This window comes from Acartia tonsa, chromosome 2 (genome assembly GCF_053477335.1).
Source record: "Acartia tonsa isolate MP-2025a chromosome 2, ASM5347733v1, whole genome shotgun sequence".
NCBI lineage: Eukaryota > Metazoa > Arthropoda > Copepoda > Calanoida > Acartiidae > Acartia > Acartia tonsa.
In genome coordinates, this window is record NC_137261.1 from 13,546,407 (window position 1) to 13,787,969 (window position 241,563).

A 241,563-nucleotide genomic window follows, 5' to 3' on the forward strand; every position below is an offset into this window, starting at 1 on the left:
AAAATTAATTTTTACTGATGCTCTGGTCATTTTTGACCAGAACAAAAGGACGTTTTATATTGGGGTAAAATTCATAGCTTTTAGAGTGTTTTGCTTCATAAATCTTGTATTCTGGTATAGAATAAAATTAGGCCATTTTATTTCATCTAAATTAATTAATTAAAAAATTTATTCTTTATAATATATCAATGAATTAACATTAACATGTTTGTGTTCTATCACTTATTTTAAAAACATAAAAAATGGCTGTAAAGGGTTAAATGACAACAAATTTATTTTTGTCACATATACAAAAGTGATATAAAATAAGATTATTCAAACTTATTTTTAAAAAAATTTTAAAAAGTATGTAACTTTTATGTGTATGGTTTTAATTCTTTTCATTTTAATTGAATAAAAATTATTTAACTACATTGGAAATGAGTCACTTTGTGAAAACACTCTTTTTTTGAATTGTAAAGAATTGAAATAAAACAAGACTTCTTATTGGTTAGACTTCAGACTTATTTGTTTTATTGTAAATGTTAGATTTTTCAGTGAAATTAATTGTTTTGAAAAAAAAAATTATTTCCAATGAACAGAGTAATGTTTTTTTTAATGTATCAATATAAAGTGAATTATATAAAAATGTTCTGTAAGCCACAATATTACCCGAAATAAAAGAAAGAGCTTTTGCTCCGGTCAAAATGACTACAGCAACACAAAAACTTGTTTTTAAATCCCTCAAGAAAAGTTTATTGGGGACTTAATTCAAATTTGGGCTCTGCAGTCTGATTCTATAGGTGTCCTAGTATATTTTTGACCCCCCATTCAAAAATAGGTTAAAAACAGTTTAAAAAACATTCAGTTTAATTTGCATTGTATTGAGAGTAATGTAGTGTGAGAATACCAGCCTTTAGGATTTTACGCTTTCAAACACAATTTAATCAGAAAAACCGAAAATCACTACGTTTAACTGTTGATAACCATCAAATCCGGCCTTTAGTCAGCGGCCTGTTAAAAGCTTTCTGGCAAGCCAACAAGCCTTACTGACATATCATTGGAACCGCCAGGGTATGTAGAATTTTGGTTAAGAAAAACATTTAGACCCTCTCATTGTAATTTTGTTGGATATGGCATGTCTTAAAGACCATAGTCAACCTATATTCTGAAATGTATATATAAATCCGTCAAATTTTTAGGATTTACCAACATTTTTCAAATTAACATAAGTTTGTCAATTTTCAACCTTTTTTCACATTTTGTTAAAACTATCTTCATTACCTAAGCTTTTTGTTTTTTGAAAAATTATTAATGAAAAATGGAATTAAAAGCATATTATCTTTAATTTTAGATGAAATTTTTATTTTTTAATTCTTTTTTGGGCCGGACATGACCGGAAACCGGTCAAAAGACCGGATTTTAACCATTTTCTCAACTCTAGGGGTCATATCCAGTGTTGAGGAATTCAGATCAGACCTTCAATAGGGTGGGTCCATTTTGGAATTTCACATTAGTAGACATTGGCAAGGGTTACTGGGCCAATATAAAACCCTGTAAAACTTGAAAGAGGTTTTTAAATCCAAAAACAACGGGCGTGAACTTAATGAGATCTTATTCGAACTAGGAGCAATATTTTCCAAAACGGTTTTCAGATTCGTAATCAGCATTTCAATGCGGTCATTTTGATATGCAACATGCCTGTGTTTGAAGGAATTTAAATTTTTGGTTTTATAAGGGGGTGGGTACTATTTATACCCCCCGCGCGCCGGTAGCTATAGAAGCCAAGTCACTTTTGAAACTTGAATGGGGCTTATCATACTATATATGACTTCCACAACTTATGATAACAGTAAAATCTAAAAAAAGGGTGAAATGGGCCCACCCTAACCTTCAAGCAAAAATCAATATTGGGGCGTACCCAGGAGGGGGCTTACTTTACAGATACCCCATAAAAACCGGGAAAAAAATGTGTTTTTATAAAAATCCCGGCCAGTTTAGGCCGGATCCGGCTCAAATTTTGCATGGAGTCATCCTTTGGTATTCCTCACAGTTGATACTTGACACAGCAAGATCCCAGAAAAGTGTGGTATATCTAGGGGGAGGGTACCCAAATTTTCAAAATTGATAAACAATTCCTAAGAGGATAATGCCGTTTCCTTTTATATGCACAGATACCAAAAAATCAACAGAAAAAATACTTATTTGTTTGTTTAAATTTGAAAATTTGTTTTCACTGTGGTCTGCTGTTAGACCATAAATTGATATGTAGTGGGAGTGTAAATATGTTTAAAATGTCAAAAAAGTTTATAGGTATGTGTTTTTATTAATATAAATTATGAAAATTTAATTTTAACAGCATTTTTAATTACATAACCTTTTAAAAAAATGCGATGCATCTCTACAATTCATTAAATCAAAAGAAAAAAAGAAATGTTATATATCTTATTCAAATTTGTCAAAAATAGACTTTTTGTATGTATTATTTACTGATTTGTGTTTTTTTTCCTTTACAGGACGATTGAGAATGATAACCTTAGTTATTGAAATATATATATGGCCTGTACAAAGATGTTAGTTTTATAAAGCATTCTTGGGTTGAGATGGATCAATAGCTTTTAAAATTAATACTTATTTTTCTTTTCTCTCAGCGATAACAATTAGCCCAAAAAGTAAAATAAAATCACGTATGGTATATTCTTAGACAAAGATTATTTTAAATGTGCATTTATTTCAAACCAATGAAAATTCAAACTGAAGTACAAAATAGAATGCAGAAATTTTGCCTGTCTATTTTGGCTTTCATTGTAGGTGGATTGAATTTATGTAAAGGTAATTTAATGGTAAAGGACGATGGAATATTAATTATCCTTGCCAAACCATTTCATTTTTATGTAAAAAGGTATGATAACCAATCTGCCATTGTCCTATCACTCTCAGCTAAAGTTTAACTTCGGCCTATGTTATATATGTTATAACACATACTTAAGACTTAAAACTTAACCTCTTACAGTCGGGCCCCTTGCCGCACCTTAATCAGTCGGGGGGGGGGGGGGGCGTTCAACGCCCCCACTTTTTATCTCAGTTCCTATTAGAGCTAGAGGGCTAACAAAATTTGTGCAAGTCCCCTGTTTGATAATAAATTTCCGACCTTAAGTGATTCAAAGTCAATTTTTGCTTCCTTCACCCCTTTATTTAACAACCTTTGTTTTTAGGTCCTTTTTTACTGAAAAATTTCAAACGGCTGTAATTTTCTTATTTGTGAAGTTAGAAGAACAATGTTTTTACAGAAAATGTTTATCTTTATGTAAATTTTATATTAGAAATATCAAAACATAAATTTCAGCGGCCGCAGCTGTACTTGGCAGCTGCCAGCCGCCGCAGTCGGCGACGGCGGGAAAACGGCGGCGAATCTTTATGAAATTTTAATAGGTTATGTAGACATGTAAGGAAAGCTTAAGTTTAAAATTTGAAGTCTCTAAGTCAAAAATTGCGGTCACAGGAGCCTTTTAAAGATTTCTGGAGACCTGGAGGATCAGGACCTGCAGGATCATACCTGGAACCTGAAATTGACTTTAACATCTGTATTTCATATTAGAATGTACTAAAGGGTTAAGTCAAAAAAATATTTTTGCTCTTTACCTGGATCACCCTTCCAGGTTTGCTGGCATCCTATGCCCGCCAGGATGAAGATATTCAAAAAATTCCAACTCTCAGTTATGTGTCATACCCATACTTAAAAAGTCACGCAGTTTGGGCTCTTTATCTTTCACACACAGAAAATGAGAAAGAAAAAACCGGATGGGGGGGCGTTCAACGCCCCCCCCCCCCCCCGACCGTTAAGGGTTAATGTAATGAAAAGCTTTCACTTAAGCAAAGCTAACAAATAAAATTATGAAACATATCAGGGTTCTAAAGAGATAAGACAATGGCCGATAGATTAATGCACATCCATAATGATGACGCACTAAATAACCCCTTCTGTAGATTGAAATTAGTGGTTCCAACGTTTATAAATACAATTTAATCAACCAATCAAAGCCAATGAATAAGAAAACGTTATTGTAAAACTTTGTGTACTATTGTAATAAGCAGTAAATTGTCTCCTCCCTCTCTGGATACATATATACTAACTAAGAAAGAATAAAATGCGATTGTACTCTAAAATTCACTTTTCTGCCTGTCCGTCATTTTGTCCATGATTTTTTTTGATTTTACAGTATGGCTACGAAACCAATTAATATCCGCTGGATCAGACCCGTCTAATCCATACTTGAAACCATGTATTGTAATGTATTATAGACATTTTTCTACAAATTGTAAAGTAAAAAGTTTTAATATGAACACCAGTTTTGTTAGACTGGACCTTCGCCCCTTCGGGTCTAACAAAACTGGAAAATCAGATGCAATAAACAACTAATCTTGGCTGTTTAGTTTTGACAATGCCAGTTTTCATCAACCAATTAAGATTAAATAAAAGTAAACAAATTTATAAATCCAACAAATGTTTATAAAACTTTGGGTACTACTGAAATTTGAACCCTCCCTTATTTTGCTAAGAGTGAAGTTAACATATTAAAAAGATATAGTTATAGAAACCTGCAAACCATAAGAGTGATTTTTTAGACATACATTAGACTTCTACCAACCCTTTTTGTAGAAAACGTCGCTTAAAAGCAATAACATTTTGTATGTATCTTATCAATTTATATTGTTATAACTCTTAATATAAAAAGCTTCGTCAAATGTTTTAAATGAACATTCAGGACTTTCTGATAACGATTACAGGGTGCTACTGTCCTTCTCATTCTGTTTTCTCATGTTATTATAGACAGAATTTATTTAATTTTTCGTCCTTTTTTCCCTCTCTGTAGACAACTTTTATTGTACCCAGGGAGGTAGGGAACATTGGACTGAAATTACCTTCTTAGCTGGTTCAAAACCTCTAGGTACTTTAATTCAAGTTTATCGCCACCAGGGATCTAATGGGTTTAAGACAATAGCCGATAAATGGATGTACATTCCCAAAAATACCCCTACTGTAATTTGCCATCAGTGGTTGAAAAGTTTTGACACTATACTGAATAAACTAACCAATTAAGATTTAGTAAAAGTCCCGAAAGATGTTAAGCAAACAAAAATGAAAACGTTATTGTAAAACTTTGGGAACTAGCAGAGAGAGAGGTGGACAAAGGACTGTTTATTACACTAGTCCCCAAAGTTTTACGATAACGTTTTCTAATTGGCTGGCTTAACAACTTTGGGGACTTTTATTGGATTTTGAATGGTTATGTTATCAAGTACTAGCGGCTTCGCCCCTAGCCTCGAGGAGCTTTGCCCCATGTGGAAATTTTTAAAAAATAAAAAAAATTCTGGTGCTGCGCCCATAATTTCTGGGCATCACCATAAATTTTTTTTTGGGGGGGGGATTTTCATTTTTAGGGGGGTTGGGGTTGTCCCACCCCCCCAAAAAATAGCTTAAAACCACAACAGGACCAATAGGTATATACCCTGAAGAGTAGAATCCGATCGGTTCAGTTGTTACCAAGATCTTAAGGGACAGACGAATTGTCGTACAGACAGACAGAAAGACATCGTTTTACTTTGTATTATAGATAGTAGTGGTTAAACCAACCAATCAAAATTCAGTAAAAGTCCCCAAAGTTGTTAAGCCAACGAATAATAAAATTTATGTTTTGAGATTTCTAATACAAAATTTACTTTAAGATAAACATTTTCTGAAAAAATTGTTCTAGCTTCAAAAATAAGGAAATTATATTCATTTAACATTTTAATTAACCTTAAAAAATAAAGTTGTTAAATGAAAGGGTGAAGTAAAGGAAAAATGACTTTGTCTCACTTAAAGTCGGAAATTTATTATTTAACAGGGAACATGCACAATTTTTTTGCCATCTAACTCTAATAGGAGCTGAGATGATATGTGGAGGGGGGGAGCATTGAACGATTAAGGTCTGGAAATGGGCCTGATTGTTAAGTGTTAGCAACCTTTATTTTTAGGTCCTTTTTTTCTTAAAAACTTTAAACTAATAAAAATATAAAAAAAAACACTATTTAATATGTACCATTTCTACTATGTTGATTTAAATATATGATATGTTATCTTGAATGTATCATTCCAGTTTTGTCTCTATTGAAAGTAGAATGATACATTACTATTATGTCGATATAAATAAGGAAATCAATGTTTATGAATACGCTGATATGTAAACATGAATGTATGATTTCAGTTTCGCCTCTATTAAAAGTGGAATCTTACATTTCAAAAATCGTATCGGCGTTGAAGATATCTTCACCAAGAGAGGGGAAAGTGGAAGGGTAGATTACAGTTTTACAGGGTCAAAACCATAATCATAGATTATGTTTCTGCTTTTATAAAAATGGATTCAACTCCCTAACTGTTACAACATAAAGAATTTGTTTTGATTTTTATTAGGCACCTTCTAAAATTAAAGAACTTATATGGCTAAAATTTTAAAGTTCTTCTAAGAATCAATAAATATGTTTAAATTTAAATCATGCGTTAAATAGATTTACAGAGTAAGTGATAAAAATCTTTATAAAACAGATTTTGCAGATAAATATTCATTGAAAATCTGTGAATAATTAGAATAACGATAGAAATTATTCAGTCTATAATTTAAAGCGGGAAATGCCTAATTTTGAAAATATATGCTCAAAAATGAAAATAAACAACATCGCATAGAAATATTAGTATATTACACTATATTTTACAAATAAATTAATTATATTCATAACAACAAGCATTTTTTAATAATTTAAGGACTTTTCTAGAGCAATTAAAACTATGGTAACTTAAAAATATTTTATTTTACAAGAAAATTAAAATAAGAAAGTACTTTTTTCATATTGCAGCATAATCTTTCAAAAGTCTGAATATCCCGCTTAATATTTTTAAGTCAATTATTAAGTACAAAAAAAATATTTTGTCTCTATAAATAGCTCAAAGTTTAATTTGAAACCCAAATTAAATTAGTACATGTTATTGTCAGGAATCTAAAGGGATAAGACATTGGCCGATTAATTGATAATACACAAAATTACCCCTTTTTATTACAATTATTGGTACGTTTGGACACTTATCTCCGACTTAACTTCATAAAACAACCAATTAAAATTAATCAAAAACCCCAAAAGTTGTTAATCCAACGAAGAAGAAACGTTAAAACTTTGGGGACTAGAATAATAAACAGCCCAATGTCCCCTCCGTCCCTGTGTTATTGTACAGTAAACATGTATTTAATAATTTATATATCAGAAATATTGGTTGGCTTCATTCTTGTGTCGTGGATGCTCTTTCTATAGGGATCCTGAAAAATTTAAATAAGTTATTTACTGGTTTCATATTAAACTGTTGTTCTTTTCTTTCTGTTGGGGTTAAGCAACCTTATAATAAAGTAGCAGGATCTCTACTTGTTTGTCTGTCTGTTTGTGTATACCAAATGATCTAGCTAACCGCTGAACCGATATGGTTTTTCTTTACAGGGTATATTCTTGTTTGTCCTTGGAAGGTTTATAACTATATTGGGAGAGGGTACCTCCCCCATCCAAAGAAAAATTGCAAAAAATGAGTAATAGATCGTCTGTAAAACCCCAAAATAACCAGTATATTTTAACTTTAAAATTAATAACTAAAACGTAAAAAAATATAAAAACATGCAAAAAAACAAATCCATGCCACTTAAGGTTTAAGATTGCATTAGATAATTAATAGGAACCTGAGGTGGATTAAAAAAAAAAAAAAAGATTAGGGTCGCTTAGCGAGGCAAAATTATTTTTATAAAAATCCTCCAAAATCATTTAAAAATCTACAAAACTTAAACAAAATCTTTACGGTTTATTTTTTTATTGATCTTTTATGCGACCTGTTTTTAATATTTTATTATGTTACCTTGTTACTTTTAACATAAACAACTTCACTTTTGTTTGGTAGTTTTACTAACTTGGGTTGTCTTGGTTGTTCTGCCTTTTTTCTTTCAATAACATCAATCAGTATTGATCCATCTTTGGAAGATTTATATTGCTGAAGATTTGTATCTAAACTAAAGTCTTCTATTTGGTTATATTTATCAATAACAAACCCATTTACTTTAAAAGCATCTTTATTATCATGAATGCCAACATCATAAAATAGTTCAGATTCAAAGTCATTGTCATAGTATATGATATCACTTTTTATTAACTCTTCTTTATTTTTGTAGGAATTAAAAATATCATTATCTATGATTTCAACATTGTCTAAATCATCTTCTGAATTTAGATTGTCTGCATCTAAAATATCAAAAACACTTAGGACAGGTTCTTCATATCTGGTTGACATTTCATCAGCTTTTAGTAGATTTTCAGTATTCTCTTCTGTGGTTGAAAAGTGAGTATTTGATAAAATATCAGTTTCAACTTTTTCTTCATTATTTATAGCTTTACTTACAATTAAATCATCAATAAGATTATGTGATGATACTGAAGTTTCATCATTTTCTTTCAGAGATCTATTGAGATTAGTAAATGAATCATCAATAGAAATTATGAAGCCATTTTTAACTGTAAAATCAGCAGAAAAGTTTGAAACAGGTTTTTCATTCTCAGTAACTAGAATATCAGTATTTTTATTATAATCAACGTCAATAATATCCTTTTTAATTAAATGATCAGGAACATTTGTAGAATTTTCACCAAAGAATGCATCAATATCAAAAAAATCACTTGAATCATAGATTGAAATCATGTCTTCAGTTGTAATTGTATTATCAATAACAGCATTTGTCGTGCTCTCCACAAAATTGTCTTCAGCAGCATTTTCTAATTCAGTTGTAACATCCATGTCAGCATTGTTATTAGTTGTTGTTTGAGCTATTGAATTTTCTGCTTGTTTAAAAGATAAAGCTAGAGATTCTTCTAAATTTTCATGCTTTGAGTCTAGAATATTAACTTTTAAACTATTTGATGTAGTAGTATCTAAAGTTTCCTGATAATTTTCTTTAGAAGTTGTAAAATTTTCTAAATAGTTTTCTGTTAGACTTTCATCATTGTCTACAATTTCACTTGTAATTGTTGTAGTTTCTTGAATAGCTTTAGATGTAAAATCTATTTCATCTAAAGTTTCTGTTATGGTTGAAAAATTATCTTTGACATTAAAAATTGTACTTTCTTTCTCATTGAAATTTGGTGTGTCTTCTACAGTATTTGTATCAATATTTAATATTGTTGATGTGTCATATGACTGCTCATTAGATTTCTTTTCAATTATAGAGGTAGTTAATTCAAAGGTAGTTTCATCTGCTTTATTTTGTATAACAGAAGGATAAACTATAAAAACAGGATTTTCAGTAGTAATATTATCAGGTGCAGGTTTTGATTCTTCAATTATACTTGTCTTATTTGATATATCTAACTTGGATTCTGTAGAAGTGGTATTTCCAACTGATGGTTTTACTAAAGGCTTTCCAAAATTCTTTATTCTATTTGGAAACCTTTTAAACAAAGCTTTCTTGGAAATCCTAACTTTTCTAATTTGTCTGAAATCCCTTTTCACTTGCTGGTCATTTTCTGAAAGTAGGTTTACAGTAAAATCCTCATTGATATTTTTAGGAGTTACATAAAGTTCTGAAAAGTTGAGAAACTTGTCATTCTCTCTTTGTCCAAGAATATCTATTGCTGGAATTTTAATATTATTAATTTCATCAATTTCAATGTTTGGATATGTCAAATTAGTAGCATTTGAGACAAATACACTGCTAACAAATGGATTATCTTTTAAATCATAAGGCAAATTATTTTTATCAATAACATTTTTGTCATTCTCAATACTTTGATTTTTCATACTTTTTGATTCTTTCTTCATCATTTTTTTGGCTGCCTTATTAGCAAAGGGAAAATTCTGAAACTGTGGCATGGTTATAGTTTGTGAACAGGTTTCTTTTGATTCAGCATCAATTTCAAAATTAGGGATAAGAGATTCAATTTTATTGGTATCAAATATTACTGGATTTTCTTGACTAGTTTCAGGTTGTACTTTATTAGAATCATTTTTTGGTACAATAATATCTTTAGGAACTAATGTAAGGACAAGGGATTCAATGGCACTTGTAGGAAAGACAATATTGTCAACCTTGATAGCTGTTGGAGTATTTGCTGATTTAATAGTATTGTTCAAATCTGAATCATCAATAACCGGCAGTGATTCTTCAATTTCAATGTCAATTTCAAATTTAGGAATAAGTTGGTCAAATATTTTTGTTTTAACAGGTGCAGATGATGATTCTTGAACAAAGTCCATTGCAACATCAACCTGAGGAATAAGTTGTAATAGAGTGGTTGGTTTTAACTCAACAGGACCTTTATTGGTGTTAATCTCAGATGTGGCTTCAACATTAGGTAATTTAACTTTGTCTGGCTCATTAACAGATTTTTCAATAGCATTGTCTTCACTTTCCAAGTTAATTTCAAAATTTGGAAACAGAGGAAAAGGTGTTACAGTTGAAAAGCTAGGTAAGCTTAACTTTGTTGTGGAAGTTTCATCATTTAAATTCTGTTCAAGTTTATTTGTCACATTCGCTTTTTTAGTAGAGGCTTCTTGGCTTAAATCTATTTCAATTTCAAACTGTGGGAAGAGAGGGTGAAGAGTTGTGGTCTCTATTGGATCAGCTGTAGCTTTAAGGGATTTATCAAAAGCATTATCATTTTCACTCATTAAATTAGGGTTATCTTTATTTGTGTTTTCCTTTTTAGTTGTTATTTCATTACTTAAATAAATCTCTACGTCAAATTTTGGAATCAGTGGCGTTGGTGAAGTTATTTTGTTAGGTATTATTTTAGCATTTTCAGCTTTTGCTGAATTATCTGTTTCAATGAAGTTAGTATTTTCATGGTAATCATTGTATTCAAAGGCGTCTTGACCATCAACATTAAAATTTGGAATTAAGGGTGTCGTTATTTTGTTTACAGTACTTTTTGATGTACTTTCAATTTGATAATAAGTTGACTGGGTTGTTGCAATAGCATCAGGTATAAGGGTGCTTGTTGGTTTGTAAGTAGGAAGTTTGTCTATACTTTGATTTGTTTGATAACTTGTTATTTCTTCTGGTTTTATCTTACTAAAATTATATGTTGGTGGGGCATTTATGAAATAATTTGGAACAGTTTCAAAATTAATATAATTTGATTCAGTAGAGGTTAGTGTATCAGGGTTGATTTGGTTTGATGAATCATAAGTGGGAAGTTCTTCTACAATATAGTTTGTTTGGGGGGTGGTTATGACTTTAGATTTCGTGTTACTTGATGAACCGTAGGTTGGTAGGGGGTCAATACTATCCTTATGAGATAATGATTAACATTATATGATGCTTTAGCTTCAGAACATAGAAAAGCAAGGATCTAAAGGGATAAGACAATGATACAATAATGATACACAAAATTACCCCTAACGTAAGTTACAATTAATGGTTGAAACGTTTGGACACTCAAGTAAATGATCCAAGCAATCTCAAAATTCAAAAAAAATCCCAAAAGTTGTTAAGTTAACAAATAAGAAAACGTTATTACAATTCTTTGGGGACTTTTGTTTACTATATTATTTTTAACTAAAACTTATCAACCTTAAAAAATCCTTAACTATAGACAATAGACATAATATATCTAGATGGTGCATCAGACCCTAAAATTTGTTTAACTTTAAAAGGGATGAATAACAGACAACTGTTTTGCTATCATATAGGCAGTTAGAATAGTCATTTTCTGTGGTTTGTAGGCGAAGAATGCAAAAAAATTTTATTCTTACATTTCTTTTTTTTTTAAAATCTGGACAATAACATAAAATGACAACTATAAAATCTCCATATTTACTTTAAAATAATTATCGTTCTTTATCTCTTTTTTTTTAGAAATTAATTATGTTACTTTGTTATTGCTTCTTTGCTATCAATTATTTTCTTTTTATATCTTAAATACAATTATTTGTTTCTATTTCTTTTCTCCTTTTATCTAACACACCTTTTAAAAACTTTGTCATTAGATAGTCTTTGATTAGAGAGAGGGTTGAAGTAATAACAAGGATGAAATCATTGATCAGTGGCGAATTTTAATTCCAAACAAATGAGCGATCAATACAGCAGTTGCCAATTACTTAGTCAATGTTTCTTTGTGTATTAAGTTGTGTATTAGAACTGGTTCTCCTTAGAAATGTTTATATTTTATAAATATTATGTACTTTTATGTGATATCCACGGAAAGTTGTCTATAATACAATGCGATAAATAACTATTTAACATCAATCTCCGATAACAGACAAGTATATATTAACTTCATGACAGACAGACAGACAAAGTGATTTATAGACAAAAGATTTGCTTCTCAAAACTTTGCTTCTTTGACAAAAAGGATTAATTCTTAATGAAGAAAAGGGTGAGTGCATGATATTCAGTCTTTCGTTGTGCCATCACAGCTGCATATTGTCACGGATCTAAAGGGATAAGACGATGGCAGATAAATTGATGTAAATCCCCAATAATGATCACAAAATCACCCCTTCTGTAAATTAAAATTAGTGGTTGAAACGTTTTAACACTCAACTCTCTCTCTCTCTCTCTCTCTCTCTCTCTCTCTCTCTCTCTTTTTTTTTTTTTTTTCTCTCTCTCTCTCTCTCTCTCTCTGGCATATTGTAATATCTGCAAACATTTTATAAATGCATACAAAGTCACAATAGCATATATTTAGACTGGACTGGCGGTTTATTGATTACATTGGAGCAATGGGAATGTTGCATTTTGTCAGATAGAGGGGACAATGGCCTGTTTATTACACTAGTCCCCAAAGTCCTATAATAACTTTTTTTATTCGTTGGCTTAACAACATTGGACACTTTTTGATTTTAATTGGTTGGTTCATTAAGTTACGTGTTCAACTGTTTCAACAACTAATCTTAATCTACAGAAGGGGTAATTTTGTGTATCATCATTAGAGATCTATATCAATTTATCGGCCATTGTCTTATCCCTTTAGATCCTTGCATTTTGTGATTTATTAATAATTTTCGGTTATAATGATTGGGGAAATGATAGCACACCCCAGTCTTCTCTTATCTTTGACATAGAAATAGGAGAGAATGATGGTTGATGCAACGGATAAAATAATTTTGGATACAGCATAAGGAATACTTTTACAGGATGGCTTCGAATCCGCTGTATTAGAATCAGTTTTGGGCCATACTGAAAAATCAGGTATTGTATCGGTGGGAGGAGACATTCGGCTATTTATAAGTCCCAAAGTTTCATAATACGTTTTCTTATTAGTTGGCTTAACTACTTTGGGGACTTTTATTTAATTTTAATCGGTTGGTTCAATAGGTTGACTGTCAAAATTTTTCAATAACTAATTGTAATCTACAGAAGAGCTAATTTTCTGATCATTATTGGGTGGTACGTCAATTTAACTGCCATTGTCTTATCCCTTCAGATCTATGTATTTATCAAAATCTTTGAAAACATGAGTGGGGTCATGGAAAGAAAACGAAGTTGCGGGTTTCATCGTATTTTCACAGTAGCTTTTGAAATGTTATTTTTAGGCTAGGTTAGGTTAAGTAAATGGTAAAGGTTAGAAAATATGCCTCGATGGGCTAGAGCCCCCCGCAGAGGCTAGAATAGGAGAAAAGTTCATTTTTTATTAGATCCATTAATAAAATGTATCTCTGTAAAGCTAAGGCATGATATTCTGTCTCATCTCATTCCTGATGATAATTAGTCTGTGTATGGTAGGTCCTCTGGGGGAGCTCCCTCCTCCCCCCTCCCACACCATTAGTAGATGAATATTTATACACAAAGTGTGGGCCCACAACTTTTAGAGCGGCCGGTATTCTCCTTCCACTACTACTAGGGCTGTCAGAATAGTGACGGACTAGTCTAGGGTTGAGCTGGGTATTTGTGTAGGTGTTTGTGTTTGTTGTTATGATAGTTTTATTTGGTACCCGCGGGACCCTAGAAGTACAAAACATGCTAAAATTATCATATTAAATGAAAAAATTGCATAACCCATAACCCATATCTTACGTTTTAAAATATTTCTCTTTGTAACTTTGAAATATTAAGACATATTGTTTTTTTTTAATTGTCCTTTTTTCTGGATAGGTAGACAAATAAAATTAGTTTGATGCCTTTTAAAAATAAAACAGAGATTACTTTCGTGTTCACACTACATACAAACCCCAAACAACGCCTTAAAATTTTATAAAAATTGACAATCCAAAGAAAAAAGGCGAGAAACAAAAAAAAATGGACAGACACTCATACATCCTACTACTATACCATAACGGACAGAAAATAAAAAATTAGAATTATATAAAGAAAACAATTTTCGTCATATTTTTCAGTAGCCTTTCTCCTATTTTTAGTCCCTGCGGAGCAATCATTAACATTTACCAAACCTAACATAACCTAAACTAAATTAACCTATGAAGAGCTACTGTGAAAATACAATGAAACCTGCTACTTCTTTTTCTTTCTATGATCCAAAAAATATAATAAAAGTTTAGCATCATTTTTCCTCGTGTATCTCAAATTATCTAAATCTGATGACTGCTTGTATGCCCCAAAAAATCCTCCATTTACAAAGTTGGAAAATTCTCTTTTATTTTTTATGTTCAGATAATTGTTAGGTTGATTTGTTGGTATTGTTTCAATTTTAAAATTAGGTAAATTAGGATATTTATTTATTTGTCGTACATTATTTGAATTGCTCACAGGCTGGTTGGCTCTCTCAGGTATGCTCTTTGATTCATGTCCAGGGTTATACGTCAATTTTGTTCCATTATTCAAATTTGTTACAGGATGTCTAATTAGTTTGCCAACATTATTTGTATGAAAAATATGGTGTTCGACCCCACTTGCTGCATTACCAAAAGTAGATTGTTGAACTATGTTTGTTTCGCTAACTGCAAACTTAATTGGTTGATTTTTAAAATCATTTGTTAAATTTTCTACTTTTTGAAATCCATCAGCTGTAACAAATATTGGTTGTTTCTCAATTTTTGGTGGACTTATTTGTGGTTCAACAGCTTTTGTCTCAATTTGGAAACCATTTACATTCTTTGGCTTGCTTGTTAAATCAAAAACTGAAGTATTAATTATATTTTTGTCACTTGTCAAATCAACAACAGTTTTTTTGTCTCTTGTATCAGTTTTAATGCTATCATGCCTTGTTGGCCTTTTCTTTTCAGGCCATTCAGATGATATAGGTTTGTGGAAATAAAAATCAAGAGGGCTGGGTTGAGAATTATTTTCATCTACAGTTAAAGCAACAGATAAAATCTTAGGCCTTGGGGATAAGGACAGTTTTGTTTGCTTTTCAGATTTGATTTTGTCATCTCGAGTTTCACTGTTACCAAACACACTAATAGTTGTTGATAAACTTTGTGAGGCCAAGGGTTTCAACTTTTCAAAGTGATTTGATAACTTAGATTGATTGCTTCCAGATAGACTAACAGATTTACAGGATGTGTCACAAAAATTGTCAATAAAAATGTAAGGATAAACCAAATCAAATAAAGTATATTATTAAATTCACTTGTTGCAGAATAAATCCACAAAAAAAGTATTTGGGGACCAAGGTATAATGCATTAGAAGAAATAAGTCCTACCCGAATCTAGCCAAAAGTTTGAATTATTGAGAAATAATTCTCAATAAAGCACAAAAAAACTTTAATGTCTTTTTTTAGACAAAATATTGATTATTACCATTTTCTTAATATTATTATACCTTATATTGTTAATTGGAGAGGGACAAAGTGTCTCAAAATCAGTTCTGTGATGTCATACAAATTAGGGATTATGTATCTCTTTTTTAGGGGTTTTCTTTCCAACTTCTGATTTTATCTCCCTCATTTTTATGACGTCACATGGCTGTTTTTTTAAACACTTTGTCTTTCTCCTTGTTTATTTTTAATTTTAAAACTTGAAAAATTTTAGTGACGCACCCTGTATTAGAACTTGGCTTCGGGTATAATGATAATTGAGGCCCTGTCTTGGTTTGAGATGGGTGTGGAACAAAGTTTGCCTGGGAATCATATTTTATGCATTTTCTTTGAAAATTTCACCATTTTTTAAAAATAGGTTGTTGCACTTGAGTTGATTTATATCAACTTCAACAATTATTTTATTATTTTTCATTTAAAGATCTTATTTAATGTTAAGAGTCCTACAAACTAGAAGGATAAGCTGGCACTCCTACAAATAGTCTAAAACCGGCCTTGAATTAATTAAATACCAATCACATTGTGATAGAAAATTTTAAGGATATATAATTATATTAATTAATAGATATGCTTTATTCAATAGAGATTCCTATGCCAATAAGGTAATAAATTAATATAAATATAATCTATAAATAAAGAAGAGTATATAGAATAGCCACTTAAGAATATAGTAAACCACTCAAACTCCACACTGAAATATTTAAGCATCAGGATAAAATGCAGGGATCTAAAGGGATAAGACAATGACAGTTAAAATAATAATGTACATCCCCATGGACGAAGAACAAAATTGCCCCTTATTGTAGATTGCAATTATAGGTTGGAACATTTTAACACTCAACTTAATGAACCAACCAATAAAAAGAAAAGGCCACAAAGTTTTTGAGCCAACGAATAAGAAAACATTATTTGAAAACTTTGGGGACTAGTGTAACAAATAGCCCAATATTCCATCCCTCCCTGATAAAATGAAAATATATTATGTGTAATCTTAGACAGATGCATCAATGGGCTATAAGGATGGTATAAAAATGTAGGCTAAATACTTCCAAAGAACGTGCCCTAACTTTTGTGATTTTGTTTTAACCCATTCGTGACGGGCTCCCAAAGTTCAAAGTTTTGATTCACTGGGGTTCAACAAAGTAGATTTTTTCTACAATTACTCAACCGAATTCAAAAAGTAAGGTGTCAAATTAAAGATCTTACTAATATTGTTCATAATGTAATTTTCTTATTTTTTGTTTCGTTTTAGTACCTTAAAACTAACTTAATTTAAAAAAATTAAATTACTTGAAAAAAAGAAGGTCTACAAAAAAAACTGAATTCTATGTATTATTTTACATCCTCTACTTACTAAAAGCACTGAATAGCTATTTTTTTTAAATCACAAAAGTTAGGACACGTTCTTTCAAATCTTATACCTTGAAAACTATGTCATGCAAAGGTTTATTGAAATTTAATATACTTTTCATTTTGGGGAATAAAAATTGTGAAGAAAAAACATAAGATGATAAATTGAAACAGTTTTTTTTAAAGAATGGAATAGTGGCTGAAGTTTCTTTTCCAGTCTCGCTTCGATTAATATCCGGTGGCCTAGAACCGGTTCTCAGTAATACTGAAAAGTTATGTATAGCGTAGTTTTAAATCCAGTTTTCTACTAACATAAAAATGTAAAATTTTAAGATTGAAACCTGGCCTGGCCTTAATCGTATAATCGTATATTTTTATATCCGCGGAAAGCTGTTTATAATACGATGCAATAAAAAACCATTACAATTGTAGTAAGATTTTTACCTTTAATGAAATAAGAATGGTTATTTCAATAGAAATTAATACATAAAATAACCTTTAGTTTATTATTCTGAATCAGATTCAACCCAGACGAGAAAGGTTTCGGGGCTGACAAGCTGTCCAAATTGAGAAGTGAGTTGTCTGGATTATTTTCCAGGCCTGAATTAGTTTGCTTCCCAGTAAAATTCTTAATTGGGGGAGAAGGATTATTGAACTGAATAGGCCTGTAAAATTTACTGAAAGGTTTCTGGTTGGTATGATGATGAAATGGTCTGGTTGTAACATAGGAAAAGTTGGGAGCTAGTTGTCCGTTGGTGGTGGGCTGCTTTGATCTTCTAAATTTGTAGCTGGATGAAAGGATTAGTTCCGGGTCATTAATTTCACTACAAATTTTACACAGATAAAGGATATGGAATCAGATTTTTAAATAATACTTGCGAGAAAGCTCAAAGTGTCATGTGTGACGTTATAAAAATACGTCTGTAAAGGAGGGATGAGAGGAGAAGTAGGAAAGGACACCCATAAAAAAGAGATGGATTTTTATGACGTCACACATGACACTTACAGCTTTCTCATACTTGGTGGTAATTAGCTAATAAATATTCTGCCAATAATCCAATTTTTGGGTTCAAACTCTGTAAAGCTTTTTTAAACTTTTCTTGACCGTACTGGGACAAAGTGTCTCAAAAATCTGCCATGTGATGTCATAAAAATACGGGAGATGAAAGAAAACCCCTAAAAATGAGATGGATAATCCCTTATTTTTATGACGTCACATGGATGATTTTTGAGACACTTTGTCCCGTCCTTTCTTGGCCTAGCCTTTTGAGGAGAAGGGTTAAAAAGAATAAACTGTATATGCCTTTGTATCCATGCATCTTTTAAGTGCTTAAGCTTTTATATTACATTTTTTAAATTGATAATTTAGTATACCATAAGCAGCGGAAAATATTTGTAAAATATATAAACAAATTTAAGATATATCCGTAAAATGCCTGAGGCTATTATGTTGGGGAGTAATTCTAGAGCAAGAGTTTTGATTTTAGACTTTCAGCTAGAGTTAACTATTGTCATTATTTAATGCATTGTTTTCAGCAAAGTTTTCAACAAACTCCGCATACTTTAATCAAGAACATCAGTTGGGTAGTTGATATTTTTAAAGCAGCTTATGGTGCCTAATAAAAAATGACTCATACAACAACAATAACCAAAGATAGGTCAGTATGCATTTACCATTGGTCAATTTAATTGTATACTGGCCTATCATTGGTCATTTGTATTGTATGACGTCATTTTTATCAGGCTCTATGAGCTGCTTCTAATTAGGTTATTTTAGGTTAGGTTAGATCCCTCTGCAGGGGCTAGAAATAGGAGAAAAGCTACTGCGAAAATACGATGAAACCCGTTACTTCGTTTTCTTTCCATGATCAGATTGTCTTATTTAAAGAAAACATGAATATTTTCAACCTCCTAACTAAATAAGAGGGGGGGGGGGGGTACAGCAAAGGAATTAGGAATACCAAGTTTTCATTACAATAACAAAGACACCAAAACAAAGCAATTACTACACTAAACTTTTTAAATAAAATTATTGAAATAAAAACTATCATGCTGAAATAATATATAATAAGGCTACACGACAAAACAAGGGCAGTTACAGTTTCATAATAGTGAAGCTTGTTAGAATATTGTAAAAGCGTTCAGTGAATTGAAAATTGTATTTTTCCCTTTTCTTATAATAATTTAACGATTTTAAGTCTATCTATAATACAAAGTAGAACGATGTCTGTCTGTCCGTCTGTCCGTCTGTCCGTCTGTCCGTCTGTCCGTCTGTCCGTCTGTCTGTCTGTCCCTTAAGATCTCAGTAACCACTGAACCGATCGGATTCTACTCTTCAGGGTATCTACCTATTGGTCCTGTGGTGGTTTTAAGCTATTTTCTTGGGGGGTGGGACACCCCAAACCCCCCCAAAAACCAAAAAATCCCCCCCCCATTTTTTTTATATTTTTTTTTGTTGTTGAAGGAGATTTCCATGGTCCTTTACAATTTTCGCCATAATTTTTTTTTATCACCTCTTGGGGCAAAGCCCCTAGAGGCTAGGGGCGAAGCCGCTAGTAGCCTGATATAGCAGCAAAAGGTATCATTTTAACATCTCTTGTATAACGTGGTATGGTCGAGACTCGAACCCAACGCCTTCTCGAAAGCAAGCAGTCACGCTATCATATATACCAATGACATGGGTATAGATATAAGATATTAAGTCTAATTTAATATAAACTTACTTTTACGTATAAAATGGGTAAAACGCCTTTTATGGGGCGTTTCGTCGTATTTTCATAGTAGATTTTCTCTTATTTCTAGCCCCTGGAATGGGATCTAACCCTGCGGGGCCAATTACCTAACCCTACGGGACAATAACCTAATCTAGCATAACATAAAATAACCTATCAAGCTACTGTTAAAATACGACTAAATGCCCCTTAAGAGTCCATTCCACGAAAGAGTACCCCCCCAAAAAAATGATAAAATTTACAGAGTTGATTTTCCAAGAACTAATATGATAATCAACATTCAATAAAAGAAAATAAAGAAAACTAAAGTCTAAAATGCCTTGTTTCAGTTATGATTGGAATCCAAGGTTCATTACAACACGGAGAAACTAAATAACAAAACAAAACAAAAATATTAAATCATGCAAAACTAAATTTAAAAAAAATAAAAATGCATGCAAAAAAATAAATGGGGGAACAGCGAAAAGTGTCATGTGTGACGTCATAAAAATACGTCTATTATCCATCCTCTTTTTTAAGGGTTTTCGTTTCCCACTTCTTCTCTCACCCTACCTTTTTAGATGTATTTTTATGACGTCATACATGACACTCTCCGCTGTCCCATTAAACGGTTTTATAATTACAGGAACTTAATGTTTATAATTAGCGCAGCAATAATAGACTAACAATATTTAACAGTAAAGTTAAAATTTTGTACAATTTGTTTTTTTACATCCTTTAATGAAGTAGTGAGCTTTTTTGTCTGTGGCGAAAGATATCGCCAACCGCTGAACCGATAGGGTTCTACTTTACAGTGAAGCTGTAGGTCCAGGGAAGGTTTTAAACTATTTTATGGGGAGGTTATCTTCACCCTCCCATGAAAGATTATTCCCAACCTACAAAAAAAAATATTTTACTTTTTCTTTTGAAACCTTAAATTAAAAATGGGGGTGAGGGGTCGACTTTTCCCCTCCCACCTTAAGAGGCTTCTAGGGGGCGTAGTGTTTAGTATATTCAAAACTTACCAATAATTAATATTCATTTACTCAATATATACACGAGGACATACATAGTTATAGAGTAGCTGGACATTGGAATACAGCGTGAAATATTTTTTTACCATTCTCAGAATGTGAATTGATATCTCTGCGAGGTCTGAAAAAAAATTCAATTTATCATTTTTTGCATCGCCTTAAAAATTGCAGGGGGAAAATGGATTGAGAGAACTGTGTAGTTTTCATACATCAAATAAAGTGTCAAAAATTCTTTCAATTATAGTAAATTCCCTTATTCTGAAATAAGAAAACCTAGGTACAATTTTATTACTTTTTAACCTAATTCTTTTATTGCAATATTCGTAGAAAATTGTCTGTAATTCGGTGCTATACAATATACATAATTGTTTAGTACGGCTGAAAACCGGTTCAAATCCAGCGGATATAAATCGGTTTCGAAGCCATACTGGGAAAAAATATAAAAGTATCTTTTTGATACAAAATTACCTATTAAGAGTGAGAACTATTGGTGTCTGTAGCCTGCTTAATCCTTCAGGTACACTCTGGAAAAAAACATTACATTTTAATCATTTTTCAAGCAATGAAGCCCTGAAAGGCAGTGTAAGCAGATTGTTCATTTAGCATTATACCATTAAGTAAGCAGGTTTAATTGAGCATGGAATAATAAGGGGTCGTCTAGTAAGATTAGAGTTAAACATATACTAGCGGATACGCCCCTAGAGGCCCAGGTGGCTTTGCGATTTATATTTGGAGGATAGGGGCACCCTCCCAAAAAATAGATTTTAACCTTTCCAGGACATATGCGAAGAAACACTGTTAAGGAGAACCATATCGGTTCAGCGGTTAGCGAGATCCTACGGTAAAAACAGGCATAGAGCAGATATCCTGATACAAAAGTTTATATATTTAGTCATCCAATCTACAACTTCGCTATTATGAATGCTAAAATCCTTGTTTTATCTGTATAAAATACTAGGTATATCATTAAATAGAAATTGGATTAATGATGCTACTCTTAATTAATAAATCTTATTTAGCCTTGTAGTTCGATATATATATAAATATATTAACCTTTAAGGGGAAAATAAACAAAATAAATTAAAATACTTTAGTTTAAAGGATGATAACATCCATAAAAGCGAACTGAATAATCAGAATATTAATGTAAGTAAATTTGTTGAAAAACTACTTAAATACAGGATAAGTTTTTGGGCTTACAAAATCAGATCAATCGGATAATTATATTATATAACATAAAAATTTAATGTTAAAAAAGTTAAATATCAACATGTTTAAAATGGACGTACGGTTTTTCTGGTATCGATTATAGAGTTGTCTAAGTAGAATCATAATGCAAAGTTTGAAGTCGATAGGACAATTGTAACATGAATAAATTAACGAGAAAAAATGGGCAATAATTTTAGAAAGGCTTTGTATTTAAAAATACTAGCGGCTACGCCCCTAGAGGCACTTAAGGAAGGGAGATTCGAATTTGATAACCCAATTTCTTATTTTAGATTTTAAAAGAAAAAGTAAAAAAAAATATTTTGGAAGTAGGATTTTTTTTTTTGGGGGGGGGATGCCGTGCCCCCCCCCCATAATTTTTAATTTTAATTAAAAAATTAAACATTTTTTTTGGAGGGGGGAATTTTTCATTTTTTGGGGGGTTGGGAGTGTCCCATCCCCCAAGAAAATAGTTATAAACCTTCCCGGGACCTATGAGAAGCTACCCTGTTAAGGAGAACCCGATCAGTTCAGCGGTTAGCGAGATCCTTCGGTACAGACACACAGACACACATCCTGTTACTTTAGTATAAGGATACCTGAGTTTGTGACTCAGTTTTGGCAATTGTGCTTTCACTAGACGTTGTCTCATCAATCTGAAATAGAAATACATATCCTATAATAAATTATCATTTAAAGAGAAATTCCTATCCGACCTATACGTATACCTGTATTAAAAATGCAATTTAATGATTTCCTTATCGATATCTTATATACTTGGATGTCCACTAGATTTTCAGATACTCTAATAAAGTGATATTCGCAGCTGGCTAAAATAACGAAACCCCCCATCCACCCCCTTTACCCCATACCCTTCCCCATAACTAATAAATAAGGTACCTATTAGCAATCTAAATTGACGGCAGATTTTCCCCTGTCAATATATCCAAATATTTATCCTTTCTTATAGTTTACTTTTTTGTGTTAAATGTGATGCTAAAGTCCAACATACGTTAATTTAAAGATTTAATATCTTATTATTACCTATTACCTAACTGGGGCAGCCGTTCGAACACAGTAATAGTGTCTGACTGATTATGACGTAACAAAAAAAAATAGCCAATGAGAGGACACTATAAATTTTACCATTGGTCAATAACGGCCTCTCATTGGCTAATTTTTTTTGTTACGTCATAATCAGTCAGACACTATTACTGTGTTCAGCCGTTCTCATTCGATTACAAGTGATCATCTAGATAACCCAAAGGCATCATCCGCTTGTAAAGTAATAGAATATTCAAACGCCCACCGGTAAATACTAGGCTAAGTAACATCCAACAGACAACCAACCCTTTGATTGCACGACCTTAGTCTTAAAAGTACTAACTGTGCATGGTAATGAGTTGCGCTGTTATGGGTCAAGGTCTTCCTCCTACTCAATTTATGTCGCACACCTGACATAGCAGCAGAAGCAACCATTTTTAACGTCTTTGGGCCACGGTCGTGGGTAAAAAGATTAAATAAAAGTAAACCTGTTTAGATTGTGTAGATGAAGAAGTGCTGTCTATCAATTCTTGTTCTTTTGTTGTTACATTATTTTCCGAACTAATCTTCTCTGTCTAAATAACAAAATAAAATTTTCGTCCTTCAATATAACATCTAGATTATCCAATATTATAAAATCTTAGGTTTTATACAGGGAGGGAGGGGACAATGGGCTATTTCTAACACTTGCCAAAAAAGTTTTTATAATAATTATATAATAATGTCTTATTAGTTGGCTTAAGAACTTTGAATTTTAATTGGTTGGTTCATTAAGTTGAGTGTTTAAAGGTTTTAACAACTAATTGTGATCTACAGAAGGGGTAATTTTTGCATATCATTGGGGATGTAAATTAATTTATCGGACATTGTCTTATCCCTTTAGATCCCTGTTAAAAATTAATCTAACTTCATAATCATAGTGTCATGTTGATAATGAAATCGATCAACCTATAATAACATCTGAAAAGGTCCTGATCGGACATGTTTTATAATTTCTAAATTATTATTAATTGATTTGTTATTTTTTTGTACCTGTACATCATTTACTACAAATTTTCGACTTGATGTTTTTATTTCTGGTCTCTGTGTCTGCTGAAAATACAATAATTTTCTGGCATTTAAACTAAACTTTCAAACATAATATATATTATTATAGATTGTACATTTAAAGCGAAAAATAAATAATTATTATATTTGGTAAGACCTATATTAAAACAAAGATTTTTTATCAAAAGCAAAGCTTTTCCATAATTAGAGTCGGTCCGTTGGTACGTCCGTAACGGTTAGCTCTTTTAATTAATTTGAACAGGTTAAAATTGTCCTACCGAGTTCAAACTTTGCGTGCGGATTCATAAACCAGTTAGGTACAACTTAGAAAGCGCAGCAACTCTATAATCGTTACCAGAAAGTCCATTTAAAACAAGCTGATTTTTTTGGTGTTTTTTTTGTATGTTATAATTATCCTATTCATTTGATTTTTTCATACTGATTCCTATTACAACAAGGTATCATATTTAAAGTCTCATTAACGTCAGTATGTCCTGAAACAGCTCATGTATATAATCAGTTTTGCAACAAATTTATTTACAATTTTGTATAGACTTATGCATTAATATTCAGTTTATTCAATTCTGACACTGAACCCTTAAAAATAACTAAATTGCATAAGATTAGTCAATTTTAAAATTGAAAAGAAAAATCTTGAAGCAAAATCTACAAACAGTGAAAATGTACCTGTTGAATTGATTGATTGATTATTTCTATTGTGGTCATAATTTGAATATTTTCCGTTGCAGCAACAACTTGTTTATATTCTTCAGTAGGAGCCTGTGTCATTTTTACTTCATTATCATGATCTGTTTCATTGATGTCATTTTCTTTATCTCGATATAGATCGGGTTCTTCTTCTAAAACTGGTTCTAAAATGTCCTCATACTTTATAAACTACATAGTACACTAGCGGCTACGTCCCTAGAGGCCTCTAGGGGCACTTGCAAAGTTGAATATCATTACCCAATTTTTTATCTTCGAATTAAAAGAAAAAGTATAAAAAAAATTTAAGGGGGGGTTTCTTGGGGCTATTTCTTTTGGAATGGTGGTGGTCCCTCCCACAAAAAGGTTTAAACTTTCCCAAGATCTATGAGAAGCAATCCTGTAAAGGAAAACCATATCGGTTTAGCGGGTTAGCGAGATCCTACGGTACAGAATGACACGCACACATAAACAAACATCCTGTTACTTTATTATAAGAATTTCCATAGTAAATGAATTTGAGACTCGACAAAGGGGCAGAAAAAATAAGCCGTTTGACGTCATAAAAAGGAGAGATGAGAGGAGAAGTGGGAAAGGAACGCCCTTAAAAAAAGATGGATCTATTGACGTCACACGGCTCATTTTTTTCTGCCACTTTGTCGAGCCTCAATGCTTTTTTTTACTTATTAAGTATTAGTGCCTGGTGAAGCGATAATAACTGAATCAACCATGACAGATTGGGCCTAAAAGTTAATACAATGCATGTATATTTATTACAGAGGTTTTTTGAATGTAAAATTCAACATTGATATGTGAAATAAGAGAATACTATAACTAAATCGAAAAAAATTATTTAAAATGTAAGTCTTTTTAAAAGCGAAGCTTTTCTATAATTAGGGTCGGTCCGTCCGTCCGTACGTCCGTCCGTCCGTCCGTCCGTCCGTACGTCCGTCCGTCCGTCCGTCACGGATAGCTTTTTTCGTTAATTTAGACATGTTAGAATTGTCCAAACGATTTCAAATTTTGCATGGTGATTCCTTTAGTAGTTAGGTACGATTTAGAAAGCGTAGCAACTCTATAATCATTACCAAAATGTCCGTACGTCCATTTTAAACATGTTGATTTTTTTACTTTTTAAAATAGCTTTTTTCGTTAATTTAGGCATGTTAGAATTGTCCTATCGATTTCAAATTTTGCATGGTGATTCCTGTAACAGTTAGGTACGAGTTAAAAAGCGTAGCAACTCTATAATCATTACCAGAATGTCCGTTCGTCCATTTTAAACATGTTGAATTTTTTTACATTTTTAACAACAAATTTGTATGTGACCTAATTATCCGATTGGTCTGATTTTTGGTATACTGATTCCTGGGACAACAAAGTACAATATTATAAGCGAAGCAACTCTACAATCAAGTCCTAAAAATGTAAGTATGTCCATAATAATTATCCTGTATAAAGCAGTTTTTCAACAAATTTACTTACAATTTTGCTTTGACTCTTATACATTCGCATTCTGATTATTCAGTTCTGACATTATACACGTGTTAATGTCCGTTTGTCCTACCGTTTCAGAGCTTCGCTTTTAGGGATGTTGTCATCCTTGTTATTAAGAAATTCAGTTTATACATTTAAATGTTCTTGGTTTTATAGCTACCCTGCATGTATTTTTAACCTCACTTACCTAACCTAAAATAAGAACCACCAGGGATCTAAAGGTATAAGATACTTAAATTGATGTACATCCCCAATGATGATACACAAATTACCCCTTTTGTAAATTAAAATTAGTGGATAAAATGTTTGAACACTCAACTTAATGAATCAACCAACCAAAATTTACTAAAGTCCTCAAAGCCAAAGAATAAGAAAACAGTATTACAAAAGTTTGGGGACTAAGTGTAAGAAACAGCTAATTGGTCGTTCTCTCTCTTATAGATTTTGATTACGTTGTATATATACCTGTGTAGTAGTTGTGCTAATTTTATGAGTAGAAACTGGAGGAGCTGTTGTTGTGAATGATTCATCTCTGTTATGTTCATATAGCTCATCATCTCTTAGCTCCTCTGTACCTACAATATTATGAGTATCAACTGGAGCTGTAGTTGTGAATGATTCATCTCTGTTATGTTCATATAGCTCATCATCTCTTAGCTCCTCTGTACCTACAATATTATGAGTATCAACTAGAGCTGTAGTTGTGAATGATTCATCTCTGTTATGTTCATATAGCTCATCATCTCTTAGCTCCTCAGTGCCTACAAAATAATCAATTATGCAAGCAATAAAACGATTATTTAGGTTGGAGCATTATAACTCTAATCAAGCATTGTTTTATGTTATAACTAGCAGTTACGTCCCTAGAAGCCTTTAGGGGCACTAAATGTGGGGAGAAGTTGACCCTCTTCCCTTTATTTCATATTTAAGTTTTTAAAAGAAAAAGTTAGATTTTTTTAGGGTGTGGGGGTAATATTTTTTCTAGGGACGATTTCTCTTGTGATGGTTTAGATACCATGACCTGAAATAGTTTTAAATTTATCTAAAGCTATAGGTACGAAGTTTTATTGTAAAAGAGAACCATATCGATTAAGCGGTTATCGAGGTCTTTCGTTAAAGATAAAAGAACTTACTACTTTATAAAATAGGATATGATATGTAAGAAACTAAAGAATCGTTGTCACGGATTGATTTATGTTTTTTTTTTATTAAACTACCTTCTTTGATTGTTATCTGATCAACTATAGTCACTGAATCATTTGATTGATCGTCTTTGGTGGAAGGTAACACGCTGCCTTGCTCTAAAAATATCATTTTCAGAATTTACAATATATTAATAATTTTTTCCAACATGGCTTCAAAACCGATTAGTATCCGCTATATTACAACTGATTCTAAGCCACACTGAAAAATCAATTATAGCATCGATTTACAGACAATTTTCCACAAATAATAAATAAAATTCAGATAATTTTTGTTAGCCCGGGCCTTTATCCCTCGGGGCTTACAAAACTGGTTTAAATATTATAATTATTCATTATATTATCCGCGGAATGCTGTCTATGATGTGATAAATAACTAAAGGTTGAGCAAATAACTAAAGGTTGATTTTTAAAATTTAAATTGCGAAATTCAATCTTTACTCGCAAGTCAAGTTTAAGTCAGTTGGGACATTTTACCACGTAGCTCCCTAACTATACGTAGAAGAGGAATCGTTTTTATATTTAAAAAAAAATAGGATTAATAGTAGTTCTAACGATATGCGTAACATTTTTCTACTCTTAAGACAAAATGGTTAGATAAATTTTGAGGCCCAAAAGTATTTTTAGAAATAAATGTGTCTAAAAAGTTGAGTTGTATGGTTGGCAGATGAGAAAATAAATGGGCGAGTATTTTCTGTCTACGCTTAATTCCACGTTCAAACAATCTTGAAAGAAATTATTTTTAGCTGTCAATCTTTCTGTTTAGTGTGTATGCCCCCCAAAAAAGTTATCTTTGATTCCTGGTCCTGTAATTTTTTTCTCCCCAGTATGGCTTCGAAATCGATTAATATCAGGTCAATAAGAACCGGTTCTCAACCACACTGAAAAATCATGTATCTTCGGCAAATCGGGGAAAGCTGTTTCTAATGCTATACGAGAAATAACTATTCTTTACTTTGGTTCAGGTAATTCTCTCTTCTTGAGAAAAATGATTCATGAAGATCTTTTTTCAGAGGGATCGAACTTACCACTTTACAAAAAAGACTTATACTACACTGCTCTAACAAAGCTGCTATGAAATATAAAGTTAAATTTGTAAAAGTTTCGATGAAGAATCAAAAGTTAGATAAATTTTGTAAAGCCACTTTATTTGGACATTTGTATTGTATGACGTCATTTTTTATTAGTCATTATAAGTTGTTTTAAAAAATTTATAGATTTTGTCTATGTTGTAGAGACACCTTAGGCTTCTTGGAGCTTTTACAACATGAGTTTTTGTTTGAAAACACAAATGCTTAGTTTGGACTTTTCTTGTAGCCAGACTTTCTAAAGAATATTATGGATGCAAGGATAGGATAATGTAAGATAATATAATCCAACTACAACCCCCATGGTAGCATGTTATTTATGGATGATATTTGTAATGTAGATTAATTTATCTACCACTGTTCTCTCCATCCCTGACAATGATTCTTCTACAGACAATTGCTAAATTTTTTCCCCTAAAATCCTTTTTTCTTATTTAGCCTCTATTTTTAACTATTAATAACAAAATAATTAAATAAAAGGACTTTTCAAATTTGGAAAAAAATATTTTTGCTCTATATTTTTTAAAAGTTTGTTGTGAAAATCAATGGTTAGGGCACCAATAGTTTGTATCAACCAATCAAAGCCCAGGTAGGAGAACTTATTTATAAAATCTTTAGGTACCATTAAAACATATAGTTATAACAATCATTCACCTGTTTGTTGCTTTGTCTGCTTTGGAATTTGGAATATGTTATCAAACATTTCATCCACATATGATTCTTTGGCGTGTTTGTGGAAACAACAGGAATCCTCCATCTGTAAATCTCCCTAAATAAGAATAAATAATTTTAACTAGAAGCTAAAAATAGAAAACCTTAAGAAGCCTTAGCACTGATGAGTTCACATATAACTATTATTTATCTTTGATTAAAGACAATTAACAACATTTGAATTGTAATTTTTAGTTCAAAGTAAAAAGCTTACATTTTGAATCAAAATTTCTTAAATCGAAAAGTGTTTAATATTTTCAACCTGATTTTTGATAAACTCATAACTATCTATAATACAAAGTAGCTTAATGTCTGTCCGTCTCCCCGTCCATCTGTCCGTCCTTCCGTCTGTCTGTCCATTAAGATCTCAGTCCACTGAACCGAGTGGATTTTACTCTCCAAGGAATATATCTACTGTTATATCTATATAGCTATTTTATTGGCGGGGGGGGGGGGGCACCCCCTACCCATAAAAAAAACCGCACTTTTTAGGCATTTAATTTGAAATGTGGTGGTTGCAGCACTAGAGGTACTAATTTTTTTTTTAGATTACCTTTTGGGTTTATCGCCCCTAGAGACTAGGGGCGAAGCCGCTAGTATTAATTATAATTAGTATGTAACTTGTTATTTTTAAAGAAATTTTCTGTCTGTCCGTTCGACCGTCTGTCTTATTTTAGCCGGTGCCTTCGGCACCTCGGGGCTAAACAAACTGGTTTTAATCTTATAATTTTACATTCTATATCGGCGGAAAGCTGTTTATAATACGATGCGAGAAATAACTATTCTTTATTCATTCGAAACCGATTAATATCCAGTGGATTAGAACCGGTACTCATCCATACGAAAAAAAACCGTGTCTAGCATAGTATTATATCCAGTTTTCTACGAATGTAAAAATGTACAATCATAAGATTAAAACTAGTTTTAACCTTATAAGTGTATTTTTTATATCCGCGAAAAGCTGTTTATAATACGTTGCGAGAAATAACTATTGACCCATTAATTCTTATTAGCTTCAGCTCTGCTTTCAATATAAAATATAAATCTGTTAATAAATCCTTATAACAAAGTAACAGGATGTCTGTTCTCTGTACCAAATGATCTCGCTAACCGCTGAACCATTATGGTTCTTCTTTTCAGTGTAGCTTTGCATAGGTCACGGGAAGGTTTAATTTTTTTTACTTTTTCTTTTTAAATCTTTGGTTATCTTATTTAACTCCCCCCTCCTCAAGTGCCCCTAGAGGCCTCTATATAGGGGGCATAGCTGCTTGTTAAGAATAAGGGAGGGGGGTTTGTTTATACGTAACCCATACAATGGAATAACCTAACCTAACCTGACTTAAAGTTTAAAAACCACATTTTAGTTTTATAAACAAATTTTAAAGATAAAAATCAGGAGCTTTCCATCAGCCATTTCAAATTCTTTTTTGTAAATTTCTAAAGGAAAAAAATTTAATAGTGTTATAATTTATCATATCCTTTAGAGAAAAATACAATTTACCTCCGACTATTCTATTCATTATTGTCCGTCAGTTTGATAAAAACTTTCTTTCAAACATTATTCTACCTTATAATCTATCAAGTTTACAGAAAATATTATTTTGGTTTTTTAGGCATTTTATTTATTTTACCTTACTTTTATAACAAATAAAAATAGTTAGTAATGGCAATTAGATAACTCAAATGTAGCTTGTATAAACTAAATGATTGTTTTTACTTAAATAATTATCTATGTATAATATTGATCACTCATAAAATGTTTTTTTCTGACATTAGTGTGTATGACTTAAATTAAGTGGCCTATTGTAAATCGGGAGGTAGAGGTCATTGGGCTTCTTATTACATTTGTAATAATGTTTTCTTATTCGCTGGCATAACAAAACAGGGACTTCCATTGAATTTTGATTGGTTGGTTCATTAAATTGAGCGTTTCAACCACCAACAGATTGTATTCAACAGATGGGGTAATTTTGTGTATTATTAATAGGTATGTAGTCAATTTTTGGGACATTGTCTTATCCCTTTAGATCCATGGTTGTAAATTCTTATTCAGGAAATTAAGGGAATAGTCTTTTAAGCTGTACTATAAAAGACTCTTACATTGACAAATCCCTGTCTGAATGCCAAGCTTAACTAACTTGTATGTAAGGGAAAAGAACATATTTTTGATACAGGATTTTGCAAAGTTTTAGTTTAGTGGTTGCTAGGTATATACAGAGTTAAACTCAGGGATAAGACAATGGCCGAAACATTGATGTACAACCCCAATGATGATTCAGTGGATTATAATTAGTGGTTGAAACGTTTGAACGCTCAACTAATTAAAATTATTAGGTCAAAGAAAAAGAAAACGTTATTATAAAACTAGCGCAATAAACAGCCCATTGTCCCCTTTCTCTCTCTGGTTAAATTCAACCATACTGTGGGCTACAAAAAAATTGACGTTAATACAGTGGTCAAAATTAAACAAATTTACAATTGTAAAGAAAAAAATCATCCCTCCAAATAAATTGAGGCCATTCAGAGGGATTAGGGTTAAAAAATTTGTTGAGGAAAAAATGTAAAATAAAATGTAAAGAGTAAATTTGGCAGAATTTTATTCATACATTGAATGGGTTTCATACTTTATTGTGTAAATATATACACACACACACACACATCTGTCTTTTGATATCTTTGAATTTTTGTAGAAAGTTTGAATCTGCAAAACTGTTCTAAAATTCTGATATTGTATCCGTGCGTGTAGATGTTTAGAATACTGATCAGAGTTGGGTTTAGTTTTAAATGGTGCAGATTTTATTTATATAAATTGTCTGACTTCCTAAAAATACTTCTTTTTATAATGATTGTTGATGTAAAAATGCATGTTTTATATATCCAAAACTGTATTAATTTTCATATCTATAATACGAAGAGAATACTGTCTGTCCGTCTGTCTGAAGCTAAAGATCTCGGTAAACGCTGAACCGATTGGGTTCTACTCGTCAGGGAATATACCCATTGGTCCTGTGGTGGTTTTAAGCTTATTTCTTGTGGGATGGGACACCCCCCCCCCCCTACAAAAGCCGCTATTATTACATTAATGGCCTAACTATACCCCACCACTTTCCCTAATCTTTAAAATTTGTTTGAAGCCTGGACAATAAAAATTAAAAACCTACTGTTTTTTTTATGTCAAAAAAGAAATTACCACAAGAGAAAAAGTAAGAAGATTCCAAACAGGAGATTATGGAGGTCCAAGGGGTTTGAAGATTGTATAGATGGGGGGGGGGGGACTCCATCTAATCCTTCCAAGCAAAGCCTTATGCATTAGCCTGTATCCATATGCATATCATAGTATCTGCATATTGTTTTTATAATTGAATTTATTAAGTTGCAAATGGTTTGTTAAAAAGTTTTGAAATATTATCTAGCACAGATGATTTGGTGGATGTGCAATATCTTCCGCTAATGTGTAACGAAGCAGCTTGTAGTATAAAAATGACGACATACAATTCAACTGCACAAAAATAGGCCAGTATACATTTTACCATAGGTCAATCAAAATGTAAACTGGCCAATCAATGTCAATTACCAATGACACAATAGAAAAAAAATGTTATTTAGCTTTCATTATCTTAGTAGCTGTCCCTAGCAAGACAATAGTTTTTGCTGCATCCGCAGTCACAAGCTTATTTGAAATTGGCCGGCTGCTAATCCATGGATAATACATAATGCTAGTTTAATTACAATGCACCAGAACAAAGTTAGTTGCATTTATCAACTTATCAACTCAATTGACAGTTAATGCACATAAACAATCAAATTATATTATAATTAGATTTAAATCGGTTTAGATAACTTAATTTTTGTACTCAATTTCTCATAATTTTGTAAAGAAACAATGAAAAATTTAATACTTTAATAGCTAATTAGCGGCTTCGCCCCTAGCCTCTAGGGGCTTTGCCCCAAGAGGTTTGATCAACCTAATTTTTCGTATTTTAGATTTAAAAAGAAAAAGTAAAAAAAAAATTTTTTTTTTGGGGGGGGGGTATTTTTCATTTTTTGGGGGGGTTGGGGGTGTCCCACCCCCCAAGAAAATAGCTTAAAACCATCACAGGACCAGTAGGTATATTCCCTGAAGAGTAGAGCCCAATTGGTTCAGTGGTTACTGAGATCTTAAGCTTCAGACGGACAGACAGACGGACAGACGGACAGACGGACAGACAGACGGACAGACATCGTTCTACTTTGTATTATAGATAAATAGCCAATGTTAAATCTATATTCAAATGACTAAAGCCAAATGATAAGTTAACTGACCAATATACTAAAAAAATGACATTAATAGTATGAAAAATAAGAATAGTTGGCCCAAAATAGTTGAACTAATTATGAATGTATTAGTTAGGTATGACTTCATACAACAAATGACCAATTGAAATATGTGTACTATCATTGGTTTTTTGTATTGTATGACGTCATTTTTAATAGGCACTGTAAGCTGCTTCAAAATTGACTTTAAAAGTTTGATTATGAAACAATTCCACTTATTTCCTGTTGTATAATATCTATAATGATGCATTATCTTTCAAATTTATTTTTCCAAAATCCTTTCTAAGTTTTGTTGGTTTTATTTGTGTTTATCTAAAACATCCAAGTTCTGACATCACAATTTTTTTTTGAAATCTAAATTTTAAAAATTGTTTTTTGGTTTAAACTCCCTCCCTCCCCCCCCCCCTCAAGTGTTCCTAAAGTCCTCTAGGGGCAACCATGCCATACCAGTGGAATGCAGATGGGGGGAGAAGGGGGTGTTTCCACCCCCTTGGCAAAATAAAAAGTGTTAGATAAACTTCCTTCACAAGAGTCTACACCCCCCATTATGCAACCCTTCTAAAACATCCAAGAGAGGTGTTTAGGTACTAAGTCACCCACCCATAGACGTCCAAGCTTTTTTTTGGGGGGGGGGAGGTTAAAAAATTTAAGGGGGGGGATTTTTTTTTACCCCCCTCAAAATTTTTACCCCGGGGGTAAAATTTGCTTGGGGGGGTAATTACCCCCCCTGAAATCTGTTGGCAGGGGTAAATTTAGATTACCCCCCCAAAAAAAAATTTACCCCCGGGATAAAATTTTTTTGGGGGGGGTAATTAAAATTTTATTAAATATTTAGTATTAAAAATTTTTTTTAATATAGATTTTTTATTTTGGGGGGGGGGATTTACCCCCCCAAAATTGTTTGAGGGGGGTAAATACCCCCTCCTAAATGGTTGGGGCACCCCCAGGGTAGGGGTAAATTTTAAATGGGAGGGTTAAATAAAAAAGGCAAAGGTTAACCAAACTGGCATTAATTTTATGATTTTTCTTTATTATTCGTGGAAAATTTTCTGTAATACAATGCTACACATGATTTTTCAGTATTTTTAAGAACCTGTTTTAATCCACCAGATATTAATCGGTTTCAAATCGATACTGGAAAATATTTCACGATATTGTTAAAACTGCCCAGAGTTGTGTGGTAGATCTGTGGTAGGGCCTGCCTGGCATATTTCCAGAAATTGATAATCAAATTGCCAACCCAAGTATCTGCACACCACAGAGCACAGGTATAAGACAACTGGGATAAAAATTAGAACAATCATAGAAAAAGCATGCAGAATTTTAATCATATCTAGTAGTATACTTTTCTGAAATTAGAGTGAGATGGTTAAACTTATTTTTTATACAAGTTTAACTTACTATTTAATTTGTTATTAAATCAAATCATCTCGCAACTATAAAAAATTATATTTTTGGCAAGATGCATATCTTATTTGAAAGTTAACATTCGCTCAAATTGAACATAAGCTGTTTTGACATTTAATTTTGTTGAAAGCTTTATCATTTAAGGATTAGGTTGTAAGCCAATATATAATTTTCTTCAGCTCTCATATTTCCCAGAATATTGTTTTCTCATCAGAGAAAAACACTAGAGGGGGGAAAGAGAAAAATAACTGTATCTCCCAATCGCTCTGTCGCTGTGTCGACTTTCAATTGGGTAATTGAAAATCAACCAAAGGTGTGGTGTGTATTAACATAGCCAAGTAGCAGGAAAAATATGTTAGCAGACGAATATGGTCATTAAATAAGGAAGGGAGGTAGTTATCTGTATATACATCTATACTATGGATCTGTGTTTTCTCCAATTGTTTAAGTGGGATAAGTTAACACATGAACCTTAAAACTTTTGTGTTAAATAAAATATAATCATAAAGAAATCTTTAGAATATTATACTATCCTATTCTATAAAGTAGTAAGGATTTTTTTGTTTGAATCTTAAGATCTAAATAACTACTGAACAGATTCTGAGTTCGGCGTTATTCTCTTGGTTTTAGGCTATTTAATTTTCAGATTAAAGTCTTAGGATGGGTTTGAGCTTTTTTTATAGAGGCCCCTTTCTGACCCTGAATATAGAGCCTCTTTATTATAGAAATTACAAGTCGGCACAATTCCACAAATTTTAAAGGGGTAGAATCTTTGCAAGTTTTATTACAATACATTACATACACACTTTATTGACTAATAGAATAAATTAGTATTTCTCAGAGAGAGAGAGAGAGTGAGAGAGAGAGAGAGAGATAGATAGAGAGAGAGAGAGAGAGAGAGAGAGAGAGAGAGAGAGAGAGAGAGAGAGAGAGAGAGAGAGAGAGAGAGAGAGAGAGAGAGAGAGAGAGAGAGAGGGGGGGGGGACAATGGGCTGTTTATTACACTAGTCCCCAAAGTTTTATATAACGTTTTCTTATTCGTTGGCTTAACAACTTTGAACCTTTATTACTTTGGGGTAATTTGGCTAATCTTCATTGGGGATGTACATACATTTTTTGGGCATTGTCTTATCCCTTTAGATCCCTGAGTATTTCCATACTAAACTTTACAGATGACAATTATTTCCATAAGTAGTACAGCAACATCAACATGAAGTGGTAGGATAAACGTACATCAACTTTAGTAGAGTTTCAGAACTGAATAAGCATAATAAGCAAGTTTTGACAAAATTACCTGTAAAAGGAATCAGTTTTCCAAAATTCAGATATACATAGCATAATATAAACTTTTTGTCAAAAAAGTTAAAAATCAGAAAACGAAGAAAGTCCCTTTAAAAGTCTTATAAAAATCAACATGACTTAATAAAATAGCTTCGCTTATAGATATGTTATGAATATGCAAACAACGCTATTAAAAGAGGATAAGACCACACATACATACAGATTTGCAGGGTAACTATGCTTTAAAAAGGCAAATTAAGATTTAATAAATGTCCTCTAAAAGAAAAATATTATAATTTAGTTCTATGCATAAATTATAATTATATCTAATGTTGTTTTAGCTTGATGGAATATATCAGATTTAATTATTAATTTAACAAAGGACAATATCCAGAGAGAGAGAGAGAGAGAGAGAGAGAGGGGGGACAATGGGCTGTTTATTTCACTTGTCCCCAAAATTTTATATATATTTGTTTTCTTATTCGTCAGTTTAACAACTTTGTGGACTTCGATGATTTTTGATTGGTTGATTCATTGGGTCTGAGTCCAGACGTTTTAACCAATATTTTTTTAATATTGTGAATAAGAATATAGGCGTGCGGGAGGTGGTGTGCACAGTAATTCAAGGGTCGAAAATCTAGCAGTCGAAAATAAAGGGAAAGCATTTCTTCGTAATACCTTGTTTAAGGGGGTGTTGAGACCCCCATTCCGCACTTCACTCCCCTCAGGAATGCACGAGGTAGAATATAAATCCTTTTAATTTTAGATTTGAGTGTATAATTATTTGAAATTATATTTGTAATTAATTTACATGGTAAATAATTATTTAGGGCACCAAATTGTAATAAGTAAAACATTATAAAATTTTTAACACAGAAACAGATTTTTTAAATCCATCAATAAGTATGGAAGTAACATTCATTTTTAGATGATGCTCTGATGCCATATTAATTATTTATCGAATCGTATTATAACAGCTTTCAGTGGATATAGAAATGTTCAATTATAAGATTAAAACCATTTTTTAGCCCCAAGATGCCGAAGGCACTTTCTAACAAAACTGGTTTTAAAATTATGATTGTACATTTTTATATTCGTAGAAAACTGGATGTAATACGATACTGGAAGCCATACTGAAAAATTAATAAATTACATTTAACTCCACAATATGATATCTATAATACAAAGTAGCTTGATGTCTGTCCGTCTGTCTGTCCCTTAATATCTCAGTAACCACTGATTCTATTGGATTCTACTATTCAATAAATATATTTACTGGTCCTGTGGTGGTTTTAAGCTATTTCCTTGGGGCGTTGGACACCCTCCCCCCCCCCCCCAAAAAAAAAAATCCCCCTGATTTTTTTATGTAGTAATCTAAAATGTGGTGGTTAGAGCACTAGAGTTGCCTAATTTTTTTTAAGTACCTCTTGTGGAAAAGCCCCTAGTAAATAATTACAAAGCAGGATGTCCACAATAAAGTTTAGCTCAGCTATATTTTCTATTTATAACCATCTCTGTGAATTATTTATTATATTTTCTAACTTTTCTATCTAATTCTGCAAAATACAAGGACAAATTAGCGCAGCAATAACAAGATAACAATGTAATCTAATTGAGATTAGAACTGTAAATTGACCTCTAGGAGCTCTTAATTTTAAAAGAAAATGTAAAAATATTTTTTTTTGGGGGGGGGAGATTATTTTCTAGGGTCAATTTCTCTTGGATGGGTGGTGGGATCCTACCCCAAAATAGCTATAAACCATCCCATGACCTATGAGAAGCTACCCTGTAAAGGAAAACCTTTTGGTTCATCGGCTAGCGAGATTCTTCAGTACAAAAGACAGACAGACATCCTGTTACTTTATTGTAAGGATAGAAGCTTTGCTTTTAATAAGAGAAAATTTTGTGTTAGATAAGTTAACAATATTAAATAGTGAAATCCAATTGTCTGGCACTGCTCTATATGTTATATTTGATCCTCATTTAATTTATCAAATTATTGTGTCACACAGGATGCAGGGATCTTTAGGGATAAGACAAAGGACGATAAATAGACATCATTTTTCAATTATGATAAACAAAATTAGCCCTTTATTACATCATACTAATGGTTGAAAAGTTTTGACACTATCAGGGAGGAACTAACCAAGCAAAATTCAATAAAAGTAATTAAAATTGTAGAGGCAACAAATTAGATTAGGGCGTTTAAAAACTTTGGGTACCAGTGTAATTTACAGTCTATTGTCCCCTCGGCCTCCCACCCTGCACAGGATGACCTCTTTTTCTCGCAGCTACTACTCAATTCTAGATTTTCGGGATAAAAAGCTTGTTAGCTCTATTCGGGGGGGGGGGGGTCTTGAAAGATTTTACTAAGGATGGAGCGAATACCCCCCCCCCCCCCTCCTACGTTAACTACAAAAATCTTAATTGTATCATATTGATAATTAGTGTCCTTTTTGACTTTTACAAAACGTTTGATTTTTGACATGACGAAGCAGCTAATGACGTCATATAATACATATGACCATTGATAGGCCAGTATACATTTTCCCGTTTCTTTATATAAATGTATAATGACCTATCATTGGTCATTTGTATTGTATGACGTCATTTTTAATAGGCATTAGAAGCTGCTTCAATCATGATTTTCTAAAACATTTTTTTGAAAGGAATAAATTTTTGGGGGGACCATATCTCTCAACAAGGTTCACCCATTTACCCCACTGCAATAAAGCTTTATTAATGTTTATTAAACTAATTAAAATACAATGCAGTATATAATAAACTAAAGTTGAAACTAATATCATTATCAAAGTTTAACCTACAATGTGGTTTGCCATAATGTAAAGAGAAGTTAAACTTTATTAAAATAAAAACAAGTTTTTGGTTTAGATTTATATTATATCAAAAAGTCAAATATACAAAATATAATTTTACTTTTTACTATTAGATTTTTGAAGAAATTGGCTGTATTCCCTAAATATACCCTGAAACCCGACTACACTATATTTTTATGTATTAAAATTAAAGAAATTGGGTAGTTTTTGGTTTGTTTGTTTTATATACTCATGATAGGTTGGGTTATATTGGGTAATGTGTGGCCCTGCAAGGTTAGGGACCCCTCTTGTTTTCAATTCATTAAAAAAATAAGGGAATGGAAGGTCTCAGTGCTTTATAGGCACTTTTTGTGAAAGAACCCTATATTTTGTCTTAGATTTTTCAAATTTCAGAAGGTTTTTGGAGGATTCTCACTTTTTAAAACCATCTTCCTATATCCGACAAGAAATAAAATGAGAATAGCAAACAGAAACATTCATTTGTGAAATCTGATTGATAGAGTTTAGTTTTGTGTATCAGACTGAATACAATATTGGAGCAGCTGAACCATGGAATTAACCTAATTATCAGCTACTGTAATTAGGCTGAATAGTAGATCCAATAAATGGGGATAAAACATTTTAAAATGTTGAAAGTTTTACTTTCTGTTATGACACTTAGGTTAAATTTTAATAAATTTTAACATTTTAAGACAATTTTTTCTTCTTTACAAGTTTTATTCCTTCTCTAGTTACAAAATCAAATCATTGGTTGATCAAATAAGAAACATAAATTTTTACTATATAAAAACGTTACATCCCTATTTCATTTGTTGATTTTTAAACAAACTAACAGTATGTTGTATCTACTATGAGTATTATATATATTAAAACCTATTTTCTACCTACACTGTGTCCCGTTTATTGGTCATGTTCTTTAAATTTACTTTTATCATTTTTTTTTGACTTTTGAAATTTTGGCATTTTTTCTCAAGTTTATGTTGTCTTAATAGAATTGAATTTTCGAAAAATCTTTTAAACATTTTCAGTATTTCAAATGGTCTGATGAATTTAAAAGTTAGTATGTATTTATTTTATGCCAATGAATATAGGAAATAAGTGGATATAATGACAATTTGTCGTCAATTTAGCTTTCTATTTTAGGGCTCATTTATTAATCAGTTCGCTCATCAAGTTAGAGGGAAGAAGATGGGGTAAAAGGGATGGATTATGGGTATCCTTATTTTAGCCAGTTGCAAAAATCACTATATTAGAGTAACATCCAAGTATAAATATATATTTATTTTTGTGCCAAAATAGATGGGATAAAAATTTTAAAACACTACCTTAACACAGGACATTGTTATCACACAAATACCGAACAATGTAAAGTAGGGAGGAAAAATTGAGCTGTTTATTTCACTAGTCCCTAAAGTTTTATAATAACGTTTTCTTATTCGTTGGATTAACAACTTTGGGGACTCTTATTGAATTTTAATTGTTTTTTTCATTAATTAAATTGTCCAATCGTTTCACCACGAATAGTAATCTACAGAAGGAGTTATTTAGTGTATCATCATCATTAGGGATCTACATCAATTCATAGACCATTGTCTTATCCCTTTAGATCCCTGGCACAATGTACACAATGTGTACTCTAACTTTGTTACAGATAAAATTTGTATAATTTAAATTAATTTTAATTTTATAGAATAAATAGCCACAAAAATGTACATATAACCACTAAAATACTATTTCTATTTATTTAGGTGTAATTAATATTTTGTTTTAAAAATTCTAGTAAATAAATTTTTGGGTATAGTCCCTTTCGTGGCAACGGCTCTTAATGGGCGTTTCTTCGTATTTTCACAGTAGCTTTTCTCCCTCGTTTTTAGCCCCTGCGGGGAGCTCTAACCCTGCGGGTTCAATTGCTTAACCCTGTTTGGCAATCACCTAACCCAATATAACCTAACCTAGATTAAGCTATCAAAAGCCATTTTGAAAATACGACGAATGCCCCCTTAAGGGGCGTTGCCACAAAAGGGACTATACCCAATTTTTTTGTTAAACTTGAGGTTGACCCCATTTTAAACAATATACATAGTTCACAATTTAAACTGCAAATCTATTCCTTAGCTTCCAAAGGCAGAATTAGTTTGAAGATAATAAATCACACAACAAATTACTACGACTAAACGTTAAAAAAAACTTTCATACGTATTTAACAGAAAGATTGCTTAGAATAATTTTTCTCGTATTCATTCGAATTCTGTGAATAGGAACCGGTTCTCATCCATACGAAAAAACCATGTCTAGCATCGTATTATATCCAGCTTCCTACGAAAATAAAAATGTACAATCATAAGATTAAAACTAGTTTTAATCTTATAATTGTACATTCTATATCCGCGGAAAGCCGTTTATAATACGATGCGAGAAATAACTATTAAAATACCTAATTATCAATTGTATTACTTGATTCTTTAAGAGCAAGTTTAAACAATAGATCTTCAGAAAAATGTACTTTTATTTCAATTTCAAAGTAACATATTATTATAATATCTATGTTTTATTGGAAAGCCTTAAATCAAATAAATTGAATAATGCCATAAAGAAGTGTGTAAAAATAATATTCTATCAAGAAAATAGAAACGGAAAAATAGTCAGAAAAACAATTGATATAAATAAGGTATTAAAGATAAATACTTAGGTGTAGACTATGCTCGGAAGTCAAAGAGTTTGGGTAAAGGTTTTTTCACCCTCATTTCAATCCTCTTAAACCCCTTATTTTACCCCCTTAAAAATAAAAAGATTGGACGTTCCGAGAAAATGTACCACAATGAAAATATAGAAAATTTGTTGATGACATAAACCCAGTTGTCCAAGCATGAACGTATGTTTAAAAATTACAAGATCAAATAACTGCTAGATTACTATAACTTTTAATATTTTGTTTTATGAATAGGTTTTAAGTTACTTATTTTGATTATCATTAAATTAGACAAAAGTTTCTTTTTCTCTAATTTCTAGTCCCTGCAGGGGGGCTCTGACTGTGTAGAACCAAATTCTTAACCCTGCAGGGCAATAAAAAACACTTACCTAACCTAAAATAACATATCAAAAGCTACTGTGAAAATACGCCGAAACCTGCTACTTTGTTTTCTTTCCATGGTGCACAATTTAATTTTTGTTTGCTGGTCCCTATCCCTGTGCAAATATAAGGATAAAACTAACCTGAAGATTGCAAATAGTTTGTGAGGCTCCATTACACTGACAACTCAGAGTTTCATTATCAGGATAATAGATTAGTTTAGAGTCTAGCGTCCAGTCTCTCCCGAGTCCACACTCCCCTGTTCTTATCCAGCTGGGCACTGAAATAGATTAGTTTAGAGTCTAGCGTCCAATCTCTCCCGAGTTCACACTCTCCTGTTCTTATCCAGCTGGGCACTGAAATAGATTAGTTTAGAGTCTAGTGTCCAGTCTCTCCCGAGTCCACACTCTCCTTTTCTTATCCAGCTGGGCACTGAAATAGATTAGTTTAGAGTCTAGCGTCCAATCTCTCCCGAGTCCACACTCTCCTGTTCTTATCCAGCTGGGCACTGAAATAGATTAGTTTAGAGTCTAGCGTCCAATCTCTCCCCAGTCCACACTCCCCTGTTCTTATCCAGCTGGGCACTGAAATAGATTAGTTTAGAGTCTAGCGTCCAATCTCTCCCGAGTACACACTCTCCTGTTCTTATCCAGCTGGGCACTGAAATAGATTAGTTTAGAGTCTAGCGTCCAATCTCTCCCGAGTACACACTCTCCTGTTCTTATCCAGCTGGGCACTGAAATAGATTAGTTTAGAGTCTAGTGTACAGTCTCTCCCGAGTCCACACTCTCCTGTTCTTATCCAGCTGGGCACTGAAATAGATTAGTTTAGAGTCTAGTGTCCAATCTCTCCCGAGTCCACACTCCCCTGTTCTTATCCAGCTGGGCACTGAAATATATTAGTTTAGAGTCTAGTGTCTAGTCTCTCCCCAGTCCACACTCTCCTGTTCTTATCCAGCTGGGCACTGAAATAGATTAGTTTAGAGTCTAGTGTACAGTCTCTCCCCAGTCCACACTCTCCTGTTCTTATCCAGCTGGGCACTGAAATAGATTAGTTTAGAGTCTAGCGTCCAGTCTCTCCCGAGTCCACACTCCCCTGTTCTTATCCAGCTGGGCACTGAAATTTAAACAATATTAAGAATAATTTTATCATATTCCTGTATGGCATCAAAACTGCTTTATGACCGCTGGATTAAAACCGGTTCTCAGACGTACTGATAAATCATGAATATCATCGTATTACAGCCAATTTTGTACAAATATTTAAATAAAAATCATAAAATTGATACCAGTTTTGTTAAACCTGGCCTACGGCCCTTCAGGACTATTAAAAATATTTTAATCTTGTAATTTATCACTTTAATATTCGCGGAGAGCTGTCTATATTACAAGGCGATAAATAACTACGCGTACAAATTTTCAAGTCAAAATTGGATTTGGGTTAAGAATGAAAGACAAGTTAAGAATAAGAATGATAATATGCAGAATAAAATCTCTTTTAAAATTCTTTTCACATTTAACTTTGCGTATGGAGGTCTGATTTGAGAAGCATAAAATGCAAAATTGTAAGTAGAAAAAGTGATAATTTCCTATTTCAATGTTTTGACCACAAAAATTTCCCAGTCTTCATCCTTATCTATAATACAAAGTAGAATGATTGGTGTCTGTCTGTCTGTTTGTTTGTAACGAAGGATCTCGCTAACCAATGAATTGGTCGGGTTCTCCTTAACAGGGTAGTTTCTCATAGGTCCTGGGAATGTTTATAACTATCCCCCCTCCAAAAAATTTTAAAACTTTTTTTTTTAAATCTAAATTTAGAAATTGGGTTATCCAATTCAATTACCCCCTCCTTAAGTGCCCCTAGATGCCTCTAGGGGCGTAGCCGCTAGTCCTTATATATAAAGTAGTAAGGTTTTTTTTGTCTGAATCTTAAGAGCTCAATGATTACAGATCTGATTGGATTATCTATTACAGGTAAGCTTTACATAAACCATGGGATGGTTTTAGGCTACTATTTTTCTAGGCATGATGTCCTACTGATTACACAGAACCCCTAGATGCTAAGGGCGTATTCGCTAGTCTATAATACAAAGTAGCTTGATGTCTGTCTGTCTGTCCGTCCGTCCGTCCGTCCGTCCGTCCGTCCTTCCGTCTGAAGCTTAAGATCTCGGTAACCACTGAACCGATCGGATTCTACTCTTCAGGGAATATACCTACTGGTCCTGTGGTGGTTTTAGGCTATTTGATTGGGAGATGGGACACCCCCAACCTCCCAAAAACAAAAAAAAACCCTCCCCCAATTTTTTTTTTTCAGAACATTTCCTTGGTCCTTTAGTTTCTTTTGCAGAACATTTCCTTGGTCCTTTTTTTGCAGAACTTTTCCTTGGTCCTTTTTTTGCAGAACATTACCCTGGTCCTTTTACGAATTTCGCCTTAATTTTTTACCTCTTTATCACCTTTTGGGGCAAAGCCCCTAAAGGCTAGGGGCGAAGCCGCTAGTATTGATATAAAGAAACATATAAGTGTTATAAAAAAATTGCTTCCTTTTTGTATTAAAAGCATATAATTGAAATCTTTTTTGCTGACAAAAACTAAATAATTTTAAATAATTTTAATGTATCTTCACAAATGAAAAAAAAATAAATTTTGAAAAGTTAAGGGAGAGAGCTGAGTCCCAAAATCCATGTTTTAATTAATAAAAAAAAAAATTACCCCCCCCCCCCCAAAAAAAAAACACATTTTTTAATTTAGTTTTTAAAGTTCTTTTTTAGTAGGGGGGGGGGGGAGTAATTTTTTTAGAGGCGATTTCTCTTGAAAGGGTGGTGGTAACCTTCTCAAAAATAGTTATAAACCTTCTTTGGACCTATTAGAAGCTACCCTGTAAAGGAAAATCAGCGGTTAACGATATCCTTCGGTACAAACAGACAAACAAACAAACATCCTGTTACTTTATCATAAGGATATATTATAAGGGTGGTTCAATTGGAGATAAGAGAAAAATATTTAAAAATTTCTAGAGTAGTAAATGCATGCATTGAAGTAAAAAGTTAAAGTCAGAGTGATCAAAGAACATTTAAATATTTGGATCATGGAAAGAAAACGAAGTAACGCTTTTCGTCGTATTTTCACAGTAGCATTTCTCCTATTTCTAGCCCCTGCGGAGGGCTCTAATTCTGCGGGGCATATTTTGCTAATAATGTGGGGCAAACATTAACATTTACCTAACCTAACCTAAAATAACCTATCAACAGCTACAATGAAAATACGACGAAACCCGCTACTTCGTCTTCTTTCCATGATCCGAATATTTTATAAAATCATCCTCATTTCTACAATGCAATGTCATAATTGTAAATAGGCTGGACTATTCAATTTTTACTATGGTAATTAAAGATATGTACGTAATGAATGTATGTTTGTCTGCTTGTAGCTTAAGATCTCGCTAACCACTGGACCGATATGGTTCTGATTTACTGTACCTTTAAGAAAAATCTCCATTAGACCCCAACTCAACACGAAATCAAATTGAAACTGGAGGATTAACCCCCCCCCCCCCTCCCCCATTTCCTTCATATGTTTCAAGATGACATTCACTAATAGGTAAGAACTAAAATTCCATAACCTTTAACATAGCATTCAGAGACATTACAATAAAATAGAATAAAACCGCCACTGGTAATACATACATATATTCTCATTCTTTTGTATGCCTGTAAATTACGCTACATGTTCTCTATTCAGCATCTTTTTTCTTTCATTGCTGGATTATCATTTGTAAAAGAAACATAATTCATTATTCACACAGAAAATACATTAAGATAGAATTTCTAAAATATAATAGTAGCAGAGCTCGGCAGCCGCGTGTCCTCCGAGAATAAGCCTCAAATTTAAACCTGTTTGTAGGCTTTGATTTTTTTTAAAGGGATTACCATTTTTAGTATGAAAGTTTAGACTTTCAGCGAATTGTAAAATTATAAAAAGTTTATTTCCCTGAAGCTGACACGCAACTGCCGAGCCCAGCAGATAGTACATGGTTACTTAAATGCAAAAAGAAAAACATCCAATTATCTCCAAAGAAAGCGTCAATTATCAAAAGATTTTGATATCTTAATATTGCTTATATATTTTGATATTTTAAATGCCAAGTAAAAATGATAATTTTACAGTAAATATAATTTTTTTTCTGGGCAGGGTCTAAAAGGCAATGATAATGGCCGATAAATTAATGTACATCCCCAATGATGACACACAAAATTACCCCTTCTGTAGACTAAAATTAGTGATGGAAACGTTTGAACACTTAATACCCAAAATAATCAAAATTCAGTAAATCAAAGTTGTTGATCCAACGAATAAGAAAATATTATTGTAAAACTTTGGGAACTAGTTTAAAAACAGCGCATTGTCCCCTCTCTCTCTCTATAATGAATGAGAGTTTGATAATTTGCTTTATTAATAAAACGTTTGTTTCGCTGAAACAACATTTTTACGATTAGAGATTTCTTAGTTATTCTGTTTATATTTAGGCTAAACTGATAGTACACCTTCTCAAGAATGAATATAAGAATATTGTATAATTGAAAAGTATGTACTTCTTCAGCGAGGCTTTAAATTCATACCATCATTGTTCCGTTAAGATCAGCTGACCACCACCGAGCCGATAAAGTTCTTCATTTTAGGGTAGATAAACATAAAGGCATGAATAGCTTTTAGCTGTTAATTTTAAAATTTGAGTCTTATGATGTGTTTAGATTTTTTCAATAACTTCTCCTCTAGATGCTAGAGACGCTGCTATGATTTCTCGTTCAATAAGAAGGAAGATATATTTTGGGCAAAGTTGACAGATCCATAGTGATCTATTCATGGTTACCCGGGCAGAACTGATTAGGATTTAGGTTGTTTATTGTTATAGTAATTTTAATTGTATATTATATTTTTTTTTGATTTTATGACTTTTTTTTGTTTAATTTTTATGCCCAAATAAATATGTTTATGTTTATGTTTTAAGATTGTATAACATATTTATAATCACATATTACTGTGAATAAAAAACATGTTTACGGAAATAAATCAAGCCTATCAAAAACATTTAGCTTATCAAGTGTTTAAAATAAGAGAGTAGAATAAGAAAAGGGTCATATCAGTTCTGTATTTTTAAAAAATTAAAGTAACAGGATGTTTGTCTCTGTGACTGTGTATCTGTGTGTCTGTGTGTTTGTACCGAAGGATCTCGCTAACCGCCGAACCGATCGGGTTCTCCTTAACAGGGTAGCTTCCCATAGGTCCCGGGAAGGTTTATGACTATTTTGTTGGGGGGTGGGACACCCCCCCCCAACAAATTAAAAATACCCCCCCCCCCCCAAATTTTTTTATTTTTTTATTTTTAACTAAAATTAAAAATGATAGGGGGGGCAACCCCCCCCCCAAAAAAAAAAAAAAAATTTTACAACCCCCAAAAATATTTTTTTAAAATTTTTTTTAAAAATCTAAAATAAGAAATTGGGTTATCAAATTCGACTCTTCCATCCTCAAGTGCCCCTAGAGGCCTCTAGGGGCGTAGCCGCTAGTCCGCATAATAAAGTAAAAGGATGTTTGTTTGTCTGTTTAATTGTCTCATTCTCTACCGAAGGATCTCGCTAACCGCTGAACCGATATGGTTCTCCTTTATAGTAAAGCTTCATATAGGTCTTAGAAGGGGTTTATTACTATTTTGGGGGAGGGTACCTCCACCCTCCCAGGAGAAATCAAAACTAGAAAAATAACCATTTTTATTACTTTTTCTTGAATAATTGAATGAAAGGGGGGGGGGTCGTCTTTCCCATCACCGCCTTAAGTTTCACTAGAGGCGGAGCCGCTAGTTATATATAAAGTGTTTTATAAACAGCTGTGGTATTTTTTCTCATCAATATTTAATTTCCATCTGATTGCTTACAAATAACGTAGCAACAGGGCATATTTTACAAGTAGACCTCTTAGGTTTTCAAAAGAAAATAGTTTTAAGTAAAGTTTTGAGTAAGATTTTAGTCAAATGCGCTTATTACCAAAAACTGTTTTTAAATATGCGTTTAATTATACTATTTTGGTCCACATTAAGAACAGTTAGACTTAATAAGCGCATTTGACTGGAAGCTTGTTCACAATTTTACGAACACAGTAATAGTGTCTGACTGATTATGACGTAACAAAAAAATTAGCCAATGAGAGGCCGTTATTGACCAATGGTAAAATTTATAGTGGCCTCTCATTGGCTATTTTTTTTTTGTTACTGTGTTCCAATTTTACGCAATGTTTCGAAAGATACTTTTTATCCAATACTAGTTGCTATGCCCCTAGCCGCTACGAAAGAACAGGGGAGCTGAGGTTAGTAAAATAGCCTAAAACCACTTTATGAACATGATAAAACATGGTGACTCAAAGAATTATGACATTGTAAATTAGTAAATTTCACAATAAACCATAACAGTATAAAACTATGTTTGTAGCTTTAGATCTCGCTAACCGTTGCATTGGACCCATTAGGTTATGCCCCCCACCCCCCCCAAAAAAAAATGATTTGGTGGAAAACCAACCTGCAAAAAAGCCCCCCCCCTTTCCTCCACCTAACAAAAAAACAGCTCTTGGGGCGAAGCCACAATTAAATTTCATCTTATAAATAAAGATTCATATTAAAAACCTTGTTCGTTGATTAGTTATCGGATTGAATTATAAATAGATAGCTTTCCGCGGATATTTGTTAAGATTTTTGTTTCCACTGAGGTTTCAACTAATATAAAATACTAGTTTTTTAGTTTTTCATTTACGGGTGTGTTTTGGTGATCCAATATTAAATATGTATATAGAATTTGCCAATAATCTCACATAAAGTGTGTTACCTTTTTTTTATGTTTTATTATTATTTGGCCACAACTTGGTAAAAAAAGCTGACAAATCAAACCTTTTTCGACCAAAGATACTCAAATGGTTCCTTTACAAGCCCAATCAATCAGTTTTAAGATATCTTTGTATTTCAAGAAAAATTGATGAAAATACTAAAAAACAGCAAATTTGGGTGTTACCTTTTATATGCACAGATACCATAAAATCAACAGAAAAAATACTTATTTTTACTTTTCTGTCATTTTTAAAGTTTGATTCTGTTAAATTGGCTATTCTTGAAGGGATTTATGCATTGAAATATACTGAAACATAATATTGGGCAGAAATTAATGTATTTCAAAGAAAGAAAATTAATGTATTTCAAAGAAAGAAAATAAGAAATTCGACCTCTATCACTTCAGAGGACAGCTACCAACCTCCAGTTGACAGGATATAGTTAAATACTTGTTAGCATTAATAATTAGACCAAAAAGTAAAACAAAAAGTTTTTAATATGGCAAAAAAATAATAACCTAAATCTTAATTTTAGGGATGATGATCTTAAAGACGATCTTGCTGTTGGTGATGATGACCCAGATGGTATCCAAATACATGAGCATTATGACTATTAAACTATGGTCCGATTTTTGTATTTGTAGCATTCTCCAATCAAGAGAAATCCCAAAACATACAATCATGGTTTTTAAATTCTCCAATTCATAACGTAAATATAGTAGTTTTTAAAAGATGGTTATATTTCTTGTTACAACTGTTAATTGGAGGCTGCTACAAATACAAAAATTGGACCATAGTTCATTAGATGAGTTGTAATAACGCAATATGTACTTGGATACCATCTGGGTCATCATCATCACCAGTAAGAGCATCCTTGAGATCATCATCCCCAAAATTAAGATTTAGATTATCATTTTTTTGCCATATTAAAAAACTTTTTGTTTTACTTTTTGGGCTAATTATTATTGCTAATAAGTATTGAACTATATCCTGTCAACTGGAGGTTGGCAGCTGTCCTCTGAAGTGATAGAGGTTGAATTTCTTATTTTCAAAATTTTCTTTCTTTGAAACACATTAATTTCTGCACAATATTATATTTCAGTGTATTTCAATGCATAACTCCCTTCAAGAATAGCCAATTTAACAGAATCAAACTTTAAAAATGACAGAAAATTAAAAAATGTATTTTTTTCTGTTGATTTTATGGTATCTGTGCATATAAAAGGTAACACCCAAATTTGCTGTTTTTTAGTATTTTCATCAATTTTTCTTGAAATATAAAGATATCTTAAAACTGATTGATTGGGCTTGTAAAGGAACCATTTGAGTATCTTTGGTCGAAAAAGGTTTGATTTGTGAGCATTTTTTACCAAGTTGTGACCAAATAATAATAAAACATAAAAAAAGGTAACACACTTTATATTATTATACACTTTATGTATAATATTTATAATATTTGTTATTTTTCTACAATATACGGTAACTAGTGGCTACGCCCCTACCATCTAATGGCTCTATATTTGAAGAGATATAAAAGGGCAGAAATGGCCTAAAATCATACCAAGGCTTTATATTGAAATAAAATAGCCTAAAACCATTCCTAAACCTATAAGAATCTTCACTGTAAAGGAGAACCATATCAGTGTATCAATTAGCAAGATCCTTCGCTAGAGAGAAAAAAGCTTATTACTTTTTATAATACTGTTATTTTTCTGTGTATCCAGAAAGGTAGGTCAATAGTTTTTACGAAAGAAGGTGTATCAACTATTTTTTTTATAGCTAGCCGGTTGTTTTAGTAAGTAGTAGATGTAAAATTTTTCATAGAATTCAGATATGCAATCGGTTTTTTTGTAGACCTCTTATTTTTTAAGTAATTTAAGTTTTAAAAAAAAAATTAAGTCGATTTTAAGGTACTAAAATGCAACAAAAAAAAATAAGAAAATGGTCATTATGAACAAAAATAGTAAGATCTTTAATTTGACACCTTACTTTTTCAATTCTGTCAGGTAATTATTGAAAAAATCGATTTTTTTAAACCCATGAGAATAAAAACTTTGAACTTAATTTTATTATTTCACAGGTAAAAAAATATGGGTTCATAAAAAATAAGAGGTCTACAAAAAAAACGATTGCATATCTGAATTCTATGGAAAAATTTACATCTACTACTTACTAAAAGAACCGGCTAGCTATAAAAAAAAAGTTGATACACCTTCTTTGTATTTTATACCTTTTGTGCATAAGAAATGCCCTCTCGAAAAGGGACCAAGGGGCTCAAAATTATTGATAATTGGAAAATTTAAGGTTTCTAGAGATTGGATGTTCAGTGTCAAGGGACCAGGATTCTGAAAATTTACCCACAACCCACTTTCTTCTTTTCCCATCATTCTTACCCACTTCCTTTAAGTTACAGAACAAAACAAGTTTCACGCAAACATTTTGCCACTATTATCCAAATTTTCAGCAATTTCAAATGAAAGAGCGTAAAGTGCCGCCAAAAAATGGCTTTATCCTATTATATAAAGTATTATTATATGTATAAACACATTTAATTTTTTGATTATTTATTGGTGGAATACATATGTTTCTCTATAAAAATAGATCATCAGTTCCAATTAAGATGTATAAAATAAGAGTTAAAAAGATATATGTCCATGCATTTTGAATCCTTTTTAAACACTAAATGAGAAAGAAGTGTTAGAAAATTGTGCCCCCTACGGGGTTTTTTACTGCCTATATCCTCTTGGGGTGGGGGGGGAATTAGCATCTTTATATAAAAAGGGGGAGGTGTTTAAAGGGAATCTTTAAAGAGACAAAAATAGGTCATATTTATCATTTGCAAGTAGTAAGCTTTCTTTGTCTGTAACAAAGGATCTCACTAACCACTGAACTGTTCGGGGTCTCCTTAACAGGGTAGCTTCTCATAGGTCCCGGGAAGGTTTATAACTATTTTGGGGTAAATTTTGTCTACCCTCCCAAGCAAAAAACGACCCAAAACAATCCCCCTACCGCCCAAAAAAAATCTTTTTAACTTTTCCATTTAAAAACTAAAATTTAAAGTAAAGAGTCGACTTTCCCCACTGCATTCCTTCAAGTGTCACTAGAGGCTAGGTACTTTGCATTGTATGACGTCATTTTTTGGAGGCATTTTACGCTGTTTCTAAATTAATTTGCTGAATCGCAGCCCTGCTTGCTGTTAGCTTTTAGTCCTTATAATAAAGTAACAGGATGTGTGTTTGTCTGTCTGTTTGTACCGAAGGATCTCGCTAAACGCTGAACCGATCGGGTTCTTAACAGGGTTGCTTCTCATAGATACCGGGAAGGTTAATAACTATTTTGGGGGAGGGTACCACCACCTTTTTAAGTGAAATCACAAAAAAATCGCAACATAAAAAGGTTACGTATTATTTATAAAAAAACATTTAAAGTGCCACAAGAGGCCTATAGGGGCATAGCCGCTAGTTATAAATATAATAAGAAAGTTCAGTTTTGAACATGCATATAGCTTTTCAGCACACAGTTATGTAATGCAAAATATTGGATATCCATTAGGATTATAAAAAAGCCAATACCCGCAAAAATCTGTATTTTTATATTTTTATACAATACAGTCTCTGAAATCTATACATATGTTGTAGTAAAAATCTTTATTTGTAGGTAACTCTCTCAGTAGTAGTATGTTGTTCTCTAGACCTACAAGAAGCTTCGCTGTAAAGAAGGACTATGTAGTATTAGAGATGAAATCCTACACGGAAAAAAAACCTGTAAAATTTAAACAAGGATTACATTTTTTGGTTTTGTAACGTGAGTTATGTAATTCACCACTTGATTCATGCATCATGTCCTCTAAATTTATAGATATTACATTTTTTTTTAACATTTAAAATCTATTCTATAATATCTTATTATATAAAGTAGTAAGCGTTTTTTTGTCTGTCCCGAAGGATCTCGCTAACCGCTAACCCCCTCCTTCCTTAAGTTTCCCTAAAGGCTGCTAGGGGCGTGTCCGCTAGTACCATTAAAAACTATTAAGTATATCAATTCTATATGAATATATATACAACACCCAAATTTTCATATTTTTTAGTATTTTCATTAATTTTTCATAAAATAGACATATATTTCAAAACTGATTACTTGGGCTTGTAAAAAAACTGTTTCAGTATCTTAGTTCATAAAGGTCTGTTTTCCAAGCATTTTTGACATAGATATTGCCAAATACATGATGGAACATATAAAAAAACTAACGGACATCCTATTTAAATCAATCAAAAACAATATTTAGATGAGTTTAAGTTTCAAATAGAAGTTTTTTACCTGGAATTTGACAAACAGCAGACGGCATTGAATCACCAGAACAGTATCTGAAAGAATAACTGCTCGTAAGAATATCGATAGATCACAAAATTTGGAAATGGCTGTTTTTTGTTGCTGTTTTAATCATAATAAGATTTTTTAAAGGGAAGATTTTCTATAATTAGGGTCGGTCCGTTCGTCTGTCCGTCCGGAACAGCTAGCTCTTTTCATTAATTTGAACAGGTTAGAATTTTCAACGATGATTCATACAACAATCATATAGAACGCGTAGCAACTGTATAATCTTTACCAGAGAGTCTTTTATGGATGTGTCATCCTTGTTAATATATGCTTTACTAACTATTACACTAATACTATGTATAGAGTAACCCTCTTAAGGTAATAAGTTTGAAATGTACAATTTTGTTATTACGTGGTTATGGTTTAATAAATCCTGTTTACCTAAAACAATTCACCAAAGCCAACACATTTTTAGAAAAACTAGTTAATTTTTTATGATTTTAACGTCGACAACTTTATCATTTATTGCTAGAACGACATTCTAATAATGAACTTATTGTTACGTTGACATAATTTCAACACATAATTCTAACACGGATGTGTATTAAATGTGTTTTACCAAACAAATACGTGAGAATGACATTTCTGACACAATGTAAGAGGATTTTATACACAATGTTGACCAAAAGTTTCTTGGTATTTATTTTCACATTTTATCTATTACATATCGTAACCCTCTTGAAGCAATTGACATATTTTTATGACGTCACGCATGAAACTTCCAAATTTGTGTTGTATTCTTATCATCTAAGATCTTTAAATCATTTTAGTGGTGAGCCGAGTTTCAGCCAATCACAGCGCGGCATTTCATAAATAAGTTGGCTTACCCCAATCTGGCTCACCACTAAAATGATTTAAAGATCAAGCTCTTATTTTTTTTTGAAGATATACCTAACAAAATATTTAATCTGACAATACCCCGATTTAAATCTATTTGATAAAATCATTTTCTCATATGCGGACATTTAAGCAGGACATGAAAGACGTTTTAATGACTCTTCAGGATATAAGGTAGGGTTACTAGATATAAATTGGCAAAATGTCTGATGCCAAAATGAAAATGACAGTTGTGTTACAAAACAAAGAGAAGATATAACTCATGGATCTAAAGGAACAAGACAATGGTCGATGAATTGAGGTTCATCCCCAATTATAATACACAAAAATAACCTTATGTTGATTAAAATTAGTGGTTGAAAGTGAAACGTTCGAACTAAATTAACCAACCAATTAAAATTCATTAAAGTCAACAAAGTTGGTAAGCCAATGAGTAAGAAAACGTTATTATAAAACTTTGGGGACTAGTGTATCTAACAGCCCATTGTCCCCCCTTTTTCTCTCTGAGATATAAACGTTTAGATTCCAACAATTTGTCATAACTGCAAAATGCTTTAACTTAGCCAAAAGATACAATAACTACCAAAACAATTAGATTGGATATAAAAAGAAGTAAATACACGTTTTAGAATGTAAAAATTTGCGAAGTATTTTAAGAATAGGAAAAGAAATAAAAGAAGTCTATTTGTGAATGTATTTCTTTTATTTCTAATTATTTGTATATTTTTATTGAAATCTAATGACAACGCCCCTTAATACTCTAGGGGCACGTGAAGGGTGTGGGGTGTGGATCCTCCACTTATTGAGAAAAATTAAAAACCTTCCCTGGACCTATGTTGAGCTTGACTATAAAGGAGGACTATACTGGTTCAGCAGTTAGCGAGATCCTTTGGTACACACAGACAAACAGACAATCGTTACTTTTATATGTATAAGGATAAAATGTTATAATTATTATAATTTTGGGGATCAAAATTTATTATCAAATTCTTTCCTAAAAATAGACTTAAAACAACCCTATACCTCTATTATATAAAGATTATTGTCTGAAATAGTTTTACCTTGTATCCCATCGAAACTGATTTTCAATGTTCAGAGCCACGCACATGGGCCGTCCATACTGGTTGACCGCGTGGCTAGTCTCCTCATCATGCGGAGAGGTCACACCCTCAGTTGACGTTTTCAAATCAGAAATTTTGGAGGATTTTTCTTCTTCAGTATTCGAAGATTTATTTTTTTCACTAACTTTTGAGTCATTGTTTTTGGTGGGAAATTTATTATCACTTTGTTGATTGTTGATTGGTTGTGGGGCTTGTTTATTGTGGGGGTTCATAGCCCATTCGGAAATCCAAGAAAACTCGTCCCTTAAATAGTAACATTAGTAAATATAGTTTAATAAAACCTATTTCCAACCCCTGCGGGGAGCTCTAACAGTGTGGGGCCTCTACAATGCCTTAAACCTGAAAGGCTACTCAGTACACTATATTACCTAACCTAAACTGACCTAAAGTTTCAGAAAATAACACGAAAAACTGCCCCCCTTCCCCTCACCCCAACACAAACACTATATTTTCTAGGGGATGGGGTATTATAAGTAACCTAAGGTTCTTTGGATCATATCGTCTAATAAATTAAGAAGGAAGGGGACAATGGGCTGTTTATTACACCAATCCCCAAAGTTTTTTATAACGTTTTTTTATTCGTTGGCTCCGCAACTTTGGGGACTTTTAATGAATTTTGATTGGTTGATTAAGTTGAGTGTTCAAATGTTTTTACAAATAATTGTAATCTACAGAAGAGAGAATTTTGTATATCAATATAGGGGATGTATATAAATATATAGGCCATTGTCTTATCTCTTTATATCCCTGCTAATAAATACTTACACCCATCTGAATGGTTCTTGTGGTGTAGGCTGATGTAGACCAATCCATACCTGAATTACGTTTTTAATTTTTTCCAGCATTGCATCGAAACCGATTAATATCCGGTGGATTATAACCGGTTCTCAGCCATACTGAAACATTATGTCTAGCATTGTATTATATCCAGTTTTCTACGAATATTAAAATGTAGAATCATAAGATTAAAACAAGTTTTTCTAACCCGTGCCTTCGGCATCTCGGGACTAAAAACTGGTTACATTTTACATTTTTATATCCACAGAAAACTGTTTATAATACGATGCGTGATATAACTAATATTGATTTTAAATTCTACTAAAGGTTTCTGTAGCGATATGTTAAAATTTTCATGCAATTAATTTTTTCTATGATGTGATTTTAAAAAATTGATTTTTGTGATTTTGAATTTAACGAGACTTATGTATATACGGACGGACATTTGGAATGATACATTAACTTTAAATCTAAATAAATGGATCAGGGAAAGAAAACGAAGTAGCGGGTTTCGTCGTATATTTACAGTAGTAGCCTTTCTATTTTTTTCTGGCCCCTGCGGGGGGCGTTAGCCATACGGGGCAATCATTAACATTTACCCAACATAACCTAAAATAACTTATTCAAAGATACTGTGAAAATACGACGTAACCCGCTTCTTCGTTTTCTTTCCATGATCCAAATAAAGTATTTTTTGTAGACTTTTTACCTGGCCAGAAATTTGACTACTTTCTATAAAATCTCTCAAAACCCCATCTGGATCATCTAAATATTATACATTTGTAGTACGTATCGTATTTAATCATAAATTAGGGTACATGTCCTTACGTCCGTAGGTTATAGAAGTTATGTTATGTCGATTTTAAGCTTTATTTTCCAGTGTGGCTTCGAAACCGATTAATATCCGCTGGAGTAGAACTGGTTCCGAGCCATACTGAAAAATCATGTATAGCATTGTATTACATAAAAACTTTTCACGAATAATAAAATAAAAATCTTAAAATTGATACCAGTTTTGTTAGCCCATGAATATGGCAACTCGGGGCTAACAAAAGGTGTTTTACTCTTATAATATTATTTTTTTATAATTGCGGAAAGTTGTTTATAGTACTATGTGATAAAAAAAACTATACTTAAATTTTTCGTCAGAAGTTTTTGTGAATCTTTATGCGTTTGTAAGTAAATCCAGCTTTGATTTATTGTTCAAATTGCCTTCTACAATAATTTATAAACGTGAGAATGGTTGGGAAAGGTGTGTAAAATCAATCTTTCAATATCAGATATTTCATAAAAATATAGGAAGCTTTGTGATTAGATTATTCAATTCACAAATTTTAAAGTAGTAAGATACTTAATTATCCTTAGAATAAAGTAAATAAGGTTTATAACTATTTTGGGGGAGAGTATCACCACTCTCCCAAGATAAATCGCCCCAAGAAAAAACAATCCCTCCCTGGTGCTATACATACCTCTAGCTAGATGTCCATAATGAGATTGGCAGGCATCCTCTGCTTCTATCCAGGTCCTACAGACAACAAAACGCTGATAGATTTAATTATTGGAGTAGAGAGGGAAGGGGTTAAATAACTGTATGTCCCTACTCCAAGAACCATGTGCCGACTTGCAATTAAGTCTTTGAAAAATTAACCAAAAACGTTGAGAATATTAACACAGCCAAGTCGCTACAATAAAAGCAGAAATCAATTTGCTAGCAGACGGAAAGGGTCTTTAACAGGGGGATCTAGGTAGTTGTCTGGTTATACATCTATATTACAAAATTTGTTGTTAGCTTACAATTATCAATTTTTGTGTGTTTTTTTATAGATTGGTCTTATCCAAAGTGCCAAAAGTTTTTAATTAACAAATATACTAGTTTTAGTATTAGTAAATTTTATGATCAAATATCTCCTCTCTTCCTAGTTGTTAAGCCATTTCGAATTATTATCCTAGCAAGAGCAGTGTTACATACTAATGTGCAAAAGGATTATTTTTAACTTCTATCGTTATCCATGACACCAACAAATAAGCTTGATATCAATTTAATCCAAAATCCGAAACTCTTTGTTTGTTTCTCGTTCTTAAAAATTACAATATATCAAAGTTTCTATTTGTAGAACAAATTGTATAGATTGTAACAAAATAAATAGGGATACAGGCAAGGACGTGCAAGCATTTTTAGGGTATAGTCCCTTTCGTGGCAACGCACCTTAGAGGGCAAATCTTCGTATTTTTTACAGTAGCTTTTCTCATATAAAATAACCTATAAAAAGTCATGTTTAAAATACGACGAATCGCCCCTTAAGGGGCGTTGCCACGAACGGGACTATTCCCCATTTTTATTTTGGGGGTCGGGGGTAATCTTTATATCATAGAGGCATGAGCGTCCAATCTTTTTTTCTTGGGTCGCGTGAAAATTAAAAATCAAAATTTTGAGGGTGCCAAATTTATTAGTGGAGGGGGGATAATTACCCCTTAGCCCCCCCCCCCTTCCTAGACATCCCTGGATACAGGGATAGAATAATGGAATTTTATGTGGTGTTTTGGATTATGTCTTTATCAGAATTGAACTATTTGGGGAAGAAAAAGGCTTGGATTAACAAAAGCCCCATTATCCACCTATTCACACTCCCTGGAAAATAAGTAATTTAAGAATCATTTTGAACATTGAAGTTAAATGAAATATTTCAACAACAACAATATAGAAATTTGTTTCATTTCAGGTATATGATGCAGGGATCTAACGGGATAAGACAATGGCAGATAAATTGATAAATTTATGTACATTCCAAATGGTGATACACAAAATTACCCCAAATGTAGAATAAAATTAGTGGGTGAAATGTTTGAACACTCTACTAAATAAACTAACCCATCAATATTCAGTAAAAGTCCCCAAAATTGTTAAGCTAACGAATGAGAACACGTTATTTGGGGACTAGTGTAACAGCCCATTGTCCCCACCCTCCCTCCAAGTAGCGAGTCCAAAAGTAGCCAAGCTGTTTGAAAGAATAGATAAAATATACAGCCAATCATTAACAGGATAAAAGAAAGAAAACAGAAAGTTAAAAAAAAACAATGGATCATCAGCAACAGACATACGGAAGGACACGAACTATTGTAGAGTAGCTTCGCTACTAAAATTTGACTTATTATAAATTAAGTATACGTTTAAATGAGAAGTTGAGAAGTTGAAAATAAAAAATTTTTATTTTTAAAAGATTTTCTATTTTATGTCAGAGTATTCAGAATCGTTCTTGTTCTTTTTTCTATAGGAAATCCTCTAATTCTTGGAACCAATTGCAAATGGTAAGGTTGGTTGGATTCATTTCAATTGAAATCAAGTTCAATTTCAAATAAGATTCTTTGGAGGTGTAAAATCACATCCGCACTCTTTAATAGTACAGCAATCATAATACTAGCGGCTACGCCTCTAGAGACATTTACATTAAGGGGTGAGTGACCATTTTTTACAGGAGTGATTTCCCTAAGGAGTTAAAAACATTTCCTGAACCTATCAAAGGCTTGGAAGCTTCATTGTAAATAAGAATCATATTCTTCGGCACTGACACAAAGGACAAAAAGTAAAACATCCTGTTACTTTTAGCTGCTTTGCCCCTAGCCTCTAGGGGCTTTGCCCCAAGAGGTTTGATCAAAATATTTTTTCGTATTTTAGATTTAAAAGAAAAATATTTTTTTTCGGGGGGGGGGAGGTATTTTAATTTTTTTTTGGGGGGGGACCCCCCAAGAAAATAGTTATAAACCTTCCTGGGACTAATGAGAAGCTACCCTGTAAAGGAGAACCCGATCAGTTCAGCAATTAGCAAGAACCTTTGCTACAAACAAACAGACAGACAGACATCGTTCTACTTTATATTATAGATATTATTAGAAGCACCAGACTTCAAATAGCAACTAATTATTTACATTCAATCCTTATACTAAAGTAACAGGATGTTTGTTTGTCTGTGCATCTGTGTGTGTATCTGTGTATCTGTGTGTCTGTACCGAATGATCTCGCTAACCGCTGAACCGATCGGGTTCTCCGTAACAGGGTAGCTTCTCATAGGTCCCGGAAAGGTTTATAACTATTTTGGGGGAGGGTACCACCACCCTCCCAAGAGAAATCACAATGAAATCAAAAATATTAAATATTTCCGCCGCATAGTGTCGCTAGCATAGTCGCGCTACGTAGAGAAATGAATTTAAAATGTTTAGTCGCGCTGCGTAGACTCATGAATTTAACATAGACAAGTTATTTCTCAAATTAGATATCTAAAATAAAATAAAAAACATTTAAAGGCCACTAGAGGCCTCTAGGGGCGTAGCCGCTAGTATTTCTAAAAGTATTAGCTTACAAATTGTAATTATACCAAGTAAGTAATTTACAATTAGAAACGAAAATATCAACAAAAAAATGAGACATAATATTTTGACATAGTTGCATTTATTGTATTTCAAGACTTAAAAAAAAATAAAATATGGTGAAAACAATAATACAAATTGTATCAATTGATATTATGGAGAAATGATTTCACATCTTCTTTGTAAGGGAAAGATTTGTTCCTTACTTAAATCTCTTGAATAGAAAATATCAGGTTCGTTTATTTCTACCATTTTTTATTTTAAAATTGTAGCTACTCAATGATGTGTGTTGGATCAGAGAGAAAGTAGACAGTGTTTTTTACACTAGTCCCCAAAGTTTTATGAAAATCCTTTCTTATTAGTTTGCTTAACAACTTTGGGGTGGATTTTGGTTGGTTGCTTAACTAAGTTGAGTTTCAACCACTAATTTCAATCTTCAGAAGGGGTAATTTTGAGTTTCATCATTGGTGTTGGAAAGGGGGGGGGGAGGGCGTTCAACGCCCCCCCATATTATCTCAGTTTCTATTAGAGCTAGAGGGCTAAAAATTTTTGTGCAAGTCCCCTGTGTTATGTTGAATTTCCGACCTTAAGTAAGTCAAAGTCAATTTTCGCTTCCTTCACCCTTTTATTTAACAACCTTTGTTTTTAGGTCATTTTTTACTTAAAAATTGCAAACGGCTGTAATTTTTTTATTTTTGAAAATAGAAGAAAATTTTTTTTGCAGAAAATGTTTATCTTTATGTAAATTTTATATTTGAAATATCAAAATATAAATTTCAGCGGCCGCAGCTGTACTTGACAGCTGTCAGCCGCCGCAGTCGGCGGTCGGAGGAAAAACGGCGGCGGATCTTTGTGAAATTTTAATACATCATGTAGACATGTAAGAAAAGCTTAAGTTTAAAATTTGAAGTCTCTAAGTCAAAAATTGCGGCCACAGGAGACTTTTAAAGATTTCTGGAGACCTGGAGGATCAGGACCTGCAGGATCATACCTGGAACCTAAAATTGACTTGAACACCTGTATTTAATGTGAGGATATACTACTAGAGGGTAATTTAGTATTTTAGTAAGATAAAATGCTTTGTTTAAGTCAAAAAAATATTTTTGCTCTTTACCTGGATGACCCTGCTAGGTTTGCTGGCATCCTGTGCCCGCCAGGATAGAGATATTCAAAAAATTCCAACTCTCAGTTATGTGTTATACCCATACTTAAAAAGTCAAGCAGTTTGGGCTCTTTATCTTCCACACACAGAAAATGAGATAGAAAAAACCGGATGGAGGGGCGTTCAACGCCCCCCCCCCCCCCCCCCGACCGCTAAGGGTTAAAGAGATGTATATTTTAAGCATTTATTTCATCAGGTGTATATACAACGTTAGATTGTCCTTTAAAGAGAAATTTCACCATAAAGTTTTGATTAGTAGTTCTTGTATGAATGGGTATAGGAAAAAAAATACATATATTTACAGGTATAAATTTGTCCACAATTTAGCTTCCTAATATATGGAATTATTGGTCAGTCCGTTCATCCAGAAGGAGGGGAGGGTGTGGGGTTAAGCTGGTGGTTTTGGGGTATTGTTATTCTTGCCAGCTGTACTTTATCAGTGTATATGAATATCTGGTGCAACATCCAAATAATCAACTTGCATATGGATATCAGTCCGACTTGTGAATTTACGAAAAGTAGAGTCATTTTTGAAGTTGTCAGAGTGTGTATGGATTCGAACCCATAACCCTGCGACCTACAACATACCTGGGGCCATTTATATGAAGGTAGGCTCTACTTGAAGATCTGGATAACAGAATCCAACCCTTGGAACTAGCATCATCACCCTAAATTAAGTCAACAATAGTTCATCATTGTATTGTACTGTAAACACTTAACCACGGATATTAAAATAAAAAAATTTTGTTGCCACAGGGGGCCTTAGACCAAGGCCATCAAAACTGTTATCAATTCATAATTTTCATTTCATTATTCTAAACTTGTCTAAATTACAATGCCTGATTTTTCAGTATGGCTAAGAACCGGTTCTATTCCAGCTGATTATGATCTGATTCAAAGATGTTTGTATAGAAGTTGAAATAATAAACGATGTATGAAATAGATGGAGCAAAAATATAAAGAAAACCATAAATATAGTTGTCTTCTTTTTATTTTATAGTATGGCAACTCAGTTGATTCTTGTGTACTTTAGTAGATATTTTATTTTATAATTCTTATAATATTTTTTTTTTACACAATATTCAACTAAAAGTTGAAGACACAAGATGGGATGGGAATTGATTTAATATTTATTAGTAAGTTTCATTAAGTCAAATAAAAATCAAAGTGTATCCAGTAACAACATAAAGAATATCTGCCTAGGTACACAGTATTCCACTCATATTCTCTACTACAGGGTGTCCCACGTAAACTGTTTTTTTTTTAAACGTTCATTACTCCCTTGATTTTAGAGATATCTTCATAAAATAAAAAGGGTTTGAAAGCTTATTTATGACCATTTTATGATAGTGTTTTTAAAAATCCGCAATGCAAAAGTAAAAAAATCTACAAGACTAAGAAAGACAAGTAAGTTTTTTGTCTCTTTGGTTTGTTTGGTTGGAGAAATCATGTGTTCTTTTCACAATGTTTTCTAAAAAAGAAAAAATATGGATAGTTTTAAACTTTTCTCCAACAAAAGGACTTAAACAGCTAAGGAGAGACTTTATTAATCATTTTAAAGTGAAGAACCACAAGGCAGTTCCCAATCCGAACCAATTTAGTCGAGTAATTTCAAGTTTTACATCTACTCACAGTTATGGAATCTTGACGACAAAGATTTTTTTATCCAATCTTGACATGTGAGGTATTTTTGGAAAGAGGAATATATATAGAAAACGCCTATGAAAATTAGAAAATCCGCAGAAATCATATTTGCAAGTTATTTGCAAAAATCTGCAATGCTAATTTGCAAAATTAATTTCATGCCTTAAATGACTTATTTAAAAAGAAATCTTTTTATGAAATGTGTTTATCTATAAGTTTAGAACATACTTAAGGCAAAAAAAATTTCTTTAGTGTTACTTTTTTCACCTTATATATAAAAAAAGCAGTTTTTCACATTTTATGATAAAAAAAAGGTATAGGAACAAAAAATATGTTTTTTCTTGTTGTAAACACAATAATTGGCATAAAATCTATCATCCTAAATGTAAAAATTAGATATAGAATCCTCTTTAGAGCAAAAATAGTGCAAAAAGTAACCAAGACATTTTTGCAAAGTATGAAAATCTGAAGAAAATAGTTCTTTTTGATTTTGATATACATATCAGATAATTGTATATAAAATTAGTGATCAAAAACTATAAAACAAGTTATAACTTTTTCAACCCTATCATTGATTAAAATGCACTTTTAGGTTTACTTATTACCAAAGTAGCACATAAAAACTCTTTTTATTAAGTTATTAAACAAAATAAATTCAAATCAACAATTAGGCGTTTTTTATAATGCAGTAGACCATTTTGTAGTTGGTTTTTTGGCATTTATTTTGTTTAATTACATCATAAAAAGAGTTTTTATGCACTACTTCGGTAATTCTTAAACCTAAAAGTGCAATTTAATCAATGACAGTGTTGAAAAAACTTATAACATGTTTTATAGTTTTTAATCACTAATTTTATATACATTTATCTGATATGTATATCAAAAGCAAAAAGAACTATTTTCTTCAGATTTTCATACTTTGCAAAAATGTCTTGACTACTTTTTGCACTATATTAGCTCTAAAAAAGGATTCTATATCTGATTTATACATTTAGGATGATAGATTTTATGCCAATTATTGTGTTTACATCAAGAAAAATCATATTTTTTGTTCCTATACCTTTTTTTATCATAAAATGTGAGAAACTGCTTTTTTCATATATAAGGTGAAAAAAGTAACACTAAAGAAATTTTTTTTGCCCTAAGTATGTTCTAAACTTATAAATAAACACATTTCATAAAAAGATTTTTTCTAAATAAGTCATTTAAGGCATGAAATTAATTTTGCAAATTAGCATTGCAGATTTTTGCAAATAACTTGCAAATATGATTTCTGCGGATTTTCTAATTTTCATAGGCGTTTTCTATATATATTCCTCTTTCCAAAAATACCTCACTTGTCAAGATTGGATAAAAAAATCTTTGTCGTTGAGATTCCATAACTGTGTACTGGAGGTGTTGGAGATGCCAGAATAAATCACGACAAGAAGAATAATTCAAAGGTAAAAGTTAATTTGATCAAAGATATTTTTACCAATAATCCAAAGTGTTCAACAAGACAAGCAAGTAGAGATACTGGTATTTCTAAAAGCACAGTACAACGGATTTTAAAGAACAAGCTAAAGTTTAAACCCTACAGGTCTCGGTTAGTCCAAACGCTGTCTGATGAGCACAAATTTAAGAGAAAAGAAGCCTGTGAAAAATTTTTACAACAGGAACTTGGATGGCAAAATAAAATCATATTTTCTGACGAGAAGTGGTTTAGTATAAAGCCACATCCAAACCGCAAAAATGATGTTTATTGGAGTCCAGTAAATCCTAAACTTCAGGAAGAAGTTAGAGATCAAGGAGTTTCTAAAGTTATGGTATGGGTTGGGTTTGTGGATGGTAAAATACTTCCTATCACATGGTTTGATGGTTCTGTTAAAGCTGAGACTTACCTTGACATGTTAAAAAACCGAGTATGGCCAGCTGTAAGGGGTTCTTCGACAAAAGAGAACTATTGGTTCCAACAGGATGGAGCAAGAGTGCACACGTCCAATGAAAATCTTTCATTTTTGAAAGAAAAATTTCATGGACGAGTAATCTCAGACAAGTTGGATTTCTACTGGCCCCCTAAAAGTCCCGATTTAAACCCTCTTGATTACTACTTTTGGGGGGTTGCTCAACAGGAGGTACATGCAAAGAAGCCAAAAACGATTCAAGAACTGAAAGAAATTGTTGAAAACTTTGCAACAAGAATAACAAAGGATACCTTGATAAAAGTTGCAGATAATTTTATAAAAAGGGTGAAATTGTGCCTTGATGAAAATGGTGGTCATTTTGAATATTTGTTGAAATAATTGTAATATTGAAAATAAATTAATAAATGGTCATAAATAAGTTTTCAAATGCTTTTTATTTTATGAATTTATCTCTAAAATCAAGGGAGTAATGAACGTTTAAAAAAAAACAGTTTATGTGGGACACCCTGTATATCATATTTATAGTAACAATATAGTTTATAGAGTATCTGTCTAGGTACACAGTATTCCACTCATATTCTCTACAATATTATATTTATAGTAACAATATAGTGTATAGAGTATCTGTCTAGGTACACAGTATTCCAGTCATATTCTCTACTATATCATATTTATAGTAACAATATTGTGTATAGAGTATCTGCCTAGGTACACAGTATTCCACTCATATTCTCTACAATATTATATTTATAGTAACAATATAGTGTATAGAGTATCTGTCTAGGTACACAGTATTCCACTCATATTCTCTACAATATTATATTTATAGTAACAATATTGTGTATAGAGTATCTGCCTAGGTACACAGTATTCCACTCATATTCTCTACAATATTATATTTATAGTAACAATATTGTGTATAGAGTATCTGCCTAGGTACACAGTATTCCACTCATATTCTCTACTATATTATATTTATAGTAACAATATAGTTTATAGAGTATCTGCCTAGGTACACAGTATTCCACTCATATTCTCTACTATATTATATTTATAGTAACAATATAGTGTATAGAGTATCTGCCTAGGTACACAGTATTCCACTCATATTCTTTACTGTATTATATTCATAGTAACAATATAGTGTATAGATAGAGTATCTGCCTAGGTACACAGTATTCCACTCATATTCTTTACTATATTATCTTTATAGTAACAATATAGTGTATAGAGTATCTGCCTAGGTACACAGTATTCCACTCATATTCTCTACTATATTATATTTATAGTAACAATATAGTTCAGTGTATAGAGTATCTGCCTAGGTACACAGTATACCACTCATATTCTCTACTATATTATATTTGCAGGAACAATATAGTGTATAGAGTATCTGCCTAGGTACACAGTATTCCACTCATATTCTCTACTATATTATATTTATAGTAACAATATAGTGTATAGAGAATCTGCCTAGGTACACAGTATTCCACTCATATTCTCTACTATATTATATTTATAGTAACAATATAGTGTATAGAGTATCTGCCTAGGTACACAGTATTCCACTCATATTCTCTACTATATTATATTTATAGTAACAATATAGTGTATAGAGTATCTTCCTAGGTACACAGTATTCCACTCATATTCTCTACTATATTATATTTATAGTAACAATATAGTGTATAGAGTATCTGCCTAGGTACACAGTATTCCACTCATATTCTCTACTATATTATATTTATAGTAACAAAATAGTGTATAGAGTATCTGCCTAGGTACACAGTATTCCACTCATATTCTCTACTATATTATATTTATAGTAACAATATAGTGTATAGAGTATCTGCCTAGGTACACAGTATTCCACTCATATTCTCTACTGTATTATATTTGCAGTAACAACGTTGTTCAGTGCATGCATCAACAATTTATTCTCAGAGTCGAACACAAAAATGCGGTAAATATTGTTTAATTCCAAGATTTGTACAACTTTTATTTATTGCTCAGGGTTTAAAAGAAGAACAGTAAACCCTTTTAACTTTTAGATTTTGTATAACTTGAATTTGAAGTATTAAAGTAAATTAAAAGTAAGACATTAAAATCAAAAATTAAGTTGTCAATTTTTTTATTTCAAAATTTGTAAAACATATACTTTGTTCAATATTAATTTTTTTAATGACATGTAGCAAATATTTAATGTAATTAGAACTTCGTTTCTTTTGCTATTTTTGTCGTGATTTGACTCAACTTACTTCATATGGATGTGAGACTTATTTTTCAAATTTTCTACATTCAAACTGTACAAATGTCCCAAATTAAATTCATACATCTAAAATGCACCTTGGGTTGGAATAGTAGTTGGAAGAACTTGTTTAATATGACAGCATAAAAAAAGGTTGAAACTAGAATGTATCTATCTTGGATTTTGTTATTAAGATACTTGCAATATTTTCAGTATTATTAATTTATAATACCTTTCTATTTATCTATATATTTTTATATTTTAATACCTTTCTCCTATGTGTTCATATGAATATCTATCTCTCACGAAAAAGTTTAGATAAAAAAGAATCTACCTAAGATTTTCTTATTGAGATACTGGTAATATTTTCAGTATTATTACTTTATAATGCACTAGCGGCTACGCCCCCTAGAAGCCTCTAGGATCACTTAGGGGAAAGGAGGGGGGAAAGTCGACCTCATCCCATTTTAAATTTGAGTTTCAAAAGAGTAAAAAAAAATTTCGGGGAAGGGGGTTGAATACAACCTCCCCAAAAATAGTTTAAAACCTTCCCAGGACCTATAAGAAGCTTCACTGTAAAGGAGAACAATATCAGTTCAGTGGTTAGCGAGATCCTTCGGGACAGACAAAAAACGCTTACTACTTTATATAATACTAGCGGCTTCGCCCCTAGCCTCTAGGGGCTTTGCCCCAAGAGGTTTAATTAAACCAATTTTTCATATTGTAGATTTTAAGAAAAAATTTTTAAAAAATTTTGGGGGGGAGAAATTTTTTTTGGGTGGGGTAGTCGACCCCACTATTTTAATTTTAGTTTTAAAAAGAAAATAAATTTTGAGGGGGGGGTATTTTTAATTTTTTGGGGGGGTTCGGGGTGTCCCACCCCCAAGAAAATAGTTATAAAGCTTCCCGGGACCTATGAGAAGCTACCCTGTAAAGGAGAACCCGATCGGTTCAGCGGTTAGCGAGATCCTTAGCTACAAACAAACAGACAAACAGACAAACAGACACACAGACAAACAGACAGACATCGTTCTACTTTGTATTATAGACTAGCGGCTTCGCCCCTAGCCCCTAGGGAATTTGCCCTAAGAGGTTTTATCAAAACAATTTTTCGTAATTTAGATTTTAAAAAATAAATCTTTAAAAAAAATTTTCTTTGGGGGGGGGAATTTTTTTTTTAGGGGGGGTGGGGAGGTTTGTCGACCCCACTATTTTAATTTTAGTTTTAAAAAGAAAAAAAAAAGTTTTTTTTTTGGGGGGGGGATTTTTAATTTTTTGGGGGGTTGGGGTTGTCCCAACCCTCAAGAAAATAGTTATAAACCTTCCTGGGACCTATGAGAAGCTCCCCTGTAAAGGAGAACCCGATCGGTTCAGCGGTTAGCGATATCCTTCGTTACAAACAGACAAACAATCAGACATACATCGTTCTACTTTGTATTATAGATAGCGGCTGCACCCCTAGAAGCCTCTAGGGGCATGATTGGAGTCGGAAAAAACGACCTCATCCCATTTTACATTTGAATTTCAAAAGAGTTTTAAAAATATTTTTTAAGGGGGGAAGAGGGTGAAGACACCCTCTCCAAAAATAGTTGAAAACCTTCCCAGGACCTATAAGAAGCTTCACTGTAATGAGGAACAATATCGGTTCAGCGGTTAGCGAGATCCTTTAGGACAGACAAAAAACGCTTATCCTTATACTAAAGTAACAGGATGTTTGTCTGTCTGTGTGTCTGTCTGTCTGTGTGTACCGAAGGATCTCGCTAACCGCTGAACCGATCGGGTTCTCCTTAACAGGGTAGCTTCTCATAAGTCCCGGGAAGGTTTTTAACTATTTTGGGGGAGGGTACCACCACCCTCCCAAGAGAAATGACAAAAAAATCGAAATCTTAAAAAACGTTTAAGAGACTTCAACGTCAAATGAAGAGGTATCGTACGTAAAAAATTATAGTAGAGACTTTATCAAACAAAAACATTTAAAGTGCCACTAGAGGCCTCTAGGGGCGTAGCCGCTAGTTACTTTATATAATAGGATAATGCATAGCTACCTTTCTATGTGCACTGTACAATGTACATATACAAAGCGTTTTTTTTAGATGACACTATATACATAAACTAGCGGCTTCGCCCCTAGCCTCTAAGGGCTTTGCCCCAACTACTTTCTATTTTAAAAAAAAAATTTTTTGTGTTTTTTGGGGGGTTGGGGGTGTAAGAAAATAAGAAAATAGCCTAAAACCACCACAGGACCAGTAGGTATATACCCTGAAGAGTAGAATCCGATCGGTTCAGTGGTTACCGAGATCTTAAGGGACGGACAGACAGACGGACGGACAAACAGACACACGGACAGACAGACAGACAGACAGACAGACAGAAAGACAGACAGACATCGTTCTACTTTGTATTATAGATATGTCAAAAAAGAAAAATATGTACGAAGATTTTTAATCATGAAGATAATTGCATAGTATTATTATTCCAGGCAGGTCTAATAAAATTATGTTATGTTGTATTCAGTGGCATGCACAGAGATTCACCAGGGGGTTGTGAAGCTTTAGGGGGGTAAAAAAAAGAGGAAACAGGTTTTCCCCATGTCAAAATTTAAGAGGATGTTGATATTTCCCTCCAACCCCCTGTTGCATGATTATGGTTGTAATGATTTCTACTTCCCAGAGATAAGGCATAGCCAACAAGTGAAATAAATTTAAAATGATATTTAGGGGGCAGGAAAAAAGAATGTCAATTCTACTGTGTAATGCCTCTCCCCCCCCCCCCCAACTACAGCTGAAAATCACGTATAGGTTGCGTGATTTTTTTCCGAATTAATTTCGTAGTTGGTAAAAGATGTCTACTACCAAGCAGACAGGCATGCAAAAACATAATAAAAGACAAAAATTTACATTTTAAAACATCCATATTATTATATTACTTCTAGTAGATTTATCTATAATTATCTACATTAGAGTAAAACACTAGAGGGGGAAGGAGTGAAATAACTTGTATCTACCCATCGCAGTGTCTTTGTGCCGTCTCTCACTAGGGTCATTGAAAATTAACCAATATTGTCGATTGTATTAACACAGCCAAGTAGCAGAAAAAAAATTTTACCAGACAAAAAAGGTCATTGAAAAGTGAGGGAGGTAGTTATCTGTTTATACATCTATGCTATAGATATGTTCTATCTAACTATCTATCTAACCATCTATCTATCCATACATGTATCTAACTATAAATTTATAATACCTGAGTACTAAATGGTGATAGTAAAAGTATGAAGGCATATAATAACATTTTGTCCCATACAAGCCCTAGCTAGGTATCCCAACTCAAGTGGGCTGGCCAATTTTTATAATTATTTCTGAAATTAAATTAAAAATTATGAGCATAAAAACTGGCATAATTAAGAAAAGATAAAACAATTAGTATTAATATCTAATGAGAAAATGGTTTTATTATTACTTAAGTCCATTCTAGCAACCCAAATTTACGACAATTTTTCCCTTCATTTATTCTATATCCAATAATGAGAAAAACATCTTTGACATTTTATTAAAAAATCCAAATTATTTTTTTTAAATAAATAAAATTGTATGAGATTAAGATAATAATTGTAAGATATAAATAAAATGTTAAGGTTAAAACTTTAGACTGAAAAATATATTCATTTGTATATTATCTAAGTAATTATTTTTAATTTTCTTTAATAATAAATATAACTTTACATGTTTAGATTGAGTATTCTAAATAAATAATTTTTTATAACTACGTAAATTTGAATATATTGTAATATTAAATAGAAGCTCAGTTTGAGAAATTTATTATAAATGCAGTTTAACAAGGACAATCATAAAAGAAACGTGCATATTCGGAAAATACAAATTAAAAAAAACTAAATTATGTATTCGGCAAAAGAAAGTAATATTTGCTTTTTTAGTAAATTTTTAAAAGCGAAGCTTTTCTATAATTATGGTCGGTCCGTCCGTACGTCCGTAACGTTTAGCTCTTTTTGTTAATTTAGAATTGCCCAATCGATTTCAAACTTTGCATGATGATTTCTATAGCAGTTAGGTACAAGTTAGAAAGCGAAGCAACTTTTTATGTGATAAAATTATCCGATTGGTCTGATTTTTGGAACACTAATTCCTCAGACAACAAAGTCCATTCTTATGAGCAAAGCATCTCTATAATCAAGTCCTAAAAATGTAAGTATGTCTGTAAACAATATCCTATATTCAAGCAGTTTTTCATCAGATTTAAATACATACAATTTTTTCCGACTTTTATACATTTATATTCTGATTATTCAGTTCTGACACTCTGCAAGTCTTAATGTTCGTTTGTCCTACCGTTTCAGAGCTTCGCTTTTATGGATGCTGTCATCCTTGTTTTACTTAGTTTTTTTTCCTAGTCCACAAGACTAACAACTCCTACCCCAGGACTTATGGAAAAGCTTCGCCTCTACAAAATCCTGCAAGAGCAAAGCTATAAAGGTTAAATTTATGTATGCATTTATAGACGATAAAAGTACACTTTGCATGGATCTTTTACAGGCATTTTTATACTGTAACAAAAATATTTAATTCTTAAGCCATTAACATTAATGCTTAGAACATCATAACCCCCGAAGAACTTCAAGTTTATAAATGTTATATAAAAGTAAGAAAATTACTGAAACTATTAACAGATGCTACTCTTTTATCACGAAAAAAAAAGAATTTTGAGGCAAAGGTTGGTTACACTAGTTCCCAAAGTTTTATGATTTTTATACCTTTTCTTACTCGTTTGCTTAACAAATTTTGGGACTTTTAGCGAATTTTGATTGGTTTGTTCAGTGTCCAAACGTTTCAACCACTAATTGTATTCTATAGAAGGTGGAATTTCGAGTTTCACCATTGGGGATCTATATCAATTTATTGGCCATTGTCTTATCCTTTAAGATTATCATATTTATATACTGAGAATAAGACCTCTATGTAACTATTTCTATCTAAAGATTCAGAATTGGGCCGAAAGAAATGGCTTGTTTGTTGTATATTGTATTGTAACAACATCTCTGCAAAATTATTCAAGCTATAATGTCATATACACAAAATTTACAAAATTTAATCCAAGGTTTTAAGCAGGGTCGTGCAATCGTTTAAGTTTAGGGCGGCTATATGCAACTGCCTGGATTGTTGAGAAAAAAAAGTCACCATCATTACAGCAAATAAGTCCAAAAATGTACGACTTTCTTGTAGCTGCTTTTCCAATTTTTTTCAGCAGCTTTTTAGCCTATTATTGGTCGACTTGCTGCAGCTTTGGATTGTCCATAAATTAAGCAGATGGTTGGGTGGAAATATGGCAGCTGTATATTTCTCTAAGGCTGCGTATGCGGCTGCAATGCATTTGTTTTCTGATTTAGCACACACACACAAAGAATAATTTATTTTATTTGAGAAAATTGAATTTTCTGGATTAGAATAAAACATTTATCATGTTTGTTATGACACAAAAATTTAATATTTTTTCCTTGTTTTTTTTCATACAAATGACTTTTTTCAAAATCACATAAAAGAAATAATATTTTACAATTTTATGAGTAAATATTATTTAAGGTTTTATATCTCTTCAGGGACGTCAAAGCTTTTTATTTGGATTTGGGTAAAATGAGGACTGTACACAGTGGTCCTCAAGGCAAAAGAAGTTTGACAAAACCCACCAGAAAAACGGGCTATTTGGCCATCAAATATATCCATTCGGGGGCCAGAAACTGTTTTTCACAAAATCATAGCTGTTCCTTAATTATTTATTATGGGGTTGGGTGGGCTGTATTTTTAAAAATTTTGAGAGAGATAAATGAGTGGTTTCAAAGTTTGCAACATCTACTAAATAAGAAGTCCTAAAATATTTTTGTCTCCAGTTAAAATGTCTTTTTTCAAATTTATTGTAATCTTGAAGTTTCTGTGCTTATTTCAGACATCATTGTTCTTGTTATACATTACTTTTTTTCCTTTAGTATTTTAATTATTCTAACTTTAATGGAAATTTATAGGCGACAAAAAGGAAATTACTTAAAATTGCAATTTACCATTTATTATGTAGAATATATTCATGCAAACGGGAATTTATATAATTTTAAAAGCAAACCTTTTACACAATTATGACTTATTCATTATTAATTTTTTTCTGGTGATTATTTCAACGTGTGCCTTAATGTCGATGTACATTTTTACTCATATCATATCAGCTATGATTACAAGTTGATGTTATGATTACTTTTTACTCATATCATATCAGCTATGATTACAAGTCGATGTTATGATTACTTTTTACTCATATCATATCAGCTATGATTATAAGTCGATGTTATGTCAGTTATGATTACTTTTAGGAATTGTCCTATATGCCTGAAATTTTTAGACATCATTTTTAATTTAATAAAAATTTTCCTATAATTTACTTCAGCCTTAAGAACACAATAACGCATTACTTTTCTCGTATTCATTCGAATCCGGTGGATAGGAACCGGTTCTCATCCATATGAAAAAACTATGTCTAGCATCGTATTATATCCAGTTTTCTACGAATATAGAAATGTACAATCATAAGATTAAAACTAGTTTTTTTAGCCGGTGCCTTCGGCACCACGGGGCTAAAAAAAACTAGTTTTAATCTTATAATTGTACATTCTATATCCGCGGAAAGTCGTTTATAATACGATACGAGAAATAACTATTCTCGTATTCATTCGAATCCGGTGGATAGGAACGGTTCTCATCCATACGAAAAAACTATGTCTAGCATCGTATTATATCCACCTTTCTACGAATATAAAAATGTACAATCATAAGATTAAAACCAGTTTGTTTAGCCGGTTCCTTCGGCACCTCGGGGCTAAAAAAACTAGTTTTAATCTCATAATTGTACATTCTATATCCGCGAAAAGCCGTTTTTAATACGATGCGAGAAATAACTATAATAAACTACTAATATTGTATGAGTGATATTATGACTACGAATCATTTTGACTTAAAAAGTCTGAAATTGTTGTTATCAACTAAAAAAGCTATGATTTTATATAATTTTCATTCTTGTTTAATATGCATGCAACTATAAACCTTTGAAAAATTATATTTTATAGACACCAACATTTGCAGTGCACTGGGCAAATCTACCAAGAATATACAAATAAAACAAGGATGACATCATTCATAAAAGCGAAGCATTGAAACGGTAGAACAAACGGACATGAACACTTGTAAAGTGACAGAACTGAATAATTAGAATATAAATGTATAAGAGTCGAAGCAAAATTGTAATTAAATTTGTTGAAAAACTGCTTGATTCAGGATAGTGTTTATGGACATACTTACATTTTTAGGACTTGTTTATAGAGTTACTTCGTTTACAATATTGTACTTTGTTGTCCCAGGAATTAATATACAAAAAATCTGATCAATCGGATAATTAGATTACATAAAAATTTGTTGTTAAGTAAAAATTTAAAAAGTGAACATGTTTAAAATGGACGTACGGACATTCTTGTAATGATGAGTTGCAACGCTTTCTAAATCGTACCGAACTAATACAGGAATCACCAGGCAAAGTTTAAAATCGATAAGACAATTCTAACATGCCTAAATTAACGAAAAAAACTATCCGTTTCGGGCGGACCTATAGTCGGACGGACGTATGGAAAAACTCCGCTTTTAATACACGGCTTTAAAAGATTTTCTACCTTTATTTATGTTTTTAGTCTCTTAATTTCTACATAAAACCTTTTTTTCGTAGAATATTCTTGCTACTTATTTACACTGATTTTTTATTTGTATCCTTAAAACATTTTTGTTGAAAATGTAATTGTAGCAAAATTTGAAAATAAAGATGGCTCATATATATATAATTACTTATAAATGTACCTTCTTGAAATGCGAAATTAATTGCATTATTTTTTATTGAGGAGAGTCAATGCAAAGATAATTCCTTTAATTCTATCAATTACTGCCTTGCTGTAATAACATTCTATTATATACATATTTAATTAAAGATACATGGTGCCAAGATGATTTAATATACAGGGTGTTACAAATTTTTAATTAATATATTTATTTTCGTCTAGAATACAAAGTAGAATGATGTGTGACCGTCTGTCCCTTAAGATCTCGGTAACCAAAGAACCGATCGGATTCTACTCTTCAGGGAATATTTTTTATATGTTTTAGGCTATTTTCTTGGGGGGGTGGGCACCCCCAAACCTCCCAAAAATACCCCCCTCCCCCCATTTTTTTTTACTAATTTTTACGAATTTATCAATTATTTATTATTAATTATTAATTTATTAATTCGCCATTTATTCGCGAAAAACATCGGATCATATGAAGGAAATGAAGTCATTCCTAAAAAGGACAGAAATCCCCTTCCTTGGGTATAGGAAGGCTATTTCCTTTCCTTTTTCTTACAAATTCTCAGTAAGGAAGGTGATTTCTGCCCACTATCTTACAAATTCTCACTAAAGGAAGGTGACCTCTGTCCACCATCTTACAAATTCTTTCTAGTTCTTAGAAATTCTTTCTTTTCCTCACTATTACAACCATGTTTAATTAATCTACCTTATTCTCAGAAATTTTACCTTAATTACACAAATTCTCCCTTTTTCTCAGATAACTTACCTTATTCTAAGAAATTCTTCCTTATTTCAAGAAAATCTACCTTATTCCCCCAAATTCTTCCCTATTCTAAGAAAATCTACCTTATTCTAAGAAATTCTTCCTTGTTATAAGAAATTCTACCTTATTCTAAGAAAATCTACCTTATTCTAAGAAATTCTTCCTTATTCTAAGAAAATCTACCCTATTCTCCCAAATTCTTCCTTATTCTAAGAAATTTTTCCTTGTTCTAAGAAAATCTACCTTATTCTAAGAAATTCTTCCTTATTCTAAGAAAATCAACCTTATTCTCCCTAATTATTCCTTATTCCCCCAAATTCTACCTTATTCTAAGAAATTCTTACTTGTTCTAAGAAAATCTTCCTTATTCTAAGAAAATCTACCTAATTCTCCCAAATTCTTCCTTATTCTAAGAAAATCTACCTTATTTTAAGAAATTCTACCTTATTCTAAGAAAATCTACCTTATTCTAAGAAATTCTTCCTTATCCTAAGAAAATCTACCTTATTCTAAGAAATTCTTCCTTGTTCTAAGAAAATCTACTTTATTCTAAGAAATTCTACCTTATTCTAAGAAAATCTACCTTATTTTAAGAAATTCTTCCTTATTCTAAGAAATTCTACCTTATTTTAGAAAATCTACCTTATTCCCCCAAATTCTTCCTTATTCTAAGAAATTCTTCCTTATTCTAACAAATTCTTCCTTATTCTAAGAAAATCTACCTTATTCTAAGAAATTCTTCCTTATTCTAAGAAATTCTACCTTATTCTAAGAAAATCTACCTTATTCTAAGAAATTCTTCCTTATTCTAAGAAAATCTACCTTATTCTAAAAAATTCTTCCTTATTCTAAGAAAATCTAACTAATTCTCCTAAATTCTTGCAAAACATAGAAAATTCTTGCAATATATAGGGGTCCTAAACTCAAAAACGAATTTTCAGCGAGATCCGACCACCCGTTCTCAAGATACGGTGACCTGGTGTCCTTGGTACCGATGGTAAGATTTGGGAAATGGTTCGAATCCTTAGTAAATTTGGTCAAAGTCCAAAAATATTTTGACACTTTTCAATTGTTGACCAAAATTATTTGTTCACCTGGGTATTTTTTCTTCAAAATTTTGATTAAGTGCCAAAATATTTTTGGCCTTTACTGCCAAATTTATTAAGGATTTGAACCATTTACCAAATCTTACCATCGATACCAAGGACACCAGGTCACCGTACCTCAAGAACGGGTGGTCGGATCGTGCTGAAAATTCGTTTTTGAGTTTGGGACCCCTGTATATTGCAAGAATTTGCTATGGTTTGCAAGAATTTCTTAGAATAAGGAAGAATTTGTTACAATAAGGTAGATTTTCTTAGAGTAAGGAAGAATTTGTTAGAATAAGGTAGATTTTCTTAGAATAAGGAAGAATTTGGGAGAGAATTAGGTAGATTTTCTTAGAATAAGGAAGAATAAGGTAGAATTTGGGGGAATAAGAAAGAATTAGGGAGAATAATATAGATTTTCTTAGAATAAGGAAGAATTTCTTTGAATAAGGTAGATTTTCTTAGAACAAGGAAGAATTTCTTAAAATAAGGTAGATTTTCTTAGAATAAGGTAGAATTTCTAAGAATAAGGTAGAATTTCTTAGAATAAGGAAAAATTTCTTAGAATAAGGTAGATTTTCTTAGAATAAGGAATAATTTCTTAGAATAAGGTAGATTTTCTTAGAATAAGGAAGAATTTGGGAGAATTAGGAAGATTTTCTTAGAATAAGGAAGAATTTCTTAGAATAACGTAGAATTTCCAAGAATAAGGAAGAATTTGGGGGAATAAGGTAGGTTTTCTTAGAATAAGGAAGAATTTCTTAGAATAAGGTAGAATTTCCTAGAATAAGGAAGAATTTGGGGGACTAAGGAAGAATTTAGGGGAGTCAGGTAGATTTTCTTAGATTTAGGAAGAATTTCTTAGAATAAGGTAGGTTATCTGAGAATAAGTGAGAATGTGTAAGGAAAAGGTAGACTTTGTTATGAAAAGGTAGAATTTGGATGAACTAGGTTAATTTCTTAGGATTAGGAAGATTAAGTGAGATTTAGGGAGGTGATTTTTATTCTCTTTTTTAGATATGTGAGAAATATGTGAGTGATTTTTGTCCATATTTCACTTATCTGAGAAAAAGGAAGATGATTTCTGTCCTTTTTGGAATGAAATTTCTGTCCCTTTAAGGAATGACTTCATTTCCTTCATATGATCCAAAACATCTTATATCTTATTTACAGGGTTCCAAGATAATTAGTTTTTACCTAAACCTTAACTTTTTAAAACAATATCCCTCCTTCCACAAAAACACCTTGATCGTTCATTTTTAGAAAAAGGGTCTGGCATAGACGTCCAAGGGGGGGGGTGCCGTAGGCACCCCCAAAAAAATTTTCATTTTACCCCCCCCCATTAAAAATTTACCCCTACCCTGGGGGTGCCGTAGGCACCCCCAACCATTTAGGAGGGGGTATTTACCCCCCCAAACAATTTTAGGGGGGTAAATATCCCCCACAAAATAAAAAATATCTAACAAAAAAAATTTTTAATACTAAATTTTTAATGAAATTTAAATTATCCCCCCCAAAAAAAATTTACCCCGGGGGGTAAATTTTTGGGGGGGGAAACAAATTTTACCCCTGCCAAAAGATTTCAGGGGGGGTAATTACTTCCCAAGCAAATTTTACCCCCGGGTAAAAATTTTGGGGGGGGGGTAAAAAAAATTTGCGGCGCGCTTCGCGCGCCATTTTACCCCAATTTTACCGAATTACCCCTCCTTAAAAAAATTCCCCCCCCAAAAAAAAAAGCTTGGACGCCACTGGGGTCTGGCAATCAAAGAGTTGGTTGTTTTATGAGAACATTAGACGACAGATCTCATCACAAATGATTACACACAAGTTATTACTCTAATCTATCTATGTCTATTGTACTGCTTCTAAGTGTTTGTTGGGACTTTAAATTTTAACATGTATCCGCAATGCGATAGGGATACCAAGAGCCCTATTGAGGTATTTTAAAAAGATTAAGATTTCTCAATCATTATACTAAAAAGATATACAAATCTTATATTTAAATTTAATCCTAAAAAAGCATCGTCTGTAACATTATTGTCTTTTTAAAAAATCGTCCAACTTTTTTATATTTAAGAATCTATATAAAAAGATTCCATGATGTCGATCTATAATATAAAGTGCTGAGATTACTGTCAAAAGCTAAAGACCTCGTAAATTGCTTTAAAAATTCTTCGGATAGCTTCCGGACTTTTGATGTGAATCAGATAATTTCAGAAATTCTAAGGGTTATGCAAATATGCGATAAATTGATGTAAGATAAATAAAATAAGCCCTTCTCTAGACAAAATCATTTCTAAACAAGGATGACAACATCCATAAAAGCGAAGCACTGAAACTGTAGGACAAACGGACATCAACACTTGTATAGTGTCAGAACTGAATAATCATAATATAAATATATAAGAGTCAAAGCAAATGATTATAGAGTTGCTACGCTTTCTAAATCGTACCTAACTACTAAAGGAATAACCATGCAAAATTTGAAATCGATAGGACGATTCTAACATGCCAAAATTAACGAAAAAAAGCTATTCTTTACGGACGTATGGACTGATTGGCCCTAATTATAGAAAAGCTTCGCCTTTAAAAAGTTTGGGGAATATTCACTTTCGTGACAACGACGCTTAAGGGCATTTCGTCTTATTTTCTCAATATAATTTCTAGCCCTTGCGGGCAATCACCTAACCTAACATAACCTATCAAAAGATACTGTAAAAATACGACAAAACGCCCCTTAAGAGGCGTTGTCATGAAAGGGACTGTAATTAACGTTTGGCAATTCTAATTTATACAAACCAATCAATACACAAAAACAAGCATCAAAAGCCAACGAATGATAGCACGTGTTGATTTAAAGTCAAATAGCCCAAGACCATTTATACCTTTAAAAATCTTTGGTATTGGGGTGCTATCCATCCCCATTGGTACAATGCGGTGAAAACCATTTAACCTAACACAAATATTTAATCACTTAAATGTACTACTCCTCACTATGGGCCAGATTCATTAAATTCTTTAGTTTGAAGGTCTCATTTTTTAAATCTTTACCAGGCAATGGAGTAAAACATATTCTCTAAATAATTTGGTACATTTCAAGGCAATCCAATTGACCTTACACCAAAAAAGTAATAACTTTAATGTACTAATCTTCAATAAATTTACAAAATTTTCTAAGGCTATTTTTGAAGCATTTTACAGGGCCTAATAAAGAATGACGTCATACAATACAAATGACCAATGATAGGCCATTATACATTTTACCATTGGTCAATTACAATGTATTGTTCATTTTTATGGTATTATTTCATTAGGAATTAATAAGCTGCTTCTTATTTTGTATTTAAGCCAAGCTTCAGAGTCCTAAATATTCGCAAACCAAATGCCGTGATCAAAAACTTAAAAACAGAAGTTTACTTGATTATGAGTAATCTTAAAGTATTAGGCTTTAGGTTGACATTTTAAAAAGTTTCATTGCTACTAAAAATAATGGATATAACACTCATAAACACTCATGAGTATCAGAAGAATTTTGAATTGTATGAATTGTATGATGTCATTTTTCATAGGCACTATAAGCTGCTTAGGCATAGAGATTTATTTGAAGATTTGCATTCCTTATAAGATTGTGGATAAACACACTCATGAGTATCAGAAGAATTTTGACGTACAGACTGTAAGTGTGTGAAAGCTACGCTCCTGATATGACCCTATAGCAAATTATTTTATTTGCAAGCACATAAATGGAATAATTGTTTTTACTGCACTGCTTTACTGCTTTTAAAAAGAAAAAGCTTTTCTATAATTAGGGCCGTTCCGTCTTTTCTCGTTAATTTAGGCATGTTAGAATTGTCCTATCGATTTCAAACTTTGCATGGTGATTCCTTTAGAAGTTATGTATGATTTAAAAGCGTAGCAACTCTGTAATAGTTACCAGAATGTAAGTACGTCCATTTTAATTAAGCATGTTGATTTTTTACTTTTTGAACAACAAATTTGTATGTGATAAAATAGTCCGATTTATCTGATTTTTGGAATACTGAAATCCTAGGACAATAAAATACAATGTTGTAAGCGAATCATCTCTATAATCAGGTTCTAAAAATGTAAGTATGTCCTTTAAAATTATTCACTGTGGTAAAATATATAGCGGCCTCTCATTGGTTAATTGTTAATTTTTTCTGACGTCATAGTTCGACACTTTTACTGTTTTCTGTGTTTAACAAAAATGTATGTGATAAAATAGTCCGGTTTATCTAATTTTTGGAATACTGAAATCCTAGGACAATAAAGTACAATGTTATAAGCGAATCATCTCTATAATCAGGTTCTAAAAATTTAAGTATGTCCTTAAAAATTACCCTATATACTTAAGCAGTTTTTCAACAAATTTACTTATAATTCTTTTCGACTTAAATAATTTACATTATGATTATTCAGTTCTGACACTCTACAAGTGTTAATGTTTGTTCGTTCTACCGTTTCAGAGCTTCGCTTTTATGGATGTTGTCATCCTTGTTTGTCAGGGATTTGTGGTTATAAATTGATACGAAATTAATCTTTCTTCAATTCTAACTTTGGAAAGAAAACGAAGTTGCGGGTTTCGTCGCATTTTCACAGTAGCTTTTGTTATTATTATTTTAGGTTAGGTTAGGTAAGTGTTAATGATTGCCCTGCAGGTTTAGATTGTCTTATTCCTTTAGATCCCTGAGATCAAATATATCTATACTATGTAATATCCAACTTTGTGCTTATGTCCCGAATTTATTTATTTTATAGTAGTTGTATTTATGTTACTGCTAGTAAATTGTTTTAAAAGCTGTATTTCTGATTAAACAAGGATAGCATCATACATAGTTGCGACTAATATTGTGAATATGATCTGGATAGATAACTGATAATCCCCCCCTCTCAATATTTTTAAACTAAATTGAAAAAAATATGCGGGAGGGGGTTAGTTTTTTCTTCTATGCCCAACCCCTACTGGGTGTCATAACCCTGCGGGGCCTAAAACGCATAGCGACTATCCCATAACCCTTTGGGGCTACCCAGTACCTATTATAACCTAATCTAATCTTACCTAAAGTAATAAACAAACAACCAAAACCACCCCATAACTTATTTTTAAATTCACTTTAAAAGAGGGGAAGGGGGGTTATCATTGCTCAATTTGTGTGAAATCGTTGGATAAGATCAAATTTGTCTGATATTATCGTCTGCCTTGTTACTCAATATTAAGCGCTATCAAATAAAATAAAACGCTGTTCTAATAAGGACCATTCAAGTACTTAAATCCTTTTTAACCATTGCTTTAATTAAAATCCTTTGATTAGATTATATATGACATTGAAAATCAAGGTTTCATAAGTTGCAAGACATAAAAACATAACATATTTTAATCAATTTGGCCCCTCTTTTCATCAAATTCTAAACATTTTTGCGCTTTTAAGTTACATTTCTATTCAAATTTTAAATTAGTCTTTTAAATGTTGAAAAAAATGTTTTTTTATGAAAGAAAATCTACATGAACTGAACATTTCCTGTTTTCTATACATTTTAAAAGTTTTTTGTTTGTTTGTTTTGTTGCATTTTTGCCTAACAAGGATGTATGTGTAGTTTTTCACGTATAATCATTTCTTTAAGTCCCCTATATTCTTCTTAAACTACCCCACGCCCCAAAAAACGCAGCTACTCTATTACTATCCATTGAGTATGTATATTGTGTAGATAACACTAACTATTCTATTTGCTGATTCAAATATATCCTATTATATAAAGTGGCAGGTTTATTTTTGTCTGTAGAGTTAGATTTCAATAACTACTGAGCTTATTGAGTTCTCCTTTTAAGGAAAGCTTGACATTGGTCCCAGGATAGTTTTAGGCTATTTCCTTTTCTTCCCATTCGAATACAGAGTCCCGACATGTTAATGGCGTAACCTCTGTTTCGTATTTACTGATTTAGATTCAACTTGAAAAACTTGATATACGGGTATATGGGCTGTAAGATTTTACAATTTACTGATTGTTTAAATAGTGTTTCAATGTTTACTTACAAACTTATTTACATCTTATATAGTAGCTATGCTTTTTCTTTTATCCATATATTTGTATATACTAATATACATACATATATGATATCTATAATATATATATCACATTACGAAGCTTTTTTACAAATTGGATCTGACGTTCTGTTGTAAATCTCTTATAGAAACCCTTTTATTAATCTAAAAGTTTTAGCAATGATTATTAAAACATGTTGATATCAAGCCAATTCGACATTCTGTTTCAAATTCCCTAAAGAAAATTATGTTCCAAGATTTCTTAAATGCTAAGCCTCTTTTCTGGACCTATTTTTGGGGAGGGTGGCGTTCAACGCCCATCATCAGAAAATTCATTTTTTCGTTCATTCGCCCTTTTATTTTACAACCTTTGTTTCTGGGTCCTTTGTTTTTCAAAGCATATTAATAATTGTAGATAGTATTTTCAATTTTGTTTATATTCGCTTTGATAAAAGTTGTCCATCTTGTTATCCATATATTTGTAAAGACAAACATACATATTGCTGTAGGGCATAAAAGTACAAAGTGCATTCAAATGTGTTTAGTTTAAAAATGGTTTCCAAAGATATATTTCTCCCATATATCACACAACTATCGAAGTTATAGAAAACTGAAAAATTTCTGTGTGCTCTGTTATAAAAAAAAGGTTTCAGATTGAGTCCTTCTTTTGATCGATAACGTTGTCAAAGGAATCAACAAAATATTTTATTTGAAGTATTTTAAAAGCCAAGGTTTTTTATATAATTAGGGTCGGTCCGTCCGTAACATTTAGTTCTTTTCGTTAAATTAGACATGTTAAAATTGTCTATTGATTTTAAACTTTGTATAATGATTCCAACAACAGTTAGGTACGAATTAGAAAGAGTAGCAACTCTATGATCTTACCAGAAAGTCCGTAGTCCATTTAAAACAAGCTGATTTTTTTAACATGTGACAAACTTTTTTGCACATTATCTAGGGGCTCTAGATTGTAGTATTGAAATTATAGCTTAACACTTTCCAAAGACTCATGTATAAAATTAAAGCATTAAACCATCCCGGGAATATCCGATTGATCTGAATTTTGGAATACAGATTCCTTGGACAACATTGTACAATGTTATAAGCGATGCATCTCTATAATAAGTCCTCAAAATGTAAGTATATCCTTAAACAATAACCTGTATTTACGTAGTTTTTCAACAAATTTACTTGCAATTTTGTTTCTACTTTTCTACATTTATATTCTGATTATTCAGTTCTGATACTCTTCAAGTATTAATGTTCGTTTGTCTTACCGTTACAGAGCTTCGCTTATATGGATGTTGTCATCATTGTTTACAATGTAATACTCAATACCAAAGTAAATGTAAGCTAAATATATATTGATATTATTGTAAGAAAAAACATCTAATGGAGGTCAAATAATGTTAAATAATCATGAATAGATCCCATACAAACTTAATTACCAAGGAATATACGCGTATATAAATAAAAAACAACAAGACTACAAAGAGTCCATTAATGCGGGGATGTTAGGTCCATTGCATGGAAGATATAAACCAAAATGTAAAGAGAATAGCTTAAAATATCACAGGACCAGTAGGTATATTCCCTGAAGAGTAGAGCTCAATCGGTTCAGTGGTTACTGAGATCTTAAGCTTAGACAGACAGACAGACATCGTACTACTTTGTATTATAGATAATGTCCGATTATATAGTAGTATTGCTTCAAATTTTAAATAGAGGTAAAGATTAGAGATAGCATACACTAGAGTAACAATCTATTTTACACAATTACTTTCATACAAAAATTAGAGGGAAAAAATGTGTGTGTTAAAAATCTGATTGGCGGTTTAACATAGAGTGAGGGAGAAGAACAATTATTAAGATGCTTCGCTTATAAAAAAAGAAATAAGATGGGGAGAATTGGAATATTCAGACAACATATAGTTTCAATTTCCTTGTTCTGCATTTTGATTGATTAAAACCCCCCCTCCATGTAGCAAATTTTTTTTCTAGAAATATCTTATCACAAAAAAAAATAATACCCTTTAATGAATTAATGGTAGCCCCTTGCCTCTAGGGATTTCACATGATAAGGGAATAAATTTTTTTTAGGGTGATTGTCATTACATTTTATGCTAACCCTAACAAATAGCCTGTAATCTTTCTAAGGCAAATAAAAGGCTTTCTTAGAATTCTTAGAATTAAAAACCTCTTGGTTTAGTCAATAAGGAGATTGCCATACATACAGATAATTTTGAATTGCTAAAGTCTTTTTTTTCTATATGAGAAAAGGTTTTGACTATGGATTAGATTTGTAGGAAAGGAACAAAAATTTGATCGTCACTTTCTAAGCTGTACTCTAAAACCATATTGATTCTTCAAAGAGCCATAGGATTGAATCATTATTTATTATTTTGTGTATTGTAGATTCTGTAAAAAAAAATTTCTTTTCTGCCCAGAGGCAAAAATTTATTATGTGTAGAATAGTGGGACAGAGTATTTTTGACTATTTCTGGCTCTTAAATAGATCATAATATATTTTTGAAAACTATTCAATGACTTTGGAATTATAGTGAAGCTCTATTTTAACATACATTACTGTTCTGCCAATGTTTCTGGGATAAAAAAAAATCATTTTTGGATCATATAAAGAAACAAAGTAGACGGTTTCATTGTATGCTCACAGTAGCTTTCCTCCTATTTCTAGCCACTTTGGGGGGCTCTAACCCTGAGGGGCAATCATTAACATTTACATAACCAAACCTAAAATAACTTATGAAAAGCTACTGAGAAAATACGGTGAAACCTACTACTTTATTTTATTTTCATGATCCTCTTTTTCTATCCCTTTTGCTAATGCAATAGTTTTTTGTAACTCTACTTGTTACAGAAAATATTAGTGGTGGGGTTAATTTTTCTCAAAAACACAAGAAAGGATGTTGATGAATATAATCAGGTTAATACAAGGAGATGCCATCCCAACATTCAAGAAAAAACTGTATAGAAACAATACAATATTTATTTATACATACAATTTATATCTTTTTGTAAATGCTTCTATATCATACTAGTGGCTATGCCCCTAGAGGCCTGTAGAGACACTTAAAATTGTTTCTTTTCAATTTACTTTTCAACTATTTTCCAGAAATATTTTATTTCGATACTAGATAGTGTTAGTTATGTTTTTAGCTGATTGCAAAAATGTTGTTTTATTTTTGTTGATTTCTCTGGGGAGGGTGGTGGTACACTCCCCTAAAATAGTTATAAACCTTATATTGACCTATGAGTACTCCTAGAGAATCCCAAAAATACTATTGCCATAGCATCTAGAGGCTCTGTCTACATAAAGGAAAAATGAAATTCTAGAAGGGTTATCTAGTGTTAAAAAGTTTCTACAACCAATCTATTTAATTAGTCTACTATTTCCAGGGATGCTTCAAAGTCATTCTTCTCTTATTTAAATAACAAAATAATCACCAAGAAAAACACCTGATGATTTTAAAATGCCATCTTTTTTATATTTATACTTTTATTCCTGACTGGAACATGGAAACCCAATTGTAAGATTGATACTCTATACATTAGACATGTATTATTATATTAAACAAACATGACAACATCCATAAAAGCAAAGCTTAACAAAATATACAGACAAATATCGACAAACACAGATTTTGTTCTGTGAATATTTCAGAATCAGAATATATTGTAAAAAATTCTTAAACAGGTGAAAATAGCGGCTGTACCTCTAGCATCTATATGCATTGTATTGTACAAGGATAAAGTAGATAAAAAATTAGCATGAAACGTCATAGTAATGAGGGAGATGAGAGGAAAAAGAGTTGGATAATTCCTCATTTTTATGACGTCACACGCTGATTTTTGAGCGACTTTTTCCCCGTACGAAAAAGGGCGTATCCAACAATATGGTACTTAAGGTAAACAAAGTTTGAACTGTTGTATCTCTCCTAGTTATAGAGTAGCTCTTCTGCAATCTAGTGCCTGCAATTACATTACATGATGCTTTTATATGTTTTTTTTCTTTTTGTGGGCATAGAATTATGTTTATGTAGATCTAGCTTTTTATGGCCATAGAATTATGTTTATTAAGATATTATCTAAAAGCGGAAATACAATTTACGTTAATTAATTTTGACATCTGTGATTGGTGTATTGAAAACTATCTGCTCATTGATTGAGAAGCTTAAGTGCCGTACATCATTCAACCAATTAGAGCGCAGGTAGTTTTCAATCCACCTATCACGGATGTCAAAATTAATTAACTTATATTGTATTTGCGCTTTTAAATAAAGAATCCTTAAAGAATTTTATAAAGAATCCTTATAATTTGATTTCAAATCTATCGATAACATTAAAATTCTTTATGAAAACTTAAAAACTTATATATCTTAATGTTTATTTAGATCTAGCTTTTGCTTAATTACAGTATGTAATCTATTTAATCTATTCCTATGTCTGTCTGTATATACCTTTCTTTTATTAATATTAAATTTCAGGTAATTCAAGCGTAAGTGAAATATATTAGGCAATTTTGTATTTTTAATCTAAAATTGCCACATGTAATATTTATGTATTACAATGTTCTTTGTTATATACAAGCGTCTGCGTCCCTAGCTTCTTTAAATACTTGGATTTTATAAGAAAAAAAAGACTAAAAATCTGCTTATTATTAAAAATTAAGCAAAAAAAAAAAAATTTAAATACGCAGAGAGAGAGGAGACAATGGGCTGTTTAGTACACTAGTCCCCAACGTTTTATAGTAATGTTTTTTATTCGTTGGTTTAATAACTTTGGGGACTTTAGTGAATTTTGTTTGGTTAGTTCATTTACTTGGGTGTTAAAACGTTTAAATCACTAAATATACATAATTTACATATTTTTGTGAATCATCATTGGGAATGTAAATCCATTTATTGGCCATTGCCATATCCCTTACGATATCTGCTAAATAAGTCACAAAAAGCTAATGATATTTCTTGTATTCGTATAAGTCATTAGATAACTTTTTATTGAAGTAAGGAACAAAAAGTAACAAAGTTAGATAGGGTGCTTTTAGGATTGGAACCTTGAAATAACAGGGATGACAACATTAATAAAAGCGAAGCTCTAAACCCAGACGGTAGAACAAACAAACATAAAATACAGAATACTGTATATTGACATTATTATGACAAGATATAAGGATGCTTCCCTTAAATATTGTACCTTGTTGTCCTAAGAATCATTTATCTAAAAACCAAATAATTATATTTTTTCAGTTGTACCAAACTGTTACAGGAAACATCGTGCAAAGTTTAAAATCGATAGGATAACTCTAACGTGCCTAAATAACGACAAATTCTATACATTTTGCTATACTAATTGAATATTTATGTTACATAAATAAAAATTTAATTATGTGCATCTTTAATAATGAAAGGTAATGCCACATAACCATTAGTAATGTACATTCTTATTTCATTATCAAAGTTACTCTATAAGTTGAGTTTAACAAAGTATTGAATGATAGAATAGATCATTAGCATTTAAACCGTGTATTAAATTTAAAAGATTTCGAGAGTATTTGAAAAGAAAAAATAGAAATTTGCCACAGTCTTTTCATTTCAAATTGTTTTCTTTAAAGTCATTTAAAATATTTTTAATAAAAGAGTGCCTTCGTTGATTGTAATATTGACCTTTTAGAAAACTATTCTACAAATACATATATATAACCCTTATATAACCTAACAATAAATGGATTATTGGAGTATTATAAATAAACTTATAGTATATTGATCAACTGAAAATTGATTACCCATTTCTTCCCTAATTTCCGAAGTTGTACAACAGATAACCTAACTATTGCAAAAGCTAATTTCAGCTACTCCGGTCAAAGGCAAAAGAGATATAATTTATACAATATACATTCAAAATTTTAATCTTTTTTTGGGAAGTTTGAAGCTTTTTTAGCTAGTAGTAAATATTGAGATAGGATGATGGTGCTATGTACACAATCAGAAACTTTAATTCAGCTGACCAGTATATAATATAGAACATAGAGGAAACATAAGATTAATTGAGCCACGGTTACACATAAGGGAAAGAGAGACTAATGACAATTGGTCAAAGGTTTCTTCTAGATATATATTATATATAGACATATCATGTACTATAAATGTATGTATATAAATATACTTTTACAGCGAGGGAGGAGACATTGGCTGTTTATTACTATAGTCCCCAAAGTTTAATAGTAATGTTTTCTTATTCATTGGCTTAACAACTTTGGAGATTTTAGTTGAAATTCGATTAATTTGTTCATTAAGTTGAGTGTCCATTTTTTTCAACCACTGGTTACAATCTTTAGAAGGTGTAATTTTGTGTATCATCATTGGGGATGTACATCAATTTATTAACCATTGTCTTATCCCTTTAAAAGCCTGTGTAGAATAAATGTATATTTTTTTATCTATACCTATTTTAGAGTTAGGCTTACTATTTTAAAAAATAAGTGTACTAGAAAGTTTTGACATATAATTTCAACGTTACAGCATTATATCAAAGTGTTTAGTGACTTGACATGCTTAAACAGCTTATTTACACTACACTTAGTAGTAAAGTTTTTTTGTCTGAAGCTTAAGATCTCAATAACTACTGAAACGAGTGGGTGCCTATGTTTTAAGCTAGCTTAACATAGACAATGTATTGGTTTTAGGCCATTTATTTCATATTTAAGTCTAGGTAAAGTATTAAGGTATTTTTACTTCCTCTTTCTGTCAATTCGAATACAGAACATGTTCCTTATTATTTTCCTTTTTTTAATATTTCCTCCACTTTGCATATAATGATCTAATCTATTTCTGCCTGACCAAAGCCATTAATCGGTACTTTCTCTCCTCTCACTAGTGTAGCATTTATTTCAAAATGTCAGTTATGAAAAGTTAGGTAAGATATTGTGTTTTTATGTGTTGTTATCAAATAAAATAGAAAATATGTTGATTTAGTTTCAGCTACGCTCTCTATAAACAAAACTAAACACTATGCCCCTAGAGGCCTAAAGGAAAATTCTTTAAAATGGGAGCAACGTCGACCCAACCCCTAAACTTTTAGTTTTTAAAAAATAAGGTGAGATTTTTGAGTACAGATACACAGGCTGACATTCTGTTACTTTAAAATAAAGATATATTTACAATGAAAAAAATATGTGAATAATTTTAATTGAGTCAATAGTGTTATCGAAAAGATCGTAGTTGGTTGAATCAGGTACAAAATCAGGCAGCCTTTTTTTATGTACCACCACTTGTCCCTACCCCAACTGAAGTGGACATATGCGTATTAAAGCCATGATCTTTAATTTATTCAATTTTTAACCTTGTATTCTACATGTGACATAATATAAAAATTGTATGTTTTTTTCCGAATAATAAGAGCTCACCAAATAGCCAAAGACAACAAAGAAAGTAACCAAGGGGATTGGAGTAAAGGAGTTATCCGATAGCAAATTAGAGGAATTTGCAAGTTCTCATGAATTGCCTTTTCAATTTATTATTTATTTATCAGAGGTGCAAAACTTTTGCTATAATAATAATCGCTCAAAACTTAAAAGACTTTAAAGGAGTACTTTAGAAAACTCTAAGTTTATGTAGATTGTCCTATTTAACCAGTGAGGAATTTAAAATGATTGCTAATTTAATAAAATAATAGATAAAATACTTTTATGCCCTATCATAAATGGAATAATCAGGATCCGTGTTTCCGCAATTTCATTAAACTTGAAACTGAAAAAATCAAGTAAAAAATGGTTTAAAATTAAGAGAATTGGTTTAAAGAAAACATTTACTTAAAATTGTTTATTTTGGTTTGGTTTTTTAAAGTTTGCTGTTGTTCTACAATGAAGAAGCTTATAATTTTTATATAAACAAACCTAATATTCAACGAAAATTAAAGACGTTTCACTGTAAAGGAGAAGCATATCAGTTGAGCCATTAGCGAGATCCTTGGCTACAGACAAAAAAGGTTACTTCTTTATATAATAGGATAACTTTGAATTATAGAGAATAACATTATAGCCACTCTGTTACAAGTTAATTATTTCTATACCCCATAGTTTATATTTAAAGTTGAGTGATTGCTTATAAAAGTTTCCTTTCCATCTTTATACAATCCAAGTTTGGACCAATAAACTTAAACAATAGAAAGATGGACTATGAAGGATCATGACTGATGCGAGGATTTGTATCTGGAGAGTTTTTTTTTCTTTAAAGCAAAATGGTTCCTTAATTCTTTAAAAATAATCTTTGTTCATTTAATGAGATATTTTTTGATATTTTTGATATTTATTTGAGGGGGAGTGGATGCTTCATCTTCCAAAATAGCTATAAACCTTTCCGGTAACTATGAGAAGCTACACCATATCAGCTCAGCAGTTAGCTAGATCCTTCGTTACGGACAAAAAAACCTTACTACTTTATATTATAGGATTGTTTAACTCTAATACTGTTATAGTACATCTAGTATTTCATATCTATTTTCTCAGCATAAATTCAATAACCCAGCTCGAGCTTTTGTATCAAAATATTGCTAAACTTTAGACATTTTAAGTCGAAATTGAATTTTATGCACGGGGGTTTTGCAGGATATATCCACGGATCAAGGGAATATAAAATCTTAATAATAACTGTAGTAACTTTTACAAGATAATAATTCAATTTTATATTGTTTCGGCACTGAAATGTTGCATTTTCTCAATAAAAAAAAAACAAATTTAAATTCATGTTAATTCATAAGGCAATATGATTTGTTTTTAAAGATAAAATTATAGCAGCTTTATCCAAATACATAACTTAAAACATTTAATTCTATAGAAAGAAATTGTCTTTTGAATGTAAAACTAATAGTAAAATATCAGCTCAAACTAATTTTTTAAAATGTTTATATTTAAATAGATTTAGAAGTAGAACATTTTGTTTGAAACATGGGAACGCCAGTTCAGAAAAGGTTTTTGTTAATTTAAATCTGTTCAAAGCACAAACACAAAAAAAACATTCATGCACAGTGCACACACATACAAACAAACACACACAATTTTGTGCATATCCTGAGCTTGCACTTTTTAATAATACACAAAATGTCAAAAGCACTGATTTTCTTTCCTTTTAAATCTCAATGATTAAAACAAACTTTTGAATTCTAAGTAGCAAAGCAACTCTAAAATCATGGTCTGTACATTTTTTTCTGTTGGTAATGGTAATACATTTAATGCTTGTGTCAATAATTGTCGAAATCTAATAATTTAAAAGAAAATTTCAAATTTGTTAAAGTTTGGTGCTTTCACTCATTCTATTATTTGACCACTCAACCCCCCGCCCCCTGCTCTTATTTTAAAATTTTGTGCAAAAAAATATATATATCTAGCCCCTGAGGGGTGTTTTAACTCCGGGGGATCCTATCCTTTTGGTGTAATTCCCCTGAGGGTCTTCTCTTGAGATAATTTAACCCTTGCCTAATCTAACATATGGATCAAAAATACCCTTTTTTTAAAAAAAAACTTTTGTCTAAACGTATGCAATTGAAAATCTCAAGTTATTCATTTAATTAATTAATTTCTAGTTCTGTAATTGTATTATTTTTTTTATCTAGACACTACAACGTAATCTAAACAAATATTTAGAAGCTTTTTGAATTTTTCATTATAACAAGGATGACAACATCCATAAAAGCGAAGCTCTGAAATGGTAGGACAAACGAACATTAACACTTGTATAGTGTCAGAACTAAATAATCAGAATATAAATGTCGAACGCAACAAAATTGTAAGTAAATTTGCTGAAAAACTGCTTAAATTCAGGGTATTATTTAAGGACATACTTACATTTTTAGGACTTTAATCTAGAGATGCTTCGCTTATGATAATGTAATTTGTAGTCCTAGGAATCAGTATTCCAAAAATCAGACCAATTGGATAATTTTAGCACATAAAAATTTGATGTTAAAAAAGATAAAAACAACACGTTTACAATGGTCGTACAGACTTTCTGGTAACGATTAAAGAGTTGCTTCGCTTTCTAACTCCTATAGGATTCATCATGCAAAGTTTTAAATCGATAGGGCAATTTTAACTTGTCTAAATTAACGAAAAGAGCTATCCGTCACGTACGGACGTACGGACCGACTCTAAAGAAAAGCTTTTAAAAATGTATTGTTTTGCAGAAGCATTCGATTTTAAATATTGTTCTCAAACGCTTTGCTAAGTTCAAAAATACAATAATTTTTAATTAAGTACCGGAAGGGAAAATTTGAATCGAGTCTTCAAAGAGAATTTTATTTAATCATTTCGTAAAATAGGTTAAAAGGAAAACTAATTTCAGACAGTTATTGCACATGTTACAGAGTGGGGAACATGAGGCAATTACTATTTTGTAAAGTGGGTATAATACAAAAATATGCATTATAGAAATTGGGTATAATAGAAAACAGCGTAAAGTGCCTGCAAAAAGATTTACTTTTAAAATTATATGACTAATGATAGGCCAGTATACATTGTAATTGACCAATGGTAGAATTCATACCGGCCTCTCAATGGTCATTTTTTTGGTGGTACTTTACTCTGTTTCATTTTCAATTCATAATGCTGTGAAGGACCAAATAAGCACAATAACGAGCTGAATATTCAAAATTTTTGCAAGTATCTTTTTATCAACTGTTAACCAATGAAGTAAAATTAATTATAGGTACTTGAATAAAAATAAAAATGTATATTATCTTTCTTTTAATGGAGGAAAAACTAAAGGTGCTTTTACATATACCTACTAATGAATCACCGGAACCCATTCCTCTTTGTTATATAGTTGAAAAACACAATCCTTGTGGTGTTCTTACCCCTACTTAACCTATCATAACCTAAAATAACACCATCAAACTTGTGGTTCATATACTAATTTAGGTAAACCTAACCTAACTGAAAGTAGTTTTATACACTGCAGTCCATTTATTCACCCTACTGGTCTATGTGAAGTTTATAAATGTCTTAAGTTTGAAAGTTTATTCTAATGTTGTTTATAATCTGACAGCTAAGGCTTGAAGCAAGCCAGTTTGTTGAACCTTAATCTTAGTTCAAGACGGCGAGTCTTAAAAGCCAATTAAGCTTCTTTATGCCTGCATAATGATCGACTGTCGGTCTGTATATAGAAGGGAAGGGAGGGTCTAAAAATAGCCTAAAACCATCAAAAGTCTTTATTTTAGAAATTAAATGGCCTAGAATCATGTAGTATAAAGATTCCCTAAAATGGGTGTTAAACGAGAACTTAAAGGACAGACAAAAACCTTACTACTTTATATAATAGGATTATTGTATAATTTTTAAATAATTCAATGATATGTATAATATTAATTAAATGGATGTAGAATATACGTGGATATTATGTCAGGAGAAAAATTGTCATCAATTTAGGTTGCAATATTCCCTCGCATTTACTGGTCGGGCCGTTTATCCAGTACGAGGGGAGGGGATCGGGTAGATCGTTATTTTGGCCCGCTAGAGAGTTCACTTTATTATAGAACAAGATAATCTGGTGCAAGATCTATGTAATAATAAATGCATTATTAGTTAAGAAAAAAAAGTTGATTTTAAAAGGTTAAGTTTCTATTTAATTTTATGACAAATCTTAAATGAAGATGAAACTAAAAGTCTAAATGCTCTGTTTGCTAAACTTGCAAGATCTTGCTGGCATATCGGGATAGGTTAATGGGAAAAAATCTTAAATTTCTTTATTCTTTTTCTCTCCTTTTAAGCTAAAATCAATGTCGAAATCATTTCCAATAAAAACTGTTTTCGAAAAGAAACCATTATTTATCTAATAACGCTATTATGATAATGACAATATATCTATAAATATAGATTACCTGGATCCCCCTGTTGGCGACCTTCTTCGTCTGCAAGAAAATTACTTTCTGCTTTTTCGTAGCTACTTCGCTGTTTTAATATTCCCGACGCTAATGGTTGATTTTCAAAGATATAATAGAAAGTCGTCATAGGGTCCTTGGGGTGGGGATTTTTTAACCCCTTCCCCCTCTATTGTTTTACTCTAATAAAATGAAATTATGCTTATGATTTTAAGAAAGCATCAAAGTTTATACTTTAAAATAAATTTGAGTTAAAAGAAAGATTATCTTTCATTAACTTATCCCTGTGTTGCTTAAAATCTGGGTAAATACGGAAACTTTGATGTTTTGAATCTTTTCATACAGAATGTATAAAATTTTAAAAGTAGGACAATAGAAGAATTTAGTTGAATTATGCAATAATTTTGACATACAATTTTTACTGTGTAGATTAGGGACTTAGAAGGAAGAGAATGGGCTAAGTAGCGAAAATCTGTAAAAAAAAAATCTAAATTAAAGAATATTGGATTTTGTAACAATTTGGAATTTTCTTGGATTTTTTTCCTAAACATTTTAAAATGAATCATATTGCAAAAAGATTTCTATGATTTCAAAAACTTTTTTTATTACCAATTCTTGAATCATTTTGCTATTCTTATTCTTATTATGTGTGGTATCCGCCTAGGATAAATGGCAGACACCAGAGTTCAAATGACTACGGCAGTGTGAACAGACGTGGACACCTATACTATAGAGAAGCTACGCTTCTCTAGCAATCACTAAATAATAAACAGAGTCTATTCAGTTGTTCCTTTATTGAAGGTCTAAGGATTACTAACGTTATATACAACAAACAATAACTACACAGATAGGAATAAATAATCATAAATAAAATCAATATAATACATATACAATAGTCAGTTTGGGCAATAATGATCCCCCATCCCTGGAAAGGGTGGGGGGAATTAACAATACAGCTTAACCATAATAAGGCTGTCAGAATCAATCATTAATTTTAGGCATAGGGAGGGGGTCGGCAGACCCCTTCCCCAGGACTCGGGGGAGGGCCCTTGGCCCTTCCCCGAACCCCGGTCAGGGTTGCCATAGGCATGGCTCACGGTTGCCGAATACCACAACTCTCCCCTCGGAAGGCTGGGAGGGGGTCTCCCTGCCAGACTTCCGACAGTGGTTGAGGCCTTCGGCCCGCTCCTTAGGGCTAAGATATATACAAACGATAATGATTCAATGGAATCCTAGTGGTGATTTTCAGGGCTGATGGGCTCCCAACGTGGGATAGAAGGTAGAGGCTGGCTTTTGTTGGACACGTAGCTCGGCGCCAGCAGGTGTCAGGTTGGCGTGGGGCACAGCCGCTGCGGGGCCGGTCAGTAACGGGGCATTCTGGTTGTTGTTGGCAGCGGCTGGGGCACTGGCTACCAAGTTGACCGTCTGAGCAACAGCCTGGCCTCCCGAGGGGCCGCGGGGCTTTCCAGAGGGTGGTCCAGGCCTGCCTGGGCGGTCATTCCCACTATCGGCTGATTGCATGGACACCATTTCCTCGGCTGCTTCCCGGCCGATAGGAATGGCATCCCAGTCTACTGAAAAGTCCCGGGACTTGGCATGGGTGAGTCTGGCTCTGGCCAAGGCCTTACGGTACAAGGTTGGATGGTACAGGAACACTTGTGACATCGCATTCATGGCGGCCCGTACACCTCCTTGTGCGGCTGCCAGGAAAATGATGGTTAAATCCCCCAGCAGTTTGAGAATCAACAACAGCAAACACAGTATGGCTGCGCCATCTCCCCACTCGTGAATAGCTTGTCTGAACCCAGCCCAGACATCCAGGGCGGCTTCTCCTTCCTCCGCCAGTCGGTCGATATTGTAGGACACGATCCCATGGTCTCCGGTGGCCGAACAGCTACCTTGCTGAACGCATGAGCCATAAGACAGGCCGGTCAGCATGGCGGCTTTATACGCTGGGAACGCTAGCAGCTGCTGCCAGTCGTTAAGCTCAGCCTGCGAATACAAGCCTCCCGAACTAAAGTCATCCAAAGGTTCTGTCAGCAGCTGCTTGGGCGTATCCAGCGGGGGTGGCCTCTTCTTAGGTGTGGGGGTTAGCTCTATCCAGCCTTCCTCCGCGTGCACAGTTAGGGGGTAGGTCGAGGAGCAGGGAATCTTGGTGGCGTGGCCGCTATACACCTTTGTCACGGCGTCTACGAATCCTGTGGGTTCCACTGGTACTTTGTCCCAACATTCACTGCTCTCACGGACAACATATTTGTTGCGTTGGCAGGTAAGCTGGAGCAGTACATCTCCCCTCAGCACAGAGAACGTGCTCCCCTGGACACGCACCAGGTGGGCCGGGTCTAGTTGCTGGAGCTTCCAGCAATTGGCCGCTACTTCTTCTGCCGCGGTGCTTCTCATTCGTGTCTCCAGGGTAAATCCAATGTAACCTGCATGTATCTGGGCCTGCAGGGGGACATCCACATCCCTGGCCGATACTCTGGGCAGCGCTGCCGCGGCCAGGTCAGCTGCCACGAACAATGCTGGGTGGTTGGTGGCATGGGCCTCAAAGTCGCAGTTCACTATTGAGGTGGGGGTGGTCATGTTGATGAAGAACTGGGCTTGATGGTCAACCAGGAACGCATCCATCACTAGGCTAGGCTGGAGGCTGCGGATCAGCCTCAAGGGGCAATCTCTCCCCAGGTGGTCCCACATGTAGGTGGCCTCCCCAGTAATGCAAGACAGCTCAGAATGGGGACATTCTAGGGTCAGGTGGTCAGATTGGGACTCCACCCGTCCATCCTCCACTACATAGGTCTCTTCCTTGACCAGCAGCCGTCGTTCCTGGAGCACTAATTCATTACGGTACAGCTGGCCCTCGAAATGGACGTCCTCCCCTTCACAACCCACCCCCTCGGGGCTGTTGACCAAGGCGCCCACCATATCGAGGGTGAAGAACAGGGGATGGTTCAGCTGGAACGTCAGTGGCTGGGTCTTGCCTGGCAGCGTGTAGACTCGGTTCCTGGCCAGGTCTCGGCACGTTTCTGGATCAATCTTGGTTGGCCTCATGAGGGTGGGGACCGAGGTCACCTTGAGGTGACCCCATACCCCACACCTAAATGTCCACTGGGACACGGTGAGCTGACAGCTATATCCTGTTGTTTCCCTAATCTTGACTTGCTGCAGGACATGTACCTCATGGCCCAAGGGCACCTCCTGGTGTAGCGGTTCCGTGCTACACATCTTCTCCTTGTTGTAGGCTGTGACATGGGTGGGGTTGGCGCAGTCCCACCCCACCAGGACGTAGCTAGTTGTAGGCCACACGGCTGCGAGCAGTAGTCCCCACAGAACCATCCACCAGTGTGAGAAGCTACCAGACAGCCATCGACCTCGCACACGCGGCTGGGGATCTTCGGCTCGGACCACGGCTGCTTCTTGGGGCTGGACACGGCTGGGTTGCTCCTGGCTAGATACAAATTTCCATTGAGCGTTATCTTTGGGTGCCCGGGGCATCCCGATACCCTCCCCAATGACAGACTGACAGGCGACTGGCGCCTGCCTGGGTGTCGGCTCCCCTAGCCCCAAGGGGTCCCTTCCCTTGTCCATGGCATGCCCAGTGGCATGGGGCTGAAGTGCGTGTGGCACAGGCTCGCCCTGAATTACGTCCCTCCCCTGCCCTAGGAACTCAGGTGCATGTGGCACAGACAAGTCCTTATATCCCCAAATTTCAATCTCCCCAGCCTCTGGTGCGGGAGGCACAGACAAGGCTGGAGGGTTACAATACTTTGGATACAATACATTTGTCAAATTTAACTTATCCTGGCTCGACTGGAAATGATGGGCAGCTGGGTTCCCTCGGCTGGCAGTGGGCGCTGGATGGTGTATGGCTGGGCTCTCCCTACGGGCTGGTGGCGCTGGCTGACTGGGGGTGACGGGTGTCACCCCTTCCTCTGGGGCTGCTGGCTCATTCCAGGATCCAGGTATCTCGGTGGCGGCGACGGTTGTCGCCCCAGGCACCAGGGTGGGGGCGCTGGATAGCACCCCCCAGTCATCGCAGGTGGCGGCGCCGGATGGCGCCCCATACATCGACTCCGATGCGCTGGCTAGCGCCTCCTGCCTCTCTCGTTCAATGGCCGCCAGGGCCTCTCCGTACACCGTCTCAGTGACGCTGGGTAGCGCCCCTCCACTCTTGCTGGGTAGGCTCGGCCGGGCAGGCCCCATCATGTTGAGGCTGAAGGGCTGGGGCCTCAGGACTTCTGGCTCGGCGATGTTGTTGGGCTGCACGAACTCCGGCCCCAGGTGGTTGAGGCTGAAGCCCAGGCCAACCCGGTTGGGTTCAGCCGCTCCTCCCAGTACGTTGATTCTAGCTGGGACAGTTCCAAACTGCGGCATTCCGTCGGCTCGGCCCGCTGCGTTGGGGGCGGCTGCTTGCTGGGGTGTTGCTGGGGGCGCGCTCCCTTCCATGTTGGCTACTCTGCTGGGCTTTCCTGGGGGAGCGCCCTTGTCCGCAGTGCGCCTCCGGCCGGCTACCTGGTCCCAGTCGGCTCTGCACTCGGCCGCCGTATGGCCGGCATAGTGGCAACGGTCGCACTTGGCAGGACGGTCACAGCGTGGCTGGGTGCGTCTCTCTTCTAGGCTGACCTCCATAGGCGTCGGACAGTCTCGGGCTCGGTGGCCTTTCCCTTGGCAGCGGTAGCAGCGACCTGGAGTCTTGTCATCTGGGGCGACCTTCCCCATCTGGTGGAGACCCGGAGCCAAGGCGCCAATCTCCATTGGCTCCGACTCATCGTAGTGGGGCAACTGGACGCTGGCTGATCCCGTGAGCCCATCGGTGGCGTCCACTAGGCACACACCCTCCTTCGGCTGCTTGGTGATCATTGTGACGGTAAACATGGCTCGCCTCGTGTACTCAGGTACCGAGGCGATCTCATGACTCATCATTTCACGTTTCACATTAGCGTTACGAATGCCACGATTTAATTCGTCTATCAACAATTCAAGGTCCTCATGGCTATAGGCCTCCCTATACAAGGCACACTTTGTGGATATGTATGCTTGTATAGGTTCTGTCGAGTGTTGCCTGTAATCCCTGAAGGCTTGCTTCAAAGTCTGGGATTCAAAGGCTGGACGAAATAACATTTCACACTCGGCCTTAACTTGTTCGTATGTCAAGGCTTGGCCTGCCTCGCCAAACAGATGAGATGCCATCTCCGCCGCTTGCCCCACCAGTGATAGTAAAAGGGCGTTGCGGCGGTTTAGTGTGTCATGGGGAGGCACACGGTAAGCCGCCCATGACATCTCGAGTCTCCGGATGTGGGAACTCCAGGATTGCTTGGGCGGTCCTCTATACTCCGGCAGGTTACTCAGCATCAGCTTGCGGTACTCGGCTGGAGCCGGTTGGGGATCATCCTGGAGCCATCCTTGGACTTGGTCGCCTCCTGGCGCTTGCGGCTGCTCCATTGGGTCAATGGTTCAGCGGCGGGACACGAAGTTTTAAGTCAATACTATAAATGGTTTACACTTGAGGCTTTCTAGCCTAGCAGCCAACACTGTTTATCACTAGGTTGGTAGTTTAACTACAAAGATGTAAATTAGATGTACCCAAAGTACTTGTCACTAGTTTTTCTGAGTTGTAGAGTAGGCTGGTAGGGGTAGATAGCTGTTGAGGGTCTGAACTGCTGTCAGGAACTGATTGGGTTTTCCTTTATCACACTATAGATAGGAGGGAGAAGCTTGCAAGTCTTGTTTTTTCTAAAAATATCTCTGTTGGATGCTATGGAGTAGCTCCGCTCCTGTGTGTGTGTGTGTGTGCGTGAAATATCCTTTCCTTGCAATGCGCTTACGCACCGTCAGATCCGCGCACACAGGTAAAACGCGCACTTATCCCTCAACCCGCTCTCTCATTGGTCCGCTTTGTCTTATTCGTCCGTTGAATTTTGTTATGTGTCCCGAGCTCTGCTGCGCGACCCGTAAATGGCGCTCTGTTCTCCCGGTCGCTATCTCCACACCGTGGGCGGACTTAGTCAAGTGTGGGTAGGAAGGGGGGAAGCGCGTGAGGGGACGGGGTAAAACCGTCCGTTCCCCCTATGGAGAGGGGGGAGTGCTGTGGGTTTGAGGTAACTGTGTGGTGAGGTAATTGTGCCCTTTCCTTAATCCTGGGCTTGTTGTTATGTCACCTCGATTGTATTTTCTTCAATGGATGGTGGGCCCCTCCCTTTCCGTTGGAATAAGGGGTGTATTTGTTGTGCTGGAGGCTTGGGGGGTTAGATTGTTTATCAATGCATTGTGATATTACATCTAGGTTCTATTTTTGGCCTTATCACAATACACAACAGATTTGCTTACCAAGCCTGTTCTATTTTTAGTTTTATCACAATACACAACAAATTGTTTACCAATCCTTGCTCATAAATCTATTGTTCAGCCTTCACACTAGGGTGGTAATCCCTACAATGTGATATAATATCTGCTTTTCTAGATGGGTGGCTGCGCTGTAGCCTCTCAGGATACTTGGAGTTAACGTAGTTTTCTTCTGCTTGGTACACTACACTCGTATGTTCGCTCGCAGCTCGCAGCTATTTGGCTTGTTTCAGCCTGTCGGCGGCAGGGAATGTCCCGTCCTGCAGCGCCGCTGGTTCGAATCCTTGGCATGTTTCAGCCTGTCGGCGGCAGGGAATGTCCCGTCCTGCAGCGCCGTGTATCCGAATCCGGCTGGTGGCGGCAGGGAATGTCCCGTCCTGCAGCGCCGCTGGTTCGAATCCTGCTATCTCTTGCAGTAAATGTTGGCCTATTTTCAGCCGTTTACACTTAGTTGGCCTGTTTCAGCCCGTCCGCAGGCCTGTTTCAGCCCTTGAGCGCTCAATTCTCCGTTAGATGTCGGCGCTTCTCGCGGTTCTCCGTCAAGTTTCGCTGCTCTCCGCAGTCTCTCGTCCGATCTCGCTACTCTCCGCAGCTCGGGTTCCGCCACACTTAGTGGTCTTTCGCTAGATTTTGCTTCCACAACTGCCGGATGCAGAGTTAGACCTTGCTATCCAGGGTGGGTAATTCAGGTTGCTTGTGTCAGTTTTGCCAGTTTCACTGCTGGGAGTACCTTAGCCTCAGCTGCGCGTCTGCTCTACACTTGTGGTTTGCCGTAATCTCACACAGCTGTCACCAAAAGTTGTGGTATCCGCCTAGGATAAATGGCAGACACCAGAGTTCAAATGACTACGGCAGTGTGAACAGACGTGGACACCTATACTATAGAGAAGCTACGCTTCTCTAGCAATCACTAAATAATAAACAGAGTCTATTCAGTTGTTCCTTTATTGAAGGTCTAAGGATTACTAACGTTATATACAACAAACAATAACTACACAGATAGGAATAAATAATCATAAATAAAATCAATATAATACATATACAATAGTCAGTTTGGGCAATAATGATCCCCCATCCCTGGAAAGGGTGGGGGGAATTAACAATACAGCTTAACCATAATAAGGCTGTCAGAATCAATCATTAATTTTAGGCATAGGGAGGGGGTCGGCAGACCCCTTCCCCAGGACTCGGGGGAGGGCCCTTGGCCCTTCCCCGAACCCCGGTCAGGGTTGCCATAGGCATGGCTCACGGTTGCCGAATACCACATATGCATATAGTATATTTTGAGGTTTCAGTATTAATTAATACAATGTCTATTCATATAAGTTTAATTTAAGTAAGTTCAATAATATTTGTATTATACATATAATTACTTTTCCAATAAGTAAATTCCATAAAAAGAATATTTTTCGGGTATAGTCCCTTTCGTGGCAACGCTCCTTAAGGGGCGATTCTTCGTTTTTTCACAGTAGCTTTTCTCCTAATTCTAGCCCCTGCGGGGGGCTCTAATCCTGCGGGGCCAATTGCCTAACCCCGTGGGGAAATCACCTAACCCAATATAACCTAACCTAAACTAAAATAACCAATAAAAGCCATTTTAAAAATACGACGAATCGCCCCTTAAGGGGCGTTGCCACGAAAGGGACTATTTCATATTTTTCTTATAATAACACAAGTTTTTTTGCATTCATGCCCAACCCCTGCTAGACTACTTTTTACCCAATATAACCTAACCAATAGATAAAATAAAAGGGTGTTTGTTTGTCTGTATCAAAGGATCTCGCTAACCGCTGAACCGATCGGGTTTCCCTTAACAGTGTTGCTTCTCATAGGTCCATGGAAGGTTTACAACTATTTTGGAGGAGGGTACCACCACCCTCCAAAAGAAATCGCCCCCAAAAAAAATTACCCCCTCACCCACACAAAAAAATGAAAAATAATTTTCTTATAAAATAAAAAATGGCGACCTCCAAATCCCATCCCCCCAAAAAACAATTTTTACTTTTTTTAAATCTAAAATAAAAAATATGGGTTTTGTTTTTCAACTCCTTCTTTTTCAAGTGCCCCTAAAGGCTTCTAAAGGCGTATAGACGCTAGTAATAAATGTAGGAAGATTAATTGAATAAAAAAAACTTATATGAGAAAAAAAATTGTAAAATATATAATTTGAATTAAATGCACTATTTTGATTAAGAACATCTTGTAAAAAAAACCTAACAGTTTGACATTTTGGCAGACTCTATTGGACACCAAATTTGCAGCATGACGTCAATTTCAATTTTCTTACAACTAGAATCTAAAGAGAGAGATGATGGATTTTCACATATCAGATTTAATAAAACTAGGATGTTAATATAATGAATAATCAGTTTAGGTGACGATGCCCAATCTTTACCACTTTTGATTCCTGTGACTTAATAAAAATGAGGGATTCTCCATCTCTTTTTTCAGGGGTTTTCTTTCCCACTTCTCCTCTTATAACCCTTATTATATGACGTCACAAGAATCAAAAGTTTTGCAAGAGTGGTACAGATTGGGCTTTATCGTTTAGGTCAATGTATTTTAAATATTTTAAAGAATATTGTTTTGCTAGAGCACACAGAAGTCTATGAAAAATCATTATCTTCATGTTTCAGGTCCGAAAAAATTACCATTTAAATGGATAGCAAACAGGGAGAGGGAGGGGAAATGGAGTGTAAATTATACTTGCACCCAAGTTTTTACTGTCATTTCTCCCACTAGTTGGCATAAAAACTTTTATTTTATTTGGATTGGTTAGTACACACTAGCATTTTTGTATTTTGTTTATCATAATTGTTAATGTAAACATACAGGGATCTAAAGGGATAAGACAATGGTAGAAAAGTTGATGTACATCCCCAAAAATTACCCCTTCTGTAGATTAAAATTTGTGGTTGAAAGTTGAAACGTTTGAACAATAAATTTAATAAAACAACCAATAAAAATTCAGTAAAAGTCCCCAAAGTTGTTAATACAACTAATAAGAAAACATTATTGTAAAACTTTGGGGATAAGTGTAATAAACAGCCTATTGTCCCCTCTCTATCTCTCTCTGAATAATACTAGCCTGATGCCTAGCTTACCCATGCAGGAAGCAACGTAAGTTTGTGGAGATTTATTTTACTTGAACAAATAAAGATAGTAAAACTTCTCGTTGCTTAGGATGGGGCAGAATACTTCAGAGATTTTATCATATTCCAACCATGTATTTTATAAGTAATTTATAACAGATATTTATCGTATCGTATTATAGACAGCTTTGCGCGGATATCAAAATGAAAAATTATGAGGAAAAAAACAGTCTTTTTGGACCAGAATGGACGAAGGTACGGGCTAAGAAAACAGGTATTAATTCTTATGATTTTTATTTTAATAAGTCCTCAAAGTTGTTAGCCAATGAATAGGAAAACGTTATTATAAAACTTTAGTGGCTAGGGTATAATAAACAGCCCAATGTCCACTCTGTCTCTCTCTGGCTATAATGTCTACTTTCTTTAAGTTGTTATAATTACAGCATAACGGGGCAAAACAATTAAAACTTTCATAAAATTGAATCCTTATCCTTTTTCATGTTTAGTAGACTAGAGAGAGACAGAAATAGTTCTATATTTTCTTTAGATTAAAAGGATTTACAACAAGTAAAAATATTATGTTTATTTTACACATTTCGTGGAGCAAAACTTTTACATTTTAACTTATTTTCTGAAGTTTTTTTTAAAATGGGATTCGTTATAAATTTCTTATATATTAAAGTAGTAAGTTGTATGTTTGTACATGTATATGCGGTCAGGTCAGATCGACCTGGTTATTTTCTTTAGGTATTTGTTGCTAAGATAAAAAAAAACCTCCCCACAAAAAAATCTTCTAAATCTAAAAATAATTGTTGGAGAATTAATCGTCTAATGCAAATAAAACTTGTCGATTGAATAAAGTAAATCATATTTAGAAAGCACAGATGTTTATAATTATTTTATCCTATTCCGTTCCTAAATGTCAACAATTTGAATCATAGGTAAAAATAGAAATATGGTAGAGAGACGTCGAAGTAAATATCAGACAAATCATATCACTTAAACTTGTATTATATGTATAAGTTGTCCTTTAAAGCCAAATATCTAAAATACCATGAAAATCCTAAATGTAATCTTAAAGTAAGATGATGTTGTCTGTTTGTCTGTGTGTTTGTATTTTTATACCGAAGGATCTCGCTAACCGCAAAACCGATCGGGTTCTCTTTAACAGGGTAGCTTCTTATAGGTCCCGGGAAGGTTTATATCTATTTTGGGGGAGGGTACCACCACCCTTCCAAAAGAAATCGCCCCTAAAAAAGTTAACCCTCCCCCCCCCCCAAAAAAAAAAAAATATGTTTGATTATTGTTTGATTTTGGGATTCAACTCCCTCCTCCTCAAGTGCCCCTAGAGGCCTCTAGTTTTATATAAACCATTAAAATTGCAATCGTCAAAATTTATTAGCATCAAACATACAAATCATTGGAATTAGAATTAATTAATCAAGTTGACAAATCCATATGTAAACAGTAATACCAGAGAGAAAGGAGACAAGGGGCATTTTATAGTCTCAAAAGTCTTATAATAACGTTTTCTTATTCGTTTGCTTAACAACTTTGGGGACTTGATTGGTTGATTCGTTAAGTTGAGTGTTCAAACGTGTTCAACCACTAATTTTTAATCTACTGAGGGGGTAATTTTATGTGTCATCATCGGGGATGTACATCAATTTAACTGTCATTGTCTTATCCCTTTAGATCCCTGATAAATACTAAGATTTGAAATAATTATGATGCATTCTATTTTAGCCAACCCATGCAGAAGTTACACGATTAAAAGAAAAATTAAGTAGACGTTGAAATAGTTATTTAATAGTTTCATAGTAATTTGCAAAGACCCGTTACTCTGACATGACAGGAAGAAAATCCGCAAGGTGATATGTTAACCCGCGACCGTGGCTCAACACATAGCGCAGCCGCTCGTCGTCGAGAAGGTGATAGGTTCGAGTCTCGGTCCGACACCGCGTCAATACTAAAGATGTTAAAAATGGTTCCTGCTGCTACTATGTCAGATGTTATGATTGTTTGCTGTCTTGTTTAAGTTAAGCAGAAAGTCTATTATCCATATCTTTTTTATGGGTTTTCTATCCACTTCTCCTCGCATCATTCTACTAGACTATTTTTATGACGTCACACATGACACTTACAGCTATCCTTTTATTTAAGAATTTTTATTTAGTAAATGTTTTAAAATAGGCTGAATTTTATTACTGCCCAATTTATTATCACTTTACCTCTTTGCCAAAAATGCAAATTTTCTGCCAACTAAACATAGTATTGCAATCTATTTCTGCAATAATCACGCATTCAATATTGCCAAAATTTCCCCCCCCCCCTTCAAACTTTTGTGCTGTTATTATATTAACAACGACCGAGGAGGTGAAAGGTTCGAATCTCGGCCCGTCACAGAGTCATAACTAAAGACGTTAAAAATTTGTGCTTAATGCTACTATATTAGGTGCGCGACATAAATATGGGGAATGCATTGGTTCATAAACAGGCGTATCATGTATCAGCATCATGCACAGTTAGGACTTCTCAGACAAAGGTCGTGCACTCAAAGGGTTGGTTGTCTGTAGGATGTTATTTAACCTAATAGCCTTGGGTGTTTGAGTATCGCATCCCATTACAAGCAGATGATGCTCTGGATTCTCTAAACGAGGTAAGGTAATGTAAGGTAAGGTAAGTCTATAGCTAGTAACCTGTTTTAATTTGATGCCATTTAGTCGACATTATAAGTGTTAAATAATAACCACTTCTATTTAATGCCAAATTATCAAAAGAAAAAAAAGAGTATTAGGAATGAATATCAACACAAATCTTTCAGGTTTGGCTGAATTTTCTTGCAAAAAAATATTTAATTTGTCCAGGATAAGGTCCTAGGACAAACGTTGGAGTAACAAACGTCGGAGTAGATTTGAAACTATCTTATAGATTTTAAATGCCTAACCCCTGTGGGGGGCTTATTTTTATATATTGATATCTTCACTTAACCTAACCTGTAATGAAATACTTAATAAACTTAGTATTTTATACACTCCTGCGTTTGTCCACTCCGACGTTTGTCACTCCAGGATAATACAATTGCCCAAGTCAGTATTAATGCACAAAAAAAGAACAATAATAATAATGTCCCTAAGTAGAACAGATATTATAATAAAGTAACAGGATGTTTGCTTGTCTGTCTGTTTGTAAAGTGAAGGACTATGAAAATATAAAAAAAATATAAAATGGTTAAAAAATTACACTAATTATTAGTTTAATCATTGAATTTTACGTTTTCTTTAGAAAGCCCATTTGATTTTAAACATATTCCATTAAATTCCATATTATAATTCGTACACAAGTATCTAAATACATCAAAACAAAAAAAAATATGTGATATACCTATATTTGACAGTCGTATGGAACCTCTTCTTTAAAGAATTGCACGTCCTTGCCGGACAGACACTATTTGTTGAGCAGCTGCACTTGTAAAAATACTAAAATTCATCATTTGCAAAGTAGATGTTTAAAACTAGAGAAGGCAGGGAACTAAAGGGATAAGACAATTGCCGATAAATTGATGTACATCCCCAATGATGATACACAAAATTATGCCATCTCTAGATTACAATCAGTAATTGAAACGTTTGAACATTTACCTTAATGAACCAACCAATAAAAATTAAATAAAGTTCCCGAAAGTTGTTTAGCCAATGAATAAAATAAGATAATATAAAATATTGGAGACTCTTATAATTTACAGCCCAATGTCCCCTTCCTCCCTGGAGAGAAGGACTGATGTACTATTTCCTTTTTTTCCTCCAACTTTTTCATTATTTTGCCTTTTTCCTTAAAGTACATATAAGATATGATTGGTTAGATATTTTTGCAAGGTGGGATATTTAATCTGAAATTATTTAGATTTCAAAATTTGTTGACAGTAATAGTTATTTATCGCATTATAAACAGCTATCAGCAGATATAAAAATTTATAATCATAAGATTAAAACGAGTTTTTTAGTCCGTTCCTTCGGAATCTTATCAATTGTCCATTTTTTATATTCGTAGAAAACTGGATATAATACTATGTTATACATAGTTTTTTAGCATGACTGAGAACCGGTTCTAAGTCTAATCCACCGGATATAAATCTGTTTCGAAGCGATACTGGAAAATCCAACTCTAATTCTATGTATTATTGAATCCCCAATGAAATGCATACAAAACTTAAAGGGAAAATTTATTTTTATTCATACCTTTGGGGCCAGGACGATTAATAGCAATTTGGGGCCAGAGGTCCCAAGGTACTAACATCCAAAAGTTGTTACAGACAACCAACCCATTGAATGCACAACCTTTGTCTAAGAGTCCTACTGTCCATATCCCATACTCTTACTATCACGCATTTGATAAAGCAGCAATAGAAACTTTTTTTTAACTTCTTAATTAGTTATATTTTGGTTGAATATTCAAAACCTTCATCTCCCCAACGACGGGTGGATGCGTTATGTCTTAAATTACAGTCGCAGGTAACATAATAATACTCAAAGAACGTGTCCTAACTTTTGTAATTTAAAAAAATAGCTAGACTGTGTTTTAGTAAGTAGTATAGATGTAAAATGTTCTATAGAATTTAGATATGCAATAGTTTTTTTTTCGTAGAAATCTTGTGTTTGAAGTAATTTAAGTTTAAAAAAAAATAAGTTGGTTTTAAGTTACTAAAACGCAACAAAGAAAGAAGCCAATTGCCATTATGAACAATATATCTTTAATTTGACACCTTACTTTTTGAATTCTGTAAGTAATTATTAAAAAATCGATTTTTTAACCTCGGTGAATGAAACATTGAATTTAAATATATTCTAACACAGGCATAAAAAAATATGTGTACATATATACCCGTTGAATGAGAAAAATGTTAATAATCCATTCTAAGCAAAATTGAAAAAAAGTATTTTTTTTTAAAGTAATTAAATTTTTTTAAATAAAGTTGGTTTTAAGATACTAAAATGCAACAAAAAAAAGAAGAAATTGCCTTTATGAACAAAAATATTAAGATCTTTAATTTGACACATTACTTTTTGAATTCTGTTTAGTAATTATTGAAAAAATCTATTTTGTTGAACCCCATTGAATTAAAACGTTGAACTTTGGGAGCTCGTCAGGAATGTGTTAACAAAAATTACAAAAGTTAGGACACATTCTTTTAGGAAAAATTATACATAGAAAATAACCCAATTTTTAAAAAAAATATTGACACAATTTTATATGAAAAAAGAATCATTTTTTACAAGAGATATGCGTATCTTATTTCTTTCACTTAATATCTAATTAATATTGGATTCTTTTGTTCAGTACATTTTCAAAAGCGAAGCTTTCCTATAATTAGGGTCGATCGGTACGTCCGTCCGTAACGGTTAGCTATTTTCGTTAACTTAAACAGGTTAGAATTGTCCCATCGACTTCAAACTTTGTACAATGATTCCTATAACAGTTAGGTACGACCTAGAAAGCGTAGCAACTCTATATTCATTACCAGAAAGTGTGTATGTCTGATTTTTCACTATTTCCACATATTTACTAAGTATATTTGCGATAACTTTTATTTAATGAAATCTTCCAATTTTTAACCTATACAAAACGGCCTGCTTAATTGCTTCAAGATCCATGTCAGATCTATATAGGAAATAAATGTCTATAAACGAGCTCAAGTTTTCCAAGGACTATTCGTTGAAAACTCATAGTGCTCCAATAATCCATAATAAACTCTCATTGCCCAGAACGAAAAGACCCATTATTTTACTTTATTAAAAAAAATTAATTTTTTTCATTTCATGTTGCTATTTACATTATAATGAAGTATTTAATTTCTAATCATAAAAAAGAAAATTTAAATTTATGATATAATAAATTTAAGAAAACTCTGTTTTAAAGGAATTCGATTGTGGCGACACTTTGTGTGTTCAAATATTGAACTAAAATTGTAATCATATAATAAACCCTTTGGTGATGGTAATGTAAAGAAAAAAATATTATTTAAAAGATCTTTTTAGGATCATTTAAATTATTAGATATTTACTTCCGTTTAAATAGTAATGCCGGGTGAGGAAAATAGATTTATTGAGAAATATATATGCATATAGAAAACTAGCCAATAGGGAGATAGTTATATCGAGCCAACTCTAGTATCTAATGTGATGAAAGTCCAATTTTTGAAGATAATAATAATATTCAAATTAGCATTAGATATTTTTTTCTGTTTCATTCGCATAAAATTGAGAGAAAAAATATTTTTCCTACCTGATTTGTCTTTCTTTCTTGAAAAAAAATTGTCATATAATCCATATATATCTTACAAAATTTAATTAGTAGTCATATAGAATTTTATAATGGTATAAAAATATAAAATTCATATAATGAACAAAATTTCTTAAATAAGAAATAATAACATTTTTATCATAGAACTATATGTTAATTAGATAACAGCATTAGCGTTTAGATAATCTTAATTATCCAACCCAACCTTATCTAAAGAAATGGATCTAGTGCAGTTCACGGTAAAATGTTTCTGTTAATGCCGCTAGCTGCCAAACGGCTGAATACAAATATCGTGCTCGTTTTAAGCGGCATAAGAAGGCCTACAACTAATCTGAAATAGCCAAGATCCAATGATGCACTGGGAAAGCTTCACGCGTAAAAATAATTTTTGCTCATTTATGTGCATTGCGAGATTTCTGTGCATTATTGATTAATAACTATTCCAGATTATTAAATAATCTACACGTTCCACCGTTTGGCCGTTGGAAGCTTTTAAATTTCAAAATTTTTTGAGATATTCGTTACCAGGAACATTTAACCGTGAACTGCACATGGCCCAGCATTTGAATTAAATAATCTTGTAAAGAAACTATTGAACATACCTATTAAACTCACTTCATAAAATTAGAACACGCGGTGCAACTTTTTTTCATAGAGATGATGCAAAAAAAAAGCTGAATCAAGAAATAAGATTTTTGAAAAAATTATTATTTACTTCATTAAATGTTTACATACTAAATAAAGCTTATTATTTATGCTTTGATTCATAAGAATTAAGAAAACTTTGAAAAATGTATGAACTATCTTTTTGCCTCTGAGAGATTTTCACAACTAAAGCGTATCTCTCCGAATTTTGGTTATTATTTTGGTTCTGGAGAGAGACCCCCTGCACTACTTCCCTTTTCTCCCTTACCCACCTTCGTTTTCTCCCTTACCCACCTCCCTTTTCTCCCTTACCTACCTCCCTTTTCTCCCTTACCCAAATCCCTTTTCTTCCTTACCCACTCCTCAGTTATCTCATTCCCACTTCTCTCTTCTCTTATCCCTCCACCCCCTCCCATTGGCTTTAGTGGAGGGGGGGGGGGGATAAAAAAAAGCAGAGAGGCATGATTTAACTCTCGGAAGAGTAGAGTCCCAAGGAATTGGGTTGTTCTCACAATCAAACAAATACCTTTTTTAGCCAAGCTACCTTCGTTGTTTATCAATATGTAAGATGTTGTAATTGGGGTATGTATAAAAGTCTGTCTCTCAAAGATCGTTTTAAAGAAATCCTGACGCGAAGCAGTTTTAGTGAATATTAAAAACAATACAAATGACCAATAGTAGGCCAGTATACATTTTAATTGAACAATGGTAAAATGTATACTGGCCTATCATAGGTAATTTGTATTGTTTAGTGTTTAAATTTTGTATAATTACTGTATTACAGTTAACTGTTCACCTAAAGTTTGTCTGTTAGAGTGTCTAACCACTAGACCGATATAATTCTCTTTCACAGTGAAGCATCTTATAGGTTCAAAGACGACACCCATAAGACTCCCCCAAAAATAGTTTTTTTTTGTAAAATGAAATTAAAATTGAAAGTGTAGGATCGACTTAAAAACCCCCACGTGATTCTATTATAAAAACTAGTGACTACGCCCCTAGAGGCCTCTAGTGCCAGTCTATGTTGCGTCTATACATAAAAAAAACATTTTTTGTAATTTCTCTTGGGAGGGTGATGGTACCCTTCCCCAAAATAGTTATAAACCCACCCGGGACCTATGAGAAGTTACCCTGTTAAGGAGAACCCGATCGGTTCTGCAGTTAGCGAGATCCTTCGGTACAGACACACAAAACACAAACAGACACACAGACAAACACACATCCTGTTACTTTATTATAATGATAATACAATTTATCTCAAACATACAATGGTTATTACGCCAGAGAGAGAAGGGATATTGGGCTGAATATTACTCTAGCCCCCTAAGTTTTTTATTGACGTTTTGTAATTCATTGGCTTAACAACTTTGGAGACTTTAGTGAATTTTGATTGGTTGATTCATTAAGTTGAATGTTCAAGCATTTAAACCATTATATTTAATCTACAGATAGGGTAAATTTGAGTATCATCATTAGTGATGTACATCAATTTATCAGCACTATTCACTAGTCAGCTAAACTTTTTGGCTATTTTATCTGCGCACCGATAAAAAAAAATGTTGAATTTTGGTATGTGCCAGAGTAGAAAAGAAATAAATACTTCTCCCCTCCTCTCTCTCTCTCTCATTTCTCTCTCTATCTTTCTCTTTCTCTAATTTTCTCTCTCTTTATATAAAGTCTTTTCATTTACAATATTCAATTCATTTCCTTATTCACTCAATAACACACATAGACACTTACACACACACACACACACACACACACACACTCACACATAAACAAACACTCACACACCAAATTGTCCCTTTTATTAGTTTTGATTTGAAAGAGCGAAGCTTTTCTTTAATTTGTATGTCAATTATTTTATCCCGATAAATTATTTAATCTATCAAAGATATCCCAGTAGCGAAAGATCTCGCTAACCGCTGATATGGTTCTCCTTTACACTGAAGCTTCTTATGGATCCTGATGTTTTAGGCTATTTTATTTTATAGAAAAAATCTGGTTATGTTTTAGGCTATTTTTCAGCCCTTTCATATACCTTCCAATAGAGCCCCTAGATGCTCGGGGCGCAGTCTCTAGTCAATTAAAATCTTACATTATGATAACAATGAAAATAACTAAAATTCTAAAAAACATAAGATGAAGTAATAAATAGCTCATTTAATCATTTAATAATATCAGATTATCATTGAACTTTTAAGTCAAAATTATAACTCTTATGGAAATCATTTAATTTTCATGTATAAATTAAAAATTTGACCTTCAAAGACATATCTTTTCAAAAGAGAAAAAAGGGTTCTTCTCAGACATAGGTACCTATGTATTTTCTATTTTAAAAACGTTACGTAAAATGAAAAAAATGACAACATCCAAAAAAGCGAAGCTTTGAATTCAACCAACGAACATGAACACTTAAAAAATTAATTAAATTTTTGTATCTAAAATTTAAAAAATTGGGTTATTGAATTCAACTCCTTCTCCTCAAGAGCCCCTTGAGGCCTCTTGGGGCGTAGCCGTTAGTAAATCACAAAGACTCTAGCTACTTATAAAAGCGGGAAGTTTGTAAATATTTTACTCAAGACACTAAATCGTTACAATTTTCATGAGAAATACGCATTTTATAAGGCATACAAAACGCTCTAATTTTCGTTCTATTTAACGTAATTTTGTAATTTTTTTTGCTGGTTATTTCATTTTACATATACTTTTATCATTTTATCAAAAAAAAATTTATCTTTTTTCATCATTTTTTGGAGAAATTAATGCTTAAACTAAGGGTATCTTTAAACGCAAAATTGACGCACTTAGAATTAAAAATGCGTATTGAGTACAAAGGGGGGATAATTTCAAGACATGCATGTTCCAAAGATATCTTTTTTTCCATAAAATTTTAATGTTTAGTCCACCGGAGATTACCCTGAAAATCATGTATCAATTTAGGAAGATAATTTTTGTAGAATAGTTACTGAATTTACAACTTTATGTTCTCTAAAAGTATAGTTAAGATCAAAGGCGTGCAAAAGGTTGGTATAGGGGTTGTTTACACCACCCTTGTAAAATAAAGGGGGATGGATACACCTCCCTAGGTGTCCAATCATGTCCACCCTCTTGACAAGAGCCTACACCCTCAGATACACCCCTCTATAAATTCCAAGGGGGTATAAAGGAAATAAATTTACACCCCATAAAATAAAGTGGGGTTGGGGGTGTTTAAGGAGGGTGTATTTAAGCAAGTCACTGATTCAGATAATTCTATGCTATCTATTTTTAGGTAAATTAATTACCAGACTTTAATAAAAAAAATCTTGCAATATTCTGTACAACTGTACTGTACAACTTTTAATTAGTAAATTGAGACATGAGGAAACTCTCGTACATATGTAGGGGGGGGGGGGGGGAGTTAATGCAACCATCCCATAATCAATTAATCCAAATTTTGTTATGAAAATTGGCATGTGTAGTCCTTAGTAGGTCTGTTTTTCAAAATTTAACAATAAGTTAAGCTTAAGGGGGGGGGGGGGGGGGGGGGTTAAGGCAACCATCATGTAATCAAAGCACAAATGGCACCTAGAATTCGAATTTCATTACAAAACTTGGCATGAGTAATCCTTGGTAGATCTTTTTTTCCCAAAATGGAACAAAAAATTGGAAAAGTAATGGCTAAGGGCTGTTTGCTCAGCTGTTTAGCCATTTTTGGGCTATTTTCAGGGCAAATCCAGCAATAATTACGTAGGAATCATCCATTAGGGATAGGTTTTAAGGGGTGTTGAGCTGAAAAATACTACCAAAAATAGTGGCAGCTGGGTAATGGCTTATAAGGATATAAAAATTGAATATTTCCATGGAATTAAACTTTTCTTAATTAACATTATAACTTTATGTCATGGACAAGGACATATTACTAAAAACACTTTTTTAATTTCTAGATTTTGCTGTCATAACAGCTGAAAACTGCCAAAAATGGCTGAGAACAGCTGTCAACAGCCAAAAGTATACATTGTAGATTAAATCATCCCACCATGAAAAAATTTTGAAAATTTTTTTGCCCCCAGTAAAAATGTGGTTGATTTAAGCAAAATAATGACCCATGCTAAATATTTTTTTTCTGTGATGCAATAATTGTGACCTTACGAGCACTTCATAGTTTTTGAAATCTGCAAAAAGAATGTTTTTTTGGTTCTTTTGTGTGATCTCAATTTTAAAGATTTTTACAAAATTTCAATTCTAGTATGTAAACATAAACCTGAAATTTACCAAAAAAATGGAGCAGTCTCAATAATAACATATGAAGGTGTAGCAAGAAATCTGCAAAGTCAAATTCCATTTTTGCAGTTTTTCTTACCTAACTTAAAAAAAAAATTTAATTTTGTTTTTCTTTTAGATGCAGTAACTACTGGACCAGGTAGTTTAAAAATTTTAGCTCAATATATATCAATTTTGCCAACCTTCCAGCACCAAACCCCCCTTTATTGATAAGAAGACCATTAATTTTATTTTATTAATTTTTAAAATACCACAAAAAAATTCATTTGGCAGCTTGCTAATGGCCGCAGCTCAGCTGGGAGCGGCCAAGAGTAGAATGAGTAGATAGGGCTTGTGACGTGTCTCTAGGTAGGTTTTTAACAGTCCCAGCTGCCAAATGGATGGACCCCCACTATTTATAGGAGTATTTTTGAGCTCAGTACCAATTAAAAACCTACCCCTAGACATGTTATAAGCCCTATATACTCTTCATACTCTTAGCCGCTCCCAGCCATTTTCAGCCAGTTCTAGCAGCTGGTACAAGAAATTTTAAAAATGGATATTTAAAGCAAAAATATGTTTCAAAAAGTTGATTCCTATGCAATTAATGATAGTTTCGCCCTGAATATAGCCCAAAAACAGCTAAATGACTGAGCTGCCAGCTGTTAGCTGTCACTTTTGCAACTTTTTGTTCCATTTTGGGAAAATAGATGTACCAAGGATTACTCATGCCAAGTTTTGTAACAAAATTCGAATTCTAAGTGCAATTTGTGCATTGATTACGAGATGGTTGCATTAAGCCCCCCCCCCCCCTCAAACTTGAGTTAATTCCTTTAATGATCTTGATAGATATATGTTTATAACTTTTAATATATTTTACAATAGTTTTTAAAGTTAATGTTGGGAGGGAGATATATCCCAATCCTCTTTTTATAAAAAAAATTTTAAAATGTAATAAATTTCTTATGTAAAGTAGGTTTGGTTAGATACTAATAAAATCACCCTTGATTTTAGTTAAAGGGGGCTGTTAAAAGTCATAAGTGGGGTGTCAAAAAATTTAGTTGTTAATAAATTAATGGAATATAACCTGATATTATAAATTTGAAACATATTTTTGATGTACAAAGAGAATAAAGGAACATGTATTACACTTTTCTTCATAGAAGAAATTGAATCATTTTTTATTTGTTTTTTTCAACACAAGGTTATTTGTGTATCTCTTGGTACAAGATACCACCATATTATTAGTTAAATCTAATTTTTTATAAATTAAGTGAATAAGTCTGTTAGACCAAGGGTAGAAACTAAGTAGATAGACAGACAGACGGGCAAGAAGAATTTTCAAAGTTTTACTAAAATAGACAATTAATTAGATAAAATCCAATAGAGAACCTGTGAATGATCAGACAGACAGAGGTACAGACAGACAGACAGAGGGACAGGTAAATAGTAACAGAGAGTCTTTGAGGCATTAACAAATTACAATTAGGCTATGCTAGATGATTCATTGAAATCCAAAAGAGAGGCAGTTAGACAGATAGACAGACAAGTGGTGGGACAGACAGACAAAAGGACAGACAGACAGAGGGACAGACAGACAAATGGGTATTGCCTAAAATAGTTTGGCTGCTATATGAATCATTAAAACCCACCGTAGAAAAGAAATTTACATTAGTTTCTTATTTCGATACTCAACGCCCCCCCCCCTCCCCCACTCAAAGGGGTTTATTATTTCTTAATATCAATAAGTGACTTTTCAGCTTAATAAAATTGAATGTACTTTTTATTTCATCAATTTATCTTAAATAGAACGAAAGTTATAATCATTTTATTGTCTACAAGATATATGCTTTGAGTAAAAATCAACATAATTGTCAGTAAAAACGTCATATTTATGCATATTTACACAGTAAATAAATTTTAAAATTGTATTTTACTGTAATGAATAACTTAAGAGGGTTGTATGAAATATCAAAAACCTAAAAAAAACCTAATTTGGTTAAATTAGTCCAAGTAATGATTGATTTAGTACAGTACGTATGAATAAGTTGTCAATTTCCTACCAGAGTCCTTGTGAAATACATATAGTATTGCCATATATAATATTCGTTTTGTTTGCCCTCCATCTCTTAAAGTCAACTTATCAGAATAAACAGAAAGGAATATACAAGGTTAATAATATATAATGGTCTATAAATCGCTGTGCTTGGTTGGTTGTCTGATGGTTGTTTCTTGGTTGGTTGTCTTATGGATGTTACTTAGTAGGTTGTCTGATGGTTGCTACTTGGTTGTTTGTCTGATGGTTGTTTCTTGGTTGGTTGTCTGATGGTTGTTACTTGGTTGGTTGTCTGATAGTTGCTAATTTGTTTCTTGTCTAATAGTTGCTACTTGGTTTTTTGTCTGGTGGATGTTTCTTGGTTGGTTGTCTGATGGTTGCTACTTGGTTGGTTGTCTAATGGTTGCTATTTGGTTGATTTTCTGATGGATGCTACTTAGTTGGTCGTCTGATGGTTGCTACTTAGTTTTTTTTTCTGATGGTTGCTACTTGTTTAATAATTAATACTAATCTGTAATACATTTAGATGTAAAAGTAGTAAGTTTTTTTGTCTGTAGATTGAGTTCTTTCTTTAAGGGAAGTTTTACATAGATCATATGATGATTTTATGCTATTAAACTTTTAAATTGGAGTCCTGGGATCGTTTTGGGCTATTTTTCTGCCTTTCCCTAACCCTTCAAAATAGAACCCCTAGATGAGTAGGGCGCAACCGCTAGTAATTATTATTGTTTTACATGTTTCTAAACATTGAGTGGCAACTCCTTGCAGACAAACAAATGATCGAATGAAAAAAGAATATTCCTAAATGCTGCAATGTGTGGTACATCTAAATTTGTCTAGCTTTTATATTTTATGGAACTTTTCCGCGGATAAAAATATAAGTCATAAGCTAATGACTTTTTTTAAATGAAAATTTTGTGTTATATAGATTTATAAGGGGAGAGGGATTTCGACCCCTCCCCCTTCAATTTAAATTTTAGTTTAAAAAGAAGTTTCGGCACCCTTGTAAGAAGAGGAAGAGGTGTGTCCCAACTACCTATAAAATTGCTTAAAACCACCACAGTACCAGTTGGTATATTTGCGAGGTCTAAAGGAACAAACAAACATACACATGGACAGACATTATTGTCAGGGTTAGGACAATGATCGATAAATAATGTACATCCCCATTGTTGATACACAAAATTACCCCTTCTGTAGATTACAATTAGTGGTAATAAAATTCAGTAAAAGTCCCAAAAGTTAAGCCAACGAATAAGAAAACGTTATTATAAACTTTCCAACGTTCCCTCCCTCCCTGCTTAGTTCTTCTGTGTATTATAGATAAAATATGAAGATAACTTAGTTATTTAGACGTGTTAGTTGAAAGCAACCGAGAATTTATACGATAGGCTGGCCCAATAAAAAAATACAACATAAAAAATATTTGCAAATGAAATTTACAGTATATCTGGTAGTGCGAATGGGGCGCTTGTCCAATATTATGGTATGGAGATCGCTCTTCTATGAGTACTACTTAAAATCCTACTTTTACTGCAATACACATAGACATTCTCATCGTCGGCTCGTCGGTGTAGAATGCTTTTCCTTTTATTCCCACAAGTATAATACGAATTTGGTTGAACCCGTGGTAGCTCAACAAATACCCACGCGAAGTATTATATTGCTTTAATCTAAGAATAAATGGCTGGTTAAGATGTTCGATCTATATCATATTAGTATATTAAGCACTTAAGAAGGAAGATGGTTTTATAAAGTGTATTTACATTACAAGTGAATCAGTTAAGTATGAAATATTTACAGGATAGGATATAATAAACATAAGTAGTGTAGGACAGAAAAGTGCCCTAAGTCCAAAGCATTAAATTGTGCATAGTGTTAGATCTCTAACATAAGACCTAGGCACAATTCATGCTAAGTACTAAGTGACCTAAATTTAAACTACAATGCATGCTAAAATAACTAAGTCATTACCTTTAAGCCAGGAGAACTTGCTAGTTCGAGAGTCAATGAATAACTGAGATATTTTAAGAGGTGCAAGCTATAACAACAACTATTTACCAGGATCTAAGTCCTTGTTTGTTTAATAAAGTGTTTGTATGTTAAACTTGTGACGTAAATGAAGCTATGGCTATAGGTATACTTAGTAGTACATAATGGTTACATGGTTACTTTAACAATAGATATGATGTTTTTATAAGCATATAACAATATTCAATCACATACAGATTACCATAATTAGGCTAGTATTACCCATATAAGGTATTATATTGGTAAGAATAGACTAATAAATACATAAAAACATATAAAAAATGCCTAAGGGCTAGCCAGAGTAATAGAGTAAACTACAGTTTTTGTTATTTAAACAAGGATTACAACATCCATAAAAAGTGAAGCTCTGAAACGGTAGGACAAACGAGCATGAACACTTGTAGAGTGTTAGAACTGACTATTCTATCTATCTATCAAAGTCGAAACTAAAGTTGAAAAAACTGCTTAAATACAGGATAATGTTTTGGGACTTGATTATTGAGATGCCACGCTTATAGCATTGTACTTTGTTGTCCTTGGAATCAGTTTTCCAAAAATCAGATCAATCGGATTATTATATCACATAAAAATTTGTTGTTAAAAAGGTTGAAAATTAACATCGACGTATCGATATTTTGGTGACGATTATAGAGCTGCTTACGCTTTCTAAATCGTAACTAATTACTACAGGAATCGCCATGCAAAGTTTGAAATCGATAGGACAATTCTAACATGCCTAAATTAACAGAAAAAGCTATCCGTTACGGACGTACGGACGGACGGACGGACGGACGTACGGACGGACGGACGTACGGACGGACCGACCCTGATTATAGAAAAGCTTCGCTTTTAAAAACATATATATATATTTGTCCTTGCTAATGTATGAATGAAAGTAAGTGAATGTATTCATGGGAATAAATCTATTTATATAAGTTACAAGGACTATAGGGATATGTCAATTGACAATATTATTAATTGCATTGCTATATGCATTTATGCATTGGTAATAGCGGTAGGACAACGGAGAATTAATTTAATTCTATTCCAAAGCAAAATATACAATGGAGTTATTTTTAAAAATATCTAGAAATATGACACCATGTATTACAACTACGTTCAGGCATTTATTCGAGAAAATAGAGGAATTTGAAATTTAATTTTTAGCATCGAATTTGCGCTATAATTTACTTTGTCTGTCCGTCCGCCAGTCCGTAACGCAATGGGGGAAACGCGATTTGAGGGATTAAGTATTCTCTATTTTACACATTTCCATCAAGTTTCATTAAGATTTGTCTATTAATTGCGGTGCTAGATCGATTCTTAGATGTAAAGTTTTCGTGATTTTTGATTTCCCTACTTAATCAAGTTCAATGTTTATTGTATGACACTGGTCTATGGTAATCTTTTTCCCGATATCCATTCATAATTTTTTAGCTTCTCTACTTATGGAGACCAAAAACAACCTGGAGGAGGGAATTCCTTGAGGAACTGAGAGAAGAGAATTTTTCATCTTTCAGTGGAGCCTTTACTGAGGCCCAATTCAAGGATAAATGGAGAACCATTGCGCGTTGCCTACGCTCTGGAAAGAAGAGATAAATGGCGATGATGATGATGACTTATGGATGTTGTCACCCTTGTTTTATTTGAAGTGCGTTGATATATATTTCTTTCATATGCCCTTTCCCCTTACACGTCCCTAAATATTAAGTTTCTCAGTTTCTCTTACATATGTGATCTTCCACAAATTCCGAATAACTGATGAATTAATGTACATCCCCAATGATGATGCACAAAATTAGCCGTTCTGTAGATTAAAATTAGTGGTTGGAACGTTTAAACACTCAACTTTATGAAACATCAAATCAAAATTCACTAAAGTCCCCAACGAATAAGAAAACGTTATTATAAAACTTTGGGGACTGGTAAAGTAATAAACAGCCCATTGTCCCCTCTCTCTCTGGATATACTGGCGTTTAATTGAATCAGATGTATGAATAATCTCATTTATCACAACATTACATGCTATACATACAAATTATGCTGTGACTGCACTTCCGTATATTTTTATATAAGTACCCAAAGTTTTTAAACCGACAAATGAGAGAGCCTGTTTTAAAACTCTGGGTACAAGTGTAAATTACAGTCCAATGACCTTTCCCACCCTGCCTAAAGATAAAATACAAGCCAGGGATCTAAATGGATAAGACAAATGCACTTGCACACCCCCAATGATATTGTATAAAATTACCTATTCTGAAGATTGAAAGTATTGGTTTAATTGACAAATTTGGACATTCCATATAAAACCAAGTAATACAGATTTGATAAAAGTACCCAAATAAGATTACCTATTTTTAAAACTTTGAGTACCCGTGTAATTTACAGTCCAATATCCCCTTCCCCCCCTGCAAAAGCCCAACAAGCGGAAAGCTAATGGGAGAGGGAATTATGTGCGAAAATTTATGCACACTGCAAATGATATACATCATAGAAAATCATAAAGTTTATTGGAAATCAGAGCGAGGGAGAACAATATTTATTACACTAGTCCCCAAAGTTTTATAGTAACATTTTCTTATTCGTTGGCTTACTAAGTTTGGGAACTTTGGTGAATTTTGATTGGTTGATTCATTAAGTTGTGAAAGAAGGGGAAATTTTGTGTATCATCATAAGGGAATGTACATAAATTTATTGGCCATTGCCTTATCCCTTTAGATCCCTGATAAGTTTAGCATCTACATAGTTGGTTAGTCCCGTCATACACCCATGAATATGTAGGACGTCCTCACTTTATTCGGCTTGTAGAATAGCTTCGCTCTTCAGCTCTAACCCTATTTTCTGTTTAATCACCTCCCACTAGAGGCGGAGTCATTTTGTATAAATCTATTTATTATGTTGTGCAGCTGTATACTTAATTGTCAATTTTAATTGTTTATTATGTTTTGTTCAAACGATTATTGTAGGTAGTGGCCCAAACCTTTCCAGGATGGGACCAGCTTTGTATAAAACCATTTTGATTAAGCTCTATTTAGTACTTCAATTACATTTGCTTATCTCTATACCTAATCCATGTATTATCCTATATTGTTCTAAACAACTAGTAATCTGACTGCATTCATATAATAAACGGATCATGGAAAGAAAACAAAGTCATTCCTAATTAGGACAGAAGTCACTGGAAATTGGTCTAAGGAAGGCTACTTATGTCCTTCATCTAACAAAATCTAACTTAAGGGAGGTGACTTATGTCCTTTGTCTGACAAATTCTTACATTAGGAAGGCTGCTTATGTCCTTCAAGTTGCAAAACTTGGCTTTTCTGTCCTTCACATAGCAAAACCTCACAAAACATAGCATTTCTGTCATTCACATAGCAAATTCTTGCAAAACATAGCAAATTCTTGCAAAACATAGCAAATTCTTGCAAAACATAGCATTTATGTCCTTCACATAGCAAATTCTTGCAAAACATAGCAAATTCTTGCAAAACATAGCATTTATGTCCTTCACATAGCAAATTCTTGCAAAACATAGCAAATTCTTACAAAACATAGCAAATTCTTGCAAAACATAGCATTTATGTCCTTCACCTAGCAAATTCTTGCAAAACATAGCAAATTCTTGCAAAACATAGCAAATTCTTGCAAAACATAGCATTTATGTCCTTCACATAGCAAATTCTTGCAAAACATAGCAAATTCTTGCTAAACATAGCAAATTCTTGCAAAACATAGCATTTATGTCCTTCACATAGCAAATTCTTGCAAAACATAGCAAATTCTTGCAAAACATAGCAAATTGTTGCAAAACATAGCAAATTCTTGCAAAACATAGCAAATTCTTGCAAAACATAGCAAATTCAAGAAAAAAATAGCATTTCTGTCCTTCACAAAGCAAATTCTTGGAAAACTTAGCATTTCTGTCCTTAACATAGCATTTTGGTCCTTCACATAGCAAAATCTCACAAAACATAGGTTTTTCTGACCTTTTTCTACCAGGAGATCAGAACTAAATTAGAACACACATAACAAGAGTTTTTACATAATACATTAAGATTATCAATTATGCATTCGAATCTGCATAAATTATGATAATTCATTATTATTACCCCTCCCCCCCCCCCCTATTTAAAATTTACCCCTGCATAAATTATGATAATTCATTATTATTACCCCTCCCCCCCCCCTATTTAAAATTTACCCCTGCATAAATTATGATAATTTATGCTGAGTTAAATGTACTGTTTGAACTTTTATCTAACAGGATATGAGAACTTAATCAGAACACACATAACAAGAGTGTTTACATAGTACATTCAGATTAACAATTATTCAATTGGCCCCTTTTCAGTTCATCATTTACTAAGTATATTTGCGATAACTTTTATTTAATAGATTCTTCCAATTTTTAACATTTACAAAACAGCCTGCTTTATTGCTTCAAGATCCATGACAGATCTATATAGGAAATAAATGTCTATAAACGAGCTCAAATTTTCCAATGAAAAATCGTTTAAAACTCATAGTGCTCCCATAATCCATAATAAACTCTCATTGCCCAGAACGATAAGACCCATTATTTACTTTATTAAAAATAAATTCATTTTTTTCATTTCATGTTGCTATTTACATTATATTGATGTATTTAATTTATAATCATAAAAAAGAAAATAAAAATTTATAATATAGTAAATTTAAGAAAACTCTGTTTTAAAAGAATTCTATTGTGGCGACACTTCCTGTGTGTTCAAATATTGAAACTAAAATTTTAATCATATTAACCCTTTGATGATGGTAAACTGAAAAAAATATAATTGAAGAAATCTTAAAATCATTTAAATTATTAAATATTCACTACTTTCTTTTAGATAGTAATGGCGGGGGCGGAAAATTGATCTATTGAGAAATAGATAAATAGATATATACTTATAGAACACTAGCCAATAGCGAGAGAGTTATATCGAGCCAACTCTAGTATGACATGGGAAAGAGGTTGAGGAGCATTTTATGCAGCCTAAATTCCACTATGCTATGCCACTTTTCCTAAAAGGCGTCATAGCTGGCCTCTTTTGTGTCCATCATATGACATGGGAGGTGGTGCCATGTAGGAAAAGTGGCATTGCATTCTTGGGAATTTGGACTGCATAAAATGCTCCTCAACCTCCTTCCCATGTCATATGATGGACTGAAAAGGGGCCAGCTATGACGCCTTTTAGGCCCTAGAATGCAATGCCACTTTTCCTACATGGCACCATAGCTGGCCTCTTTTGTGTCACAACCTCCCAGTTCTCATATCCTGTTTTAATTTTAATTTTAAATTTTAAATAGGGGGGGGGGAGGGGTAATAATAATGAATTATCATAATTTATGCAGAGTTAAATGCATAATTGATAATTTTAATGTATTATGTAAAAACTCTTGTTATGTGTGTTCTGATTTAGTTCTGATCTCCTGGTAGAAAAAGGTCAGAAAACCTATGTTTTGTGAGATTTTGCTATGTGAAGGACCAAAATGCTATGTTAAGGCCAGAAATGCTAAGTTTTCCAAGAATTTGCTATGTTTTGCAAGAATTTGCTATGTGAAGGACAGAAATGCTATGTTTTGCAAGAATTTGCTATGTTTTGCAAGAATTTGCTAGGTGAAGGACATAAATGCTATGTTTTGCAAGAATTTGCTATGTTTTGCAAGAATTTGCTATGTGAAGGACATAAATGCTATGTTTTGCAAGAATTTGCTATGTTTTGCAAGAATTTGCTATGTGAAGGACATAAATGCTATGTTTTGCAAGAATTTGCTATGTGAAGGACATAAATGCTATGTTTTGCAAGAATTTGCTATGTTTTGCAAGAATTTGCTATGTGAAGGACATAAATGCTATGTTTTGCAAGAATTTGCTATGTTTTGCAAGAATTTGCTATGTGAAGGACATAAATGCTATGTTTTGCAAGAATTTGCTATGATTTGCAAGAATTTGCTATGTTTTGCAAGAATTTGCTATGTGAAGGACATAAATGCTATGTTTTGCAAGAGTTTGCTATGTGAAGGACATAAATACTATGTTTTGCAAGAATTTGCTATGTGAAGGACAGATAAACTATTTTATGCAAGATTTTGCTATGTGAAGGACCAAAAAGCTAGGTTTTGTGTGGTGAAGGGAGGCTACTTATGTCCTTCATCTTGCAAAATCTTTGTTAAGGGAGACAAGTTATGCCCTTCATCTAACAAATTCTCACATAAGGGAAGCTACTTATGTCCTTCCTAGGAAGGTGACTTCTGTCCTAATTAAGGAATGACTTTGTTTTCTTTCCATGATCCTAATAAACATTTCAACTGAATCCTGTGTTGGTTCATGGTATAATAATCAGATCAGCGAAGCTGATCCAAAATTAGTGAAGGTACGTCCGTCTGGCTGCATCGCTCGTTGTTACGAACCCCCGAGACTAGAAATGGGGCCACACTTCCACAAATACAACCTATACGAAGTGTTACATTTGTCCGGCCGTGATAGGACAACGTATGATAGTTTTATCTTCTCACAAATTATATAAAAAAAAGTAGCTTATATTGCCTTTAAAAAATGACGTCATACAATACAAATGACCAAAAACAGGCCAGTATACATACATTTTACCATTAGCTAATACAAATGTATACTGGCCTATAATTAGACATTTATATTATTTGGCGTAATTTTTTTTTATAGGCACTATAAACTACTTATAAATTTAACAAATTACTCCTTTTATAGATTAAAATCATTATTATGGATAATGGAGAGAAAAAATGTCTATGTATTTTTATTGGAAACAAGGATGACAACATCCATAAAAGCGAAGCATTGAAACGGTAGGTCAAACGGACATTAACACTTGTATAGTGTCGAAACTGAAAAATCAGAATATAAATGAATAAGAGTCAAAGCAAAATTGTGATACAGGATAATGTTTATGGACATACTTACAAGTTTAGGGCTTGATTATAAAGTTGCATTGCTTATAATATTGTAGTTTGTTGTCCTAGGAATCAGTATATCAAAAATCAAAACAATCGGATAATTAGATCACACAAAAATTAGTTGTTAAAAATGTAAAAAATCAACATGTTTAAAATGGACGTACGGACATTCTGGTAATGATTACAGAGTTGCTTCGCTTTCTAAGTCGTACCTAACTACTAGTGGAATCACCATGCAATATTTGAAATCGATAGGACAATTCTAACATGTCTAAACAGTCGTACGGACGGACTGACGGATGGACCGATCCTAATTATCGAAAAGCTTTGCTTTTAAAAATGTTTTTTCTTCAAATAATGAAAATAAGAACAACATGGAAAAATTTACTCAAATAATGCAACTCTATTGTGTAACAGGGATCTAAAGGGATAAGACAATGGCCTATAAATTGATGTACATTCCCAATGTTAAAACACAATTTTACCTCTTCCTTAGAATACAATTAGTGGTTGAAACGTTTGGTCACTCAACTAAATGAACTAACCAATCAAAATTTAATAAAAGTCCCCAAGGTTGCTTATCCAACAAATAAGAAAATAGACTTTAGGGACTAGTGTAATAAACAGCCTAATGTCCCCTCCCTCACAGATTGTGTAACCTTAAATTTACTTAAAACTGTTGGACGCGTGCCTACTCTAAAACTCTGAATGATTAATCTGCCTAAAGTGTGCGGGGATTTGTTGAAGTGTGTGTGCAATCAATTACGCGATTATTTGATATCTGCAAATAAAAGAATGACAAAATCTAAAATTGCACTTCCAGCACAATAAGTCAAAAATATAGATTTATATTGTATAACCAGACAACTACCTGGAACTATCTGATGGGGTACCTTTTTCGTCTGCTACCAAATTGCTTTCTGCACTTTTGTAGCGACTGGGCTGTGTTGATATTCCCGACGCTATTAGCTGATTTTCAAAGACCCAATTGAAAGTGGGCACAGGGTCTTCGGAATGGAGACATACAGTCATTTAACCACTTCCATCTATATTGTTTTACTTTTATTTCCACACACTCTTTTTTTGAATTAAGGGGGATGCCAAAATTTACACTATACTAAGCATCGATCAGTACAGGCCACTGTGACGTGTGACGTCATAAAAATGTGTCTAAATCCATCTCTTTTTCAGGGTTTCCTTTTCGACTTCTCCTCTCATCCCTCCTTTTTAGACGTATTTTATGACGTCAGACATGACACTTTTCAGCGATTCAAAGTGGAACGTTTGATCCTATTAAATTAATATGTGGTTAATGCAAAAACAAATCTTTTGGGGGAAATGATCGACCACCTTTGTTGAAGAACTTGTAAAGGCCATTTAGGTATAATGCACACATCTCAAACTTTAAATCTTACTCTAGATAGGTGGCCATGTATATATGGGGTAATATAATAGATTTAAACATTAATAGATGGGTTATATAGAAGTAATATGATGACAGTGTGCCTTTCTGTCTGTCTGTTTGTTGCTTAAGATCTCACTAACCGCTAGGCCAATATGGTTCTACTTTACTTCTTATGAATCCAGGCTTTTAACTATTTGGCAGAGGGTACGCGGTACCTCCAACCTTCCAAGAGGAATCATTCCTGGAAACACCCCCCCCTCCCAAAAAAAAAGAAAAAAACAAGGATGACAACATCCATAACAGCTCTGAATCATTATGACAGACGAACATTAACTCTTATAGAGTGTCAGAACTGAATTTAAAAAATATAAATATATAAGCTTTGACAAATTATACATAAACTTGTTGCAAAACTTCTTAGATACAGAATACTGTTTAAGAACATACAGACGGGCGTTCGGACCTACCCTATTTATAGAAAATATTCGCTTTTAAAGAAAAGTTAAGGCAGAGGAGACTAACCCCCCTCAACCTACTTCCCTAAAGTGCCCCTAGAGACGTAGCTTCACTATTAAAAGCCACCAAGAAAAACTATTTATGAATAAAAAGAGAAAAGGAGGTGGGGAGGGGTCCTAAAATCATAATAGTATTTGAAACAATAGATCTAAAATGGTATATCTATTATTAGTATGGAAAGTTAGTTGGTATATAAAGTGTTGTACTTAAGATTAGCCTGTGACGAGGGCCAGCATACCTAACAGGAATATAGTTATCCTATTTTTAAAAAAAAAATAATGGCCCAAATCCTGTAAAAAATTTACGCTAGCCTAGGAGTCTAAGTGTAGGAGGCTATATTTTTATATTTATATACTAGCGGCTACGCCACTAAATAACTCCTGGGGGGGGGGGGGGAAGGAGTCGAACAAGATTCTAGAAATATTAAAACATATATTCTAAAGTTACATTTTATTTTTCTCAAGAAATATTATAACATACATTCTGAAAATATCATTCCTTATATTCGAGAAATATTATACCTTATATTCTAGAAATAGGACACAGGGCATAATTTCTAATTTGAAATATTATACCTTATATTCTAGAAATAGGACACAGGGCATAATTTCTAATTTGAAATATTATACATAATATTCTAGATATAGGACACAGGACAAACTTTTCTTTTTTGAAATATTATACCTTATATTCTAGAAATATTAAACTTTGTATTCTAGAAATAGGACACAGGACATAATTTTCTAATTTGAAATATCATACCTGATATTCTAGAAATAGGACACAGGACATACTTTTCTAATTTGAAATATTATACCTTATATTCTAGAAATATTATACTTTATATTCTAGAAATAGGACACAGGACATACTTTTCTAATTTGAAAGATTATACCTTATATTCTAGAAATGGGACACAGGACATACTTTTCTAATTTGAAAGATTATACCTTACATTCCAGAAATATTAATTCCTAGACATACTTTTCTAATTTGAAATAATATATCTTATATTCTAGAAATAGGACACAGGATATACTGTTCTAATTTGAAATATTATACCTTATATTCTGGAAATAGGACACAGGATATACTTTTCTAATTTGAAATATTATACCTTATATTCTAGAAATAGGACACAGGACATACTTTAATAATTTAGAAATATTATACCTTATATTCTAGAAATAGGACACAGGACATACTTTAATAATTTAGTAATATTATACCTTATATTCTAGAAATATCATACCTTATATTCTAGAAATAGGACACAGGACATACTTTTCTAATTTGAAATGCAGAGTGTGCACTAGTTGACCAAAAGAGTTAACTTTTATGACTGATCAGAAACAGACATTTTGTTAACAAAAATACCAGCTTATTCAAATATCCTCAAGGTCATGGAGTTTAATATCAAATCTACTGATATCAATCCTCTTACAAACGGCTAAATATTGCACTTTTTTGACAAAAAAAACTTTGATTGCAAGACATTTTTCGGAAAGTCCCTAGTTGCATATATGTCATGGCATAGGGTTATATTGAGTACTGGGTGGTAGCCCTGAAGGACTATGTCCCCGGCGGGGCTTATACTTAGGGAAAAAATAGCACCACCTCCCCATCAAATTTAATTAATTCAAAATGGATGGGTTTCAGCGCTCAACAGGCACTTTAATGTAAAGCACCCAGTAAGGCACTCTTGCAGAACTCTTTAACATCAAGTTTATGAAGGTCTACCCCTTTATTCTTCATCTTAAACTCAACTATGTAATGTAAGGACATGGACATGGTATCACTGGAAAAAAAAACATTATGCCAAAATCTATCAATATTGAGGCGAATTGTATAGTTTATAAAAGCAAAGCTTTTGTATGATTAGGTTTCAAACTTTGCACGATAATTCCTATAAAATTTAGGTATGATTTAGTAAACGTAGCAACCGTATAATCGTTAGTAGAAAGTCTATAAGTCCAACTAAAACATGCTAACATTAACTTTTTGACAACTAATTTTTGTATTATTTAATTATCCTATTCATCTGATTTTTATAATTGTCATTCCTAGGACAACAAGGTACACTATTATATGCAAGGCATCTCTACAATCAAATCCTAGATATAAAAGTAAGTCCTTTTACCTGTATTTACGCAATTTTACAAAATGTACAATTTTGTTTAGATTTACAAACTAATGTTCAGCAATTCAGATCTGACACTCGACAAGAGTTAATGTTCGTTAGTCCTTCCTTCTGACTTTAGAGCTTCGCTTTTATGGATGTTGTCATCTTTGTTGAATCTTAAAGTAAGTCTAAATGAATAAGTTATTTTCTTTATGTGCCATATATCTCTCATTTCATTCATGTTTGCACTGCATATTTATATATACAGTAAAATATAAATTGTATTGAGAATATATATCCCCTGCAAGGCTTGTGTTTGTACTACATACTTGAAAATATAAACCATAAATTATGACCTTATGTAATGTATTCTTATGCAATGAAATGGCTAGGGAATATATTTTAACTTTACTTTACAGGTATTTTTTATCAGCAAAGCTACATTATAAATATATTCAAAGGTATTTCAATCTGTCTGTCAGAGTTTATACAAAGAATCATATAGATTCATTTGAAATTTTAAAAAAAATTTGAATTATAAGTAAGTAATAAGTATATACTCATACATGCGGTACTTTTCAGCTCCTCAGTTGCGCTAGGGTGGTCCCTCCTCTTTTTAGGGTGGGCCTTCATAAGGATTACAAAAGTTGGGTTTCACTTGGATTGCCCTTCATAAGGAGGACAAAAGTTGGGTTTCAATTGGGTTGCGAAAACCCAACTAATGCATGTATGTATAATTTTTTTAGTTTCTATAAAAATGACGTCATACTGGCCTACTATGTGTTTACAAAAATGTGTACTGACCTGTCATTGGTAATTTATTCTGAATATTGGCCTAACATTGGTCATTTGTATTGCAAGACGTCATTTCATTTTTTTTAGGTACTAAAACAGTTTCGTATATAAGTTTTGAGCTATGCTTCTTAATAAAGAATTATTTTCTTTTCAGTTTGGATTAATAAAGAAAAATTTCAGCAAGAAATTGGCATGACCAAGTCAGCGAAGCTAACAAATTAACTTATCAACGTTGGCCAAATGAACATAACAATTCAACAATATCACAGTTTAGCAACCTCAGGGGTCAGCCATCCCGTCCTACTGGATGAACAAACTACCCAATAAAATAACTCCATGTTAGCTACTTAAATTGACGTTAATGTACTCTGTTATAATATCCATGTATACTCTATATACATTCCTAGTTTAGTCCCGAATTTCTTATCTTTCAAAGTGTTTCGAGCCAAAGGGGTGTATTTAGGGGCAAAGACTTGAATTGAGGAGATTCACCATGACATAAGCCTCGCTCGAAAAAATTGACCTATAATATAACATACAATCCTAAAAATAGGATTGGAATCCATAAACCATAAAATTGAATAGTCTTACCGTTAGCCAATCGGCTACAAAAAAGAGCAGCTTATCAACCTGTAGACACGCAACTGTCGGTCTGATAATTGTTTTTATGTGCAAAGTTGTCTCAGAATCCAGGCCCGAATTATAGAAAAGCTTGGCTTATAAAAATTCTAGCAAGCTAATGACAACGGCCATGAAAGAAAATGTCATTCCCCTACACAGAGATAAAATTTATAACCTATTTGTAGGTCAGCTGAATTTTAGTTTCCGATTTTGTACATATCACCCTCATCCTGTCTCAATATTTACTACTAGCTAAAAAAGCTTCAAACTTCAGAGAGAAAAAAAATTTGAAAAATGAAAATTTTGAATGTATAATAAGTCGTCATATTATTTATTTTTAAATTAATGATGATGTAGCTGAAAATAGCTTTTGCAATAGTTGGGTTATCTGTAGTACAACTTCGGAAATTAGAAAACAAATGGGTAATCAATTTTCAGTTGATCCTTTGTAAGATTTATGAGTTAATTCAGGAAGGGTGGGGACAATGACAGGTAAATTATCTTTACCTATTACAATGAATTATCTAGCCAAAATAAGAGCCCAATTTCTCAGGGTTTCTTGAAGTTTTAGAAGTTCTTCGAATACATTTTGAGGATTTTAAAAGATTTTTAAATTTTCCTTATTCTTTTTCCTATTTCCTATAAGGAGGTCGATCATCAAACCAAATACTTAAAATTGTAGTTTTAAAATGAAAAGGTTTCGGCACACTATAGTTGTGCCGCCTAGCAGAACTTCATTACAATTACAGGTAGCTTTTTTTCAGGGATGATTTCTCTAGGAGTCTGTTTGTTCCCTCTCCTAAAATAGTTATAAACCTTCCCATGAGCTATGATAAGCTACTCTGTAAAGGAGAACCATATCGGTTCAGTGGTTAGTGAGATTCTTGGTACACATAGACAGACTCTGTTACTTTAGTATAAGGATTTTAGCGCCTATTTACATTGTTTCAAAATAAAATTGGAACTGATAATCTTTTTACAGGTCTGTAAAGAAAAATGTTCTAGTTGGAACATTTTGAGGGAAGAAAACAGTAAAAGTGTCTGACTATGACGTAGGAAAAAATTAATAATTAACCAATGAGAGGCCGCTATATATATTACCATTGTGAATACTGGCTTCTCATTGGTTAATTTTTTCTGACGTCAGAGTCAGACACTTTTACTGTTTTCTGAGGGAAGAGTAAATTATCGTCCATAACCTATCCTTGAATCCCTGGGGTTAAATACAGATGCAAAGCTTTTCTTGGCTCCCACGTGCTGTTAGAAATAAGGGAATAGTTATTTATTGCCACGTATTATAAACAGCTTTCCGCGGTTATAAAAATGTAAAATTAAAAGATCAAAACCAGTTTTTTAGTCCCAAGATATCTTAAAAATTGAAAGAACAATTTCTAATAGGATAACGCCCTTCATTCAATTGGAAATAGAATTATAACGATGGATGGAATCACAGAAAAGCAACAAATCTGCATCCACAACAATAGAATATTCGATAGTGTGATAAAGTAACAGGATGTCAATTTGTCTGTGTTTTTGTAACAAAGAATCTCGCTAACAGCTAACCCGATTGGGTTCTCCTTAACATGGTAGCTTCTCTTAGGTTCTAGGAATGTTTTTAACTATTCTAGGGGAGGGTACCACCATCCTCCCAAGAGAAATCTCCCCTAGAAAAAAATACTCCCAAAAAAAAAATTAAATAAAACTAAAAATGAGGGGGGTCAACCCCCTCCTCCCCCCCCCCAAAAAAAACAAACAAACATACCCATCAACTTTTTTTACTTTTTCTTTTTTAATCTAAAATAAAAAATTGGTTTATCAAATTCAACTCTCCCCTTCTCAAGTTCCCCTTGTGTGGCCTCTATGGGCGTAGCCGCTAGTATTCGATAAAGCAAGTAGTGAAAATATTTTGGCCAGACAAACAGAAAAATAGAATTAAAGGTAAGTTAAGTTTTCTACTTTCAATTAAAGTTTTTAGTCTGGGGGGAGACTAACTTTTATTTTCATTAAATTAAATTGTCAAAACAACATTTATGCTTTTTTTTATTATAGATACACTAAATCTATATAAATAAATACAATATAAGAATTAAGGACAAACTTACATTTTTGGAAATTTATTATAGAGAACCTTCGCTTACTACATATTGTACTTTGTTGTCCTAAGAATCAGTATTCTAAAAATCAGGCTAATCGGATTATTTTATCATAGAAAAATTAGTCGTGACTTAGTTAAAAATGAACATGTTTAAAACGGATATTCTGGTGACGATTATAAAGTAGATAGGCTTACTAAATCGTACCTAACTACTACAGATCGGCATGCAAAGTTTAAAATCGATAGGACAATTCTAACATGCCTAAATAAAGAAAAGCTTCGCTTTTAAAAATAGTATGTATAAAATTATGTAGTTTAGATTTTGAGTACCTACACTATTTTATCCACGGTTTTAGAAGTTTTTTCTTTAAATAATGAATCATTTTTTTACTAAATATTACCTGGGTATATTATTTATAAAGTAAACAGTAAGATATATAAGTTTTCCGGAATTTTAAAGTTAGGGGGAGATTTGAAATCTGCATCAAATTTTGAGGATTTTTTTTTATAAAATTTGTTTTTTCTATAATTCTTTATCTAAAAGCGGAAATGCAATTCAAATTAATTAATTTTGGCATCTGTGATTGGTGGATTTAAAAAATCTGCGCTCTGATTGGATGGCGTACATCATTCAACCAATTAGAGCGCAGGTAGTTTAAAATCCACCTATCTTATTGGTCAAAATTAATTAACTTAAAATGCATTTCCGCTTTTAGATAAAGAATTATACAAAAAACGAATTTTATAAAAAAAATCCTTAAAATTTAATGCAGATTTCAAATCTCCACCTAACATTAAAATTCCGGAAAACTTATATATCTTAGTAAACAGCCAGAATATTAAACGTAAAAAATACATACACCACTAACTATAGAGTAGCAGTGATACTATTATAAAGACAAACATATTATCTATCTTTTTATAGTTTTATTTAGAAATAACATTATGACATTTCACCTAGTTTAAAAAGTCCTATTATACAGAACGGAGAATTATCAATATCTTTTATTAAAGGAAATAAGTAAGGAGGCTTTTTTAAATATAATAATAGGAAATATTAAAAATCAATCACATAGGGACTACTCTATGCATTAAAAAAAAATATTTATGTCGATTTTTGTAACAAGAAAAAGTGTAATAATTAAAATAATATAATTATAATAAAGTTGTAATTAACTATTGTTGTTTATATTCTGAGCCAGTAGAGTGAAGATCTGATGATGTTGTAATCAGGGAGGTTTTCAATGGGTCCTATAGCAGCAACCACGGGGCATCTGAAAATAGTTATTTATAGCATCGTATTATAAACAGCTTTCATCGGTTATAAAAAATGAACGATTATAAAATTAAAACCATTATTTTAGCCCCAATTTATAATTATTTTTACATTTGTAGAAAACTGGATATATTACAGAAACGATATTAATCGGTTTCGAAGCCATACTGGAAAAAATATTATTATTTTTTAAAAAAAATTATATCAGTTGGAAAACTGGCGGTTAGCCGTTTTTTTTTTGCTTTTTAGGACAAATCCATCATTTATTAGAGAGGAATCAACTTTTTCATTCATACACTGATTTTTTGTGTGATAACGAGATGGTTGCATTACCACCCCCCCCCCCCTCCTCCATAATTTAACCGAAATGCAAGGTTTACCTGTCATAAATATACTTGTAGCATGTATCCTTGACAAGCTGGGCATCAACAGCGTCGATTCTGGCCTCGAGTTCATGCTGGGGCATTCTAAATCAAGAATAGGTTTCAGGGAACTAAAGGGATAAGACAATGGCCCACAAATTGATGTACATCCCCAATGATGAAATACAAAATTACACCTCCAGTACATTAAAATTAGTTGTTGAAATGTTTGAACGCTAAAAATTCACTTTAGTCCCCAAAGTTTGTAAGCCAACGAATAAGAAAATGTTATTATAAAACTTTTGGGGACTAATGTAATCTACAGCCCATTGTTCCCCCTCTCTCTCTCTGAATAGTTATAGCCTACAAGCCAAATAAATCTAAAATAATATTTAGGGGGGAAGATAACAAGGTCGTCAATTCTACTTGCCCCCCAACGACAGATGAAAAACACGTATAGGTTTGGTGACTTTTGTTTCGAATCTATTTCGTTGTTGTTAGAAGTTGATTCAAAATATAATATAGGTATCAAATATCAAACATTTAACAATTCCTTGATATGAAATTAAGTTTTAATCAAACAATTCTTAAAACAAGAGAACATAAGTTTTCTAGGCTCTAATTCAAATTAAATGTTTAAATTACAATTCTAATTACATTAATGGCTACTTTATTCTATTTTTCATCTTCAAATATATTTTTTGCATTTAATCTTGAATGCATTTATTTCAATTTCAACGACATTTGTATTTGATTTTAATATTATTTTATTTTCTACAATGCCAATTTAAAATGAATTAATATCATATTTGAGGATTTCTTACAAAAATAATTCAGGTATTTCGTCTACCATTTAGACTGTTATACGATCTTTTTTTAAAAGAATCCAACTTTTGTTTCTAATCTGAGGAAAAGAAGCAAATTGTAACAGGATGTCTGTTTGTTTGTCTGCCTGTCTGTACCGAAGGATCTCGCTAACCGTTGAACCGATATGGTTCTCCTTACAGTGTGGCTTCTCATAGGTCCCGTGAAGGTTTATAACTATTTAGGGGGAGGGTACCAACACCCTCCAAAGAGAAAACGCTCTTACAATTTTTTTTTACTTTTACTTTTTAAAACTACAATTAAAAGGAGTGGGGGTCGACTTCACCCCTCCTCTTCTCAAGTGCTCATAGATGCCTCTAGGGGCGTAGTCGCTAGCATTAAATATCGTACTTCATTGATGTGGGGGAAGAATCTTACCTTCTACCATAGCAGAGCATCTGTCTGCCAATGTCTTCACAGATGGGGGTGGTGCCATCCAGCTGGAGCAGCATGTTGGTCTTCAACAGGTTCTTGGCGCGGTTAACCTGAATATATCACATGTTGTCTCCAGGGGTGTAAATTCTGCATGGGAGAGGGTGATAAGAAAGATGTGGGATAGGAGAAAAAATGAAAAATAAAGAGTAACTACCTACTTAAAACATTTTTTCCCTCCATGGGTGAAAAACTAGAAAAGTATGTGGGAAGGGATACCTCTAATTCGTTGGCTTAAACTTTTTTAGGAATTTTTACCAAATCTTAATCAAAATCTGACAATAATTCAAATCTACAGCAAGGGTAATTTGGGTATACATTGATATAAAATATTGTCCAATTGTTTTATCCCTGGGTTTAAGAAAATATAAAAAGCTAACCTCAAAGTCAGTGATAGAGTGGCAGAGACGCATCCATTCCTGGGAAATCTGGAAAATCATGTTGTCCTGGTTGTAGGCGTCAGTCACGAAGTAGATGCCCCACAGGCCAGTGTCCTACAAAAAAATTAATATTATACTGGTTGTAGGCGTCAGTCACGAAGTAGATACCCCACAGGCCGGTGTCCTAGAATAATTAATATTATCCTGGTTGTAGGCGTCAGTCACGAAGTATATACCCCACAGGCCAGTGTCCTACAATAATAATTAATATTATCCTGGTTGTAGGCGTCAGTCACGAAGTAGATACCCCACAGGCCAGTGTCCTACAATAATAATCAATATTATCCTGGTTGTAGGCGTCAGTCACGAAGTAGATACCCCACAGGCCAGTGTCCTACAATAATAATTAAAACGTATATAACAAGAGACAGAGGGGACAATGGTCTGTTTATTAAACTAGTCCCCAAAGTTTCATAATACTTCAGTGACAGTTAAACTTAAAGACATGTACCTAATACTCATTAGTAATTGAGGTTGTAAGGAGGGAGATTTGTAGGAAGTTAGGATTCTACCAATCAAACAGCTTTAACTATGCTTTCCCTCGTCCATGCTCGTCGTATGAGAGTGACATTAATTGGGGTGGAACACTTGCCAAAACTTTAGGCCAGGGAGATGTAATAATTGAGTAGCTTCCACGAGAATTGCGGGTCAGCTTGTGACGTAACACAGAATACTATCAGCTGTGCGCGAAGCTTACCAATCTAAGATTTGCCAAAGGATTCTCACTTTCAGTCTCCGTGTACATCTGAGTCTTAACTTTAGAGAATCAGGGTTACAACAACAACAACATCATTATTGGGGATGTACTTTAATTTATCAGCCTTAGTCGAGTCTTATCCCTTTTAGTTTCCTGAGTAGCTACGCTACTAAAAAACTGATTGATCTGAGATAACTTTCATGTGAATTGTGAACAAAATATGAACACATATGCACATAATAAAATATATAAAATTTGAAAAGTTAAAAGGAAACTTGTACAATAAGTCTTGAGCTTACAATTTTATCAAAGTAGAACAATGACATAAAAGATGTTTCAAGAGTAGGGTGACGTTGAAACATTAAAATACATCAAATACACCTATTTAATTCAAATGAAATTTTGTTAGCCTCGAAGGGCCATTGGCTCGGGCTAACAAAATTAGTATTAATTTTAAAAATTTAATTTTGATATTCGATAAAAAATTCTCTGTAATACGATGCTGTAAATGATTTTTCAGTATGGCTGAGTACCAATGAATATATGATTAAACCCCGCAGTTGGAAGATCCTCTTTTGACTATAAAATGTCTTCCAAAATTGCTTTGATGTTGTGTAAGACAAGAGATGAAAATAGTAAGCTACTGGGAAGGTAGAAGTATTAGAAATAATCAAAATTATATAATAAACAAGATTTAGAAAATAGTAAAGGTAAAGGTAATATTTTCTGCATGGGATGCAAGGCTAAGGGCTAAGGAAAGGGGGGGAATGAAACATGAAAAATTTACTGAAAACATAAGCTGATTTTTTCATTGAGCCAAATGTTATGTTTATAATTAAAGAAAACTAGAGGGAAAATGCAGAATACACACCCCTGTGCCTAACTGAATTTTGTCCAGACTATTAAATATTTCTTTAACATTAAAAAGCGCTGCAACTCTATATTTGCTAAGGTTAGTTTGTCCAGCTGTCTGATTTGCTGAACTGGGTGTGGTCATTCTTTTTTCCTACTATTTTGTCCCTTTCATTGATGGATAGAGTCCAACCACACAATAATAATATTCAAACTAAATTTTCAACTCTAATCCAAAATCCGCCAGGGAGCCAGAGATATAACAATGGACAATAAAATTTTTTTTTCTCAGCAATTACTGTGAGAAATTCTGTCTTTAGGTAGCCTGTAAATGTTGGGGAAGATTTTTCTCGTATTCATTCGAAACCGATTAATAAATATACCCCACCCCCTCTTTTAATTTTAAAGCAGAGAGCTCTGAAAGTGATAATAAAATTCTTTAACTACAGTGTGGCCACAACCAAAAAAATACTGATACTGAAGAAAAAAAAGGAAATACTGAAAATACTGAATCCTAAAATAAGAAAAAATACTGAAAATACTGAAGAAAAAAAAGGAAATACTGAAAATACTGAAGAAAAAAAAGGAAATACTGAAAATACTGAATCCTAAAATAAGAAAAAATACTGAAATACTGAACAAAAAAATACAAATACTGAATAAGTATTTTTTTTATATGATTCCTCATTTTAAAATTTCATATATCATACCTTTATAATTTGGGGGATATTTTAAAAACCTTTTAATTTTGCCTCTTAGATTTTCTTGCACCAATTAAGCAGAAAATGACTGATAAATATTTTAAATGATTACAAAACTTAAATACTTTTTAGTTAATTTAAGAGCATGCTAAAAAACTTTACCTTTAATAATCATGCAAAGTACTCACCTTAGATTATTCATTCTATTAATAGACAAAAAAATATCTGAAAAAATACTGTATAAAAGCATCTCAAATATCTAAAAAATTTATATTTGAGATGAAATTGAAAAAAAATGTATATTACCATCATAGACGTCCAAGCTTTTTAATTTTTTTTTGGGGGGGGGGGGGTAAAATTTTTTTGAGGGGGGGTAATTCGCTTTTGGGGGGGGGGGGGGGGTAAAATTCGCGCGTCTTAATTTTTTTTACCCCACCCAAAATTTTTACCCCGGGGGTAAAATTTGCTTGGGGGGGGGGTTAATTACCCCCCCTGAAATCTGTTGGCAGGGGTAAATTTTTTTTACTCCCCCCAAAATTTACCCCCTGGGGTAAAAATTTATTTTGGGGGGGGTTAATTTAAATTTTATTAAATATTTAGTATTAAAAATGCGCGCGAAGCGCGCAAAAATTTTTTTGTTAGAGATTTTTATTTTGGGAGGGGGGGTATTTACCCCCCCAAAATTGTTTGGGGGGTAAATACCCCCTCCTTAATGGTTGTTAGGGGTAAATTTTAAAGGGGTGAGGGGGGGAAAATGAAAAAAAATTTGGGGGGGTAATCGCCCCTTTACCCCCCCCCCTTGGACGTCTATGATTACCATAAAAAAAAAAAAAAATTAATGTACAAAGTTATAGGGTAATTTAAAGGAAAGTAAAGTGAGGCGCGAAGCGCCGAAAAAAATCTGACATCAACTACTTGAAAAAACATCTTATTTATGCAAAATTTTTTGGAATTTAAGAAATAATGAAAATACTGAATCATGAAAATTTCCAAAAACTGAAAAATACTGAATAAAATTTTCAAATACTGAATATTCAGTATTTACTGAAAATACTGAAGCCTCAATTTCCAAATACTGAAGAATACTGAAGATTTTCAGTATACTGAAGAATATGGCCACGCTGTAACTATCAATTTAGTTTTACTATCTCTTGAGTTCTATAAACTTGTAATACCTAATTTAGCTAGGTTTTATCTTTCGGAAGTAATGACTTGAAAATAGAAATCTTTTTTCACACATACACCGAAGTAGAACTTCATACATGTGTAGTTAGTTAAAACATTCAATACAGTTTTTAGAATGTTCATTAAGAAGTAAATTTACCAATCGTTTAATAAAAGAGCATAAAATAAATTCCTGCAGCAAATTTTTCACCTTATGATAAAACGATATAATAACTACTAGCCGCAACGCCCTCAGCATTTAGGGGTTCTATATTATAAGGGATATGGAAGGGCAAAAAATAGCCTAAAACCACCTCAGGACCTTTAAGAAGCTTAACTGAAAGGAGAACCGTATATTAGTTCGATGGTTAGCGAGATCCTTCACTACAGACAGAAAAAGCTAACTACTTTATATAATAGGATATGTTTTTTACCTTGTAGCAAGTGTTGAATGACTGGAAGGAGTGGGCCAGACCCATCTCGTGGGCGTACTTGGCCAGGGGGGAGGAGTTGTTGACTCCACCTCCCATGCTTCTGTCCCAGTTACCGATCAGGGTGTTGGCAACCATCAGGGGGATGTTGTCGGGGTTAGTCCAGCCGCAACCTAAACAAAATATTTGTTTAGCCTATTTATATAATGCAAAACAGAACTTTATTTGTCTGTCCATTTGAAGTTTAAGATCTTGGTAACCGCTAGCCCGATTTGGTTCTATATATTCTTCTCAATGAATACAGCTAGTGGCCCTGCGGTGGTTTTAGGATTTTTTTGGGAGTTGGGACACTAGAAATTAATAATAGATAGAAAGATATAGAGTACTAACCTTCAACAGCCAGGGCAACATGTGCAAGGGGCATGCCATCATCACGAATTCTCACATCTGATCCAGTGTATCTAAATAAATATATACCTATAAGAAATATTTTAAATAATAAAGTTTATTACCTATACTAAAAAATAAATAACATGTTGAACAGTTTTTAAAGGGATAGTTGCATGAAGTGCATTTCAGAAAAATGCTTTCACGCATAAGTTACAAATATACCTTCAAAATATATAATTTTGCTATAAATAACAAACACAAAAATCAAATATCACTAAATAAATCGTCATGCTATTTTTGAGAAAATAGCAATTTATATAAATTTCAGTTCGCTAAAAGATCAAATGCATCCCGTGCAACTACCCCTTAAGAAATTTTTTTTGTGTGTACAATACTGCGATGATTTTCATAAAACGTCCCCTTATAACTTATTCACTAAGCTTAGTCTTTCCAACTTTAAGTTATAACTAAAATGAAATGAATATAAGCAGAGTATAAAACACGTCTGAAAAAGCTAATTATACATTTAGATTTTTACCTAACTATTGAAAAACTGAGAACATATACCTATAGAATATAGATATAATATATTATATTTTAGTCGAATATATCCATCAATAATATATGTTTCTTATCATAATAGATTTTTTTAAGTTAGTAGGGTAGTGCGGGGTTAATGCGGTAGGGGGGTCTAATTCCGGTCACTCGACCAACTTTTTAAAACCGTGTTGCGAGAGATCTTCAGAAAAGCAAAGTTGTAGTTTATTGCCTATACTTTCATTTCTTACTTCAGCAAATTTTTGTCAGATCACTCCTTCTATGATTTTTTTGCCCTCAAAAAGTTGCAAAAAATTTGCAAAATTTTTTTTTCAAAATAGGCCATGTTCAATCTAAAATTGTGAAAAAATGGTAAGTCCTATTGACCCCCGGGTTTTTGTAAAATGAAAGATATGGCATTCATTTATCGTTTGCAATTGGAGGCGTTGTTCTAACTTGATTTTTTCATAATTTTTTTTTCGTCTCAAAAAAAGGGTCAATTCCGGTCACTTTTTTTTACTTTTTTTTATTACTGTATTTATAAATGTATAATACCCTAATTTTTTTTAGGTGATCTGGAAGCATGAACAACCCAAATGCATGACCTAAGCTTTAATCATTGCCTTGCCTGTTGTGTGATGTACATTACTAGTCATTTTACTGCTTGTATTATGTCATGTTTTGTTGCCTAGGGTAAGGGGGGGGGGAAGTTTCGGTAAGGGGCTATTCTCGGTAATTAAAAGCATATTTGTTCCTTATTAAATTGCCTACAAAAAAGTATAAAATAAATTTTTTGTGAGATGAATATTAAGGGTACTTATTGGGTCTCAAAGTCGGACGAAAATTTTTTTTTTTCCAAAAATTTTTTAGTAGGTGTGTAAAGATCGACCTACACAAAAATTGGTAAGACCTAGAGCTGATCTGAAAAACTTTTTGAACTAGAAATTGCCCGCTTTTTCCAAATCCGTTGAGAGCTTTAAAAACGGGTTAATATTTTTTTCAAAAATGACCAAAGTTGGCGCCGGGGGAAAAATCGGTAATTTCAAAAGAAATTAATATTCAACTTTTAAGGTCATGTTTTCATGTTTTCTTTTGTCAAATCTATTATTCCATATGGACTTTTTAAGAATTAGGCCTAAAAATGAATAGAACAGATAAAAAAACAAAAAAAAAATTAATTTTATTTTTGAATCAAAATTTTGCGAGGAAAAAATCAAAATTTCTGGTCCTTTGAAAAAAAAATATTTTTGACATAGGAGGAATAGTCCGATCTTTATGATTTTTTTTGTGGTTAATCCCAATCACCTATACTAATTATGATTTATTACGCTTGTTTGGTCGTTTGGCCTTTTTTCATCGATTTTTTTAAGGTTAAAATGTAGTCAAGATTTTTTGCAAAGATGACACTTTTGCTTCAAATTCAATTTTTGAGGTCAATTTTTAATCAATTTTCATGTTTTTTGGGCTAAATCTATAGTTCAATGTGAGCTTTTTTAGGATCAGGCCTAAAAAGTAATAAAATACGTTTTTTTCTTACATTAATTTTAAGTTTTTTTAAAAAAAATTTCGAGAAAAAAAAATCGAAAATTCGCGTCTTTCAAAAAAAATCATTTTTAACATAGAAGGAATAGTCCGATCATTATGAAACTTTTTGTGGATGATCCCTATAACCTATACTAATTATGATTATTTATGTTCGACTGGCCGTTTGGCCGTTTTTCATCGATTTTTTTTAGGTTGAAAAAAATTACCGATATTTCCCCCGGTGGTGGGGAAATATCGGTAACTTTTTTGCGGTCAATTTCGGCCAACTTCTAAAAGTCCTAGGATAATGTCCTTTTAGGACCTGATAGTCCTTTCCGTAAGCTTTCTACTGGTCTTGGTTTCATTTGAAAATATTAATATTTACCCCATTTTTTTAAAAAAAAACCGGAAAAAAACCGAAATTTCCCCCCCCTTACCCTAAGCTTTTCAATTTGTAAAGACATTAAAAATTTTTCAGACACATTTTTATAGTAATGGGAAGAGTATATCACCCAAAGGAACTCCTTAAATATTTGCCTGAAGATGTATCAGCTGCATTGGCTCATGTAAGAAGGGGTATGTCTATTAGAAAGACCGCTAGAAGATTTAAAATTCCATATAAAACCCTTGCATCTTTTTCGTATAAGAGGGTGTTCGCGATTTTTGCGCAGTTTGGATTTTTTATGTCAAATCGGCTAGGATTAAGCTAGAAAGGTGTTTAAGGTGTCTATAGAAAGCTCTTTGCATGTCCTTACAAAAACTCCCCAGGATATGGGTTCTATCTCCAAGATTTAGAGTACATATTCAAGATTTTGTAATTTCAAAATTCCTGTTGCATAAAATGTGTTGAAATATTAGAGTTAGACCCCATATCATTTGGAGTTAATTGTCAGGCATGTAATTCTGCATCTTTAGACACCTTAACCATCTTTGTAGGTCAATCCTAGCCAATTTGAGACGAGAAAAAATGTATCAAAAACTGCTGTCAAAACTGGCAGGATTTTTAAAGTTAAAAATTTTTTGGGAAAAAATCACTTTTTTCAATAAATTCCAAGACCTGCGAATCAGAAATTGCCTCTAATTTATGTATAAAGCTTAAAAAAACCTAATCATATAATAAAAAGTATGATTTTTTTTTAAAAGTTTGCATGAAAAAAATCGATGTTTTTTTTGCGATTTTACCGACTTTTTTAAAATGGGCAAACTGTGGTCAAAAAATTTTCTGATCTGCATGCGACTAGTACCGTTAGAAAGCTAATGACCTCAGCTTTCTACTCATAGTTTAAAATGTTAAAAAAAATATTTTAAGGGGGTGTTCCACCCCCCCAAAGTCAACTGACCGAAATAGCCCCACCGGTGGGGTTATTCCGGTATAGGCCAACCGCCGCCCTTAAAACCGATTTTTGACCGACTTCTAGTTGCGAGATCTTAATGGGACCAAGACAGGCTTCTTCGTTATTGCCATATCGTTCATTTGCACTCTTAAAAACCGGAAAAAGTTTTTGGGAAGTATGTTTTTTTTTAAGTTGAAGCAAAAAATTGACCGGAATAACCCCGCACTACCCTATGTTTTTCAACCTATTTAAAAAAAATACACTATTCTAAGACAAGATATATTTCGATTTTAGCAATCATTTTCAATTCATTTTGTCTCTTGTAGAAGTGAATCAAGCAATATTAGCTTGGTCGTTTTAAAATGAAAAATTAAAAGATTAGAACTGGTTGGTAAAAATGTGATGGAAAATTGTATTGTAAAACGATGCTATTCATGAATGATTTTTCAGGCTAGCTGAGAACCGGTTCTAATCCATCGAATTTTGATCGTTTTGGAAGCCACACTATAAATGGTATTCTAAACTAGACAGGTGAACCCCATATCTAATGGACCACTCACATAAAAATGAATTCAATTTTCTGATATGAATTTCTGCATTATATATACATACACACAAACATCCACGCACCAAGACAGAAAAGTGTATCATGAATAGTAAATCATAAAAAGTTGCTTTGGTGAAATTTCACATGAGGATTGTTTAAGACTAAACGTAGTTTTTCTATAAGTGCATATCTTGTTGTATAAGGTAACCAACGCCTTTTTCTTGTTCTACTCCGTAGGTATCAAGCTCTGACAGGGAATTTAACGTCTTTAATGTGACGTAGTTTTGGTCCAGACTAATTGTAAGACATCTCTGTGATACCTAACATTTTTCTAGAAATATTTGTGTCAATAAGAATCATACAAGATTGGAACAGGTAAGAAAAATTAACTGAAATCTTTGTCTGTCCTACTCTTCCGGTATTTTGCATAATCACTTCGAAACCGATTAATATCCGATGGATTAGAACCGGTTCTAGGCCATGCTGAAAAATCAGGTATCATATCGTATTACATCCAGTTTCCTAGGAATATAAAAAAAATGTACAGCAATAAGATTAAAACCTGTTTTGTTTGACCGTTCCTTTGGCATCTCGGTGCTAAGGAAACAGGTTTAAATCTTATATTTGTACATTTCTATATCCGCGGAAAGCTGTTTATAATACGATGCGATAAATAACTATTATATTTATTTTTATCTCTGTCCCTGTGCACGCTTAGCTTTGCTATGGTAAGAAGAAATACAGTGCATTTTTCTTCCCAAACTCGTAGCTTTAATTCACTCTGATAATCTCAAATAAGAAAGTTGAGGCTAGCAAAAAAAATCATCAAAAATCTTTTCTTCGTCTTTTTTAACTGAATATTATTGACATTTTAAATGCATCCAGTAATTTTGATCATAAATTATATGATTTTTCTAAAAACTTTGCATAAGATATGTGGGTAGATAGGTATCTAATTGAATGAATTAAAAATAGAGTAAAATACACTAAAAGATTTGAAGAAATGCTAAGGATTCTTCTATATCTTAAATGCAATATGATTCAGAGAGAGAGGGGACAATGGACTGATTAGTACACTTGTCCTTAAAGTTTTATAATATTATTTTCTTATTCGTTGCCTTTACAACTTTGGGGAATTTTAGTTATTCTGAATGGTTTGTTCATTAAACTAAGTGTCCAAACATTTCAACCATTTATTGTAATCTTCAGAAGGGGTAATTTTAAAAATCATCATTGAGGTTGTACAATGTACATCAATTTATCAACCATTATCTTATCCCTTTAGATCCCTGAATGTGATTTCTCATTTAATTGTTTAAATTCTAGCATTAACTTTTACGAACCAGAAGACCAGAGTGTCCAATTTTGTGGAAAATATTTGGTTAGGGGGGATCAGGGTGAGAGATTAAATTGGATGGATTAATGCTTTCTCAGAAAAGGAAGGTTCAGGGTTAGAATTGATAAATAAGATACAATAGAAATATATAGAATGCGTAGGAGAATAGTGTAGAGGTAGTAAATTAAGGTAATAGAATTTTTTCAATATCAGGGATCTAAAGGGATAAGACAATGGCCAATAAATTGATGTACATCGCAAATGATGATTTACAAAATTATCCCTTTTGTAGTTTAGAATTTAGGTATTTAACTTTATGATTCAACCAATCAAAATTCACTACAAGTCCTCAAAGTTGTTAAGCCAACAAATAAGAAAACGTTATTATAAAACTTTGGTGACTAGTGTAATAAACAGCCCATTGTCCCCTCCCTCCCTGAATTCCATTGAGATAAAACCTCAAAAAGAAAACAAAACTTTGTACCTGCAGTGCTGATCCAATGGGATCTCGTGTTCGTAGTCAGTTCCAATGGAGGCAAAGTGCTTGGAGGCCAGTTCACAGAGCTTGCCATGGTCAACGCCACCAGCGCCAGCCAACACCATGCGGGGGCCCTTGTAGTGGGTCTTAATGTAGTGTACCAGATCGTCTCTGAAAATTGAACAGTTTGGCTAGTTTGATGCCTTTTATAGAACCAAGATAATAAGAAAAAAGATAAAATAGTCGGATAATATGTGTTGATTTCAAATTTTTTAGGATCGTGGAAAGAAAACGTCGTATCTTCACAGAAGCTTTAAATAGGTTATTTTAGGTTAGGCAAATGTTAATGATTGCCCCGCAGGGATAGAAAATAGGCCCCCCGAAGGGGCTAAAAATAGAAGATATGATACTGTGAAAATACGACGAAACCCGCTACTTTATTCTATTGCCACGAAAATCGTAGAAAATTTGTAATCAAAACATATTCTGTATTAAGACAGGTGTCACATTTTAAAAATGTTTTAGAGTTTACCTATATTAGATTAAAACACTAAAGGGAGAAAGGGTTAAATAACCGTATCTCCCCATCGCATCAACCTTGTGAAACCTTTCTAATGGTTAATTGAAAATCAACCAATGGTGTCGCTTATATTAACACAGCCAAGTAGCAGGAAATAATTTAGAAGCAGACAAAAAAAGGTCATTAAATAGGGAACGGAGGTAGTTGTCTGTAATCTGTATCTATGTATACTATAGATCTGTTTTGTATACAAACCTGTTAATAGATTTGATATTCTTAGCGGGGCCAAGGATGGTTCTGCCCAAAGGAGTGCCCTGTTGGTAACCAGTCAAATGTTAATTCAAAGATTGTAACGAAAAAGAGTAAGCATTCGATATATTTTTTTGAAATTGTAGCATAAGGTACCTAGTCGTTTCTTTTTACAAATATATTATTTTACGCGCTTTCAAAGGCTAACTTTAAAAGTAGGTGTTGATTAAAAGTTGTTTTGTTTAATAAGATGGATTAAACATAAGAATGTGATTGATTTGACTGTTTTCCTGGTAAGCAACAGCATGAAGATGGTCAAACACAACCTCCTGCAGATTCATCTCAACCTAAACACAAAATTATTTATTAATAAGGTATGGAACCTATTCATAAAGTTGGCATGCTAGCTACACTCCCCCTCCCCCACCCTAACAGTCCTCTAGAGACGTATCCAATCGTAGACGATTATAAGCAGTACACATACTAAGGTAATTAAGGTAATACTGAGGATCTGTTTAATATCCATATCATAAGAGTGCAGCTATTAACTAATCCTGCCAATGACCGGTGGTATTTCGTCCTTATACGTGATCTTTTTATCAAGAAACTCATCCTACTAATGATTCAGGAATAAGGTATAGCCAACAAACAAAATAAATTTTACTAAGTGTTAACCCCAACGCGACAGCTGGAAACAACAAATATGTAGGTTTCGTGATTTTTTTCGAATTAATTCCGTTGTTGGTATAAGCTGCTAATGATTACCTCCTGCATCTCTCTGAGGATGACACCTCTCTCCCTCTCAATCTCCTGTTCCCCGAATGTTGAGTTGGTGAGGATGTCTGACAGAATTTCAACAGCATTCTCCAAGTCGTCGGCCAGACACTTGGCATAGAATACAGTCTGTTCCCTATAATATATTACCTTATCATATAAAGTACCTTGCGTGTTTTTTTTTGTCTGAACCGTAAGATCTAGATTTCTACTGAAACGAGAAGTTCTCTATTTTTCGTCATCTGATGGTTTTAGGCTATATATTCTATTATTAGATTCAAGATTTGGGATTGTGTTGAGTTTTTTTTTGTACCCTCTCTATCCCTATCCCTAGATGCTAGGTGCTTAGCCACTAGTTTTAAATAAATTAGAGTTAAGTTATAACTACATATAAAGACTAGAAGGAAAGGTAGACCTTAATTTGTAATTTATATGGGGTAAGGGGGTCAACCAACTTCCTTAAAAAAACAAACATATTTTTCCTTTTTTTTTTGAGGGGGGGGGGGGACTATTTATAGGGGCGATTTCTCTAGGAAATGGGGGAGGTACCGGTTTCATGCACAATTTTCTGACCTCCCACCCCCTCCCAAAAAGCTAGAACAAAGCTGGTAGTTATAAATATGGTTATAAATAATAAAAGATCTTTGCTTTGAAGGATTAGGCAAGCTAATCTTTTCCTCAGTAACTGCAGGTGTAACCAATCTATTATCTAATTGGGGCGGGATTCTCCTTCGATTTAAAGTGATCACCTAGAGAACCCAAGGGAATCATCCGCTCGTAATGGGATGCAGTACTCTCAACGCCCACTGTTGGATATTAGGTTAAGTAACATCAAACAACCCTTTTTTGCACGATCTTTGTCAGAGAAATTCTAACTGTGCATGGTAATGAGGTGCGCCTGTTCAGGGGCCAAAGCATTCCCCTTAACTCTTTAACTATTTATGTCGCGCATATTTTTAACGACTTAAGTTATGACGCAGTGTTGGGCCAAAATTTGAACCTATCACCTACCCGACGACGAGCGGATTCGGTACGTGTTGAGCCACAGTTGCGGGTTACCTGGAGGTGTAAGCATTGAGGTGTGCTCCCAGGTTCTCAACCTCCAGTTCTAGGTCTGTCTGGGACCTCTTTGATGTTCCCTTGAAGGCCATGTGCTCCAGGAAGTGGGCAACACCGTTGTTGGCAGCTGTCTCGTATCTTAATAAAATATAAATTGAAACTATGTCAGTCTGTTCGTCAGAAGTTTTAGATATCTCCAAACCACTTTTGCTCTGTTGTTTGGGGGAAATACCTGTCGGTCTTATAATTATTTTAAGGTATTTTTACCATATCAAACGACAGGAAAACAATGATTTTTCCATTTTTACCAGGTCTAACCAACAAGTGAAATACATCTTTAATAATATTTGGAGGGGGAGGTGGCAAATGTATAGGTCGTCAATTTAGTTTTATGTTGCCCCCCAACGACAGCTGAAAACCAAGTTTAGGTTTCGTGATTTTTTTCGATCTTACGTTATAGGCTGCATTTATACCTGGATCCAGTATCAATCCAGAGACCAACGGTGGCGGTGGGGGCTCCGCTGTTCTCGCTGGCAACTCTCATGCCGTTATCCAAAACAGTCACCTGAGAAATAACAAAATTAGATAGGTGTATTTCATTAAAAATCAATAGATAATGTGTTGATTATTTCCGGGTAGTTTTATGTAAATCACAGGGCCTATATTTATTCTTTTTTACCAATAATTTAAAGTACCTAATTAAATTTTTTATGATTTCAGACAAACTGAATGCTTTAGGTACGCTATAAAGCAAATAAGATGGCTTCTTAAGAGAGTCAGTACACTACTTAAAATTCATCATAAAAAATAAAAATCAAAGATTTTGAATAAGTTAGAATTTGTATTAAAAAATGCGATAATTGTAACCCTAGTAAACCATTTGGTACCAACTTACCTAGGTACCATTGTTAAAAAGTAGCTGAGCTACAAAAATATATTTGCAATAAGCTTTTTTTTGTATTCTCTGTAATAGGTATACTAATTGAAAGTTAAAATCAATGGCTAGTAACCACAATTTTTTAGGGACTGACACACTACAGTAATGGAGCAGGAGTCAGGGAACTAAAAGGATAAGACAATTGCCAATAAATTGATGTACATTCCCAATTATGATACACAAAAATACCTCTTCTGTACATTAGGTAATATTAGCTGTTTAAACGTTTAGACACTCAACCAACCAATCAAAGGGGGGGGGCGAAAGTGACACTTTTTGAAACCAAAACTAAAAGTCAAAGGAACTCAACTAAAAAAAAGAGTTACAGGTCTGACATTTTGCATGGCAGTTGCTTTATAGGGGTACAATATGGAACTGTGAAGAAACGGCGGCGCAACCGCCGAAAACCGCCGATAAAAGGCAAAAAACATTTCGGCGGGAAACGGCGGTTTTCGGCGGTTGCGCCGCCGTTTCTTCACAGTTCCATATTGTACCCCTATAAAGCAACTGCCATGCAAAATCTCAGACCTGTAACTCTTTTTTTAGTTGAGTTCCTTTGTTGACTTTTAGTTTTGGTTTCAAAAAGTGTCACTTTCGCCCCCCCCTTTCAATAAAAGTCAACAAGATTGTTAAGCTATCGAAAACATTTTAAGAATTTGGAGACTTAAGTAATATAAAGCCCAATGTCCCCTCCCTCCCTGACTAGTAGTGCTATATTCCTATTTGCATGAAGCACAATACTATTATTGTATTTTTATATAAAATGTGAAAGTTGTATAGAAAGACCACCACATGATGCACGAGGGGATCACACCAAATGCATGGATTAGCCAGGTCCAAAATTTGTACATTTTTTATATAAAATAGCCAATTTAATGACCATGAGTGGAACATGTAACCACGTATAAAAATAGTTAGGAAAACTACCTATAGATACTTACGGAAAATTTCATAAAAATTTAACAGTGATGTGCCTATCCCCCCTTTTTGTCAATCATCTAGGACAACTTGTAGCAACAAACATGGACATAAATATTTATCTATTTATCATATTTTGAGAGAATTTCACAATTTGGATACACTGGAAAAAAGAAGCGATAAGTTTTATTTAGATGATGCTCTTTTAAGGCTAAGGGGGTTAAATAATTTCTTGAGCAATATCCGTAGCAAACTTTATTGAAGTTCTAAAATATTACTTTTTCGACAAAACTGGACCAGTCTAATGTTAAGCATAAGTTTTGCCCTTGGAATGTTGTGAGGGAATGAAAGTATTAAGAGAGGTAGGTAGGTATAAAAGGAAGAGCACCATACACTGCTTAAACTAACCAAGTTTAGTGTTTAATTCTAGGCAACGCGCATAGGTATCGTATGAGATACAGCTGTGTGAAGGTATACCTAGATTACTTGCGTTAAAAAAAAAATTTCCTTTCTGTAAAACTAAAATTTGATTTCTAAACCATTAGGTACTGAACTCATTAACAACGTTTGTTTAATGTCAATATGGCTATTTTAATTTTCTTGCCGTGTTTTAGTCTAACCTAAGGAGATTTATACTGCAAGAGGATATATGCGGAGAGAAAGATATGAATCCTTGCAAGATAAGAGAGAAACTTCGAAACCGGAGATGGCCAGGATTTAGCGGAGAGGGGGGGGGGGGGTTGCAGTCCAGAGGTATCAAATAAAGATCCTGAAAATTGTAAGTGGACCAATAACACCCCCTACCAAAAATTTCCATCTGGGTGTTATAGGGGTTGCAAAATGTTGGAAAAAAAAGGTCAACTAACTTTATCCATAAGTATTATAATACCACGTTTATAGATGTCTCATTAATGCGGGATGCCTTGGCCATGAAAGGCTCAGAGGTTAATCCTTAACCAACTTAATACTAAAGAATACCAAATAAACATTTAATAGAGCATGCCTTGTTAAAATCTTAAAGTGGAGGGGAGGTAATGTGTGGTCCACTAATGATTGAGGGGATTTTACCTAGGTATCTAATTGGATTCATATAGCTGCTTAATTAACTGGCACAAAAGATGAAGAGAAGTGGCCCATGGTCCCATCATACTTGCACAATATTGAGAGAACACAGCCAAAATAATTGCATTTCAATCACAAGTTTTGTTCTGTGTAATTCTGCTAACTCTTCTCTCACGAGATATTTCAATATGATCAAGACATTTAGTCATACTTTAGGATCTTTGTCTGTCTATATGTGTGTCTAGTGTATACTGAGGGATCTCGCTGACCGTTGAACCAATATGGTTCTCCTTTACAGAATATCTTCTCATAGGTCCTTGGAAGGTTTATAACTATTTCATGGGAGGGTACCACCACCCTCCCAAGAGAAATCAACACTAGAAAAAAATTAACCCACCCCCCAATTTTTTTTTATTTTCCTTTTTGAAACTAAAGTAATGGGACCTACTAGGCATTAACAGACATACTTAGACAGGTTTAGCTCATTTTTTTCATTGAATTGAGACAACTAGGAGATCTAACCCCCCCCCCCCCCCCCCATCTATAAATGTAAAATATTAACCTGGATAGCTTATTTTTTGATTTTCAACAACTTTTTTTATACATCTATTTTGGAAACTTTAAGAATTAAAAAGTTTTAAAAATAAAGTTTTTAAATTATTGAGTCACCGTGTGCTCTCCTTCAAAGGGATATCTTGACAAGAACCTCTCTGGTATCTTTACTGAATAATAAACACAGTTTTCTTTCCAAATTCTTTTATTAGTGTATGTTAAATCCAAGGGAACAATGAAGCTTATTAAAGTATAATGGTTTTTATACATTTAACAATGATCGAACATTTAAAATTATATAAAATATGTTGAATAGGTACCTCCTAGTGGCTTTTCCTTTGGATTTTAGCTGATTTTTAAGTACTAAATATACTTAGGACTAAGCATTGAATTCAGTGAATTAGAACAATCATTAGGTATTGTTTATATTATGTAAAAAAATCAACCATCACAAATTCCCATGAAAAAAAATTCCTAAAACTTAATATCCATAACTTTTTGTTGATTAAGGTAGCTAATGTTTAAATGTGTGTATGTGTGGAGGAGAAGAATGCAGAACCACAATGAAAGTAAGAACTTGACAAGGTAAAAATATAATTAGCAAAGTAGATGCATATCTCTAATGCATCTTCAAGACACATAAAAGGTAAGTAATCAAAGACATCATAACTATTTCCAAAAGTATAATCAATGTAATGACCTTAGGTAAAGACATATAGCGAAGCTTAGACATTTCTTTGGTGATTATATTAGGTATCATGTTAAGAATAATTCGATTTAAAAAGGTTTTCGTAAGCTCTTTATGAGGGGTGTACATTCTGGACAATATTCATTTTTTCCCGGTTGCAAATTTTACCCTCCCCCCCCCCCTCCGTAGTTTAAATTAAATTTCCCATAATTCTAAGGGATTTTGTGTATTCATGTAAGCGGACAAACAGACTTTTGCTGTTTTTATTACCTAATAAATCCCTATTTCTTTGGTGTTGTTATTCCGATTTAAATTTTTTTTCTGGATAATGATGTTTTCAGTACACTTCATTTTTCAACCCACCCCACTCTTAATAAATAAAAGCCAAAAACAACTGATTTCGACCAAATATCTTAGCGGTTTTTTTTTAATCTTGATCAACTCTTCAAGACAAATCAAGGAAGTTATATTAAAGGGACTGTGAACGTAAATTTTTCTCATCTTAATATCAAATCTTAACATTATCTCATTCATAATATATCACAGATAGAGCAAAACGCGCTTTTGTTTGCTTAAAAAACGGCTTTTTCCGACGATTTTTATAAGGTACGGGGAAAGGAAGAAATTTTCCGTATTATATAAAATGTGCATTAAATTGCTTTTTTCTCCCATTATAGCTAAAATTAAACTTTTTCACATAGTTCTAGATTTTTCCTAACAGTTAAGCTGACTTTTAACATAATCCTTGCTTTAATCCAATGTATAGTTACTTAGAAATTGATAAAATAAGCAATATTTTTTTATTGAAAACCAAATACAATAACAAAGCCAGAAACTGGTTTTTTATTAGTATCCAATTAACTTTAAATGGCCCATCTCTCGCCCACCTTTAATTACAAATTTGTAAATAATAAAGACGCAATATTTCTTTATAAACAGTCTGATAAAAGTGTAAACTAATTCTCCAAAGTGGGTTATTTATTGTTCAACACAATTAAAAAGGATATTATTATTTTATATAACCTATGAGATTCAACCCTTTGTAGACAGTGAGGTATTTTTTTGTCAATAATACGAATTTAAAATATGTCTTTATTACCTAATTACTACGTTATAAAAAAACGAATTGGCAATTTTATAGCATAAAATAAATCCTTAACAGTAAGTAAATTGTTTCAACTATATATGACAAGTTAAATATCCCTACAAACATTATAAGAAACAAAAACGTTCAGATTTTCCCTGTTTTTTCCTTTTTCCCTCTCAAAATACCATAAAATAAAGGCATTATTTCTGGATATTTTTGTGAATAGGACATTTTTGGTTGATCAGTGTAGTGAAATGTGCTTAGTAAATGTTAAGATTTGATAATCAGATGAGAAATTTTTACGTTCACACTCCCTTTAAGCCATAACCCCACCCCTCCAACCCCCCCATCTATTATCAAAATCGAAATTGACATATTTAATTTGCATTTAGAGTCATCCTAATAGACATATTAACAAAGAATTAGGCAAAGCAAGAATAGACCCCCTGAGTTGGTATAGACACATTTACATAGAAATAGTAAGGGGCGTCGTAGCTCAGTGGTAACGCACTGAGTTACGGTGATGAGAGTTCGAGTTCTAGTCCCCATGTGGCAACTCGAATTTCTCAGTTGAATACATTCACGCAACTTCCCCTGGTTGTGTAAGAAGGGGATTATTGAGTAAGTTTGGATACTTAATAGTCAAGTACATAATATCAGTACTACCCTTATCCCAAGCTCCTCTGCGGAGAGCGTCATTCATTACGGTGACTTAATTTGGGACACCTGCCATACTCGGCGAGGGTGAGGTAATAATGAGTAGCTCTCATGAGATAGCGGGTCAAGTCATAATGTGCTTGAACGTAGAGCTTGATAGCCCTAGTGGCTATACAAAAGTGTCTCAGCCTACTCCATGACTACTTAGGTCCAAACCCTAAGAGACTATGGCTAATCAATCAATCAACATAGAAATAGCCAAGCAGGAATAGCCCCCCTAAGTAAAGACATATTGGCACAGAATTATGATCGTTTACATAAGTGATTGGAACATTATGAAAAGTCCAACTAAGTTACAATTATATCGATATGACATACCTTTTGACACAGAATATATATTTTTACCAGGAAAAGCAAGAAGAGTCTACCAAAGCACATATTGGTACAGAATTTATATTTTTACCTCAGTGTTTGGAACATTAAGAAGTGTTTCCCTGAGGGTGGACATAGCAGCACAGCTTCCACGTCCAAAAACATCTCCTGAAAAATATTTATTTTTAAAACAACATTAAATACCTAGTATTCTGTCAAGGAGATTCAATTTGCCCTACACTCACTTTTGATATCCTTAGATTAAAGTAACAGGATGTTTGACTGTCTGTCTGTTCCGAAGGATCTCTCTAACCACTGAACCGACCAGGTTCTCCTTTACAGAGGTCCTGGGAAGGTTTATAGCTATTTTGAGGCATGGTACCACCACCACCAATCATAGAAATCGCCTCTAAAAAAATTTACCCCCACAAAAACAGATTTTCTTAAATTAAAATTTTAATTTGTGACTTTATCTACCCCCTCCTCATGTGCCCATAGAAAACTATAAGGGCGTACGTAGCCGCTAGTAATTAATAAAAAGAAACTATTTACTATACTATTAATTCTTTAGTTAGAACCGTTTCAGTGTATTCGAGAAAACCCATGATTTTTAAAACCTTGGGTACCTATTGTTCATGCGTCCTTTAACAAATAAGAATTAAGACGCAATATCTTTAAATTTTTAAGCAAAACTTTAAGTAATGGCAAAATTAGTGTATATCTAAAGACATAATAATTAAAAATTTGTGTGTCTTTTGAGTTACTTTAAAATTAAAATCTACTGGAAATGACTATCTAAAGTAGGTTCGTGTTAGGGTCCACAGATGCTTTGTTTGCACAAGTAGAACGAAAACAGAGTTCGCCGATAATAAAATTAGTAGATATTATTGTCATACCATATAATTCTAAAGTCCCTTGATTTAAAATAATTACACAACATTTAATCCTAAATTGACTGTAAACCTGGTGTTGCACGTGTGGACATCGAACCCGGTTATTATCGTGCGCGCTAATGCCGCGTACACGCGTACAGTTTTGTCAAAACCAGGTTGCCACTTAAATTTTTTTTATAAAAATTTTAAAAATGAATAAATTGCTTTTAACATTGAAATTATAGTGGTACTTACTAGTAAAAGTATAGTATACTTAAAAATTATTTTTTTAATATTTTTACAGGGTTGCCGTAAAACTTTAACTTCAAAATATATTCCAGAAAATTATATTTTCACTTTTTCAATATTTTTGAAGAATAAGAATGTATTTGACAAGAATATTTATTTCTATTATGATTTAAAAGGAAAAAACTAAAAATCGTTAGAAAATTATTATATTAAAAAATTATAGTTTTTTTTAATGCATATTTATGCTAGTTTAGAGTTATTTGTTTGAAATAAAAATTTCAAATCTAGGTTTATTATTCTCTTTTCTTTGGCTGGAAAAATAATATAAACTTTGATTTTCATTGTGAAGGTATTAATTTTAACGTTAAAGTTTGTAATATTAAGGCCCATAAAAATTATACTTTTACTTAATAAAATTTTTTTTTTATTTCAGAAAATATTAATTTCATTAAGAACAAAGACGTTTGTGAAAAAAAAAATGTAAAAATGCTTAAATAAGAGCAATAAATATATATCTTATTATATCCTTTATCGCGTATGTTTTGTTTTGGTTGCGGCATTTTTATGCGTTCTGCTGAGCTATCATCAGCTGTGCAAAGTTATTAGTTAACAAAGTTAGTGTGGGTCCTTAATTGCACGAAATTAAGCCAATCAAATTGGATTCAAAATGTGATCTCAATTGACAATAATAACCAATAAGACAGATGATGTTACACAAAAAAATAATACAAAAGTTTCAAGGTACTAATAATAACATAACTAGCTTACACAAAGTATAAACTTTTTATCGATAATTCCTTTGAATTAGGATTGGCAATCCGCACAAATTTTGGGTAGGATTATTGGGATGTATGCAAAAATCCGCCCTCCAAATAAAGCAGCTTAACCTATGGATTGCGAATTATGTTTCTTCTTAATTCGATGGATTGCAAATTATAGCAATATCTTTATAACCTTTTAACAATATATAAATACGAATTGTAGATCGATTTGGATTCTGTGTCCAAAAATAGTCCAAAAATGGAACGGTTTGCTTATTCATTGCCAACCCTACTTTGAACGTGGACAAAATAAGTCTAATGATGAAGTTAATACCTTTGAGAGCCTTTGACCCATTCCTGGCCACTCCTTGGGACACAAGAGCTCGGGCCGCTGACAAGAAGGACATTTTGCTGAAAAATAAATAAAAATGGTCACAAGATTTAATAATCTTGAAAAGTACTTATTTAATTCTCTAAAAAAACTATTATTTTAAACATAATAAGAGCATTTTTTCGAACTAATTGTCACAAATGTTACTTTTTTATCACTAATTTTATCAAAATCATGTTTCATGTAATGAAAAATGTCAAAACAAGTTACTAAAATGCCTTCATTGATGCTGAAAAGTCCACTTGCGCATACATCTGTAAAATGCCGCGTACTTTTGTAGACACTTCTCCTCCATAACTTTCTGCTTTCCGTCGTCTTTGCTTAAAGAATGTCGTCGTTGATTTGGAATAATTTAAAAATGAAAATAGAATCCCTTATTCGAAGCTCGTATTGATCAAACTTTTATAAAATTCAATGAAATTGAAGAAATAGTGATTTCTTGCAATTTTATTGGTTTTAATGTTATTTTGATTTTGCGCAGTGAGTTTCAGGGTAAAATATATGATTTTAATTTATTAAATAACATAATTTTGGCTAACCTAATCCTAACTGAATTTTTAAATAAATTAATTTTTAATATTAGAACTTTAAATAATTAAAAATTAAATAAAATGCCCCGGTTGGACATTGCTGGATTAAAATTGGGGAGGAGACGGGTCTCTATAGGATCCAGGTAAAAATTAAAACACCATTTTTGTTATTTAATTGTGTATTATTTTTTTGTTTACCTGAAATTTTATTTTTATACAATACTTCCAAATGCATTATAGTATTTAAATTATCCTTTAACAATTTCTAAAAAATAAAATCATTGTATAAATTGTACATAAAATTAGCTGTTTAAGCGATTAATATTAAATTAACTATTTAAACAATATGTTGTATACTTTCTATTTAGGAAAATTTTGAATAAGATCAAATTATGTTAAACTTCATATATTTAATGCATTCTTTATTAGGTGCAATCAAAAAGATTGAAATGCACCGAAAATGAATACATTTAAACTAATTTTTTTTTATTTATTTGATAAAATAAAAAAAGTACTTCCTATTTTTTAAACCAATTAGGTTTTTTGTCTAGTATTTTAATAACTGCTGAACCGATAGACTTCTCCATTTAATTCACGAGATGGTTTTAGGCTATTTATTTCTAGATTTTAGTATTGCTAAGGGGATGGTTTTAGGATATTTAGTTATAGATTTTAGTATTGGGATTGTTTTAGGCTATTTATTTTTAGATTTTCGTACTTGGATGGTCTTATGATATTTTTCTGCCCATCCTTAACCCAAACATGCTAGAGGCACAACCGCTTGAATAATACAAAATTGAAAATAGTGATCATTGTTATTACTGTTTCAGTGTAGAGATGTCACCTGTAAGCTATGGAGTTCCAAGTCCTCAGCAACCATCCTCAATTGCTAAGGTGCCAGTAATCTATCTATAATACAAAGTAGAACGATGTCTGTCTGTCCGCCTGTCTGTCTGTCTGTCTGTCTGTCTGTCTGTCTGTCCCTTAAGATCTCGGTAACCACTGAACCGATCGGATTCTACTCTTCAGGGTATATACCTATTGGTCCTGTGGTGGTTTTAAGTTATTTTCTTGGGGGGTGGGACACCCCCAACCCCCCCAAAACAAAAAAATCCACCCCCCCTCCCCTTATTTTTTTTTTTTTTTTTTTTTCTTAAGATTTTCTTGGTCCTTTAACGAATTTCGCCTTAATTTTTGTATCACCTCTTGGGGCAAAGCCCCTAGAGGCTAGGGGCGAAGCCGCTAGTTCTTATAATAAAGTATAAAGTGTACTGTGTATCAAATTATCTCGCTAACCACTGAACCGATTTGGTTCTCCTTTACATTGACAATGTATCTTCTCTGGCACTGAGTAATGGTACGTTTTTAACTATTTGCCAATAATATTCGCAGGGCGGCGTTTTTATTTTTGGCGATTTCTATGGGGATGTTGATGGTACCTTCCCCCAGGACCTATGAGAAGCTACCCTGTAAAGGCTTATTATACCGGGTCAGCTAATTCCTTCGGTACAAACAGACAGACAGACTAACAAACAGATAAACATCCTGTTACTTTATTATGAAGGATATAATTATTAAGGAGGAGTATCTGAGTTCCTCAGATGAGGAGGCAGAGGAAGAGGAGGAGGAGCAGGCAGCTGATATCAAGTCCATCACCAGCGGCGGAGGAGAACTTCCACCTGAGTTTTGGCAGGTAAGCTGATATCAAGTCCATCACCAGCGGCGGAGGGGAACTTCCACCTGAGTTTTGGCAGGTAAGCTGATATCAAGTCCATCACCAGCGGCGGAGGGGTACTTCCACCTGAGTTTTGGCAGGAAAATCAATGTGATTGTCGGTTAGATTAGGGAAGGAGGTATCTTTCTCTACCTGAGTAAAAACAGTTAGGATTAGTTAACTTATGAGCTGGCTTAGATAAAGACCTTGACCTGAGTTTTGGCTAGTAGGTTCATTAATTGATTATTGAAATAGATAAAGTATAGCAAGAAGGCCAATTTATTCTAACTCTATCCTCCCTCTAATTAAATTTTAAAGCACCCTCCTTCCACTCTAATTTGAGTTCCTCCTAACTATTAACCACTCCCCCCTCCAAAAAGAAAAAAAAAGCTAGACGACCTGGTTCTAAAATTGGGCTTTACCAGAGTTATTATTTATTATTACTCATTTATAAATTAGATTAGCTACAGAATAAACATCAGAAATAAAAATATGAGAGATATTTTCCAGAGAAATTTTTATGGTTGCATAACAAAAGAAATTTGATACATTATATTCATTCGCATTTCTGGGAAAGTGCTTCTATTATTCATGTATTTATTTAAATATACATAATGTGTACTTAAAAGGATTTAATGTATTTGAAAAATGAAAAAAAAGATACAATTATTTGTGGTATACTTTTCTTTGCATAATGAATGAAATAGAATAATTTCTTGATGGATAATTTATGTAATTTTAATCCAGAGAAATTTAAGAACTTTTTCTATTAAGACGTATATGTTTCAAGCTTTAATATTTTTGTTTTAAGTTGGTATTGTGCTATTAATAATGCTAAAATTGTATCAGTAGGTACTTCATAGCCTCTTTCTTATTCATTCAGAGGCTATCAGTGATTATTTGATGGTTGGTAAATAGACAGAAACTTTTTGATTTTATTTTAGTCATGCATACCCACATTCAGGGAGTTGGTATTTTGTCAGCTGATGCAAAAATATCTATAAAACAACATTATGATTATTATTAAGATTAAGAAGCTAGTCAGATATCTGAAGGTTGGTAATCAGACAGCCACCATCAAAGCTCTGCGTAACATGATTGTTATTATTTATATTCAGAAGCTGGTCAGATATCTGAAGGTTGGTAATCAGACAGCCACAATCATAGCTTTGTGTAACATGATTATAATTATTAAGATTCAGAAGCTGGTCAGATATCTGAAGGTTGGTAATCAGACAGCCACCATCATAGCTCTCTGTAACATGTTTATTATTATTAAGATTCAGAAGCTGGTCAGATATCTGAAGGTTGGTAATCAGACAGCCACCATCATAGCTCTGTGTAATCTTGCTGATTTTGATCTGACTGCACAGTACTGTCAGGTGGGTGCAATTATTTTTTTTGATAATTTCTTATTTCTTTTTATTTAGTCCAAAGTTTAAAACAATCGATATATTACTACTTGGATATTGCACCAGATTTTCATGTACTCTAATAAAGTGATGCTCGCAGCTGGCTAAAATAAGAATAATGAATGAACGAATTGACCAAAAATTATGTTCATATTAGCAGCTAAATTTACAGCAAATTTTCCCCGGTCAATATATCCACGTATATCCTGTATCCATTTTTAAAACCAAGTAAAAAAGCTGTGAATCCCTTTAAAATAGTCTTTCTAGATGTACTTGAATTTTGTATTAAATTGTGATGACATGCGTACTCTTCTTTCATCATCAAATGTTTTGCTTTGGTCAGACTGACACAAATATTATTACTACACATAAAAATTTCATAACTAAGGAGAAAAAGAAAACGAAGTAGCGAGCTTCGTCGTATTTTCACAGTAGCTTTTCTCCTATTGCTAGCCCTGCAGGAGCTCTAACCCTGCCAAGCAATCATTGATATTTACCTAACCTAGAAAATCAAACATAATCTTCACCTTTTTGTAATTACATGCATAGTAGCTGAAATATGATTAATCTATGTATTCTACCCCTAGCCTGTAGGAGAGGGCAAGAGGGGAGTTAAGAAAATAGCATAAAACAACCCTTAAAAAACACATTCTGAAGCTTTCCTAAAAATCAATTTTCGAGATCTTTAGCTTTAGACAATTAACCTTACCATTTTCTATTATAAGAGGATAAAATAATTATAAAATAAACTTTTCTCCTAACTTTGTAATTACTTTTTTTTATTTAAAAAGAGGAAATTACGAGACAATTTGATTAAGAAACTAAAATAATCCATTATCTGACTTCTTTTATAAGAATTGTAAAGTTTTATAGAGATTTATAAACAAAATATATCCTTATAATAAAGTAACAGGATGTCTGACTTTTTATCTGTCTGTCTGTTTGTTCCGAAGGATCTCGATAACTGCTTCATTTCTTGACAATGCACGATGATACTGCTAATTTTTTGTGAAAAAATGTAAATAAACAAGGATGACAACGTCCATAAGTAGCGAAGCACAAAAATCGTGGATGGGAATAAGTACAAGTAGAAAGAAAGAGTTTTTCTCCAAGAAGATTTATTGGAGAAAATAAACACAAAACCTTATTTTATTTTGTATAATGACTGACATACCAACGGTCAAAGTAAATTACATACTGGATACTCAGAACAATAGGAAAAAGGGATCATGTTACTTGTAGATGCAGCGCTGCACTTACAAGTAACATGTTTAACTTTGCTAAACCTACAAGTAACATGTTAAAGGTAGATAAAAAAAAAGAAGATAGGCAGACAATGTTAGTTATATTTTTATTGAAAATAAGATTTTTAGTCATTTCTAAAGAACTTCAAAACCCCAAACGACTTCCTTCAGCTTGAACCAAATTAAACCAGAACCTTCTTACAAAGTTATTTGGATGAATACATGTGGAGGGATCAAAACCATTACTAATAAATGTTTAGCTAACGATTTAATCTTAATTGTTTCTTTTTATAATCATATTAGTATCTCTATAGGGAATGTAGGGGGGATATTGCTGATTGCAGGTATCATTTTCGTGAGAGTTTCTTCGTAGAGAACATAAATTTGGAAAAATCGTACAGAAAGTTCGTATTCATAATCCCAAAAAAGTGGGGTTATTTCAAGGGCGTCCAAGTTTTTTCATTTTGGGGGGTTAAAATTCCAAATTTTGTGGGGGGGCCTATGGCAACCCGAATTTAATTTTTTTTTTGTTGGGGGGGGGGTTAATCTTTACATTATATAGGCAAGGACGTCCAAGCTTTTTATCTTTTAGGGGGGTAAACATTTAAACTTCAAAATTTTGGTTTTTATTTATTCTCCTTATAATATCGTATTGGTATAACCTTTTTTATTATACCTCATACAATAATACTTCTTTTTGAGGTTAACAAACTTTAAAATTTTTTGGAGTTTAAAAGTTAAAGTTGGTCTTCTCCTGAATTTTAAAAAAGGTGGGGTCTGTTCCCTTTATCCCCCCTATGTAAACGCCCGTTTGGAGAGAAAGGAAGTAGTAGACAACAGGTGCAGATCATGGCGTTCATACATTTACCGTTAAATTAAAAAGAAAAATAATAATAAATTATTAATTAGCAATGTTTTTTCTACATATTTTCATTTATTATTCAAATAAATCTTGTGAAAATTATAATTATAATTTTTTGGACAAAACCAGTCTCCTCTAAACTGAGAGTCCAGTTATTTTTTCTTAGCTGTAATGTATAAACACCTAATGTCACACTATGTCGTTATAATATTAAGTCCTTCACACATTTCTGCAAATTAACAATATAGCAAATGTTTATGTATCCTAATATTGAAAACAAAATATAAAAATATAAAAATATAAAAAAAGAAAAATGTAAACTCTTATTGTTATACCATATCAACCCTTAAAATAGATTAGTAGATGTCAGTCTTATTGAATCAGATAATAATAATATAACATTAATTTAATTTGCTAAAATATATAAACACTTATATATAGATACAGGAAGGATGTAGAAACATAAGTTTATTACCCTATTTTCAAGAAGATTTAATCAAGGATACCAATGTAAAAGTTAACAAAATATATAATTCTTTACAAAAACACACACACACACTTACATAATATTGTCTTAGGTTAGGCAAATTTAGAGTTATAGGAGTTTCACAGAGATAGTCCGTCCCCAAATTAGAAACAATGGTAAATGATGGGATATGTAGGTATGAGTTAAAGCACACAAACTTTTTTTTTTTTTTTATCTTTTCATTTAATCCAATTAAGTTGCACTTTAAAAAAGGTGTTGTATTAAATTTTGTACCTGATAGTATTAATCCTTAAAAAAAATTTATTATATGCAGCTGTTTGTAATTCTACCATACTCACAGAGTTCAGGGATAAGTAAATGTAAAAAAACATTTCTTAAAAACTTATTTCAAGCTTTAAACATAGAAATTTGCATAGTAAAGAAAATGTTGATTATGTTATTATTTGTTGTGATTATGTTACCATTTATTGGCATATACTTGTTTAATGTACTCTGAGATACTTTTACCTTTTTTAAGACTTTTAAAATATATATGTATAGATTGAACATTAAAAAACCTTAAAAATACCTTTAAATAATAGATTTATTCTTTAAGTAAAATTGAAATTTACTGTAGTAATTTATTTCAATATTTTTGATCAATTTGCGTATCATATTATTTGAACTATCATGAATAGATCACGACGAAAAAACTTTCGTACGAAATTTCTATGCGTTCGAAAATCCCAGTGATCACCATATTGCTGCACCTACAAGTAACATGATCCGTAAAAAGTTTTATGATACTGTCATCTGAAAAAAATTTGAAAATCGGACCAAAAACACCAAAGATATAAGGAAATATGTAAAAAATATAAAAATAGCCAAAATCCGGCGAAAAAGGCAGTCCGATCACCATGGATGTTTTTGAAACAACTGGGAAATCAATTTAGATATTCTTAACTACAAAAATTTTGTCCCTCATGTTTGATTTTTTGTCCTTGTTGGGGACCGGGATCGTTGGTACGCGTCCTTTCTATGAATATAATGTGGAAAAATTGTGAGATCTTACTGGACATACATACCTACACTTATCCTATTATACAAAGTAGAAAGTTTTTGTCTGTAGCTTAAGATTTCGATAACTAATAAACCGATTGAGTTTTCATTATCAGGGAAGCTTCACTTAGTTCCTGGAATGGTTTTAAGGCATTGATATTTTAGATTTATTCTTTGAAATGGTTTTAGGAAATTTTTTTTTCAATTTTTGAATACAGACTCTCTAGATGTTAATTCTACTTATTTATTTTTATCCTTCATTTTCAGAATGTTTGGGCCAGTTTTAATTATTTTATTTTCAGGTTGCGATAATTGATGCTGGAGGTCTGGAGGTGATGGCCAACCTGCTGGAGACTGATGACATCAAGTGCAAGATAGGCAGCCTCAAGATTCTCAAGGATATTGTCGTTCATCCAGAAATTAGAAAGTCAATCACCAAAATGGGAGGCATCGAACTTTTGGTACGTTGATGTTTTAGATATTTTTAAAAATCGACTTAAAAAATAGTACAGTGCTGAAAATATTTAATTTTTTTTATAATTAGGGTCGGTCCGTCCGTATGCCCGTCCGGAACAGATAGCTTTTTTTGTGAATTTAGGCATGTTAGAATTGTCATTGTTAAACTTTGCATGGTGATTCCTGTAGTAGTTAGGTATGATTCAGAAAGTGTAGCAACTCTATAATCGTTACCAAAATTTAAATATATTCATTTTTAACTTTTTTAACAACAATTGTTTATGTGATACAATGATCAGATTGATCTGATTTTTGAAATGCATATTCCTAAGATAACAAAGTATAATGTTATACGCGAATCATCTCTATAATCAAGTCCTGAAAATGTAAGTATGTCCTTAAAAATTATTTTGTAATTAAGCAGTTTTTCAACAAATTTACTTACAATTTTGTTTCGACTTTTATGCATTTATATTCGGACTATTCAGTTCTGACACGTTAATGTTCGTTTGTCTACCGTTTCGCTTTTAAAGATGTTGTCATCCTTGTTTTAAAGTATTAAACAAAATTGGTTAATGGTTATTTCTATGTACCCTACTTGTTAAATCTTTCTGGACTTTATGGATAGTATTGTTCTTGTCAATTTTATAGAAAACGCAATTAATAAATACATTTCTATAGAACTGTAAAAATAAATATTTCTTAAACAAAAAATGTTAGAAATGTTAGAGTACAAATATATTGAATTCCAAAGATAGATAGATAGTGGAATGACCTAAATCCATGAATGAATATATAAATTGATTCTACAAGAGAAAAATTAGAACGTCATCCAAATCTTCGTTTTCATAATCTTTATCACAAATGTATTATCTCTATTGTTAGGTCCAGATATTATCAGATTTCAACAAAAAGCTGACTCTAATGGATAATCTCTATCTCTAATGTCAGATCCAGATATTATCAGATTCCAACAAGAAGCTGACTCTAATGTATAATCTCTATTGTCAGGTCCAAAAAATATTATCAGATTCCAACAAGAAGCTGACTCTAAAGTATAATCTCTTTTGTCAGGTCCAGATATTATCAGATTCCAACAAGAAGCTGAAACTCTAATGGATAATCTCTATTGTCAGGTCCAGATATTATCAGATTCCAACAAGAAGCTGACTCTAATGTATTATCTCTATTGCCAGGTCCAGATATTATCAGATTCCAACAAGAAGCTGACTCTAATGTATTATCTCTATTGTCAGGTCCATATATCATCAGATTCCAACAAGAAGCTGACTCTAATGTATAATCTCTATTGCCAGGTCCAGATATTGTCAGATTCCAACAAGAAGCTGAAACTTCACGCGGCTGAAAGCTTAGCAAAACTTGCAAAATATAAAAAGGTAAGTGTGGGAAAGTTTTGAATTTGGGCTACAGGGTTTTACCAGAGAGAGAGAGAGAGGACAATGGGCTGATTATTAGTATTACACTAGTCCCCAAAGATTTATAATAACGCTTTCTTATATGTTGACTTTATTGAATTTGATTGGTTGATTCTCTAAGTTGAGTGTTTAAATGTTCCAACCACTAATTCTAATCTACAGAAGGGTAATTTTGTAGATCATCCTTGGGGATGTATATCAATTTATCAGCCATTGTCTTATCCCTTTAGATCTCTAGAGTTTTACATTTTTTCAAGAAAAATTATGTGCAAAATTAGAATAGGAATAAAAATCTTTAATTATATTAATTTTTTAGCTGTTTGGCCATAAAATCAATTTTTAAATCGTCTAATAGGATGATATTTAAATTCTATTGTGTGATGGAATGGTGGGCGGTTTAAAGAATTATTATCTATTTTCAAAAATGAAAAGTTGAGAAAAAATGCATAAAAATATAAGATTGAAGGATATACAAAATTACCACACCACAACTAGTTATAAATATATAAAAAGAGCAAACAAATACTAGAGCCTAATAATTCATTAAAGTAATGGCAGTAATATTTATTTATGGCATCGTATTGTAGACACAGCTTTCCGTGGATATTGAAAAGAAAAATTATAAGATAAAACTAGTTTTGTTAGCCCTGGGCGGCCGAAGACCCGTGCTAACAAAACTGGTATTAATATTATAATTTTATTTTAATATTCGTAGAAAACTGGCTATAATACGGAACGATATTTCACTAAGGCCACGACCCTGGATCAATTTGAATTAAGGCAATATTAACCTTGACTAGCGTGGATCAAAGAAATTAAATCATATTGGCACAGGAATAACGGACTGGTATATTTATTTTGGTATGATTTTCTTTTTGGACCACGCATAGTTTTTAACATTTAACTGCAGAAGATAAATTTATAATACTTACGACTTACAAAATGTTTAATTGAATTTAATATCTCTAACTGTCTTATCAGATTTTTTTGAGGGATTATCCATCTCTTTTTAGGGGTTTTCTTTCCCACTTCTCCTCTCATCTCCCTCATTTTTATGACGTTACATGGCTTATTTTGAGACACTTTGTCCAGCTACTGATCTTGCTTTGCATACATTAACAACAGGATAGTGTACAAATACGAATTTTATGAATTACAAGTTGCTTTTTAAAATCGGTCACACTCTTTTAAATTTAACAATGCAGATTTGGATCATACTGTTGGGTGGTAATTTTTAAACTTTAAAAAGTTTTTTTTTTAAGTTCTCGATTATTTGGATACGATTGACAAACGTCTAAAGTTTTTATTTTATTTTATTAACCCGCGATCGTGGCTCATCACGTAGCTCATCCGCTCGTCGCCGGGGAGGTGATAGGTTCGAATCTCGGGGCGACACCGCGTCATAACCAAAGACGTTAATAATGGTTCCTACTGCTGCTATGTCAGGTGCGCGACATAAATAGTAAGAGTAGGGGGAATGCCTTGGCCCATAAACAGGCGCAACTCACTACCATGCACAGTTAGGACTTCTCAGACAAAGGTCGTGTAATCAAAGGGTTCGTTGTCTGATGGATGTTACTTAACATAATATCCTTGGGTATTCGCATCCCACTGCACGTGGATGATGCTCTAGATTCTCTAGATGATCACTTAAATCGAAAGAGAATCCCGCCCTTACAAGGTAATGGTAAAAATATTTTTATTAATCATACCTTATCCTCAAAAAGATACCTCAATTTGATTGTGTACATGCTTGATATGGTAGCTAGAAATATCTTAGTGGTTAGTTAGTTACTAGTTATTGGAATACAAATTACATTTTCAGCTGAAAATCTAATTACCCCCCCAACATTTGAAGCCAACTTGATGAGAAATCATACCATGAAATTTTCTCAGAATTTACTCAGTAAATTTGGTTAAATACAAGAATGGATTGCTGTAGATTGGAAGAGCTAATTTCATTCATCCAAATCCTTTCTTTCAACCTTTCTCGCATCTAACTGGAAATGAGTTAGATAAACAAAAAAAACACAAACTAAGCGCGGAGATTAACCAATTTTAAATAACATAAGAATAATTCAAAAATCTGTTAAATTTGATATTCGCCCACGTCTGAGGTTGACTTACAATCAAAACTAAAGCAAATCTAAAATGGCTTTATTTATGATGAATTTTATGATCTAAGCAAAGCCTTTGATTCAATTGACGCTGATAGAAACCTTCCTTACAGTTTTAGAATACTTTATGAAAGTATTTTGACACGGTAACCCCGAAATATATTTTAGTTATGATATATTACCTATCCCAATGCACAGAAAGTTATCCATGTATCTTCCTATTATGCTTTCCTTTGAAATAAGCTTGAAGAAATTTGAAATCAAAAGGATTGGATGTACACAGTTATAATTTATGTTTTGGTACAGAGAGTGACAGAGTTTCATAACAGTCATTTTTTTGGTAGCGAAGCTCCTATATAATGACCATCCTTTTGTACGTCAGTTTGTAACAGTACATACATGGAAAATGAAATCCAACAGGCTATTTGAGATAGGCTTCTAAAAGATGACAAGGAAAAAAATTGGGCGTCGCAATTATGCTTATTGCAGCCTGTTCTTTACTTTGCAAAATATTACATTTTGTTTCTATGTAAAATTACATTCTTGCTAAATGTCAAGCATTTTGAAATTATAAAATTTTTTCTTAGCGTTGCTACAATATTTCTAGAGTTTGAACATTCGCCAGTACATCTAATTGTCCATCTATCTTTTTATCTGCATGTCCTATTGTTCATCTATTGACATCAAATTTTATTTTATTAACAAATTTTCTAAGAACGTATCCTAAACTTTGTGATTTTTTAAAAAGATAGCTAGTCCATGCTTTTACTAAGTAGTAGTTGTAAAATGCAGGTAAAATGATCCATTGATATGCAATCTTTTTTTTGGACCTCTTATTTTTGAAGTAATCAAAGAATGCTGAATGGTTGGATCATTAAGTTTAGTGTCAAAACGTTTCCACCATTAATTGTTATCTAGAAAAGGGGTAATTTTATCGTCATAGGGGATGCACATTAATTAATCGGCCATTGTCTTATCCCTTTAGAACTCTGTACTGCTTAGTTACAAATGTACATGATTTTCCTTGTTGCCAACTGTCTCTGGAAGATTACTAAATTTCATAGTCACAAAATAAAACTAAACTTTAATTTAACAATTCATATTCAGCACACTTTAGTTGTTAAAAAGTTTGAAATATGTTTTTTTTTTACTTTACACAATTCACCTCCTAACCCACTTTTGCAAGTTTTAGCTGCATAAATAAAAAAAAAGATTCGGGTGTACAACTATCTATCTAAAGGGACAAGACAATGGCCGATTAATTGATGTACATCCCCAATGATGATATACACACAAAATTACCCCGTCTGCAGATTACAATTAGTGGTTGAAAGGCTTGGACAGTTAATATAATAATCCATCCAATCTAAATTCAACAAAAGTCCCCATAGTTGATACGCCGACGAATAAGAAAACTTTATTTTAAAAAAACTTTAGAGACTTGTGTAATAATCAGCCCACTGTCCCCTTCCTTCCTGAGTTTTACTGTCAACCCATTTCTTCACAATCTTTTTCATCAATTTTTAAAAATCATTTGATTCTTATTTACCTATCTTTCCGCATTTCAATCAGGCTACTACTTTAGTCTTATTCGGCTTTATATGTGTCCTTATTTTTTATGATCTAGATACAGTAAATAGTAATGAATGTTGAATATACGTGGATAATTTGATAGAGGACAAATTGTCGTCAATTTAGGTTGTTATTTCCCATGTCATTTATTTATCAGTTCGTTAATCTAGTAGAAAATGGGGGCTAAGGAGGGAATCGTTATTTTAGTTCGGTGCGTGGTTCACTTTATGAAAATCTGGTGTAAGATTCAAATTATAATATCCTTATACTAAAGTAACAGGATGTTTGTCTGTTTGTGTATGTGTGTATCTGTACCGAAGGATCTCGCTAACCGCTGAACCGATCGGGTTCTCCTTAACAGGGTAGCTTCTCATAGGTCCCGGGAAAGTTTATAACTATGTTCTTGGGGGGGAGGGACACCCCCAACCCCCCCAAAAATGAAAAATCCCCCCCCCCCAAAAAAAATTTAAAAAATTCCACCCCCAAAAATATTTTTTTTAACTCTTTCTTTTAAAATCTAAAATAAGAAATTGGGTTATTAAATTCGACTCCCCCCTCCTCAAGTGCCCCTAGAGGCCTCTAGAAGGCATAGCCGCTGGTATCCATTAATACACTTAAACCTATTTTTAGACCACTGACCACCACCCCACCCCTTTTTTATTTAGCAAAAAAAGTATATTACTAACCCATGCAGTGTATATAACCTTACTGGATCCTGTACCTAAAATATACTACCTCTTTGGTGTTCTTTTAACCTTTAATTGTCTAACAAAATTTGCACAACAAGAGCTTTTTTTCTTTAAAAAAACACATGGAATGTAAACCAAGCAATCTTTAAAAATGTTATATTTTAGGGAAGAACGATTGTGAGAAGAAACAATGGAATTCCAAAAGTCGTGGATCTTTTAGATGTCGACACTTCAAGGTATTCATTTCTAAAAAGTTCTATAGGATGCACATGGAGGTAGTCTAAAATATTATGAAAAATGTGAGGGGAAGAAGGGGGGGGGGGATTTGAAAAGTGTCTAAAATTTTCCTGATTGATTTTTATTGTCTGATTTAGAGATCCCCTACTCAAATTTTTAAACCATATGAAATTTCCTGAAAGTGGTACACATTCCTTCCCTGAAAAACTAGTTGGGTTATACTCCACCCCCCCCCCCCTTTCCCCATGTGCTCTCGTCCGTCAGTCAAAATAAACCATTTCCATAACAAAAAAATATATAAAAAAATCTAAATCTTAGCTTTTACAGGCTAATTAGTCTCTCATGAATAAGGTACAGCCAACAAGCGAAAAACTCTAAAATAATATTCAAGTAGCACATAAAAAGGTCGTCAAATTTATTATGAGTTGCTCCCCAACGACACCTGAAAATCACGTGTAGGGGATTGTTTTTCCCGAATTAATATTGTTGTTGGTATATGCTGAATTAGTTTATTCTATCTTTTTAAAAAAAATATATAATTATATTTCTAATCTACAGGTATAAAATATATATTGTGTAATTTCCTTTTTAGCAAAAACATACATAAGAAAATTTTCCATCTATTTGCCTTTTCTATTGATAATCCTTTATATTTGGGCAGATCAATTTAATTTCTTCTCTTTTTAAAAGCGAAGCTTTTCTATAATTAGGGTCTATAATTACGTCCTGAACGGATAGCTTATTTCCGTTGATTTAGGGTTGTTAGAATTGTCCTATCGATTTCAAACTTTGCATGGTGATTCCTGTAGTACTTAGGTACGATTCAGAATGCGTAGCAACTCTATAATCATTACCAGAATGTCCGTACGTCCATTTTAAACGTGTTGTTTTTTTTACTTTTTCAACAACAACTTTTTATGTAATCTAATTATCCAATTGGTCTGATTTTTGGTATATTGATTCCTGGAACAACAAAGTACAATATTATAAGCAAAGCAAGTCTATTATCAAGAGTTAAAAATGTAAGTATGTCCATAAACATTATCCTGTATCAAGCAGTTTTTCAACAAATTTACTTACAATTTTGCTTCGACTCTTATACATTTATATTCTGATTATTCATTTCTGACACTGTACAAGTGTTAATGTCTGTTTGTCCTACCGTCTCAGTGCTTCGCTTTTATGGATGTTGTCATCCTTATAATTTCCTAGTCTAACATAGTTAAATTCCATTAGTAGTTTATTCTATTTAAATCAATCAGAACTAAAAAAATAATTGGGAGAAAAGTTTGATCACTGTTATTTTGTACAACCCAATAATGGATATAGAATACCTGAGCTTGATCTTTAAATCATTTTAGTGGTGATTTGGATCGGGGCGCGCCAAACTTTCAACCAATCACAGCGCTGCATTTTCAAAATGCAGCGCTGTGATTGGCTGAAATTTTGGCGCGCCCCGATCTGAATCGCCACTAAATGATTTAAAGATCAAGCTCTGGATATTGTGAGAGATTTAATAATAAAATGTTTTTCCTAGCTGGCTAGCCAATATAACGAAACCCCCATCTCCTCCCCCCTTATGACTTCCAAATCACCTCCAATGACCATGGAGGAAAGTATTGACCAATATCTGAAGACTATATTAGCAACCTCAATTGACTACAATATCAACGTGTTCTATCTCCATAAACCCAACCAAGTTTCAACAAAAACGGTCAATGTTTGTTTATATTTACAAACAATATAATCCAAATAACCACTAAATTAAAATGAAACTATTGGGATAAAAGTTTGGATACTGTTATTTTGTACAACCCAATCAAGATTTAATATCAAAACTAGAGTTTGTTTACATTTTATTATTCCCTCTATCAATATACAGAGAATTAAAGGAATTAGACAATGGCCGATAAATTGATGTACGTCCCCAAAGATGGTACACAAAATTACCTCTTCAATAGATTGATATTAGTGGTTAAAGCGTTTGGACACCTAACTTAATGATCCAACCAATCAAAATACAATTAATTCAACGAATATGGAAACGTTATTATAAAACTTTAGGGACTAGTGTAATAAACAGCCCACTCCCCCCCCCCCTCTCTCTCTGATCAATAAACCTAAACCAAAAGCAAATGTTTCCATCTACCCAACTATATATTATTTGATTAAGTTTTTACATTGGCGTGGAGAATGGAGGTGTTGGTCAAACTGTGGAGGGGGTAGATGATGAATTATCATTGGATCTACAGGTCAGACTTATCTATCATTAAACAAGCTATGTAAAAAGCTTCATCCTATAATAAAAAGTAGTAAGGTTTTTTTGTCTGTAGCTTAAGATTACGAATACTACTTAAACGATTGAGTTCTCAATTTTCTAGAAGCTTCATATAGATCACTGGATGAATTTAGGCTATTTTCATTTTATATCTAAGTTTGGTTTTAGGCTATTTTCCTACTATCCATACTTATTTGAATACATAGCTCTTAGATGCTATGATCGCAGCCGCTAGTATTTCATATTTTACCTAGCACAGGTGTTAGCAGGTGTACTACAGCTGCTTGTTAGATGCTTGACATGACCAGTAATTAATGACAATTATAAGCCATACAAATATTATCTTTAAACGGCAGAACTGATCATTGAAAAAGTCTTATCCTATTATAAAAAGTTGTTTTTGTCTGAAGATCTCAATATCTTCTGAACCGATTGGGTTTTAGACTATTTCATTTTATGATTAATACTTGAAATGGTTTTATGTATTTTTCTCACATCTCTGGCCCTTTCAATACAGAGCCACTAGATGCCAGGACAAAGACGCTAGCAACATTAAACATTAAAGTAGTGCGATTTCTGTCTGCAAGTCTGCATAGACATCCAAAAATCATTTCTTTCCCTATTAAAAAACAAAATCCGGGTATAGTCCCTTTCGTAAAATCGCACCTTATGGGGCAATTCTTCGTATTTTTCACAGTAGCTTTTCTCCTATTTCTAGCCCCTGCGGGGGGCTCTAACCCTAAGGGGCCAATTACCTAACCCAATATAACCTAACCTAACCTAAAATAACCTGTAAAAAGCCATTTTAAAAATTCGACGAATCGCCCCATATGGGGGGATGTTATGAAAGAACTATTCCCCAAAATCCTAGTAAAGGGGGCTAAGTTTATCTAATCTTCTAAGCAAAGACATTAGAATCTAGTTATTAGCAGAAAGTATTTTCCTCCTCTATAGAAATTGTATTGGAAGTATAATAGTGTGTTGCGTTTGTGAACTCGAACCTTTATCCTTTTTGTTTACCTTATCATTATTGGCAGTTTAGAAAGCGCCTATTTTCAAAAAGTTCATAATTGAACACGGCATTCAAAACAACGCTTGCGCAACCAAACATAAACAAAGCTAGCGTAGCCATCTTTATTCTTTCTTTCAAGATGTGCGGAATATCTGTGTGATAAAAAAAACCATGTATAGTCAAAAATGTGGTGTTATCCGTACTGAAAAATACCTTTGAGTGCTTCCCGGCTTGACATGTTCAATGACCTCGGTAAGAATTCTTTCTTTAAGCATTTTTAATAGAGTGGAATGATTTTCTTAAAGACGGCAAATTAATTTCTTCATTTTCATTAAAATTAGACCAAGTAATTAATTTATTTTTGTATCAGAATATTTTAATAGTAGTCTATGATGATTTTATCCATGAATTACAAACTCGCATTTAGTTTTGATTTAATTTTAAGCAAAAATAACCCTAACTTCTTTTACACATTTTGAAACATAAATTCGAAATCACAAAACCTTTTATAAGGAAAAGACGATTATTCCCAAATGAAAAAGATTTATTTTCTTTACAAGATTTATTTTCTTATGATGTATTTGACATTTTAATATTTGATTATTAATTTTGTTATTTTTTATTCAGCATGACCGTTTTCATACAATAAATTGTATTAGTAACTACGCTGGTTCTGATTCATGTGGGAAGTAGCAGGTTTAGTACGTCTGTACTAAAAGATCTTGTACACGGCCAGCCAAATGCCGTTGTACCGAAACAGAACTAAATATCAAACAAAGTTATTAATGCTAACAATATTGTAATTAGAAATCTTTAAACTTAAACAAATGAATAGTTATTTCTCGTATCGTGTTATAAACGGCTTTCCGCGGATATAGAATGTACAATTATAAGATTAAAACTAGTTTTTTTAGCCCCGAGGTGCCGGAGGCACCGGCTAAAAAAACTGGTTTTAATCTTATGATTGTACATTTCCATATCCGTAGAAAACTGGATATAATACGATGCTAGACATAGTTTTTTCGTATGGATGAGAACCGGTTCCTAACCACCGGATTCGAATGAATACGAGAAAAAGATTTAAAATTTTTTGAGTGGAAGTATCTATTCTTAAAAAATTACCCACATCTTTTTAAAATCTTTTTAAATCTAACATAAAAAAATTGGGTAATCGAAATCAACTTCCCTCTCCTCAAGTGCCACTAGAGGCCTCTAGAGGGCGTAGCCGGTAGTAAATAATATGTTGTACTTACAAAATTAATCACATCATAAATTATTTAGGTTGCTAGAGGAGGAGCATATGCTCTGTGGTCTCTGTGTAAATCCATGAAAAACAGACTATTGATCAAGAAAGCTGGCGGATTTCCTCTTCTAGCTAAGCTTATAAAAACAAAGGTACATTATAAAAATAAAATATTAGAAAAACATTTGATAAAAAGATTCAAATGCAGTTGATAACTTACAATCTAAAATTTAAAAAAAACTTGTTTTGTGTTGTAACTAAAGGAACAACCTTTACATTATACCAACAAAATGACTAAGCTTCAGGCAAGCAAAGTCAAATTATAAAATGCAATGTTATTATTATATTTACTATTTTTATTTTATTTCAGAATATATCCTTGTTAATTCCTGTGATTGGGACTTTACAAGAGTGTGCTGCTGAAAAGAGTTACTGCTTGGCCATCCAGGTATAAACCAGGGATCAAAAGGAATATGACAATGGCCGATAAATTGATGTACATCAATAATGATGATACACAAATTTCCCATTCTGTAGATTACAATTAGTAGTTGAAATGTTTGAACACACAATTTTATTAACTAACCAATCAAAATTCACTAAGGTTTCCAAAGTTGTTAATCCAACGAATAAGAAAACGTTATTATAAAACGTTGGGAACTAGTGTAACAAGCAGACCATTGTCCCCTATCTCTCTGGGTATTATATCCTTGCTATCGGGTTTTCTAACTGTTATAGCTGTGAAAGAACTTTAGCTTGGCCATCCAGATGTAACTTCCTTGCGACTGGAATTTCTTTGTTTTAATAAGTATGACTTTCTGGCTATCAAATTATATGTTTGTAATAGAAATAGGTTTGCCATCCAGGCAAACTTTTAAACTACCGGATTTTCCACGAGAGCTACTGTTTCACCATCTACGTTTAACATTCCATCTGCCAGATTTATCCTCTGCTTGGTCCTCCAGATATCAATATTTATATCTGTGTAAAGATCTTGCTGTTCTAAAGCGATTATTGGCAATCCGGATATGAAATAGATTTGGTCTTGTTATCCAGATTCTATACTTTCCATCCAGTTTTATTTTATTTGTTTTTTACTGTGGAAAATGGTTTAGGTAAATATTTTTCTTGCTGTCCAAATTTTCCAATTTTTGACATGGCAGTAAAAATACTTAGTTGTAAATTAGGAATATTTCTTTCCACCATTATCTATTTTAGCTTTTAAGATAAAATATCTGCAATTTTCTTATTTTTAGTATAGATTAAAAGTCTGGCTATATAAGATTATTTTCTTTAGGATCATTAATTCCATTTAAGAAAAGACCAATCTCACGTTCACTAGATTATTAGCAGAGCTGAAAAAGTGTGACAATTTTTGTAAACTTGAAATGGCCCCAAATAGTATGTCTTTTAAATGAGTATAAGGATACTGCAAAATTGTAAAAACTCATAGATCGTTGAAGCTTTACATTTTTTCGTGGGGGGAGGGGTCAGGTAAAAAAAGATATAATTTTCTATAGCTGATTAAATCAAAACTTAACTTTTGGAAGGTTGGGGTTAGAAAGACATGCGAAAGGTGTCAAAATATCCAGCCTTCCCATCCTCCAAAAATTTAACTTTTAATTTAATCAGCCAAATAAAAAAAACATTATACCTCAACCCAAAAAAACCTTTTTTTGGTAAGAGAGATCATTCAGTTGTGGTAGGGGTGAAGCAGTTCAACCCTACTGAGCGAGTTCGATTCAAACGAGCCCCTAGCCTTAAAGATTCTACCAATAAATAACTACAAGGAGTTACTGATTAAAGGATATATTTTGAACTGATTTATTACAATAGATATACAAGTTTATATAGCAAATAGAAGTATAATGATAGATTATGAGGGGTAGCTGGTGAGGGGTTCCTTTGAGCTGGGGCTGTGTCCACAGGCGCAAAGGTAGGAGGGAAGGCTGCCTCCTTGGGGTAGGCAGGTGATGGTAGAGAAAAGGGAAGGTCCGGCTGCGGAAAGGGGGAGGGGGGTAATCCCCTCCCCATGCCCAGGTGGCCATTGTATTCCATAACAATGGGTTGGGTGACCGCTTATCAAAATGACCGTCTTTTGATAGCATATCTAAAGTTGATGGGTGGAGTTTTAACATCTGCATTTGCCGGGAATCCCAGAGCGTGGTATACTCTAGGAAAGGCTTGTCCGTATGATGCCGTCTACCACAACACAAAGCCACATATGCTAGGGGCGCAACAGTATAGACAGTATAGATGTATATACAGACAACTAACTCTCTTCCCTTTTCAAAGACCTCTTTCGTCTGCTTCTAAATTATTTTATGCTACTTGGCTGTGTTAATATAAGCGTTACTATTGGTTGATTTTCAATGACCCAATAGAAAGGTTGCACAAGGCGGTTGCGATGGGGAGATACAGTTATTCAACCCTTTCTCCCTCTAGTGTTTTACTCTAATGGGGGCGCAACCGCTAATATTTATGACAAGAAAGTGGTATAAAATGAGTCAAACTAAAATCTAAGGAAATTTTCCAACTTTGTTTTTGCAAAATATGTTTAGTTAAGAAGAGAAGGAGCTGCAAATGTTTTATAAGAAACATTTAATTAATTAGTTTCTCTAATGTCTCACCATTATTAAGCAGATAATATCAGGGAAATAGGAATAATTAATTAGTTTCTCTAATGTCTCACTATTATTAAGCAGATAATATCAGGGAAATAGGAATAGGCAAGTTAAAAATAATTCTGACTCATTAAAATATTTAGTTGTTCATACTTCACATACCAAATCCCTTTCCTTTTTGTATGTCATATTATTTTACATTTTTGAGTTTTATAACGGTACTTTATTGTTGGTTTATAACAGCTATTTTTTTTAATTTGTTTAAAATGTATGTCTTAATCCATTGATAATAATGTTTGTTTTAAAAGAAGAGGGCTCGGCAACTGTTCTATTCGCATCAAAGCGGCCTTTTTGAACAACTTTTCAGTATTTTAATTTAAAATGGAGTTTAAACTACATTATTGAAAGAAAGGTTCTTTTGATGATTATATTATGTTAAGTTAGAACAAGAAAGGGTTACGAACCATATAGAGATCTCAAGGTTAATGCTACCAGTTTTGCTGTCCATAACACTCTAACATCAGGTCCAACAACCCAGGATAACTAAAGCCAAATATCTGTCTAAACACCCAGGGTATTATGTTAAGTAACACCCATCAGACAACTAACTATTTGAATGCACGACCATTGTCTCGAAGCCTTAACTGTGTATGGTAATAAGTTGTGCCAGTTTTGAGCCAAGGCATTCCTCTCCTTTAACTATTAATGACGAGTACCATACATGCCAGCAAAGTAGGAAACATTTTTAACGTCTTGGAGTTATTCTGATATATTTTTTTCTTTGAATAAAAAATGCAGAAACTTGTGTAAAATGTAGAAACCAATATTATCCAGCAACAATGAGACAAACAAACATATTTTTACCACATAAAGCAATCTAAGACAAAATGTATGTTCCATAAAGAATTTATCTTCCAAATATTGGATTTCAGCCTGGTTCTCACAACCATTGAAGGGGGGGGGGGGAGTGATAGATATCAGAGAGGAAGTGGACAGTGGGCTTTTTTTACACTAGTCACCAAAGTATTATAATAAAAATTTCTTATTTGTTGGCTCAACAACATTGGGTACTTTTATTAAATTTTGATATTGGTTGGTTCATTAAGTTGAATGTCCAAACATTTCAACCATTAATTGTAATCTACAAAAGGAATGATTTTGTGCATCATCAATGAGAATTTATATCAATTAAACGGTCATTGTCCTATGACCTATCCCTTTAGATCCCTGGATAGAAATAATAGACACCCACAATTGCACTCTTAAAAGCAAACAAAAATACAATGAGTATGACATGCTGCCTTCGCCGTAAGATCTCAAAAACTATCGCCAGAAAATGGGGTGGGGGGGGGGGATATTGCATTTTTAATTTTTCAAAGTTAGATATAAAAGTAACACATAAATACGGCAATGTATCTAAAGGGACAAGATAACTCGATGTAAATCCCCAATGATCACAAACAAAATTATCTCTTCTATATACTACTGTTAGTGGTTGAAACATTTGGACACTCAACATGATGTACCAATCAATCAAAATTCAATAAAAAGTTCCCAAAGTTAATAAGGCAAAGAATAAGAAAACGTTATTTTAATACTTTGGGGACTTGTGTAAGAACTGTCCAATTGTCCTCTCCCTCCCTACATCTAAAGACATACAAAATGACTTTTTTCAACATTAAAAAAATCACTACGTCTAAGAGTGTCGGAGAGAAGGGCAAGCAAATCTAAATCATCAATCAAAAAGCAACCAGTGTAGACACTTACAACAATGTTTTTGCCCATATATTACTGAACATGGCAGGTCAGGTAGCTATCTTGTATTTATATAGATTACTAGACATTACAGGTCAGGTGGCTATCTTGTATTTACATAGATTATTAGACATGGTAGGTCAGGTAGCTATCTTGTACTTGCCCAAAGATGACTAGATATTGCATGTCAGGTAGCTATCTTGTACTTGCCCATAGATTACTAGACATGGCAGGTCAGGTAGCTATCTTGTACTTACATAGATTATTAGACATTTCAGATCAGGTAGCTATCTTGTACTTGCCCAAAGATTACTAGATATGGCAGGTCAGGTAGCTATCTTGTACTTGCCTACAGATTACTAGACATTACAGGTCAGGTAGCTATCTTATATTTATATAGATTACTAGATATGGCAGGCCAGGTAGCTTGTACGACAGGTAGATAAATGAGGGAATAATTCAGCTTGTGGATAAATAAGATTTGTTTACAGGCTGAGCCCCTAGCGGCTAGGGGCGATGCTGCTAGTTATTACATGTATAAAGTAGTAAGCTTTTTTGTCTGAAGCCTAAGACCTCAATAACTGATGAACCGATTAGATTCTGTATTTTAGGTATGCTTTATATAGGTCTTATAAGGTTTTAGGCTGATCTTGGGTAGGTTTTTTTTAGCCCCTCTCTGCTCCTTCGAATTTATTAATTCTCTAGATGATAGGGGCGTAATCTTATTAGGTAAATGTTATGCAATTTTTACAAAAACAAAAAAAAGATATTTTCTAATTTGAGTATTCTGTTGAGATGAGATGATGTGATATTGTCAATAAAAAGATATCTATAGAACAGTAGACATTTTCTTTTTAAAATCGAAGCTTTTCTATAATTAGGGTAGGTCTGTCCGTCCGTCCGTAATGGACAGCTTTTTTCTTTAATTTAGGCATGTTAGAATTGTTCTATCGATTTCAAACTTTGCATGAAGATTTCTTTAGTACTTAATACTATTCAGAAAGTGTAGCAACTATATAACCGTTACCAGAATGTCCGTACGTCCATTTTAAACATGTTGGTTTTTAACATTTTAACAACAACTTTTATGTGATCACGTGATAATCATCCGATTGATCTGATTTTTGGAGTAATGATTCCTATTACAACAAGGTACAATATTATGAGCAAAACAACTCTATAATCAAGTCCTAAAAATTTCAGTATGTCCTTAAACAGTATTCTGTATTTAAGAAGTTTTGCAACAAATTTACGAATAATTTTTTCAAAACTTATATATTTAAATTTTTTATATTCAGTTTTGACACTTTACTCGTCAGTCATACCGTTTTAGAGCTTCGCTTTTATGGATGTTGTCATCCTTGTTTTGACCATAAAGTTTTAATACCAAAATAAATAAATCTAACCGCGAGATAAGCGACAAGTTCATTATGAAAGCTTAATACTTCACTAGTCGCCGGAAGGAAAAAGCAGTTTTTTGAAACAGGCTCTCTGAGATTATTACAGATTCTGATATATACATATATAGACTAATGAAAAATGCAAAAAACGAAATCAAAAGCGTTCCTTCTTGGGAGAAAATCCGGGAAAAAGATTTTAGCTATTTTTAACCTAAAATTCACATTGGCAAGCCTGCAAACAAATATACAGACATTTTAAACATGTCATTGCTCAGCACCTAGAAGTGGTAGAAAAATGCTACGCATACCATTGGAAAGCTTATGGCCTCTAGTTTTCATATTGGTATATAACGTTTTTGTACTATTATTATTTTTTGAGCTATCCTCTGAAGTACAAACAAGTTTTAAAAATGCAGTTTTTTCTTGACACTTGTTACACAAACCTTTTAAAAATTGTACATTGCTTAGCACCTAGGAGTTATATTATTATTTTATATAGGTATATTTATATATTTTGGGTGCATTCAATTTTAGCTTAATTAAAAATAGTCTTTGAAATGTGTATAGTTTGTAGTAAGAACCAAGGAGGGTTGGGGGGGGGGGGAGTTTATACACTTTTTGGCAATGAAATTAAGTATAAAATTTTGCTCTGGGTTTGTTGTTATAGTTATTTACCTGATTCTCTTTGTAAGATCTCTTATATGATTAAATCTACCAGTAAAAATATTTGAAATTGGATTTTGGCACTATTCTTTGAGAGCTCCAAGACACTAACATCTAAGGTCTGAACTTATTTTTAGAAATATCAAGCTAATTTTTTTAACGTAATTTTTTTTTTGCATACTTGGACTAAGTGGCCACTAAAGATTTCATTTTGGCACTTTTCTTCTTGGGGCTAGCAGTTTATAACAGCCCCCAAAACACTAAAATTATAAGTTATGAGCCTATCTTTAAAGTATCAAGATGATTTTTTAATTTATAATTTATTCACATAATTGAGATACATAGCCACTAATCTTTCTAGGGGCTAGTGTGGTGAAACACCTTCAATTGTAAAATTATAAGATCCAAGGGGGGGGCGTGGGGGGGGGGGGGCGGGGGGGGTTCATACACTTATAGGCAATGAAATTTAGTATAAAATTTTGCTCTGGATGTTTGGGCTTGTTGTTACGTTATCAACCTTATTAATTTTGTAAAATCTATTATATGATTAAATCTACCAGTAAACCCCAAGTTTGGCACTTGCCTTCTAGGGGCTAGTGGGGTAAAACTGCCCCCAAACTACTAAAACTTTAAGTTCTGGGCTTTCTTAAAAATTATTGGGCTGATTTTGTTAAATAACTGAACTAAATAATCATTCATTAAAATTCAACATGATATCTTTGAAAATAAGCTCGGAACTGATAATATTTGTATTTGGGGGATGTTTTACCCCACTAGACTCTAGAGGAAAAGTGCCAAATTGAAATCTGTAATAGCTACTTAGTTCAATTATGTGAAAAATGTTTACATTAGAAATATTAGCTTGATATCTTTTAAAATAATCTCATAGCTTATAATTTTAGTGTTTTATTGGCTTTTTTACCCCCACAAGCCAAAAATATAATTTTTAAAGTTTTACAGGTAGATCCAATCATATAAGAAAATTTTAAAAAAAAGAATCATTTGATAACTATAACAACAAGTCCAGACAGTCAGGGCAAAATCTTTAGTGGCTATGTATCTCAATTATGAGAATAAATTCTAAATTTAAAAAATCATCTTGATAGGCTCATAACTAATAATATTTGCGTTTTGGGGGGTGTTTAAACCCACTAGTACCAAAAAAGGAAGTGGAAAAATGAAATCTTTAGTGACTACTTAGCTTAATTATGCAAAACAAAGTTTATAAAAATTAGTTTGATATCTCTAAATATAAGTTCAGACCTTAGATGTTATAGTTTTGTAGCTGTTTTACCCCACTAGCCCATAGAAGGATAGTGCCAAAATTCAATTTTCAATATTTATTCTAGTAGATTTAATCATATAAGATATCTTACAAAAAGAATCATGTTAATATCTAAAACAACAAGCCCAAAAACATCCAGAGCAAAATTTTGTACTGAATTTCATTGCCAAAAAGTGTATAAACTCCCCCCCCCCCCCCAACCCTCCTTGGTTCTTACTACAAACTATACACATTTCAAAGACTATTTTTAATTAGGCTAAAATTGAATGCACCCAAAATATATAAATATACCTATATAAAATAAATATATATAACTCCTAGGGGCTAAGCAATACAATTATAAAATGGTTTGTGTAACAAGTATCAAACTTAAAATTCATGAAAAAACTGCATTTTTAAAACTTGTGTATACTTCAGAGGATAGCTCAAAAAATAATAATGGTACAAAAATGTTATATACCAATATGAAAACTAGAGGTTATGAGCTTTCCAATGGTATGCGTAGCATTTTTCTACCACTTCTAGGTGCTGAGCAATGACATGTTTAAAATGTCTGTATATTTTTTTGCAGGCTTGCCAATGTGAATTTTAGGTTAAAAACAGCTAAAATCTTTTTCCCGGATTTTCTCTCAAGAAGGAACGCTTTTGATTTTGTTTTTTGCATTTTTCATTAGTCTATATATGTATATATCAGAATCTGTAATAATCTCAGAGAGCCTGTTTCAAAAAACTGCTTTTCCCTTCCGGCGACCAGTGACTTCAGTACTGTTTTATAATAACGTTTTCTTATTCGTTGACTAACAACTTTGGGGACTTTTGATGAATTTTGATTAATTGCTTTATTTAGTTGATTGTTTAAGTGTGTCAACCAATAACTGTGAGAAATAAAGCTAATCGTTGGCGAAATCTTACTTTTTTTTATAAATATTCGAGGATAATGTCAGATGTTAAAATGTTTCATATGTCCTGTCAAATTTTCCGGAAGCTCGACAAAGTGCCCGAAAAAATAAGCCGTGTAACGTCAATAGATACATCTCTTTTTAAGGGTTTTCCTTTCCCACTTCTCCTCACATCTCTCCCTTTTATGACGTCACATGGCTAATTTTTTTGGACACTTTGTCGAGCTTAATTTTCAGCTATAAATTGACATCTGACCTTAAAATTTTACATAAGAATTTGTGTATATCACATCCTATTTGTTGAAATATTACATTTGCACAAAATATTACATAATATTTAAAATGTATACAGAGAGAGAGAGGGGACAATGGGCTGTTTATTACACTAGTCCCCAAAGTTTTGAATAAAGTTTTCTTATTTGTTGGCAAAACAACTTTGGGGACTTTAATGAATTTTGAGTGGTGGATTTATTAATGTGAGTGTTCAAACGTTTCAACTACTGATTTAATCTAAAAAAGGGAAATTTTGTGTGTCATTATTTGGGATGTACACCAATTTATCGGCAATTATCTTAATTATCTTATCCCTTTAGATCCCTGCTTTATTTACTTAAATTCAAGGAAAATGGAAATAGTTTGGTACATGTAACATTTAAATGGTAATCAATATGGGTATTTAAGGAATTTTTTTTTAGTATTAAGTACCAATTTAAAAGTGGAACTGTAAATAAGAATAGTAATTAATTTCATATTACTTTAAGGAATTAAATAACTTATAATTAACCTTACACGATACTAGGATTGCAATTTACTGTAAAAGCTCATTGTTAGGTTTACAAGAATTATTATATTTAACATTTAATCCTAAGAATTTACTCTTTTTTGTCCTTTTGTTATTATACTTTAGCAGATATGTCCCTAAATTAGTTTAAGAAGAAAAAGTAGATATAAGTTTTTGTTTTTTGTTTGGATGGGAAGGTATTTATTCAATCTCTGCGAAGGATAGAGCTTCCTTCCCACAATATAGGAAAAACTTTCCTAGAAACCTATAACAAACGTCTCTGTAAACGAGAATCATATCATTCCACCGGAAAGCGAGTTCGTAATCTACACAGAGACAGTCAAGCATCCTGTTACTTTTTTTTATAAAATTCTGACGAGGAAACATTGCTTTTGTCCCAAAAAGGCGTTGACTAAAAAAATCCGGCAAATTTTAAACTTTTTGTTTATTTAGGCTGAAGGCATGGTACAAGATTTTGTGAGCAATATGTTGAATAACAACATCGAGCTTAGGTAAGGTTTTACTCAAGTTAGAAGAAGATCAGCCAATTTTTATCAGCCATGTGACGTCATAAAAATGAAAGAGATGAGAGGAGAAATAGGAAAGAAAATCCCTAAAAAAGAGATGGATAATCCCTCATTTTTATGACGTTACAAGGCTGATTTTTTTAGACACTTTGTCCAGCTACAATGTGGGTATAGGCTTAGATAGATATCGACTATAGAGGAAAGGATAATAAGAGATCATATTTTAGTCCAAATCTTGTAAATATAATAATATGCATGATTTTATGGTCAAAATATGGAAGTCTTAACTGTGCATGGTAATCTTGCAGACATGACTTTCCCCCTACTCTAACTATTTATGTTGCTCACCTAACAGTATGAGCAATTTTTACCGTCTTTAGTCATTTTGTAATTTTTTAAAGATAAGATTAAAACATTTGGAAATTTTAAAATCGAGATTAAAAGAAATATAAATTATCTATTTAAAATTTCATGATAATTATTAAAATTTAAATTGGTTGAGTATCTAAAATATTTGTCAACGTTTTAGATGAATGTATTTTTTGTTGTTGTATAATTAATTTTTCTCCAATTTGTATTAGTCTACTTTCATTTTTTTTGGTTAGGGGAGGTTAACTGTTTTCAACAGCGATTTCTCTTGGGAGGGTGGAGGTTAGCTCATCTAAATAGCTATAAACCTTCCCCGAAAGCTTCACTGTAAAGGAAGGAAATATCCTTTTTGACATCCTATTACTTTTATATAAGTTTAACCTTTTTCCTTCTTGATCCATTGAACATTTGAAATCAGAGATAGAGAGGACAATGGGCTGTTTATTACAATAGTCCCCAAAGTTTTACAATGACGTTTTGTAATTCGCTGGCTTAACAACTTTGGGGACTATTTCTGAATTTTGATTGGTTGTATTATTAAGTTACGTGTTCAAACGTTTCAACTATTAATTGTAATATTTTATATTAGGAGTAATTTTGTGTATCATTATTAGAGATGTACTTCAATTTATGGGCCACACTCTTATCCCTTTAGATCCCTGATGTGAAATATTGTATTTCTAAATTCATTGATGTATCTTTTCATACCAACCAGGAAAGGAAATTAAACATAGCCAGGGATAACGGTGATGAAACATGAAATAAGTGGGTCATTTTTTGCATAATTCCGCAAAGTTATGTGTTGGGTTGTATTCAAATGCTCAAAATCTTAATTGTTTTTTAGAAGTGTTCTTAATTATAACCAAATGTACATATGAAATAATCCATAATAAAGAACAGTTTGACTTACTAAGAGCATTTGACTTCAACCCAACACCCAACAGAATTACGCGAAAAATGATCCTCTTTTTCTAAAAATACCAAAAAATAAGTTTTTGTTAAAGGTAAACTTTTCTACGTTAAGGGTGTGTCAGTCTGTCTGTGTCTGAATCAATACACAAATATCTTCAATAGTTATCAAAAAGTAAAGACGTCATTTAAAAAAAAGAATGATGTTATGTCCTTTTGACCATGCCATTATTATATCTCATGTGTACCATCCTCAAATCCATGCGAGTTCAAGAGAGTTTATTTAACCTTTTAGATGTTATTATAGAATTCCAGAGAAGGTTAACAAAATATAAAAAAAATCTGATGTTTTTTTAAAGACTACAGGTGATCTGGCCGCCTGTCCAACAAACCGGTATTGGGGGAGCCGTTGATATTACTTCCTTCCGCATAAATTAAAATGTTTTTAAAAATTATGTACCATAAGAACAATTTATAAGGGATATGATGTTTAGGGTCTGCTATTAACTCATTATTCTGCTAGTTCTTTGGTAGTTATAAGCTATTTTTTAGGGGTTTGTATTCATAAAATACTAGCGGCTACGCCTCTAAAGGCCTCTAGTTGTACTTTAAATACTTTTTTATTCTAAATATATAATTCGATACTAATTTGTATATGTTAAGATCAGATGTTTATTGTTCAAATTTCATAATTTTTCATAAATTTTTTTCTTAAGAGGGTGTTACTACCCTCCCCCAACATAAATCTTTCCAGGACATATGAGAAGCTGCCCTTTAAAGGAGAACCATAACGGTAAAGCAGTTAGCGAGATCCTTTTGAACAATCAGACAGACAAACTTACATCATGTTACTTTACTATAAGGTTACCTATTTAATTAATGTTTTTTCAGGAAGCATTGTGCTAGTGCCATTTTTAAATGTGCCCAGGAGGAAGAGACAAGAGCTTTAGGTAACTTTGAATCAAGTGCCTAATAAAAAATGACGTCATACAATACAAATGATCAATGATAGGCCAATATACATTGTAATTGACCAATGGTAAAATGGCCTATCGTTGGTCATTTGTATTGTATGACGTCATTTTAAACTTTGGGGACTAGTATAACAAAACCGCTCATTGTCCCCTCTCTCTCTCTGGAAGGCCTACCTTTCCTTTTTTCACTCCATAATGGTTTTACACCCTCTTACTAATCGCTTTGAAGTGCTCTGGTTTTGGTACTATCCATATTTTTCCCCATGAATATCTTTTCTTAAGCAATGTGTCGTTAGAGTTAGATTATGTCCTCCTATACGTCTTTCCTGAAGAAATTCCATACTCATTAATTTTTTTTGTTTTAGATACCTTTCATACACTTTTGACTCCATATTGTGAAAAAGAATTAAATTTCTTTTATGGCTGAATTTTAATTTTACTATCCATGAAAAAATATTTTTGATACCTTTTTTTTTACTTCATAGTACCTATTTTCCTTATAATAAAGCAGACTGTAAACATCCTTAAGAAATGTTTAATTGAATATTTAATATTTATATTTCAGTAAAAAGTAATGGAGGCCTGGAGCCTCTGGTTGAACTTATTAAGAATAAAGATAACCATGATAATAAAGAATTAATGGCTGCTGTAACAGGTAAGAATTAACATTTTTAATATTTATATTTTCCAGCAAACCTTTATACAGTTAATCTTAATTAAATTGGTCTGTCCTGTTACAAACATTTTCTTTAATTTTCTGTCTTTTTATCTTTTTAGTTATTCCTCTTTAAACAAAAAAATAAGTATATATTTTTTGTCTTGTATAATATATATAAGTTTAAACAGTCAATAAAATTTTACCAATAACATTATTCACTTGTTTTAAGAAATAGTATTTCCATTGTGGATTCGCAATCGATTAATTTCCGATGGATTAGAACCGGTTCTCAGCCATACTAAAAAATCATGCATAGCAACGTATTACAGACAATTTTCAACGAACATTAGAATAAACATCATAAAATTAATAGCAGTTTGTTAGCATCTCAGGGTTAAAAAACTGGTTTTAATCTTTTAACTGTACATTTTGTATCCGCGGAAATCTGTTTATAATACGTTGCTAAAAATAACTAATAACAATAGTATAATATTAACTCCTGTATTACTGTAAATATTAAGGAGCTCTGTGGAAGCTGAGTATGAGCGATGATAACGTCAAAACTTTTCAGGTTACACACTTTTACATATGATAAATTACGCACTAGGCCTATATTGACAAGGGGGGCAACATCCAAAAAAGCGAAGCCCTGAAACGGTAGTACAAAAGACCATTAATACGTGAAGAGTATCAGAACTGAATAAGCCGAATATAAATATTCAAGTTTTAACAAAATTTTCAGTATATTTGTTGTAAAAATGCTGAAATACAGGATATTGTTCAGTTCAAGGACATACTTACATTTTTAGGATTAGATTATAGAGATGCTTCGCTTATAACATTGTAATTTGTTGTATTGACAACATCTATAAAACGGATCTCTAAAACAGTAAGACAAACGAACATTAACTTCTGTAGGGTATAGCTCAATAAGCAGAATATAAATATCTAAGTCTACACAAAATTGTAAGTAAATTTGTTGCAAAACAGCTTACTTACAGGATACTGTTTAATAGCATGACTGCAGAGATGATATGCCTATAATATTGTACCGTGTTGTATTAGGAATCAATCAATCAAGATTTGATAAAAGTACCCAAATTTTATTATATAAAAAGGGAGAAGCAGTAAAATTTAAAGTTCAAGTTCTCCTTCCTAGCTCCATGGATTTTTACTGTAGTTGACAAAAATTGAAGTGAGGGATAATTTGCTTGAATTTACCTTTACAATGTTTTTGACAGATTTTATTTTTACTTCATCTGTAAATAATGAAATATATACCTGAGGCGAGTTTTAAAAAATTACGATTATGGAAAGAAAACGAAGTAGCTGGTTTCGTCGTATTTTCACAGTAGCTTTTCATAGCTTAGTTTAGGTCAGGTAAATTTTAATGATTGTCCCGCAGGGTTAGAGCCTCCCGCATGGACTGGAAATAGGAGAAAAGCTACTTTGTTTTCTTCCTATGAACGAAAATATTATTGAGAATCGGCTATTTTCTGAAATAAGATCTTCTCGCATCGTATTATAAACGGCTTTCTGCGGATATAAAATGTACAATTATAAGATTTAAACCAGTTTTTTTTAGCCCCGAGATGTCGAAGCTTCACTGTAAAAAAGAACCATATAGGTTCAGCGATTAGCAAGATCCTTTGATACAGACAAACCTTACTACTTTATATAACAGGAAAATAATTGTGTTAAAGCTGACAAACTGTCAAAAGGATGTGAAAAGTATGTCATGAGTGGAGCAAAGTACCAATGAAAATACTATTATCGTCCTGGTTTATATTTATATTAGAATTTTCAGGGATCTAAAGGGATAAGACAATGTTCCAATATATATATTTACATCCCCAATGGTGATACACTAACTTGCCCCTTCTCTAGATTCAGTTAGTGGTTGAAACGTTTGGACACTCAACTTAATTAACTAACCTATCACAATTTAACAAAAGTCCCCATAGTTAAGTCAACGAATAAGAAAGCGTTATTATAAAACGTCTGGGACTGGTGTAATAAACAGCCAAATGTTCCCTCCCTCCCTGAATAAAAATACTATTATTGTTCTGGTTTATATTTATATTGTAGTTTTAGCTCTAAAACCTCCACATAACCCTAAACTCCAGGTATTGCTGACAGGGATCTAAAGGGATAAGACACTGGTCGATAAATTGATGTGCATTTTCTAAGATTATACACAAAATTACTTGTTCTGTAGATTACAATTACTAACGTTGAAACGAATGGACACTCAACTTAATGAACCAACCAATAAACATTTAATAGGAGTCCCATAAGTTGTTAAGTCAACAAATAAGAAAATGTGATTTTATAATTCCATGAATTGGAATATTTACTAATTGTTTGACATTGCTTAATTAGGGTTTGTGATTAAGGGTTTGTATATTTACACCTTTTTAGCCACCTATTTTCGAACCTCCTCTAAAATAGCGTTTTGCTAACATAATTTATTTATGCTAAATTTTGTTTTAGTAAAAAACTCATTTATAAACAGTAATAATTTTTTAAAAAGAAAGTACAGCTTTAAACAACATGATAAAAGAGTATAAAAGTATAATATTAACATTCATAAATGATATATATTTTTTGCATTAAGAAAATAAAAACATATTAATTAACTATTTTTTGTAAACAATGAATAATATAGGTTTAGCACCATACAATTAAAGTATCCAAGGACTGAGAGCGCCTATTGTTAATGTTAAATTTAATTTAGGAATTGGAGTTAGTACCAGTGCTGATAAATCTGTTGAAAGAAAACGCTGAGGGTTTGGATGATCTTCAGTTTAATCTTGGAAAAATTCAGGTAAGACATAGCATTTATAGCTCAGGGAGGGAGGGGACATTGGAATATATTATGGACATATAGCAGACAATAGCTAATTATAGAGAAGACTCGCTATTCTTACTATCAAATAACTTCACTTTATTTTAGTTGATCAACTTTATTGGATACACAAATAATAAAATAAGCAATATTATATAATTGATTAATGTGTAATTATCCTGGGTTGGATTTATAAAGTAACTGTGGCGTCCACACCTAGGGACTCGAGCCTACAACTACAGGGGGCGAACCTAGTTATGCAAGATTCAAATACCAACTAGCTCCCTTTGGCTTTGCATATATTTATTTGAGAGCCACAGCTTGCAATATCATGACAGCTACCCCTTAAGTCCTTAATCTTATTTAGCTGTCTGTTTATATTAATAAAGAGGAGTAAAGCTTCTCTTTAATCAATACCACAGGAATATATATTATACTATTACTCAAAGTAACAGCCCATTGTCCCCTTTCTCTCTGAGTGTTTCCCGTAACTGCAATGAAGCTTCATTCCAGTTAATTTTGTTCTTGTTTCTGAAAAGATTTAATATTATGTTGATCTTTTACTAATATTACAAATAAATTTTCTTTTTCTAACACAGAAGATTTATTGTTTTATTTCTTATTTTAGATTTTAACAAATATAGTTGGGGCTATTGCTGAAAGTGCTAAATCTCCACAAAATAGAGAAATAATAAGGTGAAAAACATCATTTTTAAAAGCGAAGCTTTTCTATAATTAGGGTCAGTCCGTCCGTACATCACAGTTTTTTTTTAAAAATTTAAACAGGTTAGAATTGGCCTATTCATTCCAAACTTTGCATGATGATTCCTGTAGTAGTTAGGTACAATTTAGAAAGCGTTGCAACTCCACAATCAATACCAGAATGTCCATATGTCCATTTTAAACATGTCGATTTTTAAATTATCCGATTCTTCTGATTTTTGAAAACTGATTCCTATTACAACAAGGTACAATGTTATAAGCGAAGCATCTCTATAAACAAGTCCCAAAAATGTAAGTATGTCCTTAAACAGTATCATCTATTTATGCAGTTTTGCAACAAATTTACTTACAATGTTGTTTGTACTGATGCATTAATATTCTGCTAATTCAGGTCTGACAATTTACAAGTGTTAATGTTCGTTTGTCCTACCATTTCAGAGCTTCGCTTTTATGGATGTTGTCATCCTTGTTTTTATATTTTTATTTTCTATGTGCAATTATATAATGATAATGAAAATGTCCAATAGTAGCGAATGTAGTTTAGGATAGGAAATATTAAAGGGAGAAGACATTGACCGATAAGTTTAAGTACATCCCCCATGATGATACACAAAATTACCCCTTCTTAGATTAAAATTATTGGTTAAAACGTTCGAATACTCAACTTAATTGACCAATCAATATTTACTGAAGTCTCCAAAGTTGTCATGCCAATGAATAAGAAAATGTTATTTTAAAACTTTGGGGACTAGTGTATTAAACAGCCGATTAAAAAAGACTATATCAAAAAAATTAATTAAAAAGGACAGACTTATTTTGATTATTGAAAAGAGGCTTTGCAACAAAATATATGTCCTACATAATAAATAAGCAAATTTCAAGTGCAAAAAAATTGTATTTGATCTTATTATATAATTTAAGCTCTTTATTATACTTTATTTAAGAAAAATATGTGAAGTAGTAGCAAATATAAATATAGTACAAATATATTTTACTAGCGGCTTCGCCCCTTTATTTTTTTTTTTTTGGGGGGGGGGGTATTTTTCATTTTTTTGTTGGTTGGGGGTGTCTCACCCCCGAAAATAGCTTAAAACAATCACAGGACCAGTAGGTATATTCCCTGAGGAATAGAGCCCAATCGGTTCAGTGGTTACTGAGATCTTAAGCTTCAGACGGACAGACGGACAGACATCAAGCTACTTTGTATTATAGATAGAGCCTAATGAAAAATGACCAATGAGCTGCTTTATTTTATAAATCTATTACTTTTCTGCTTCGCTTATTAAAAACATAATTGTCCTTTTCTGTAAAGATCTAATTTAAATACACACGATCTTAAAATTAAGGAGATTTTAAAATTTGCGAGACGCCTAAAAATAGATCTATAGTATACATGTATAACTACCTGCCCCCCTTTTCCAAGGACCCTTTTCGTCTTTGTTTTCTGCTACTTAACTGTGTTATTATAACTGACACTATTGGTTGATTTTCAAAGACTTTGAAATTATTTAACCCCTCACCACTCTAATGTTTTACTCTAATGCCTAAAATACAGATTCATAAAGATCCTTCATACTCTTCTTAAGTTTTTAATATATTAAGCATGCAGTGCAGGGATGTAAAGGGATAGGACATTGGCAGATAATTTGATGTACATCCCCAATGATGATACACAAAATTACACCTTCTGTAGATTGAAATCAGTGGTTGAAACGTTTGAACACTCAACTTGATTAACCAACCAATCAAAATTCACTAAGGGCCCCAAAGTTGAAAACATTATTATAAATCTTTGGGGACTAGTGTATTAACAGCCCATCGAAATTAATCCGTAGCCACTATCCCCTCCTAGCTCTTACCTTATCTGCTATTACTAAAGTTTCAACTATGTACTTATGCATAAACTTTATCAGTTTAAACTTTAATTTTATCATTTTTTTCATAATTTTTAGATTATTTTAAGCTAAGATAAATCAAGATACAAACACAAAGTAAATTATTAAAGTAACAGGATGTTTGTGTATGTGTCATTAACTGCTAGACCAATATAGTTCTCCTTTGCAGAGAAGCTTCTTGTAGATCAAGGAAAGGTTCATATATATTTTGGAAAAGTATATCTAGACTCAAAATTAATGCACCCCTGAAAAAATTAGGGTTTGGCCGGATACTTATTTAGCCGGATACCGGTTATCCGGCTGATTTATATTGCCGGATATTGAAGTAGCAAAAAAATTTCCATAAAAATTGGCTGCCGTTTAGCTGCCGACTGCTGGCTGCGACAGCTGGCAGCTGCTAAGTACAGCTGCCGCCACCAGTTAAAATTTTAAAGGGAGGGATTTCTATAGTATAATATAAACGATTCTATTACCGGATGTCCGGCCGGATAGTTTCAATATCCGGTAACTGGCCGGATATTGAAAATGGCTGGAAATACGGCTGGATATCCGGCCCAACCCTAGAAAAAAATGAACCCCAACAATTTTTATGCGTACTTTTTATTTTAAAACTAAAATTGGAAACTTGGGAAGGTGGAGAGTTGACTTACCTTAAGTTCCCCTAGAGGAGTAGCCGTTAGTTAGATTAAAAAGAGCTAAACTTAATGCAGTTTCCATAGCTAAGGAATTTAATTTATTTATTATTGTCTGCAGATATGATTAATTGCTAAGAAAATAAAAAAAAGCAAAGGCTCATCAGCCGCTTTTTTGGGTGGAAGGACAAAGGCAGAGAGTTGATAAAACAAGAATGAAAACATCCATAAGGCGAAGTTCTGAAACGGTAAGACAAACGAACATTAACATAAATAGAGTGTCAGAACTGAATAATCAGATTATAAATGTATAAAAGTCGAGAAAAAAAATCTTAGGTTTGTTGAAAAACTGATTAAATACGGGATTTTGTTTAAGGACATACATACCTTTGTAGGAATTGATTATAAAGATACTTTGCCTATAACAATGAACTTTTTTGTTTTGGGAATCAGTATTCCAAAAATCAGATCAATCGGATAATTTTATCACATAAAAATTAGTTGTCAAAAAGTTAAAAAATCAACATGTTTAAAATGGACGTACGGACATTCTGGTAACGATTATAGAGTTAATACGCTTTCTAAATTTCTAACTACTACAGGAATCATAATGCAAAGTTTGGAATCGATAGGGTAATTCTAACGGAAAGAGCTAAATGTACGTGACGTACGGACGGACGGGCCGACCATAATTCTAGATAAGCTTCGCTTTTAAAGATATGTATGTCCGCAATATAATATTACTAACCTCATATGGGTTCTCTGAATTCAAAGGGGTAGATAACGGACTGAAAAGCCTTAGACCATTCCAAGGGTTAAATCTAAAATTAAAGTAGCCTAAAACCATCCCCTGACCTATGTGAAGATTCTCTAGAAAAAGTTCAATAGATATTGAAATTTCAAGCTTCAGACAAAAAAAAATTTAGTACTTTATAAAATAAAAAAAAGTATGTATTTTCACTGAGTAGAGCCCATTTGGTTCAGTGGTTACTGAGATCTTAAGCTTCAGACGGACAGATAGACGAATAGACACCAAGTTACTTTCTATTATAGATAAGATTACCGTCAGCAGAATCTTCGTTACTTTGGGGATTTTTTAGCTGTTGCTGTAAAGGGTCGATATTGTTTGGTTGTTGAATGAGCTAGAGTGTATAATCTACTGGTATCTGCTGAGCTATGGCTGCAAATTAATAAAAAAATGTACATTTGTAGCAGAATGTTGCTAGTAAGTACGTAACATCCAACAGACGACCTTTTTCTGAGATGTCCTAACTGTGCATGGTAATGAGTTTCTCCTGTGAGATGTCGCACACCTGACATAGCAGCAGTAGGAACAAATTGTAACGTATATAGTTATACGCGGTGACGGGACGAGATCCGATTACGACGAGTGGATGCGCAATGTGTTAAGCCACGATCGCGGGTTAGAAAATTGGTAATAGTCGGCTACAGGTTCATTTGTTGCTCCTTAGTTAGGCTAAAAAGTATATAATAAAATTTTTCCTAAGGAATTTTCATATGGCTGAAATTATGTCTTTGCAGACTACACTATGACTAAAATGTACTTATACTTATTAGAAGCGGAGCTTTTTTATATTGAGAGTGTGTCTGTGCATTATTTATGTTCGGCAGAACTGCATATCGTTAACTTAGGCATGTTAGAGTTGTCACATAGATTTTAAATATAGTATGATGGTTTTTATAAAAACTAGTAATTCTTCTAGAACAAAGTAACCTAAAAATTATAGCGCTTAAGATTATAATATAGAAGTATTATTAAAATAAATTTAAATTTAATTTTTTTAAAAGAGAACGTGTCCTAACTTTTGTGATTTAAAAAACAAGGATGACAACATCCATAAAAGCAAAGCTCTGAAACGGTAGGACAAACGGACATTAACACTTGTATAATGTCAGAACTGAATAATCAGAATGCGAATGTATAAGAGTCAAAACAAAATTGTAAGTAAATTTGTTGAAAAACTGCTTGATACAGGATAATGATTATGGACATACTTACATTTTTAGGACTTGATTATAGAGTTGCTTCGCTTATAATATTGTACCTTGTTGTCCTAGGAATCAGTATACTAAAAATCTGACCAATCGGATAATTAGGTCACATACAAATTTGTTGTTAAAAATGTAAAAAAATCAACATGTTTAAAATGGACGTACGGACATTCTGGTAATGATTATAGAGTTGCTACGCTTTCTAACTCGTACCTAACTATTACAGGAATCACCATGCAAAATTTGAAATCGATAGGACAATTCTAACATGCCTAAATTAACGAAAAAAGCTATTTAAAAAAGTAAAAAAAATCAACATGTTTAAAATGGACGTACGGACATTTTGGTAATGATTGTAGAGTTGCTACGCTTTCTAAATCGTACCTAACTACTAAAGGAATTACCATGCAAAATTTGAAATCGACAGGACATTTCTAACATGCCTAAATTAACGAAAAAAGCTATCCGTGACGGACGTCGCTTATTCAGTTCTGACACTAAAGAAGAGTTAATGTTCGTTTGTCCTACCGTTTCAGAGCTTTGCTTTTATGCATCCTTATTAAGGTTGTTTTAATGAAACAATGATGTATATTGTTACAACTACGTATAAATGTAATTGTTCATCCTTGTTATTATGAAGTACATTTATGCAAAACGAAAATGTTGTATATTAAATTTATACAAATAAAAACATATTTCAAAAATGATTTTCAGAAAACCTATTTCATGTGTTTTGTCGCATTAGAAAACACAATTTTAAATCAAATTGAAAACTTTAAATTTTATATTTTTGTGCAAACATTCTGTATTACAAATTTTAAAACAAACAATGAAATGTTTAAGAATTTTTTTTATCACCTTATATATATATACTAGCGGCTACGCCCCTAGAATACGCTAGTGGCACTAAAAGTGGAGAAGTTGACTCCCCCTTTTTCATCTTAAGTATTAAGAAGAAAAAAACTATTTTTTGGGGGTGGGGGTAATTATTATATATTGCTAAAAATCAAACAAATTATCTTTTAGACTTGGAATTATAGTGTGTCTTATATTACCATGTATCATATTATTTCTCGTATTCATTCGAATCCGGTGGATAGGAACCGGTTGTCATCCATACGAAAAAACTATGTCTAGCATCGAATTATATCCAGCTTTCTACGAATATAAAAATGTACAATCATAAGATTAAAACCAGTTTTTTTAGCCCCGAGGTGCCGAAGGCACGGGCTATATTCTATATCCGCGGAAAGCTGTTTATAATATGATGCGAGAAATAACTATTAAATGATTTTATGATAACAAAAATATTTCTTATAAACATACTGAACTTGTATTAAGGATTATAGAGTTGTTACACTGCCAAGCTTATTCCCTATACTATTATCTTTATAAGGTTTTTAACCAATAAGGCATCTTTATCATTTAAATTTACGTTCAGAACCTAAAATCAAAGCTATAATCTTTAGTTATTATTAAATAACATAGAGTGATCAACACAGTTTAGTTAAACATGTTATTTTTATTTGATAAGTCCAATATACAGTGTTTCATGTTAAAAACAATCTTTAGTTGGTTATAAATAAAAAGACATGATGCTTTAATAAGCATAAATCTTATACTGTTTATTAAAAACAAAAGATTATTTTTTCCTAAAGTGGAGGTAAGTCAAGAATGAAATTTTGATATACTTAAACTGACAGCTGGATGAATTGTAAGTTTTTTATATTATTTAATCTAGTCATCTTTAACCTTCATGCAGCTTTATTCAAGGCTCGGCAGCCACAGCTTGTTGCACAATCCACGTTTGCGGCATGCCTATCTTTTTTGATAATAAAAATTGCACAGATATAAGAATGTTGAACTTAATATCTACCTGCAGAATAACATGTAGTGCATCCGCTCGTAGTCGGGGAGGTGATTGGTTCGATTCTCGGTCCGCTACTGCGTCATATTTAAAGACGTTAAAGATAGTTCCTACTACTTCTATGTCAGATACGCGACATAAATAGTTATAGTAGGGGGAATGCCTTTGTCCAAAACAGGGGCAAATCACTACCATGCACAGTTAGAACTTCTAATCAAAGGTTTGATTGTTTGATGGGTGATACCCTAGGCGATTGTGTTACACTGCTATTCAAAATGAGTATGTTCTAAGGTGACGTGGAGAGGACTTGTACCTGAAGTGTCACCAAGCCCCCTAGAGTCATCAACATATTAAATTGCAACAGTTATTTTCTACATCAAGAAAAAGAAAGTTATTTTTAAATACTTATTACGTCATCGTCAATGCCAGTTTTCTAAAAAAATAATTTAGCCACAGCCGTAGCCACTCAAGGGAATTTTTCAACATTTCTTTACATTTCTGTTTTATTCTTCAAATTTAGCGGCCACAGAGGCCTGGTTTTAATAGCTGAGAAAAATGAAAAAATATTCCAATATAATATCTAGAGTAGTGCATACATTTACATATCATAGATATTTAATGGCATTTCAATCAAGGGCGTGCTAACCACTTTTTAGTGGGGGGTTTATCGCTGGAAAGTGTCATGTGTGACGTCATAAAAATATATCTAAATCCATCTCTTTTATAGGGATTTCCTTTCCCACCGTTCATCCCTCCTTTTTATACATATTTTTATGACATCACACATGACACTTCCCAGCGCTTCGTTGGGGTTATAGAATCTAAAATTTTATCTTAATTTGTACCTAATGTTGCTATGTTATATATATAGAAATCAAACTAATGATTTTACTTAAAGGTTATACCGAAGAAGCTTATAGTGCCGAATAAAAAATACAATACAAATGACAATAATGGTAGGCCAGTTTACATTATAATTGATCAATGAAAAAATGTATACTGTCCTATAATTGGTCATTTGTATTGTATGACATCATATTTTTTAGGCAATATAAGCCGCTTCGGTTATTCCATACAAGGGTTGATTGTCTTTACCATCGTGTCATACTTTTCAGCTTCTGTAAAATAAATAAAAAAAATGCATATATTTTAAATAAAGTTTTAGTTGGATCAGCCTTTAAGCATTAGAAATATAACTAATGTGGTTTGTGGATTTTTAAGGGGGGGGGGGGGGGGCATGTTACACCATTCCCCCTCTCTGACATTTTTCTTGATTTCCATAATGCATTTCTTGAAATATTTTAGCTTTGAGCAGTTTGATAATCTTTAAAATATGAAGTATGTATATATGTATAGGATATAGTTTTATATCATAATAGAATTGTGAATTAAATTATTATTAAAAAAAATGAATAATACTTTTAGTTGAACTAGCGGCTACGCCCCCTAGAGGCCTCTAGGGACACTTCATGAGGAAGGAGTTAAATTTTATAACATTTTAGATTTAAAAGTTAATTATTTTTGGGGGAGGGGCAAATTTTCTTTTCTTTGGGCGATTTCCCTTGGAAGGGTTGTCATATCCTCCCCCCCCCCAAAAAAAAAAAGTTATAAACCTTCCAGGACCTTTAAGAAGCTACCCTGTAAAGGAGAACCATAACGGTTCAGCGGTTAGAGAGATCCTTCGGTACAAACACATACACACACACCAACACAAATATCCTGTTATTACAAGGATTCACTAGTAAAATGTAGGTTTTTTAACCAAAAAGATAAATACTCTGGAAATTCGACCTGTTATCATTTATCAGGGTTCGGAAGCCGCGCCTCAGCCGCGCATAAGCCTCAGTTTTAAACCTGCTTGTGAGAAGAAAAAGAAATTTTTGAAAAAAGGATTGTCTACTAAAGAGACAGTTTTATACATCCAGCTAAATTTTATAGTGATAAAATGACGATTTCACTGAGGCTTACACGCGGCTTACGCGCGGCTTCCGATCCCTGTCATTTATTTATACCTAAATAGAGAGCCACACGTCTTTATTTAAATCATAAGTGCATAGCCTAATTTTTTTCATATTTTTATATTTTATACCTAATAAAACCCTCTATTTTCCAAAAAAAATGTATATGAAGTTCTTTTAAATCCACAATAATATTTGTTTAGTATAGAAATACATTTAATAAACTAAGATGGCATTCAAAATTTAAATAAATTTCAAAGTATATAAAGATTTCAAAAAAATTATTATAGCTTTTCAGATTCTCATACTGGAATAGGTCACTAGGACGAACAAACATTAACACTTAGAGAATAAGGGGGGGGGGGGAGTTTTGACACATTTGCGTAAACCTGGCACCTAGGCTTTATCTTTGGACTGAGAGGATAGGTTATTAGTGATAAAATCATTCTTATATGATGAATTTAACGAAGTTTCAAGATTTTTTGGATAGGCCTCCAGGTTCCGGAGCTCCAGGCCTCCAGGTGGTCTCTGTACAGGTAAAAATGAAAAAAAACATGCATCTTTTTTAATATTATTCACATATTTGAAGAAAAAAGATGCATATTTTGTTTTATAAGTTGATTTGTAATTAAATTTTTTTTTTCATTTTTACTTGTACAGAGACCACCTGGAGGCCTGGAGCTCCGGAACCTGGAGGACTATCCAAAAAATCTTAAAACTTCGTGAAATTCATCACTAATAACCTATCCTCTCAGTCCAAAGATAAAGCCTAGGTGCCAAGTTTACGCAAATGTGTCAAAACTTCCCCCCCCCCCCCCTTATAATATATGTAAATATTTTAAATGTCAAAACAAAATTGGAGTAAATTTGTTGAAAAACTGAGTACGGACATTCTGGTAACGATTATACAGTTGCTACATTTTCTAAATAAATACTTAACTACTAAAGGAATCACCATGCAAAGTAGGGTGTCCCATAGTGTAGTGGTTAGCGCACTACGCTGTGGTTGGGAGAAACCGAGTTCAAGTCCCCACATAGACTTTGCACTTGGTTGACAAATGATGTCGCAATTTGTCAGATTATGATCATGCAACCTTCCCTAAGAAGCCCTAGGGTTGTAAGGGGGGAGATTTGTAGAGATGTGAAGTTAGGATTCTACAAATCAAGCAGCTCTAACCATGCTTGTGCATCTGAGTCCTAACTTCAGAGAATCATGGCTACAACAACAACATCCATGCAAAGTTTGAAATCAATAAGACAATTCTAACATGAATAAGTTAACAGGGAAAAAACTATATGGACGGGTGAACGGACCGACACTATTTTTAGAACAGTTTTACTTTTAATAGACACATCACTTTGAATTTATAATTCATAATTACAAATATGTTTTATAAATATGTTTTACAAGTATTACAAAGACCTGTTAGTTCCTTCATTTGCACCAGATTTTCAAGAACAAACAACATTTCATTTTTCTCTTAAACTTGGCTATTCTTGCCTTTTCTTTCACAAGCAACACAAATTGTTTTAGAGCTTTTAATGCAAAATATGGCGTGTTTGTTATTTATGAAATAATCACACTAAGAATGAATTTTATTACTAAAAAGCTTCCCAGATTTTTCATATTTTGACTTGCGGATTTTTTTATATGAATTTGTTAGGTTAAAAACACATTTTTACAGCTTTTTTTCAAGAAAAAATATACTCAAGTTCAAATGCAATTTATTCTTTAGGCTATGCACTTATGATTTAAATAAAGACGTGGCGCTCTCTATATAGGTATAAATAAATGATATCAGTTCGAATTTCCAGAGTATTCCTCTTTGTGGCTAAAAAACCTACATTTTATTAATGAACAAAACAAATCAAAATGAAGTTCCATAAGATAAAAAATAAAAACGCTTCTATATTGTCATTTGTTTTATATTTATAAGACACTTTTTAAAGGCAATTTGACTTAAGCAACGTATTTTATATATGTAAGGAAAAAGACTCCAGTATTGCTCCAAAACCGATTTATATCTGCTGGATTAGAACCAGTTCTCATCGGGGCTAAAATTATACTTTTTAATTTTAATAGTCGCGGAAATAAAGTTAGAGAATAGAGGGAGCAAGGGTACATGACTATATAGAACTATCGCAAAGACCTACCAACACAATCCCATTGCTCAAGAAATTTGACAGCTTAGACTCTAAAATGGCTGAGTTTTATACAGGGTTTTTCATTTTTAGAAACAATACCCTAACTATAAAATTTATTATGTATTTGTGTTTGTCCTTTATAGATAATGCATATATCTTAAAATTAATATATTAAAAAAACAATTTTGGCGTTGTCAAAAAATTATAAAATCGTAAAAATCTGGATAGTAATTTCATTACAAGCTGTCTTGAGTACAATTATTTCGGAAAGTGGAGATTATTTCCATTTTTTATAATAACAATATTAAAGTTCAAGTTAACAGCACTATAGATTTAATTTGTTTTTAAAAATATATTTCTTTTTTTAGGAGGCTTTTAAATCTTTATCTTAGTACTAGATAGATAACTTTCTTCCTTACAACTTTCCTAAATAGTTTAACTGTCCATAGCAATGTGAACTGAACCAGAGCGCATGTATGTGTATATGTCATATTTAGTAGCGAAGCTACTCTATAATTCACTTTGTCTATCCATCAGAAAGTCCGGATTTTTTTTCAATGAACTTGTAATTAAAATCAATCTGTATTTGCCTTTTATAAAAGAATATTACATCCCAATAAATATATGTAAATTATTTCAAATTGTAGCTCATTTATGACACTATACATGCTATACTCTGCTTTTACAGTTACAAAATGAATGTAATTATTTTAAATTCCTGAAAATAATAAAAATCTGTAAATTGCTATATACATTTTCAATATTTCCTGCAATAAATCAACTGATTTTTGAAAGACATATTTGTTAAATGTTGCTAAACTTGATATCATCATCCTTGTTAGAATGTACTATAGTATTTGAATAAAAAATGTATTATTATTTTTTGAAGCTAGCTTTTTAATAATTACGTTTAAATTCTTTTAGATTTACTGATAATTATCATATAATAATTTTTTGCTTATTTTCAAGGTCTTATTATTCTAATTATATATACATTATTATGTTTAATAAGAAAATTCCGACATTCATCTCAGGTTATTTTTTTTTAAAATTGCTATCTTTGAATTAAATATTCAAATAAAATTACACAGTACAAATAATAAAAAACAGGTTTTGCTTACAAAACTCAATCATATTAATGGAAACACTTTTGAAAAGATAGCATTGATTTTAAATGATAAATATGCTCTAAATTTTTACAAAAATTAGGCAAAACATTTATTTTTTGTCGTTGATAACAATATCTTATTCTTATACTCTTATTTACAAATAGTTTTACACTAAAATCTTTTGATTTAATTGTTTTAACTCTTGTACATTAGGTCACATGACTTTAATTAATAATAAAGCTCCCCCAAATCCTTATAACAAAATATACTGTGGTTTTGATTAATTAGTAAAGTTCCTTCAAATCTTATTCCAATGACAGCTTATGAGCTTTCTAGCAGCTAAGTGAGAAAGCAAAATTTTTATCGATAAACAACCTTCTGCAGCGTCAGGGGTCTTTGAAAAAAGAAAATGGTTTCATAGCTATTTATCACTCTATATATATTACTTTAATGTCGCGGAAACCTTCTAAGATACGATAAAATAAATAACTATTAATGAATGAAAGTAGGGAAAAGAATAAATAGATAGATCCGATTCTTTCGACTGGTTTACTATTATTCTAAAGTTTATAACTATATTGTCTTATGTAATACAGAATTAAATTTACTTATAGTTAAATTATGATAGTTTAAATTAATTACATAAAATAAATGTAAGGCAAGTGTACTGTGAAGAAATAAGAAACTTATGCCTTATATCTAACTGAATTAGAACATAATAGGAGTTGAAAAAATCACAAAACTTAAAAATCTAGAAATCGATCTAGCACCCCAACTAATATGTAAATCTTAATGAAACTTAGTGGAAATGTGTAGAATGTGAATTTATTTAATTTCTGAAAATTCAACAGCCTCTCTATACTAGGAGCCGAGAAAATCACGTTTTCCCCATAGCGTTACGGACTGACGGACAGACAAAGTGAATTATAGAGTAACTTTGCTATTAAAAATTAGAGGAATGTATCCATAATTTTAGGGGAAGCTTAAAATGGATTATAAGCAGGTGAAGGACCCGAAAAAAATAACAACTTTGGGAACATTAATTATTTTGATTGTTTTTTTCATTAAGTTGAGTTTTCAAACGTTTCAACCAATAATTTTAATCTACATATGGGGTATCATCATTGGAGATGTATAATATCAAATTATCAGCCTTATCCCTTTAGATCCTTGATTTTGATAGGTAATAAAATTACATGAATTAAGATTATAAATCCTTTGTTTCAGAATTAGAGTAAAACAATAGAGGGGGGAGGGATTTAATAACTGCATGTCTCCACCCCGAGGATCCTGTGCCAACTTTCAATCGAGTCATAGAAAATCAATTAATAGCGTCCCGAATATTAATGTATGTATATTTCAAATTCAATTATTATACATATGACAACGTTTATGTAAGTTTATAGAAGAAAAAACAATTACAATTAATCATAATGCAAAATAGAACATAAAGTCAGTCATAAGTAAATAATTGCGACTTGACACCTCATTTATGACCATTAGTCAAGTTAGAGGATTTACCCAAGCCGCTGTTTGTGTTATCTTATAAGGGAGTAAAAAAAAACCTTGGAGATATGATTGCAGTTAATTACACTGCATTAAATTAAATGTGACTTAACTGGTGTTTATTATGTGTTTCTATTGGAATTTGTTTGTATATATAGAAATGTAGTTATAAACGTAGTTACCTTGTAGTTATATATGTAGTTATTATTGTAGTTATAATGAAATTTTGTAAGTAAAACGATTGTAGAAATAATGAATGTCATTTAAAAGTTCTAAAATGTAAAAAATATGCTGATTTGTGTGTTTAGAAGAAAATTATGCTGATTGTATCATAAATAAAAAATTTTTATTGTGATATTTAGAAGGAAGCTACTCTATATTTAGATGTCTAAATTGTTTGAAGCTGTGATTTATTAGAATGGAATGTGGTGGCCGTTTAGGATACGGTAGTTTGGTTTGGAGAAGTTTACATTGCTGACATTTTTGTTAAATCATATTGACATTCCTGAAAGTTTAGGTTAGTATATGTAGTCATAAATAGATAAATGCCCTTGCCCATCATTCAATAAGCATAATCTAAAGACTTTTTTTTGGTAGACCTTTATAATTGAAAATGCTAACCCCACTACTTAGCTAGCAAAATTCTGATACTAGGTCATTGTTGTCACGTTGTTACAGAAATGAATATGTAAGTATAATTTATAACTAATGTCTAGCAGATTAAGAATTGAACGTGGTGGCCGATTAGGATACTTTATTTTAGGTTTGCAGTTGATATTGGTGACATTTGCTGTTAAATCTACTTAATAAAAAAACACCTCTGAAGTTTAAAATTATTATATGTAGTCAATTTAGATTCATGCCCCATCTCATTAAGCATAAATCTAAGGACTAATTTTTTGGAGACCTACATAAAACCTAGAAAAATGCTAACCCCTCCCTTAGCTAGCATAATTCTGATGCTAGGCCAATTTTGTTATGAATATTACAGAAGTGAGTGATGTAATTATAATTTTACAACTAATGTCTGTAGATTAAGTTATATTATAAGATTTGATGGAAAATTATTTTTTGAAGGCTAAGTTGACTATGAAATATTGCTTATTTTCTTGGGAATATGTGGCCGGTTTAGGTAAAATATTTTAAATTTGAAGAATTTTATTTTTATAAATGAAGGCGGAGATGACATAGTAGCGATTTTAATTTATGAGGATTATGAAATTTTTAAGGTGAAGTGTTGATATTGTCTAGGAAATGTGGTTGATATTGAATTGGGTTTGTAGATATTATCACTTAGATCCATTTTGAGTTGTAGTTTCTAGAAGATATGTCTTGGAATAAATATTTTTATATAACTAAAGTTGATATTTATAAGTTACATTTTTTGTGTGAAGTTACTCACACAAGTCACAAGTCACAAGTGAGTTTACTGCAGCTTTCACATTGTGCATGCGACTGTATGCTCTGAGAGCTTACACTAAACTAATACAGTCAAGTCACTTAAAAAAACAGAAAGCAATTTGCTAGCAGACAAAAAAGGTCCCAAAACAGAGGGATTCAGGTAGTTGTCTGGTTATACATCTATATTTATATATTTATTGTTTCAGAGAACGTGGTGGATTAAAACCTGTGATAAAACTAATCGCCAGCACCTCGCCAGGTTTCTAATTTTATTATACAAATCCAAAAACTCATGATAGACCAGGGCTCGGCAGCGCGTGTATAACCTCAGTTAAATCGTTATATCATAATTAAAATCATCATCATAATCCTAATATATCAGCTGGATGTCTAATCCTGTTTCTAAACAGACAACCAATTTATCAAAATTTTTTTGTCTTACTAGTGGGTTATTATTTGAGGCTTATGCACGGCTAAGGCGTTGGTGCCGAACATTAAAAAATCCTCCAAAAAATCTAATTATTGTTTTTAACCCTTACAGATCAGGCCCCAATTCCCACCTTAATAGATCGGGGGGGGGGGGTGGGGTCATATTGACCCTCCCCTCTATCTCGGCTCCTGTTACAGTTAGAGACATAAAATTTTTTTCTGGTAGTTCATGTGTTTTTTTTAGAGAAAATTACTTTTTCTAGTCATATCGGTCAGACCGCTTTTTAGCGGCCAGCCGCTAAATATTAAAACAGCTGTAGAGCAGCCAATTTTGCAGCTAGAATGACCAAATTTTAGTTATTTTTCATAACAAAAAAAATACTTTTTCTGATCATCGCCGAAAAACGGCAAATAACGGAAACCGCCATTTTCGGCGGTTACGGCGGTAAAACGGCGGTTGGCGGCGCCAATTAATTTTTTTATCTGTTTATTGTTGCTCAAGGATTTACACAAAAAAAAATTATAGGTCTCCAGCTGTAATAGAAGCCACGATTTTCATGATTTATGTCTGTAGTAAAAGCCGGACAAAAATCGGTCATAAAGTCGGTAAGGGAGCGGTCAAACGGTCATAACACCACTTTTCTAAGAAGGTCATTGATATCTAAGTATTCACCAAAAAAATTTTAGGTTTCTACCTTATACACAAAATTCATAATTTAGAAATTAAGATTTACTTAGAATTTTTTCTAAATTTCGTGCCATCTAACCGACTTTGACCGGACGCCACGACCGACACAGACCAGATATTCTTATAAGATCAACTCTTGCCGACGTATAATTACTAAACTTTAAAAGTCATGAAGTCGCAACTCTCTATCTTACCTACAAAAAAAATACATTGAAAAAACTATAAGGGGAGGGTGGGGGGGTCAATATGACCCCCCCTCCCGATCTGTAAGGGTTAAAGAGTCTCAGCATATTGTGTTAATGAAGATTGCAGTCATGGACGACAGACTGGTTATAAAGTCTCATAGAGTAGCTTTGCTCCTGAACATTTAGTTTTCAAGTAGACATCCAGATTACTTTACAAATTATTGGATCCTGTAATGTAGTATTATTGTAAGGAGATTAAATTCAGAAATTTAAGTGGGTTCATCTCAAATTTTACTTACTTTATAAAAGCTATGTCTCCAAAGCGTTGCCAAATCACCTTAAGAATCATAATTTTAAATAAGAAATGCAAAATTCATTATATGCAGTGGTAGACATAGATTCAAAAAATTTGAATATTTTTAGTTCCTATAAAAAAAAATACGTCATTCCATGCAAATGACCAATGCTAGGCCCAAATACAAACTAAATTATCAATTGCAGGCCAGTATACATTTTAGATGACCATTAATAGGCTATTATGACGTCATTTTATAGACACAATAATAAGCTTCTCAACTTTTGTAGCTGATATATATCACAGGCAAAATTTGAATTATGTTTATGTAAGAAAAATAAGATGTGTTTTGATATGTGCCAATTTATTTTTGGGCGATTTTTAAGTATAGTCTTTTAATGTAGGATTACTGGTAAATGTTGCTGCTTGTATTGGAGAAATGGCCAGAGACGTTGAAAGCATAGAACAGGTTACAGAATTTTATCTTGAAATTTATCTTGGTAGTACTAGCGGCTACGTCCCTAGAGGAGTCTATGAGATGGTAAGGCGGAGGGGGGGGGGGGGGGGGGGCGGAGTTGACCAAGTTGGATTTTAGTTTAAATAAAAAAGTAAAAAAGTGGTGGTGTTTAATTTTTCCTTAGGGCAAATTTCTCTTGGGAAGTGTTATAGAGTAGCTGCTACTATAAACACATATCTCTCTTTCTTGACAGCTGTGTAGGATATACCCTAGTTATAGAGTAGCTGCTACTAGAGACACATATCTCTCTTTCTTGGCAGCTGTGTAGGATATACCCTAGTTATAGAGTAGCTGCTACTATGAACACATATATCTATATCTTGACAGCTGTGTAGGATATACCCTAGTTATAGAGTAGCTGCTACTATGAACACATACCTCTCTTTCTTGACAGCTGTGTAGGATATACCCCAGTTATAGAGTAGCTGCTACTATGAACACATATATCTCTTTCTTGACAGCTGTGTAGGATATACCCCAGTTATAGAGTAGCTGCTACTATGAACACATATATCTCTTTCTTGACAGCTGTGTAGGATATACCCCAGTTATAGAGTAGCTGCTACTATGAACACATATCTTTCTTTCTTGGCAGCTGTGTAGGATATACCCCAGTTATAGAGTAGCTGCTACTATGAACACATATCTTTCTTTCTTGGCAGCTGTGTAGGATATACCCTAGTTATAGAGTAGCTGCTACTATGAACACATATCTTTCTTTCTTGACAGCTGTGTAGGATATACCCTAGTTATAGAGTAGCTGCTACTATGAACACATATCTCTCTTTCTTGACAGTTGTGTAGGATATACCCTAGTTATAGAGTAGCTGCTACTATGAAAACATAACTCTCTTTCTTGGCAGAGCCCGAGCTATTGAATTAACTTTTTCATTTACAATAGTATAAGCTTTCATGGACTTGGGATGGGTAATTAATTAATAAAAAACATATTATTAGGCAGTTATGTTCTAAAATATCGCAGCAATAAAAAATGCCGAAAAGAGCTAGATAAAATAAGCAGCAATTAGTGCCTAATAATGAATAGCGTCAAACAATACAAATGACCAATGAAGGGCCACTTTACATTTATATGGACCAATGTTAAAATATATCCTGGCCTATCATTGGTCATTAGTTAATGCATGACGTCATTTAGGCACCATTTGCTGTCATTACTTAAAGAGATAAAAAACGTCTTTGTAGAGAGAGAGAGGGGACATTAGGCTGTTTATTACACTAGTCCCCAAAGTTTATAATAACGTTTCTTATTCGTAGGCTTAACAACTATAGTAAATTTTGGTTGGCTGGTTCATTTAGTTAGAACCACTAATTGTGATCTATAGAAAGGGTAATTTTGTTTATCTTCATTGCGGATTTACATCAATTTATTTGCTTTTGTCTTATCCCTTTAGATCCCTGCATCTTGGTCCGTCCGATGTCCCTGTTGAAGCTTGCAATCTTATGACTGCAAAACATACATAAATCTGCACATGCATTGTGTGCTCCTTCATGTACAACAAATGAGAATTATTTACATGCATACATACATGATAATAAGGACAGAGAGAGAGAGAGTGAGGGGACAATGGGCTGTTTATTACACTAGTCCCCAAAGTTTCATCTGATTTTTGGTATACTGATTCCTATTTCAACAAGGTACAATATCATAGGCGACACATCTCTATAAACAAGTCTTAAAAATGTAAGTTTTTCCTTGAATATTATCTTGTATTTAAGTAGTTTTTCAACAGATTTACTAACAATTTTGCTTATATTTATGCATTAATATTATGCTTCTTCAGCTATGAAACTCTAAAAGTGTTAATGTTCGTTTGTCCTACAGTTTCAGAACTTCGCTTTTATGGATGTTGTCATCCTTGTTTAATTTTATAGATCCGACATCTTGATGGTGTAAGATTGCTATGGTCTCTACTCAAAAATCCAAACGAATCTGTACAGGTAAATTATAGGAGATACGGAAAGTGTCATGTATGACGTTATAAAAATACGTCTAAAAGGAAGAATAAGGAATAGAAGTGTGAAAGGAAAATACTAAAACTCGTAACATTAATAACCCCGACTTTCGGCCCCTTGGATCTAACAAACATGCTTTTATCTTATAAATTTTCAGTTTAACATCCTTATAATACGGTAAATAACTGTTAAGATAAGTTAGCTCAGATTAAACAAGATTATTCTTTAAATAAAAGTGCAGCTACTCTATAGCTTATTCATATACATACATTCTAGGCTGCAGCTGCTTGGTCTCTCTCCCCCTGTATCAGAAATGCAGAAAACTCAGGTTCACAAATTTCATTTGCATAAACTTTAAACCAGTTTGATGATAACTTTGTTAGAGAATAAACAGAATTTAATATCTGATGATTTGATGAAACTATGTTGTATACAAAATATAAACGGTGTGCATTCACTTCCGTGATTGACAACATTGCCAAGAAAAGCACATGATACAATTTATTTTTCCCATAAAGAAGGCAAAACGTATAATATTAGTTTAACATCTTTGGCACTGGATACTGGATAGCCACGCTGGGTTATGCATAGAAAATAAACTATCCCGCAATATATTGCAAATTTAAATGTGAAATGTTTATATGCGGAATTGATGAAACACTTACATAAACATATGCACAGTAACTTTATACAGAAGGAAGTAAACTCAATCTTAACATGATCAATCAGATCCAGTAGTGGCATAACAATAAAAATATTAATTGTAAATCCATTATTTGATCCACCTAAATTGCATTAGACTAAAGGGTGAGGGGCAAATTTGAAAATAAAATTTATTTTAAGTAAAATTGGCTTTTTGAAAAAAGTTGACTTATCCTATTTAACTCCCCCATGATAAATTATTATTTATTGCAAAGCAATATAGACAGCTTTCCGTGGATAATAAAATGATAAATTATGAGATTATTACCAGTTTTTTTAGACCGAGGAAGCAATGGCCCGGGTTAACAAAACTGGTATTATTTTATGATTTTTATTTTAATATTAGTGGCAAAATTGTCTGTAACACGATGCTATACATAATCTTAAAATTTACAACTAAAATTTAACGCTTTGCTAAATTCTAACAAACATCATGAATAAACCATGAAACAGGAAAGAAATCGCAGTAACAAATATTCATTTGATTTGCTAGGTTAGGTCAAGATGGGTTATTTAATGTCTGGTATTGCTAGTTTAGGTTCACATCCCGCAATGTTTAGGACCTTTGCAAGCTCTGAGGGTTTGTATAGAGTAATTTCTTTAATTCCTTATGATGAACTGGAAATTTTTCTTGTATGTTATAATGAAGAAAAATCTCCTTTTTGCTAAGAAAATGTGTTGACTGCAGTTTTCTTAGTAGGATCCATGTTACTTTGAATGGACCTACAAATGGAGAAGCTCAATTCATTAGAAAAGGAGAAGGGTAATAGAATTTCATTCTCACTTTGGTCTATTATACCCAGGGAATAAGGGAGGAGACAATTGGTCAAATATTTTATTTCTAAGAGTCTCAGACTTTGGGTACTGGCTTAAAGGGAATGTAATTTTCAAGTAAATAATTTTTTTTATAACTAATTTTGTTTTAAATTATATTACCATTTGTATTAAAGATGATCCTTTTACAATTTTGGTCAAATTTTCTGGATAAATCAGGTTTTCATTGCTTTTCAGCGAAAACTATTAAATTAAATTAATTGCCCATTGTCCCCTCCCTTACTCCCTAACCATACCAGGGAATAAAGTAAAGGAAAAGCATGTAGCAAGGACGTCCTAAAAGAGGGGTGGGGATAAAGGGGTGAAAACTTACAAATTCGAACAATTTGGGACATTTCACAGTTACACCCGAAAGGTTTTGAAATTTTGAGCCACCTCCCCACAATTAAAAAGCTTGGATGTCCTTGTTTGTGCGTTCAACCAAGGCCTAACCCTGCGGGTCTAAAGCATACATTAGTAAGGATAACGAGCTTGTTACATCAAATATGATACAGTAGATCTAGTTTTTTAAAAGCAATAAATATGGAGGGTGGGTTTATGTGAGGGGGGGGGGGGTTAATTTTTAATTGAAGAGCTAATACCATCTCTTTTGTTTTGCTAAGAAATTAATCCTTTGTTGAGACAACGGTGAAAAGAATTTTTATATACATCTAAAGAAAATAAAAAGGACATTTATATACTATTAGTAGCGCAGCAACAGAAAACTAATCCTTATAATAATGTTAGAGGATACCTATTTGTCTGTCTGTCTGTACCGAAGTATCTCGCTAACTGCTAACTTTTATGGTTCTCCGTTACAGAGTAGCTTCTCATAGGTCCTGGGAAGGTTAATAACTATTTTGGGGGATTTTTGGGGAGGGTACCACCACCCTCGTAAGAGAAATCGCCCCTAGAAAAAAATTACCCTATCCCCCCCAACACAATTAACCAATAAAGACATTTGGTCCCTCGATCTCTCGGTAATGGTGAGGACATTAAGCTGTTTATTACACTAGTCCCCAAAGTTTTGTAAAAAAGTTTCCCTATTCGTTGGCTTAACAACTTCAGAGACTTTAATTGAAATTGTATTGGTTGGATAATTGAGTACCAACTAGAATATGCAATAAGGGTAATTTTGAATATCATCATTTTCGGCCATTGTCTTATCCCTTTAGATCCCTAAATAGAATGTCTCATGGAAAAAATACAATTCCCTAAGGCTAGGTAGTTTACATTCTTTTCAGTGATCTTTCCAGCATTTCCTCTGCCTTTTATCAACGACTATTATCTATGGAGCATGCATAACTTCTGTCTGGCTCAAGTTGTTCGTTTATATGTTTGACTACTCAATATTTCAATAAGGTTTACTTCAGAGTTTTGCTAATTACGAATTATCATCCTTGTTTTAAATAACATTCTATTGCAACAAAAAGCTGATGTTAGCAAATGATTTCTCGAATAAAATTATAAAAGATTTTTCATTTAATTTTCATTTATTTCACTGTTGTTTTTTTTTTGTTTAACATTAAAATAAAACGAAAAAATCTTCCAAAGAAGTTGTATCAACTTTTTTGCTTTTTATTTAAGATAGCTAGCCGGTTCTTTCAGTAAGTAGTAGATGTAAAATTTTTCATAGAATTCAGATATGCAATCGGTTTTTTTGTAGACCTCTTATTTTTTAAGTAATTTAAGTTTTTTTTAAAAATAATTAAGTCGGTTTTAAGGTACTTAAACGCAGCAAAATAAAAGAAGAAAATAGCCAGTATGAACAAAAATAGTAAGATCTTTAATTTGACACCTTACTTTTAAAATTCTGTTGAGTAATTGTTGAAAAAATCTATTTTTTTAACCTCGGTTTAATCAAAACATTAAACCTAAATATTTTCTCATACAGACATAGAAATATGGGTTCATATATACCATTAGAATGAGAAAAATATTATGAATTCATTCTAAGCAAAATTGAAAAAGTTTTAAAAAAATGTAATAAAAAATAGAAAAAATAAAAAGTTTATTTTAAGAATTGTAACTACTGAACTAGCAAATCACAAATCGCAAAAATTGACGAATCGGGAAACTTAATCTATAAAGTTAACCTATAGAATTGCCAGAAAAAAAGGAGAACGTTCATACAATATATACAATAGATACTACAATAAATATAGGGATATTAAAGAACATGTAAAGAATGAAAAATTATGAACAAATATGCATCAGTCTGTTTATAAACTTCAAAACAATGCAGTTAAAAATACATTATTGTTTCTTGTGTTTAAAAAATATCTGCTACATTGCATTGTCTTTTGTTTAGGTTTGGTTCAGGTTTGGTTCAAGCTAACCCTTTAAAGCCGAAAATTATGATTCTTAAAATAAACTTATTTTTATTATTATAGTTTTATAAAACTTTTTCAATTTTGCTTAGAATTTTTTTATCAGATAATTTTGATTTAAAGGAAGAAAAGAAAAGCAAGGATGACAACACCCATAAAGCATAGCTCTTAAACAGTAGGACAAACGAAAATTAACACTTGTTGAGTGTCAAAACTGAATAATCAGAATATAACCATCGAAACAAAATTGTGAGTAAATTTGTTGGAAAACTGCTTAAGTACAAGATAATGTTTAATGACATATTTTCATGTTTAGTACTTGATTTTAGAGATGTTTCGCTTATAACTTTGTACATTGTTGTCTTAGGAATCAGTATTCCAAAAATCAGATCAATCGAATTATTTTATCACATAAAAATTTGTTTTAAAAAGGTTAAAAATTAAAATGTTAAAAATGGACGTACGGGCATTCTGGTAAGGATTATAGAGTTGCTACGCTTTCTAAAAGGTACCTAACTACTACAGGAATCACCATGCAAAGTTTGAATTCGATAGGACAATTCTAACATGCCTTAATTAACAAAGAAAGCTATCCATTACAGACGGACGAACATAAGGACGGACGATAAGCGGCTTTGCTCGTCGTTGGCGAGCTGATAGGTTCGAATCTTGGCTTAACACCCGTCATGATTAAAGACGTTAAAAATGCTTCCTTTGCTGCTATATCAAGTGCTCGGAATTAATAGTTAGAGTAGAGGGAATGCTATGGCCTAAAACAGGCGCAACTCATTACCATGCACAGTTGCACAAGAATTTGGAGATTTTGTTCCCCTTGGTTATCCCGGGTTGTTAAACCTGACGTTATAGTGTCATGGACAGCAGCATCACCCATTGATAGGTAACAGTTACAATAAAAGTTGTACCAAAAAGGCCTAGTCCCCAAGAAGTGCATAATGAACATATATTGAATTCATCTGTGTCTTGCTGCTGAATAGGATGCTAAATACGGCTGCGACTGACAAGCCTCAGGTTTTGTGAGTTATAAAAGTGTTTAACTTTGCAATGCACATAACTCTAAATGCATATTTAATAATATGGTCTTTAAAGACAACTTTATATAAAAGCGATGATGTTATAGAATTAAAGCTTGAGCGTTAATAGAGTAAGGTTTTGTAATAAAAAAATTTTCATCAATTGAAAACAATTTTGATATATCTGTAACAATTCAATCCTATATACAGCTTAAGTTTTTTGGAAAACAACATTTCTAAAATTCTATTAAATTGCTTTAACGTTTATTTTTTTGTAAAGCCTCTCAATAATCATGCCGAAAAAAGGTGTTTCTCCACTTTTGATTAATCTTTAACTAATATTTTAACCAATATTTAGTTTTCTCTCAAAAATTGGATATAAGAGCTGGATCTTTAAATCTCAGTGACGCCACTGTCAATGGCTCTAGTGAGCTGATTTTGAAAGCAGCTCACCTAATAGCGATCTTTAAATCAAAATTGCAGTGGTGAGCTGGGAAACACTCTAGAAAAGCCCACCGGATCACTGGCATCGCAAAATGACAACTGCCTCGGAGGGTGTTTCCAAAGTGTTACCCGGCTCACCAATGCACTGCCATGATTTAAAGATACATGTTATATTGGCAGCACTGGCAGTAGCAAGTGCTGTGACAGTGGTATCAGCTGTGGGCAGCAATTAATGATTTAAAGCTAAAGATCAGCTTTGTTTTTTCATCCTTGTTCTCTAAAGTTTAGCAACTATTAAAGTTGCCTAGAAAAACAATAACTGTTATGTAAGGTTATAAAACAAAACTAGGAGCATTAAAGTCATAAGTTGGAAATATGTATGTAGTATAGATTTACCTTACTTTGCATAGCTGTACCTTTCCCATAAAATATGTATGTATTGTCTATCCATGTGGGGCTTTCCCTTACCTAAACTAATTAAGCATCTCAAAAGGAGAGAAGTAGGGGTTTATCCCTTCCAACGCCTAGATTATGGACGATCTATTAACTTGCACACAGTTATTTGAGTTTTTTTTAAAGATTTAAGCATGGATACAAAATCAAAGAGAGATGGGACAATAGGCTGTTTATTACACTAGTCCCCAAAGTTTTATAATAACTTTTTCTTGTTGATTGTCTTAACAACTTTGGAGACTTTAATTAAATTTTGATTGGTTGTTTCAGAAAAGTGTTTAAAGTGTGAAAAATGTTTCAACCACTAACTTTAATCTAAAGAAGGGGTAATTTTGTGTGTACATAAATTATTGTATTATCCCTTTAGATCCCTGATAAAAATAAATATTATACACGGTGTTTCAGAAAAAACTGCGTTTTCCGTTTTTCTGACACAACCAGAAGGAATACAGAAAAAACGATTATATGTCCTTATTCTCTGTAAAAAAGTACATCAAATATATAACAGGTGTTTTTCATTATCTCTAAAAATACGGCCTCTATGATAGGTACATAGTTTCCAAAAATGCTTTAGGTGAAAAATGTTGTGCAAGAAAAATTAAAATAACTCTTCTATTATGTATAAAAATATCGTAGAATTTCCATATTAATTTAGAAAAAGGTATAAGAAAAGTACCTTAATGAGTTTTAAAGGTGAAATGCTTTTTATCTCCTCATAAAAAGCATTTTTAAGAAACTGCAATTTGTAATTTTTTCACATTTCTTGATTGTGATGCATTTGCAGTAAAAGAATCTTCTTTAATAACGTAGGTTATAGTAAAAACAAAAAACTCCTTTTTATTTGACAAAAAAATCTCTAAAGACAAAAAAGTTATTGAAGTTTGAATTTTTTTATTAAAGCATGTAATTAGAAATTATGGATAAATTATGAGTTTATATCTTAACCTGTCAATCAAATTAAAGGATTAGAGGAATAAATGAGGGTTGGGGATTTACGAACATGAGCAATTTTTAAGGTCATGTTTCTTAAGTATACAAAAAGAAAAACTGAATATTTATTTTCAGTGAGGGAATTTTAAATGAAATTTTTAGTGTAATTGGTAGAAAATTGTATTGACCGTATTAAGATGTTGTTTTCAAGTGAATAAATTTTTCAAACCCAACCTTAAGGCACAAAATTCTACCAGAAAAAAACATCATACGCATCTTTTGAAATATTTATGCTTTAAAATGCGCCGTTTTTTTCAGAGATATTAAAAAACACCTGTAACAATTTCGATGCATATTTTAATGGAGAATATTGACATATAATTATTTTTTTTGTACTCCTAATAGTTGTTTCCCAAATTTGGAAAACGCATTTTTTTAAAACGCCCTGTATACATTCTTTTATTAGGTGACATGGTAAGAAGTTTTGTCGGAGGTCTTGAGCTGGTTTGCGGACTTCTGGAATCAAAGGACCAACAGGTATATACAGTCACCTGTAGAGTAGACATGCTACCAAATTTTTTTTAATTAAAGATTTAAAATATTCTATTTTATCATATTTGGTTTTGAGAAAGTGTTACTTTTATAATTGAGGAATTTAAAATATGTTTGAAATATAAAAAATAAATTCCCATTGACATCTATAATAGATATATTATTACTTGGATGTTGCACCAGATTTATATGTACAATAATAAAGGGATACTCGCGGCTGGCTAAAATAACAATATACCCCATCCACACCATTTACCACATTTTCTCTTCTTTACTGAATGAATGAATTGACCAATAAATGAGGATTATTGTAGCAACCTAAATAAACGACAAGTTTTCCCCTGTCAATATATCCATGCATTCTATTTCCATTACATCAAAAAAATTTAATTTTAGTGTAAGCTAGTTGTCTGAGATATTTAATGTCAAACATCAGTTTTCGCGGTTTCCAGAGGTATTTTGCATTTAGGTTTTAGCTGCAGTGAGTTTTGCCATCGCTAACATCGCAAAGGACAAGGAGAATCTTGCTGTTATCACAGGTAAATATTGCAGTTAAGAGAAAATAGCCGGGGAGAGGGGGGATATTAGGCTGTTTATTACACTAGTCCCCAAAGTTTTATAATAACGTTTTGTTATTCGTTGGCTTATTTACTTTGGGAAATTTATTGAATTCTGATTGGTTGATTCATTTAGTTTAGTGTCGGCGGGTAAACGGCGGCGGATTTTTAAGAAATTTTGATATATCATGAAGACATATAAGAAAAGCTTAAGTATAAAATTTGAAGCAAAGTACAGTTTTCATTGATTTCTATGAATTACATCGTCGAATAAATTCAACTCAAGTTTCGTCACCAATATCTAATATAACAAAATGTAAATAAAATTTAATCTTGACGAAAAATGGGGTAGGTTAGACCATCTAGATATACTATATTTTTTCTTCCAGATCACGGGGTTATCCACAAGCTGGCGAAGCTGGCGGTCACCACAGAGGACCTTCTCAGAGCAAAACTAGCTGAGGTAAGTTCTGGTAGTTAGGGGGAGGAGGTGAAAGCCAGTTGTGTTCAAAGCCCACCCCGAACTTATTCTTTTATTCTGGAAAAAATATAAGCGGTTTTCCAAAAGAACGGGCCCTCCCCCTAATTTATATAAAAAAAATGAATAAAATTTATTGGGGGAGGGATATATTTTTTTGAGCTAAACTCTGCCGTATCATAAGCCTAAACTGTCCTGACCTAAAGTAATAAACAAAAATAACCCCCTCCCCCTTATTTTTAATTTATTTAAAAATAAGGTGGGTGGATTATTTGTGGATAACTGTATGCGTATAATACAGTGCAGGGGTTATTTGGTTTTCAAAAAGCCTATGCAGTGTTAAAAATCGGGTTGGCGGTAGGAGGAATGGAGGGTGGTTATTTTCATTCCACTGTTAATTTTATTGCCACTATCCTCTGTTTTTTCAAAAATGATAGAAGTTAACAATATTTTTTTCTTTAAAAAATGGCTTAACGAAAAACGAGTTAAAAATTTTTTTTATTTTTCAAAAAAATTGTGAAAGAACCTTTTAGAAAGTGTTAAAGCTTTCAAATACAAGGGTGTCAACATCCATAGAAGCATGGCTAAATAGACCAGATAAAAGCACAAATACCCAGGGAGGGAAGGGGAAATTTGGCTGTTTATTACACTAGTCCCCAAAGGTCTATTTTAACGTTTTCATATTCTTTAGCTTATCAATATTAGGGACTTTTCTTTAATTTAGATTGGCTGGTTTCTTAAGTTGAGTGTCTAAACGTTTCAACCACTAAATTTATTCTATAAAAGTGGTTATTTTGTGTATCATCATTGGGGATGTACATCAACTTGTTTGCCCAAGCCTTATCCCTTTAGATCTTTGCTAATATCATGTATTCGCTATCTGTTACAAACGTAAACACCCAAAATGTAGAAAAGTTTCGCGTTAAAGAATAAATAAAAGTTAAAAGAAGTAAGTACGTCTGAAAAATTTTCAAACTTTTTCTTGAAACCATTACAGAGATATATACATAATCCTTTCCATAAAAAGACTGAGAACAAGAACAATAGTGTGTACAAGAAGCGCAGCAACCACAAGCTGAAAATATTTTTAGAGAGAGGGGGGGGGGACAATAGGCTGCTTATTACTCCAGTCACCAAAGTTTTATAATATATATCGTTTTCTAATCAACTTTGGGGACTTTTACTTAATTATGATTGGCTGGTACATTAAGTTGAGTGTTCAAACGGTTCAACCACTAATTTTAATTTACAGAAGGGAATAAATTGTGCGTAATCAATTTATCAGCCATTGTCTTATCCCTTAAGATTACTGCCAAATTTTAGCTTTAGACTGCCCTTAGTACCCATGTTCTAATATTATTAAACTATGTAATTTTGAAGCGTTTTATATAGCACTAATACTAAATATATTAATGCATTTATTATGTAGTCTCGTTACTGCAAGCGTGTTTATAAGCGTATTTGCGTCTTCCTATATATAAAAATGTACTATAAATTTGAACGATAAATTGACATAAATCCTAAATGATGATGAACAAAATTATAGATATAATTGAAGATTAAAATTATTAGTTTGAAAAACTTCTACAAATTTCACAAGTTTTTGAGCCAACAAAAAATATGAATGGGTTTTAAAACTTTGGTTGTCCCCTATCTCGGCCCTGTTAATCAGCAAGATAGACGTACGGCCAGGATATAGTTATAGAGTGGCTTGGCTACCAAACAAGGATGACGTACAACATCCATAAAAGCGAAGCACTAACACGGTAGGACAAACGGACATTAACACTGGTATAGTGTGAGAACTCAATAATCAGAATATAAATGTATAAGAGTCGAAGCAAAATTGTAAACAAATTTGTTTAAAAAAATGCTTGATACAGGATAATGTTTATGGACATACTTGCATTTTAAGGACTTGATTATAGAGTTGCTTCGCTTATAATATTGTACTTTTTTTTGTCCCAGGAATTAATATACCAAATATCAGATCAATAGGATAATAAGATCACATAAAAATTTGTTGTTAAAAAAGTAAAAAAATTAACATGTTGAAAATGGACGCCCGGACATTCTGGTAATGATTCTAGAGTTGCTACTCTTTCTAAATCGTACCTAACTACTACAGGAATCATCATGCAAAGTTTAAAATCTAACATGCATAAATTTAAAAAAGCTATACGTACGGACCGACCCTATTTAAAGAAAAGCTTCGCTTTTAAAAAGGATATATTGCACAGGCATACGAAGGAGAAGATATATAAGATTTGCGTATCTTTTCTCCATTTCCTATACTATGCATTAATGTCTATACCGCAAAATTTATAGCTTTTACAATATTGAATTTTTTATTATACATTCACAAAAAGTGGGATATCTCTCTCTTCTTTCTTTGCATAACTATTTAGGCTATTTTAGATTTATTACATGTTTCAGCTTTTATCAAATAAAAATGTCATTAATAAAAGAGTTGTTTGACTTCCTACAGTGTTGATCTTTTTATAGAGACATCACAAAATCTAAATCCTTTTAATAGTTATTTCTCGCATTGTATTATCAACAGCTTTACGGGGATATAAAATGTACAATTATTAGATTAAATCAGTTCTTTTAGCCCCGAGATGCCTAAGGCACGGGCTAAAAAACTGGTTTCAATTTTATGATGGTACAATTTGATATTTATAGAAAACTATATATAATACAATGCTAAATAGTTTTGTTTTTCGTATGGATGAGAACCGGTTCTAATCCATCTGATATTTATCGGTTTCTTATAGGTCCCTGGATGGTTTCAGGCTATTTCATTCTTATATCTAAGTATGGTTTAGACTATTTTGCTTTGAAAATTATAGCGAAGAAGTTAATTTTGTATTTAGACTATAAGTAACTGTTGTAACTGTTTGTAATTTAGGCTATAAGTAACTGTTGTGAGCTGGAATTTAACCTTTGTAATTTAGGCAATAAGTAACTGTTGTGAGCTGGAATCTAACCTTTGTAATTTAGGCTATAAGTAACTGTTGTGAGCTGGAGTCAAACCGAGCCCTGTTTGGTAAGGCCGGAGCCGTAGCTCCTCTGGTATCCTATCTTACTTCCTCCGACCTGGAGGTCCATAGAACCACTGCAGCCGCCCTACATCAATTATCTAAGGTAAAATTTTATGCTTTTTATAGGAGTTATAGGCATAAGTAGGAAAAAAGCGGCTCGGCACCCGCGCATCAGCTGCTACAAAGTCACCAATTTAAACCCAAAAAGAGGGATTGCCATATTAGGGTCAGGTTTAATCTTCCAGTGGATTTTTAAAATTGTAAAAGATTGATTTCTCTGCATGAGAGGCTTACAGGTGGCAGCCGGGCCCTAGAAAAAAAAACTACACATAATCCCCCTCCCCCTTATTTGTTTTCCCGTATCGCTTCGAAACCGATTAATATCCGCTGGATTAGAACCGGTTCTCAGCCATAGTGAAAAATTATGTCTAGCATCGTAATATGCCCAGTTTTCTACGAATATAAAAGTGTATTTTATAAAATTTGTATCCGAAGAAAGCTGTTTATAATACGATGCAATAAATAAATATTCATTTCTTCAATTGTTGTTATTTAACATCGTAATTTTCAAATACAGAGAAACTTTTTATTTTTCAAATGTTACAATTTAAAAGTATTAATAATTTATAATGTTTTTCGCGTTTTCTTTAGAATTAAGAAATAATTTATATTTCCATTGTAATGTTTTTAACACGCACAATGTGTCCTATAACGCTTATATTCTCTTACTTTATATGCTACTAGCGGCTTCGCACCATAGAGGCCTCTAGGAGCACTTGAGGAGGGGAGAGTCGAATTTGATAACCCAATTTCTTATTTCAGATTTTAAAAGAAAAAGTAATTTTTTTTTAAATTTTAGTTTAAAACTTTATTATATATAAGGATATAGCTATTTTTTTCACAGGGGTAACACTTCCCTTCCCTGCATTGAAGTTTCGAATGTAAAGAAAAAACACTTTAAATTGAATATCTGTTTAAAGCGGCTAAAAATCTGCATTGTCGTTCAACAAATTGATTAAGGTCGAAAACCTATCCGTATATGATTTATCTTAAATTTCACAAACTAATATTGCTTGATTCACTTCTACAAGAGATGCGATTGATAATGAAGATTTTTTTCTTTGAAATATATTTCGTTATGAAGCAGCAGTAGTTATTAATTTATAAATGTTACGGTTGAGATAGATTTATAACTGTTAAAAGTGTAAACTATACAACACTAGTCCGTCTGGATATTTTTTCATTCTTTAGAGGCAAGATTCATATTTAATTACATGTTTTAACCTATTTAAAGCCTGTGAGTTTTTTAACTGTGTGCGTTCTTGTTAATATTTCTAAGAAGAGTAGTTTAAATTAATTTTTATAAATCTAACTCTTTTTTTTATGAACTATCATTTTTTTTTCTAGGGGTGGTTCCATTTCCAAAAATAGTTATGAACCTTTACAGGACCTATGAGAATCTACCCTGTAAAGGAGAACCGTATCGGTTCACCAGTTACCGAGATTCTTTAGTACAAACAGACATCCTGTTAATTTATTATATGAATTTTTTGAGTGGCTCATATTGATTTTTTTTTAAAATACTGTTGCAAAATACGTTTTTGAGGTAGCAAGTAACATTATTTGTTTTCTTTCTCACACATTTGTACTTTTGGTTACATTTGTACTGGTTGTTAAGAATATTGCTCTTAAATATCCATAAAATTGTTTTATTTGCATCCTTTATTCCAGTCCCATTACAGTCAGGGAGGGAGGGGACATTATGCTGTTTATTACTCTAGTCCCCAAAGTTTTAAATAACATTTTCTTATTCTTTGGCTTAACAACTTTGGGGACGTTGAATTTGATATGTTGATTTGCTAAGTTGAATGTTCAAACATTTAAACCACTAATTGTAAATTACAGAAGGAGTAATTTTGTGTATAATTATTGGAAGTGTACATAAATTTATCGGCCTTTGTCTTATCCCTTTAGATTCCTGCATTACAATACAGAACAAACAAAACATGGAACATTTTTCAAACTAGAGGTTATACCAAGTAAGGGAGATACGGAAAGTGTCATGTGTGACGTCATAAAACACGTCTGAAAAAAAGGAGAAGTTGGAAAGGAAACCCTTAAAAAAAGGTGGATATAGAAATATTTTTTTATGACGTTACTAATAAAAAGCTAGTTTATTTTCTTCTGGAGATTATCCTCAAAGTTTCTAGTGAGCATAGAACCCTCTTTATTTTGATTAAATTGGAATAAGGAGAATGGGTAGATTTTTTTTATTTGCTATTATTTTACTTTAGCCCGCAAGGTTAAGCATAAAAAACTGCCCCCTTTGAAAATAATGAAGTTAAATCAACACCAACATTACCTAATTGAATCAGGGATATAAAGGGATAAGACATGTACATGCCCAATGAAGACACACATAATTAACCCTTATGAAAATTAGAATTAGTAGTTGAAACATTTGAACACTCAAATTGAATGCTTGTCCCTAGCCTTGTGAGGCATCCAGCGCAATAGCAACCTTTTATGCAGGCCTTATCATGATTAAATACATGTCCCCAGCCATGTAAGGCATCCAGCTCACTAGCAACCTTTTATGCAGACCTTATCATGATTGAATACATGTCCCCAGCCATGTAAGGCATCCAGCTCACTAGCAACCTTTTATGCATGCCTTATAATGATTAAATACATGTCCCCAGCCATGTAAGGCATCCAGCTCACTAGGAACCTTTTATGCATGCCTTATTGTGATTGAATACATGTCCCCAGCCATGTGAGGCATCCAGCTCACTAGCAACCTTTTATGCAGGCCTTATCATCACTTTTTATTCAACTTTTACCACTACAACACAGCTAAAGATATCAAATGCATTTTCTGGTGGAATTTCTTTTATTGTTGGTAAATGAAATTGAAGCCCCCCCCCCCCCTTATTTGCCTTTTTTTAAGCAAGGGCAGATATGTATATAAGTAAAAGCTATACATAGAAAATAACAATTGCTTTGTAGTAAAAAATAATAGTAAAGTTAGCCGTTTTAAGTTTTTAAGTAAAAGAGGACCAAAAAACAAAGGTTGTTCAATAGAAGCGCCAAGAAAGTAAAATATGATTGACTTATTATCTTTCTTTTTCATAATTTAACTTTTCAGGGGGAAATGGGGGTATGTTGCTCCACTAACCAAATGCAACTTTTTGTACAATGGTGTAACTGTGCATGTACTATATGTATTTAATGGCCTCTGCGCCACATGCATCAAGGGTCTCTCTAAACAAATTGGTTTGATAAGACAGAAAAATAGCCTAAAACCATACTGGGACCTATGTAAAGCTTTTCTTAAATTGAGAACTCAATCGGTTCAGTATCTATGGAAATCTTAAGCTTCAGAAAAAAAAACCTTACTACTTTTTGACAACGGTCAATGAAAATAAATAACAAGAAAAGTATTATACTAGGATCGTAAGTATCGAAGCAAAATTTTGAATGAAATTAAACCTTAAGTATAAACAAAATATAAAGATTTTTTTATTAACTTTATATTTGAACAACAATTATTCCTGTAAACAAAACAAAACTCATTATTTAGATTTTATTTTTAAAGATAATAACAGTAGTTTTTTTTACAAGGATTAATGAAATACACTATTTATATTATTAAAAACTTATATTTTCATAAGAAAAATTTGAAACACTGAATTGAAAATATGGAAAATCCTATATATATATATAAATTTTTAGATTAGATTATAAAAAGAAATATGATCAAGAACCTTTATTATTCTTATTTTTATAATAAAAACAAACTTGTTTAAGTTTGTAATTCCTATTTTTTTCCCAGAGCAATGTTTATGAACTACTATCAACTGCGTTATTAATGTCAAGCTGCATTAAATTTAGATCAAAATTACTTTTGTTTAGGGTATTATAATGAATATTACATTTCATAATTAACTTAAGCTTTAGATTGTTCTTCGTTTCTTAACTAGTTATAAGTGGGACAAATAATTCTTTATTTAAATTCAATGTTTTTTTACTGCAAAAAATAATATGATAAAATATCAATTCTTGTTGATTTTTTTAGAATCCATGGAATTGTGTGACTATACACCAGTCTAGTGTGGTCCCACTCTTGCTCATGATGATTAATTATGTTTAGGATCCATGGAATTGTGTGACTATGCACCAGTCTAGTGTGGTTCCACACTTGCTCATGATGATTAATTATGTTTAGAATCCATGGAATTGTGTGACTATGCACCAGTCTAGTGTGGTCCCACCCTTGCTCATGATGATTAATTATGTTTAGGATCCATGGAATTGTGTGACTATGCACCAGTCTAGTGTGGTCCCACCCTTGCTCATGATGATTAATTATGTTTAGGATCCATGGAATTGTGTGACTATGCACCAGTCTAGTGTGGTCCCACCCTTGCTCATGATGATTAATTATGTTTAGGATCCATGGAATTGTGTGACTATGCACCAGTCTAGTGTGGTCCCACCCTTGCTCCTGATGATTAATTATGTTTAGGATCCATGGAATTGTGTGACTATGCACCAGTCTAGTGTGGTCCCACACTTGCTCATGATGATTAATTATGTTTAGGATCCATGGAATTGTGTGACTATGCACCAGTCTAGTGTGGTCCCACCCTTGCTCATGATGATTAATTATGTTTAGGATCCATGGAATTGTGTGACTATGCACCAGTCTAGTGTGGTCCCACACTTGCTCAGGCTGATTGGCTCAGAAGACGAAGCTGTTCAGGTAAAAACCAAGGACAATTAAGCCATGATTAAAACAGAAACATTTATAATCTTATATTAAATTATATTAAGTGTTTTGGAGATTTTGACAAGGGGCTTAAAGATTAAATTAAAATAAACCACATATTAATATTTGCATCAAATAACTACAAGATTAATTCAACTAATTTATTTACAATATTAAAGTTTTACAAAACATATTAAACATTTAGAAATTATATAAATCACTAGGTAGAAACATTAGGTTTAATAGTCAGACGCAGTTTTTCTGAAATATTAAATATATTAATTATAATTACTTAGTTAAGTGAATCAAGCAAATATAGCTTGGTCAGTTTAGACAAATTTATTAACACTTAATTCGCTAAAGGCAAAAGAAATGGTAATAAATATGAAAAACAATAACAGATAATAAACAAATTCACTTAAACAATTTCAAATGACTGAAATTAAACATTCAAAACTAAGAAATAAAGATTATTTGCAAGATTTAATTTTGTTACTTAACTTGGCTAAATACTATTGAACTTGATTTAAACCTATACTTGTAACAATAATCAAAATAATACACAAATAACAAAACTATTCTTACCCTAAAATGAGTCCTTCCAGGTGAGAAATAGGTGTGAATGTATCATCTAGATATCCTAACTCAAAGTAAGCTGTAGCTAAAATCAGCAACTACAAAATTGTACCTAAATATCTAGAATTAGTAGCAAAAGATTGAGTATATCAAATACTACTTTTGATATACTCAACCAAAATACATATAAAGAAATAAATGTATAAGGTTGATAAAATGCTTATTAAGATAAAGGAATAAGCTTAAAGTAAAGAATAATCTAAAGCAGTACAATAAAAACTAGTAAAGCTTTTGGATTTATATCAAATGTTCTGGGGTAAATGAACAATAATCATAAACAATACTTTGGGTTCCATGCCTTATAATTAAAAGGACTTACCTAACCAAAGTAGAATGTGATAGCTGATTGCCTCTAATTACTTGTTACCTTGAGGACTTTACTTATCAGACTACAATTTTACTTCTAAGAACCTGTGCTTTTATAGGAGTTTGAAGATTTAAAAACCGGTTTGAAATGTAAATAAAAATGTACAGCAATTCTATCTATTTATTTTATAAAATTTAACATAATTTGCAACGTAATTTTACTATAAAATCTGCATATTTTGAGCTAAAAATTAAATTTTTAATCAATAATTTCATATTTTCCCCTTTGATGATGGCATGAAATATTTGTTAAAATAAAGTACTTTTTTTGTAAAAACTATTGTGAAATCAAAACTAAAATGCAACGTTTTATGCAATTAAATAAAGAGTTTAGAATAATTAATTTAATGTTCAATTTTACTCATGAATATCCTGAAATTCACAAAACACTGGGCAACAGCAGATGAGAAAAATTGAACATGTTTAGCTTATATAAATAGATAATTCCTGGAGTATTGAATTATGGCCAAGACTAAACAGTATCAGTTTGATTTGTCTTCTTAAACTCAATTTGTTTTAAATATACTTAATTACGTATTAGACGATTGATTTGTCAGATTTTTACACTTTTTATTACCTCTGTATATTAGCATCTTGAATGAATTATTAAACATCAAAAACATAAAAAAAATCAACTCTTTAGAGGATAACTTTAAACTTTCAGTTATAATTTCATGAATATATTGAAGAATAGTTTAAAAATCAAATGATCAGACAAACTACCAATGCAAGCATTAGATCATTGGTTAAAATCTCAATTTGATCAAAACAATGAAGAATAAATGTAAGCGAATTAAAAATCATTTTTGTAAAAATTAAAATTTTGCAAACATTTCTCAAAAAATTAGATAAATTAAAAGTAAAATTTGGTATCAGAAATCTCTTAAATAAGATAATGTAAGTATAAATACAATTACTGGAAACATAGATATTGATGGTACTAATACCAAAACAATATTTAAACAGAATAATCTGAGATAAACACAATTTAACATGCTCTTAATGTGAATCAATCTAGTGACCAGAACAAACCAGCATCTACAAATGTTGGTACATCTCAATTCTGTAATACATTAAACATATAAAATACAAAATGTCAACACTAAAGGTATTGAATAGATACAATATCAATATATGCGGCTAAAGACCACTAAAAGATTGGCTTACCCTTCACCTTGTTAGTGTTCAGGCTAAAGGCCATAAACATATTTGTTAGTGTTTAGGCTAAAGGCCTTTAAAATTTGTTAGTATTTTGGCTAAAGGCCATTAAAAATTTGTTAGACCAATCTTCTGTACAATACAAATAAGAAACATAATATACTAAGGATACAAGGAGAATAACCAAACTTTTGTAAGATACATCCAATCTTATTTTAGAGAAATTGATTCTCATGTATCTTCAAAAAATTCAAACTATTTTCAATAAATCAAAATATTTTCAATATAAGCAAAAATAAAAGTCAAGTGACTGGAATACAAAAATCAGAGATGTTTATATTACTTATAATTAAGAATATATAATACAAATAAAGTAATATAATGTACAATTCAAAATACAGAGAGTAACAAATGATAAATTTAATCAGCTAAAATCTCATTTGACATAAAAAATTTCATTAATAAAGATTAAATGATCTTTAAATGCTTTATGAAAAGATAATTAAATGATCTTGGATGCAGCAAAGTTTGAATTGCAGCAGCTTTAAAAGAAATGCTTTGCTAAATCTAAAGATAGATTTTACACAATAATATAATGGTTCAACAAATGAAATTTAAAGTGATCATTTAGTTTTTTCATTATATCAATTTAATCATTTGCAACACTTTCAGCAAGAGCTTAAACTTTGATAATTACAAAGTTATCAAGACCTTAAGGTGGTGGTTTATCAGTTGGTTCTGGTGTATGATTAATTACCAGTTTTGTACAAGATCCACCAATCGTTTCATCAACAGTAACTTGCAAAGACTCAACATAATCAGTTCCTGTCTCAATATACCTTAAATCTTTATTAGACTTGTTATTAGCAGGATGAACAAAAATGTAAGCATGATCTCTTTTGCTGTATAAAAGATTGAAGGGAAACATTGTATTGGTCTTCTTATTAGTAAAGTTTGTAATAATAAAAGATATACCTGCTGAATCTTATAGACAAGAATTTACTCTTAGGAAATAATTTTTATCATTGGAAAAATTTGAGTATCTAGTATTCAAAATTAAATAAATTGTGCCTGTGTTTCATCAGCATTATCAATTTGCTTTATCAATTCCATCCATCAAGATAAAGCATACCACAAGATTAGGTGGTGGGGTATCAGTAGGATGTGGGATTGCCAGAATAGGTATGTAGCAAATAATCATCTTGCTATCATGATCAGATTTGGTTTCTGAGACATCTTCAAAGTCCATAACAGAAACATACCTTAGGTTGTGTGCAAAGAATTTGGTAACACATTTGATATGATCATTGGTCAAGTATTGATTAACATAATTTTCTTCAGCAATATCTGTAGTTTCATCAACAGGCTCAACAAGTTTATCAACAGATTTCATAGAATGTGAATTTGAAGTTTTGATTTGAACATCTGTTATAAGATCTGAACCTTCATTGGTTAGATGAATAGGATTCTCCTGGAAATAACTATACCAAGAGTTAAAATTGGCAAAATCAGTTTCTTGATCTGTAGATTGGACAGACAAAGTAAATTTATCCTCAATGTTTACTGGATGAATAAGTTTATCAACAGCTGTGTTGACTTTCATAATAGCAGCTTCATCATTATCTGCAAATAAAATTTGTAAGATATTAGAATTGTAATCCTTGATAGTAGAGCTTGTAGCAACATGATTAGAATCAGTTTGAAAATCATCAAATTTAATCTTCATTGGAATTAACACAAAATCTTGTAAATCTGTAATATCAATATTTGAACTTATCAAATCATTTGGTTGAAGAATTTGATTTGTAAGCATTTCCAACAATGGCCTCTGTTCTTGATTATCAACTAAAGCTTGAACATTGAAAGCATCTTTAGTTTCATTATTTATTGTAATATCAACAAGAACAGTCCTATAAATAGATTCATTCTGTAGGAAATCATTTCTTGATTCAGCAGATTCATTCTCATCAGAATCTTCAGCAGGGTTGACATAAAATAATCTGTTAGCATTGTAATTTGTAAAACTAACAATATGATCAATAACATCACAAGCAGTAGGATGTTTGACTTCATCATCTTGAAGGAAACAAAAATCATTCAGTTCTTTCTTCTGTACAATCATCATGGGATTGTTGCAATAATCTTCTTCTCTTGAAAAATTCGTTTGAGTTTTAGACATATCTTCCTCTTGAATAAAAGATATATCAGTGATGGGGAAATCAAAAAAGTTACAACATTGGTTGCTTCTAATGCAACACTGATTAAGGTTGAAATTAAAAATTGAATTATCAAGAATTAATTGATAATAACCATTTAGATCCTTTCCAAAATAAACATCAGTAGCATCAGAATAACAGGAATCAGAGTCTTGTGCATCACCATCCTCATCTATTCCATAGGAATTATCACCAGACACATTGCTAATACTTGCAGAAACTTTATCATCTGTATCAGTAAGTTTGACATCAATAAGGAGTTTGTATTGGCACTCAAGAAAGCAAAACTTGTTTTCAATTTCAATCAGCTGTTGCTTAATGTCATCATTGGAAAAATCAACCTCTTCTAGGAATTGAAGAGTTACAGAAATGTCATCAAGAATAGAAATTATATCATTCCTTGATTCAACAAGTTCATTAAAAGGTGAACTCTTAAAGCAATCAAGACAGTTTGTTAAGATCTTAATTCTTTTTGCTTGACAAAAAAGAAAATCATTACAGTTTTCATTGAACTGTTTTTCCAACCGTGTTCTGCAAATCATATGAACACTTGAACATTGTTGCTGTTGATCAGTATTGTCATTCTCAACAGACTTTATTTTTGAAACATTAATTGAATCTTCATTAATCATACTAGTAATACTATCATCTTTACTATCTTGATCAGTAAAAAATCCTGAATCATTTGTCCATTCTTCATTCTTCTTGGAATCCAAAGGATCCTCATCCAAACTTCCAGGAAAAAAATCAGACGACTTCTCCATAATTAAAGGGTTTACTTTAAAATATTCTTCCCAAGAACTTGTAATTTCATCAGAATCATTTTTAAAACTTGAATCAGCTAACACAGATTTACAGAAGCCAAAACCATTGTCCTTTATGCTTGAAGTATCAGTATCTAAATCAATAAGATTATTGATCATTGTATCATCTAAATTTTCATCAGAACCATCTGTGCTAGATCCATAGTAGCCATCATTAACAGGTTTTGAAATTGCACAACACGAGTACTTTTTGCTTGAATCTATAATGCTTTTAATTTCAGGTTTCATTCCTCCTGGATAGCTTGAACTTGATTCAACACAAATTAAAGGTGTTGGTACTAAACACTCAATACCTGAAGTAAATAAACTAACAAGTGATTCATTGTTAGAAGATTGATTACAAATATCAATAACTCTTGTATTATCAATACCTATCAAAGGAACAAGTAAAGAATCCTTGAAATAAGTGCTATCAACATCAGTGTTCATTACGTCCTGATGAATTACTCTTCTTGAAATAATTTGAGTTGTAGGTTTCTTGAACAGATCTTCAAGTACCTCACTTTCTGTAGTAATTTCCTTACTACTAACAGCAATTCCATTGATGGTTACATTGTCATCAACAGAAACATATCCACTTTCTTCCATCTTCTTTCTAAGTCCATCAGAGATTTCATTACTCAAACAATGTAAATGTCTAATTTCAGATTCCACTGTCAACATAGCATTTACTAAACAATCTGCTAAACCAGAGCAGGAATGGATGAAATTAGCCATTAATGAAAGATTACAACCAATCATAAGAACTTCTTTTCTTTGGCACTCCAATAAAATTGATGGGACAGAATCTGATGAATTAATTTTGTTCTTATACTTTTTGCATTTTATTTTCATGTAGTTCAAAAACTTAAGTTGATCAGCTTGATATAGACTTTGAAGATTTTTAATCGTAAGAAGGTGAATAGTAGAAAATATATTAACATCTTCTACAGATTTTGGACCTGAACTCAAAAGTTTACTTAATATTGAATTATTAGCTGACATCCTGTTAGTTAATGATGTTAATATTAAATGCAAGTAAATTTAATTTAATCTTTGAAACAAAAAAGAAAATTTTTTCCAGGGGTGACTTTGTTTTAGGAAAAATGTTTTGGAGATTTTGACAAGGGGCTTAAAGATTAAATTAAAATAAACCACATATTAATATTTGCATCAAATAACTACAAGATTAATTCAACTAATTTATTTACAATATTAAAGTTTTACAAAACATATTAAACATTTAGAAATTATATAAATCACTAGGTAGAAACATTAGGTTTAATAGTCAGACGCAGTTTTTCTGAAATATTAAATATATTAATTATAATTACTTAGTTAAGTGAATCAAGCAAATATAGCTTGGTCAGTTTAGACAAATTTATTAACACTTAATTCGCTAAAGGCAAAAGAAATGGTAATAAATATGAAAAACAATAACAGATAATAAACAAATTCACTTAAACAATTTCAAATGACTGAAATTAAACATTCAAAACTAAGAAATAAAGATTATTTGCAAGATTTAATTTTGTTACTTAACTTGGCTAAATACTATTGAACTTGATTTAAACCTATACTTGTAACAATAATCAAAATAATACACAAATAACAAAACTATTCTTACCCTAAAATGAGTCCTTCCAGGTGAGAAATAGGTGTGAATGTATCATCTAGATATCCTAACTCAAAGTAAGCTGTAGCTAAAATCAGCAACTACAAAATTGTACCTAAATATCTAGAATTAGTAGCAAAAGATTGAGTATATCAAATACTACTTTTGATATACTCAACCAAAATACATATAAAGAAATAAATGTATAAGGTTGATAAAATGCTTATTAAGATAAAGAAATAAGCTTAAAGTAAAGAATAATCTAAAGCAGTACAATAAAAACTAGTAAAGCTTTTGGATTTATATCAAATGTTCTGGGGTAAATGAACAATAATCATAAACAATACTTTGGGTTCCATGCCTTATAATTAAAAGGACTTACCTAACCAAAGTAGAATGTGATAGCTGATTGCCTCTAATTACTTGTTACCTTGAGGACTTTACTTATCAGACTACAATTTTACTTCTAAGAACCTGTGCTTTTATAGGAGTTTGAAGATTTAAAAACCGGTTTGAAATGTAAATAAAAATGTACAGCAATTCTATCTATTTATTTTATAAAATTTAACATAATTTGCAACGTAATTTTACTATAAAATCTGCATATTTTGAGCTAAAAATTAAATTTTTAATCAATAATTTCATATTTTCCCCTTTGATGATGGCATGAAATATTTGTTAAAATAAAGTACTTTTTTTGTAAAAACTATTGTGAAATCAAAACTAAAATGCAACGTTTTATGCAATTAAATAAAGAGTTTAGAATAATTAATTTAATGTTCAATTTTACTCATGAATATCCTGAAATTCACAAAACAATTAACGTTGTGAGTAAGATTCCAGTCAAATGCGCTGTTTAGATCAAACTGTTTTTAAATATGCATTTAATTATACCATGCGTTTGGTCAATATTAAGAACAGTTAGACTTAATAAGCGCATTTGACTTAATGCTTGCTCACAATTTTCCGGAATATTGCGAAAGTTACCATTCACTTTGTAAAAAAAGTATTAATACAAAGGGGAATTCTCTTTAGAATAAATCACTTGAATTAATAATACTCTACTATCAAATACTTTTTATTCTTTTACTTTTCTTTTTATTAATAAAGTTGATGAGAAGTATATCATAATAAAAATATTTCTTTTGATGATCTCATTGCAAATTTAAAGAAATTACTCTCATATTCATATTCGATTTTAAGAAAAAGATTATTTATAAATACATAATAGGACTTACAAAACCTTAGAGTAGAATATTTGGAAAAACAAACGAAGTTGCGGGTTTTGTCGTATTTTCACAGTAGCTTTTCTCCTAGGTTTAGCCCCTGTGGAGGGATATAACTCCGAATTTCCTAATCATGCAGGGCAATAATTAACATTTACCTAAATTAACCTATCAAAAGCTACTGTGAAAATAGGACGAAACCCATTACTTCGTTTTTTTTCAATGATCCAAATTTTAATTTATGAATTTTTAGGAGGCAGCTGCAGATTGTCTGCAAAACATAAGAAAACTAGCCCTGGCATGTGAAAAATTCAGATATCAACATAATAAAAATTAATTAGCAATTAATAAAATACAGTGTCATGTACAAACATTATATTCGATTACAAAACAAAGTAGTGGTTTTCATCGTATTTTCACAGTAGCTTTTCTCCTATTTCTAGCCCCTGCTACTGTGAAAATACGATGAAACCCGCTACTTCGTTTTCTTTCCATTATCCATATATTCCTATTACTACAAAAATCTATTGTCTTTTTGAGTTGTTAAATCACCAATAAAAGTAACAACTAACCCATCTGATTATGAGCTAGGAGTTTTATTAAATGCTGAGTGTTAACCTCCACAAAATTAATATTATCTATCAATTTACTTTTTCTTTCCTTGTTTTTTAATAAAATATTATGTAAGACATTTCCTTTTATTTAATGAAATTTTCAAGTTTTATTTAATTTGTGCATTTTTTGAAAAGAAGAAACACAATTTGCTGAAAAAATAAGTTAATTAAAATGATGCAAGCTTCTAAGCTATTGTTTGAAACACACAATACAAAATACAAATATGTACTCTTGTTCATTTATTTCTTTGGTTCGGTGGTTGAGAACATTTTATTTTCTTTAGATTATAATTAAAATCTAATCAGTGAAACATGATTCAGTTTTCTTAGGTATTAAACATTTATGTATTATTTATAATTTTTTCACTGAAATAGCCTAAACCTTTAAGTTTTTATAGAATTATTTGTAAGTTGAAACAAATTAAGAAAACCATAAAGAAGGTTGAGTGGGGGGGGGGGGGGGGGATAATGTTTTCAATCACCTAACCATTATTTATTTGTTTGCATATTTTAGGCCAGTTTTCATTTTTTTTGTGCAAATCAGTTCCAAGGTAAAATGGTAAAATAAATAGTTGATATGCTGGTTTTTGTTAGAGCCGTTCATAACTAAAATTTTGGACAATTTTATTCAAATTACCTTAGCGAGCTCGGAAACTAATCAGCTTAGCTGCAGACAAAACGAGCTTATTACTTTATATAATAGGACTAGCGCTATGCCCCTAGAGGCCTCTAGGGTCACTTGATGAGGAGGGAAATGAATTTGATAACCAAATTCAACTTCCTGGGAGCGATTTCTCTTGGGAGGGTGGTGGTACCCTCCCTTAAAATAGTTATAATCCTTAACTGGACCTATGTGAAGCTACCCTGTTAAGGAGAACCCGATCGGTTCATCGTTTAGCAAGATACTTTGGTACAAACATACACACAGATAGACATCCTGTTACTTTATTATAAAGATTGAACCTTGCTACTGTATTTGAACTGAAAAATAAGCTCTATCATTCTATTGAAATATTGAAACTGGCTACTGGTATATTTGTATTTGAACTGGAAAATAAGCTCTATCATTCTATATTCATGAGAGGAGAGTCCATTATGAAATAAATATGGCTAGTATTCAAAATAACAATTTTTACACATTTTAATTTATACTCCTTTTTTTTGATATTTTATTTTGTAACTAAAAACTTTCTTTTTTTTGACAAAAACAGTTGATCAAGTATATGATAAGTAAATTTTGGATCATGGAAAGAAAATTAAGTAGCGGGTTTCTTCATATTTTCTCCTGTTTCTTGCCCCTATGAGGCCTATTTTCTAATCCTGGGGGGCAATCATTAACATTTACCTAACCTAAACTATCAAAAGCTGCTGTGAAAATGTGACGAAACCCGCTACCTCGTTTTCTTTCCATAATCCTAATTTTTAAGTAAAGTTAAAATGAAATGTTTCACAAAAAGTATTTTATTTAGTAATTTTGTATGATAACCGCATACATATCCTGTTTTGTGCATTTAATAAATGATATATCATGTTGTTCTAAACTCAATAAATCTCTTTCAAATCATTAAAATGCATTCCACAATATTCTAGTATTTCAATTGACCTTTCAAGCTTTATTTGAGCATAGATATGTTAGTTTTACAGATAAACTTTAAAAATATAAATTAGAGGAGATCTATTATAGTATAGATGTATATACAGACAACTACCTCCTTCCTTTTTCAAAGACCTGTTTCTGCTCCTAAATTATTTTCTGCTACTTGGCTGTGTTAATATAAGCGACACACCATTGGTTGATTTTCAATGACCCAATATAAGTGTTGCATATGGTGGTTGTGATGGGGTGATACAGTTATTTAATTGATTGACCATAAACTCTTTTTTGAGTCAAGAAAGGAAAGTTTTTTTCCAGCTTAATGTCAAATGCATAGCAAAATGAGGATAGATGTCATCGCATCTAGCTTACATGTTCTATAAACGTCATAGTAGATGTAAAGAGAAAGGGAAGGGGGAAATAAATCCCCTATAAAAGAGATGGGGTATAAGTTATTTTATGACAGCAATAGAATAGGCACGTCAAAAGTGGTGACATCTATCCCTTTTTTGCTAGGGCACTATAGACAGCTACTGTATGCATTTGACATCACAGTAATAGCAATGTTCTAACTCAATAAATTTGTTTACAAATAGGTATAGTGCAGAAAACAATCTTATCCCGATAGACAAGAGAAGAAATGCTAATTTATCGTTAATTTATAATAGTTCACTGTATCCCCAAAATATTTAACGTAAGGGGGTTTGGTGGTTTCCCTCAAAATGCCTACGGAGCACAAACCCCTACCCTTAATTTTTACACAAAGCTTTTCATGTTTTATACTGGATTCATGTTATCCCCGCAGATGTATGGTCCCGATACTTGTTTTTAATTTCATTGAAATAATATCCTATTATATAAAGTAGTAAGCTTCCTTTGTCTGTAGCGAAAGATCTCGCTAACCACTGAACCGATATGGTTCTCCTTTAGAGTGAAGCTTCTTATAGGTCCCAGGGTGGTTTTAGGCTGTTTAATTTTTATAAAAAAAAGTCGTTGTAAGGTTTTAAGTTATTTTTCTGCACTTTCATGTCCCTTCTAATATCCCTAGATACTAGGGACGCAGCCGCTAGTTGAAATAATAAAGTAACAGGATGTTTGTCTGTCTGTTTGTTTGTACTGAAGGATCTCGCTAATCGCTGAATCAATTGGGTTCTTCTTAACTGGGAAGCTTCTCATAGGTCCCCGGAAGGTTTATAAATATTTTGGGAGAGGGTACCAACCTTCCTAAAAGATATCACAATTTTTATTACTATTCTCGATTTTACGTAGAGAGTTCAACGCAACATATACATTAACGCAACATAGACATATTTGAAATATAAAAAAAACATTTAAAGTGCCACTAGAGGCCTCTAGGGGCGTAGACGCTAGTTGAAAAATAAAGGTAGAGGGTTTCTGTGCTTGCTAGGCACCTAAAGGTAAAGCACCAGGACACAAGGAGGGTGCAAAATAATAAAACTGGAAAATGATTTACTATTACAGTATAATTTGATATCAAATATCAGCAATTTATTTTGTTTTTCACATCCATTTGTACAAATAAACCTCCAACTGAAAAATAACATGGAAAATTATGTTCATGCTTTGCGCAGCTTGAATAAAAATGACCAGTAAAAAGACGGCAGTTATTTAAATCAAGAAAATATGGTAGAATCGAAGTGGCTATTAATAAAAATACTTTTAAAACTCACAAAAATGAGAGCTAAAATAATATTACAATGCCATACGGAAGAGCGTACGGAAATATCTGTAAAACAAAGTAGAATGATGTCTGTCCGTCTGTCCCTTAAGATCTCGGTAACCACTGAACCGATCGGATTCTACTCTGTAGTGGTTTTAGGCTATTTTTTGGTACTAATTATAGACTAGCTGTCAGAGCATTTGTAACATTTATTTTAATCTAAAGCACAAATTTTAAAAATAAGTTGAAAAAAATATTCTTGTCATAATTTTCTTATCATAATTTTTTCTTTTGCTTTTCAGTAATGACAAATTTATCGCATCGTATTTTAGACAGCTTACCGCAGTTAATAAAATATAAAAATAACTTTGAGTACAGTTTTGTAACAGTACTGGTATTAATTTTATGATTTTTACATTAATATTCGTGGGAAATTTTCTGTAATACGATGCTATACATGATTTCTCAATATGGCTGAGATCCGGATCTAATTCAGCGGATATTAATCGGTTCCAACGCTATACTGGGGAAGACACTTACTTAAGATAAGATTCTATGCTAAAATTATTATAAACCTTGGGAATTATTTGCGTTCAAGAAAACAAAAGTAAATATGTTTGGGTAATATATGTACGAGAAAATATAAATAAGCTAAACACAATACAAATATACAATCTAAATATTTATACATATATAAACCAAATAAACAAGGATGATTTTAGAAATAGCAAAGGGAATCACAAACGAAGATGGGGGTTCCTAATGGAATTTTCTAATGCATGGGTTAGGAAAGCTCCATATTAAGTACTAGCGGCTACGCCCCTTGAGGCCTCTAGTAGCACTTTTAATGTTTTTTTTAATGTTTTCTTTAGATTATAATTTGTGGTTGAAACATTTGAACACCCAGCTAAGTGTGCAAACCAATCAAAATTCAACAAAAGTACCCAAAGTTGTTATGCCAACGAATAAGAAAACGTTATTATAAAACTTTGGGGCCCACTGTCCCCTACCTCCCACAGATAAAAAAAGACAATAACCTGCAGTATTTAGTATATTTATAGAAAATCTGGAAATTAATATCTGTGTTTAAATGACAAAGCTTTTTGTAGGATATAGGCATCATGCATTAAATTGTAGATTAATTTCAAACGTATTTAAGTTTTTGCTTCATTTTTGTTCTGTTTCTGCTTCGAGTAATAGATGAACAGACAAACCCAAGTT

At 32.6% G+C, this 241,563-nt stretch overlaps 3 protein-coding genes and 2 long non-coding RNA genes across 10 annotated transcripts; 1 reads left to right on the forward strand and 4 right to left on the reverse strand.

Annotated features, from left to right (window-relative positions):
• Positions 1-6,700: 6,700 nt before the first annotated feature.
• LOC145304928 (uncharacterized) lies at positions 6,701-145,827 on the reverse strand. 5 transcript variants are annotated; one of them, XM_080146721.1, is made up of 20 exons: positions 145,780-145,826; positions 70,803-70,916; positions 62,355-62,434; positions 57,712-57,767; positions 56,952-57,007; positions 56,231-56,280; positions 55,406-55,708; positions 53,448-53,494; positions 42,405-42,541; positions 29,296-29,410; positions 27,569-27,652; positions 26,817-26,926; positions 25,555-25,597; positions 24,837-25,021; positions 24,135-24,191; positions 23,591-23,677; positions 22,658-22,714; positions 21,321-21,376; positions 20,939-20,973; positions 6,701-7,328 (listed from the first exon to the last, which is right to left on the reverse strand). In XM_080146721.1, exons 2-20 carry the CDS (start codon positions 70,848-70,850, stop codon positions 7,318-7,320), a joined length of 1,617 nt encoding a protein of 538 aa, XP_080002847.1. In that variant the 5' UTR covers positions 70,851-70,916; positions 145,780-145,826; the 3' UTR covers positions 6,701-7,317. The 5 variants fall into 5 exon arrangements, with proteins under 5 accessions (XP_080002847.1, XP_080002846.1, XP_080002842.1 ...); XM_080146720.1 differs by having other exon boundaries at positions 24,135-24,194; XM_080146719.1 differs by lacking the exon at positions 6,701-7,328 and adding an exon at positions 20,128-20,207 and having other exon boundaries at positions 145,780-145,827.
• Positions 135,586-159,056, reverse strand: UQCR-C1 (Ubiquinol-cytochrome c reductase core protein 1). 2 transcript variants are annotated; one of them, XM_080146728.1, is made up of 14 exons: positions 158,916-159,056; positions 156,791-156,867; positions 150,900-150,991; positions 150,427-150,564; positions 149,359-149,503; positions 148,883-148,940; positions 148,600-148,657; positions 147,831-147,995; positions 142,069-142,139; positions 141,682-141,851; positions 137,774-137,887; positions 137,340-137,446; positions 136,116-136,202; positions 135,586-135,733 (listed from the first exon to the last, which is right to left on the reverse strand). In XM_080146728.1, the coding sequence occupies exons 1-14, from the start codon at positions 158,986-158,988 to the stop codon at positions 135,646-135,648; spliced, it is 1,443 nt and encodes a 480-aa protein (XP_080002854.1). In that variant the 5' UTR covers positions 158,989-159,056; the 3' UTR covers positions 135,586-135,645. The 2 variants fall into 2 exon arrangements, with proteins under 2 accessions (XP_080002854.1, XP_080002855.1); XM_080146729.1 differs by having other exon boundaries at positions 156,791-156,864; positions 158,916-159,003.
• Positions 159,057-160,335: 1,279 nt separating this feature from the next.
• gudu (Armadillo repeat-containing protein gudu) lies at positions 160,336-236,976 on the forward strand. The gene is made up of 25 exons (XM_080146730.1): positions 160,336-160,396; positions 161,082-161,195; positions 162,497-162,598; positions 166,562-166,720; positions 168,032-168,112; positions 172,695-172,765; positions 174,940-175,018; positions 177,338-177,451; positions 177,670-177,747; positions 187,160-187,218; positions 189,403-189,461; positions 190,051-190,140; positions 190,665-190,714; positions 192,881-192,970; positions 193,620-193,687; positions 208,447-208,499; positions 210,242-210,306; positions 212,248-212,313; positions 212,605-212,656; positions 219,498-219,568; positions 220,053-220,122; positions 220,530-220,603; positions 223,622-223,765; positions 228,341-228,427; positions 236,707-236,976. Exons 1-25 carry the CDS (start codon positions 160,340-160,342, stop codon positions 236,788-236,790), a joined length of 2,037 nt encoding a protein of 678 aa, XP_080002856.1. The 5' UTR covers positions 160,336-160,339; the 3' UTR covers positions 236,791-236,976.
• On the reverse strand, positions 229,019-229,462 carry LOC145312716 (uncharacterized). The gene is made up of 2 exons (XR_013877090.1): positions 229,389-229,462; positions 229,019-229,121 (listed from the first exon to the last, which is right to left on the reverse strand). It is a non-coding gene; the product is annotated as an uncharacterized LOC145312716 (long non-coding RNA).
• Positions 235,240-235,683, reverse strand: LOC145312718 (uncharacterized). Its single transcript, XR_013877091.1, has 2 exons — positions 235,610-235,683; positions 235,240-235,342 (listed from the first exon to the last, which is right to left on the reverse strand). It is a non-coding gene; the product is annotated as an uncharacterized LOC145312718 (long non-coding RNA).
• Positions 236,977-241,563: the final 4,587 nt, after the last annotated feature.

Excerpts from the sequence above, each read along its gene's own strand:
- gudu (XM_080146730.1), top strand. The coding sequence starts at position 160,340 with ATGTCACCTGTAAGCTATGGAGTTCCAAGTCCTCAGCAACCATCCTCA. Across the intron at positions 208,500-210,241 it reads AATCGCCAGCACCTCGCCAG|GATTACTGGTAAATGTTGCT; the intron begins GTTTCTAATTTT and ends CTTTTAATGTAG. Across the intron at positions 210,307-212,247 it reads ACGTTGAAAGCATAGAACAG|ATCCGACATCTTGATGGTGT; the intron begins GTTACAGAATTT and ends TTAATTTTATAG.
- LOC145304928 (XM_080146716.1), bottom strand. The coding sequence starts at position 10,708 with ATGAGTGAAAATGATAATGCTTTTGATAAATCCCTTAAAGCTACAGCT. Across the intron at positions 7,329-7,909 it reads TTTATGTTAAAAGTAACAAG|GATCCCTATAGAAAGAGCAT; the intron begins GTAACATAATAA and ends TAAATTTTTCAG.
- UQCR-C1 (XM_080146728.1), bottom strand. The coding sequence starts at position 158,988 with ATGTCCTTCTTGTCAGCGGCCCGAGCTCTTGTGTCCCAAGGAGTGGCC. Across the intron at positions 156,868-158,915 it reads TGGGTCAAAGGCTCTCAAAG|GAGATGTTTTTGGACGTGGA; the intron begins GTATTAACTTCA and ends AATATTTTTCAG. Across the intron at positions 148,941-149,358 it reads TCCTCAGAGAGATGCAGGAG|GTTGAGATGAATCTGCAGGA; the intron begins GTAATCATTAGC and ends TTTTGTGTTTAG.